This window comes from Ictidomys tridecemlineatus, chromosome 8, assembly GCF_052094955.1.
Source record: "Ictidomys tridecemlineatus isolate mIctTri1 chromosome 8, mIctTri1.hap1, whole genome shotgun sequence".
NCBI lineage: Eukaryota > Metazoa > Chordata > Mammalia > Rodentia > Sciuridae > Ictidomys > Ictidomys tridecemlineatus.
This window is the reverse complement of record NC_135484.1, coordinates 18839852-19128209: the sequence shown is the minus strand read 5'-3', so window position 1 is coordinate 19128209 and position 288358 is coordinate 18839852. Positions and strand designations below refer to the sequence as shown.

At 36.6% G+C, this 288358-nt stretch overlaps 2 protein-coding genes and 1 pseudogene across 2 annotated transcripts; all 3 read left to right on the top strand.

The window, feature by feature from the left end:
* The first annotated feature begins 24963 nt into the window (after positions 1–24963).
* On the top strand, positions 24964–41371 carry Rab32 (RAB32, member RAS oncogene family). Its single transcript, XM_005321448.5, has 3 exons — positions 24964–25398; positions 36127–36404; positions 40883–41371. The coding sequence occupies exons 1-3, from the start codon at positions 25152–25154 to the stop codon at positions 41030–41032; spliced, it is 675 nt and encodes a 224-aa protein (XP_005321505.2). The 5' UTR covers positions 24964–25151; the 3' UTR covers positions 41033–41371.
* Positions 41372–77933: 36562 nt separating this feature from the next.
* Adgb (androglobin) lies at positions 77934–250074 on the top strand. The gene is made up of 36 exons (XM_078018948.1): positions 77934–78048; positions 94251–94413; positions 98023–98115; positions 101197–101268; positions 101883–102092; positions 106034–106173; positions 108899–108985; positions 114237–114484; positions 118446–118592; positions 127773–127867; positions 133073–133247; positions 136410–136500; positions 149420–149549; positions 156432–156465; positions 157207–157387; positions 157857–157920; positions 159490–159592; positions 161922–162063; positions 163392–163506; positions 165648–165815; positions 168779–168914; positions 169512–169652; positions 171816–171909; positions 175804–175938; positions 176466–176619; positions 193747–193934; positions 197171–197355; positions 204592–204791; positions 209172–209283; positions 218242–218414; positions 221233–221409; positions 222164–222269; positions 225106–225324; positions 239343–239436; positions 240123–240306; positions 249394–250074. Exons 1-36 carry the CDS (start codon positions 77975–77977, stop codon positions 249574–249576), a joined length of 5013 nt encoding a protein of 1670 aa, XP_077875074.1. The 5' UTR covers positions 77934–77974; the 3' UTR covers positions 249577–250074.
* On the top strand, positions 178538–178896 carry LOC101971985 (type III endosome membrane protein TEMP pseudogene; annotated as a pseudogene).
* Positions 250075–288358: the final 38284 nt, after the last annotated feature.

The following is a 288358-nucleotide window of genomic DNA, read 5'->3' as shown; positions in this document are numbered from 1 at the left end:
CACAGGAGGACAAGTCAAACTGGTTGGAAGCAGAGGACTTTCATTTTCTCAAGGAGCCAGAGCACCATGACAGATGGCTGGGCAATCTACATAGCAGAACTCAAGGCAATAGCCTAGACAGATCCCCTACCAAATGAGAGGTTAGAAACTACCTGGGAAGTCCCCATGTGGGCCAGATCTTTGCTCTGATTGGGATGACCCAGGTAAACTTAGGAAGATTTAGGAGTCCAAAAATGTGCTGGGACCCATCGAATTTGACATTGGGGACTATGAGTCAGTTCCACATCCATTGGCCAGGGATAACGGAAGTTTCCCCTGCATGACTTGCTCTTCTAAGATTCCCAAGAATGGGGAGGCCTGAGGCTAGAACCAGGGTTGGTCTGTTACAAGGAGTTATGGAAGGTAGGGATTTGATGATTCAAACTGACTCTCAAAATGACTTACTGCCATTATAATATTCACTCCCCAAGTGAGCACAGGTAGGACCCCCAGTTTTCTCACTTTTTAAAATTATGATCCTTTTTATTGCTTCCCTCCTTTTTGGATCACCAGGGATGCAGCAGTAAAACCTGAGAGATTTTGGTTATTTGGGCTTATGCTGTTGATGAATCTCTCTTGAATGTCTCATTTTCCTTTTTTTTTCCAGAAAGAGTAGTTTATACAGATAGTAGCATTTGAGGATGTTCCTTCAATTTTGTCACTCCTCTAACTAGGTAACATGTTAATCTGGTGTTGATAGTGTTGGCCATTGAGACAAACTGACCAGTCCTAATGGAGGCCTGTGTGAGCCTCTGTGGCAGCAACTACCCACATACTTCTTTCAATATCCACATGGTTCCCCCTTTCTGGCTTTCAGATGCAAAATCAAAGAAACTTAAAATCTGAAGGGAAAATTCCCTGGAGCTCAACAGCTTGGATATTGTATTCATTGTTTGTTCAAATTTTCCGGGATATAATTTACAAAAAAGATATAGACAACATATATCACTTTAGTAGGGAAAGGTGGAAATCAGAATGAAAGAACTTACTGTTAATGCTGTTTTGGGGGTTTGTTTGGTTTTTGAAGAGGGTTATTTTCTCCCCAGATATCTGTAACCAAAGTAAAGTCTGGACAGATAGGTTTTATTGGGTATTGAAAAGATGTCTATTTAGATTTGAGGCGAAATGGCCAATAGCCTAAAACAATAAGTATGTATCGACCTAAAACACAAATTCATAAGGCTTGATATATTTTCAATAGAAAACCAAATTAAAGTATAGAATAAAGCAGTATGAAATAAATTATATAATCAGACTTCATTTTCAATATTCTTGACAGTATGGCTCAAAGAACACTCTTCCATGGCACCAATATTATCAGGTAGAAGGAGGGAATACCCTTATGAAGTTCCACCTTTTCTGCCTATGTTCCCAAACTAACTTTTGTGCAGAAAAAGTTACCAACTCTTTGCATTGTCTTCCCTGGAAAAACCAGGAACTGCCAAACCCAATATTCTTAAAAAATGTGTTACACCAAAGCTCTTGACTTTAAGGGGGTAATCTTCCCCTAATTCATTTAGATGACTTTGCTCATGGTTGTGATATTATAACCAGAGAAGAACAAGCATTTTTCAATTACAAAAATAACTGTGAATTGAAGGATTCATTTTACCATGTGGAACTAAGTATAGAAATCAGAATATATTTATTTCAAGCAAAATAACAATTGTAAATGCATGAAAAACATTTGAAGGTCTGGGTAAACCAAGGATCAATTTATGTAATAATGTAATAGGATTGTGTTTCACAAGTCATGTCTGTTGTTAGGCACCTTATTCCCAAAATCTCCATAAAATTTATTTGACTTTCTTGTGCACAGTATGCTACAACTGACAACACTGGAGTCTGGCCTAACAGATGCTTTTCTAAAGAGTGGAGTTCACTTGAAAATCAGAAGAGGTAACCTGTATCTACCAAGTTATGTGACCCTAATAACCCATACAAAGTTTTCTAATTTCTATGATAATTATGTGTATATGGGATGGTGCGCTTTGCCCGGAAGAAGTAGCTTGGTTACTTCCTGGGATGGTCTCTCCCCTGTTGCCCAGGTCTGTAAGTTCACATGATGTGTGCATAAGTATGTGACCACACACTGAGGAGGAGCTGGTGCTCAGGGAGCAATGCGTCGCAAAACACTTTCAAAGAATCCCTGTGCTAAGCGGCTTTCAACCTTCAAGAGTTTACGGATAAGTAAAATCCAAAGAAGATGAAAGGTGACAAATGTAAAGTTAGCAATTTTTGTGAGTATAAACACAATCAAAAACACCAAGAAGTGGAGAGGAGTGTCAGCTTAGTGAAAGGTTGGCTTACTGATGAAATTTTCCTTTGGTAAATTCATTTTAATTATAAATAAATTTTTGAAGTTTTTTTAAATCTACCTCCTATATTATGTCATCTTGATGTAGGTCATTTATGACCAATACTGATATATTTGTCCTCTAAAAGGCTAGAAATTCAGCTTAAGCTAGCTTCTAGATTCATGTTGTATGCAGAAATGAAATGAACAGAGACTAAAACAGAATGTGTTGTGAAATGATGTGAATTTTTTTAGTGATCAAAAAAATGTATGATGTTTTAATGAGTTTTCACAATACTAGCTTGTCATAGCCTCATACAACATCCTAGATATCCCAGTATGTTTATCTGGGCAGCTGTTTCATGAGGTATAGGTGAACACTAGCAGAATTGATTTGCTTCATTAATGTTCTTGATGTCATTCCATTTACTGTAGTCTTCTTGATGTACCATTGTTATACTAATGGATATACTGCTAGTTAGATTCAAAGCATGACTACCCCTCTATGACTATATCAGTGAAGAACAAAGTGTACAAGGCTGTGATGAGACAAACCAATTAAATACATAATATCCATGGCAGAGGAACTAATCTGAAGTCTTCAAAAGGTAAGATGGAGATCCACTGGTATCCCAAATGAAGGTATGTATCAGCCTTATGATAATTTTAACATCTTCTACGAACTACAAATTTTGATATATAATTTTTTCATCATAAGACGTAAGATCATCATATGTATACAATAAAATTAAAAAATGAGTCTGATTAATTCTTAATGACAAATCTTAAATTCATAATGTGTAACGAATCCATTCATTATCTCCTAGTCGTGTCCAGTTTCACATCAGTGATTGCAGTTGAATGCCCCTGAAGAACAGCTGCTGCTTTTTGTCTTTCCTCCAACTTCTCTTCCTGTGCCAGTCGTCTATCTGCAGTGCAGCCAATCCAGGTGAAGGGTTTATTAGTATAGAATATCACATGGTGATGGTTACATAGCATGTAAATCTTAACCATTAATAAGAAAGACAACACAGAATTTTTCCACATTCAAGAATAACTGTTTCCTGATTTGACCTTTTTAAAAAATGTAATAATATATACTGTTTTATAAAATAAGTAGGCAATATTAAAAGTTTTCTTTATTAGATAAGAATCCCACAAGAAAGGCACATTGACTTGATGCCACAATATTTTAAAAGTACTATAGAAGCAAACTTGTTTTTTGTGAAAAAAAGTTAAAAACTATTCAAGCAAATCAATTCCACATTTCCCGGCACACTGCCCTGATTAGATAGAAACACTTTATTTGAGTGATCATGAACTATAACACGAGCCACCCTGAAAGAAGTTGGTGGAATGTGTTGTTTTTGATAGTTTCTACATGATGACAGCTATATTAACTTCAATTTCCAAACTGTCACAAGTGTGTCTTCGATCTCACTTATTTTCCTGGGCTTCAGTTCCCCATACTAATTTCCTGTTTAGGCTCTGCCCTATCATAATCTTAAAATCAATGTATCTGAGATCATTAATTAATTTTATTATCTTCTATTCAGATCAGATATTCTCACAATCTGCTTTTTAAATGACCCAGGCAGCCACAAAGTTAACAAGAAACTTCAAATAGTGACATTTAGAAACTTCAAAACTATGACCCAGTCTCCTCCTATTTAGGAAATCTTCTATGGTCTCACTTCTATGTTTACGTATTTTTTTTTTTTTAAATTTGGTGCCAGGGATTGAACCGAGGGACCTTTAGCCACTGAGCTACATCTCTAGCCCTTTGTTTTATTTGCCAAGTTGCTTAAGGGCTTACTAAGTTACAGGGGCTGGCTTTGAACTTGTGATCCTCCTGCCTTAGCCTCCCTAGCCATTGGGTTGTTTTATTCTTTTTCTCAACCCCTTCCTTGCCGTTACCCCCTCGCCAGCAAGGAAGACACGACACAGGATTCTTCTCTCAGCAGTTTATTCAGGCCTTTAATTATGTGTCTCTGGAAGCTTCTCTTACTACTACTACTACTACTCCTACTTCTACTTCTACTTCTACTTCTACTACTACTACTTCACTCGAGCGCCCCAGCCTTGATAAAGCACATCAAGCCCCAATGCACAACTGCCACGTGGATCTTTCTCATAGGGTGTTTTACAGCTACGTGCCAACTCTCCCAAAACAAGGAGTTGTTTATCACAGGCCACGGCGCTTATCAGCGCCATCTTGTAATGGCGACCACGGTCCGCTGACACGGCTCACCACAGTTCCCCCTTTTTGTTTTACTAAGACAATACAGGCGAGAGTAGAGGTCCTATCCCACTGTGCAGAAGTGGCTGCATAGTATGGCTCAGCCCTAAGGAGGCGCCTTCCCCAGATCTGACTTCATATCAGCCGATGCCTTTTTTCGTGGGGCGGGGCGTGGACGCGTCAAACCCGCATGCAATAGGACATGCTCTCCTTGAGGTCCCGGTCCACTGCGGGATCACTCAAGTGCAGTGCCTTGCCTCGCATCCTGTATCGTGACGATGGTGAACATAAGGGGGTAGCTGGGACTACCTCTGTAGGACAACCACAATTAAGTTGGCGACACCCTGAGAGAAAGGCACGGGCTTTAAAGCCATAGCTAAAGACCAGTGTGGAAACCCTTCTGCGTGCAATGGCAGCAAGACCTGCAGAGTGCAAGGGCTTTCCAGCACTAGAAGAAAGACAAAAGAAGGACATGTCGAACCCAGTGCAATGTTAGAATAACTTGGGGTGCAACGACCATGTCAAAGGCACTAGTGTGGAAACCCATCTGTGTGCAATGGCAGCAAGACCTGCAGAATGCAAGGGCTTTCCAACACTAGAAGAAAGACAAAAGAAGGACATGTCGAACCCAGTGCAATGTTAGAATAACTTGGGGTGCAACGACCATGTCAAAGGCACTAGTGTGGAAACCCATCTGCGTGCAATGGCAGCAAGACCTACAGAGTGCAAGGGCTTTCCAGCACTAGAAGAAAGACAAAATAAGGACATGTCGAACCCAGTGCAATGTTAGAATAACTTGGGGTGCAACGACCATGTCAAAGGCACTAGTGTGGAAACCCATCTACGTGCAATGACAGCAAGGCCTACAGAGTGCAAGGGCTTTCCAACACTAAGAGAATAACGAGGAAAGACATGTCAATCCCAGTGCAATGTTATAATAACTTGGGGTGCAATGACCATGTCAAAGATTTACTGTTTAAGATGCGCAAGCCAGACTTGAGGTGAGTTGCCATTTTCTAAAGCTGCAAAAGCTTGCACGATCATAGCCTTATCTTGAGCACTGCGAGCCTTAAGGCGACAGAGAAGCCACAAACAAAGTATCACACCAAAGCAACACATAGTACCAAAAATGCCTACTCCCACCCACTCTTTAAAAAAGGAAAAAGTAGAAGATATCCAATTAGTGAATTGACTCAAGGTCACTGGATCGACACGGGTGTTGTTTAAGGCAGCTATCTGAGTTAGTTGAGACTGGATCAGCTCTTCCGCTGTCATGGACCAATTTCCGGCCAAATAAGCACCGATGATGCAGGAAGCATTCCTGGAATCATTAAATCTGACAGAGGTTATACACAAATGCGCACGTTGGTCAATGCAACCCAAAAGTACCAGGTCAGACAATTTTTTCAGGTGAACTTGAAGTATATCTATTCTTTGGTTAGCAGCTAAAATCCCTGACAAAATATGTTGATTAATTTTGTTTTGAGATTTGAATATGGTGGAGGTTTGTTGAACAACTTGATTAACAGTGACAGCAGTTTGCACCTGGCTGGCCATGGCTACTCCGGCCGTAACTGCTGCAGCAGCAGCAAGGCCTGCATTAGTTAATGGCCCACCTATCTCTCTACAGACTTTCATCCAAGCCTCTATGTCTTTGTTTTTATAAGGAGTAATAGCTGCCTTACATTTTTTAGTACACTGTTCAAAGACCAATTGTTTAATCAAAGGCATGGCTCTATCCGGATCGCCAAAAATTTTTCCTGCAGCATCTACCATCCTAGCAACAAAGTCTGAGATCTGTATTGACTGTTCTCCAAACTTGAGAATGAAAAATCCTCCCGGAGCCTTGGACTCCACCCACATTCGGGGGGCGGAACTGCTGGAGGCGCGGGGAAGGGTGGAGCAGCATCAAGTACTGGCTCCTCCTCTAGATTTTCCACCTCCCCAGAACTGGATTTATAACCCTTCTCACAGCAGGCTTTTACATCAGTTGTTTCCCGTTTTTTCTTTTTTATCTTAGTCTTACGTAATTGTTGTAATAACTTGTCCAGTTCCTCAGAACTGTCCGAGCTACTTGTGTCCTTGGGAGTTTTTAACTCAGTCAAGTCCGGATAGAGCCTTCTCCTCTGTTTAACTTCAGACTCCCTTGTCTGTTCACCACTCTTACTCCTAATACTTTCTGCTACCTCGCTATGTGACCCCTCCGATTTTTCTTCATGCAATTGCTCAAGAACCGCCTGACCCTCGCTCACAGCTTTCTGGAATTTACCATCCATTATACACCCCCTCACTAATTTCCAAAGCGGAATGGTACCGCCCTTTAAAGTTCCTTGTTTGTAAGCGAAATCCAGATCTTTCCCTAATTTGTCCCAACTGGGAATCGTGAGACTCCCTGAAAAAGCAAACCAAGGAGCTACAGAGTCAGTCTCTTCTAAAAACCTCTGTAATGTGCTCTGCTTCACTTTAAGTCCCTTGGAACGCAGTAACCCGTCCAAGGCCAGCAAAATTGGGCTTGAGGAAGTAGCACCCATACTGTTCCAAGCAGTATAAAGAAAGTGAAAATATAAAACCCTGCTCTCTCCTTATTTACAGAGGAGCGTCTTATTTTATTATTTTTTCCCCGCTCTCTCTTTAATTACCAAGGAGCGCCCCGCTTTCATTTGCGGATTCCCACTTTACCTGGGAACTTACCGGTGCACCACCCTGACTGCTGAAAGTTCTGGATCCTGGGTCCGAGGAGGTGTTCCCCGTCCGGGCCACCAACTGCCGTTACCCCCTCGCCAGCAAGGAAGACAGGACACAGGATTCTTCTCTCAGCAGTTTATTCAGGCCTTTAATTATGTGTCTCTGGAAGCTTCTCTTACTACTACTACTACTACTCCTACTTCTACTTCTACTACTACTACTTCACTCGAGCGCCCCAACCTTGATAAAGCACATCAAGCCCCAATGCACAACTGCCACGTGGATCTTTCTCATAGGGTGTTTTACAGCTACGTGCCAACTCTCCCAAAACAAGGAGTTGTTTATCACAGGCCACGGCGCTTATCAGCGCCATCTTGTAATGGTGACCACGGTCCGCTGACACGGCTCACCACACTTCCTCTTTCAGTAACACTTCTTAATTAACTTAAGCCAAAAGGTACATTTGATACTTAGGGCCATAGAGATTAGTTGATGAATAGGCAGGTGACTAAGATGCTAGTAAATATTTTTTAGAGGTTTCTCAGAAAAGCAGCTTCATTATCCTTCAGTGGAGATAGTCTCTTTCTCTTGAAAATTAGGGGGGAAAAGACATAATTCTTCTACAGTTGCTACTGCTTTCTTATAACTGAAAAGTATGTAATTTAGGCTTAAGCAGAAAGCACAGGAGAAATTAAGAGAAACTAGATTCTGAGTGACATTGTTTAACCACTAGATCATGACTGACCAGAAACTTATTCTTTTTAGGATTTTACATGTGTTAGTAAAAATGTTGACTGTGTCATTTGAGCTAGTTTAAGTCATGTATTTTGTTTCTTGCAACCTAAACATTCCTAAAAAAGTACATCTTTCAGTTTGTGGTTTTCCTTCCTTTTAGGTGGTTTATGCCAATCTATGTTATAATGGCATATGTTTCTTACTTCGTATCAGGCCAGAAGTTTGAAACTTTCAAAGCTGTACATTCGGTGTGTTTATGGCATCCATTCCCCGCAGCAGGTGACCTTGCTCATCCTTCATTCCTTTATACAAGCAGATCTCATTTTATTGCAGTTTGCTTTACTGAATTCTAGAGATATTTTATTTTATCTTACAGATTGAAGGTTTGTAGCAGCCCTGCATCAAGGAGTTAACACTACTTTCCAAACAGCTGAGATGATGATTAGCCTTTTTTACCAATAATGAATTTTTAAATTAAGGTACGTGGACTGGTTTATAGACATAATGCTATTAAACTCATAACAGAGTCATATCTTTTATATACACTGTGAAACAAAACTTTAACGTGCACTGGGAAAACAAAGAAATGTGTGTGTTAATTTATTCCACTATATTCTTCATTGTAGTGGTCTGGAGCAACCGACAATACTCTGAAGTATGCCTATACATTCAATTAATACTAGTCTGAATTGAGACTGGAAATTTAAGTAAGTCATCCATGGAAAGGTAAAGAAAAAAAGCATTCCAGGAAAAAGGCATAGCTTGTGAAAAGTCATAGAATAATGGATGGCACGTGCTATTTTCTTTTTTTTTTAATGAGTTTTTTTTTCATGTTTATGTTATTTATTTATATGCGGTGCTGAGGATCAAACCCAGGGCCTGACACATGATAGGGGAGTGTTCTACCACTGAGCCACAAGCCCAGCCCCACACATGCCCTTTTCAAGAAACTTCCAGCTATTCTCTAAGGTGAGAGCAGAAGACACACGTTTTGCACAATCAACACTTGAGAACCAATCGGAGTGACTTGTTGCTAGATTTGTTATTGTCTTTCTCATGTTTTGTTTAAAACCAACCAACAAAATTAATAAACATAAAACCAACCTTTGTTGTGATCCCAAGTTCCCTCTTATTCTTCTCTTCATGCTGGGTTGGTGTCCAGATTTTATCATTTATTACTTTCTAATATCTAGCACTTTAAATTGTGTTGATTTCCAGTACATTTCCTTAAACAGGGAGAATTCTAAATCTTAAGTAGACTGCATTGAATTGTATTCTGTCTTCAGTTATGGCCCATATTCAAAGTATGTAATTGGCTTCATTGAGTATTATAAAAAATATTTTGGAAATTAGAGAGATTATTGTTGATATTTAAGTGGATCACAATAAAAATTCATTTACAAGGTCTTGAATGTGAAGTGAATTGTTAAGCAGAAGAGAGTTTAAGTGCCTATGTATTTTTTAAAATTTGTCTTTTAGTTGTAGTTAGACAAAATACCTTTATTTTATTTATTTTTAGGCGGTGCTAAGGATCAAACCTAGGACCTCTCTCAGGCTAGGCGAACTCTCTACAGCTGAGTCACAACCCCAGCATCCTACTCCCACACCCCACGTGCCCCCTTTTGAAAAAAGAAGGGAATTTAATTCTATCTAGTACAATAGGAAACTCAAGAAATGGTAAGCTACAGAAATATCCAATTGTATGCTTTTGTTGGTTTGCTTCACTTTGGAAAGCTATTTTGCCAAAATTATATGTTCTGAGAAATACAGGACTCTGTTCCAATAACTAAGCTCTTGTCTTTCAGTGGGAAACCAGGCCCTCTGTACTGTAAGCCACCTTGCCTTGCTGGGACAGGGATTCCGCACTTCATTTTTGCCCTCTGCATTCTCTTTTTAGGTTCCAATATTGGGAGCACTAGAAGGAAAACGGAAGCATGTAGGAGACAGTGCAGCCATCCCTCTTTGAGCTTCCTACCTGTCCGCCTGTCCTTCACATGAATATCGTCTGTCCTTGCTTCTTCACTCCAGTCAGTAGCAACTAAAGGCAATTCAGTTTTGTTTTGTTTTTTTTTTTTCATTTTCTGTAAGTTTCACAGTATATACTCAGAAACACTGGAATCAGTCAACTACTCCTAGAGTTTTTTCCAGAGGGCTCTAGTAAAGCTGGTATAAGGCCCTCAGGATGTTTCTTTGGTTTTAAAATTATTACAACTTAAATTCTAATTTTAATAATTATTAAAACTTAGTTTTTAACTGTGTAATAGCTCTGAGTTCTGTTTTGCACTGTCAGTCACCTAGCTAATAACTTCTTACTTAAATAAGTATTTTGAATTCTCATTGTTCAAATAATTAGTATACCGAATTCAAGTAAGGAAGCAGAACCAGAAGGGTCCTATATATCTATATATATGCATATTTATGTATATATGATTTATAGAAAACATATATGCATATATATATATACACACATTTGTACATATACATTTACATATAGTTGTTCCTTGGTATCTACAGGGGATTGGCTCCAGTCTCCCACCCCCAATGAATACCAAAATTTATGTATGCACAAGTTTCTAATATAAAATATTGTAGATATTTCCATATTATCTATATACTTCCTCATACATACTCTAAAAAACATCTAAAAACCTCTAGATTACTCATAATACCTAACACAATGTATCTGCTATGTAAGGAGTTGTAACACTGTATTTGGGGAGGCATAATGACAAGAAAAATGCCAATATGTGTTTAGTAAAGACAAATGTTTTTTCTAACTATTTTTTTATCTGTGGTTATTTGAACCCTCAGATGCAGAATACACAGACACAATGAATCAATTGTGTATATGAATTGGCTTAGAGTATTGTGGATGCTGGGTCGTCACTTCTGAAATCAACACAATAGCCCATCCTGAAGGGTAGGCTGCAGCATTTTGCAGGCACGAAAGCTACTGTCCCCAGGTGAGATTTCCCACTTAGGGTACTCAGTTCTGCTCTTAAAGTCTTTCAGTTAGTGAATCAGATCCACACAGTTCATCTAGAATAATCCCCTAAAGTTAAAGTCAATTGATCAGGGGTTTTAGTCATCATCTACAAAATACCTCCACAGTAAAAGAAGATTGAAGTTTGATGCTGTAACTGGTGATTGCAGCCTATCCTCATTGACACAGACCATGACCATCACAGTTAGGGTGGTTTCCTACCTTGATATGTACCTCCAACTCACACAGACCTTCCACTATCTGTAGATTGCTGGACTTTTTTCTGGCTGAATAAATAATGGGAAAGAATTGCTTGGTGAATTTCTCATTCTAATTCCCTGAAGAGATCACAAAAGCTAAATCACCTGTGAATCCAAAGGGCAGACTCCAGCTCTTTGTCTTTGCATATCCTCAAGGGTGACTTATCTTTAGTAAATTTGTTTCTATTCTTGCCTTTGGCTTCTTGTCTTTGATTATTGTTAATAAATTATGAGGAATACAACTTAAAGTTTTATTGAATAACAAACTATGTTTTCGTTAAAATAGTGAATTAGATATGGTGTTCTTGATTTCAATATTATCAACCTTTTAGCTTTTTGAATATTTCCATCAGATGCCTACATGTAAGAACTGCTCTAAAAAATTCTATCTTTTTTCTCTTCTATTCATTTATTGTTTTGATCCAAGGCAAGATACCTAGTTAGCTCTATGAACTTCAGTTCCTTTCCCTGCTTATTTCCCATGTTTCTTTGAGGTTCAAGTGGAGAATGTCAAAAAAGATGCTGGGTGCCTACTGGGAGGCACTGTCTACTTCAGGGAATTTACTAGGATTTCAAAAAGAGTTGCACATAGCCATTCTGTTTCCTCTGTTCTAATATTTTAACTCAGTTTTCTATTTCTATTTAGAAAAGCTTTATTTGGCCTCTGGATTTATTTGTTGAACTTACTATTCCCATAAAAATCATCTAAGAAATTGTTTCCTTTGGGAGGCAGTTATGAAGAGATGTATGACTTTGATTTTCTAGATTTGTTTTTCAGAATGATAGACATGACAGAGATTGTTTGACTTCTGTTAACCTAGCATTCTTAAGTAGCACTTATACAACTGGCGAGCCAATATTAGATCCAAGACTAAAGGGAGATTTAAGCTGCCCTACATCACAGCCTTTACTAATGCTCTGAAAATAAATGCACTTATATCTTAGTTTTAGTGCATCTGGTCCTCATGCTGATATGACTGGAGTCTCAGTGCTATAAACTTGAGAATAATTTCCTGACTGCTCAGAACACAGTACCAGGGAGTGTGGAGTGAAAGTTCATTTCATGTTTCCTCCTGGACGAACTATACCATTTCATTCTGGAGTTTGTTTCTGAAATGCCTAACTCAGTGAGCACAAAACACTGAGCAGAGGACAGATTGTTATTCTGCCAGATAGTCATCTCCTCAGACATACCCAGGAATGGATATTGGGATGAAAAACTAAGGACATAAGAGTTTGGATAGACATGTGTATTAGTTTGTTAGAGATGCTATAAGAAAATCCACAGAATTTGTGGCTTAAATAAGGGAAACATTTTTTTTTACAGTCTGGAATCTAAGAACTCTAAGGAATATTTGATTCTCCCTGAGACCTCTCTCCTATGGTCCCTGAAATTAAAGGAAATGTGAGAAAATCACAGACTTTGGGAAGTTTCTGTCAATGGAAAATGAAGATATAGAAACAAACTGTACTTCAGTTTTATATCACCTATTGACATGCTTTTGACTTTCAGGACCTTGGTCAAGAAGAGATGATTATGCCAGAATGTATCCAGGAAGGACCCCTCCAATTGGACTACCTCTGTAGTAGACTGCCAAGGTTTTGCTTCTAATGGCCCTTCTCCAGAGGACTCTTCTTGGATTCCTTATGCTGTTTCATCTCCTGGACTTGAGAAGAGCAGATAGATACTGGGAGCACAGATTCCCTCCACCCAGGATTGTCCACTAGTCCGTGGCTGACTGGTCCATAATCAGGAAGCCCAACACCCCATGTGGAAGCAGGACAAATTGCAGTAGTAAGAAACGTACACCCCACAACAACCTTGGGCGTCAGATTGAAGTTGGAACTTTACTGGAAATTTCAGCTTTTCTTGGTTTCTTCTCTGTTCATGTTCTACTCCCACAACTCCTGTCAGTTACTCTAGCAATGTGTCCTTTATAAATTATTTGCACATAAATCTTTGACTCAGTGTATGTTTCTGACAGACTTAACCTAAGGAAACTTCTGTGACTAGATTTTATTCTAGTTTTTTTACGTTCCTTGGAAGTAACTAAATATTAAATCCAGACACTGTGATGAAAGGGGATTAAAACAGGAATCTGAGTTTAACTTTTACTCTGCCATGTATCTGCTTAGAGTCTGGGTCATTCATTCTAGTGCAAAAAGGCCGAAAAATCTATTTAATCAGTCGTTAAATTAAATAAAAAAGATTTGCTTATGTATAATACAACACCAAATATAAGGGTAGTCTGACTTCAGGCATGATTTATACTAAAAATTGTCTCATTCCTTCTGGCTTCTCCCTGAATTATGGCAAGATAGCCACCATGAACTCCAGATTCACATCTTAGTGTCCAACAACCTCTGCAGGAAGGGGTCCATTGAGTCCCTGTGTTAGTCACCTTCACATTACCATAATGAAATATCTGAGAATATTAACTTATAAAGAGAAAAGGTAGATGGCAATGGTGGGGACCCTATGGGGGAGGAAATTGCTCATATCATGAGTTGGAAAACAGAAAGGGCTAGCCAACATCCTCCAATGCCCTTTTTGGGAATGCCTCTAATGAAGGTCCTTCTAAGGACGTTGTATGAAGTTCTGCCTCCCAAAAGTTCTTTGGCCTCCCAATCGGACCACTTTGAGAACCAAGTCTGTAATGCATAGGCCTTTTCGGAACATTTGACATTCAAGCTGTAATAGTCACCCAAATCGCCAACATTGCTTGAATTTACTCTGATTGGTCCAATGTAGTGCACATGCCCTTTTACCAGTGAATGTGTCTGGTTGGGTAGTTCTGGAGCAGATTTTCTTCTCTGGAGCCAGAACAGAGTCATCTTTATATTGTCTGAGAGTGGGGAAGATATAGAATCTTGAAAAGAAAAATTGAGGGATAAGAAGAAAAAGTGAGTGGATACTGAGCAAATAATTAATTAGCTCATAGAGTGAGCATGAATGAGAAAATTAACATTTGTAAACCATAATATCCTTACTGTTCATTGGGGATACAGTAGTGATTACAAAAGGTCGTTGTGATGATTAAATGATAAGTATAGAAAAGTTTTCAGCACAGTGCCTGCAGGTCATACTTCCTCAGGGCATGGTAGCTATTATTAGTACACCATTAGTGGAGTTAGTTGGTCACAAGTCCCCTTCAGCCTAAAGAATTTCATATTCTACTTTAGGTTTTCAGTAACACAGTAAGATATCTGGGAATAAACTAAGGCTGAACCAACATCCTGTGAACATGGGCCTGGAATGTCAAAGTTCCCAGAAGCAATTGCTTAAAGATATAACAGAAGGCAATTCTGTCAATTTTTAAAATCCATTTGTAATTATTATTTCATGAGATCAAGAAGTACGTTTTAGGGTTGACTACATGGAGGCTGGTGGGTGGCTTCGGTCCATCATCTTCAGTCATGTCCGTCCTCTGCCTGGGCCCCTTGCTTGTGTCCTGACTCTCACCCCTCTCTGCCCCACTATAACCCCTGCCGAGCCTTCCCATCACACTCCTCCAGGCCCCTGTCCCTTGCCAGGCCCCCTTTGCCATGTCCTTGTCCAACAATCCTTATCTGGGCCTGGGCTGCCTTAGTAGCAACAGGACTGCCCCTTGCCTGAGACCCTTGCTCTCCCTGGGTCCTCTATCCCGATCCTGAACCCTGATACCTGGCTGTAGACCTGGGCCTCCATCCCCCTTCCCCTGCTGGCACCCCTCCTGCCTTTCCCCAGCCCTGTCCATACTCCTGAGGCCCATGCCCTAGCCCTCAGCCTCTGACTCTACCCTCTCTGGCCTGGCCAGTGGCTTGAGCCTGTGCCGGCCCTTGTGGCTCAGTGCACCTATTAACGTTGACATCTGGGCCCTTGTTTGAGCCACCTCTTATGCCAGAATGCCAATTGGACTACCTTCCTGTAGTAGACTGCCAAGGTTTTGCTTCTAATGGCACTTGCATGCTGCTCCCTATCCCTCTCTGCTCCCCTTGGCTTGCCTGCTGCCCTGTCCTTGTAGCACCTATATGCTCACCCGGCCCTTCCCTGATTTTCCCTTGCATGGGCCCCCCTCTGGGTCCCTAGTCTGGGCTTTTCCTTGTGTCCCAGCCCCATGCCCCACAGCCTTCCTTCTGTGCCCACCACACCCCCGCAGTGCCTCTCCTCCTTTGGCCCTTGTTTGGTCTCTGTCCCTGCCAGTCCCCTTTGCCTGATTCTTTTCCCAAAATGCTCCCCTGGATCAGGTCAGTGGGCCTGACCTCTTGGTCTCTTCGGGCTCCCTAGGAGACAAGGTTGCCCTGCCCCTTGCCTGGTCCCTTTGCCCTCACTCAGCCTGGGCTTTGCTCCCCAAGGCTGACCCCCAGAAGTGGACCTGGGCCTTGAGCCGACCTCTCTAAGTGTCATCCCCTCTCCTCATATCCCTTTTGGGCTCTGTCCGTTCCCTTGAGCCTTGCCATGGTCCTCAATTGTGGCTCTGCGTTCCAAGGCCCAATTCCTTGCTTGAGCCCAGGCCACTCTTCTGGGGGACTCTGTCCCTGTCCCATGATCTCAGGCCCCTTGCTTGAGCCCCCTCCTGTGCCTGCCTTCTGTTCCCCTTGTGCTATGTTGACTTGCACTGTCTGGACCACCCGTACCCTGCTTACCCCTACCCTGGGCTCCTCGATTTGTCCTGGCTCTCCCCACACCCCAGCTGTCTCTCCATAAGGTACCCTCCTTATTGGTTCCCAGTCCCTTTGTGAGGAACTACTCCCCTGGGGCAGTGGAGTGGACTTGTCTCCTCTGTGCACTCTGCAGGATTCCTATTGGAAATACAGTCCTGCTCATTGCCTGGCCCCCTTCTTGCCTGATCCCTGACACCTGGCAGTGGATGGGGCCTTGGCCAATTTCCCCTGCACCATGCCCTCCCTACCCCGCCCCCGCCCTCTAGCCTTGCATGCTGCCCCCTACCCCAACCCAGCCCTCCCCAAGCCTAACCCTCCACGCTCCAGTCCTCTGAACCCCTGACCGCTCTTAATGTCCTGTGGCATGGTGAGGCATCATGTCTGAGCTTAGGGCCCCTTGCTTGGGCCCCCTACTGCACTCTCCTTGATGTCCCTTGAGCCAACTACTGTTTCCTTATCCTCCCGCCACCCCTTCCTCCACTTCCCTGCTTTCCCCTGGCACAGGCCTCCTGCTCATTCATTCTGTGGGTCTGTCAGTAGGTGGCTTTGATCCTTCATCCTATGTCCGGTCCCTCCCTTGCCTGGGCCCCTTGCTTGGGTCCTGGCTCTCACCCCTCTCTGTCCCCACCGTGACCCCACGCCTAGCCCTCTTGTAGCCCTCCTCCAGGCCCCTGTGCCTTGCCAGGCCGCTTTTGCCATATCCCTGTCCCACGATTTGCATCTGGGCCAGGGCGCCTTATGGGAAACAGGCCTGCCCCTCGCCTGGGCCACTTGCTCTCCCTAGGCCCTTGGTCCCGCACCCTGCACCCTGAAAACCCTTACACCTGGCCGTAGACCTGGGCCTCAAGCCCTCTCCCCTGCCCTCCCCAGCCCTGTCCACACTCCTGAGCCCCCTGCCCCAGCCCTTAGCCCCTGGCTCTGCCCTCCCTGGTCTGGCTCCTGCCTTGAGCCAGTGCTGGCCCTTATGGCTCATCTCGCCCATGGGCTTTGATAGCTGGGCCCTTCCTTGGGCCACCTCCCTGCTCTCCTTAGTTTGCCTGCACTTCCCTGTCCTTGTGTCGCTCGCCTGCCCAGCCTGGCCCTTCCCTGCTTTCCCCTTGCATGGGTCCCCCTAAAGTTCCCTAGCCTGGGCTCCTTGCTTGTGTCCTGTCCCCACACCCTTCCTCTCCCACCACAACCAGCACTGTGCTGTACCTCCCTTGGCCCTTCTTTGGTCCCTGTGTCTGCCAGGCCCCTTTGTCTGATCCCTTCACAGGATGCTTTAGTAGATCTAGGGTGCAAATAATTTGTATTCCTAACAGGTTCCCAGAGGTGAGCATCCAGGAGTACAGTGGTTTAGACCCAAAACTGCTTCTCAAAATTTAAAGATCTTATATATATGCCACATGTCTTCATCCATTTATCCTTCCATAGACACAGTGGAAGGTTGTTTCCACATCTTAGCTGTTATGGAGAGGGCTGTGCTAGGAGCCACAGCAAAGTATTATGATGCATGGCACTTTTGGTTGTAAGGTGACACCAGCTAGCCATTGAGAAGATTTACATTCATATGGAAATTGGACTCCTGCTGTTCACCTTGGCCTGCTACAGAGGGGACTCCAGGAGAGTTTCCATTGGTTGGGGAAGGATAATAGTGAAGCCAGATTTAAAGTTAGGTAGTCAGTGTAGTTAGGTAAATCGGGTCTAATACCGAGTGAAATCTAAGATGGAGGCCATGCTGGGAATGCCTCAGGGAAAACAGGACAACTCATGGAATGTTAATGAAGTCCCAAGAGGCCCTAGGCCAAAGTCCACCTGGAAGAAGTATTAATGAATAGCCCCCAGCAGATTTGAAGATAGCCCATCACAAAGAAGTGATAATGAAGTCCTTCCTGCTCAGACTACTTCTTTGGCCCACCTGTGTCCCACCCCTCGGGCCTTCCAACCTACATTCCATCACTGAAAGAACTATAAAAAGGGGAGACAACCGCACTTCCACGGATTCCACCTCCTGGGTCCCCTTCTTCCTCCGGGAGAAGTCTTTTCTTCTGTCCTTTAATAAATTTCTAATCTCTACTCTGACCTTGCCTCCGCGTGCTCTTTGGTGTTATTCTTCAACATCAGGGAGCAAGAACTCGTCACCGGTCAACAGCGGTAACAATAGGAGGGAATTCCGGGGGAGGTCCTGGGCCCCGGTTCCTGTAGATGTGACCCCGTGGGTGGACCGGCTTGCTGGCTGGACGCATACGAGGTATTGGTGGCATTTTAAAAAATAAAGTTTTGTTCCTGCTTGAGTGGCTCCTGATTCTGTGCCCAGCCAAACTGCGGCAGGGCTGCAATGAACACTGAGGTGTTAATATCTCTTCAAGATCCTGCTAAAATCCTGGAAGTGGAATTGCTGGATCCCATAATAGTTCCATTTCTCATTTTTGGAGGAAACTTCACATTGTTTTCCACAGTGGCCATCCACTATTCATCCCCAGAGGTTCACAGTTTCTAAGGTTAATGTGATTGGTGAACCACACTCCAGTTAGCAAGGGTACAGGTAATAATTTGTTAGTTCCCATGCCTGCTATGTGTCTGACTCATTTGAGGAGCTAGCTATCAAATTAACCCAGACCCTCCATTTAAAACTTTCAGAAGGAAAACCTAGGAATCTGTATTAAAAAACAAACCTTGATAACATGATGCACACACTTGACTTAAAAAACCAGACTTACATAATAGTAAGTAACATAAGTAAGTGTTGAGCAGTCTCTGCTCATACAGCCCCAAAGTGGAGAAGGTTGAGAAGTTGGGAGGGAGAATGGACAAGTCTTAGAATCCTGGGCTATTTTAATGAGAAATATTTTTTTCAAACACAAAAATGAGAAAATGATATATGCAAACTGGTGATCAAATAAATGATAAATGATTTCTTTCATTTTATTTTTTAAAGTATTTTCAGTTATACACGGACACATATCTTTATTTTGTTTATTCATTTTTATGTGGTGCTGAGGATCAAACCCAGTGCCTCATGCATGCTAGGCAAGCACTCTACCACTGAGCCACAATCCCAGCCCTGCTTTCATTTTAAATAAATATTTCCAGTTACTACATATAAGAATAGTCCACTTAGTCAAACTGATATCCTACACATTTATTATGCCTTCTTCATTTGCCATCTGGAATATGTTCCAAACCATGACCTCATTCTAGACTTAAAAAGATAAAAACATAATGATGGGGATATATCAAAGAGATACAGAAGCCAACTGAAAGAGATTTCAATGGCCAAAGTTGAAAGAATGAGTTAAACTTACAAGTAATGTAACATTATAAGTCAAAGAATTAATGTAATATCAATGACTCCATATGAATAGAATTAATTGAAAACATAAATTAATGGAGGAGAAGAGATAAATAAAAATGCAGAATAAATTATGCATAGATTCTCACTCAGGAAGGTGGAACATTACTTCAACCCATACATATTGAATGTGCACAGTGACTTTATTTCAAAAAGAAAATTATAAATGGGGGTGGGGAGACAAGAAAGCTTGCACAGGAAACATATGAAAAACATTACTTCTTCCAAGTGATCAAGAATACTATCAACAGTCATACTGAGAGCATGTATATGCCTGATATGATTTATAAGCATTGTGCTTTACTTATGCAATCTTCCTCCTTAAACCTCATATCTCTAACTTAATTGTTAAGACAAAAATCAGACAATCCCAACTGAGGCACATTATATGCAATACCTAGCCAGTACTTCTCACAACCATTAAGGTCATCAGAAACAGGCAAAGTCTGAGAATTGTTAAGGCCAAAAGAAGCCTAACATGTTTGGTTATATTTACCATGGTATCCTGAATGGGATGTTGGAATAGAAAAAGGACATTAGGTCAAAACAAAGGAAATCTGAATCAGACATGGACTTCGAAGACAACTGTATTAATGTTGGTTTATTAATTGTGAACAGTGTGCCATACTAATGTAAGATATTAACAACAAAGTGACTAGGTATGTATACCTATGTACTTTGTGTATTATCTCTGCAACATTTTTGTAAATCTAATACTACCCTAAAGTGATAAGTTAGTTAAAATAAATTAATGACCATATGTTGATAATTTTACATCTAAAAGTGAATTCTGTACTATTTCCACTTTTAATCAAAATACAGTGAAATAAGATATTAAAAAGAAATAAAACAAATAGGGATTGGAAAGTTAGAAAAGCAATAGGTTTGTATATATTTATACATGATAGTTTTATATGATCATTGAACTCTAATACATCATACACAGATCAACTTGATTTCAATATCATATACTAAGTATAAGATCTTCAGATCTTTTTATGGTTAATCTTGTTTGTCAACTTGGTTTGATTGAGAGAAACCTAGGAAATTAGTAAAACATGTCTGAAAGTGTTTGTGAGTGCATTTCCAGAGATGATGGGCATGTGGCTGAGCAAACCGAGTGGGAGACCTTCCCTAAATATGAGTAGTACAGTGCAACAGGCTGGAGGCCCAAGGGAACAAAACAGGAGGAGGAGGATGCCCACCAGTGCTGTGTGACCTTGATTCTTGAGCAGTATTACCTAGTCTATTGCTTTAGACATCTCCCATGGACAGTAGACTCCAGCTATTTCTCTTTCAACATGAACTCTTACCGGTGTCTCTAGAGAGCTTGCAGGCCTTCCTCCTCAGACTGGGGCTGTATCATTGGTCCCTCATGTTCTGAGGTCTCCATCTTGTTTGACCAAGAAGTTACTAGTTTTCTCTCTCTCCAGTTGACAGCCATTGTGGGACTATCTAGCCTCGGATAATGTAAGCCAGGCTAATAAATCCCCTTTTGTAATTATAATTATACACACAAAAATCTAATCTATGTGTGTGTATGTGTGTACACTATTGGTTTTTTTTTCCTCTAGATAACCCTAAAAACAGATCTCTTATTCAGATATTAAGACTACATAAATGATAATTATACAATATAAATATTTTTGAAGGTTTCAATTCTGATCTATGGGTTCAAGGCAATTCCACATTATTTCCAGTCATGTGTTCGTGAAAATTGACATTTTATAGAAATGTAAAAGAACCAGCCCGTTTAAAGCAAACTTGAAGAGTTACAGAATTTTCTCAGAATTAAATATAAAAAAAAACAGAATGAGATAATTTGATTTAAAGACATATTAAAGCTAATTAAGAACTGATGTAATACAGACACACAGACTAACAGAAAAGAAGAGAGACAAGAGTCCATTCTTAAAAAAAGTGCTTAATTTAAGATGAAGGTGGCACTGCAGAGAAATAGGAAAAGGGCAGCCTTCTCAATGAATATCCTGGATTGATTGGTTATACGTGTGAACATCAAATGAAATTTGATATCTTTCTTCAAAATTTCTTTAAAGAGTAACCTGATAGCTAGTGTAGCACTTCTTCTTCATGATCACTAAAGGACACTGATTTTTTTGGTAAAATTTATAATTAACTGAAATTCTCTCTCTCTCTCTCTCTCTCTCTCTCTCTCTCTCTCTCTCTCTCTCTCTCTCTGTCTTTTTTTTTTCTTTGTAATTATTTGCCCTGCACCCAACACAATCCAAAGTTCTTAACATCAAGCACTGTGTTTGTTAAACCATCTTTGTTCCTGGATTGTTTTGAACATTGCCTGGAACAACTGTAAGCTTTTGAATATATAAATAAATATATAAATCTGCCAAGAAAGTGAGAAAGTTAAGGATGAGAAGACCAGATAATCATTTGGTATAGCACATAAGGGATGAGGAGAGTGTACTTGGGAGGGCCTGGAATGAGGTCATGGTTTGGAACATATTCCAGATGGCAAATGAAGAAGGCATAATGAATGTGTAGGATCTCACTTTGACTAAGTGGGCCATTCTTATATATAGTAACTGGAAATATTTATTTAAAATGCAAGGAGGACTGGGATTGTGGCTCAGTGGTAGAATGCTTGCCTAGCATGCATGAGGCACTGGGTTTGATCCTCAGCACCACATAAAAATGAATAAACAAAATAAAGATATGTGTCCATGTATAATTGAAAATACTTTAAAAAATAAAATGAAAGAAATCATTTATTTGGCCAGAAGTCTCAGATGGCTTATATCATTTTCTCATTTTTGTGTATGAAAAAAATATTTCTCATTAAAATAGCCCAGGATTCTAAGACTTGTCCATTCTCCCTCCAACTTCTCAAGCTTCTCCACTTTGGGGCTGTATGAGCAGAGACTGCTCAACACTTCTTATATTACTTACTATTATGTAAGTCTGGTTTTTTAAGTCAAGTATGTGCATCATGTTATCAAGGTTTGTTTTTTAATACAGATTCCTAAGTTTCCTTCTGAAAGTTTTAAATGGAGGGTCTGGGTTAATTTGATAGCTAGCTCCTCAGGTGAGTCAGACACATAGCAAGCATGGGAACTATCAAATTCTTACCTGAACCCTTGCTATCTGGTTTGTGGTTCACCAATCACATTAACCTTAGAAACTGTGAACCTCTGGGGATGAATAGTGGATGGCCACTGTGGAACACAATGTGAAGTTTCTTCAAAAAACGAGAAATAGAACTATTGTGGGACCTAGCAATCCCACTTCCAGGTATTTAGCAGGATCTTGAAGAGATATTAACACCTCAGTGTTTATTGCCGCCCTCTCCATAACAGCTAAGATGTGGAAACAACTTTCCACAGTGTCTATGGAAGGATGAAAGGATGAAGAAATGTGGTATATATATAAGATCTTTAAATTTTGAGAAGCGGTTTTGGGTCTAAACCATTGTACTCCTGGATGCTCAGCTCTGGGAACCTGTTAGAAATACAAATTATTTGCACCCTAGATCTAAATCAGATTCCTCTGTCTTAGAAATCTCTTTTAAGAGACCTTTCATAAGTTTAAGAATCACTAACCTATACCATGATCTTGCCTTTGAAAACCATTGATCCAAACCCTCACTATCTGTTTTAATCAGTGACTATTTCTAATTTTAACTCAGAATATAATTTTTAGCACCACAATTCTACTTCTAATCCAATGGAAATCCAGAAAGTTAGAGAAGGGATCAATATATTGAACAAAATAGTGCCCTTATGGCAAGAATCAAAGGCTTTCTTTTCTTCCTAGGCTGGAGATGTTTAGAAGGGCTCTCTGATTGGATGAACATAAAGGTCATGTGCAGGTTGACCTGAAAACTTCCTTAGGGATATATCTATGACTTTTTAATAGCTCTTCTTGTACAGGTCTTACTCCTGTCTTGGCTTCTAAATTTGAAAATGTCTCCACCTCTGAAAAACATTTTTCAGTGGCTGTTGATTACAGTGAAGACAGCAGGGTAAACAGCTGCTTTGGTTGATTTCAGGAAGATACCAGAGGATACCAACTGCAGGTGTTCCTAAATATTAGGGCAATGGGGGGGGGGGCATCCCTCAATTTCATAAATATAGAAATCTTTAAAATAAAGTCCAGCAACTTTCAATCCATTATCTGGAATTTTTCTTAGTGCTGTTTTATCTATTGTAAACATTACCAGCTAAATTCTTGAAAATACTTATTTCTTTTTAGGGACTTTATATAAGTTGCCTCATTTAAAGATACATGTCTTCTTTCTCAGACTCACTTTCATTCAAATTCTTATCAGTTTTTTAGTAGATGACGTTTATTATATTTTTGCATATATTTAAGGTATACAACATGAGCATTTGATATGATTTTTATGGGAAGAGCATCTAAATCTACTCTTTTATGAAATTTTTAGTATGTGATACAATATTAGTAACTATAGCTATCACACAGTGTTATTAGATTCTAGACTTATCCCCCACAACTGCATTTTTTTTCCGTTTTGACTTATATCTTCCATTTCTTTCCTGATTTCAGTAACCATTATTCTAATTTTTGTTTCTATATATTTGACTCTTTAAAGGATCCTACATGTAACTAAGATTGTGTGACATTTTTTATTCTGTGTCAGGCTTATTTCACTTAACCTAATGTCCTCCAGTTTCTTCCTCTTGTTGCAAATGACAGGATCTTCTATTTTAAGTTTGAAAATATTCCATTGTGTGTGTGTGTATGTGTGTGTAATTTCTTTATATAATCATCTGCTCATGGACACTTGTTTCCATATCTTAGCTATTGTGAATAAAACTGCAATGAACTTATCTCCTTGAGATCCTGATTTCATTTCCTTGTGTATACACATGAAGAGGGATTGCTGGGCCTTGACACTGGCATTAGCAATAATATTTTGGAAATCACAGCAAAAGCTCAAGCAACAAAAGCAAAAACAAAGGGAATTTCAACAAACCAAAAAGCCTCTGAACAGCAAAGGACACAATCAATAAAAAGAAAAAGCAGTCTAGGATTGGAAGTAAATACTGGTGAACCATATATCTGATGAGGGGTTAATATCATGCAACTCAAAAACCCAATTAACAAAGGGACAAAGGATCTCAATGGACATTTCTCTAAAGAGGACACACAAATGGCCAACAGAAAGGTGCTCAATGTCCCCAATCGTCAGGGAAACGGATATCAAAACCACAATGAGATATGCCCTCACACCTATGAAGAGGGTTATTATAAAAAAAGACAAGAGATAACTAGGGTTGGCAGAGGTCTGGACAAGGGAATGTAAATTGGTACAGCCCTTGTGCGAACAGCCCTCGTGCAAAGCGGCAGGGAAGGTCCTCACAACATGAAAACCAGAACTACCTACGACCCAGCCTTTATCCTACATTCTCCACCCTCCTAACGTGGGCTGCTGGAGGCCCAAGGCGCCAGGCGCTGCCCCCCTCCGGGCCGTCTCAGGGGCTTAACTCGAGGCCGGGCCCAGCAGCCGCGCACCCGCCGCGCTCCGCACGCGCTGCCTCGGCCGCTGCGCCCGCTCCGGCCTTCAGTGGACCGCGCTCTGAGGGCTCTGGGTCCGCGCCCGCGGGGCCCACCAGGGGGCAGCCCGGCCTCCCAGCGAGCGGCGGGGCGGCGGGCACTGGGGGAGGGAGTCTGCGGCGGCGGACGGGCCTGGTCGGCGGGGGCGCGGGCGCGACGGGAGCGGCCTCTCGCGTGTCCTCCCCGGGCCGGCCCCCGGCCCGCCCCCGACCCGCCCGGTCGCGAGTGCGGCGGGTTCCGGGTCCTGTGACCGGCCGGACTTGGAGGCGGAGCGCGGAGGGCGGGCCGGCGGCCGGCCTCGGGGGAGTTTCCGTGGCCGCGTCCGGGCGGCCCCGAGGGCGCGGCGGGAAAGCCGCGTGGAGCCCAGAGCAGCCCGAGCCGCGGCGCCCATGGCGGGCGGGGGAGCAGGGGATTCCGGGGCGGCCGCAGCGGCCGCGGCGCCGGAGACCCGCGAGCACCTCTTCAAGGTGCTGGTCATCGGCGAGCTCGGCGTGGGCAAGACCAGCATCATCAAGCGTTATGTCCACCAGCTCTTCTCCCAGCACTACCGGGCCACCATCGGCGTGGACTTCGCCCTCAAAGTCCTCAACTGGGACAGCAGGACACTGGTGCGCCTGCAGCTGTGGGACATCGCGGGTAAGCGCGGCGCCCGCTTCCCGAGTCCCCGCGGGGCACCCCGCGACTCCGCCCCTGGCCCCTGGCTTTCCCTCCCTCCCTCCGCCCTGAACTCTCTGCCCGTGTACTTTTAGAAGAAAGAGTTCAAGTGAAGTGGGAAGATGCCGTGGGGTGGGGTCGGGGGACTCTCGAGGGGAGCAGAGTGGGCAGCAGTGCAGGCCTTTCCAGGCAGGACAGCGCAGTGCATAAGCGACCGCCCAGCGTGGATGCCCTGCTAGGTCGGTGGGAAGCTCCCTGGACTGCCAAGAGTCCGAAAAGAGGCCCTACCCGCTCCCCAGGGCTCTCTGGCCTGACCAGCCACAAGACCTGTTCCAGAAGTTTTAACTCTGAAGAATGACAAGATCATGATATGTCGGGAAAAGTTGGAGTGAGGGTTCCCGTGGAGGGGAGACGGGGTTCTTAGAAAGGCTGTTTGGAGGGGCCACCAGCTCCCCTCCTTCAACTGTCACTGAAGTTCAGAGTGACTGAAAGATGTGCCAGTTAGGGGCACAATCCCAACTAAAAGCCTGGCTCCTTTCAGCCCGTTATTCATCACCCATCTTGGATCTGTCCTAGTTTGGGGAGGGTTTTCTCTCTCCTCACAAGATTAGGAAGTCAGGAAGACTATTCCAGAAGTTTTAACCGACTAATAACAAGCCATGGACAAGAAAAGCTTGGATCTGAGCCCAGCCTTTGTGAGGGAAACTCCATTCCTCAAATAGCTTGCTCTAGGCTGGGTCACCCAGGTGAAGACCTGGGAAAGATTCCCTGAAACTTTGTCCTCCCATTCCCCTCCCTGAACCAACACCTGCTTCTGCCCCTGGCCTTCTCCTCCCCATTCCATAAATACCATACTGTTTCCCTGGCAAAGAGAATAATATAAGATTTATTCTCTTTGAGGAAGTACACATTCTTCTTACTCATTTATGAACAACTGTACTTTGGCTAGTGTGGTGGGTGAAATGTGGGTATCTAAAACAGAGGGAAACTACTGGAAATTTTAATTACTAAAATGGTACCAAAGTATATCTTGTTCATTCATTGCAGAGGTTCAGTCAACCATGGAGCATTTGATTGAATGGGAGCATGGTTAGGGTTAGAGGGCACCTTAGCATCCTTCCTACAGACCCTTTCCCTAAAGTCCATCAAGGACATGAACTGGGGGCACAGTGGGAGGAACACAAAGCTACTGTCTGCCAAGTGCTCTTTTATAGCCCGTTACATATAAGGAAGTACTGAAGAATTATTAACTTTATACTCATTTACTTAAAGAGCAGATTTCTATATCTCAGATAAGAGAACACATATCAAATCCTCAGGGAAAGAGCGCTTTGGGCACTGTTTCTTCTTTTTCTACCAGAAACTAAAAGAACGTTTGAAAAGTCATCTTTTGAAGCCAGAGGTTCTTTCGAAACACTTCCTGCTGTTGCCCAGAGCATAAATGAACATTATACTGCTTCTTGACAAAGCCATGGATTTTAAAGGTTGCCTACCATGTGACAGTCATCATCCAGCAATCCTCAGTGTAGCTTTTCCACAAACATGATTTTAATCCTCTGTCTAGAAGGGCAGTTGACTTGTCTCATTCTTTATGTAAATTAATACAGCATTTAGATACTAAATTATATTTGAGGCCTACTGCAAGCCAAGAGTATGAATAACAATATATTTTTTTATGACACGTGCTTTTAAGCTTCAAGGTAAAAATGCTTCTATTGTTGACTTAAGAAAACAAGAGTTTTTCTTTTTGGGTATCACCTCTTCCCTTTTTGTCCTTGAACAGACCAAAATAGCCAGGAAGGAGACCCGTCTATTTTTTATCACACCTGCCATAATGGGATATCTTTGCAATTTGCTTAAATCCAAAGCTCAAACTTTGCCAGGGAGGAAAAGCAGCATTTTAAGATCTCTAAAAGGGATTTCTGGTTGTAAAGCTACTGTTGTTTCAACAGGAACTGTTGTACCATTTAGCAAGTACCCGTCAGCAATTAATAAAATTAGAGGTGAAATTATAAGGTAATTAGAAATTATTAGGTTCTTCTTCCAAGTAAAATATTCAGAGAGGAAATCCTAATATAAGGCTTTTGAGAGACAAAAAATAACAGATTTGGGCTAAAGTTTGGGGAGCTATATCATTAATTGTGTTTGGTTTGAATATTTGAGTAACTAGAACCTTAGCTTGTACCATTTGAATTTAGTAGAAATGATGTAATGAAGGCCACTCCAAAAATTTCCCCCAAGGCTAAACACACTTGCCTTATGCGTTAATACAAAGTTGGGTCATATTGGATTCTCAAAGAATAGGAATATTCCTTGATTGCAAAACAAGAGGTGGAGTCAGCTACTTGATATGACTAACCTAAGGTTTGGTGTTATTGCTAGTTTCTTTTTATTATTATTATTATTTTGGAGGCTTTCAAATTGGGTATGGGCATAAAGTAGTTATGCCAATAGTATGTGTCCTGGAAAGCTTTGGCAAATATAATAAGCAAGAATTGTTGAATGGTTTCTATAAATGTAGCCAATCAGATTTAGTTAAACTTTTCAAATTAAGAACCATAAACATTTCAATTGTAAAACTTAATGAATATTTTTTTCATGGCATTTTAAAGCCTTGTTTTAAAATAAAGATGTAGTTTAATACTATTTTTGTATAAGACGAATTGCTGTCTCTTAAGTTCATACCTACTTTAAGATTGTTGCTAATACAGAGCAAATATACTAATATTAAAGTTTTTAATTATATTTTAAAAAGAGCTGAATAAATGCACACTAAATTCAGTTGTAGTAAGAGATATCCTTGATACTCCTTTCAATGCTTAGTGTAAATAAATAATATTTGGGTAACCATGATTTGTAAGACTTGCTACTAGCAACTATGGAATTTTCCAGGCAGATTGAAATCCTAAAATAGGTTTGCCCATTTATACTTTAAATTTGATGTATTGATTGAAGTGATTTGCAACCTTTCTTTGGACCAAGGACAAATTGGGAATAGTCTACTCTGAAGTTCATGTAATAATTGTTACCCAAACATAAAATGCATGCTTAGAAGACATTATAAATTATATAACACTATAAAGCTATATTTAAATTCATTTTCCCTTATTTCAGTTCCAATCCTAAAGCATAATGTTGATCCTGATTGCCTTCATCCATCTTTACTTTGCCAATTATAATACCTAGTAATTTCTTACCCTTTTTCATAACTCTCCATTAAACCTTCATGAGAAAGAATCTGAAATACTACCTTGGATGCTTTCCTGACCTTTCAGCTATCAGTCTTGGATATTAACATTCAGTAATTTTCTAAATATGAAGAGTCAGTGTTTGGGAGAATTAGTCTAGGTAGTTATTTCTAATCTCTGTCTCACACAGATACTACAGTAATTTTCCTGGTGCTTATTGGTGCCTGATTACATACACTCATCTAAAAGGCTCTTTTCAAGCTAAATTACATATGAGTGATCATAATCTTGTACAATCTTGCCATCCGAGCCTTATTGAGGCTCAATTATTGTGCTTAATTACAAAAAAAAAAAAAACCTGCTGTTCCACTTGACATGTTGAAATCTTTCTCAGTTCCTAAGTTCTGAGACACCTTTGTGTCCATAGTCTGGGTTGTCATTCACAATTGACCAGACAGATAGTTGATTAGTATAACAGCATAGTTGTATAACTGTTCATGGAAATTCTCCTGGTAATGATATGCTTGTGGCCTTTCCCTTCTGAATATGTTGCCATTCTCAGTAGCCTCAATCAGCCCTTTATGCTGAAAGATACTCAGGTTAATAGAGACAGTGGAATGCTGATAGGAAGTTCTAAAACTTCCTTTATTCCCAGATATTTGCCTGAAATGTTTCTCTTCTGAACTGCATTATAGGCTCTGGATGCCCCAGAGTATAAACAGAGAAGTATACCAACTTGATCAAGAAGACAGGTAAAAATGCTTTAGAGACAGACTTCATGATTCTGAGATAGGAATACAATACTTGATAGTATAGGAGGTTTGGGTTCACTAGTAAGATCAATAGTAAAATTCTTTTATAGTTTTTCAACAGTCTGATTACCACTAAATGGGAGCATATAACTCATTGCAATAATCAGTATCTCCTCCTGTTTTTAATGTGGAATTTATAGTTATTATACTTCTCTACTTATGAGACTCAGAAATTCTTAAGTAGATAGTTTTTGATTGGCTACATCATTTTCTGTATATTGTGAAATGCTATTTCTAAAGTATACACTCTTCTGCCATGTAACAAAGTTGTATTATTGGTATATGGTTGTAGCACACACTATGGAAAAGCAAGGCAGTAATTATAGATGTTTTCTAACCTGTAAGCCATGTATTATTATTCTAGGGCTGGAGTATTATTTTAAAATGTATTTCAGGATAAACTTTTTACATGGAATTTTCTATAATACTCATTCTGTTTTATAATGTACCCAGAATTTTATTTTTATTTCTGTATGATGAGGCCAAAGACCAGGAGCCAAATGACATTGAAAGTGTTATTGACACAGTTCCATAGATGAGGAGTCATACTATGCAATACAGGGCCATAGGAAGAAGTACCAGGGACCATTGCCCAGGTAGAAAGAGTATGTGGAATCTGAGCAAGGGTTTATAAGCTAAGCAAGTTTGTGATTGGATAATTTGAGTAATTTCAGTGGTCTCTGAGATGTTCTGATAGACCAGGGAAATAATGTTCTAGTCTACAGGAGCCTGCTAAGTGAAGACTGATGGGGACTTATATATTTAGGATTGGTTGGTTTGCATATGAAAGTTGTGCTTGCAGTCATGTAGTTTGCAATCTGTACACAAGAGTAAATTCTGGTAGGGGTAGTACCTCCCCAGGCCTGTAAGGCCTTAAGATGTCAAAGCATCATAAAATATAGAAAATTAAAAATTATTACATATTGTTGGCACATACTGAAGTAGATAGAAAGCAAAAATGCTCTTGTGAAGAAAGAAAATTTGAAGACCTTAGACTTATAGCTCAGGAATAGCATAATCTTAAAATAGTGAACACTTCACACTTAATCAATACTTAGGTTATGGAGAGCAGGCTAAGTAGGCAATTTCACATTCTGTTACAGGTGTACAGATCTTTTCTGGAATGGTGAGAAAAATGTATTCATATAAATGCAAGGAAATTTCTGGAGGATGAGACAGAAGACCAAGGAAAGGTGCTTTAGCATCCTTTCAGTTGCATTTTCAAATGCCTTTTGCATTTTATGCTCAAGTTAGCTAAGCGTAGGTCTTCACTCTTTTGAGACAACCACAGAAAAATAACTGGATTGCGAAGATTTCATTCAGAACTTCTGTTGATTTTTCTGACAGTTGATCTAAATTATCTTCTTTGCTATTACTTACACTCACTTCTCTCCATACATTTTTTCTTAGCATCTTCTACAGTGGGTTTTGGTTCTTTCTTAAAATTATTCCAAGAGTTTAAGTGTTCTTAGTGTAATTATATGGTACCTCTTACATCAGAATCATTTGAGGTGCTTAAGATGCAGATTTTTAAGCATCTACCATGTCAACAGATTTGACTTCATCTGATAAACATGCCTGTGCATGATAGAGGAGCTACTTCTTTCATACATAAGTCTATGGTTGGGAATTCCGGGACTGGGAGCAGCACCACCAAGTCTTCATGGACAAAGGCAAGCTTTTCACTATTGGGCTATCCTTAGACTATGTTCTTTGCCTCTGTAGTCTGATCAAATGGACATGGTCTCCCCAGATAATATTCTGTGAAGGGAAGCTGGGATAGGCAACTAGCAATCCTTCATGACTATCAAATCAGAATTCCTGGAGTCTAGAAAACTGCAATCTGCTGAGCACCCTGGGCAAGTCTGATCGTTACTGCAATTAAGAAGCATTGTTCTGCCTTTGGTTTTGCTTCCCCCTTACATCTTGCCCATCTTCTTGAGATGCTCCAGTTCTGCACTTACCAGACAAGCTCCCTGCTGCCAGTACTCCCTCACATTCTCTCCATGACCTATCAATACCTTTCTCAGATTCATAGCAACTCCCAGAAGTGGCATCACATCCTCATCCTGCATAGTCATCAGGAGTTTCTAGTTAAGGCTGGTATATGGATACAAGAGGGACTTTCAGGACAGAGACAGGATAATTTTGCTCCTGTGAACTAAATGTGTCTCATAAGGAAAAGGCTATTAGGAGTTTGGACACCAATCAGTAAGTGATTTTAATTTGGATAGATAATTATTCATTTATAACCAATGGCTAGAGGTAGCTTATTGTAAATACTTTATTCCAGAAATGCACAATGAGATTTAGGGATTTTCTTTAAATAACTTTCCATTTATTAACTAGGAACTATACATTTTCAGTGAAACACTTTGAGTAGTAATGTGTAGCTTGGTAATTCTCAGTGGATGGGAAAAGGTAAGTGTAGTTGGAAAACTAGCTAGCCATCCCCTCATCCTAGCATTTTGATTGGGTTTGGGTTATGGGATTTATATTTTGAATTTCAACTAACATTAATAGAAACTTTTTAATTAAATTATTCATTTATTCTAATTTGTTATACATGATGGCAGAATGCAATTCATTTCATACTTTACATATGGAGCACAATTTTTGAAATCATTGATTGTACACAAAGTATTTTCACACCATTCATGTCTTTATATACATGTACTTAGAGTATTGATGTCTAACTCATTCCACCATCATTCCTACCCCTTTACCCGCTCCTTTCTCCTCCCTCCCCTTTGTCCTATCTAAAGTTCCTGTATTCCTCCCATGCCCCCTGCCCATCGCCATTATGAGTCAGCATTTTCATATCAAAGAAAACATTTGGCCTTTGGGTTTTTGGGATTGGCTTACTTTACTTAGCATTATATTCTCCAACTTCATACATTTACCTAATTATATGGGAGCATGAATATTAAATTTAGAGACAGATACTAAATATCTAAACAAAACCAGTGATGAAAATCCCTAGAGAAAATATCTCTAACTTGTTTTTCTGATAACAGAAGAATTTAATATTTTTCTTATCATATATGAAGGGAAATACTTTCATTTTTAGGATTTTTATTAGCTTTGATGGAGATAAAGCAAATAGTTTTGTATATTATCTTTAACTTAATGGGAATACATATTCTTGGAAACACTCATTTTGTTGTCTTTAAGTTCTTCTTTTGTTTGTTACTGTATTTTGAACCTAAAGATGGTTTACCACTAAGCTATGTTCCCAGTTATTTTTATTTTTTAATTTTGAGACAGGGTCTTGATTTCTTTCTTTTGATGATGTTCTATTTATGTTTTTTTTTTTTTAGATTGTTATTGTTTTGTTTTGTTTTCTGTGCTGGAGATCCAATCCAAGGTTTAGTGCATGCTAGGTGAGCACTCTACCACTGAACTACATCCCTACACTGATGTTCTTTTTTGGTGGGGGGTTAACAGGGATTGAACTCAGGGGCACTCAACCACTGAGCCACATTTCAAACCCTGTTTTATATGTTTTATTTAGAGACAAGGTTTCACTGAATTGCTTAGTGCTTCACTTTTGCTGAGGCTGACTTTGAACTCAGTCTTCCTGCCTCAGCCTCCTGAGCTGCTGGGATTACAGACATGTGCCCCTGTGCCTGGCTCTTATGCTCTTCTTAGTGCCATTCTTATTGGGTATCTCTGATTATTAAGGTAAACATTTCAATTATTGCCAACACGTGTAGAATAGGTTGTGTGAATATTTAAGTATCTTTTGCGCCTGTAGACTAGCACTGTGCTGTGTTTCTCCTCTTTTTTTGTGCTAAGATGTCCAGTTATAATTACAATTCCTTCCTCCAAAGAAGGCAGTAGCACACTGTTCACAGGTCAAGACATTATGACAGTCCCTAGGAATGTGCTGTCAGTACTCAAACAGCACATGGATGACAATAATGTCCCTAATATTAGTGACTAATGCACTCGACAAGAGAAGGTCATTCCTTAGCTTCTGTGAGTGAAGCCCAGCATGACATACAGAAGGAGATATGACTTCTGTAGTAGCACTGTGCCATCCTTAATCAAGTCACTAAATGCTCACACTGCAGAGGGTCTGTGGACACACAGGCCACATGCAGAAATGCGTACTGCAGCAAACATCTGACTCAGATTAGACAGCATAGTAGATGACAAATCAACCCAGTAAATTCAGGTAATTTCTTCTCCTGGGAATTTATTCTCTCATCTATAAAATAAGAGAGGTCAGACTAGATAATTTGGGGTGCCTCCCTGTTATTGTTAGTCATGACCATTCCAGTACTGCTCAAAGAAGATGTTATTGGTTAGATTTCTTCCTGAACTAACCTGAACTCATTCAACAAACCTATTATGAAGATGCTCCCCAAGGTTCTGATTAAGCAAGCTTTAACTTTGCACATGTGCACCCCAATGCAGCAAAATTCATGAGTGTGTTTCATAAACATAGACCTCCTCCACTACCCAGCCTCTCCTGTCACAAGACTTCACCAGGACTCAACCTAGGACATTCAGCATGGCAGAAATTGCCTGCATTTTGGTAAAGTGGGTGTTCCCTTCTTTTGATTATTTATTGAGTTTTCACCTTCTTCTGTGGAATTCTTGAGAGTTTTTAAATGTATTTACTCCAAGTACAAATCTTTTTCAAATTTTTTTTGTAATCTATTACTTTTCTTTTCATTTGCTTAATTGACACTTTTTCAATTTGACGTAGTGTCGTTGTTAAGGCAAAGCAGCTGATATGAGGGCTGTCAGGGAGATTTAAATCCTCACCTTGGGATCTAAAGAAAATTGATTAACATTTATCAGAAAGTTTATATGAGTAAATTTTAACATCATTTAGTGTGATTAATAAAAGAAATTACTTGAGATTTATAGGTGCTTCACTAAAAGAAGCAGTAGTCACCAAAGCTTAGTGGCTCTTTGTAACATCTGTTTATACTTTTCTTTTACTCATTTGCCACCCTATCCTCTTTGTTAGATTAAAAGGATAGTCCAAAGAAGTAACTTCTTATAATTATGTAAATATCTTGAAATCTTAATCCTTTGATGTTTATTAATCTATCTTAATGATGCCATGATTCTTGCCATGATTCTTTTTGCAGTTACTCTTCCTGTCCTTTCATGTTCAATAATTAAAAATGCCTAAAAATGGAAGTGGCTGGTGATACTTATCTTCAGTAGAAATTGAAGTCTGAACCATTTTAATGCACCTATATGTAGTTTTTCTGAAGAACAGTGATTTTGACTTTGAATATTTGAAATATCCTGGGTTGGCATGATTATTATATGTATGTTTACAGAAAATGCTGCAATGTTAACCTTATAAATATTAGCCTTTTGATTAAATGAACTCTATAGCTGGCTGATGTGATTCATCTTACCAATAAACTATGAATTATAATATAAGGGTTTTATATGTGTCCGTTTGTCAGAATAAAATTCTGACCTTTGGACTATAGTAATACTACTTTAGATACACCTATGTGAGGAATTTCCACAAAGCAAGTGAACTATAAATGTATTCAGATAGCTTGACAGTTGTCATATTCTTCTTCCCTATTCTATAAAGCAATATATAACATTGTATGATGCACTGTGGTGTTTGGAGGAGAAAGAATTTTGTAATTTAAGGTAGCTTTTCATTTGTGTGAATAAAGTGTAGATTAAAATTGCATCAATAAAAGATAAAGCTTGTTTATCATCATGTGTTTTTACAGGAAAATATCCTATCATAGATTCAGGAGTTATAAATCTTAGACTCACATTGATTTCTGTTAACCCCCTCCCAGCCTAGTCAGTAATTTGACAGCTGAAACAAGTCAAAAGTAGCTACAAGATAGTTGAGAATCTTAACCTAGAGGCTTGAGCAGTCAGAAGACCTGCATTAGTTGGTATTATAATTTTGTCTGTCTTTTTATCTGTCAGTTGAAGATAAGCGCCTTGCTATGTGAAAGGTTAGTGTGGTCACAGATTGTGAGACAATGCTTTGTAATAATCCTGTGTGATGCATGAACAAAAATATAGGAAGGAACATAATTTATCCAGAGTGCTTACCATAAGTTGAAATATTTTCAAATGTCAATGAGATTTGAAGAACTCTGCAATTTATCCTGGTTATAATTACAACCAATTGCCACTTCTTGTTCTGAAACTGTAGGTTCTCATGTGTCTGCATCTTAGAGGAGCTCAATTTTGCCTGTTGACTCAGAAGAGGGTTTAGCCTCGAGATGTGAAGGAAAGATGAGAGCATGAGCTACTTATCTCCTGTCTCGTTCTAATCATTCTGACCCGCATTTGACCACTTCCCTTATCTCCTTCCTGCAAACTCAATTTTCTGCTATTCTTGTCTCTGCCTCCGCTTCCAGCTTTCTGTTTTCCTCAATTGTTTATCCTCTCTTAGACTAAAAGGAGAGAATGAAGAAATGACCAACTTTGTAGCCTTCAGTACTATCATGTTGAATTCATCACATGTGTGTTATACACACACAGAACACAAAACTAGTTAATGATGTGTTCAAGCAAATTGTCAGCCTCTTCTGCTTTGCAGGTCCTGGTTCTGTATGGATGACCTTAATCTCACTGGTTTATGTTGCTCTGGAATGGGAGGTATTTGCTGACAGTATTATTCTTTGGGCATGGGGTCAGACCTAAATATGACTCTTAAGAATTAAGAGTGTTTACTCTATTTTTATATTTATTTCTAGGGCAGGAGCGATTTGGCAACATGACCCGAGTGTATTACAAGGAAGCTGTTGGTGCTTTTGTAGTCTTTGATATATCCAGAGGCTCCACTTTTGAGGCAGTCTTAAAGTGGAAAAATGATCTGGATAGTAAAGTTCATCTTCCCAGTGGCAGCCCTATTCCTGCAGTCCTCTTAGCTAACAAGTGTGACCAGAAGAGGGATACTGCCCAGAGTCCTCCCCAGATGGACCAGTTCTGCAAAGACCATGGCTTCACTGGCTGGTTTGAAACCTCTGCCAAGGTGAGATCTGCCCTGGATGAATCTGCCCTTCTGCTTACCTTCTCAGTTTGAGCCGTAACTGTTAAATATTTAGATGGATTTCTGTGAAGGGTTTTCGGAGGCCAGAAAAAGCAACACATGGGTATATTATAGCTTTCCCCATTCTGTATCAGGAATGCTTAAAAACTGGATAATGGGGAAGTGAGTCAAAGGCCAACCGAATATTTGCATTAAAATGAAAATGAGTAAATCAAGCAAATCAAGTGACATTTTCTGTGAGGTTTTTTTAACAGAGGTACTTCTTATGCTACTGGAGTGAGAGATAAGGTATATTGTCAGTTACAAGAATTTTTGACTTTTACAAAAGGCTTAAAGAATGTGAAGACATGCCTCTGGTGAAGGTGTATGTCATATAGAGGATAAACAAAGACATTGAACGGTCAGCAAACAGATTTATTCAGAAGATGTTTGAAAAGCTTTAGATTAACTGTGTAGGAAAGATTGGAACAAGAGGAAGCTGTCAATGTATGTGACAAGCTTCTTCATGAATAGTATAGTAGAATTTTTGTCTTCCATTGTTGAGAGCTGGATGAAATGTTTGTTTGAAGGGGAAAACCTAGTAAAGTGAATTTTCAAAAGCTTAACCATCTAGGTATATAAAAAAGAGAAGGTGAAAATGAAAAGTACAAAATATGGGGAAGGTTGGGCGCAGCGGATGTTTCTATAAGAGGGTTAAATAGAATAATGATGATATTTGTGAAAATCCTGTGATGATAAGCACCAAATCCTGAATATGATGTTCATAATAGAGTTCCAGCTTTTAGAATGTGCTCCATAGAGTTCTTTTATGTATAAGCATGTGTGTGCATGTGTATCATTGTTCCTCCAAATCACCTCTCTCTTCTGGAGACTGAACGCCAGTTTACTTTTGGTTTTACTAGAAACTTTCCTTTAAATGAAAGATAATTTGATGTCAGTGGTGATCATAATGATGAAAGCAAGTAATGACTCTACTGAGGGGTCACCTTGGGATGTTAAGTGATGATGGAGTCTCAGGACAAAAAGAGTGTCTCCTGGAGGCAGGAGTGTGCATCCCTATGCCACAGACTTGTTTAGATAAATATGCATCTGACTTTTTTTCACAAATGAAAAATTGCATCACAAGAAAGATAAAGTCCCGAGATGGTGCATCAGCACTCATCTGGCAGGAAGGCTGAAGTTGTCCAGAGGAAAGGATTCCAAAGAGAAGGAATTTTTCAGGGCTGCAGCTCTGTCTGCTGAGTGAATTGCCTTAACTTTTTAGCTTCATTAAAAAGAAAAAAAAAAAGGATAACAGTACATGAAAATGTTTATGCAAGCATATCATTTGGTTGTATAGTTTTTCTATATTGCAGATAAAATTCCACTTTAAGTTTTATTTGACTTAATATTTCAGCTAATAGGTGGATATTTTCTCCCCGAAACTACATGTAAGTGTCATAAATGATGATATCACGTGATGTATAATTTGAGAGTGTGTAAGCAATCTGCTTTGTTTTATTTACAAATGAAATTACATGGATAGGTGAGGGGAAAATTAGTTAAAAGGGTCAGGTATGTTCTACACTTCCCTACAAATATATTAAAAATGGCTTTTAAAAATTTCCTGTGTAATAAGCCAGGAATCTTCAGAAAGTAAAACAGTAACATGAATTTTAAGTTAAAAATTTTGAGTCAAGCTTCAAGTATTGCCTGTCATTAATAGTTATACTTTAGAGCCAGCCATCTGATTTTTGCTTGGATTCCAGTGGTCAGCATTCTAATAGGAATACAGCCAAAAGACAGTTTGAATTTGTGAATTTCATCCTTTCCCTTTTATGGAAAAACACCACCATTTTCTGACTTTAAACTTTGAGATTGATTTTACTAAAATATGGAAATTTGTATGGGAATTATAACCAAATGCAGCTAGAGAATTTTATAATTATTGATGTGATGGATATGATGTGGATTGGATAATAGTTGGACATCTGAAGATCTATATTTCTACTAAAGTTAATTCTTATCTTGGGAACAAAGTTTTAAAGAACTATTGATGCTATGAAAGAAACCTAAACAAATAGCACAACTCTTCCAGGTTTCCCTGGTCTGAGAAAGGGGACACAAATAGTGAATCTCATGGTATTGAATTCAGTTGGAGATTCCAATATAAAAATGTTTCATATATAAATATGTATAGTTCCATATACATACATACAACATATTTATAAACAGAGATTAACAGAAAAGTAAAGATGTGTAGGTGTGTGTGTGTGTGTGTGTGTGTGTGTGTGTGTGTGTGTGTTTAACTAGCTCTATCTGCTGAGAGGGGTTGGAAGCAATGACACTGTAATATGAATGAACCTACCTAGTCCTCAGAAATTTTTTTTTTGAATAGTTTTAAAATAAAAAGAGTTAGGATGACTGGAAAAATAATTGACTCCTTGGCTGGGGGAAATGACATGTAAAGATGTACCTGAGATGTTCTATGGTTCCAGAAACTAAAAAAGGATTCACCAGATGTGAGGCATGTCACAGAGACATGGGAGCCTGCATATAAGAGCAACAAAGTAAAATTGCTAGTGTAATGGGCTTAACCCATAGAAGCAAATAATCCATAATATGCATAAATAACAGAACCTTAACAGTGGAGTCTCAAATAATAAATGTAGAAGGAATGATGGAATTAAAAAGTCAACCCATTAAACCCTGCAGTAATAATAATTGTTTTAAGGAGGAAATAATAGATCTAACATCAGTGAGGAAAAGCATGGTGAGAAACAGAGTACTTATGAATTGCACTTACTGAGGACAAAGGGGAAAGCTGGTAACATCTTAGTTGATAAGCCTGGCAGCATGACATTAATTCGTGTGTCTCCTAATAGTCTGAGAAGGACACAGGCTCCTGTCTTAGTCCTGCTGAGAAAGTAAAACTTGAATGATAAGGAAACATCAGGCAGGCCCAGAATGAGGGGTATTCTCTGGCTAGTGTTCTCCAAGAGGGCACTGAGGAACTATTCCAGATGAAAGGAGCCTAGGGACACGTGGCAACAAAATATAGCTTGTGGAGCTGCGTCAGAAACAGGCCTTGAGACAGTTGGTGGAATTTAAGTAAGGTTGATAGATTAAGGTTGTTATCTCATTTCCTGATTTCAGAAGTTGTACTCTGGTTTATCTAAGCTGTTAACTTTTGAGGAATGAGTGAAGAGTATACAGTAAATCATACTATTGTGATATTTTGCAAAATCTGAACTTATTTTAGAAAGCAAGAACAGCATTTGCTATGTGCTGCTTATTATGTGTTCTCTGATAACTTCTAAAATAGTCACACAAATGCTGTGATAGCTAATAATTCCTTAGGATATCCTTAATGGACATCACACTCACAACATCATTTCAGTCTAATTTATGCATGACAACTAAAAGTAGCAATCTGTACTCACAGATGGAGGAGCAGTGTGCTACATTTTTTTATGTGATTTGAGCCCTTTCACAGTTTTCTTCTTAATGTATACTGAATATTTGAATTACAACTTTGTTATGGCTTGGATCTAGAATGTCCCCCAAAGTCTCACATATAGAAAGCTTGGTCCCCAATGCAGCAGTGTTCAGAGGTGGGGCCTTTAGGTAGGTGATTGTATCATGGGAACTTCAGCTACATCAATGGATTAATCCATTGATTGATTCATAATTTGAATGGATTATCGGGAGGTGGTGGAAACTCCAGGAAGTGGGGTATAATTGGAGAAAGTAGGTCACTGGGGCTGTCCCCTGGAAGGGTGAATCATATTCCTTTCTCGTTTCTGCTTCCTGGCTACCATGAGGTAAGTAGCTCTCCTCTGCCACACCCTTCTTGCCATATAGTGTTCTGCCTTTCCTCAGGTCCAAGTCATGGAAATCAGCTGACCGTGGACAGAAACCTCTGAAATCATGAGCCAAAATAAATCTTCCTTTAAGTTGATTTTTTTTCAGGTGTTAGTCACAGCAATAAAAAGCTGACTAACACAGCATTCAAGAGCACCGATTTTCTAATCTGAATGCCTTCCATCTATGTGTCAACCCAGTGCATCTCCACAGGGCACTGCTGCTCATTTGAAAGTTGAACAGGTGGAGAGGTATCCCTGCTGGTCGTCCTGCAGCTGAATAGATGACCCCTAGGTTGGCTTTGGTTGTTGTTGCCAACATCTGTAGGATCATGTTTACATTTTCAGCCATCAAGATAGCACATTGAGCCTCAATGACAAAAGTTACAACAGGAATATCAAATAGTGTGTCCATGCTAAAAAGAAGTGGGTTCTTTTCATAGACACATGACTCAGTGGCATTGAACTCTTAATGTGCACTTTATTACTAAAGAAAATTGTAGCTGGTATACTTACAGTGCCCCCTCTGGCAAATTTCCCTAGTTGTCCTTAGTACTCAATGCTTTACTCTAAGAATGGACCAGACCACTGATTCTATTCTTTGCTTTTGTATTACAGGATAACATAAACATAGATGAAGCCGCCCGGTTCCTTGTGGAGAATATTCTGACAAACCACCAAAGCTTTTCTAGTGAAGAAAATGATGAGGGCATAATTAAACTGGATCCGAAGAGCATGACAGAAGCACGCAGATCCCAGTGTTGCTGACGTGGCTTCTGGTGCTCATGTGCCTGCCTCAGTCCTAAGCATGTGCCCAAGAATGGTGATCAGTAACCCTCTGCACTGTTAATCTCCCCACAGATGCACATCACAGTGCAACTCCACAGGACACCGCTGCTCATTTGAAAGTGGAACAGTTGGAGAAGTATCCCTGCTAGTGGCCCTGCAGCTAAATAGATGACCCCCACCTAGGCTTTTGTTATTGTTGCCATCATCTGCAGGATCATGTTTACATCCCTTTAAACAGCTCTGTAAATGATTCCAAGTGGTAGCTCTTAGTGTAAGCGCTCGGGGTGGTAATAAAGCTTCCCTGTGGTGTTCCTTCCATTTTGAGTATGTCTTTGTCCCCATATTCCATCCTCACTCTACACTGAGGGTGTTAGACACAAATGCTTGGAAGTTCATGTTTAGTAACTTGATTTCCTCTTTCTTTTTTTTCTTATTTCTTTTTTCTTCTTATTTTCTTATATTTTAACTAATTGGAATTGAACCCAGGGACACTTAACCACTGAGTCACATGCTTAGCCCTTTTATATTTTATTTTGAGATAGAGTCTCACTAAGTTGCTAAGGTTGGCATTGAACTTACAATTTTCCTGCCTCTGCTAGAAAGTCAGGGAGATTCCAGGCGTGCTCCACCATGCTTGGCTAGCAATTATATTTTCTATTCAGAACTTCAGCACTTTATGTAAAATTGTTACCCTTAATTATGTAATTATAGCAGTCATGGCTGGTGTAGAATGGGTCACACTCCCCCTTTAACACTTTAAGGTGCCATTCCTAATTACTCAGAAAGTGTTCCTGCAACACCTGTATGTTGGATGCCTCCTTCGGATTTGTTTGCTGTCACTTAGAAACAATGTAAATGACCATTTCTTCTCTCGTCTCTCCTTGTGTGCTTATGCTGGCTGCACCCCAAGGGCCTCCTTGACTGGCTGTTGGAATTTGCTCTAACCAGAGTTAGGCTTTGCAGGTCTGTAATGGCAGTGGTCACAAGGCAGCTATTTTCAGAGTACATAAAATTATACTTCAGCTTCTATATTGTGAGATATGAAAAATGTTAGTTTTTATAGAAGATTTTAGACATTTAAAATATAATGCTTGAGAAACCTCAGCTGATTCACAATATTTCTATTACCACTTAACCCAAAGGAGGAAAAGAATAAATATTTTAACTAAAGCCCGTATTTTAAATTAATGTTCTAAGAAGATACTTTCTGCCTTAGAAAACTTTGTGTCTGTTCACTTTTGCTGTTTATTTTTGAAAGATATATTATGTGAAAGCTCCAACTTATTTCTTTCAAAGAAATGTTAAAGGTCTTTGGGTTATAATCCAAAAGTAACACAAAATGAGATGTTGGCCAAATTTGTCTCATTTTTTAAGTGAACTTGGTAGAAAAGATCCAGACATTTTTTGAGAATAGGGAGAAAATCAACACAGGCCTGCATTTGCACTGACAGGTGTGTTCTGTCAATAAATTGAAGTTGCTCTTGGCCAGAAGGCATAGATCGTTCTGTTCCTTAAACCCAAATCACACAGATGATCTCTTTAGACATGTATTCTACATAGAATCAGAATTTCTGAGGTAAAGAAATAGAAGATGTTGATTTAATTAATAATCATAATTCAACTAATATTGTGTTAATCTCATGTCATGAAATTACCAATGGTCTAATCTGCTACATGTATGTCAGTAATTCAGTAATATTTCTAAAAGTGATTGTTGTCAAAAATTGTAACTTTTCAAGGTATAATTTGTTTCCTGAGAAACATATGAAACATTCATATTGCTTAATGAAAATTCCTTCAGGCCTGCAGAGTTAGCTTTCTAAGAATGGAGCTCAGAAATACATTTTTACAAAAAAAAAATATCTAATGTTCTTGTTGAAAACTTCCTATATTTATTAGCAGTAGTAAAATGTTATTCAGTTTAAAATGTATGGCATTAATCAAAACATGAATACTCAAAATATAGCACTTTCTTTTCCAATTATAAATCATTGTTATTATAAAGTCTGAATACTTTGAACAATGGAAAAGCAGTAAAAATTTGCTTTCATGAACTGAATGAAACAAAGACTTAGGGTTTTGACCGGTTAGAGTTATCTCCAAGTATTGTTGCTCCCACCAGTTAACCCTTTGAGGATAAAGTAAGTCACAATTCAGTCTCACCTCTCAATATGATATAATGTGGAAATTAGTTTAAATGTAAACATAAGAAACAATAGTACAAGAACTTTGGCATGGATGGAGAAAGTTTGATGTTAAGATCTTTTTACATTGTCAAATGCTAAAAGCCAAAGAGGAAAAGACAAATACTTTTGATTACAACAAATTATCTTCTGGAGCAAGATGATATAAGCAAAGTTAAGCAACAGACAAAAGAAAATAAATTAATCTCTCCAATTTGGTGAGGCTTAACAAAGGCAATGAGTAAAAATGGGCAAAGGATGCAAAACTACCATTTTTTACAGAAAAGGTATGCCTGTGTCAAATATTAGTAAGGGAAAAAAGTAGAAAATAAAGCCAGTAATATTAGATTCATAAAAATGTGTAAGTTTGATTATGTCTTTCATATTCAGGTACATATATAAAAATAGGTACTCATATATTGCTGTTGAATTTAATTTATCTAAATAGATGCTATTAAGTTTTCTCCCCAAACTGCTATTCAGTTTACCCTACTATTCCCTGTCTTACCAAGAAGTCAACCTGTTAATCAATAGGGAAATATACTTCAAAACCAAATCCCTTCCTGATCCAGAAAATTTCTCTGTAGAGATATAAGATAAATGAGTGTTTTATTATTGAATAAGTGTTAAATCAAAATGTGATGCAAATTACAGGAAAATCCAGTAAGAGTTTGCAAAGACAAGAGGAAATTTCATTCTTTTATATATTCAGGCTACAGTTATCTCCATCAGGGAGATTCAGCAGATTACATATCTCAATATAAACAACAACTAGTCCTCCATCAAAAGGACTAAGCAGTTTATCCTAAATCCACTTAGAAATTGGATGATCATCCTTATTAGCCAGCTGTTTTTATCTAAAGGAAAGATCAGTTTCTCAGGGCTGTATGAGAAAAGGTAGGTTTGTGACTTGGTATGAGGTACCTACCAGGTTCAAGGCTTCTACCCCACCCACTACAGAAGCTATGAAGTAGAGGACTCTCCTCCCTGATGATCACATTTCAGAGATGGACTCCCAGATCCTCAAGAAAGCTAGTGAGTGGCTAAGTTGGTTTATAAAAGAATTAGCACATTTCAAACAGAGAAATAACTTGAAAGGTTTTTAATATAAATAACTCTCGGAAAAGGATGTTTAAGAGTCTCTTCCCCTTCATTTTCAACACAGGGAATTAAGCTTAACATTTTAAAAGTATTTGTTCTTACTGTCAACTGTGGATAAGTACCTTCTTGGGAGTATACGGGGAAGAAGATAAAGAAGTCTCTTCACCACAGCATTGCTTATATACATTTATGGGAAAAAATAGAAACAATCTAAATGCCCTTCTGTAGGAAAAAAGTAAAAACAGTCAATGCTATATCTATAGTAGGAGATATTGTACAATAGTGTGGTAACATTTATATAAAAATAGGTATAAACAATTTAAAGACTTAGTGAGCCATCTGGAAAGGTTGCATTTGCCTCAGAGCGGTGCCAGAATTGGTGATGTTGGTCAAAGCTGAGTTTAGCTTTAGACAATATTTATGGCAATGGATTACAAGTGTTATTGACAATTTATTTTACACTAATCACAGTGTTTTCTACACTATCATTGGAATGGAAAGGAGCATTTCCATTTGGAACATAGTGCTTTAAAAAAACAAAAAGTAGTTTGAATTATACTATTATACTATTTTTTACTACATTAATCACATCACTGATTTTACCCATCCCAGATATTACATATCTGGTTTATTTAACAAATCTGTTAATTGCTTAAAGATTAATAGCACAAAATATCAAACTTAGAATTAAAGTGTATGTCTACATTTCCATGGGGTTAATTTTTGTTGTTCATTTTAGAGAGTGTTCAAAGACAGACAACTGCTATTTGAAGAACAGGATTTATATGCATGTAAAACCACCTTATGTTTTTCCTATATAAGCTTCTGTTTTGAAAGATGAACCTATGAAGACATGATTCAAGTTCTGGAAGTGTAGCTTAGTGGTGGAGTTCTTGCCTAGCATGTGTTTAATCCCCAGCACTGAAAAAAAAAGAGAAAAAAAAAGAAAAAATTAAATTTCTGTTTCTTTATGTGGTGCATATATGGGAGAGGAGAAAGAAAGATGAGATGATCAGTTCTAGAGTTACATTTAAAGGACTACTGACTCAATTTACATATTAGTGATTCAATCCACTATTTCTGAAGTCACTTTAATACCTGGTATTCTCCAACACTTCCATTGACATTTCCCAAACCAGATTCATCAAATTCATTGTTTTTCAGTCTTCTTACTGCTATCAAAATGGCTCTGAATTTTTATTGTTTTTGTATTGATTTTTAAAAAATAAATGACAGCAGAATGTTTTACAATCATATTACACATATAGGGCACATTTTTTTCATACCTGTGGTTATATCTAAAGTATCTTCACACCAATTCATGTCTTCATTACATGACCATCACATTCCACCATCAGGCTCTGAAGTTTTAAATGTTTCTATATTACAATCTAATAAATTATGATTATGTTCTTGAGATAACATGCAATGGCCAGGCATTGTGGCACACACCTGTAGTCTCAGATACTCTGGAGGTTGAGACAGAAGAATTGCAATGAGGCCAGCCTGGGAAACGTATGGAGAACCCTGGGAACATATTTCAGTGACAGAACACACCCAGGTTCAATTTCCAGTACTGTAAAAAATAAAATAACATGATGCTGTTTTGTAGTTGCATGATTATTTGCGTGAATTTATAGCATGCATTTATAGAACTTTTGCTTTTCTGTCTATAGTCTTAAGAGTCATGCTGTTAAATTGTGATTTGAGAGCCTACAGAACTTTAAAGGAATACAGCAAGTGCTTTAAATGGGGTCTTATAATAATGATGATTAAATCTAACTTCAATTTCAATTCAATACTGCTTTTCTTGTCTATCTGTAGTGAAAGACTAATTTCTATGGATTTAGTTTTTTTTTGTTATTGTTGATTACAAACTTAAGTAGCCTTCAAAAACTTTTCTCTTATAGAAATACAGTGCCATTGTACTTTCATGCTGGTTTGATTCAGAATAATTTTAATAGCTAGAAGAAGAGTCTAATTTTTCCTAGCATAATATCTTTGAAAACTGAATATATTCTCAGACTGTTTTGTAATACTATAAAAACATTTTTATCTAATATTATTTAACAGGAAGATGATTTGATGATAAATGCAATGCATGTACAATATGGCAATAGTAGAGCTTATATGGAAAGGAATTACAGTAAAACAGAGACTTGATGAAAGGGTATTTATGTAAATCACTCCTCAGGGACATAAAATTGTAAGCCCAGAATGTTCTGAATTAATGGTAATAGATTAAGTAGAAACTAGCTTATGGTCAAATATTTAAACATCTTATACTTCATCCCAGTATCAGGTGACGACTGAAGACTGATTGCTAAATCCAGGCTAAGTTTAAAATGTTATATTCTGATATTATTTGTGTATTTGTATATAAAAATATTTATTTCAATGCATTCTCATCACACATTTTTATTTAAGTAAAAAAGTAATGTAAAATAAGTATTTCGCTCTGCAAGAGATTTTCAAGGTATTTCACAATTTAATGAAGGCTCTCAAATAATTTATTCCATGCATATTTTAATTCAGCTCTAGGATGAAACAAATTAAGCTAAATCCATACACTGTACATGAAATCCAATCCTGTGCCCAGTTCCTTAACTGATTTATGGCTCTCCTGACTTGTGGGTGCCAGATATAATTCTGATGTAATGACTAAGTTTAGTTAAAGCAATGTCCATGCATGAGCATGAACTACTATTGGATTATTAGCTCCCTAATCCCATCGTTACATCTCAGAGGTGCTGACTACAGTTCTTCTCTCCTATAATTCCTCATACCATATTCTAAATCAACAGAAAAAGAAGGGAAACAGATGCTTTCTTGTCTCATTAATGGGGTGGACAAGCTTCTAGGTGGCTACTGGCAATGATATTTTTGGAACTGCATATTATAAAAGTCTGTCTTTTAACCTTTACTAAATGACATATTTGTAGGTTCATTTTTTATGCTTCCTTGTTCTTTTCAAACCAAGGTTAATGATGAAGTTGAGAAGGGAAATGAAACGAGTTCTGTCAAGTGGAGTCACCTATTAACTTCTCTACCCACTCAATTTGCTCTTATTAAAGAAGCAACAGTAGACAAAATCCATTAAGTCCTTATGTGCAATTTTTCATTTTGTTCCCACTCGTGATGTTTCAGGTAAGATGTCCAATATGACATGGCTGGTAATTGTTCTAATAGTTGTTTTAGGGGTCATCTTAAAATGTGAGAGTTTTACTATTTCTAAAACAAGATTTTATATATAGAAATCAATAGTAGACATTTAAAAATAATTTTTTAGTAATGATGAGTGTCACAAGCCATTAATGGGTTGCATGTATATCACCATGCATGGTAGCCTCATGGATAGAGACATCTGGTGTCTGGGAATGGGCAGTGGTCATTTCCTCTGGTCAATTGCCCAGGGACAATGTGAATCTCTTTCCCACTCTGCTGTGGCCCACGTATCACCTGAGATGGGTGATATGTGGGTGGCTTGGATTTCCCTGGGCAGAAAGAAGAACCCCTTATTGAGACACTGGCCATCATCTTCCCCCCAAAAGATGAGCACCACATTTAAAATAATTGTGCTATTTACCAAAACAAAATTGCTTTTTCCTTACAAAATGTTTTGGTGTATTCCAAGATTATTTACATTGATAAAATAATTTACATTGTTAGCACTCTTGACTTTATAACAAGATCAGAATTTTTACAAAGATATTAGGACAAAAAGGAACAATATGAATGATGTGTTTATTAGAAGACAGCTACGTGAAGACGCAGGGTAAACACATGTGAAGACAGTGGATTGAAGAGATTTGTCTCCCAGCTGAGAAACAACACAGATTGTCACCAAGCTAATAAGCTAATAATAATAATGTCACCGCATGGTAATAAGAGGCAAGGAAGGGTCCTTTACTTGCCCTAACATCTTTGGTTTTGGACTTCTAGCCTCCAGGGCTACCAATTATATTTTTGCTGTCTTAAGCCACCTAGGTAGTGATGATTTGTTAAAATAATCCTAAGAAATGAATACATACCCCAATACCAGCTACACTTTCCCCCCCTGCTACTGCAGATGGAACCATGAATTATTTTAACCACTGAGTCATATCCCCATCCCTTTTTATACTTTCATTTTGCAGCATTTAAGTTTCAGAGCTGACCTCAAACTTGTGATCCTCCTGCCTTAGCCTCCCCAGGCAACTGGAATTACAGGCCTGTGCCACAATTTAGCTAAGCTCCACTTCTACTAGATCAGAATAAATGGGGGGAAAGAGTGGGGAAAAGAGTCGGAAAATAAAGGTCCAATTAGAAACAGTACAAAGGAAAATGTTGAAAACAGAGTAAGGGATACAGAATACAGGATCACAAAGAGAAATGTCAGAAAATACAATGTTTTTAAATATCAAGGAAAACAAGGGAGAATGAACAATGGAGGTGTAATAATTAAGTATTTAGAACATGTTTAAATAAAGTGACACATGGTTTGAAAAATAATAGAATGGTGTTATGGTTTGGTTATGTTGTATCCCCCAAAGCTCATGTGTGAGACAATGCAAGAAAGTTTAGAGATGACTGGGTTATAAGAGGTTTAACCCAATCAGTGCATTAATCCCCTGATAGGGATTAATTTAGTGATAACTGTAGACAGGAAGGGTATGGATAGAGAGGTGGGTCCCTAGGGCATGCCATTGGGGATTATGTTTTGTCCTTGTTAAATACAGCACCTGCCCCTTGTGCTTGCTGGCTTTCTGTGGACCCCCTTCCTGGTGCCATGGTCCCAGCTGCTTTCCTCTGCCACACATTTCCGCCATGATGTTCTACCTCATCTCAGGCCCTGAAAAATGGAGTTGACCATCTATGAACTGAGACCTTTGAAACCATGAGCCCCCAAATAAATTTTTCCTCTTCTAATTGTTCCTTTAAGTCTTTTGGTCATGGCAGACAAAAAGCTGATTAAAACAGATGGTCAAAGATAATACAAGAGTAATGCAAACCAAAAGAAGACACAAATCAAGCAAGATAAAATCAGGGCAAGAAGCCCTAAATGAAATACAAGAAAACACTTCATTACAGAGAGAATAATTCAGTATGAAGACCTAGCAGATATGAATGTCATGACATAATCAATGTATAAGGCAAGTTCTAAGACCTAAGGGGTAGGAAAACATTTGTAGTATGAGACTTCAGTTGAACTTTCCCTCAAACAAATGAGAATTAACATAAGATAGATCTTCTGCAAACATACAGAAGTGATCTTCAAATAATCAATCTCATAAATGTAATTAGACTAAACCATAATGAAGTACCAAGCTCCTAAAAATATTAAGAGCATTATCAACAATCACCAGAAGCAATATGATCAGAAAGATATCCCCCAAAATGAAATAAAGCAAACCTAACATGGACATATATCTTAGTCCAAGGAGACAGTCAAACTCAAAATTACAGAGTGTCTGGGAAATCACTATAATGAAAATATTCTATATAGAAAGTTCTGAGCTTCAGATAACATAATGCCAAAGGAAAATGTTTCCTTCTAAATAATTAAAGAATAAAGATAAGGGAAAATTATCCCTTCAAGATAAAAGCACTCCACAAATTAAGTTTAGGAAGACTGTATCTCTGTGTAATAAAGATAATATATGGAAAACCCATAGGTAACATCATACTCTGGAAAATCTGAAAGCATTTACTCTTGGATCAGGAATAAAGCAAGAGTGCTGATTCCTGCCATTTGATCTCACAGAGTTGTGGAAGTCTCAGTCTGAGCAATTAGGCAAGAAAAGGAAATAAAAGGCATCTAAATTGGAAAGAAAAAAGTAAATATGTCTCTGTTTGCAGATGACATGTTTTTACCTACAGAAAATCATACCCCTCCACACACACACAAATCTATTAGAACTGATAAACTGGTTCAGTACAGAATCAAGACAGAAAATCAACATTCAAAATGCTATTGTATTTTTTATGCACTGAAAATGAACTATCTTAAAACAATGCACACAAAAAATTCCCAGTGGCTCAGGAGGCTGAGGCAGGAGGATAACAAGTTCAAAGCCAGCCTCACAAATAGTGAGACTCTGTCTCTAAATAAAATGTAAAATAGGGGTGGGGATGTGGCTCAGTAGTCAAGTGCAAACCACCCACCCCAAATATATATATAAGAGCATAAAAATGAAAAAAATACTTAAGAATAAAATTAGCCAGGGAGTTGAAAGACTGATACACAGATAAGTAAAAAACACTGATGAAAAATTTAAAGCAGACACAATTAAATAGGAAAATATCCTGTGGATTGGAAGAAGTAATATTGGGAAAATGTCCACCCTATTCAAAGCCATTGAAAGAGTCAATGTCATTCTTATCAAAATTAAAGTGGCATTTTTATAGAAATAGAAAAAGCAGTCTTAAACCTTAAATGAAACTACAAAAGATCTAAAGTAGCCAAAGCAATCTCAATAAAGAACAAAGCTGGAGGCATCACGTTTCCTGATTTTAAGATTAAAATAGAATAGTACTGGCATAAAGACAGATACACAGACCAGTGGAGCAGGATGGAGAACCCCAAAATAAATTCACTCGTATATGGTCAACTCATATTTACCAAGATGCCAAGAACACACAATTGGGAAAAGAAAATGTCTTCAACAAATGGTGCTGGGAAAACCTCGAATCCACATGCAAAAGAACAGAATCAGATGCTTATCTTACACTATTTACAAAAATCAACTAAAAAAAATCAAAGACTTAAGCAGAAGACCCCAAATTGTCAACTCCTGAAAGAAAACATAAGGGGGGGGGACTCCTTAACATCAATCACAGCAAGTAATTTTTGGATTTAATACCAAAAGCACAGGCAAAAATCAAACAAACAGAAATAAATAAGTAGGACTCCAACAAATTAAAACTCTTTTGCACAGCACAGGAAGCAGTCAACAAAGTAAAAAAGCAACCTACAGAATGAGATATAATGTTTGAACCATCTATCTGATAAAGAGCTAATATCCAAAATAGAAAACTCTTCTACAATGCATTGCCATAGAAACATCCTAACAAAGGCTTGGGGAAAAAAAAGTCTTAAGACTTAAGTCTTAAGACAAGATGCTCAGCATCGATAATCATTAGGGCTTTACAAATCAAAACCCCTAATGGGGTATGAATTCATACTTGTTAAGATTATATTATACACAAAAGTCAAGTGTTAGCAAGTATGTGGAGAAATTGGAAGCCTTATACATTGATGGGAAGGAAGAATGGTGAAGCTGTTATGGAGTGTCATCAAATTAAAAGCCAAGGTAGAGCATGATCCAACAGTCCCACTTCAGGATATACATGTCCAAAACAACTGAAGTCACAATCTTGAAGAGGCACCTGCACCTTCATGTCCATCACAGTGTCATTCACAGCACCAAGATATGGGAGCAAGCCACAAGTCCATAGACAGATGCATGAACAAAGAACATGTGGTTATGGGCATAAAAGAGAATATTACTCTGCCATGAAAACAAGAAAATTCTACCACTTACAAGAATATACATAATCCTAGAGGATAGTCTATTAAGTGAGCTAAGCCAATTACAAATGGACAAATACTGTATGATTCCACTTATGTGAGAGATCTGAAATACTTAAGCTAGGAGAAGCAGAGTCTAGAAAGGTGGTTACCAGGGCAAAGGGAAAATGAGGAATTGTTCCTTAGTGGGTATAATAAATAATAATACTGTAGTTTGCACTTAAAAATATATTAAGAAGGCAAAGCTTATGCTCAGTATTCTTGCCCCAAAAGAAACAAAGCACATATCCATAAACAAAATAAACTTTTTGGAGATGATAAATAGGTTTTTAAAATTGCAGTTGTGTTGATTATGTCACAAGTGCATACATATATCTAAACTAGTCAGAATGGATATATTAAGCATGTACAACGTTTTGTGTATTAATCATATCTTAATAAGACTTTAAATGGCTTTTAAAAGACCAGTGACAGAAAAAAATAATTTTAAAAGCAGAAGTTAGTTCACTAGAAAACAGTATTTACTAAGGTTTTGGGAGGGACAGGAAAAATAGAAATAATATCCAAAAACTTTGGTAAGAGAAAATAATCATACTTATGTAAGAAAGTAAAAGAACTCTAATTAAAAATTGTATCCAAAGTTATGAAAATTAACTCAAACGCAAACAAATTTCTTACACTGCCCCAAGGAGAAAAATAATCTAATTTTACATGTGGGGAAAAAAATCTATCTTGATCCTTAATAGTAGATCACTGAGCTTGAGTGCTGATTTTAAAAAAATGGGGCTAGTTGCAAGAACTAATGTGAATTGCAGGGCAGAGTGAAAAGAAAATCTAACTTAACCTCCTGCCCCCCTCCCTCTAAGCATTATCATAAAAAACAATATAAAAGTCTAGAATAAGTCACAGAGTACTTGACAAAATTTTTAAGGGATTTCAAAAGCCAAAATATAGAACAAAAGCCCCTTGTGAATAGTTAACAAGTGAAATCAACACTACAATAAAAATCAATGTAAGATGCCTAAGAGGCACATAATCACTCACTATTAAGATCCTTAGGAAAGCTGTTAATGAAATGTACCATGAAACAGATCAAAAGAGGACTACATGATTTTTTTCATAATGCTGAAACAGAATTTTATTAAAATGTATTGCAACTTACAAATCATAGAAGTAAGGAATTCCATATATATATATATATATATATAGTGTGTGTGTGTGTGTGTGTGTGTGTGTATCTGTTGTGACCGAAACACAATATCTAGGGGAAATAGTGACACTGTGAAGGATCAATATAAATTAGATGCAAATTAAATGTAAGAGACAATATTATTATTTTGAAAACAATATATGTTATCTATACTTAAAAGATTAAATTATTGTTATGGCAAATATAATTTAAGAAATATGTGCACTAACAAAACAGGTTACTTAACAGTTAAAGATGCATGTTTTTTCACTCACTTTCTCTTTTCATTATATACTGTCTTCTATCTTAACTTATGTAAACATCTTGTAACTTTTGTGAAAACAATTTTGTGTACAAAATGTTACTGGTAAATGTCCTTTAGTTAAATACAGATGTATGTTGATAGTTAATAGCAATATTAGGAGATTATATTCAGCTAAAAATGGCATATCCTTTTTAAAGTCAGAAATGTTTCCCAAAATGTAATGTAATTCAAAATTGTATTAATATATAATTAATATAAAGCAAATGAAAGTTTTAAATGTAAGATTGAAATTATTTAAAGGAAGGCATTATTAAATGGTTCACTAGCATTTTTTTCAAAAGACCCTTGGGGATTTTTAGCCTTGGCAAATACGCCTTGAAATATTAACTCAGAAAATTGTTCAAGTCTTCACTGGATCCAAGACAAAACTGGCTGAGGACTACATAGTAAATTAAGAAATTCTAATTCATCACTAATATTATTTATACAGAGCAATCAGCAAAGATGAAGCAGCTTCATTGAAGGACAAGCTCTAATAAAGTCTATCGGAAGTACCTGAAGACTAGGTAGGCTCAAGTCTGAAGGGCTTTCTGAGATAAGATGGAGCACCCGCACTTGCCCTGCTCTCCATCTTTCATGTGTGCTGAGTTACTGGGGGTTAAAAACTGTACCTGGACATGTGCAATGCCTTTGTAAATGTTTTGTGTTGTCCGATGGCCTATATTCAAGCTAAATAAATATGATGTCAAATGAAACCTACCTGAGTCCAAGAATGTTTCTCTTAGTAGTAGAGGGGAATTCTCAATTACAGACTTCTCATGGTTGTAGAAATCACTAATAAACTACTTAGTTTTCATAACATTAATGAATTATCCTGTAAAGGGTCCATCTCCATTTTAGTTGTTTGATTCCATTTAGGACAAAGAATCTTCAAGAAAAGGTTCCTCCTAGGAATCCTTTGTAAATTAAAACGAGAATGTTTATTTTGCTCCTTATGGAATCAAAGTAACAGAAACTACATATAAACAACATCTGTGATAGATAATCTTTAAGCCAGACAAAAATGAAGTATCTAAATAATAATAGGAAAAAATAAGTTCTGAAGAAAATACCTCATATTCTAAATGTTTTTTTTTCTGTTAATCAGACTTCAAATTAAAAGATTTGCTACAAGATTCTAACAAGACAATTGCCAAATTTTCTGTTTACAAGAACTAAAAATTTAAAGGACAATCTAAAAGTATCATCATAGACTTCCAACGATATTTAGAAGTTGAAGAAGATAATTTTTTTAGGTTTTCTCAAAATTAGAAATTACAGTAAAAATTCCTTTAGATGATGTTACTGATTTTTTTCTTTCCCCAATTACATTCTGTGCATTAAAAAAAAATCATAGTGATAATAAGTATACTATTCTGAGTCTTATATTTTAAACTTTTGGACATGCAAGAATAATAAGTTTGACAACATGGTACATTAATAACAAATTCTGTAATGCTTCTGTTTTACTTAATAGCAGAGAGATTTCTTGGTCCTTCAAAGAAATTAACACAGTGACATGAAATTGTCACTGACAGTAAAACAAGTATGTCAGAGACTGAGAAATTTAGCATCTTGTAAACATTATTTTTATAGTCCCAGGTAAAGTGATATTTACTGGACAGAAGAATAAAAATATCAAGCCATTTTAATTACTTCTTTTGAGTCAAAGACAAATTATGTAACATAAAAGAGATTTTACAACTGTCAGTTCTTAACATTTATGAGATATTTGAACAGGTAGAACATGAGGTATTACATGTAAAAAGGAAATTAAATGGAGTCAAAATCATTAATTATTGAATAGCTCAAGTTCTCTTAGTAATCAATGATTGTGGAGGATGTAGTAACTTTGCTGGAGTCTTCTGATGAAGTAACCAAACTAGCATGAATGAGAGGTTGAGTATTTCTTTTATTTTAAATTTTTTAAGTTGTAGTTGGACACAATACCTTTATTTTATTTATTTATCTTATGTGGTACTGAGGATTGAACCAGTGTTTCGTATATGCTAGATGAGTGCTCTACCACTGAGCCACAACCCCAGCCCCAAGAGGTTGAATATTTCTTATATGATATTTCCTACAATATTATTTTATCATTCAGCTCCAAGGAAAACCCTGATATTGATGAAGAACCAATGTAACTGAAATGCGGATTAAAAAAATGAAGAGACGACTTTTTTACCTTGAAAAACATTATTCATTGTTTCATTTCTTGAGCCGCATAATGTGAAATGGGAATGCAAGAAAATATGAGGAGTAAGCATTTGCTTAAGAGCAATAATCCATGTCTACTTCTAGAAATATTCTGAAAGCCCCTTCTTCTAGCAGGATGTGAGATTTCATTTCCAGGTATAAGAACCTGAACATCATCACCAAGAAATTGTAGGGAAAATAAATGCACATTTTAGTTATCATTTGAAAGTAAAAAGAACAACATCATCATCATGGGTAACCTATCCTGGAAAGCTATCAAAGAAGATTCTAGTGAACATCAATTTAGTATCAGGTTACAGTAGAGTGGACAAGAACAATCTTGCTGAGAAACACTTCCTGTGTATTTTAATACTGTTTCTCAAATTTAGCTACTATAATATTTCTATTAAAAATATTATCATTCAAACCATTAATTTAATTCACTTTTACTTCTATACACCAGAAGTTTTCTTTCTGTGATATAGTCTTGGGCCATTCAACACCCTGCTGAAATGAGTATCTAGATGCAAATCAACTTGATATCAGCCTCAGAAGAGTAAGGTGGATCAAAGAGTTAGAAAGTCCAAAAGTTAATCTGAATGTAGTATATGATGGGGTGTTATTCAAATTAGCAAAGAAAAACTGGTTACTTAATAAAATGGGTTGAAAAACTGGATAGCCATCTAAAGAATATGTTGACCCCTGTCATTATTCATCCAAAAAAATTCCAGGTAAATTGATAATTAAAATGAAAAATATATTTTAACTTTCTAAATACAACATGGGACTTTTAAAAAAGTTTTGAAACAGAAAATCCTTTCTAATTATGACAAAAGACTATCCAATCTGATATTCAACTACACAAAAATAAATAAATACATGGCCCAAAATCACCACAACTGAACTTACAAGATAATCCTGGAAAAGTATCCCATAATACAGCTAACTTACTGTTTTCTTTAATTTTAATGATCTCTTACAAATCAAATAGACCAACAACCTAATAAAAAATGAGCAAAGAGTGAACAGAAACAGTTCATTGAAGAGGAATTACAAATGGCCATTCAACATGTGAAAGATGCTTAAAACTGCAAATTCAGAACTACACTGAAATGTGATTTGATTGGACAAAACTTTATTTGCTAAAACTACTAGGTTGTGACAAAATATGTTTCATGTTGCTGAAAGAGTGAAATTCAATGCAATTTATGTGAAAGACAGTGCCTATCAGAAGTCACAGATGCTATTTAACATTGTGTTCCCACATAAACATTCATCCTACAGTTACTTGAATGACTTTCAATTTAATTTATTTTGCAAAGATGTTCATTGCAGTAATATTTATAAAACAAAAACTTTGGAAACTACGGGTTAGAAGCAGAACGGTGCAGTAATGTTCCTTTCTTAACCAGATGAAGGTATTGATACAGAAAAGTACACATATTTTATGCAGGAATATGAAAACTTATCGGTTACTAACAGTACTTTGAAAGTTAAGTGCTAAAATAACTGCAGTCGATTTTAAATAGTAGCAATAAAACCTTTCTCAGGCAATGTGTATCTTTGATTTAGCAAGGAATGATTCATTATTATGATTGTGCTCGTCATGTGTTGAGCAATATAAAAAAGGTTATTTCACCTGCTTTTGATAATATATCCCCCATAGATGACTTTCCTGAACCAGTGATTCTATATAGCTTTTTCAAACAATCATTTAAGGAACATAGGCACTCTAATAACTGCTTCCTGATTATGACCATAACACTGCTGAAATCCTAACTGACCTTCTAATCTATAAAATAGAAATGGTTTCTGTCTTGGTGTGCTCAGGCTGATATAACAAGGGACCACAGAATGGGTGGCTTCTAAACCATGGAAATGCATTTCTCACAGTTCTGGATGCTAAGAAGTCCAAGATCAAGGCACCAGCAGTTTATTTATTTATTTATTTTTTTTGAAGGTCTTTTTTTTTTTAATTTTTTATTTTTTTTATTGGTTGTTCACAACATTACAAAGCTCTTGACATATCATATTTCATACATTAGATTGAAGTGGGTTATGAACTCCCAATTTTACCCCAAATGCAGATTGCAGAATCACGTCGGTTATACATCCACAATTTTACATAATGCCCAATTAGTAATTGTTGTATTCTGCTAACTTTCCTATCCCCTACTATCCCCCCTCCCCTCCCCTCCCTTCTTCTCTCTCTACCCCATCTACTGTAATTCATTACTCTCCTTGTTTATTTTCCCATTCCCCTCACAACCTCTTATATGTAATTTTGTATATCAATGAGGATCTCCCTTCATTTCCATGCAATTTCCCTTTTCTCTCCCTTTCCCTCCCATCTCATGACTCTGTTAAATGTTAGTCTTTTCTTCCTGCTCTTCCTCCCTGCTCTGTTCATAGTTGCTCTCATTATATCAAAGAAGACATTTGGTATTTGTTTTTTAGGGATTGACTAGCTTCACTAAGCATAATCTGCTCTAGTGCCATCCATTTCCCTGCAAATTCTATGATTTTGTCATTTTTTATTGCTGCATAGTACTCCATTGTGTATAGATGCCACATTTTTTTAATCCATTCATCTATTGAAGGGCATCTGGGTTGGTTCCACAGTCTAGCTATTGTGAATTGTGCTGCTATGAACATCGATATGGCAGCATCCCTGTAGCATGCTCTTTTAAGGTCTTCAGGGAATAGTCCGAGAAGGGCAATAGCAGGGTCAAGTGGTGGTTCCATTCCCAGCTTTCCCAGGAATCTCCAAACTGCTTTCCAAATTGGCCGCACCAATTTGCAGTCCCACCAGCAATGTACAAGAGTACCCTTTTCTCCACATCCTCGCCAGCACTTGTTGTTGTTTGACTTCATAGTGGCTGCCAATCTTACTGGAGTGAGATGGTATCTTAGGGTGGTTTTGATTTGCATTTCTCTGACTGCTAGAGATGGTGAGCATTTTTTCATGTACTTGTTGATTGATTGTATATCCTCCTCTGAGAAGTGTCTGTTCAGATCCTTGGCCCATTTGTTGATTGGGTTATTTGTTATCTTATTGTCTAATTTTTTGAGTTCTTTGTATACTCTGGATATTAGGGCTCTATCTGAAGTGTGAGGAGTAAAAATTTGTTCCCAGGATGTAGGCTCCCTATTTACCTCTCTTATTGTTTCTCTTGCTGAGAAAAAACTTTTTAGTTTGAGTAAGTCCCATTTGTTGATTCTTGTTATTAACTCTTGTGCTATGGGTGTCCTATTAAGGAATTTGGAGCCCGACCCCACAATATGTAGATCGGAGCCAACTTTTTCTTCTATCAGACGCAGAGTCTCTGATTTGATATCAAGCTCCTTGATCCATTTAGAGTTGACTTTTGTGCATGGCAAGAGGAAGGGATTCAGTTTCATTTTTTTGCATATGGATTTCCAGTTTTCCCAACACCATTTGTTGAAGATGCTATCCTTCCTCCATTGCATGCTTTTAGCCCCTTTATCAAATATAAGATAGTTGTAACTTTGTGGATTAGTCTCTGTGTCCTCTATCCTGTACCATTGGTCTACCCGCCTGTTTTGGTACCAGTACCATGCTGTTTTTATTACTATTGCTCTGTAATATAGTTTGAAATCTGGTATCGCTATACCGCCTGATTCACACTTCCTGCTTAAAATTGCTTTTGCTATTCTGGGTCTTTTATTTTTCCATATGAATTTCATGATTGCTTTATCTATTTCTTCAAGAAATGCCATTGGGATTTTGATTGGCATTGCATTAAACCTATAGAGAACTTTTGGTAATATCGCCATTTTGATAATGTTAGTTCTGCCTATCCATGAACAGGGTATATTTTTCCATCTTCTAAGATCTTCTTCTACTTCTCTTTTTAGGGTTCTGTAGTTTTCATTGTATAAATCTTTCACCTCTTTTGTTAGGTTGATTCCCAAGTATTTTATTTTTTTGGAGGATATTGTGAATGGAGTGTTTTTCCTCATTTCCGTTTCAGAAGTTTTGTCGCTGATATACAGAAATGCCTTTGATTTATGCGTGTTGATTTTATATCCTGCCACTTTGCTGAATTCATTTATTAGTTCTAGTAGTTTCTTTGTAGACCCTTTTGGGTCTTCTAAGTATAGAATCATGTCATCTGCAAATTGTGATAATTTAAGTTCTTCTTTTCCTATTTTTAAGGCACCAGCAGTTTAGTGTCTGGGGAGAACTTGCTTCTTTGCTTGTACACAGCTATTGTTTCCCAGTGTCCTCATGTGTCAAGAGAAGAGAGGAATTAAGCATCCTCCCTTTTAATTTGTGTGAACTAGCTCTTATTAATTTAGAAATCCTCTCTGGTGTCATCCAAATTTGAATTCATTCTGAAATTGAATAGCTAAGCCCAAAATTCAAAGATTTACCACTAGACAATCAGCTGCTGAATGCCACACAATAATTGCATTGCCAGGTCATTTTACACCTTCAGAAAGAAGGAGATAAGCACACTTGGTACATACTATGTGACAAGCCCCCTTTCATTATGTGTGTGCATGCATGTGTCTGCGTGTGGATTTAATCCTTACTGGTTAATAAGATACACAACATCCATATTCTTACAGGTGAGAAGATTAGAGGTTCCAAAAGATAAAGCATTTTTCAAAAATGATTCTGTGTGGCAGAGCCCATTCCAATGAGCTCACTCATTACTGATACAGCAAACAATTCCAGAGTAGCTATTATAGTATACCATTAAGTCAAAGATGTTGTAAAACATATCACTATTCTATGTTCCTCTAAAAAGATATAATTTGCAAATTATATGCATCATACCATATTATCTTCTATCAAATTGCATGTGAAAAGTTTAGGATAGCAGAAATGCTTCTGATAAATTCATGTTTGATGCCTAAATGATAATCCTTCAAACATTGATCCCACCAGCTTCTCATTGTCTTGGATTTTCTTTCTTCTATTCTGATGGCTTCAGAATAGAAACTAAATCAGTGTCATCTTTTTTAAAGTATATAATAAACAGTTGATGTTTGGTTATTTAGCAACAGACACAGAAAAATGAAACTTGTTGTACCTCATATAACAAATTTTTTTTCAGTAATATCAATTTGATGCCTCAGTGCTACAGAGAAACTTTCTATTTCAAAGCCAATTATGCTCTAATGTTTTGAAAAGAGGTTAAGTAACAGTTAAACTCAACATGTTCAGAAGCAATAATACACAAAACTCAATTGAGTTCATGAATCCTGGTTGAGAATGAGCAAGTTCTCCTATGTTCAAGCAATAGTACTCCTGTTGAGTCTTCTGTGTAGCTAATAAAATTGTAAGACTTCATCAACTATCAACTTAATTTTTGAACTGTAAAAGATGTCTTGCAATAGATGAAAAAGGCATGCATCAAACATGGAACTAGACACTGGGAATTCTAAGGAGTAATGAGTCTCTCATTCTGTCCACTGTCTAGTGCAGGCAGAAAAGCAAGCCAGCCATTAGCCATTATATTTATATGATGATAAACATAATAATAAACATGTATACATTTATGTATATACTTTATACATGTGAATTTATTTAATCCTTATAAAAATTCCACAATGCAGGTATATGATGAGGATGTGGTCTGCTGCTCCCCTCCCCTAACTCAGGCAAAGGCAAGGCCCTACTGAGGTAAGTGCTACTGAGGTGGATGGTGCAAGGCATCCATCCTCTGGAGGAGCACAGTATGTTTCTGGGAATGGGCTGGGTTTTTTTTGTATTCCTTTAATAAGTATAGTTGTGACTTCTCATATGACCATTAAGTATGAAGGAAAAAACATGACTTTCCCAATTAATGCAACTACTTCTAAAGAATAAATCTGTTTGCTCTAAATGCAGTGATTCAGCTGTGGAAGGTAAATTGTTAATGTTTAACGAGAAACCCCCTGTAAGGAAAATCAAGGAACTTTTTGAGAAATTAAATTAAAATCTAGAGAATAAAAATTAATATTAAGAAGACAGATTAGTGCTTAGTTCTGGGCAACTTGCTCTTGCTCCTGTGCACAATGGCTTGATGCTCTTTCTCTTGTTTGATTAAAAATAGTAGCCTCTCTTTTCAAGTTAACCACTTGCCATAACCGCGGCACCGGTTCTAGTCAGTAAGTCAAGAAAGAATAGTCAAGGTATAGGCCAATAGTCTGGGTCATTTCTAAGTATTATTAAAAGCTAACTAAGCAGAAACAGCTCAAAGCAAAACGTGACCTGAAAGTAAAAATGCTTGCTTATGCATAAGCCAAGATACATTCTTCTTATCTAATTGTAGCTATGTAACGCCACAGCTGGATTAGAAGGAGTTGTGATTGGGACTGAAAGACCCTAGCCCAGTTAGCCTAGTTACCTAAGGCCAAGATATGAAACCAAGATACCAGGCAGGCCATAAACAGGTTCAGGCACCAGGCATGCTCTCCGGACAACCGGTTGAAGAACAGAGCACCTGCATCCTGAGGCATAAATGAATAAACCGGAACAGATAAGCAGGAACAGAAAGAATAGAATGCAGACCTGTGGTTTTTGGAATGCAGACCTGTACCCCCTAGGTGGCCTATATGCTAGATTTAAACAAACCAATAAGAAACCTGTTGCTTCCCGCGCCCGCGAAACCTGTCCCAAACCCTATAAAAATCTCTGTATCCCCAAGCCCGGTGTGCCAGTTCACCAAAGCTCCGGCTGAGGTTCTGCTGGGCACCCGCAGGCGCCTGTGTCCCAATAAACCAACCTCTTGCTTTTGCAGCCAGTGTTTCGTGTGATTCTCCTTGGACAGGGATACGGGGGTCTTTCATTGGACGGGGGTCTTTCAGGACCAGGGAGATCTTCAACCAAGAAAAGTACCACAAAAAAAAAAAAAAAAAAAAAAAAAAAAAACGACAAATTACTGTGAGCCTGCCAAAATGAAAAGTATATATGATTAACTTCACAAGTAAAGATTGGGATTCAGCACCTTCACTCTTGTGTCTGTGTTGTTCTCCACCCCCTTTCCTCATCCCCACCTCACCATCTGCTGGTCTCCTGAGACCCCCTGCGGGAGCTGGACTCAGACAGTGATCCTCTATTTATTCTCAGTTTTGACAGGTTTTTTTTCATTGCTTTTATGGAGGGACAAAACTTTGAAATTCCTTATCTTACCATTTTTTACTGTTGCTAAATCTTTAATATTTCACAAATTGTTACTGACCTAATCTGAGCCTCCTTATGTTGTAGAATTTTTGAAATAAGAGTTCTTCACTGGTCTTTCTGGTTCTAATCACAACTCCCTCTAATCCAATGACAGTGCCCCTGTTATGATTCAAAAAGCATTTAAACTGTCCTGCACATGTGAGAAGCTTTGTGTGTGTGTGTGTGGGGGGGTACCTCCGACAGTGGGGGAGAAGGGAAGAAATAAAATCAGAACCCAAGAAGCTGAGAGAAGGGGGCCCTGGGAACACCCAGGGTGAAGCAGTAAAGCTGTTGTGTTCCTAGCCTGCCCTCAGGGGTGGGACAGACTCAGGAGCAAGCTTTTCATACTATAACAGGAGTGCAGAATTTACCTTACAGCATGAGCATGAGGAATGCCACAGCTGGATTAGAGGGAGTTGTGATTGGCACCAGGGAGATCTTCAGCCAAGAAAAGTAACACCAAAAAAAGAAAAAAAAAAAAACTCTTATAAAACTTAATGGGGCCCAGATTAGGTCATTCACATTTGTGAAATATTAAACAATTAATATTAAACAGTAAAAATGACAGAGGAGTTCTGAAGTTCCACACCACCCCGATAAAAGCAAAGAAAAACCTGACAAAACTGTGAGAATGAATTCTTTTGGAACTCTGAAAAGTAGCCAAAGCCTTGCAGCAATTCAGGAAATGTGTTCAAGAACAATAGGGAATCTCAGTAGAGCTCAGAGCTCTTCACCTTTTAAATTTATCCCACCCTCTATTCCCAGCTCAGACACAACTTCGGGAAAACAACAACAACAGCAACAACACTTGTTGCTGGTATTAGAGGATTTCATACTATTATTTTTATCTATCTACTTGTTTCCTGGAAGATCAACTCAATACACTCACATGTATTTCACCTGACCCCAAATTAACTTACTGCTAAAGTTATTATTTAGGGGGCCATTTGTCTAAAATAGTAACAGGTAGGAATTTTAGTCTCTGGGAGCTGAAGCACATATTATTCTAGGGCAAAAGATGGTCTATTTAAAAATCAAGGAATTAGATATGTTATAAGGGCTTTGAAAAGCGCTGATGCACTGGAAGTCTGTCTATTCCTAGGACCATGCCTATGTTCGCAGGAGACCTGTAAAGGCTCTCAGCTCTCACCTCCTGTCCTTAGGTCTCTGTGGAAGCAGGAATTAAAGGCTAAGGTGGAGAGTTGTAAATCACTGTTGTGGATATGGAAGGCATAGCTCTCGGCCAAGATTGGAAGATTTTGTGGTTCCAGGCATTTAAGGAAATCTCTGTTCAACGTTCAAAAGAGCACACAAGAAGCAGGAAATGCATCCCTGAGGAGACCCAGAGCTACTCTAACTCAGTTATTTTACCTATAGTCAAAGAGCCAGTGAAAGCCATGTATAAATGCTATGAGCCAGTGAAAGCCATGTATAAAATGCTAATGAGATGCACGACTTGAAAAATATAGACTGTCAAAAACAGAAACTAGAAAAGGAAGCAAATAGAAGTTGTGAAATGGAAATGAAAAATTCCAGAGGGAGACTCAAAAGTGGATTCAGACAGGTAGAAGAAAGATTAGTGAAGTTAACAATTAGAATGACTGTGTCGGAAAAACCAAAGACAAGGAAGAACAAAGAAAAGAGCTCACCACAGATCATGCTAGCAGCAGCATGATGGAGTGTGAGAGGAACCCAGAGGATTATGTATGAAGAAGTAATCACGCAAATTTCCCAAATTTAATGAAAAATTTTCATCCATTCATCTGTGGAGCTCAAGGGATTCCACATAAAATAAATGCAGACACATCTGCCCTAGACATGTCATAGTCAGACTACCTAGAGAAAAAGAGTGAACGCTGAAAGTAGGGAGGGGGAAGTGACATGTCACATAGGAGATCCCCCATGAGAATGGCAACTGCTCCTGTCTAGAATCCATGGAGACCAGAAAGCAGTGGGGCAGCAGGATCCAGATGAACTTTAAAAATGAATTTTTTTGAGAAATTAGCTATATTTCTATATATGGCAATAAGTAATCTGAAAATAAAGAGGTAAGTGCTAATGAGGGGGAAAATACTACAGTTCTAATTTAGATTTGCAATTTATGACTTTGAATATTATATTTCATACATAGGAGTAAACCTGCTCTGAGATTTGAACCACTAATTTTTGTGAAAAAGAAACATTTTATCTGTGCAATTTGCAGAGCTCAGTATTAAATTGCAAGTGTTACATGCAGCTTCTCTCTGTTACTATGGGCAAGTTACTTGAATGACTTCAACAGATTCTTGAGCTGAACAGAAATTGCTTCCCACTCAGTTATAATTTTTACCATGCAGAGGTTAGAAATTGGGAATAAATAATGAGAAAGGTCATCCAGGTTCACACTTAATGTTCTGTGTAGGATGGAGCTGATGATTGAAGATGGAAACATGACCTCCTGGTAGAGAAATCTTGCTTTATAATCTGAAAGAAATTCTGGCAGCTCTGACTTTAATTCCACATAAGTAAATGAAAGAAAAAAAAGTCTATTGTGAAGGGACAAATATGACTTTTCAAGTTATGCCTTCATGGTAGTATCATACCCCCAAAAATTAATCACCCATAAATAAAAGCAAGAATATAGATTTTCTACTGATTGTGAATGTAGTATCCTTTATCATGTCACTGGCATAACATTGAAGAAATGGAAGATGGAGAAAATATTTTCACCAAGACAAATATTGTGAAATCGGTAGCTTTACTAATTGACAAGAAGTCTGGTGCCTGTGTTGGTCAGGTTAGGATAGCAAAAACACTATAGTCTGAATAGGTTACGCCACAGAAATTTTTTTCTCATAGTTCAAGTTCTGGTGTCTGTTCTCAGGAGGGCTCTAATCCTATCACAAATGTCCCACCCTCTTGATGTCATCGATGACACTTAAAAGACTCATCTCTAAATACCATCACATTGAAGGGTAGGACTTCATAGGAATTTGCAAGAAGGAGTACAATCCAATCCAAAGTAGTGAATTCAAGATGGCCATATTACTTTATAACTCTCTTTTTTAGGAAGTGGAATTTATTTTCCATCAACTTTAATCAAGTCTGGCTCTGGGCCTGCTTAAGCAATAGATATATGACAAAAAAAAAAAAGCCACTGTGTTAATTCTGGTCTCAAACTTTTAGAGGACAGACAGGCAGCTTTTGCTTCTGCTCCCTGGATGCTGTCACTCTTGGAAGCTTGCCTCTCAGAACTCAGCCACCACGCTGTGAGGGGCCATGTGGAGGTGCTATGGTCAACATGACCATTTGTCACCTGGCATTAACTGACAGCCAAGTGAGTGAGGTACCTTTGGGGTTTCAGTCCCACAGGACCTCCAGATAGCTGTAGTTGCAGTAGCAACTCAGAACTAGAAGTGCCCAAGTGATCCCTGAAAACACAAAGAACTATGGCGAATAGTAAAATGGATGCTTCAAGCTATTAAATCATGGCTGGTTGGTTGTGCAGGAATTGCTAATCACAATGCTCATTTGGCATAGGGATTTCGTTAAATTGTATTAAAAGCTGAGTATTACAGATAGTAACGTGAATAGAAAGTCAGGAAACTTGATCTATATGAACAATGGCATCTGCTCCCCAATCAGAACTTTCTCAGGGTAATTTTAGCAACTCATTAGATTGCCTGTGGCCCTGATCTACTTCCCAAAATCAAATTTATATTTCACGTGGTCCTAGACAAAAAGAACATAAAAAATCTGCAAAAGCCTTCAATATAACAAATTGAAATGCTATCTTTTCCCTAAACTTCTGTATTGAGACAAGACTTTAAAAACTTATCTCAATAAAGCTTGAATGTTTTAATAAAATGAGATCAGGATGGTGTCAAGAAGTTTGTTTGACATTGAACTTTTATGTTACCACTGATATGTTTTAAAAATACATTAAAACATAAGCAAATAACCCACCCAACAGTAAACTCAGTCACCCTAAAAGAAAACTTTTAGATTCAGATAACTATGAATAGGAGTCTCTATAAGTTGAGGTAAGTTTTTGAATTTATCATCTGAGTGTATCTGTCAATATTTGGACAGGAGGATTCAGTGATATAAAACTACATTGGTTTGTCCCTTTAAAGGTTGTTGGATTTTATCTCAGATTTTACCATTGAATTAAAGGTAAACATGTTTCTGTGGATTGATAAGTTTCCCAATGTCATCTGAAGAGAATCATGGTACACTCTGTGTTAGCAGAACTGTCTTAGGTACCATGATTTGAAGGGAAGGCTTTGAGGGAAACTATTAGCTGTGTGACTCTGAGTTAAGTTGCTAATGTATGCTCCCTCAGTATCTGAATCAAGAAAAAATAAAAGAAAAAGAATATTGGCCATCTTTGCCCTGTTTATCTGGAAGGATTGTATTTCAAAATCAAGTGATCATAAATGTCTCAGGATATTTCAGAGTAGAAGCCATTTATTTTCGTTAGATAAATTGAACAGTTGTTCTTGATGATTTTGCTTCTAATTATTTTGTGGGGTTTTTTTTAATGTTTCTTGTTCAGAAAATTATTTCATTGCACTTTGCTGTGGTCCATAGTCCATCATTTGGTAGATTGTAGTGTCTTGGCTTACTTTGCTTATAAAGACCTCTGGAGTTGACTGAGATTTAATTGGGACTTTAAATCATGGCAGAAATATTGTGGAGAGAAGAGAAAAAAAATAAAATAAAATAGTTCTTCACACAAAAAACTAAGGTGAAAATTTCAAGTGTTCAAACCTCTAGCAAATCTTCCTTTCTTTCTAGCTTATTTTAACCCATCCAAGACCAATACTCTATAGATTCTTCCTCCAGTATACTGTTCATCAATTTCTGAGGCCTCAATTTTTTTCCACACATAGCTGAGATGCTGTGGCTTATCATTTTAATCACATCCTTGCACATTCCACTATCTCCTTGCTTTCTTTTTCTTTATATATTTCTCCTGGGGAAAAAATGCAGTTACATAGGGTGCCATGGTTAATTGTATGTGTCAACTTGACTGGGCTAAATGGTACCCAGATTGATGGTAAAACATTATTTCTGGGTAAAGGTCTTCAAGGCTATTTCTGGAAGGGGTTAGCATCTGAATTGCTAAGTAAAGCATATGGGCTTCTCCAAGGTGAGTGCTCATCATCTAATTCATAGAGGCAGGGATTAATAGACCAAAAAGGCAGAGAAATGGTGAATTTTCTTTCTCTCTTCCTTAGCTGGTACAGCCATACCTGCCCTCAAGCATTAGAGCTTCTTGGGACTCTGGGAGTACACTAACATACCACCACTTTTACCCCAGTTCTCAGACTTTTGAATTCAGACTGAATTATACCACAAGTTTTGCTGGTTCTCCAGCTTGCAGGTGCTAGATTATGGGATTTCTGCAACTCCATATTCACATGGACAAATTCCCATGATAAATACTTATCTATCCATTATCCATGTTCTCCTACTAATTCTTTTTCTCAGGAGAAACCTAAGTATACACATAGTATTTCTCTCCTGTTGTTTTACTGACTGGATTTAATTTTTTTAATGATTTATCCAGGTATGCATCATAGTTTGTTTCTTTTGTTCTCAAATAGGATTACTGAATATATGGCAATTTTTTATTCTCCTGTTTCTGGTCATTTGGGCTATTTCCAATTTTTGATATCATGAATAAAGCTGCTGTGAATGTTCTTGCACTTATCTCTGTGTAAACACATGTTATCATATCTGTTAGATAAATATATAAGATTGAAATTGCTGGATAGTAAAAGGGTAGGCATGTGTTTAATTTCATAATTAACTGAAAGAGTTTGCCAAAGTAATTTTCCATCAAAAGTGACCAAGAGTTGTCACTGCTTTGCGTCCTCCCCAGTGTTGGTATTTGAACTGGTTAGTTTTTGCTTTGTAACGAATTGATGTATAGCTTAGTGACATAAAATCACACTGACCTAAGCCAGATGATCCAGTGCTGCCTCACTTGTATATCTGATGGTTAATTCATTGTTAACTGAGAATCTGGTGGGCATGACTTGGCCTTGGGTGTCTGAGAAGCTGGTAGACCTTTACATTTCTAGGTTACAAGACCAAAAAAAGACAAGCTCCAATTCACTTTCACATTTCAAACCTCTGCTTGGGTCATGTTTACTAATGTCTCAGTAGGGAAATCACATGACTAAATACATATTTCAAAGAATAAATAGACTCTGCCCTTATTGAGAGCAATTGATAAGTCATATGGGAAAGAGCATTGTTACAGAAATAGAAATTTTTTGAAGTCTTTTTGCAATATTCTTTAAAGATATATTGTTTATATTATTCTCACATGAAAAATATAATCCCCCTCATTTTAGACCCTCCCAAATTTTCATATAATGAGTTACTGAATCTACTTTTACTCTGATTTGTTTTTCTTCCTGATGATTATTAATTTCCTGTCATATCATACATCGCCTGTTTGTTTTCGAGCTCCTTCCAGAGGTTTTAAATTCTGTGTGACAGACAGTCTTCATTGCTGGCTGCTTTATCTCCAATCTTCAGAATATCACCCAGCACATAGTATTCATAGATATTTGTTGTATTAAGTAAGTAAGTAATAATTATGTTAGTTGTTTGAGCAAGTCATTTCACTCTTTGAACTTGAGGGTGTGCCCACTACCCCACTTTCTAATGCAGTCCTGGACAAAATGAGATCCTAAGTTTAAAATCCAATGATTGCTTGTGAAACTTCTATCCTTTCCTAGCACAAGTTTCATGTACATCAATAGTTTCTTGGAGTAGAAGAACATTAGAGTGATGTTTTCAATAAAGTAAAATAATCATCTAAAGCAATAAAAGACAATATCCTAAAGTGGGAATTTCCTCTAAGCAGCATGGATTGAATTAAAAAACTAGTGATCAAGGAGACTATTTGCACAAAGAACATAAGCACACATCCTTAGTAATTAATGGGATATCCTGGCATTAGTAATTCCATTTTGATTCTGGGACTCAGAACCGAAACTTATAAACTGTCAAGGAAAAGAACCTTAAGATACTCTGTTCCCATAAACCACCTCCCCGCTACACACAAGGTTCCTATATACAAAATTCTGTTATTACCCAGCCACCTGCACTCAAGGTCAATTCCAACTTGCTGCACTCAAGGCCATTTCCATCTTGCTCTTGTTTGTTTTCTGAGCATGAGACTCTGTCTCCAGAGATTTCTTTCAGCATTCTGTCCTAAAAGTAATCATTTTCTGACTTAACTGAGTTGTTTCCTATGTTCTTGTAAAATTAAAATATTTTTATGGAATGAGTGAAGATTTTTAGAGAATTTGTCTTATGATGATCACCCCTCCAATTCCCATTTTATCTCAGACCTATTGCTTGAACTCCAGATTCAATTATCTAACTCAATATCCCTCTATAAAAGGAAGGTAGCAATTCAGTGCTCGAGTTCCTAACCTCTAGCAAACCACATTCAAATCTCAACTTCTTATTTTCTGCCCAAACCTTAGGTTCTCAAAATCTCTTTCATTTCAGGAAAAGGCAGTTCCAGTCATTCAGTTGCTCAGGCCCAAACCCTCGGTGTCGTTTTGATTCCTCTTTTATTTTGTATACCGTGTTCAATCTATCAGAGATATCCTAGTGGCTACAAAATACACCAATAATCACACTGAGTCTTATTCTCCTATAATTTATCCCAGTGTCAGAAACATTGCATTTCTCTAAATTAACTTAAGCATTTTAATGGGATTTCCCTTGCTCCTAACCTCCTCACTCCTCAACACCCACCCACATCTATTTTCAATAAAGCATCTGGAGAGAGCGTTTTAAAGCCTAAATCACATCACATCACATCTTTGCCCCAAATTCTCTTAACTGCTTCCATCTGACTCAGAATAAATACCACATCCATAATAGAAGTCTGTAGGACCTGTCATCCTGCTGCCTCTCTAAATTCACCTTTTACTGCTTTTCTCTGCTGTTTGTTCTACTCACAGAGGCATAAAAAACATCATGTACCCTCCTATCTAAAAAGTTTCACTTCCTGCTGACAGTTTAGAGAATGCTCTTACCCCCCATAGGTCCAGGTGGCTTACTCTCTATGTACTTCAAGTCTACCTTTAAATGTCACATTATCAGAGTGGTCACTCCTGTGCCCTTAATGTAAAAAACAAAAAACAACAACAAAACAACAAAAAAACTTCCTTCCTCCTTTCCATCTTTCCTATTTCGTTTATATCCCTTTCCCCCATGGAATACTATAACAACATAATTTATTTATGAAGTATTTATTATCTGTCTCTGTGCATTAGAATATAAGTTCATGAGGACTGAGCTTTCTGTCTATTTTGTACCCTCCCTATATCTCTTCATCCCTTGGAACTGGACCTTAAACATAGCAGATGTCCAATAAATACATGTTAATTTAAAGAAGGGATGGGTCTGTTTATTAGGCCTATCTTTATTATCCCTCTTTCAACCTTAAACGTTAGTTCTGTGTTTTTTAATTGACTCTTTGATAAAGTAAATTTAATTTAAAAGAAGTACTTTTCAAGCAATGTGCATTTTAAAATCATAGGATTTTTAAGAACTTGGTTATAAAGCAGAAAATATACACAAACGTAATCAGTGAAAAATATCCCTCTGAATGACCAATGCAAACTTGGAGTTCAGAGGATGACAAGTTACTGTCCATCTTCTTAGCCCTCAGTGGGGAAAGGGTGGACAGAACCAAAGATAATTTGTTACCTTTTCACTGCTTTCCTGGGCCTCTGCCACAGCTCACTTCCTGCTGTTTCAGTTCTGCAAGCAGCCCACAGTGCACAGGTCTTCATGATACCTTCCCGTGGTTCAGATGGCCCATTGCAATGCCCCACCCAAGACCTTCCCACCACAGTGCAGTAATCCTGGAAGGATTGGTATCAGTACTTTAGGTCTAACAAGAACTGGACCTTCATTTACTCCACCTAAAATGTTCCAAGTGAGAGAAACTAGAATTTGCAGAAGTGATATGATTTAACCAGAACCACTCACAGTTGGAACCAAAGTCCAAGCCTTCAGTTCCTCATTCCTGTTAATCTCCTCTATACTGTAGCCTGCTGTTCACATTAGGTAAATATAGAAAATAGCTTAAAAGTTCAACAAGAGAGCAATAGGTAAGTACATTCATGTGCTGGCTTGCTACACAGTTATTAAAATTCATGATGTAGAAAACCATTAAACTACATGGGTAAATATTACCAGCAAAGTTAAGAAGAAAGAGTCAAATAGTGTAATCTTGATTTTATAAAATAATTTTGTATATTTTGTGAAATGATATCAGTGTCTATTTCTGGAAGTTGGAATTAGAAAATTTCTACGTATCTTTACGTAGAAAACAATTTTATGATAAAATATTTTAAACTTTTTTTCTGCTCCACACTCCTAATTAACTTTCTTTTTTAAAAAAACCATATCATATTAATGAATGTTAAATTTTATTTTATAGTCTTTGTAAGATATGAGATATAAATGCATAGAAAACTGAATAAGATTCATCAATGTAAAGGACTATAAGCAACTAAGTCAAAAGAGAGACTCACTTCCAACTAAATTAACAAGGTACATAAAGTGAGGGTTCTTTGGGGAGAATAACATAGCTGATTATAATCATGAAATTCTTATGTTTTCTTTTTAATTCTGATGAATTTTTATCCTTCCCAAAGTTTTTAGAATTTTTTATAAGCCTTACAAATCATCATAGCACAATATTTTATTAGTTTCTTTTTTTGCCACTTTAGTTTTTGCCAACTTATTTTAGAAACTTCACAAAGATGAAGTGACAGAGCCTCATAAGAGAATAGCTGCACTGTTTTATTTGCTCTGTTTTTGCTTAACATAGATGTCTTAATCACAAATCAGAATAATCAGAGGATGAATGAAGTTTATAAACATTTTATAGATGAGTAAAATGAGGTTCAGAGAATCTAAATAGCTTGCCTAAAACATTAGACATCTAACACATGATGAAGGTAAGTTGAAGGCTAAGTCTAAATGCCAGTACCCTAGTGCCATGCAGTCTCTGTAGACTCTTTTAAATTGATTTGGTGGCACACTTTTGCAAGAGTGGGAAAATAGGGAGGTTTTCCCTATGTCTTTATACTGCTCTTTCTCTTGTGCTAGGTTCCTCAGAGCATCATCTCTACCATCCAGAGCTTCTTCCTGCACCAAGTTACCAGGGCTGCTCAATGGTCCAGATTTGAATGGTCCCTCTCACCTGCTTCCTATCTATCTGTCTGTTGCTATGGCCTGTGTCCTCATCTCAGCAGAGACTTCTTTCCAGTTACAATGTGCTTTAGGGGCTGCCTCAGAGTTTGATTCATGGCTATCCTGTAAAATTCACGGGCATTGTTTTGTGAATATCAGTTCCAATTTCTGTTTGTCCCACAAGATTGTGAGTTCTTCAGAGGAAGGAACCAAATCTTACTTACCTTTTTAGAAATTCACAGTGCATAAAACTAAATCTAAACTAAACCTTTAGATAAGCACAACCAACTAAAAGTCAAGAAAAAAATGACATTTATATTGTTTTGTCTTCAAGTTAGCTAATCTATTTTCTGCAATATCGAATCAGCCATCAACCATTAATATCTTTTTCATTATAAACATTGTACTTTAAATTTTTAAATGTTTCTAAAATGAACTTAGCATATTCAACTTACTTCCAGCTTCTCACTCATATAGAGTTCAGTTATAATAAATGTTTTACTGTTTCATCAGCCAATTCTGTCATCCATATTCTTAAGTCATTTTTAAGTGATTGATTTTTTTTTAATGAGACATCATTTCCTGTTTGCTTTCATTTCTGGTCATTTTTATTAAATACCATTCATTGTGAACTTTCCCTTGTTGAATGCTGGACATTTTAGTACTCCTCTAAGTATTCTTAAGATTTTTTTTTCTGTGATGCTGTAATTTGAAAATAATTTGAGCACAATCAGTTAAGTGGGACTAATTCTTATTTCCATATTTCCCCATTTAAAAAAAATCTCTTTTCAGATTTTCAAAGATCATTAAAACTATGAATTAAGGTTTATTCAGTATAATGAAAATTTCCATGTCAGGAAAATTATATGAAAGGGTTTTATATCTACTCTGATTCAAATCCTCTACAACAAATGCAGAGAGTGCACCTTAGTATAAACAACTGAATCTAAACTGTGATTTACAAAACTATTTTCAATAATATTTAGTAAACATTGTTAAATTCTTTAAAGGAGGCAATGTAAAAGGGAGCTGAGGAGTCAAGTTGTATTCTAGCTCCACTCCCTGGGTGCTTTGGACTTCAGGCAAGTTGCTTTGCTTAGAAGCCTGCTAAGCATATAACAGGTAGTCAATGACTCTGAGCTCTAATTATCAGGGACTTAAGTTCTTCACATTGAATCTGAATTTGTGAAGCCAGATTTAAAGATAGATAGTTAGTGTAGTTAGGTAAATCTGGTCTAATATATGGAGTAAGATAAATAAAACGGAGACCATTATTGAGAATGGAGTCCAGGAAAGCAGAGCAGCACTTGGAGAAATTGAAATGTTAATGTCCCCAAAGCAAAGAGCCAATCCGAAGGAACTGTTAATGAAATGGCCCCCAGCAAACAGGGCATGCTAATCAAAAGCTGCCCCAGGCCCTTCCTGCCCAGAATACTCCTTCAGCCACCTGTCTCCCACCTTTTGGTCCTTCCCACCTGCTTTCTATCACTGCAAGATAAAGGGTTTGGACAGGAGTGTGGAAAAGCTGAAAGAAGACCTTAGCTATACAAAAGGGAAGACCTCCCCCTTCCAAGGATTCCACCTTTTGGGTCCCCTTCTTCTTTCAGGGAGAAGTCCTTTCTGCTGTCCTTTAATAAAGCTTCTACTTTCCACTCTCCACTTGCCTGGGCCTGCTTCTCTGGTGTTATACTTCAGCATTGGGGAAGCAAGGACTCCTCACGGGTAAACAGCGGGAACATTTGCTTTGAGTAAGGTTGCACCCCAGTAAAAGAGAAGAGCCTGGGCATAAGTAATGATAAAAAATGAAGCCGAATATTATAGAAATATAGAAATACGAACAAATAAAGCTCTATAGAAAATAAAAGGAAAGGATATCAATTTCTAAAGAAATGAGAAAATTGAACTTGAAATGACAATCAACCTCCAATTTATTCAGAGCATGTGGAATTTAACACTTGCTCATTTGATTGGTTAAAGTCCAAGCCACTATACAATCCTAATTGTGCAGAAGTGGCTTAACAGCACCATCTTTATAATTCCCTAAGGCCATGGAATTAAACCTCGGAAGCTTCCTGGAACTATGGCTTTGAGAAGTAAAAATACTGCTCTTCAGCCATTCTCCAATTCCCTAACTCAGTTCCAGCCATCCAGGACTCCCAGTGGCTGGGGGTGAAGAGGTTAATGAAGCTCACTTCCCCATTTAGACAGACCCCCCCACCCCCACCCCAAGCAGAGAGACTCCTGCTTCTTTTGTTTCTGCTAATATGGGGAAGTACTTCTAACCACTTCCCTGTGGAGCAGAGGCTGCTGCTGCCCTAAGTCAAATATCTCTTCTCCCCAAATTAAGTATAGATTGGGGAAAGGTGCTATGCCTAGTAGCTCTAAAGCTCTTGTTTCTTAGTCTTTGAATGTTGATCCCTGTATCGAGGTTCAGGGCAAACAACTGAAAGGTAAGAACCTGAACAGTTAGTTAGCCTGTAGTATTGGGGAGTCCAGGCCATGAACAGTTAGCCTGTAGTATTGGGGAGTCCAGGCCATGACATGATTTGTCTTGCTATATCATTCACCACCTGCTCCACATCTTCTCTGCATTATGGTTTCCAAGGCTCATTTCCTCTCTGGACTGAAGTTTCTTTATCTATGATATAGTATTATGATGAGTCAATCATATTTGAGGTATGATTCTTCCTTTTTCACAAATGAAGAAAATGGAAGTTGAACAACTTACCCATGATTACTCAGCTAACAAGAATCAGTATTGAAATCTAGGTCTGTCTCTAGAGGAGTCAGAACCTCTTCCTAAACCTGACATGTCACAGGCTCTCAGTAAATCACAGCTATTGTTATTACTCCAAAGTGACATTGGTTGTGATTATAAAAATTGTTTTTTTTTTTAAAAAGGGCAGCTACATTTTTGCACTGACACATATAAATATCATCTTAAGGTCTGTAGCTAGATTTTCACAAAGGAATATATTTCCTTCTTATAATCATAGCTTGACCAGTGTTTTAATTGCAGAAAGAAGAGAAATTCCACATATGCATATCATAGGCACTGTATACTTGTCAAGTTCTCTCATTCCATTCTGATGACAATCCCCTTACGTTAATCCTATTTTAACAGATATTAAGAAAGCAGATTCTAAGTGGAAGAATGATGTTTGACTTAAAAGTCGGCACTTAACTATTTTAATGCCTGTGGCCCAAACTCCATCAATAATCATCTTTTGGCAAGACACTTTGCTTCTCTTGCCGTGACGTGCTTTCCTACAAATGTGGGTGGTATGTAGTTCTTTTGATTTCTACGGCTTTTCTTCTCTACAGGTTTTGGTATCTTCCAGCCATTAACAGTGGCTTCAGGGATAGCCATTTCTCAAGATGAATCTCACCTGTCTTTAGTTGTGCTATTTTGAACCAGGAGTCTTTTCATATGCTTATGACTATGCATTTGATAATTCTAATAAGATTTGGTGTAAAATTACATTTCCTCATTGTTTAGTGAGAAACTATCATTCAGGATAATTCTCTGGAAATTCCAGTCCTGGGATAAGCAGGGAGGCTCTGAAGATGATTTCATTGCCTTCAGATATAGTATATATAGAGATTTTTAGGCCACGCCTGCAGTCAGAACATTAATACTTTTGACTAAATTCATTTAATTTGCATATAGGAATACAATGAAGTTACTGACTGTCATCTCTGTAACCCTCAATAGTAATAATTTTAGAATAATTCGACAAGGCATAGACTATGCTGGGTGGAGGGGGATGGGCATTCATTTGTCAGAGAAATCAAAAGATTTGCTTTGCCAAGGCTCACTTCCTCTCTGCTTCTCCTCTACACAACTAGGACTCTGGGAAATACCTTCTTCCCAAGAGCAGAAAGTATTTATTTTATGTAAAGATTTCTAGGTTTGTGGGAGAGACAGCCTAGAGTTCTTAGGGTTGTGCATGAAGTCTCTCTGAAGTGAAGCTATGTTGGGACAGAACAACATTTTGTTTTGTTTTAATGAATATGAAAGTTATTCCAAACTAAATATAGGCCCCGCTACTTAGTATTTACTTGGGTGGCTTCATTTATTCATGTTATCTGTCTTCTCCTTGAAGTCATCTGAGCTGTCATCTGTAAGAGAGTGATCTCTATTTTTCTGTGCTTTTATGGTGTGCCTAATGTTTCACATGCTTCTTGTTTATCCTCAAAACAGAACTGAGAATTAGGTATTAGCACCTCCTGCTTATAAATGGGTAAACTGAGGCCCAAAGGGAAGAACTAGCCAAGACAAGATAACTAATAAATACCTTCATAGATTAACTAATAACTAAGCACCAGTCTCAATAGTCTTAGTTTACTTGGATCTGTGTGGTCAGGCTCCATAGACTTTTCTAGAAAGTCTATCAAGTACCCTTTGGATTTATTCTTTTATATGAATAGCTAAGACACCTGCATGATTATTTTACATATCTTACATCATCTAACCATAAGTGACTAAGGGTGACCTGACTTGTCATTCCTGTAGGGAACATACCCCCTACACCCACCAGATTCATTTTTTTGAATCTCAGTAGTTTTTAAGTCATGGGAAAACTCGGTGTGTCCTTAATATCTCCTTGAGAATTATTCAAAGAACTTCTTATGTTAGCCAAGAGAAGACCTGGGGGTGGGGGGGGGGACTCAAATAATATCCACTGAATACTAATATTCAAAGGGCTGCACCTCCAGGAGAGGCCACCTGTGTCTTAAGTTCAGAAGAGCAAAGCCAGGCAGAGTCCGCCCAACAGAACCCCAGCTAGTTAATCAAAGCTGCCATCGATCCAACTAATTCCTCGCCTGGCACCTCAGTTACTCCCCATACACCAGCTCTCGGTTTCCACCTGGTTGTGGCGACCTGAACTCTGGGACTGGTGACAGGCTTGCAGCCGGCTTGCAGCCGTCCAGGCAGGACCCGCCCCGCGCTCAGGACGCAGCGCTGTCTCCTGGCAACCGCCGACGCGGTGCCCTGGGTGCTCAGCCGCTCTGCGCGCTCAGAGTCCGGCCATGACCTCCAAACCAGGCAAAAAGAAAGAGGTGAATCGGATCAACTCCGCGCACGGATCGGAAAAGTCTAAAGAGTAAGGGACTCTGCCTGCCCATCCGCCCCCCGACCTCCCCAGTAGCCACTGGCTCTGGGACTGCCTCCCTGAGCGAACCCTGGCAGGAGGTTAGCTGGGCCCCTTGCAGCTTCTCTATCTGCCCTGGAAACCTGGGGCTCCCTTGAGCCACCGCCTATCCCAGAGGCCCCGGTTTTCTTGCTTTGGAAGTTCACTGTGTCTGACTCCCACCCTGAGATCCCCCACCTCCTTCCTCTGCACGGAGCCCCCACTCAAGCAGTTCAAAAGTTGTAGCTTCCTTACAGAAGGGGCCGAAGACTTCCAGTAGAGGCAACGTCTACCTGGACCCAATAATGAGAGAAAGTTTTCATCTTAATGGTGATCCCCTACTTTGTATCAGATGGAATCAGATATAAAGTGACTTCAGAAAATTAAAATAGTTTAGGTGTACAGTTCTAGTTACTAACGTTCACTCTGAGGAGACCACAGCTCGTGGGATCTTTATAATGCTCCTTTCTGCGTGTTGGTATTAGGTGTTGTTGATCTTTTTCCCTTGGCGATATCTGGTCATCAATAGCATAACTATTTAATAGTTCTGAATTAAAAACTAGTAATTAATATTAAACAATATCCTATGGCTTAAATGTATATAAGTTCTAGTACATTCCAGCTTTGAGAGAATGCCAAAGACCTGACCCTACTTCATTGGGATCATCATGTTCTTCATGCAATGCCTACAGTGGGTGGGTACTAAATTGTTTTCTTACACCCTTGATGTTTGGGCATCTCCTTCCTTGCCTAAAGAATCCCATATTGGACTTTTGTTCACCGATCTCTAGTTGAAACTCTTTCACTTTGAGAACTCTTTTTCTGGACTTATTCCAAAATCTGTAATTCTCTAGTCCCAGGCAGATTTCCATCTATCTGGAAGATGATACATTCATGTTATTACCTTAAATTTCAAATACTGTGTTATATATGTAAGTGATTTCAACATGATTGTTTTATTTCTGTGTACCAGGACAAATTGGGCCATTTCAATCTTGTTTAATGGCTTCCATTCTTATAGGTTCAAGGCCTACAAAGTCCTAGAGGATTAGGTCTCTATTTCTTCTCTAATCTAAACTTTGTTCACTTAACTTCAGATTAAGTAGCATCTTCTATACTTCTGGAAACACCTCAGGCTTGTTCTTACCCCAGGGACTTTGCACTTGCAGTTTCCGCTGATGGAAAGCTCTTTCCTCCAGATCTCCATATGATTTCTCCTTCACTCCCTTCATGTGTTTGCCTACCTGTCATCTTCTCCTGTCATCCTCTTGGAACACCTGATTTAAAATTACAAACCTCACTTTCCTGCCCAAACCAAAATCAAAACCAAAACACTCCTTATCTTCCTTCACTGCTTTATTTTTCTCCATTGGGCTTTTTTGTTTGTTTGTTTTTCCTTCTTGAACATATTTCATCTTTTAAAAATTATGTCTTTAAATTTGTCTTCCTAACAGAATGTAGTTTTCATGAAGACTTTTTTTTCCTTTTTATACACTGTCAGTTCTTAATGACTAGAATAGTTCTTGGGTCATACAAATATTTATTAAACGAGTGAATAAATGCATGCATGATAGTGTTTGACTAAGAAATTGTAACAGTATTGCAAAAGAACTTTGAATACACCAAAGAAAAAAAAATAGCTTACTCAATGATGATTATGCAATGATGATTAATACACACTGAAGGCTCACAACTCGTTAGGAGCTAGGGAAAATCTTTGACTTCCGGTTCATATTGATTTTGAGTTTATATTCTGAAAGAGAGGAAATTGTTAACTCCCATGAAGAAACTGATAAAACCAGATGCTACAGAATGCATGACCTGGCCCTGCCCTGTGAGGGTGGAGCGCACAGTAGAGACAGAGTCCTTGCTGGTAGGTCACTGACTAGTTCCTTGCCAGGACTTCCGTTTTCTTTTTGTCATGATAATGTGTTTCTCACATGTTTCTCTCTTCCAGGAAGTAGCTGAATTGAATTTTAACAATATGCTTTCATTTATGAAAATAGAAGAAAAAAGGGCTGTTATTAAAAATTTAACAAGCTTAGGCTTTGCTACAAACTACTAAGTGTTAAATACCAAATCAGATTTTGCAGTAGCCTTAAATGATAGGATGTAGAGTTCATTGTAAATCAGGTCTATCCTCTGAGGTTTATTGAAGAAGTAATCAGAGATACCAGGCAAAATCATAGACAGAAGACAAACAAAGTGCTACCTGCCATAAGGTATAGGGGTCAAAGTCTAGCAAAGCTCCACTATGACTGTCATTTGAGATACACTGGGGAAATTTGGAGGAAATTTTTTTGTTGCCTTAACCACACCTTGTAGTTACACATCCAATAAAAGCAACCCACTCATCCTGGATGCAGAAATAAGAAAAAAGGTTTTCAGAGCCTTGGAAAAAGGCATCCCATGACACTCTATTCTCTCGAGCTGCCATCTGTTGCTTTTCTTTTTTGCCCTAACACGATGTGTCAGTCTTGATCAAGGGCCATGTCTGACTTTTACCTACTAAGGTGACTAGCACGTAACAAGCTCTTCTGTTTATTAAGTGAGCTGATAGGTTAGCTACCTACCTTGGTTTTCATTCTTTTGGAATTCCAATTCTCCTTTCCTTTCCTATTTGCTCAGCTATTGACACAGTTCAAAAACCAAGAGGTCACTAGGAATACAGTAGAATGAACTATGACTTTAATTCATAAGTAAATATGACCATGAATCAGCAATGAAAATCATGCCAGTTACTGAGTTGCCAGTTCTTACATTAGATTCAGTCATTGTTATTACTTTTTAATCTCTAGTCCTCTTTAACCTCCAGTATGAAATCTCTCTTCCAGGATTGACCCCGGCACTAGTGATTTTTGTGGTCTCGGGCACATCATTTTATATTCTGACATTTGTTTTCTGTCTTTAAAGAGCAGTATCTAATTAAAATGGCTTTCACCACACACTTCTTGTTCTTTTCTTCTGTTTTATTTTTCCTACTATTCTAAACTTTTATGAGTCTATAGATTTTTAAAACACTATTCTGAGTCCATAATAAAGGCATTTTGTTACAGTAAAAGGTTTAACATCTTGACTTAATTGGTTTTTCCAAGTTGTAACTTTTTCATATAACAGATTTTAACATAATTTGTACCACCCTTTCACAGGGTGTTTCTCTTGTTCTCTCTACTCTTCTTAGTTTGACCTGTTTTAACAGAATACTGTAGACTGGGCAGCTTATACAACCAACACGAGGAGGCCAGTTGGAAAGGCTGGAAATCCAAGATCAGGGCATGGCATGGTCAGGTTCTAGTGAGGACCTTCTTGTGGGTTCACATGTTGCTGTCTTTTTTTGTACCTTCACAGGGTAGAGAAGGAGGGAGAGCTCATTCTTACCTCTTTTTATAAGGACATTAACCCCATCTTGAGAGCCTCACATGACCTAATTACCTCCCAAACGCCCCATGTCCTAATACTACTCCTTTGTGACTTCAGGTTTCAACATATGCATTTGCGAGATCCTAGACACTCAGTCTGCAATGATATCTAATAATAATTCACAATTATAAACACATTAAATTAATTGATTTGTTTTGTTTTTTGGGGTACCAGGGATTAAATTCAGGGTCACTCAGCCACTGAGCCACATCCCCAGCCCTATTTTGTATTTTATTTAGAGACAGGGTCTTTCTGGGTTGCTTAGTGCCTCCCCATTGCTAAGGATGTCTTTAAATTCATAATCTTCCCGTTTCAGCCTCCTGAGCCCCTGGGATTATAGGTGTGCCACCACTGTGCCCAGCCAAATGCATTGATTTGACATTTAATTGATTTGATAACTAGTAGGCATGGCAAAGATTCTTTAACCAGTTAGATGCCTCTAGAAGAATTTGGAGTGATATCAAGACAAAAATTTTATTTTCTCGAAATACTGAATAGAAGCCTTTGTATATCACGGATATTATATCAGAGGCAAAAGAAAGCATATGATTTAAGTATTAAAAGTTAGTAGACGTCCAATAAAATGTGGGGAAAATGGTATTAGAAGTATTAATACAGACCTTCCTACACTAAAATATCTGGCACATTAATGGGCAGTTTGAGATTGAAACACAATATGGCATTTATAGGTCCCAAATTTTGTTCTACTTCTAATAGTACATTCAAACAAAGATGGAAAAACAAATAATCTGTTCTACCAATGAGAGCCATGTAGACTTTTAGATTAGTAATGATGATGAACTATCTTAAAACCCCTTTCCAAAACAGAATTGAAATGCATTTTTTAGTCTTCAAGTGAATCTCTTTGTAAACATAACACACATCTAAATATTGTAGAATTTTTGGAAAAGACTAACATCTGTTTCTATGAAATTTGAAGACAGGACTATTGCAAAAGCTGAATTATGATAATAATATTAAATCAACATGAAATAAATATCTTACTGCATATTCAGTGAGTTCTTAACGTGAGGTTCAAGAGAGCAGGTTCAGTGAAATAAGCGGCGTGGTTGGTAAGTGAGATGATCCTCTGCCTGCAGAGATCAAAAAAAGAACCTTCCAAAGAAAGCAAGTCAGAGTAAGGAGGTGCCCTGTAAAGCTCCAGGTTCACTCCTTAGAGTCCACATGGAAAGGCAGAGGTAGGAGAAGGGACCCTGGAGGAAGGAAACCAGGTGCATACTGAGCTTTGTGATTTCCCCAGTTGACCTTTGTGGATCTTAACAACTCAAGTCAATTAACAAATTTAAGAGGTTAATTTCACTGATAGAAATTTCTCCAGAGGGAACTCCATGTACATTTCCCAAGCATTTAAAGAGCATATCTCCTTCTCAAGTCACCAGTAAGTCCTGAAGAGTAAGGGATTGTGAAACATGGTAGCTTTAATCAAAGGGTCTGTAAACTGGACTGGGGTAAGATTCATGCAGAAGTAAGTAGGAAATATATGGTGACATCACGATTTTTGGTATGGTGAAGGGGAGGGGCATGTTAGAAATCATAGGTGTCAGCTTGGGGTGAGGTAAAAGAAATCTTGAGACTTCCCGTGTGAGGCTGTGTGAGCCAGAAGAGAGGAATCTGCTTCCCTCTGGAGCTACTCCTCCAAACCTTTAACAGCCACTGGGCAGTGAGATGGTGCTCCTTGGCTGGGTGGAGGATTATGAACTGACTCAGCGCTGACACATCAAAGATCTAAAGTGAGTGTAGGAGAGGGACAGATTAAAGAACTTGAACTCTGTGTAGTGGGGAGGCAAATGACTTTAAATAACCAAATAATGATTTATGAGGTATAATTCCACATACATGGATCTGGTGCTGGATTAAAATCATCGTAGCCACAAAAGGCAGTGGTCTGAGAGAATGGGGCATGTTCAATTCTGGGCACTCCTGATACATTGAGAAACACAGTGAAAGAGGGTTGGGTTTGCTGGCATGGGAGCTAATTGTGGTTGAAGACTGCAGAAGCCAAGGTTCCAGCCTACAGTGGCAGTATAATGCGGCGGTGATGTCATCATGTCTGAAAAGAAAAGGAAAACAATGTGTGTCCATAAGATTCAAGGACAGATTTCTGAACACCTTACCTAAGTCATTTGTGTTCTCCTGGGGGCTGACACAGTGTGTATTTAATAAGTGCATGTGTGATTTGACAGAGGTGAACTGGAACCCTGGCATGGTAGCCAAGCCATAAATTCCTCTGAACTGGAGGGTGAGACCATGAGAAGCCAGAGGGAAGAGGTCCTGTCCTAGGCATCCCATCCCCGGGAAACACTTGGTGCAGATCAGGGCTTTAGATACATGTCACTAGCAAATTCTTAATAAAACCTTCAGCCAAAAAGCCCTCATCTTAACGGTGCCTGCTTTAGATCTCCCATTGAAATAATCTTCACCTGAACATTTATGTAGTAATTCATTCAAAGTTAACATTGTCTGTGAACCATCTGTGAAAATAAAGCCTTTTTAAAAAAAAAAATTTAGTTGCTCATATTTGAGTTTCTTAGCTTTGAGGCAGAAGCAGATTTAAGTTTGCTCTGGGGAATTATTGAACAGGTAGAAAGGTTAGTTTGAAAGATTTAAATTTATAGACTCATAGAATGAGTTACTCATTGTTAACTAAAAACAATCAAATTTATGCTTTGATACTCATAGCATCGTTGCTAATGCTTCTGGATGAGCAGGCCAGTGCTCCATTAAAAGGGAATATTTAAAAACAATTAATTGACTTTCATGTTACTTTGACATTTCTAGGCCACAGATTATTTAAATCAAGGAATCAACTTAAATAACATATAATAAACTTATTTTGCCACTAAATGTGAGATAAAATGACTAAAAATTATATCCAGGACAGATTAAAAACATATGTTTGACAAATTTGTGTAACATGAAAGATTGGATGAAATATTGCCAGTCTTTCTCATTTTCACCCAATGGTTCTTTCCTTGAATTTTATTGTGAACCTTCCTTTCCAAGGTAGGTGCAAGCTAATGAATTCCATTTTATATGGCTGTAGCCCCATTTATTTATATTACTGAATGAACTGAATTAATACATGGTATATTTTTAAAGTAAATAAATACTTGCAATTTGTTTTGTTTTGGTTACTGGTGTCAAAATGAATACCATATTTCAAATATTTTATTTTTCTTCCATTCTTCTGATTAATATCAGAATTTTATATATCACTTCAGTTAAGTTCTCAAAAGACTACCAGTGGGCCCTTTCTGCCCCCAACCTCAACCCCCAGTCTCCAGTGTACGGTCCTGGCTTCCATCCACAGCCTCCTGGAGAGGGTTCAGGAGCCAGGGTCAACCCAAAGCTGCCACCAGGCTCTTCACCTTCAGTCATTCTACAGCATTTGTATTTGAGTAACACAACTCCAAGAGGACCCCTTTTAGTAGAGGGGGTATTCAAGGGCACCATCTATTGATTCCAAGAATAGAGCACATGTCAGTTTAGTCATTAATAAAATACATGTCATCAAATCCTTGTGGATGTACAAGGAAAGGGAGAGAAAGAAGGAAGGACTGTGGCTATTTTGCTTGATTTTGTCCCAGGCATGAGCCAGAAATGCAGTGAGAGTTTAACTGGATAAGGTTCAGGTCAAGGGTTAAGTCTGTGTACTGCACTAATTGGCAGCAGGATACTTCCGCCTACTACTGTGATGGAAAAGGTGGGTGAATAAATGAGACAAAGTTACATGCTTGTTGTACCTTGGGCCAAGTGCTAGGAAGAATTTAAGACTAATTTACACCACAGGAAATGATGTTATGAGAAAAAATAGTTGGATCTGTGTAAAAATAGGTCGGTTTGAGCCTGTGCATGTAGAAGCCTTTGAGTCCTACAGACCTGTTTGTTCCCTTCCTGAATTCCGACTAGAGTCATTAGGAAGGCTGTGTGGTGTATTTGCAAACCATGATAATGTTTGCTCTTCATAAATCTCGGCTTTGCTGCTGAAGGTGTCAGATCTTGGGAAATGGCAGAAGCTGAAGATCCTAGCGGCCTGCATACTTGGGGCCAGAGCAGCACAGCAGCCTATGCCAGGCTCAGACACCCGCAAGGGAACACACAGAACTGCAGCTCAATCTCCCCTTTCTGGCTCTTTTCTGCTCCTCTCTGTCCCATTAGCCCCATCTTGTTTTCTTCCTTCCACACCCCAAAGTAAGTCATTCTCGGATGGTCTGACTTAAAATCTCTTTTTACTTCCTTTTGATCATCAAAAACAACGGTTCCTGGTTTAATTCAGCTAAATTAACATCTGTGATCCTTGTCATGAAAATAAGCTCCTGTGTAAACCCACTCGGGTGTGTCCTCCTGCTCCAAATCAAACCTGACAAAACCAGAGGCCTCCTCTTCTCTCCCAAAAGGCCACACTCCTGTGTTGCTCCTATTAGAGAAGGTTATCACCAACTTCCAGTCACCCTAACTCAGAGGTCAGTCACCTCTGACCCCTTCCTCCCCTTTCCTGTTACATCCAGCTCTTTTCCTTGTTCTTCTAAATTTTATCCTTGGCTCCCATTTATTTTCTTCCCTGACTTCCTGAAGTTGAAGCCCTTAGTAACTCCAGGTAGAACCACAAAGAAAACATTCAAATCCCCTGGCCTTTAGTCAGGTTTGTTCTTATCCAGTTTATGCAAATGCTATTAGTAACCTTCTCACTATATCAAAAGGCTGGTAGGATGTTTCTGCTTTAAAAAAAATAGATTGAAGGAAGGAAAGAAAGGAGAAGAAGAGAACAGGGAGGTGGATGTAGGGTGGGGAGAGAGAGTGAGAGAGCTTCAGTTTCAGCTCCCTCCTACCCCTGCATCAGCCCAGTACTAATATACTACCATTCTTCCACCTTTCCTCCTCCACCCCCCTTCCCATCTCCTCTTCTGTGTCTGCAGTGGCCTTCACACCACCCCAATCCCATCCTATTCCAAAGGTCTTCTTTTCCTGCAGACAACATTGACTTTCCCTGTGGGAAGGAGTGCTAAGAAAGCACTTCGTTTTTAACTTTGTTTTAACACTCTTTAACTTTTGCCCTTGCATTTTGTCTATTTCCTGTATTTATTTGCACAAATTTTAAATTATTTGAGGATTGAAACAAAAATCTTTTAAATCTCTGTATTCACTCAAGCGCAATGTATTGGGGAAAAAATGGATAAATGTTGAATTTTCAAATTGAATATCTACTTAAAGAATTTTGGTGAAAAGGAAGGGAAAAAAGATTTTAAATATTTTTATTTTAAAAACACTTTCCATTTGCAGTTTGTTTCCTTACATATTTGATTTTCTGAAGAATGCCCTTAGCTGAGAATGCCCTGAGCTCAAATTAAGTCAATTGTGTAATTCTATTCATATTCAGATTCCTTCAGGCTATTTTGACACAACTTACTTAGGAAGGCATCTGACTGCACATTGCCTAAGTCTACTGCCTCCCACTAGGAATAAAATCATGTTCTTACACTGAACAGCTTGCTCTAAGAAAACAATGGCAAAATTCCAGACCTTCATTTTATTGGAATTTTAATACCCTTACAGCAAGCAGCTTCCATAAAATAATCTAATTAAAGCAGATATATGAATGTGTCTGTGTCCCCATAAAGCAGATTCAGTTGGGCTTTTATTATTATTAATAATGCTTAAAAGTCTCTAATGGCTGTATACATTTGTACCAGCCAATGTTTTCCTTAAAGACAATTTTTCAAGGAACTTTTATTGTGTTTTATAATCTTGTCATTTTGTTGCCTTTGAAAAATATGTGGTTAATGAGTGCTTTTAAGTTTCAAAAATGTTATTTTTTTTTAGTATTTTGTTAATAATAGTATTATAAAATATAAAATATATTTTAATAAACTTAATTATTATACATAAAGACAACTTTGATGTTTTTCCAATGCCAAATTATTTTTTTTTCCAAAAATAGTGTATATGAAGGAGAGAATATGGAGACAAAATATATCCTGTGTAGTATGACTTGACAATCAAGTATATGACAGAGTGCAGACTTAAATTTAACTACATATTATGAGTGTATGAACAGATAATATTGCTCTTGTGAAGTTATGTTTTGAATTTCCTTAATTCATGCTTTAAAATTCCAGGCTCCTCTTCTTTCCTTCTTCCCCCACCCCCTTACACACATAGGTTGTGACTGGGATAAAAATCAGTCATGCATGTGGGCCTATTTTTCAACTCTCATATCTATTCCTTTGATCTGTTTGTCTTAATGCCACCATCTTACCATCCCAATTAATGCAATTAATGTAGCTTTACTAATGAGAGTACAAACAAATATTATTTAGTCTTTCAATATGTTTCTTTTTTTTTTCAAAGTTGTTTTGCCTATTCAGGATTATTTGTGCTTCCATATGATATTTAGAATCAGCTTGTCAAACTCTTTAAGTAAAAACCTGCTAGGATTTTGATTTAGATTATCTTGAAACTCCATCAATTTGGGGTGCACTAATGTCTTACCAATATTGATTCTATATATTTATGTATGTATATATCTATAGATATTCATTAATTTAGGTGTCGTTCAATATCTCTCCCCAAAGTTGATATATAATTTTATCTTAATTTTGCTTCATAATTTTAGTTTTTTAGCTCATCTGTTGTAGATAATTTAAACTCATACACATAATTCTCTGCCATTGATAATCTTTCAAGATGATCAACTCTACTAATTGCTGAAATGCAGTTGGTGTACTCTCATAAAAAGGACAGTGTGGCTCTTAAAATATTGAAATAATTTCTTATCAGTTGACAAACTCTCTGAAGAATGCTTCTTTCCTCTGAACTCTGATCCGTCCCTAGGACTTCTAGAACCGAACCACAGTGTGCCTGCTATAGTTAACTTGTGATGACCTGTGGCAGTTTGCTCCAATACAAAAGCAGTCTCTTCTGATTAATGGATGCATTTGCCATGAGCATTTTTTTCCTAAGTTTTATATTAGCCTGTCCTCCTAAGTCTCAACATTGGAAATTTGGACCATTTTCTGTCACCTTGGAAGTGCTACCCCTGGTGCCACACACATTGTGCAGATGGCTGCCCCCTCTTCACTTTTCTCTATTTCCTCATAGAATTACAGGAAATGGCACCTTGCTTGTTATACCATAATCTACAGGGGCAGCTGTGCCTGTCTTGGTTCAAGTCTAGGAGCTTACGAACCCTCTAGCTACCTGCTCCTTCATGAAGCCTTTTTAATCTTCCAACATTTATAGGGTAACTATAGCTTCTTTTCCAGGATAGATTTGTAGAACTTTCAAGCTTGGTTTGCTACTGTCCAAATCCATTTCCTAGTATTTACCTGTGGATTATGATATTTTAGTTCCAAATTCAACAAGTTCTTTCTGTGATTAGTCCACCCATATTTTCCAATGATTCTCAGTCATAATCATTTGCTTCCTTTGTGCTTAGCTTCTTTCCTCTGGAAACAGACTCACTCACACTTAAAGTTTATCCTCTGGAATCCAGCATTTTGCCTGGCTATCCAAATTTTTTCCTCCCTCCAAACATGGGCTTATTTTAGAATATCCTACATTGGCCATTTGGAATATACAGATTTTATATTATAAACATTCCTTGCTGATTTTAATAAGGAGGTTTTTTAAAGTAATATTTCCACCATATTATTGTATTTATCTTTGAAATCTTTTATCCAACTTGTAATTCTTTTAAATTTATTTTTTAGTTATAGGTGGACACAATATCTTCATTTTATTTTCATGTGGTGTTGAGGATCGAAACCAGTGCCTCATGCATGGTAGGCCAGCGCTCTACCTCTGAGCCACAACCCCAGCCCCCAACTTGTAATTTTAATGAATTGAATCATTTACAACGAATTGACTGTACTGCTAAATGAATAAAGTAGCTGTGGATAGCTGATTTTCAGGGCTACATGTTTAGATTTTCTAAAGTTTTGCAATTTATTTTCCAATATTATATTCTTTGATTGCTTTATTATGAAAAATTAGCTCATTCTCAGAATTGATGAGACCAGGAATGACATGCTCTGAATACTTAGAGGCTCCCAATTATGCCAGAGCACTAGGGCCACTCTGCCAGCAGACTTCAAAGGCATACATACTGTGCCTGTGCCAAGTTTCAAAAGTGTCACGGTCATTTGAAGCCTACAGTTCATTTGACATTGGGCTGTATTCACACAGAGTTTGTGTTGTGTGCATAACACTACAGGTGATCTATTGGACTGATTTGACACCTCTAATCAGATCTTTTAAGTATTTTTCTGTGGAAACACCTTTGATGTGTTCCGAGAAAAGCATGCCAGTTAGTGAAAAAGGGAGCCAGAACATTTACTGACACTTAACAGAATGAAAAGAGAAGCAAAATACAATTTTGGTGGAGCCATTACTTCTTTAAAAATTAGATGGTCCTTTCAAATAATAGGTTTTAAGATTTTGAGCTTCCTGAAAGAGGTTATTTTATCATTTTTTTTTAGGGATACTAAATCACCAATTTCTTTTCATCTGTAGGTGTATCCCAATCCTCAATAAAATGAAGATTTTATAATGTCTTGAGTTTTCTGTTAATACTATGAAGAACTTACAGTTTTCCTTGTCAGTTATTCTATTCATCTTTACCTCACATATTCTTAGGACTTCTCCTTAACAATGTATATATTCTCAGACTTTCTTTTCCAGTAAGATAGTGATTGAGTTTTTTCTTTAGAAAATAATGATACCTAGAGGTGCTTTTATTTTAATAAGAATCTTTAGGATCCAGAAATGAGGAGGGAGTTGAAGACCAAGGAATCTCTCCTGAGCCATTCCTTTATAATATTTTATTTTTACACACGTGGGACACAGTCCTGAGCCCAAATGAGGAAAGGGAGTGCTCCAACCTCAGAGGAAGGCATGGCTTTCAGAGTTTAAATCCCTTTAGAGGACAGTAAACTCCAAAGAAAGAGAAAGTCATGCGTGAGAAATGAACACTTCGACTGGGACTTGCTGGATTGATAGCCGCTTTGTTAGTATTTCTGTAGTCCTGGTGGCCTTAGTCACTGGAATTTCCAAAAGAAGAAAACTCAATATTATATTGAAAGATCATACTCTCAACACAGATGACCTCAGCAGAAGCGTAGAGGAGGAGAGGAAAATTCTAAGAAGGACAAACATGTAAAAAATACACAAAAGAAGCTGAAGTCACAACAAACAAGAAAATCAAGAGTTAGAAAATTGAAGATGATAGGGGTTGGGATTGTGGCTCAGCGGTAGAAGGCTTGCCTAGCATGGGTGGGACCTGGATTCAAGCCTCAGCACCAAATAAAAATAAAGGCATTATATTGTATGTCCATCTACACCTAAAAAATAAATGTTAAAAAAAAGAATTTTAAAAACTGATCTTTAAAAAAAAATTTAAGATGATAGAAAAATAATCTGTTATATAACAAGCATACATATAGATACATATATAGATACACATATATATGTATGTATAAGTGTGTGTGTGTGTATATATGTATATATATATATATATATATATATATATATATATATATGATTTAAGATGATATTGAAATCCCAAGAGCTACACTCTGCATTAGTCAGTGCTATTAATACTAGCTATAATATCGAACACCTGCCACACCTCAGCAATTTAATGCAACAAGGGTATTTATCAGTCATAACAGATTCTGAAGGAGGATGTACAGTGGTGGTTTGCATTTGCTGAATAGGGTTTGCTGAATAGGCTTCCTGGCTCCCTTGATCTGCGGTGTAACCATTTTCCAAAGTGTCTTCATAGCATACAGCCAGCATCAAGCAGGGAGAGAGCGACAGAATGTCTGAGAAGCCTGAAGGAGGGATACAGCACATCTCCCCACATCGTATTTGCCAACTTATCATTGCACACATTATCAGCCAAACTGCCAAAGAAACAGAAATAGGAGGAGTGAGCATCTGGGCAGTCTCTACCTACATACCCCAATTTAAAGCAACTCTAATTAGAAACTTTAAAAGTAAAGGGACAAAAGACATTCCTTCTTTTACTTCATATAAATAGAGACAGATTTCCTGCTTTGTTCAGACACTGTTCTACTTGCTAAAGATACGGGAAATTGACAAAAACTCCAAAGTTCCCTACCACTGTGGAATGCCCAAATCCTGCCCGAGGAGACACACATTAAGCTCATGAATAATGGATTCGGGAGAGAGCTGTCAGGTGCCATAAAAATGAAGCACTAGGAATAGACGAGAGGAGAGCATTGCTGTAACATCCAGGAAAATCCTCCCCTCAGCCCTCGCCTTCTGGGAGGGAGGATTCAAGTGTCTTGTTGGTAAATTCAACATCTATTTGTGTTTTCGGGACACCACCTTTTGCTATGCTTTACCTTTCTCACCAGGTCAGTTTTCTGTTGCTGCTCTAATAAAATACAACAAGCTCAGTGGCTTAAAAATCACACAGATTTATTGTCTCCAAATTCCAAAGGTTAGAAATCCCAAGTGAGCTAGGCTCAAGGTGTCAGAAGGGCTGCCTTCCTTCCTGGACGCTCAAGAAGAGAGTTCCTTTCTTATCTTTTCCAGCTTCTAGAACACTCTGGCATGCCTTGAACTGTGGCCACCTTTGTTCACCCCCACAGCCAGGAATTTTGCTTTGGACCATTCTTCGGGAGTCGCTTTCCCCACTGACTTCTTCTGTCTCCTTATTCCACATTTTAGGACCTTTGGGGTGACATTGGGCCCATCCAGATACTCCAGAATAACCTTCTCATCTCAAGATACTTAACTTAGTCACACCTACAAACACTCCCCTTTGCCATGGAGGGTCAAGAATCTTTGGTGTCCCTGTCCTGGGGGTAGGGATCATAGTTCACTGACTGCTTTTCCCCTCAGTTTTCTTAGTTGTTCCCCCTTATGTTTCTGATATTTAAATGCAGAGTTTCAAGGCAGATACACAGCTATGGAAACTGCTAACATATTGAACTATTTTTCTATTAACTAATAAGTAGCCTTAACACTAACCTTTCCAGTAACTCTAAGCCCCAGACATTTCCACCTCCTGTCCTGGGGCTTGAGCACCCCAAGGTCTTTACATCCCTACTCCTTGCCTTCTCTGCAGTCATCACCTGGTCTAGGCCACCATGAGCTCTCACATGTTGTCTCAAAACCTTCTGAGAAGTCTCCCTTTTCTCAAGAAAAATGCTCAAAATTTAATCCTACCATGTTGTCCTCTTACTCAACCCCGCTTTGGCCACCTGTCTTGCTCTTCCCTGTTCCAAATAACATGTACCATCTTCATGTTTCCTGTTGTTCTCTGGAGTCAGGTCCCTTCACTTCCCCTTCCAGTCACCTTCCAGCCATACTGGTCTCCAAATTATTCTTAATAAAATCCAGCATACTCTTTGCTTCTGGAAGATTCCTCTGTGATATTTATACTTGCTATTTCCTGCACCTAGAACATTCTTCCTATGGATAGCCACTTGACTTGATCCATCACTTACTTTAAGTATTTACTTAATTCTTACCTTATTATAGATCCTTTCCTTTACTGTTTCAAAGAGCACTTATCATAGTTTTTAATTTTAATTTTCTGTTTTATATTTCCCCTGAGCATTTTTCACTGTTAAAACAATATTTACCTCAATTTATGCTATTTATTTTGTATCTACAACTCACTAGAATGTGAACTTTTTTTATGTTGATGGATCATTATTTTATTCATTTCTTTATATGTGGTGCAGAGAATTGAACTCAGCACCTTGCGCATGCTAGGCAAGAGCTCTACCACTGAGCCACAACCAGCCCCTAGAATTTGAACATTTTAAGGGCAATATCTTTGTTATTCTTTTTCAACTGCTTATTCCAGGATCTGAAGCAGCATTCTAGCCTCATGAACAGTTTAAAAACTTGAGAAATTAAGTAAGATTCCTACTTTTGATTTTAAATTAACAATAATGAATGATCAATAAAGGATAATCAATAATAAATAATAAAAGATAATCACCTTGTTAAATAGCCTTGTTTATGAAAATGAATGTTTTTAAAATCAAAGCTCCCAAATTTCCAAATATGGAGGCTCAGTTAAACAAAATATGGTATATTATAGAATATACACTAGAATATGCAGTCATTAAATTACTACTTTGATATCCATGTATAGACATGGTTAAACATATAATAATATACTGATAACATATATTATAAAGGAAAATTCAGAATGATTTTAATTTTGAATAAATATGTGTATCTTCCATGTTGGTCTGAAAGGATAGGTAGTAGCCATTAATGGTGGTGTTGGAGGGAGGGGGGATATGTTTTTATTTGCCTGATTTGCATTTTGTAGACTTCTTTTAAAATAATAATCATGTAGTACTTTTATAATGGGATAAATCAAAATTATTATGTTTGAACTGATATTTTAGAATTGTTACTATTATGAGTAAAGGATTTTTGGAAGCGTGAATTATATTTAATATCCTTATGTGTTCAGGATAATATAAATACAAAGTTCTATTCATATCTTGTTTTGAGTATCTTGCATCAACAAGCAGGGATTGATTTATGATCAAAATATGCTTCTAAAATAATCTGTCTGGGGTCATTTCAGTTGTAGAATCTAAACATATAGAAGCTGTCTGATTGACAAATGTCTTTAACATATTCTGTTGACAAGATAATTAAAGGTATGTCATGCAATTAGTTCAATATTTTTATCTTGGAAATTTTAATTAAACTAATCCCCGCCCCTTTCTCTTTAGGCTGTACTCTTTTGGCAGCAATGTAGTACCCAGTACTGGTGAACAAAAGAAGGGGAAATTCCCAATTTGGCCAGAATGGAGTGAAGCTGACATCAATGCAGAAAAATGGGATGCAGGCAAAAGTGGAAAAGAAAAGGACAAGACAGGGAAAAGCCCTGTGTTCGTAAGTAGGCTTACTAGTGATTAGACAGATCCCCTTTGGGTTTTTAGTTTTAGAATGGAATAAGATCTGGTAACAGGAAAGTGTATTCATTCTTCTTCTCCATTCTAAAGAGAAATTTTGTCTTTGTCAACCTGGTCTCCCTTATCACTTTGTTCTTCCAAGCCTTAGTCTTGAGCTTAGGTAAATCGCTTTGGGGTAAATGGGAGGAATGAGATATGACTGGAGTCCTAATAAAATAAAGGGAAATGAAGAGAGAGAAAGAGAGAGAGAGCAAGCAGTCTAGGCAATGGAACCAGAAACCCGGCATCTAGAGAGGGTGGTATAAATAATGAGAATCTGTCGCACAATTGCTGTTCTCTGAAGATTTTAGGAAAGATGGTTTTATAGAGATGTTATGTTGAGATAAGAACCAAATAAGAACCCAGAATCCCCTCCTAATACCTGGATCTGAACTGTTCGTTGTTTACTTTTAGTCTTATAAGCATGATGTGTTCCTGAGGTTGGGGCTATGTGGAGTTTCTCCATTTTCCAACCATATGAATTTAGGTTATTTTGTCTATTTAAAAATTTATATTCAGGCTGAGGTTGTTGCTCAGTGGTAGAGCGCTTGTCTCTCATGCATGAGGCACCGGGTTCAATCCTCAGCACCACATAAATAAATAAAATAAAAATATTGTGCCCATCTACAACTAAAAAAAGGTCTAAAAAATTTATATTTAATTACTAAAGATTTCTGTAGGTCTGGGTTATATCTAAGATATGAATTGGTTATTAGGTGAGGCAATTCATTAAAAAAATCTGTAAAACAAAAAAATTTCAAAACATAAACAAAATTACCAAAATGGTTAGATATTTTCACTTGCATAGATAATTCTAAAGTGGTAAATATTAACTTTTAAATTTTATTCAGAAAAGGTAGAAGCACAAACTGCATGATTCATGTCAGTAAATTTTTTTCACAAAGGATATTTATTAAATGTATCTAATTGCTGGCTCTATTGCACCTGCAGAACAATTTCCAAAATAGCAATTTGTGTGGGTGTGCATTCTTTGTACCATACCTAAATTCATTGTGGAACTTGCAGAAGCAAAAGGTCTTTGAACCTCTCAATTCAAATGTAAACTGTTCTTTGTATTTTTAGCAGCAGTTCACAACTTATGGGGAGTGTGTGTGTGTGTGTGTGTGTGTGTGCGTGTTGGCTGTTGCTTTCAGAATTTACATCATAGAGTATGAAAGTCCTTAGTTGAGCAATCGAGCTCTGGAAAAGAACTTGTGGAAAAGACTTAATGATGAGTCATTCCAGGTTCAGAAAAATAATATGAAGGGGAGAGCAAGCAGTCCCTGAAAACTTTGACATAGGGTATAAAAATGACTTATATTCATCAATGGCTTGTGGATCTCTGAAAGGTCAGGTATCGAGTTCTAGGATTTAATAGTGTTATTAAAGCAAGGTCAAGTCTTTTAGAACACTTTTCAGGTCAGAAGCATAAAGAATGGAGCAATAGTAAGTAGGCTGGAAAGTTGATGTCTGTTTCATTTGGGGACAGCATATATGAATCATGGGGCTGAACATCAGACCCCAAAATAGGTACTATGTTGCTTTACCAATTCTGAGAACAGGTATTAACTGGGTCAAATTCATCTTATATTCTACCTGCCCAAAGGAAATAAAATCCTCCTCTCTGGAAGAAAGTATCATTTTTTGAGGGACTATATTCATTTTTATATCCAGTATATATTATTCAATCAAAAATCACCAAGCATGAAGAAAAAAAGAACCAAGTAGCTGAAAACCAACAGGAAAAATCAGATAATAGAAACTGATCCACAGGTGACTTTGACTGCCAGATAGAGAGTACTTTAAAATAACTAAGTTAATATTTGTAAGAAAAAAGGAAAACCAATCAAAGTGAGGGAAACCCAGGAGTCTGTAAGTCCTCTGAGAAACCTCAGCTTTTCTAAGACTCTTTGTGTGGGCCCTTTGGCTAGATGTTGAAGTGTCCTGATTTTTCTTCAAATTTGTCCTGCATCTTAAAGTTGGCAATAAGCCAAATATTCCAGATAAGCATATGTACTTATATTGTCAAGTGAACAGTCAATGCCTTCAAATTTAGTCCATTTCTTAGGTCACACCAGTCTTAGGGTAAAAATAGGATTACTAAGAAAACGACAAAACTGTTCATCTGTCCCTGCCCTTATTAGGTGAAATACAGTTGCCTTTTCTTCCCATGCTGATATTCCTTAAGTGTTTTATTCTTAATTATAGCACTTTTCATGTTGTTTCTTGTAAGAATCCATTTTCCCCAGTACCTTCTGAGCTCTGAGAACTTTTTTTACATAGTAGCTACCTGAAGTATATCTAGCTTACTAGACTGCAAGGATTGGAGAATTGACATATAAATATCTTTCCAGAGATAGGATTAAAATATTAATGAACTAATTGTATTGTTGGATATTTATCCCAGATAAATAGAAGTTTAAGTTCACAAAAATGTGTAATCTGCACATGAATGTCTATAGAAACTTTACTGGTAGTAGCCAATAAACAGCCCAAATAACCTATGTGATAAACAAATAAATGCCTATGCTATGACATATTAGTCAGCAACAAACAAGAATACACTGTTAATGCAGGCAACATTTCTGATCAATCTGTAGGTCATTGTGATGAGAGGGGGAACAAGCCAATCCAAAAGATTTCATGCTTTATGATTCTGTCTACACAATAGTGGGGCAAACTGTTTTCCATTCCTTAAAGACGAAGCATAGGGTAGAAACGGGGAAGGTAGGTGTAGCTATACAAGGCATAGGAAGGATCTTTGTGGTAATGAAGCTGTTCTAGGACTTGACTGTGTCAAGGTCAACTTCTTGGTTATGATACTATACTACACAATTTTGCAAAGTGTTACTACTGGAGAAATTGGATAATGAGATTTCAAGAACTATTTGTATTATTTCATACAGCTGCACTCTATATAAAGCCATTCTCTCAAAGGAACAAGATTAATTATAATAATTAATAATCAAAAGTCAAGTCAAAGGTTGAAGTTTCATATAATCTTTTTTTTAATATTTATTTTTTAGGTGTAGTTGGACACAATACCTTTATTTTATTCATGTATTGTTATGTGGTGCTGCGGACCAAACCCAGAGTCTTGCAGGTGTGAAGCCAGACCTCTACCGCTGAGCTACAACCCCAGCCCTCATATAATCTTATTTATGTTTCCTGCAGCTGACAACTAAGTAAATAGTTTAAGTCCTTCTCAAGTAAAATAAAAATATTTTCAGTGGAAAGTTTGTCCATATCTGGCTCATTTAAAATAATTTTCCCACCATATCTAATTTATATTCCAGAGCAGTTTGTGCTTGTTTGAGCTGCTGCCTCTACAATCAAACTGCTGCTCAGGGATCAAGGTTCTGTCAATGATATACAGAATTATTAAATCCTCCAAATATTCCACCAACTTGCTCTGAGAATAAACATACAAATTATTTTATATATCCTTAATTGTTGATCAAATCTATATACTTACTTGTTTTTATCAAGATTGAGTTGTTTGTATTTAATAAAACCTCATGAAAAAAACTTAATTTATATTTTTATATAGCATTTGTTTGAAGACCCTGAAGGAAAGATTGAATTACCACCATCATTGAAAATTTATTCCTGGAAAAGGCCACAAGATTTTATAATGAGTCGGGTAAGAAATATTTTTTTTTTATTCTTAAACAAAATATTTATTAACTACAGGAATACAATATCCACATGATAAAAAAATGCTATATTTAAACAACTTAGAGTAATTTTTCCTGTGGCATAGAATAAGAAGAAAAATAATTGTTTGGGGGATTTAAATTAGAAATTTAAGTTTATCAGTATAGTTTAATATGTTTTTGTGCTGATTTCTAAGAAATTACTTGAGAGACAGGAGTTTTCTACTTCTCTCCAAAATGACAGGTGATTGCTTAAATGTTATGTGAAGTATTCATTCATTTCTGATGCACAGATTTTCTTCTTACTTTTGCTTAACACAAACTCACATGGCATGGAGGTCTGCTTCCTGTAGTGTTAATTAGAATTAATTTTCCAGTCCAGAAGGCTTGCATTTGGATTTCTCTATTGCAGGGATTCTGTAAGCATTTTCCAAAGGCCACTTCATTTCTGGACTCCGTGCTCACCCACTTGAATCATATTGACTGGGACATCATCTGAGAAACTTTCATTTTAAACAGCACTTAGATACTTTAAAACACATTAGTCTAACTTCTTAATAGCTATGTTAGTTTGAGTGTATTTTGTTTGTTTGTTTCCAGGGGTTTAGTAATCACTGATGCTTTTTTTCCTTGTAGAATCTCATATCATTTTCATTTAATGCATAGAAAACCAGTAGATAAATTATTCTGTCCTAACCAAATGGTTGTAGTGGAGCTGATTCTGTACATTTTCAGAATCTGTTGTATCTCTGTCTCTACACAAAGCCATTTTATTCCTAAAAGTTCTAGCCTCCACTGGCAGTGATACTAATGCAATATCATTTATCTGCAATACTAATTGACAAAACTGGATATACACAAATTTTAAAAAATTATTAAAACAAGAAAATAAAAAGGCACATCCTAGCTCATCAAAATGTGTTCAATGCCTTGTAAGACATTTTAAATAAAACAAGTAAATATATACAAGGCATGCTTTTAAATCAATGTTAACATTAGATAACACTGACATGAAGAATATAAATTCTGTGATGTCAATATAACACAGTTGATAGTGATATTAATAGTAATTAGCTGAGCTTAGTGATGCATGCCTGTAATCCCAGCGGCTTGGGAGGCTGAGGCAGAAGGATCACAAGTTCAAAGCTAGCCTCAGCAAAAAGCCTGTCTCTAAATAAAAATACAAAATAGGGTTGGGGATGTGGCTCAGTGTTTGAGTGCCCCTGAGTTCAATCCCTAGTCCCCCCCAAAAAATAGTATATTAGTAATAATATTAATAATTATATAGTATATCATATAATTATTATATATTCATGGCTTACTTTTGTGAGAATTTTATAAATTCGAATACTTAGAAAAATTTTGTGAAAGAGCTCTTAGTTCTGAGAGATACATGGGTAATGAAAAAAATACACTCATTGTGGATGGAACTTCTGCCACTGTATCACAGTGCTTGCGCCTCTCTGTGTCTCTCTACATGGACTCCCTCTGCACTACTCATCTTGATCCATTATGCTGGAATGTGGGCCAGATCAGGGAGAAATGAAAGTCTGGCTAAGTAGGAAATGTTTTAGAATAGTGGCTTTCAAGCCTCATTGTCCTTATCTACAGTGATACCTACTTTTTATCTTTAATATTGATGCTCATTAAATGTACATACATATAAAGTTGAAACAAAAATTTCACAAGGCAATAACAATCTTCTTATATAAGATATGTTCTATTTTATCCTCTCTCCCCTTCTGCAATCCTGTTCCCCTAAGCTGATTTCATGAATCACTAAGTAATTGCAACCCACATTTAAAACAATACAGAACATACCACAGAACTCTCTAAGCAAAAGACAAAATCAAAGGACATGATTGAAGTCAGAAGTTATGTTACTAAGATCTTTAAATCCTGGCTTTAAGGTAACAGGGTTGACAAAGGTCATTCCAACCAAGAGAATTAATTAGTAAGCTGTGATCACAGAGTGACTGATCAGATGTGCTTATTTTTTAGCACTAGAAGTCAGTGATCCAGACCCTTGAGCACTGATCATGTTGAGCACTGTGAAACATCTTAAAGATTTCTCTCACCCCAGTACAGGTGGAGGGAATAGAGACACTGGAATGCCACTGGAGAGACCTTTGCTTAATATCTGTTATCTTTTATGATGTCAGTGCCCATTTTTATTCTGTCAGCAGGTGACTATTTTGTCTAATGCTTCAAAATTTAAGTATCTAATATCTTATCTGTCATCACGTTCACTGCACATTGGTACTTGCTGGAAAGCTTAGGTATTTTAGGAGCATTCCAACATAGTCAAACTACAAAAAACTGTGTTTATAATTTATGATTAGAAGAATCAATCCAGATCTTCAAAATAGATTTAGGTAAATTTTTCTCAAACATAAAAAAAATCATTTTTTGACTTTTTAAAGATGCTAGTTGTATAAGTGATTGAAGATAAAAGATCACATTACCTTCCATAAAAAGTCTGATTCTATAATCAAGACCATTTGCATTTTAATTTGTAATGTTAACTATATAAGCTTTAATGTGAATTATAACTCATTTAAAATGTTATAAGCAATATTTTCCTATTTTATTGTTTTTTTAAGTTACCCCAATTAAATAATGACCATCAAATTTATTTTAAAATGTGATAGAATTTAAAGGTGGACAAGATTTTAAAAAACTTTCAGAGCTAATATTTTTCATGCAAGATGAAGATATTTTTCCAGCTACCAGATGTTAACTAAGCTTCAGGTTTTACTTGAGTGGTTAATTTAAATTTCAAATCACTTTTTAAACTCTCTCTGTGTGTACGCATGCTAGGTTTATCTGAATATATAATATATTGTAATATTTTATTTGCATATTAAAATACTCTGTTTTATTAGTGTTACATTGAATTAATGTCACTTACAGCTCTAAGGATTATCTTAGGGAATAAAGTGCTTATGTGTTTTTTCTCTTTTGTTTGAAAGAAATGAGATCAGTTTTGGCCTATTTTATTAGGTTGTGTTTCCTTTGTGTGTGTTTTTTATGAAGTAATATCTATACATATATTTTTTTAATTTCAGGTTCCAGTAGTTGTGAAAAATGAAATTATGTTTGACTTGTTTTCAGCAAATGAGCATTTGCTCTGCAGCGAGGTATGTAGGGAAGCATTGTCTGAAGTCTCCTTGCAGAAGACCTTTCAGGAAGTCAATTGCAAGTCTACCTTTCCCACCTTTCAGTTTTTCTATAATTGAGAATTGTATTTTTCAACTTTTTGACGTATACTTCAAAGTATACTTAGCTATAGCTAACAATTAGAAAATCATATGTCTTTATGGTATACAATTTGATGATTTGATATACATATACAATATAGAACATGCATCAACAAGAAAATTAATATATCCATCATCCCACATATTGTTGTGTGTGTTGAGAACATGTAAAATCTACTATCTTATCTCACTTATTTGTTAAAGTCTTTAGTTCTCTCAGATAAATTCAATCTGTCACTTTCACACACACATAGAGCTGAACAAATGTCAATGTCAAATTGAGGCCTGTTTTATTAGATATTAGTTTGTAATGTAACTGTATTTCCTAAAAAGAGAAGCAAAACTTATGATTTTATTTGGTATGTGAAAAACCAAAATGTGGAATGACTTTTAATATCACTATTTGAAGTAATTTTTTTTTACTGTATTTCCCTCTAAATTCAGTATCTATCTTTGAAAAGTAGCCAAATAACATGAATGTTGTTTGTTCCTAGCTGATGAGGTGGATTATCAGTGAAATCTATGCAGTGTGGAAGATATTCAATGGAGGGATTTTGAGCAATTATTTTAAAGGAACTCCAGGGGAACCTCCTCTTCTTCTCTGGAAACCCTGGGAACATATATATTCCCTATGCAAGGCTGTGAAGGGTCATATGCCTTTGTTCAATAGCTATGGAAAGTATGTTGTGAAACTTTATTGGATGGTAAGTTCAAGTTAATAGTTTTATTATTAACATGTTCATAGTTTAATAGGAATAGATATTTAGCATTAACATATTTTTAATATGATTTATATATCTATTAAAAATATCTATTAAAAATATATATGTTAATAGTTTACTATTAACATGTTCATGTGCATTAAAATTTATGACTCTTTCATGTTGAAAGATAAGGTTGGGAAAAAATATTTAATCCACTTTGGAAATCTCCAGTCTGATCCAATCATTTAGCCCATATCTTTAGGTCTGTCTCAGCTCTATAGGGCTAGGACTGTAGCAGTCAGACTAAATCAGGTGTCTTCCTGGTCCCTCATTAGATGTCTCCCCTTCACTATTCTTCACCTTCTTGATGCTTTCCTACCTTTTTACTTTTTTTCTTCTCGGGGATAGATTTTCCTTGCCTGTCTTGTTACAGAATTTCTTCTTCCCCTTTCCTGTGTTCTCCTGAAGTGTTTGCCTTTATGTCTTCATTGGGGCAAAACAACCTTGCAGGGCCTCTCTTCATGACATTCAAAATTCTGACTTTCATACCAGAATGTCATTTTTCCATAAAAGCATTCCATTATTTCCAATTTGGATTCTAAGCAAATTACAAAATGTTCTTTGACATCAGCCAGATAAAAATTGTTTTGAGCAGCAGTAGGAACAGGGTCATAAAAGAGAGATAAATTTCCTCTCTTCTTCCACTGTCATTGATAATGATGTGGAGGGGACATAGCATCTTACCAGTTGCTTTCCTAGTGAGCATGAGCATCTTTTGGTTCCCTGAAAGAAGCAATTTAGCCCTTTCCTCTCTACTTGGAAAGAAGACCCATTGCTGTCGGTGGCTTTTCTCTGAACTTCTCTATGCTTTCATTTGTCTCTGATAAATAGGAAAAAAGAGACACTGACACAATTTTTCTCAGTTGCTATCAATATATTCATATGAAAATGGGTTAGCTCTTATTTCTCATTGACACTTATGCTAAATACAATATAGTTGTAGAATTCAGGGATCCTTAAACTGGGGATACAAAAAACTCTCAGCACCTATAGCACTTCTGGTGCTTCCTAAACTCCTGCCTCCCATGTCTCACCTCTGACCTCCCAAGTCCCTCTGGTGGAAGAACCTGAATGCTGCTCTTTAAATCAACTCTCAGTGACATTGGTGTTTATTAAATTTGAGGAACAATGTTTTCAAGGTAGGACAAATTATTTTTCTATCAATTACTATATTTCAAAAAGAAAATGCTATATTAATGTTTAACTATTATGATTTTCCATGCTTTTAGTAAAGCAACTTCAAAAACTATTAACATGTTCAAGGCAGGAAAAGAGAGTTCCCTGTAATTCTATCCTACTCAGACAATCAGTCAACAAATCACCTAAACCATCATGAGCTTTCCTCTATTCTTATAAACTTACATAAATGTATATATGTAATTTATAGCAGTAAGTTCATATAATACTTATTGTTCTGTAAATGATTCTTTTTTCTAGCCATGGGCATTTCTATGCTGATATATTCTGATGTATATTGTTATGGACTCTATGGATATATAAATAAGTAAATGCATTTTGCTACCTTAATATAATTGATAGGTCATAACCAGTGTTTTACCAATACAAACAAGGCTCTAAAAGAGCATTTTTATGTATATATGTTTTGCCCATTTATATGATTTTTTTTCTAGGATTCGTACATGTGGAATTATTTTGTTAAGAAAATGCAAATTGTTAATTTTGATAAGTATACTCAAGTTACTCTTGTATTTTATTTATAGATTGTGATATGTCTACCACTTTATTATCTGCTTATGACTTTTCTTATTTTTAAATTTTCACTTATGGATTCTTTAGCCATTTTTGAATCCTCCAACACAATTCTTGAATGTTCTTTAGGATTCTTTTTTGAATTACCTATATAATCATAGTACTTTCAGTGTACCTCTTTGCACATTGTTTTCCAGTGGTTCCCTAGGAATTAAAAAATATATATGCATAGATTATGACATTCAACTAATATTAACATTTTTTATTAGTTGCTCAAGACAATACAATAATCTTGATATATCATACTAATATTAACATTTTACTACATAAATTGGAATGTAGATACTTTACCACAATTTTTGGCCCCTCTACACAGTTCCCTTCTGGTCTAGTTTTCTTAAATGTGTCATTTATATGCATATTTAAATTAAATCTGCACAATTTAATTTGTTATACTTTAAGGAAGCAATGTGTAATATCAGTAGATCAAAAATATTACCATGAAAATAGCTATAGGCCTAGTCAAAGCATACTTAAAAATATGTTAATGCTAAATATCTATTCCTGTGCTTTTTAAAAATAGATTTCTTGAGAGACAATTCACATGCTGTATAATTTATTCATTTAAATGCACTATTCAGTAGTGTTTAATAATAAAAGCATTCTTAACAGAAAAATGTTACCTTTGATCATCTGTGAGCAGGTGTTCTTTGTTTAATTTGTCTAGATTAACATCTCATAGTTGTTTAAGACTTTTTCTTTATAGGAATCCTGATCCCTTTAAAAAATTGTCTTTAAAATTGAAGTGTAGGAAGGGAACACCAATTGCTGCTTTTTTATTGTGGTAAAATAAACATGATGTAAAATTTAATATTCTAATCATTTAAGTGTACCATTCAGCGGCATTAAGTATTTTTATACTGTTGTGCAACCATTACCACTACCTATTTCCAGAAATTGTATCATCCCAAGCAGAAATTCTCTACTCATTATAAATAATGTCCCATTCTTCTCCCCTGTCCTAGCTACTAGCAACCTCTTACTATCTGCATAAATTTGCCTTTTCTAGTTACCTTAAATAGGTGTCAATCACATAGTGTCCTCTTGCATCTTGCTTGTTTCTCTGTGAATTCTTTTTGGTCAGTTCATTTGAAATTAGAAGGCCGTTATCATACCCCTGCCTTTGACCCTGGCTAACTCTACATAATTTCTTAAGGATGAATGTAAAAGAGATAGAGCCACTAAATAAAGCAACATGAAATTCAAGATGGTGAGTGTTGTATTTTTTTAAAAGTGTTTTTTTTTATCATATTGCTCACATATACCTGAGAAAACCATGCTTTCATGAATCTTTATTCTAGTCTCACTTCATTTTCCATACTTCCAAATGTTGCACTTCTCTTTCTGTCCCACAGTACTTTGAACATATGATATCTGTGTTGTTGGCATATGTGCACACCTCATTAGATTTTAAGTAATTAACGGTAGTAGACCATGTGTTATGTGTATTTTGGAAATTATAATGGTTGACACAACTGGGCAAAATATTTTGAGGAATAAGTTCATAATAAAAGCACATAAAACTAAAATTTAAAAAATCTCTAAAAGTTCAAAATAATTAATGTTATCATTTTGTTTCATGTTTTTGGTTTGAAAGTAAGATGCATATAGGCAAATATACACTGATTTCATTAAATGAGATAAGAATTTACTTCATATTAAAATATTAGCTTTTTAAAGTTCGGAATAGGTATAACATGGGAATTAAAGTATAAGATCAAGTAGCACATATCAGAATAAGCCATAATTATTAAAGTTATATTTGAGGAATTTACATTATGACAATATAAAGTAAATTAATTATGCCTAAACTAATCCCTGGTTGTATAATGTTTTGGTTTTGCTATTTGAAACATTTTAATTTACTGTACTATGTGCTCACAAGCCCTCATAAATAAGGACAATATTAATATGGATGTGCTGTAATTAAATAAATCATAAGCTAAAATGCCCCACCAATGTATTACTAAAAAACAGTATCAGTGTTCAAATGTGAGATGCTGACATAAATTTATACAACAGCAAGTTACAATGTCAGCAGTGTGTGATAATATATGATAAAAATAATATAAATCACTGATAACGTTACATTCTTTCCTTCTTTATTTTAGGGTTGCTGGAGAAAGATAACTGTTGATGACATCATGCCTTTTGATGAAGATAACAATCTATTGCTTCCAGTTTCAACCTGTGAATTTGAACTCTGGCCAATGCTGTTGTCTAAAGCCATCATCAAGCTGGCAAATGTTGAGTATGTAGTGAGAAATTATCCATCATTTATATAAAAACAAAAAGGCACACAAGAGCAACTGAACATCCGTATTGAATTGCTTTAGTTTTTAAAAAGGATTTCCTTCCCAACAGTGTGAACGTTCATGTACAAAAGCTAATATGCCAAAGCCACTGATTTGAAGTTTTGGGTAGTCAGCTATCACACAAAACTCCCTCAAGAAAAATGCTGAAAATTATTTGATTTCAGACTCTCTTACTATAAATGGAAAATACATCGTGAAAAATAGAGTTTCCATTTAATGGGAGAAAAAGAAACTGTTTTGTAGGGGGAAATATTGGTTCATCTAAATACTGAATAATATATACTAGGATTTGGTTAAAGTTCTAATTTCTTTATATTCAACAACACCTTACACAACTTGAAAACTCTGGACTTTTCAGAATGATATCAATGTGCTCCTTGGGCTTTGGTAACATTGGTCCCTTTTAAAATGTTCATGATAAGAACTACTCATATTTGCTTCAGTATGCTTACAATCAGCTCGTGTCTTCTATGCCAATATGACTTGTGTGTCCAACGTATTGTGAGGCATGTCTGCTGTAGTCAATAGATAAGCAGTCATTCTCTCTTGGTGCTAGCAAGGCAACACACGGTGCAAAAATCAAGAAAATAAAATAAAAGAAAAAAGAAAAAAAAAAGAACATAGGAGCTTGAATTGGTAATGCATGGCGACTTTTTATCACTGCTCAGTGGGAGAATACTCACACACACTGACTGCACAAGCCTGGATCCCATACCCTACTACAGCCTGTCATAGCAACTCAGAATTCAATAGAAGACACCCACATGTTTTATAGAACCCTGTCAGCTATTTGCTTGAAGCACAGCCCTCTCCCTTTCAGTAATAAACATAGCAGTGTCAGTCAGAAGCCAGGTCTGCTTTGTGTGGATTTTCTTTTGGCTCAGCTTCTTTTTTGTCTCCTGAGGCTACAAAACAAAAACAGTTCTTCCTGCTGCCACCTCTCCATCTCTCTTTTCTCTTACTAACCTTCAATTTTCTCTTGAGAATTTGTTTTACCCAGCATTCAGCCCTAATTTCAATATTTTTTTAAATGGTAGATGAAAACTGAGGATTTTTAATGGTGGAAACTGTGTTTACTTGACAATAATCATAAGGATGATGATGTTCCCAATGGTTCTAATTCTCAGACCTCACTTGAAGTTCTGAGAATTGGGTCGGCAAGACCAGGAGGCGTGAAATACACAATCTGGGTAACCAGAGTGGCATTTTGTCTTTCTTCAAGCAGTAGTTCAGTAGCATGTAATAGGAATGTGAGGAACAGGGTTATTATTACTTAAATAAAATGAACAAATCCAACTTGAAAATAAAGGACCAAGCTAAGTGGAATACATTTCGTGGATTTCTTGTGGAAACCTGCCCTACATGGTACAATTTATATTTTTTCTATAAATTCTTAGTTTTTTTAATGATATATAGAGATTATTTTCATATGAGGTTTAGCTTTCTACATTTAAAATCTAATCGTAACAGTTATTTAAATATCCATGTGAAACATGTAAAGAAAAGAGCATTATTTCTATAAGGTTTGCAGTTGATTCATAAATAAAATCATACAAAAAGTAATTCAGACTAGACTTTGTGAAATTTTCAACAGGTGTGTGTGTGTGTGTGTGTGGGTGTGGGTGTGTGTGTGTGACCACAGTGGCATTTTGTCTTTCTGAAAGATTTTGTGTGTACATACACACAAAATCTTTGAGAAAAATATTTATATATGACTACAGTGGTATTTTCTCTTTCTCAATGATTTTATTATATATATGTGTGTGTGTGTGTGTGTGTGTGTGTATCTATATACATAAAATCATTTGAGATATGTAGACACATAGCAATTCATAATCCATATACAACAAACCAATGGAAATCTATAAATACTGCTAAATATGAATGAGACAGGATTCCTTTCTGAAGAAAAGAACACAGGTGTTGGTAAGTGCCATTGTCATCACTATTGATGTATAGTGAACTGTGGCTGTGAGTCCTGAGTGGAATGGAGGAATGGCATTTCTGTTTATGAATGTAAATAGTATGAACACCTCCAAAAATATATATAAATAAAGAGAGCAAATGAGAAGAGTGCTATTTGGTTAAACACCACCTCTGACTTCATGTTACACTGGCAGGTCCACTCTTCTTTATAGGGTGAACCAGATGTCTGGTTTCTCTGCAGTTATATAAGGAATTCATTAAGAACTTCTGATGCCCATTTGGCCTACCATGGATGAGACTGACTTAACACACACCCTCATAGGCCACTTAAAATACTTATTGAATTGAAACAATGAAAATCACTGCTGTAGTCTCAAAAGAACAATATAATCATAAATATTAAAAATATGAAATGAGTTATGCACTTTTTATGTTATATATTTCATAAGATAAAAGTTTTATGTATGTGGCACTAATATTAATTTTAGATCTTTTTAAAATACAGCTTATATGCATGTTTTTCACATATATTTTGAACTTTACCATTGGGGCATACTTAGGGTTTTAATGAATCATCTAATTGATAAGACAATATTTTCTTGTACTATAATGTATAACCACTATGACCCCCCTATGTTGATTATTATGCTTCTGTTTATTAGTGATTCTAGTTCTTATATATTCCTCTGTGTTCCAAATTTTTGTAAGTATTGCATGATGTGTTTTCTCTTTTAGCATTCACATTGCACAGAGGCAAGAACTGGGAGAGTTCACAGTTATTCATGCGCTCACAGGGTGGTTACCGGAAGTCATTTCTCTTCAGTAAGTTTGACTATTAAATCGCTCATATCTATTTTTTCTTTCTTCCCAAGATGTATTTAAAATATTCTTAGTCATTAAGAAAATTTCAAGAAAGTTTCTGTTTTACATATGTGAGAATAACATTTACAGTGTTATATAAAACTCATTGGGTATTTCAGGGTAAATTCTACTTCACTGTATAGAAGAATAACCCCTCACAGATTCTTAGTTGAAACTGACCCCTGTAACAAAAGCACATCAATAATAGTAGTAATAATAGTAATAGTAATAATAAGCTTACTAAGAATGGATATGTCACATATAAGTGGGAAACACTGAAAAAATGGGTAGTTTTAAAAGAGGTGGTTTTGGAGCTGGGGTTATGGCTCAGGTAGAGTGCTCACCTGGCGTGCGTGAAGCACTGGGTTCAATCCTTAGCACCACATAAATATAAAAGGTGTCCACCTATAACTAAGAAATAAATATTAAAAAAAGAGGTGGTTTTAAATTTCAGCACATCAGTAAAAAAAAAGGACATTTTTAGACAAGTGATATGAAAAATGAAAAACTTTCAGTCTCCACAGTGGTAACCTGTGAAAGGCAAATAAAAGTTGGAACAGGCATGAAGGTTGTTAACATAGATTCTTCTGACACCATCTTCAGGCAGATGAAGTCCACTGTTACCTTTAGTGGCTAACTTCTATTCTTTCTGGTAGACAAGTGATTAAGGAGGTAGGATACTTTCTGTCTTTGCACATTTAAGTTCTGCTTTTAGGAAAATAGAAGGAAGACAGAGCGCTTGCCTGTTATCTGGTGCTTCTCAGTTGTGTTTGTCTTCAGTTGACCCTCCTTGATGGATACTTTTTGTGAAGGAAACGTGATCTTTGTTTGTAACTTAGGGAGAAGTCAAAAATGGCACCTTTTCAAATCCCTTTTCTGATATCCAAAAGATTTTCTGATGTAGTGTGGACAATGTAAGTGAAAGAAGTAGAAGGGGAATGAAATTGAAAGACTATGAACGGCTCTAAAATTTTAATTCTAGTGTTGATGGAATGCTAAGAGTAAAATTGTAGGTGAATATTAAAGGCATTCATATACTTTCATAATTTAAAGATACCACATGAATTATAATTGTTGACAAAATGTCTATGAAAGTGACATAAAGGGAAAAAAAAACATGAGCTTTGGTGTTAGAACAGTATAGTGAGAGTTAACTTCTTATACTTCCACTTTCAAGCTATGAGAATCTTGCAAGTAATATAAATTCTCAGAGCCCAGTTTCCTCATCTGTAAAATGGGAGATAATATGATGTACTCTGGATGGTGTACTGAGATTTAATAGGTGAAAGAAAAGGCATCTACTCAGAAAAAAAGTAGTTAGATTATGGTAGAGACATAATTATTCAAAATGCCTTTGCCATCTCTAATGACTTTCATTATATTGTTTAATATTATCTAGAAAGATGCTTGGTAGTTAATAATCAACCTTTGGAAACATGTTGAATAAATGAGAATAAGAGCAAGTGAAGAATAAGTGAGACTCACCCAGACCATTAATTCTACCTTACAATTATATTATAACCTTAAAAAGTTTATATATATATATATATATATATATATATATATATATATATATATGAAAAAGATGTCATGAAACAGTATATTAAAAAAACTGTCCAAAAATGTTTAAATTGAAACATGGGAACAGAAACCATCTGCCAAGAGGGCAGGGGACGGGTCAGGTAAGGCTTTATGGACAAGGTTCTGACTTGACCTGAGCCTCTATCATTTTCTGTGGCAGGTTAGAGAAAGGAAGGCAAGAGAATGAAAAACAGGAAAACAATAGGAGCAAAGGCCCACAGCATGTTCAGGAGTAGGATGTCTTTGTTAATAAGAAGAATTTGAATATTAAGCAGTTATATTCATGGTTTCCTGCAAGTCAAGGAAAAGTAGGGTGTCAAGACTTCAAATTTTTATTGACTACATTTTTTTCCATAGGAAAATCAGTAAGGGAGAAAGTGTGTTTGTAGAAACTCCATAAGAAAACTCCTTCCTCCTATTCTCCCATGTGGACCACCAAGGACAGGCACTGCTCTATTTGTGAATTTTGACCTTTTCCCTATTTTTTTTCCTTACAGATAGTAAAGTTTTATCTTTGAAAATAAAAAATAGAATTGATTCTAATTCTCCATGTAATGACTGAAGCACAGAATTAAAGACATATCAGAGTAGATGTTAGAAATCAGACAATTTCAAATAGAGAGATTACTCATTTGCCTATCTGATGGGTGGTCCATCTGTGAATACAGCACTCTGCCACCTCATCTTTAAGTCAAATTGTCCAAGAAGTTTTATGTGTCATTCCATGGTGACATTTGAACGTATCATCTTCATAGAATAACTTTTTTTATATTGTAGAAGAAAAAAATGACAATATGTTTTTGGGATTCACAAAGATCTTTTTGAATCCTGACTTTCTCATTTGCTAATTGTGTGATCATGTAAAATTTACAACCTCTTACACTCAATTAAATTGCAAAATCAATGTTGCTGAGCTGTAGTGGGGTTAAATGCACAGATAAAATATACTGAAGTATATGGGGAATCCAAGAGGACTAGGGGGCAGTTTAGATACTCAAGCCAGTCTCAGACACGCAGAGAACCCTATTCTTTTCAAATCAGAGTTTATCTCACTGATTATTCTCAGAGAATGTCAAATGAATGAGTGGTTAGGGTAGGGTTAGGGTCAATATACACCACTATGCTCCTACCTCCCACTGTCTTCTCATCGCACTTTCCTTCCTCCTTCCTCTCTATCATACCAATGAAATGGCTTTTCATAAAGTCAACAAAGACTTTAACACTGTTTAATCTGGTGGTCATATTCCCCACTCCCCCATTTGCTTACCATCCCTTTATTTGACTCTCTTGAACAACTTCTTTTGCAACACTTGATTTTCTTGGCTTCCATAATAACCCTGTGTTCTCCTCCTATCTTATTTGCTGGTCTTTCCCAGCCTTCCTGAACAGTTCCTCAACCACTAAATGATGGTTTGAAACAGAGATCCTGTCCCATGACTTTAATGAACAGTTTGCTTATAACTCTCAAGTTTTTATATCCAGGCCTGGTATTTTCTTAACTGTAGACTTTACTGGTACACAGCTTTCCAAATGACATAGCTTACATTGGTGTCAAAAGTGTATCTCAAACTCAAAATATCCAGAAAGGAACTCTAGATTCTCAGTCTCCCAAACCTGTACCTTTCCTACCATCCCGCTTCTGAGGTCATTGCACCGTCATCCACTTAGTTCTCAACCTAAAGAAAATTCTAGAAATCTTCTTGATCACTCATCTCCTCACCTTTCACTTGCAGTCTTTCACTGAGCTCTGCCCACTGTTGCTTCTCTACTTGGACTGAATCTATTTGTTTTTCTATGTCTTACTATTACCCTCCCAGTTCAGCTCACCACCACAGCTACAGGGTGAGCTGGCCTCTCTGGGTCTATTTTAACCTCCTCTAGTGAATTTTCTACATGGTAACTAGAGTAGTTAAAAAAAAAAAGCATAATAAACAAACATTTCCCCCCCCCATATATAGCCTGTGTGTACACACACATATGGTCAGATCATATCCCTCACCTTCTTTTAAACCTTTCAGTGGTTAGCTATGATACTTGAAGGAAGTTTCCAAATCTTCACCCTGGTTCTCACACTATGCTGACTCATACACAGTCTCTTATCTCTTCCGTGACCTTATCTCCATCCTAGCAACCATTCATTGGCTACAAACTCATGGCTCCTTGGGGTCTTTTCTTGAGCTGTGGCTCCTGCCACTTTTGTTTATGTTGTTTTCTTTCTGTTTTGTCTGGAATTCTTGTCCATCAGATATCTGCTTTGCTGAATATGTTACAGAATTTGGGTCTCAATTACCATAAATATCAACTCCTCAGACAAAGCCTTCTTGACCATCCAACCTAAATTATTCCTTTAGCAACTTATGCCCTATCCCATCTGCTTTTGGTTCATTTTCATAATGGAAGTTGTACTCCATGCAATATTCTCTCTCTCTCTCTCTCTCTCTCTCTCTCTCTCTCTCTCTCTCTCCTGTGTCCATTCACTGGATGTTAAGGTCCATGAGAGTAGGGAATAATGATTCTTTTTTATCTTACTAAATTTTATGCCTAATGTGGTTAGAACAATGCCACAGAGTAACTGTATAGAGTAAGTGTGTGATAAATGAGTAACTTGAAAAGTATTTTTATAGGCCACACTAGATGTGTGTAAAAGAGTCTTTGGAATTTAGATCAAAAACAAGTAGTGTAATTCCCCCAAACATAATACTTAAGCTACCATCAAAGGCATTGAAATTAATGAAGCTGTTTGAGGTAGGGAAACCAACTCAGAGAAGGAAGAACAGCAATGGAGTGGGAGAGAGAATAGAGTAATCTTAGAGCAGCACTTGATTCTGCGTGGATGAATTATATGCTGCTGAATTCCAGAAGATGAGTGGGTCTGGGGTGGAGGTAAGCAGGAGCCACATAGACACAGCCCTTTATGGCTTGTTAAGAAGTTTTCACAGTATCCTCACAGGGAAAGCATATCATTGAGGAATTTAGATGAGAGGATGACCTTATCATATTCGTGATTTTGGAAGATGGCTCAGAGCCATACAACAAATGGCAGGACTGGAGCAAAGAGACTGGCTTGGGCAATATTCCAGAGGGATTTTCTAAGGCCTTCTGCTGAGGAAGCAGTGATGAAAATGGAGAAAACATGATTTACTGCAGGGAGAGAAGATAGAATCAAAGTGACACTGGATTTTATTTGATCAGGATGTTAAGGAGAGAGACCTGGTCATTCTCAGTTTTTAGTTCTGAGTACTTAGTAGAAGGTGGTAGCAGGACACACTTGCTTCTTATTTTTTATTCCTTTTTAGACAGATGTCTATTAGGTCATGGTAGACCACCTGCTACTCACATAAATATACATTTTTTTCCCCATCATGGTTTCAACATAACCTGTTTCCCTTGCTGGACTGAGTAAACCTTGAGATGAGTAAAACTGTTTTTGGTCTCTTAGTGTCAGCAAATCCCAGCACACAGTAGGTACTCAGTAAAAGGATGTTGCATGAATGAATGTATGATGGTGGGGGTTTTTGAACTAAAAATTCATGTAATGATTAAAATTACTCTTAGCAAATTTTCAATAATTTATTGATATGAAGTGTAAAGGTATCTTTTGAAAATTATTATTGATGTTTTTTTCTCTAAGCCCTGGATATTTGGACAAAGTTTGGGATCTCTTGAAAGAAATATTGCCCGAGTTTAAGCTGCCAGATGAGCTCAACTCTGAAAGCAAAATAGCAGAGATAGAAAACAAACTAAAAGAACAAGGGAAAGAGACAAAGGATAGCAAAGAAGTCAAAGATGGGAAGGAAGTGAAAGACTCGAAGGAATTCAAAACTGATGGTTCCTTGACGGCTCTCAAACCTCCTGAGAAAGGTGACAAGGTTACAAAGGGTAAGACATTTTACATCAAAGTTTCATTCAACATGGACACTGCATGTAAGTCCCTTGCAATATTGTGAACCTAAAGCTCCTTTAGTGTCATAATCATCCTTAAATGTTGTAAAAACTGCCATGTAATGAACACGTTTCTCTTAGGACTTCAGAATTTACAGCAGTGTTTACCATGCATAAGTTTTTGTTCCATATTTTGCTTTCTTTAAAAATTAAAGGTGATTCTCTACTTCAATGATATTAAATTAATTCTATGTTATCATATAAGGAGATCAAATATTAATATAGAAAGAGACACCAAATTCTAAATTTTTATCAAACACATTTTTCTTATATGTTTTTGTGCACAGAGCAATGGACCCAAACAGTAAAGGAGAAAAATTATCCTGTTTTGTTCCAGGGAAGGTGAAATAAGCTTGGATGATTTTTCCAATATTTATTTTAAAGTGGAAGTTCAAATCTGAAGAAAAGTAATTTTGATTAATTTTATGAAGTACAGGATCATTTCTCTTGTCAAGATGAAAAATGTGTTGGATAATTATTTATTTTGGGTCTTTTAAAACATTTTATATATGGATATAAATATCAACAATAATGCTTGTATAATGAAGTAGAATCAAATATACTACAAAATAGTCAACTTATTTATATATCTTGGTATTATTTACAATGATCTTTCAAATGTTTATTTATAAAATATTGACTTTTATTATAATTATTCTTTATTAAGATCTTGCCCACCAGCATTTCCTCTGGTATACTGCACAGAAATTATTACTTTAGATTTTCCTCAAAAATATAACAAAATTACCTGTGTATGTGATATCTGTCCCTATAGACCCCTCTTGAAATGATCTAACATGTATTCATTATGAAAAGAAGCCTGGCTAAATTAGTTTTATCCAGTATATTCCAAACTGATTTGCTTCTAGAAGAGTTACTCATGTAGACTCACAAATTATCATTTATCCATCCATTCACTGATTCATTCAAATATGCCACTTGCTAATTAGCATACCAGTTGTTTCCCAAGAATTAATGGTGTCTTGGTAAACAAATCAGATGTGAAATCTGCCTTCTAGAACTTACAGTCAAGTGAAAGAGACTAACATTAATGATGTCAAAAATAGCATATAACCACATACTAAAATATGAGCCTTGAAAGGAAGTATAGGATTTGGGCAGTTCATTGGGGTACCTGTTCTAGGCCATCAGGGAAGAATTCTCTAGGAATTTTGAGGAGTTACCTAGAGGAAGATGAGGATTGTAGAGGAAAGAGAACCAGGCAGAGTAAATAATGAGTATAACGATTATCAGGCAGTAGGAGGGATGACCGTGTGTTGAAGGAGTGGGTAGAAAATGTGTTTAGTAGGAGAGGAGGTGAAGAGATAATGTGGCTCAAGAAAAATAATTGGATCAAATCGTATAGGCCGTGCCAAGGTTATTGATCTTTTTGTCATCAGAGTTACTGACTGCCAATGGTGAGTTTAGAAGAGAATCACAATCTGATTGCTCTTTCAAAGGATCACTCTGATGCCTGAGAAAAATAGTCTGGAGGTGGAACAGGGTATCAGGGGTGTGGGCCAATGTGTAAGAACCAACTTGGTGACTGTCACACCATCTTATAAGAATGGGTAAGAAGGTATTGGCAGTGCAGATGCAGGTGAGGTGGTTGGTTCAAGTGATGTTTAAGAATTAAAAAATGGCAGACCTTAGCAAAGATAATTGGGAAGATTTTGAATTGCAAACCAGGATAGATGTAGCACCTATTAGGAGAGAGCACAAAATGGTTTTGAATATATTGAATTTGAAATGCCTTTAAGACAAGAGCATTTCTTATACTGGTTTCAAGACTGGTGATGTGCATTTGGGAGTCACTGACAAGTGCACACTAAAACCATAGAAGATATTTCACAAGGAGAAAGCATAGTGTGAGAAGACTAGGAAGGCTGAGACTTGAAACACCTACACATCTGAGAGCTCAGTACAAAACGATGGGCTGATGAATGAGACTAAGGAGTGTCAGAGAAGCAGGGAAAGCCCAAACAGAGCATGTGGGCATTGAAACCAGAGGGGATAATGGTGTTTCAAGAATCAGAGAGATTGTCAGGTATTGTTGAGAGATGAACAATAATGAGAACTTAATTTTTCCCATTCGATGTCTTAATGGGAATGTCATCAGACACTGGGGACTGATGGGAACGAAGTACGTAGTGGAGGCACTTACGAAGTAAATGGGAAAAACATAATCTACAGAAGTTCTTGAAGAACAGGAGAGTCACAAAGTGGAACTGACAGGGAATAATGTGGGACCCAGACAGAATATATATTTGCTCACCTCATCAGGGAGAACGGCAGTGGTTTTAGGTGATGATTGGGAGGATCCAGGGAGATGACTTCAACAGCATACTTTTCCTGAGAATGTGGGAGGAGAAGGATCCACAGTCCAGCAGGAGGGTTTGTCCCAGCCCAGGAAGACTAATGGCTCTTCCATTCTAATAGCTGGACGGACACAGGTCATGTAGGGACAGGGGTGTTTGATACAGATGTGGATGGGTGAACAGGCTTGTTTAATTGGGAGAAGTTGAGAATTTCTGACAAAAGACTTCTACTTTCTCTATTAATAGAAAGCTTAGCTCTGAGCTGAGAGTAAGGTGGAGATGGACAATGTTGGAGTCCTGGAGATTTGAGTTAATGTGGAGAGGATTGTAGAATTAGGACTCAGCTAGCAAGTTATTTAGAATAGGATTTTGCCTGATGGTTGGACTTAAATGGAAGAGAAATAACAACTACCTAGGATATTTGCCAAAAACAAATTTTGGTAAATACTGTTACATATTATCCAAATTTCTAAATTAAACAGCTTGTTTTTTTCTATTATTTTCATTAGATAGTAGATTATTTTTAAATAATAAATTCAGCATAGGTGTCTGAAGACTGTTAAAGTTCAGTTTTAAGATTATAAATGAAATCACAAACTGCTACACCAAATTTGATGTATTGAATCAAGTTAACATTTATACAAAATCCACAAAATGAAAGTTTAATAACATATTTTTGCATGGAAGTTTCCTAGTTATATATTTCTTCCTCCCTTTAAAGTTATGGTTTTCCTCAATTTTATGTCAAACATAGGTGTTAAATCTGTTAAAGCTAAGAAATGAAACAGGTATACTTTGGATGCTAAGGAACAGTATAAAGTTTTTAATACCCATTGTTTTTAATTTATGCAAAGTTTTAAGAAAATAAATCCTGTGGCCAATGGTGATTATAAATTTAGAAGCTTATACAGAGAATGAAATGACCAAAATCTAAAAATTCTGATTTAGAATTGGAAGGGATTGTGAGTAAAAAAATCTTGGAGGAAATTTGGTTTTATATTAAAGGAGGACATATTTAATAGAGATGTGTTTATGCATAAGAATTCAAACAGAGGGGATAGTTCTGGGCTCTTGAGTTTTATTACACATGCCATGCTGGCAAAAGGAGATTGGTTTGTGGGTGTTGGTTGAGTTCCAGTTCCACAAAAAGATATTTTTTGTTGAAGGCCCCAGATAAGATTTAGAGGGACCCATAGTCAGGACTCAACCCTCAGCCCATGCTTTGTTGTTTGTTGTTTTCATTTTTTAATTGAGAAAATTAAGATGGCACTCTAATTTTATATAAATAAAATATATTCCAATAATGATCTCCATGAAATGCAAAATTATGTATAATAATTTAGTTATTATGTATAACAATAAGCAATGTTGTATGTCTTTCAAAGTACTTGTGGATTTTCAAAAATTTCTCTGGCTTTATTGTGATCTTTCTAATTAAAGGAGATTATGTTTGGGGGAAGTTGTAGCTATAGTTTTACATTTCAAAATATAATTGTTCTGCGCTTTTTTTCATACAATGACTAATACATGTAGCTTGAGAGTTACTAGTTAAAAGATTTATGATTTTTTTGCTATGTTAGAGAAAACAGATATGAAAGATCTTGGGAAGAAAAAAAGTAAAGATGGAGAAAAGGAAAAGGAAAAGGAAAAGGAAAAATTCAAATTTTCAATTCATGGCTCAAGACCCTCATCAGATGTACAGCACTCCATGCAGTCCCTCTCCGATTGTAAGCTCTCTGTCTCAGAATGCTCTTTATTTTAGTCGTTCCCTAAAATGCTGGAAAATGTGGAAGCACAGAGATGTATTTTCTGTTTTGAAATTTCTAAGAAAGATTGTTGGGCTTTTCCCATAAGTGTTGGGCCCTCTATGTAAAGAATGGCTGTGCACATCGCGGCCAGGTCCTCTGTAGAAGACAGAAGCAAGCCAAGTTCTTCCCACATGGCAGTCCAAGGAGAAGCAGCCCCATGTGGGTATTTTTCTGAAAGATGATTACGAGTCTAAATTTATCATCCAGATCCAAGTAAATTTGTAGCTCCTCGATTCGTAACATCCAAATTAAAGGAAATGTGTGTGTGTAACTCTTTGCTTACAGTGTATGTACCTCCAGCTCTTTGACAGTTTCAGAAAATAACTAATGAAGCATGGTCTCTATAGTGGTGGCCTGTTTACTGACAACCGTACTTTTTTTGTGTATCACATTGTGACTGGACAAATATAGCAGATCTATACAGTCTCATTGTATAAAGATCATGTTTTCTTAGTGAAAATGCTCAGGATTCTATCTACTACATAAAAATCATACTGTATCTTCCTCGTTTTAGTTAATATCCTTCCAACTTACATAGACAGATGGTTCCAAAAGTCCTGGGTCAGGGGACCTTTATCCTCTTTACCACCTAAACAGTCTAGTACAACAGCCTCTAATGGTATCATATACTATAAAAAAAATTACACTTCAGATTGTTCAAGAGGAGATTTCAATATCTCTTTTGAGACCCTGTAGTCCCAACAAGGAGTCATCTATCTTAGAGCTCCCGGAGTGTTGATTACAATTTTCAGCTCATCCTTCATTACGTGGTTGAAAATATGTCTTTTTTGCCTCCAGCACTGTGCTTTATCTGGTTTATTTTCATTTTGTATTCTTCCTTAATATATTATAATGATTTGTATGAGAAAATTTTAATAGTTCTGGCCTCTGATGTTTACTGAAATGAATCCAGTGATGTGGTAAAGAAAATAGTCACTAGTTACTGCATCTTTAATTTTTCATTAAAATTTATTTTCTTGTATTGATGCCTTAAGTAATATTTTCTGAAAGTGGGAAACATCACATTATCACAGTTCATCTTTATTAAAATGGCTGAATTTGCTCGAGTTTCTTTCTTTGTGAAAGTGAGGGTAATGGTGCCTTTTTTCCACTGGAACACAGTTAAGGTCAATGTCAATATACAGAATGTAGTTCCGATTGGAGCCACTGCCTGAGTCAAATCCTTTATGGAAAGAGTAAGCACCAGGCAATTGATGGAGGCTCCTTAAAATCAGAATCCTCTGATTTCTTAAAGTGAGCATGGTATCTGTGAGAGCTCCTCTGAGAACTAAGTATTAAAGTCCAAGTAAAGTGCTTGGTACATGTGGGCAGAAATACATTTTAGTATACTTATTGCTGAAGTCTTTGTTAATTCCTAAACATGTCCAAGATACCATGTTAAAATGAATTCTACAGGACTCTATCTACCATAAATAAAAGACAGTGGCCATATGAACTTCCTTCTCCCATAGAGTTAAATGTAAGTGGTTTGGGAGATGGTATTGTTAAAATTCATTTCCTTAAAACAGCTGTTTGGGTTTTACTTATACCAGATTATACAGGGACCCTGAGCATTCAAAAGGTAATTGACCTACAATTCAAACTCTATGAAAAAAAATAACATGACATTTATATTATTTATATTCAACTTGACATAAATAAAATGTCATAGGTAACTGAGAAATCATGGAAAGTTTAACATGAAGTACTCCTATTAATTTTATGAAAGTAGTGCATTTATCACAGATGTTATTAAAATAATATGTCACTCGAAGTTTTAAAATGTTATAAATAATATATAATTTTAAGGTGTCAAAAATCATGTAGATATTTATTCATATATGTATATATTTACATTTATACGTCTAATACATACCCTAATAACCATTTATATATCTAATACATACCCTAATAACTATGTGGCATTTAAGAGTTTTTTGTTATTTTGAAAGTAAATGTATTCATTAAGGTTAACAAATGGTTCAAACAGTATACATGTGTTTGTGTGTGTGTATATATATATTTTATGTAATCTTTATATATATATAAAAATTACATAAAATCAAAGACCTGTGTTAATGATTGGCAGGAAGCTCTTTTCTAAATGGTGTTTGGAAGACCCAGCCTCCTTATTTCTTATGGCTCTGACAACTTCAGCAATGTGGATTCTAAATTTCTATACCAGCAGAAGGAAAAAGACCTAGAGCTCTGCAAGAGTGGCATTTTTAAGGGCAGAGCTAGTTGTATCGTGTATCGCTTCTGCTCACCACCTTCTGACTGTGGTAGAAGTCTATAGCCCACCTGACTGTAAGGGAAATCAGGAAATAGAGTTTAGCTGAATGTTTTGGAGAAAGAGGGAAACATTTTGGTGGCAAACCGTCAATCATTGCCACATTCCATTTCCTTGATCTCCAGGTGTCCATGTCATTCTTCTTCCCACATATAGAATATGTTCACCTCTTACCAAGAATCCCAACCAAATTGCTATTTAGTAATTGCATCTAGTGTAAAGTCTGGGATCTCCAAATCATGTGCTTATACCCACGACCATGTAAGTCCACCCCTGTATCTAATGTATTGTTGAAGAAGGACAGAAGATCTGCAATATGAGTTTCCACCATGAAAAGAAGAGAATAGGAGTCGTATTGCAGTTACTCACCACAGCAACTAAAAAACTCTGCTGAGAGGACCCTGTGCAGACCCTCTGGCACAAGAGGCAGCTTCTTGGCATTGACTATTCTCTTGGAGGAACTCTAAGTGAAGTGTTAACTAGCTTTATGAACCCAGGGAGTACTGCTCCAGAGTTCACACTGCGGTATTATACCTCCTTCAATATCTGTGGATATTAGCAGCTTTAAAATTTGTTGAACCCTTATTCTCTAAACAACTAAATTTAAAATGTAACTTAACAAAATCTTGAATTCAAATTGTAACATTAATTTAAAATACTGAAGCTCTAGAAAAAAATGAACAAATCAGACCCTTCTCATAGCTGAGAAAGAAGTAGTATCCAGGAATATTAGAGATTTGAATTTTGAAGTTACCTAATTACAAGAAAACTTAGAATTTGTTCAGTAATATAAAATAACTCAGTAACATGGTAACTGTAATTTTGTTTAAAAAAAATACAAATCAGTAAGATTGGAATATGTCTTATTGGAAGAGTAAGGTTGACTGTTTTCTGACCATGAGAGAGATTTTGCTGGATGTTCATAATTTCTTCTTCCTTCTGAGAACATATTTTTCCAGCCTCTGTTGAAGTAAAATATGGCCTGTGCCTGTGTTCTAGCCCATGGAACAGGAACAGAAGCAACGTGCACCATCGCCAGTTGACCCCTGAAATAAACGCTCCTGTGTGAAGTCCCCCTTTTCTAACTTGGTGTGGTTAAAGGTACACTGTTAAAGATGGCGGAAGACTGGGAAGAGCAGGGAGACGTGAATTGCTGCTTGGAATCTGTCTGGGGTTTAGTCATGTCTGTGTGAAATGCTTAGATCAGAGCTTACCGTGGAGTAAGCATTCAATAAAAGTTAGCCACTGTAAGAAATTGAGTTAATATCACACTGAAAAATGATTTATAATCTTAGACAAGTACCCCTTATGAATTTGCAGTAGTTATGTAGTAATTTGGAGTTCATCTCACTGTGAATCATTGATTCAGGCTGAAACTGTTATTTATTAAGGCAGTGAATATCTAACATAAAATGAAATCAATGATAAAAGTGATACTTAAGCAATATTATTTATTTTATAGCAGAGTCTTTTGAAATATAGGGAATAAGAAGAGGTGCACTAAATTGCAACATCTAAATTATACCAATGAAATCCTCCTAAGCAATAAAATACATGTAATTAGCAAGGCAGTTTTGGAAACTGCACAACTTCTAAAGAATGTGCAGATATTTTAAGGCAGTTTTAGAGGTTAGGATTTTAAATGTCATCTCCTTAAGTGGGTCTTTTTTTTCTCCCTTAAATTTATTCACCAATTATTCAACTTGATTGTATGCATTTGTTTTTATTCCATGAAACACTACTTTAACATCTGGGAAGATAAATAAGAACATTCTATGGTTTATGTAATGAATTGTTCTTTAAAAGATACAGAGCTCCTGAATCCAAATATTTCCCTCTAAGATATTCTGAAAGCATTTTTTTTTCATATGTAATGATATGAGGAAGTAGTATTATGGAAATCAGCATATTTACAGAGATATAATGGACCGAATATGAATTCTCTGAGACTCTTTTCAAATATCTCTTATCTTTTTTGTTAACAGACTCTTTGAGAATCTTATGAAAATCGTGAACCTTCTCTCTTTTCCCAGATACTTAGTGCTATTGATTGAATGTGCCTCACAACAATCATGATTTGAAAACTTGGTCACTATGCAAAATTTTGGGGAGGTGAGGCTTAATGAGAAGTGATTTCGGTCATGAGGGTGGAGCAGAGGGATTAATGGCATTATTGCACAAGTGAACTGGTTATCACAGTAGTGGGCTTACTCTAATAGAGGGAGTTTGGCCCTCTTTTCTGTCTAACCCTCTCTTTGCCCTTTGGCTTTTGCCATGGGATATTACAGCAAAAAGACTGTCACCAAATGCCAGTTCCTCAATATTAGACTTTTCAGCCACTAACTGTGAGGAAATAAATTTTGGTTCTTTATAAATTACTCAGAATACCTTGAGGTATTCTGCTATAGCAGCACAAAATAGACTAAGGCACTTAGTATGCACACAAATGTGCAATGTTTTACCTATTTGGGGGAGTTTCTGGAACCCTGAATCCCTTTTATAAGATGTAAATATTTTAGCTCAAAATATCCTATTTTTATTATGTGGATACCCAGAATTCATAGGTTAATGATAAGATGATAACATCAAAACTGTGATACCAGTATTTATAAGCAGCTGCAATTTGATGGGCTGTGCGACGATACATGCTTATCAAATATTTAGAAGTTGACCCCTGAATAAATGCTGATGTTTTTAATATTTTTACATTAAATATTGCAATCCCATAAAAATTATTGTCATAGAATTTAAAGCACATTCTTTCTGTCATCAACATTATTAATAGCTATATGTTAAGACCATGTCCTTTACCTCATATTTCTAGTAATTATTGTTCTATGGCCTAATTTAGAATTCCCAAGTTTCTGTAGATTTTATTATGCAACACTATAAAATAAATGGAAAATGTTCTCTCAAAATACTTGCATCATAGTCAAACTTTATTTGAATATCATATAGAATCTAGAGCTTGAATGACATTATAGGTTTATGGCAAAGTATTTGATTTCTTAATATTAAATATTTAGCTTTAAGAAACTTTAGGAAAGACATAAAAACTTCCATTGTATAATAAGCAAATATGGAATGTAATTTGAACTAAATTTTTTTAATATTTACTTTTTAGTTATAAGTGGACACAATATCTTTATTTTACTTTATGTGGTGCTGAGGATGGAACCCAGTGCCTCACACACACCAGGAAGCTGCTCTACCTCTGAGCCACTACCCCAGCCCCTAAAAAACTTTTAAACTTAAAAGATTTTAAAATCAGAATTTAGAAGAGAATTAATTTGATGGTTGATTTTATGTGTCAACTTCACTGAACCATATAATGCCCAGATATTTGATTGTAAGCCATTAATATTTAAAAGAGTAGGCTGGGTAACATACGCTGCTTGATCTAGTGCAAGTGGACCTCACTCAATCAGTTAAATGCCTGAGAAAAAGTCTGGCTGTCCCCCAATAAGAGAAAATTCCTGCTGCCTGATCGCCTTCGGACTCAAAGTGAAACTCTGACTATTCCTGGGACTTGAGTCTGTTGACCTTCAGACAGGAACTATAGTTAGAACTTGTCAGCCCCCATGATCATGTGAACCAATTCCTTATAATAAATCTCCTTTTATATATTTCATATCGGTTCTGTTTCTCTGGATACACCTGACTAATACAGATACTCGTACCATGAAGTAGGGTGCTGCTGTAACAAACACCTACAAATATGGAGGTGGCCTTGTAACTGTGATAGGTAGTGGCTGGAAGAGTTTTGAGGTGCCTTCTAGAAACAGCCAAGATTGTCTTGGAGGGCCCTTCCCCCCAATATCTTTCATTGGTGCATTATAGTTGTATATAGAGACATATATGTAATAAGTTGTTATATATTCGTACATGTACACAATCTAATTTGGCTAATGCCATTCCCCAGTATTTCCCCTTGCCATTCCCTCCTCCCTCCCCCTAGTCCCTGGTCCCTTTCCTCTGTGCTACTGATTTCCTTTTGGTTTTCATGAGATTTCTCCATTCTCGCCCCAATTTTCTTTTCCCTTTTCCTCTTTAGATTCCACGTATGAGACAAAAATATGACCCTTGACTTTTCTGAATTTGGCTTATTTATAACTGATCATAATGTCCTCAGTTCCATTCATTTTTCTTCAAATGACATAATTTCATTCTTCATGGCTAAATAAAACTCCATTGTATATGTATACTAATTTTTTTATATCTATTCATCCATTGTCAGAAACCTACACTGGTTCCATAGTTTGGCTATTGTGAATTGTGCTGCAATAAATATAAATATGCATATATCACTCTACTATGCTGACTTTTAAATTTTTAGGATAAATACTGAGGCATGGTCTAACTACATCATATGACAGCTCCATTCCTACTCCTTAAGAAAACCCCATACTTTTTTTTTTCTTTTTCATGTTAGTTTTATTAATTTACAATCCTGCCAACAGTGTAAAAGTGTTCCTTTTTCTCCACATCCTCTGCAGCATTTAATATTGCTTCTGTTCTTGAAGGCTGCCATTTAAACTAGAGAGAGAAGAAATCTAAGTGCAGCTTTGATTTGCATTTCTGTCATTGCTAACCATATTGAGCATTTTTAAAAATATATTTGTTGGCTATTTGAATTACTTCTTTTGAAAAGTGTCAGTTTAGTTAATTTGCCCATTATCAATTGGGTTATTTGGGGGTCATTTTGATATTAAGTTTTTAGGTTCTTTATATATTCTGGATAATAATCCTTCATCAGAATAGTATCTAGCAACGATTTTCTCCCATTTTGTAGGTCTTTCTCTTCACAAACTTAATGGTTTTCATTGCTGTTTAGAAGCTTTTTAATTTGATGCTAACCCATTTATTAACACTTGGCATTATGTCTGAACTTTAGAATACTATTGAGAAAGTCATTGCCTGCACCTAAATGTTGGAGTGTTGACCCTATGTTTTCTTCTGAGAATTTCATAGTTTCTGGTCTAATTTTTAGCCCTTCAATCCATTTTGTGTTGACTTTGTGCAACTCTAGCTTCATTCTTCTACATACAGAAAACCAGTTTTCCCAGAACCATTTGTTAAAAGGCTGTCTTTTCTCCAATGTATATTTTTGGCAGCTTTGTCAAGAATCAGAAGACTATATCTGTGTGGGTTTGTCTTTATGCCTGCTATTTTGTACCATTGCTATATGTAATTGTTTTTATGTTCATACGATATAGTTTTGGTTACTGTGGCTCTGTAGTAGTAACCAAGTTAGGTCTTGTGATGCCTCTAAACATTGGCTTAGAACTGCTATGGCTATTGTGGGTCTTTTATTCTTCCAAATGAATTTTAGGACTATTTTCTCTAGTTTGAGAAGATCATCATTGGTATTTTAATGAGTATGGCACTGTATAATCAATGATATTTAAAAATATTTACATAAAGTCATTTCTAAGCAAAAATATGTTTAAGGTGAAGCTTAGCTTCTCCTTACTACATATAGTGAGATATGAGAGATGAGAGTTAAATTATGAGGATTATGAAGCAAAAAAAAAAAAAACCTTGAAGATTTGGGAAATCTTCAATCTCTATTGCAAAACAGAGAGAGAGAGAGAGAGATAAATCTTGTTGTAGAAACAATACCAAGAATGTGTGAACAATCACTCTGTAAGGAGATTAGCAATGGACTAGACATCTCAGCAAAGATCAGGAATACAAATGAATTTGTACCCACAGAGTCAAGACCATTTTAACTAAGGGAATAGAGAAATCAATATGGAATAAAAGAAGGCTGTTGGACTTCTAAAGTCTACAGCACAGAACAATAGAGCTGTCTGGCTTTGAAAATAAATATGTGTTATTCAAAGACACTCAGGGCTTCCGCTGTCATGAAGGCTCAGGGAGCTAGACTGTTTCCACCCCAGCCTCAGCCGGTAGGCTCACCTTTCCTGTTTCAGTAAGTCAGGCTACCCCTACAAAGAGCAGGTGGCCACTCCTGCCAATATCCTCATGAGTGGATCCATTGCAAAGAGTCACCAGGCAAGGCCTCCACCCAGGTCTGAGTAGTTGGGGCCACCACCTAGAGCTATTGGTAACAGTGAGCCCAGAAGGCAGAGAATCCAGCCAAAGATTGTTCTAAAGCTTTAAGATCTACTGGACCTTGCCTTGTGAGGTTTTAGACTTACTTGGAACCCGTCTCTTCTTCCTCTTTCCTCCTTTCCTGTTTCTTCCTTTTGGAATGAAATCATCTTTCCTTTGCCTGCCTCAACATTGTGTTTGGAAGCATCTACCTTGTCTTGTGTCACAGGCTCATAGATATGGAGCAGCGACTCAAACCTCAAGTCTTAACCATATGCTATTTATACAAGACTTTGGACTTGTTTGAGGTAGAAATTGAGGTAGAAATCAGCTAAGATTTTTTGGTGCTTTGAGGATGGGATAAATGTCATTTGCGTGTAAGAAGGGCATACATTTAAAGAGCTGGGATCAGAAGGTTACAGAAGGAAATGTGTATCCCCCATATTCAAGTGTTGAATCCCTAACCCCCAATGTGAGTCTATTTGAAGATAATTTCTTTAGAGAAGTAGTTAGGGTTCAGTGAGGTCACAAGGGTGGTACCTTAATTCAGAGGGGACTGGTCTAATAAAAAGAGGAAGACAGCAGATCTCCCTCCCTTCCTCTCCCCCTTCCTCTCCTCCCCCCCTTCCTCTCCCCCTTCTTCTCCTCCCCCCCTTCCCTTTGCCATGTGAGGTCACATGAGGCACAGTGAAAACGTGACTGCTTAGACCCATTTTTATTAGAATTTTCTTGTGACAATGTTTGTTTTACAGGTTCTTCAGGAATTCAGTCCCCTCATATGGCTGTTTATGCTACCTTTACACCTCTCTATTTGTTTGAAAACAAGATTTTTTCATTAGAGAAGATGGTAAGCATTCAAAACCAAGAAATACATTATTATTTAAGGTGTGTGTAGGTGGTGTGGGGTGGAGGGGTTCTTTGACTTACAGGGACCTGCCACATCCAAAATTATCTTAGATGATTACAATTCTGATTTTTTAAAAAGAGAAAAAAAATATAGTCACACTTTAGTTTTAAATATTTGTTATTATACACAGAAGAAAACGTAGAATTTATAAATGTCAGTGAAAATGATACACACCATTCCTGAATACTGATTAATGAACTTCCCATACATAGACCACACATATTTTCCTAACTTAAGATAATTTAAATTAATGCACACTCTGGCTGGACAGCCACTTTATGAACTTCCTTGTATCCTAAAATAATATGATGTAAATGCTACTTGCTTGTTTTCTTTCAAATTTAACAAATTGTAGAAAATTTAGAAAATTTGGTCAAAAGTAACAAAATATTCATGGTATACATGCCTAAGCACAGGCACTGCTGACATTTTGGCACATATCCTTTAATTTTCTTCTATGTATGTATTCTCTGTGTACTCGTATGCTTTTTTTTTATAGAGTGGAAACCAGCTTTTCATTTAACAATTACATTACTAGCATTTTTCTCATGGCATTACATTTTAGTCATTATAATTTTTAGCAGATGCATAATATTATGCTGCTGTATAATTTTTAAGCTACCTTTTGTTGTTAGGGAAATTTTTCCCATTTCCCTGGTAATAGTAAAGTGTATCAAATTTCTATACAATATATTTCGAAAAATGCTAAATTGCATTTAGAGTGTATTGGGTCCCAATACTGTTTTGGAACTTTAGACATCTAATACTTAATTGCTAGGATTCCCTACATTCTAAAGTCACTACCTTAAAGTATAAGACTAGGAGTTACAGTGACATAAGTGCATATGAATGTTCCTTTGGTTAGTTCGAAAGAGCTGAGCTTTAAAACTTTAGTAAAAATTATCTTGAAATGTAAATAGTCCTATTGTATACTGATTATAGTACTTTACTATATGCATTGTATTTGTCTTTTAGATTAGCTTGGGAGCATAATGTTATCATTTTTATCTTCTTCTCCTTTTCCTTTTCCTCCTCCTTCTTCTTCTTGTTCTTTCTTCTCCTTCATCCTCATTCTATTTTTTAGATAGAGCCATTCCTAACTACAAAAAATATACCATGGAGCAGTGATAACAACAACAAAAAAATGATCAGACACAGCATGCCATCTTGAGTAGAGGGATAGTAGCAGTTTCTCTGATTTTTAAAGTGAAGCTGTGATTAGCTATAGTTCAATAGCAGAATCAGAAATTTGTTCTGGTTCTTAAAATAAGTAGCACAATATTCCAAGTGTGCTTCCAACTTCTTTCTCAAATCAAGCCTCTTGTTGAGATTAGGGCTGGCCACCTCATCCCTGATTCTTTTCTTAACCTCTTTTCCTGCCACTGATGCGGTGTGGCTCAGATATTCTAGTTAAAGACTATCTGCACTATTAAAGAACACTAGCATGTTTTGTACAGTGCTGTGGCCTCGGGTCTTGAGAGGTACTCAGACTCTTTTAGGCCTAGGATGAATGCTTTACTTAACAAACAACAGTATGCAAAATAATCTAATTGAACTTATGGTGGTACTACTGAAAATCTGAGATTAAACACAAAGTTAATTTTGAATTTAAAAGACAAAAAAAAAAAAACCTATAAGCACATCTGTGCATTTGCTGGTTAATTCAGTTTATTAATTATCTATTATATGCTAACAATATGCTATGTCCTAAAGACCCAAAGTAAGTAAGATTGACCAAGTCTCTCCTCACAAAGTTTAAGAATCTGATGAGGCAATCAGACAATTAAGTAAATTTTGCTAATACAGTTAGAAACCTGTCATAACACCGAGCTCATGAGGTGCCTGCATCATGGTAGATGTAGCTGCACCATGTGTGTTTGGAGTTGTGACCAAATGAATAATTGAATAAATGAATGAAAAAAAAATCAGTGGAGAAGATAAAGCACAAATGTCAGTTTTTCCAATGGATAACTAGAGAACTCCCAAGAAAAACTAACAGTTTAAGCTAAGACCTTGAGAAGTTATGCAGGTAAACAAGAAAAAGTGTGTTAGCAGCAGAGAGAATCTTACATTGCAAAGGCTGGAGTGAAAGAGGCCGCACTGGGTTCAGGAAACTACTGGAAATCAAATAGCTTGTAAAGTGAGACATGGGAAAGGCAGCCACAGTTGTGGGTGGAAAGTATGGTCTTAAAGACCTTTATAAATCCACACCTTGGATGTTGAAATAGTATAAGTTGTCAGGGGATCTGCAATTAACACAGCAAAGGCAAAAGTAATTAGCCTGCCCCCAAGGCTCTGATGGTCATAAGAGGGTCATGCTTCTCCTAGCTTGCCTGCTGAGTCTTTTAGGTTAGCTCTATCTATGAGGCTGTTCTAGTTTCCTTATAAATATCAGATTAAAATAAAGATATGTTGTTTTAATAATAAGCCTTTAGGAAACAATCTCTTTCCTAATAAAATTTTATTAAATGGAGAACGCTGCTAAACATTGTAATCCCAAAGACAATGAGATCAAGGAAAACAAAGTTAATTACTTGCATTTATTTAAATAAATGAAGAAGATGACAAGAGAAACTATAATAAAACTTGAAAAGGACCAGGATGCCAGGAATTACCCTACACGATTCAACATCCTCCCCACTTGGGTATTCTAAATGATTTTAGTTTTATTTAGATGGATGACTTAGGAGTTTTAAGAAAGATTCCTCTGTGTGCCAAAGCTCCTGCTCCTTCCTTCAGAAAGTTTGAAATGAAATGGGGTAAAAGAGTAGAAGGAGTTTAGGAAAGGAAATATCTGAATTATTCAATAAAAACTTATTGGGCACCTACCGGGCATTTCAAGCACTATTCTAAATCCCTGTCTGCCTCTAATCCTAATCCAAGGAACTTTGAATTCTTCGATGAAATTTCTTATCATTGAACTCTTATTAATAACATTGTTTTACATAAATCAGAATCATTGTGTAGTTCGTTGAAAATAAAATGAAAAATTAGAAATTGCCTTTTTTAAATTTCTCATGCTAAAGTCAAGTTGGTACTTGGACAGATGACTCAAACAATAAGTAGGTACAGACACCATACTTTGTTCTTCGGACTGGTACTTTACATTTTCAAAATATTTAAAGTCATTTTATTTTCAAACACTCTGAGGTTCAATAAAGAAAGACTTTAAAAATGCAAAGGCTTGTTGCAATAATGAGAAATTAACATAGGTAGGCCAAAAATATCACTTGCAAAAATGTTCAATTTATTGAATGTATAAATACTTCTTGAGTCTGACCTCTATTTTTGATACTGTTGATATGTGACTTTTTTGGGGGGTCACTGGGGATTGAACTCAGGAGCACTCAACCACTGAGCCACATCCCCAGTCCTATTTTGTATTTTATTTAGAGACAGGGTCTCACTGAATTGCTTAGCATCTTACCTTTGCTGAGGTTGGCTTTGAACTGGTGATCCTCCTGCCTCAGTCTCTTGGGCAGCTGGGATTACAAGCACGTGCCCCCAGAAGTGTGATTTTTATAGGACCACACCTTTTTAAATACTAAATGAGGCAGGTTTTTATTGAATGACCTCAAATTCTTTCATAAGATTTCATTGAAAGGGGCTGGGACTGTAGCTCAGTGGCAGAACGCTTGCCTAGAATGTGTGAGGCACTGGGTTAGACCCTTAGCACCATGTAACAAACTAAACAAATAAAGGCATGCTGTCCATCTACAACTATAACAAACAAAATTTAAAAAAAAAAAGATTTCATTGAAAGGATTACTTTCAAGTATTGACTTGATCCATGGAAACTTCTAAAACCTGACAAAGTTCAAGCTCCAGGAGAAGTTTCTAGGAAAGTTTTTTTAAAGCCACTTTAAGACATAATTACAGAAATTTTGGAATATTTTTCAGCAAACTGCTAAAATCTAATTTAAAAAAAAGGAAAAGAAGAATTTTTCTCTACTTCTTAATTAGGCCACTCTAAAGACCATTAAGTCACTTTTATCTTTACTTTGAATGATACTTTTACATGGCTTTACTGGACTCACTGATTAGCTCCTTCTTAGGATGATTCCTCCAGTTCTAGCTCATGGGTGCCCCCATCTGTTTTGTGTCTTGGTGAAGTACAGATTGACCTGAGTCCTGAGAGCAAGGCAGATTCCAGCTGAAGCACTAATTTGGAAGAGGCTGATAGGTAGACTGCAGGTCCTTCTAAGTGAATCTTTTGTAAATTTAGAGTCTCAATTGCAGTTATTCCATCAAAATTAATGATGCAACATTAGAAGGAAGGAAGAGTTATTGGCAAAACCAACTTTAATGTAATTAATATTGCATTTTATTTTAAGTGTTAAAGCAAGCTGTGGAAGTCAGAATTTGGTTATGGTATACATGTGTTATTTAGACTAGTGCTTTACATAGTGTGTGTGTATGTGTGTGTGTGTGTGTGTGTGTGTGTGTGTGTATTTATAACTTCAAATTTCACACACTTTTTAATTTCTGATGGCATATATTAGGCAGAAGTCAGTAACCCAAGTCTATGTAAATATTATTCCGAATTATTCCAAGTAGAGTGGCTTCAGGAGACCTGAGCATTTGAACATGGAAACACTCCTAGATTTGGCAGGGCAGCCTGTGTCCCCTGCACTTGCATGAATGCCACACTGTCATGACTAACCAGGGGGATCTCCCACGAGGGAGCCCTCTGTTCGAGAGAGAGGGAACAGTCTTAGAAAAGGCAACCGCCTGCCACCCAGTTGACCTGAGCACATTTAGGACAGTGAATTGTTTTTAATATTAGGTAACAATTCCCAGTAATAAACACTAGGATTAAAACTTGGACCTATAAAAATCACGGTGAAAATTTTGGACAATGACTAGAGTGCTAAGATTGTTGCTGTCTCATGAGGATCTTAAGCTTTTAGAACTGATTCTAGTTCTAGTCTCTCATTTTTTTTTTTCAAATAAGAACATTAGCCTCTCCTCCATCAAAATTAAAAGATGGAAAGAAATATAAATGGTGACAGTGCTTATAATAAAGGAAGTACAAAAATGGATGGTCAAATATCATGGCAATAGCATTTTTATATTGACAAAAGTATGATCTTAAAGCTGGAGGTGATTGAAAGAATCCTTTTTTGTCTTCTCTCCATTTCCTAGGCAAATTCTGCTGAGAAACTTAGAGAATATGGACTCTCCCACATCTGTAGCCATCCTGTGCTGGTGACGCGAAGCAGGTCATGTCCCCTTACAGCCCCACCAAAACCACCTCCCTTACCCCGCTGGAAGCTCATCCGCCCCAAAAAAGAGATGGTCATAACAGATGAACCTCAAGGTAGTATCGTGTTATCTTGAAATGTTTCCAGTTACCAGTTCTCTTCATAAAAGTTTAATAATTTCTTTTGTGATGAAAGATGAATGTTGAGGTCCAGCTCCATCACTACACCTAAAACCTACTTGAATTTTATATCTAAATTCTATGTTCTTAAAAAAAATTAAATCTCTACATCTCAGAAACCAAGCATTTTTTGTTCATTTCTAAATTGACCAGCCAATCACTTCTCTCTTTGAGTCATTCTTAGCATGATAGGAAAGTAGATTGTAGTAAATAATATGGAAACTTAATAGAGTATATCAAGCCTCTGGAATAAATTTCCAAGGGGAAAATCACCATGGAATATCATGCAGAACATAATCTTTGAGTTATAGGATTTATAATTAGAACTCCTATAAAAATAGAACTTCTACTATGAAGTGACCCCCAAGTTAGTACCTTCATATGGACACAGTGAATGATGGTTGTCCTCAGAAATCAATAGGTTCTCATGGGCTAAGGAGAGGGAGGCGTGTGTTCCCATTCTGTTATTATATTCTCACAATTCATTTTTAAATTCCTCACAGTCCATGTCTTAAAACCTTCACATTTTTTTTTCTCTACAAGTCTTCGTTCTTACTCTTTTTTTTCCCATGCACATAATATTTAAATAAAAGCAGGACCAAGAGAGCAAGAAAAGGAATGAATGAGACCATAAGTGCAAAATCAATTTTAAAGCAAAAACACGAAATGAGGGGATGGATTTTTAAAAAGAAACACTAATCATCAAACAATTGAGACATAAACCAATAATTCATATTTGTGTATGTTTATTCAACATACATATTCTTCCCATAGCTGATTTAGCATGTATACTTTTAAATACAGGATGAAGAAAACTGGAATGCTATGGGTTGTATGTGTGTAGTGTGTGTGTGCGTGTGTGTATGTGTGTGTGAATATATATACATATATTTTTTTTCTCATTCCCAGAAGCTTAAATTATCCTGTTAAAAAATAGATATTGTTATTATTTTAATGTACATCTCCTTGATTTTGCATGTTTTCCATTTGTTTTGTCTGATATTTCATTATTTTATAATTCTGTTAATTCAGTAACATCATTTTCTGGAAGTTATTGTATCAGAGATTGTATAAATGATCGACTTTCTGTTACTACAATTAAATAGCTGAGGCAATTAACTTATCAGGAGGAAAGGTTTATTTGGGCTAATGCTTTGAAGATTCCATTCTAAAATTGGTTTGGTACTCTAAGGAGCCATCATACACAGAACACATGAAAGGCAGACGGTTCATCTCATGAGCCAGGAAGCAATGAAGAAGAAGAAAAAAAAAAAGACTGTGAGCCCTCAGTCTCTTTCAAGGGCACATCCCCAATGGCCCAAGACCTCTCACAAGGCCCTACCTCTAAAGGTTCCACCACCTTCCAATAGTGCCTCTCTGGGGACCATGCCTTTATTTAACACTGGGCCTTTGGAGGGCATTCAACCTTGAAGCTATAGCAGGAGTTTCATTCAAAGGTCATCTGAAATACAGTGAAAGAGTGAAGGCAGAGCCATAGTGAACGTACACTTGCCACTTAACCAAAGGCATCGCTGCTGAGCTTTAGATATGCTTCAGCGGTCGATCCCAGGATTCATCCTTGTATCCTTTTGAGTGGTGGGACTGTCTTTGCATTGCTTTAACTCCTGCTGTCACTTCAAAGGTGGGTAATAGTTCATTGCAAGTGACAAGAGAACTGTGTCCCAGTCACAGAGGAAATTGTAAGACTCAGTGGTACTCAGGAGCCTAAAACTACCCTAATCACATAGATTGAAATATTTACCTGTTCCTCGCCTCTTATATCCCACCATAATTTATACATTTTAAAAATATAAATTACAACTGGTAACCATGTAATTTTCCTCACATTTGCTCTCCGCCTACATTGACACCACCAGTACAGCTGGTAGCAAAGATTTCTCTAGCACAACACGGGTTATCCTTGCCAGAAAGGAACAAAAAGAAAAAAAGAAAAAAGAGAAATGTTGGATTTATTTTTTATTCAGGCTCAGCCACCTCGCCCCTTTCTGCTAAATTCTTTCAGACATTGCCACATATTATTTTGAGTTCAGCAGTGACTTGTTGGTACCAACAAAGTGCGTGTGCTGCTTTGAGTTCCAAGAACTCCTTTTTTCCCTCCCTCATCTCTTCCTGCCTGCCTGCCTCCTAAAATGCTATGTTTTAGTTAAATGCAATGAGTCACTAAAAACAGTTGTTCATTCAGAGCATTAAGGAACAACAGAATGAAAGGAAGAACACTGAACATACAGGTGTCCTCTGATTTTGCAACTGACTGTTGTGTAATTCTGTCATAATCTCTGTAAATTGGGGATGGTAATCTCGTGATTGGTAAAATTCTATACCGGCAGTGTCCTTACCCTAGGGATGTCATATAATTGTCTTTATTCTCTCTATTAGTCTCAATAATTAAATTAAAAAGTAACCAAAAAAAATAGGGAGAGAGATCATTTTGGAGGATGACAATGGAATAATCAGGGAAAATTTGTCTGTACAGTGTTATAGCCTCACTTCTCTTCCTCATGTCCAATTTCAGTGCTCACCATGGGAAGGCACAAGCTGTGTTCCCACTTCTAGATCAGCTTCAGAGTTAGGAGTCTCCGCAGATCCTCTCTTACCTGGTGCTTTTGTTTGTACTCTGACCTTTAGTTTATTACATTTTCTGTTCTTCCACTAAGTTCTCCCATTTCCTCTTCCAGTCTTACTGTGTTGTAGAGGCTAACAAAGGGAACACATTTTTTTTTAGTAAAAAACTTTCTTTTATAGAAAAATCATTCTTGTACTTGAAATAGCAGCAAATGCCAAGTAATATTTCTTTAAGATATTACCATCTTTCCCCCTCGAGACTTAATTGTTTCATATCATACTCTAGGAAGCAAATGTGGTACAGAAAAAAATTAATATTGGCAAGATCATAAACTGTTTCAGTAAAAAACTCTTAAGTATCTTTGTAAATTTCAATTTAACTGTATTGAAATATGTTGCATAAACATAAAAATATGTTGCATAATTAATCAGAACTGCATTTAATGTTAAGATCTGCATACAATTCTAAAAGACTTTTTAAAATGTATATCACAATTCCTAACTGCTACTTTTTAGAACCAGTAATAAAGAAGCCTGAACAGTTTCTTGAGATTTCAAGTCCATTTTTGAATTACAGAATGACTCCATTTACAATTCCAACAGAAACGTAAGTATAAACATTCTTTCTCAGAAATACATCTTGTTGACAAATAAAGTACTTTGTGGTGTGTGTTGTTAAAAAAATGACACTAAATGAAAGCATTTTGAAGAACATTAAGGAAAAGGCAAAATATAGGTACGTAGGTAGACAGGTGATAGATAGATGGATAAATAGATGATAAATAGATATTTCCTTGATATCCTAAAACTTGTGAATACACTTATTCACTTATTAATATTAAACATCTTTGACTCACCTTTTTATGTGTGAATCTTATAGACTAAATGTTTGTCTTCCCTCCAAATTCATATATTGAAGTCCTAACCTGGAATGTGGCTGGATTTGGAGACGAAACCTTTTAAGAAAGTGATTAAGGTTAATTGAGGCCTATGGTTGGGGCTCTGAGCTGATAATATTAGTGGCCTAAGAGGAGAGACTCCAGAGAGTTTGCTGTTGGTCTGTTAGTCTGTCTCTTTCTCCTCCTCCCTGCACATACACCATGGAAAAGCCATGTGCACAGAGAGGAGGTGACTGTCAGCAAGGAAGCAAGGAAGAGGCCCTTCTATGAAACCAATCCTGCGGGGACCCACTCTGATCTTGGCCTTCCTGTTTCAGAACTGTGAGAAAATAAATGTTTCTTATTTAAATCACCAGCCTCTGACATTTTATTATGTCAGCAAACTAATATAGATTTTGGTACTAAAAAGTGTAATACAGTGTAATGGCAATTTGAAAATTGTGGGTGTTGCTTTAGAATGGGGTACAGCTAGAGGAGTTGTGAGGTAGATGCTGGAAAAATTGCACATTGCTGGGAGGAAACTGTTGGTAGGAGATGCTGACAAGGCTCCAAGAGAAAAGAGGAGATCTGGATAGGAAGCCCCATTATCACAGAAAACACACTAAATAACGATAAAGAGAATATTGGTAGAAATATGAACATTAATGGTTGTCCTGGGGAGATCTCAGGTGGAAACAAGGAGCAGGTTATTTGAAACTGGAGAGAAAAAAACCCTTATAGTTAAGTAACAAGGTAATTGGCTAAATTGTGTTCTAGTGTTGTATAGAAGTTAGAATTTGCTAGCAATGTTATTGGATATTTAGCCAAGGAGATTTCTAAGCAACTCAAGATAAGAGAGATATACTGAAGAAGGAATTATCAAGTAAAAAACAAACAAACAAAAAAAACCCAGAACTTAAAGATTTGGAAAATTGTCATCTCCCTCTTATTGCAAAAAAATGAGAAAGGATGTTGTGAGGAGAAGGCCAAGGGTATATAGAGCCATCACTAGATAATGGGATGACACCAACAGAAACAATAGTTTGTACTGAAGGAGATGAGAATAGGACTGAATAAGGAAAGGCTGTGGGATTTATGAAACTCAACAGAACTATTCAGCTGCAAATATGCACCTTCAACTATGGAAAGAATGATCCCTGAGAGGATTCAGAAGTCATCTGGGCCACCTCTCCCACCCAGGCCCTTGACTGCAGCCTGAGGCAGCGGGACCACCCCACAGTACTCTGGAGGTGACACTGCTACCCCAGCAGGCATGGAAGGCAGAACAGCAAACTTAAGGGGGATTCTTCTCAATGCTTAAGGTCTAATGAAATTTGACCTGCTAGGGTTTGGATTTACTTGGGACCTGTCACCTTTTCTTCTTTGCCATTTCTTCCTTTTGGAATGGGAATGTGCATCCTATGCCCATACCGACATTTGTATTTTGAAGCACATATCTTGTCTAGTTTCACAGATTTACAGCTGGAAGAGATTATTGCTTCAGGATAAATCCTTCCCTGAGGTTCAATTGTATCTGACATAGATGATATGTGGGGAAACTGGGACTTTTGATTTTAGAGTGGATGTTAGGCCAAGTTAACATTTGGAGCTCTTGAGACTGGGTCAATTTATTTTTGCATGTGAGAAGGAATTTGGGATCCAGGAGTAGAATGCTGTCAACTGAGAATTTGAATTTCCTCCAGAATTCATATGTTGATGGACTGACCCCTAGTGTGGCTCTATTTGAAGATGGAAGTGATTTGAATGTGTTTGAAGATGGTTTGAGTGTGTTCCCCAGAGTTCTTGCATTAGAAACTTAATACCCAATGCAACACACGGGAAGATGGAGAGTAAGAAAAGGCTTATTAAAGGCCAAGACCCTCAGAGGCTAGGGCTATATCAGTTGATAGAGTGCTTGCCTTGCATGCACAAGGCCTTGGGTTCAATCCCCAGCACAAAACAAAACAAAACAAAATAAAACAAACCACCACCACCAACAACAAAAAAATTCAAGACCCTCCTGAAAGAATTAATGACATTATTATGGCGTGGGTCAGTATCATGAGAGGATAAGAAGTGATATATGATAGACAAGGGTTCTGACTTCTTATGCTCACTTGGTCTACTCCTTTCTGCCCTCTTGCCTTTCTGAGATGATGCAGCATGAAGATCCTGTCAGATGCTGGCAGCATGGATTTTGGACTTCCTAACCTCCCAAACCATGAGCCAAATGAATCTCTTTTTAAAAAAAAAAAATTAAGTTACCCATTCTCAGGTGTTCCGGTATAGCAACAGAAATAGATTAAGACAGGAAGTCATTAAAGTTAAACAAGGTCATAAGTAAGGGGCCAGGCCTGATCCAGTAAAGTTAATGTCCTTAATGAATGAGACACTAGGAAGTGCCTTCTCCAGGCACACATTGTGAGGAAAGTTCATACAAGCACATGGCTTTAATTTTGTCATGGAATCCCAAGCAGACTGTCAGAGCAAGCACCATATTTCACAGGAAGTCAGAAAAATGACATCTCATCCTGAATAGATGGTGGGAGGATCTGTTGCATATGTAAGTAAATAATTACAATATAATTTAATAATTGCCATTAAAAAGTTATGACTCAGATTCTGTGGTTGTATCTCCAAAAAACATATTTGTACAAATAATTAGAGCCCTAAGTACAGGACTCCTGGCTTCGGTGCTCGTGCTAGAGGTGAAGAACTTGCCTTTAGCCTGTGATGTGGGTGACTCTCCTTCTGACTATCAAGGTCCCCTCTTCCTGTCAGGCATAAGCTCATCCAGAGCTTGATGTCCTTTCTTCTTCCTCTTCCTCCATCACCCATGCAGTCTTCCCGTTGAAAGTTCACACTTTGGAGACACAATGGAGGGTAAAGTTTGGAGGCAGCTGCTGTGTCAGTGACTGCATGGTTAGCTTAGTTACCCTTACAAACATTTCTTGCCACACGGTCCCAGCCCTTGTCTGTCACCAGCCTCTGCTGCTTTTGACTTAGGGTTTGACTTAGGATTCAGTGGAGAGGTTCTGGGTACTCTCTCTGATTTGGGGTGCCTTTTGGTTTTCCTAATGGTACTGAGGGTTTTTCTGGCCTGATGTTTTGCCAACAATCTGTTCTCATCTGTCCCTGAGGAATGTAGCACAGCCCAGATCATGGCACTCCTATTTTGCCATTTCTACATGACTTTGCTTTTATATTTTGACTTCTTCTGAGACCCTAGAGTAATGGTAGTTGGGAGAAGGGGGACATTTCTGTATTGAGTCTATTATCTTGAACTGTGTAAGCCTTCTTGGGCTGTCCCCTCATTGACATTTCCCCTCCCATGCCTGTTTGCGCCTCCTTATTCCTTACCCAGTCAGACTCAGAACTCTCTTCACTGTGATCAATCTGCAATCCCGTTTCTTATGACCAATTAACCAAACAACCTGAAATCAAGAAAAATACCCCAATTATTAACAAAAATCACACATTTTCCTGAAGTTTTGATGGAAAGTTTTGATAGATTGAGGGATGCCTTGTATTTTGGTCATTTTTGAGCAACCCAAATAAGTAAAAAGGGAATCCTAGGTACTGCTGCTCCTAAATCATCCGTCATGGCACTGATGAGGATCCCTCTGGTCACCATCAGCCTTGGCCTCCCAAGCTTCTCACCATGCTGTGTGACCTCTCCTGTCTCTTCCTCTCCTGGTCCTCCTATTTCATTGTTATTCAGAGAGGAGGATAACTTGCAATTTTGTTTTGCATTATAGCCCCCTTACACATCATGCTCTCCAGCACTTACCTAGTACCCTTTCTCTCCTATCTTAGTGTGGCACCTGCTAGAGCCACTCCTGGGATGGCCAAGGATCCCAACAACCAAGTGTGGGGAGTGGAGCCTGAGATCTGAAGTAGCATTGGGCAGCAGTGCTGGGCAGGGGCCGCCCAATCTCCTGGTCAAATGTGGCAACACCTTCTGTGTTGTCTCTCAGTTTATTTTTTTTTCCAATATGGATGCATCAAATGTTTTCCAAACTTTTAGTCCACTTCCTTTTTGACTGACAATTCTGGAATTATTTTATCTTCTAGCATTTTACAGTAAGCAGTCAAGAGAAACTGAACCACAACTTCAACAGTTTGCTAGAAATGTCCTCAGTTAAAACTCCAATTTCGGGAGGGGGGATAGTAGGGGATAGGAAAGGTAGCACAATACAACAATTACTAATTGGGCATTATGTAAAATTGTGGATGTGTAACCGACGTGATTCTGCAATCTGCATTTGGGGTAAAATTGGGAGTTCATAACCCACTTCAATCTAATGTATGAAATATGATATGTCAAGAGCTTTGTAATGTTGTGAACAACCAATAAAAAAAAACAAACTCCAATTTCATTTTGATAGGAAGCAGGAACATGAAGTTCAGGGGGTAATTCCATAGACTGGGCTTACTCGCTGGCCCCCCACATGCTTTTTAAAAAGCTGTTTACCTGAGGCCAATCTGGTCCTTCTCTGGTTTAAGTCAGTGGGATTTTACATTTCTTTATAAATACCCTGTCATCCCCAGGATTATTCTCTGGTCAGAGAAATCTAAGACTCCTCCCTGTAGAAAAGAACACAAATTACCCTAAAGAGGGGACTTTTGTGACCTTTATACAGACCAAAGATTCTAAGATTCAGAAAAACAGTATCACTAAAAGCAAAGACCATTGATCCTAAAATCTGAAATACAAGTTCCAATCAGAACCATTTCACACTGGCCAAGGTGACCAAGAGTTACCTTTAGATCTTTAACATTATTTTAATCTTATTACAATAGCAAAATTATCCTCTCAGTGGGTTTTGCTAGGGTACCTGTGGCTAAGACTATGCACAATAGAGACTTAGAAATCTGATGCAGAACTACTGTCAATTAAGAGTTAAGAGGTGATATCTGGTGGGACTGTCTAGAAACTTCCCTAAGACCCCCAACTAGGGAACAAAGGGAGCATGCATGCGGGCATTCTCTTTTTTGAGAGAACCTATCCTCTTCCTTGAGGGCATCTTTTACTTTCTCCTCTAATAAGCTTTGCTATAATTTTACTATGAAATCTTTTCACGTGAGGACGCAACATCTGAGAAACACAATACAACCCCCAGATTCCTGGAACTACAGTTAGTAAAAGTCTCTTCCACTGTCCACAAAGTACCAGCATAAAACATAATTCAGTTGTGTTCTTGCCCACTTGATAAAAATGATAGCCAACAATATGTCCCATAATATGTTCCTCATTTCCATGTGAGACCTCGACAGACTGGTCCTTACCGTCCTTATTTCTATTTTTCTACCATCACTGTAGATGCCTATAACTCACCACATGGGAGTTTGAGGAAGTCTCTCAGAGGCAGAAAAGACCTTTACTCCGATCTTCCAGGCTCCTGACACATTACAGAAAAGAATTTAGGGATGTGTCACGTTTTAGCAAAGACAAGAAGAAGAGCTTTATTAGGAAGCAAAATGTGAAAGTAAGCATTCTCAGATAGAACATGTGCTATCTAGTGTAGTGACAGCACTTGAAGTCTGAGATTTTATTAAGGTAAATAATTAGGTGAACTGTGTTTGATCCAAAGGGACTGGACTTCTTTCGGGATTGGGAAATACTGATAGTGGTCCTGGTGTGGCACGTAGGTTTTAGTTCACATCAAAATCTCTGTGGTCAAGTTGATCAGGCTAATACCGCCGATTATCAGTGACAAGTCCTGCTTCCCTGCATGATGAAGTTGGAACATTAGAAAAGCATGCATATGAAGCAGGGTTTATTTAAAAAGGGGTAACATAGACTTCTCCTGGGAGGGAGAAGGGGCCATAGCTGGTAACATGGTATCCCAAGAAGAGTGTTCTGCCCTTTTTGTTGTATATCCCAGGCTTCCTTTTGTATATCCTAGGCTTCTTCCTGCCTAGGTGACTAGGCCCAGGAACTGCTGGGTGGGATAGCAAAACAGGTGGGCTGAAGGGGAGAGGGCAGGGTGGAGTAGACAAGGACACATTAATGTTCTTAGAGCTCCCTGTAGGGAGGGGAAATTTCTGGGACAGGTTACCTTGGCAACAGGTTGGAGCAGGGGCAGGTTCTTGATAAGATCCCTCAGGGAGCAATCTCCAACTTCCCAGACTCACTCAAAATTGGCCTCCTTGACCCCCCACCTGACTGATTTACCTACCCTGACTGCCTAATTCTGGCTTCATACGTGAGCCCCTAGCTTTAGAGAGTTAATGGTCTCTTTCCGTCCCTCAGCCTCCTTTGTTTAGCTCACAGCTCAGGAGTTGTCCACAAGCCACCCATTCCACATTGCAACAGGGACATTTCTCCTTTAAAAATTAGGGTTTTTTCCCCTTCTTTATTTCTAAACTTCTATCTCACAACCACTTCCTTAAGAAGACTGAGACTTTCTATACAGTTCTCTTTTGTTTGTGAGCTTTCACCAGAATCATCTCTTAAAGTATGTGCATGGCAACATTGGCTTTTTGTTAGCCTCTCCCTATTATGCAGTTCCAAAACTGCTTCCACATTTTAAGGTAGTCATTTATAGCAGCAACCTGACTTCTCAGCATCAATTTTCTGTCTTAATCTATTTGGGCTGCTGTAACAAAATACCATAGACCAGGTGGCTTTTGAACAACAAAATTTTACTTGATCATTCTGGAACCTAAGAAAGCTGCACTTGCCAGTAGACTTAATGTTTGGAAAAAACCTCCTCCTTGTGCTTCTGACCCTCTGGCTGTCTCCTCACATGGTGAGAGGGGCAAATAAGTTCTCTGGAGTTTCTTTTTCAAGGGCACTTGTTCCATTCATAAGGGTTCTGTCCTTGTGACCTAATTACCTCCCCAAATTTTGACCTCCTCATATCATTACCTCAGGGGTTAGGAATTAGCATGAATTCTGGGGGTACCAACACACATTCAGACCATAGCACTTCCCTCACCCTGTATCTCTTAAGTTATATGTTCTTTCAAGAGGTTTCCAAAATGAATTTAGTTTTTTCCCCTAGAGAAATAACCCGTGAAGCTGCTAAAGTAATATGTTTCCATTTTTTATTCCCTTTCTATATGAAAAATCTTCAAATATTCGGCAACAGTTTTATGCCTACTCCATTTCCTTTATGTTATTGGGTTTCTTGGTATGTAACTGAATATTGTGTACATTAGCTTTCATTCCCACTGTACTTTTCAGTCCTAAAAGCCCACGGAATTTCTTTTCCTATTAAAGCTGCAATGAATAAAGCTTCTGAAACTTGGGATGTAATCAGTCTTAACTGATGCTGCAGTATAGTATAAATGAAATGCAATTTTATCATCACTGTCATTAATGTGGTCAAAAAAAATTGTGCTTTAGTAGCTTCTTGTAATGCACATATAATGAAAGTTTTAAATTCTTTGTTTCTTAATAGAGCATATTCAAAGTCTTTCTTATTTCCTTGACAATCACATTCAGCATTACTACTATACTATGTCTTATTATGTCAAACGAACCTCAAGGTCTTGAGAAAATACAATTAATTACTCTAACACTCAATGACCCCAAACAACTGGCCCTTTCTGGGTTTTATTTCTTTTGTTAGTTTAGTTGAAGTTTTAATTCCACACTATGAATGAGTTGTTTATTATACTTAATATTGTCTGCTTCTAGTAGCCTTGCCTCTTCCCAATTTGTCTAATGTTCTAGGTGCAATGAGAAATATTACCAGATTTTTAGAATTATTTAACATTGGTTTATATATATTGATAATGAAGACCTCAAGGATCGGCCTTGGAGCTTTGCGTCTACACTGTAACACCTTGATACTTAACACAGTTATAACAGGCACTCCATAGATATTAATTGAATAGAAAATATTTTGAGACATAAACTTATAAATAAAGATATTTTATTATGTTCCATCTAATATAGTAGCCATAAGGCACATGTAATATATGAGTTTGTTACTTAATATTATGTAAACTTAAAAGCTAAATCCCTTTAAAAAAAAAAAACCCCTAACTCTGTTGGTTAAATCAACAACATTGAAATTTCTCAATAGTCAAATATTTTAAATGAACATTTAATAATTATATAATTGTATACGGGAACTTGCCCATAGTTGTAGCATTTTATTATAATGCTATTTTTGCTATTTTATAATGCTATTAGTTTTAGTTTTTTTATTAACTCTACCTGTATTTCTATTTATTGATTAAAATAAAGAAAAGCTGGCTTATTTATATAATACAGCTATATAAAATTTTCTTCATCCTAACAGAAAGGTCAATTGAATTTAATTATTCAAATGTAATAAAGTATTTCAATCTTTTCAGTAAATTTTATTTCATAGAAAATTATGCTTTGATGACAAACATACTAAAGTTGTATCAATAAGTGATTATAGGAGAAGAATGCTTGTGCTTTCTCTTTATAGTAATCTATACTCATTTTAAGATAAATTTTAAATTGAGTAAAATATGGCCTACTTTGAACAGGCTGGCATAAAACATGAGAAAGGCTGGGTGAGCCTTTCTATCAGAAATGTCAAAATAGTGTTGAAGTGCATAGTGATTTACTAGCAAGGAAACTATAGTTTATGTGAAAAGAAGGCTTATTTGTTGTGAACAATATGTGAGTTTGTTAATCTAATCATACTTCAATTATCCCTCAACAGGACTGCAAAAATATAAAATATATGTAAAATTATTTTTTTAAAAATAAAAGCTCTAGACCCCCAAAATATAATAAGCCAAATTAGGAACTCAATAGGTATGTTAAATAGCAAGCTATATGCAGCCTGAAAGAGAATTAGCAAAATGGAAAATAGGTCAGAGATAATACTCAGACTGAAGCATGGAGAAAATGGTGGGGGTGGTGATGAGAGAATATAACAAGTACAGCAAAAGACACACACGACAAGTTGAAAACGAACAGTGCAATGTTTAGTACATATCAAGAAGTACAGAGTGTACCCTCAGAAATAAAGGATGAATATTTGGAAATAATAAGAGTGGTCAAAAGAACCCCAGAAGTATAAAATTAAAGTCAAGATTCAGTAATTCCTGAAAACACCAAGCAATAAAAATACAATGAACACCACAACTAGACACATCATAATCAATCCATGGATAAGCCTAGTGCAATGATATACAGACATAAAATGAAAGCAACACTGCTACACAAAGCAGCAGAGAATGAATCTTGAAAGAAAAAAAAATAGACCAAAGAAATCTGGTGTAAAATTATAGGCTTGTTTGCAATTATTCTTTTAATATGCATTAAGAAAAGAAAAATTTCCAGAATGACACAAGTATTAGAAGTGGTGGTGGCAGTTGTGATATGGAATATTCACCCTACCTGGAAGGTACTCTAGGAGAGCTTTTGGGGTGCTGCTGACACTCAATCCCTTCCTCTGAATGGTGATGATACAACCGTGAAATGTTGAAGTTTTTCAGCAAGTGTATATTATGTGGGCACTTTAAAAAATGTATTTTCCACTCTTTAATAAAAATGGTTGGCCAGCTAATATCTTAAGATATAATGGACACACATCTAATGCCATCAGATGGAACATTAGGCTCTTCTTGGCTATACTATAACCCATGGTGGGATTATAAATTGAGAAGGGAAAAGAGTCTGTTAGTTATACTAACAGACTACTTTTAGGGACACTTTGCATCATACCCAGTTAATTTACATTTCTATAGCTTCTATTTATAATTTTAGAATACTAGAAATGCTCATTACAACTTTTACCTTCAAGGTTCTATGAGTTTTATGAATTTATGATTGAATGCTAAGGTGCATGGGTAGGGACTCCTACACAGTATGGGTAGACAAATATTAGCAGTTAGTAGTGAGAAGCCATGAGGGAGAGGTTAATAAACAGAAAAAAAATTCTTCATTGGTTTTAAAAATCTGTTACTATTACAAATTTGTAAATCTAGTTTTACTCAAACTTTTGTTATAAGTAAATCAATTTCTATGAACATTTTAAATACATTAAATTTATTTAAACATTTTAAATTTTATTTAAAACTTACATATATATATGTGTGTGTGTGTACACACACACACATATGTATATATGTATATATAATTTTCTTTTTGAGGACTTTAAAACCCAAAACTTGTAGGAAAAAAAAAATCTTGGCAAGTATTTAAATCATCACAAAAAAGTCATATAACCAAACTGAAGTATTCATAGACACTTAATTTTTCCTATAGATCATTAATGTTTAAACCAAAATTTTCATTTGACTTTTAACTTAATCATATAGCTAAAATTAAATACTAAGCCATACATTTAAAAGCCTAACTTATTAGATTATGTACCATGCTAAATACGTTTATTTATTACAAAATACCACATACAGTGTCTTAGTTTGTTTCTGCTGCTATAACACAAATATCTTAGATTGGGTAACTTATGAGCAACAGAAATTTATTTCTCACAGTTCTGGAGGCTGGAAGTCCAAGATTATGTGCCAGTAGAGCTGGTGTCTGATGTGGTGCTTCCTGTATCATGGATGACATTTTTTTCTCTGCAATCTCATGTAGTGGAAGGGCCAAAATATACCTTTCTATGGTCTTTTTTGAAAGGCCACTAATCAACTCATGAAGACTCCACTCTCATAACTTGATGGCCTCCCAAATCTCCACCTCAAAATACCATTACTGAAAATTAGGCTTTAACATTTGAATTTGGGGAGATGCAAACCATCAATCTCTAGCATACACATGGATTTTTTTTAAACAATATAAAAAATGTTTATGCTTCACAATTTTTCTAATTAATTTTATTAAAAGTTAATTAAAATTTACTCACTGTATTGTCAGGACTCTCCTGAGAGACAGAATCAATGGGATGGGTAGAGAGATGACAGACAGGTGATAGATAGGTGTGAGGGGATTTGTTGGGGGAGTAGGGTCACACATTTGTGGAAACTGAGAAGTCCCCCAGGTTATCTGTAAACTAAAGAACCAAGGAGGCCACAGTGTGGCTATCCAAGTCCAAAGGCCTCAGAGCCCTGGAAGCCAGTGTTGTAACACTGCATCTGAGGTCAGAGGCTGAGGAAGTGCTGGTGCAAGTCCTGGAATCCAAAGGCCAGAGAACATGGAGATCTGATCTCCAAGGATGTGAAAAGAGGGTGTCCCAGTTCCAGGAGATAAGGAATGAATTTCCTTTTTTATGCTGTTCTGTTCTATCAAGGCCCACAGCTGATGGGTGGTGCAGCCCACACTGAAGGCTGATCATTCCCATTCAGCCCACTGATGCACCTGCCAGTCTCCTCCCAGACACCTTCACAGACACACCATGAGTAACCAGTTAGAGAGGCATTCCTTAATCCAGTCAAGTTAACACCTGAAATTAGCTCTCCCCTCTACTAAGAGTATGATTTTGTTGTCCGAGTAGATTTTGGGTTATCTTTCAGCTGACTGGGTGTGAGTGCTAATCAGAGACTAGCTAGCTATCAGAACTGCAGCTGCAAACCAGCAGGAAAAATTTTCTCACAATTCATATTATACCCAGCTTTGAAGAATCTCTGGGCCCTCGGGAACCATAAATGAGTTGATTTCCTAACCCAGTTCCCTTACCTGATTTTCTTTTACTTCCATTCAGCTTTATTATGTGATTAAGGTGGATGGAAATTCTAATACCTGAAACAGGTGACTTCATGGCTTGATTGGATTCAACTAATCTACTCCCTGCTTGGATCTCTGATGAATTCATCTGCATGTCCTTGCTATCTGGCAGACTCCAGTGCAAAAATGTGAACAGCATCACATCCTATATGAAAGGCAGTGTCCTTAGTCCTGCCTTGCTTTACAATCAGAGTTCCCAGAGCAACATAAGAGCAAGCCCTTTCTTGGGAAGCCCTTGAAAGTGGCCCCTGTAACAACTTGCTTTCCTTGGAAGGAGGCTGTATCTGTAGCAACAGGCCAGGTTTGCCCATTCTGGCCTATGGAAAAATAGGAGTCTCTTAAATATGCTTGTGCTGCACTCTAGTGGCCGATCTGTGTAAACCAGAGAAGTTTAGTTCCAGGTAACAAGTCAACAAGTAAAACTTGAGCTTGTAGTTTAGTTTTGCCAGACATGCTGGGAATATAATTTATAGTTTATAACTTCTGTACCTGTCAAAGTTTATTATTTTTTGAACATGTCTAAATATACATAATATGACACATGTGTTTTTACTGTGCCTGTAAAATTTTAGCTCTGGCAATAGTGATTTGGGGAAATATCAATTATTCAAAAGGAATTACTAAAAATACCATAAATATCACAGTTATGAACTTTAGTGCTCAGCATTTGTAATTAAACTTATGCCTCTGGGCCCTGTTTCATGAACATTACCCTCATAATTAATTAGAGCAATTCTAAATATCTGATTTCTGTTTTGATCATCAACATCCAGATGGTTACCATAACTTTAATATAAATAGTGTTCTAGAGAACTTATATACTGATACATTGACTGATTTTGAATATTTCTTCAGTAGTATCAAAGAAAGGTCATGGTTTAACATGGAGCTTTAAAAAATTCCAGGTTGTAAAAATGGGAGAACAACAAAATGAAGAATATCCAAACTTTCTCTTGTTGAAAAACCATAGTCACTTAAATCTTGAGATTAAAGTTATGGAAGTTTTGTTTTTTCCCCATTAGGCATTACGTACAATCTGTTATTAAGAAAGGGGTAACTCCAGGATCTGGTTTACCTTCTCTCATGGAAAATGATGAAACTATAAGTCACAGCCAGCCAGAATTGAATCAAATAACAGGAATGATTTCCCAGGTATTTGGCCTAACCTTTAGTTACATTCACAGTCATCATGTATGATATTTTTTTATTAATTGTGAAACATAGTATGCATATAAAGAATGTGTATTAGGCATTAAACTGCATAAAGAATTCTATTAAAATAAATTTCTTATTTATCTCTGACTTAGGTGAGAAAATGGAATATTGATCAGTCCCTGTGTGTCTCCTCTGGGGTATTTCCTATCTGTCATTCAGACACTGGTATTAATCAAATCTATACTTTTCTAATTTTGCCGTGGGGTGTGTGTATATGTATTTCCAGAACACACCCAAGTGGCTTACTTCCTCCAAATAGGCCCCACCTCCTGCAGTTTCCACCACCTCCCATAGTCCATTCAATTATGAACTCATCAGTGGATTTATCTATGGAGGAGATCAGAGCCCACACGATCCAATTACTTCCCAATATTCCTACCTCTGATTTCTGCTGCATTGGGGGACCAAGCCTTTAACACATGAGCCTTTGGGAATCATTCCAGATAACTATGACATGAATCTGGAATATAATCAATTGATCATGGAACATTCACTTGCTGAATCTTATAATGAAATGCCGAGGAATTTTCCAGTACGAGTGTAGAAATACCGATTCTATCAGCACTAAATGAGAGTTTTCTTTGTTCTGCACACTGCCCATCATTCAGTACTGTATGATATTTGTCAATCTACTTGGTGTAAAGGGATGTTTTATGTGTAAAATAGGTAATATATTCACATTTTCCAAAATGAAAATAGTGTATTCATTGCTTCTATCTATGTATCTCTCCATCTTAAATCTTCCATAGGAAACTTTTAGAATTTCTTTACGTAAATGCAAAGAAATTAACTAGGTGCAGTGGTGCATGTTTGTAATCCCAGCTACTTGGGAGGCTGAGGCAGGAAGATTGCAAGTTCAAGGACAGCCTTGTAAACATAGCAAGACTCTGTATCAAAAAAAAAAAAAGAAAAAGAAAAAGAAAAAAAGAAAAAGAAAAAGAAAAAAAGAAAAAAGAAAAAACAAACAAAACTGAGAATATAGCTTGGTAGTAAATCACCCAGGCTTCTATCCCAGTTTCATGATAAAAAAAGGGAAAAGAAAGGAAAGAAATGCACACATACAAACACAATATTCCACAACTTCTCTTTATCCAAATTTTTTAAAAAATTAAATATGATAATTTTAATCTATACCTGAGAAATATCTTTATTTCTTGTGCGAATGAACCATAGTTTTTATTCTACCAACCTCTATAAATGCACTCTTGGGTCCTTTCCTACCTTTTCTTACCATAAATAATGCTCCTATGGATGAAGTACATGGTTTGATCAATAAATAAGATTTCATAAGATTTTATTTTGGTTATTGTCATATCCTTCCTAGGCTTGGTATTATTCTGCATTCACGCCAGCATGCATGAATATTTTCTTACAGCCTCACAGAGAGGATGGCAAATTCTATTTTCAATTTTTGTTAAGCAGATTGGTAAGGAAAAGTAGATTATTTTCTTTTAAATTTCTACTTAACTGATAATGTGGCTGACATCTTCCTGTATGTTGACTGCCATTTCTGTGTGTGATTCTGTGAAGTACTTGCTTTTGTCTTTTCCCTACTTTGTCTTTTCTCTTGATTCGATGTTTTTCTTTTTTTATATCTTTTATTGATTTTATGTTTTTAAAATACATGACAGCAGTGGAATGCATTAGAATTCTTATTACACATAAAGGGCACAATTTTTGATATCTCTGTATATAAAGTATGTTCACACCAATTCATGCTTTTATACATGTACTTTGTGGGGTTTTTTGCATTACAATTCTTAATACACATATTTACCACGATTTTTCATATCTTTGTTTGTATATAAAGTATGTTGACACCCAACTCAAGTCTTCATACATGTATTTTGTAGAATGATGTCTATCACATTCCACTGCCCTTGCTAATCCCCTGGCCCCTCCTTTTCCCTCCCACCCCTCTTCCTTATCTAGAATTCATCTAATCCTCCCATGCTCTCCCTCCCTACCCCAGTATCAAAGAAAACATTCAGCATTTGTTTTTTTGGGATTGGCTAACTTCACTTAGCATTATCTTCTTCAATGCCACCCATTTTTCTGCAAATACCATGATTTTGTTGATTTGGTGTTTTTCTTTACCAATTCATAGATGCTCTTGGTGCAATAGAAACAGTTACCCTTTACAAATTATATGTGTTGTGGTATGTTTTATCCAGGTTTTTGTCTAATCTTTTCACTCTTCTTATTGTCTTTTTCTTTTTAATCTATTTCTAATTGACAAAATAGCACATTTATCATGTACAACATGATATTTTGAAATATGTATATATTACTGAATGGCTGAATTGAGGTAACCAACATACTTAACATATGTTTTGCTGTGGGAACACTTAAATTCTACTCTCTTAGCAATGCTTAATAATCTGATACATTATTATTAACTACACAGTCACTGTGTGGCACATTAAACCCCTTAAGCTTATTCCCATGCTCTAAAAAATATAAAATTCCTCTAATCACTATAATCCACAAAACACATCTGCTATTGTATAAACGTCAGTTTTTATCTTGGACACATCATCTCCTGGATTCCTCTGAACTCTTCTTTTCATACAAAACTAATGACTGGCAACTGTCCTCTTGAGACTTCCTTCTGTCTCCCTCTGATGGGTTTATTTGGGAAGACCATGTCTTCTTTTTTAGTTTGTACCCTAATTTTGGTGCAGTACATCTTCCAATACCTCCTACAATAAGAAGTAAGAGAAGTAATATTATGAGCACTTGTATGCTTGAAGGTACCTATATTCTACCTTCCCACCTGGTTGATATTTGGGCAGGATATGAAATTCCAGTTTGGATGTCATTTTCTTCATAATTCTGAAGGCCGTGTTAGTACCTGTCTTCTACTTTTACTCATTGCTCTTGACGATACAGGTGACATTCTGATTCTTCATGTGTGTGCCACTTGCTGCGCCACCTCTAGAAAGTTTCAGGATCATCTTTTCTTTCTTGGCACAGTATAATTTCACAATGATTGTCCTGGGTCTGGATCTCTTTTGGCATGAATCTCTTTTGGGTGTTCTGTGAGGTCCTTGGGAAGTTATGCTTTTCAGTTCTGAAGAATTTTCTTACATTGTTTCCTTGAGAATTCCTTCTTATTTTCTGTGCTTTCTTGATTTTCTATTATACTCACAGCCTCTCAATTTACCCACTAATGTGTTTGAATTTTTTCCCTTTCTTTTTCATCTATTTGCCTTTACTTTAGATTCATAATAAAAATGTTTAGTTGTGCTAAAATACCCATAACATTTGTCATCTTAACTTTTTCAAATGTACAGTTCAGTAGCATTGAAGATATTCACATTGCTGTATAACCAATATGCAAAACTCTTTTCATTTTTAAAGGCTTAAACTTTATCTCTAAGCAACAACCTCCTTTTCTCTTCTCCCAGATCCTTGAAAACTGCCACTCTGCTTTCTGTCTCTATTCACTTTCCTGCTTTATGTACCACATATAAGGGGGAATCATGAAGTATTTGCATTTTTGTGACTGGCTTATTTCCTCTAATATCATGTCACATTTGTGATTGGTGTTAGAGTTTATTTTCCTTCAAAGGCTGAATAATATTCCATTATATGCATACTGTTTTAGTCAGGGTTCTCTTGAGGAACAGAATCAGCAGGAAGTATAATTATAAAAAGGGGACTTATTAGTTTGGTTTACATGACCAAAGGCTGGATAGTCCTCATTGGCTGTCTTCAGGTGGAGAGCTGGAAGAACCAGTAGCCCAAGAGGCTGAAGCCTCAGGACAGGAGGGATCAATGGTGATACCCTAGTCTGAGACCAAAGACTTCTGGTGAATCACTGTCAGAGTCCTCTTTGGAAGAGTGAAGAAGTGATAATCGGATATGCTCAGACAGTTGCAGCAGCAATCAAGAACCAGTTCAAGAAGAATCAAGCTTGAATTTGGTGCTTCCTCCTTGTTCTCCCAACTTTTATTCCATCTAAGCCATCATCCTATTGGGCTGTGCTGCCCACACTTAGGGAGGGTCTCCATTTCAGCTGGCGATCCCACATGCCAATCATTCCTAGACACACTCTCATCCACACATCCATAATTCTCTAATCATGGGCATCTCCTAATCCAATCAAGTTGACAATTCAAATTGACCATTACTCATACACCACATTCGAAATATGCATTCATCCCTCAAAAGACTTTTGGGGGGCTTCCACCTTTGGGCTGTCATGGACCAGGCCTCCATAACATGGTCACATACACCTTCCTTTGAGACTCTACTTTCAGTTCTTTCAGCAGGTCTCAAGTGTTCCAGTTTCTCCACATTTTTGGCGACTCTTGTTATTTCCTGTGGGTTTTATTTTATTTTGTTTTGTTTTCCATGGTAACTATCCTCCTTGGGGTGAGTTGATGTTTCATTTTGGTTTTAATCTGCATTTCCCTGATGAGTAATGAGTTTGAAAATCTTTTCATGGGCTATTTGCCATTTGTATATCTTCTTTGGAGAAATGAGTATTCAAGTCCTTTGCCTATTTTTTGTGGGGGAGCACAAGAGATTGAACGCAGGGGACCTTCACAAACGGAGCTCCATCTCCAGCTCTTTTTCTGTTTTTTATTTTGAGACAGGCTTTTGTTAAGTTGCTGGCCTCAAGCTTGCAGTCTTCCTGCCTCCGCCCCTGAATCCCTGGGATTACAGGCATGCGCCTAGCACCTTTATCTATTTTTTGATAAGGTTGTTTGGGGGTTTCATTGTTGCTGTTATTCTTTGGAAAATTTCTTAAGTTCTTTTTGTGATACTTATCATATACATGATTTGCGAGTACTTTTTCTCACTCTGTAGGTTACATTTTACTATGTGGATTGCATCCTTTGATGAACATTTTGTTTTGCTTTTGTTTTGACATTCATTTTTGCTATTGCTACTTCAGGGTCACCAAGATCCGGGGATTTCCCTCTGGATTTTTCTCAAAGTTTTATAGTTTGTCTCTTCATCTTTTGTATTCACTTTAAATATAACCTTTACATATATAACCTGTTAGATATAACCTTTCTATTGAATTTGCTTCATTATCCTATTTTCAATTTTGCCGAACTCTATTTTTTATTACTTTCTGTAAAAGTTTCTTATTTGATAGATGAATATCCTCCTCTCTTTATGATATCTCTGATATCATTATTTTTTAAATGCCCCCTATTGCTGTTATTGTTCTTGACTCATCTGTATTTATTGCCCCTTAAACAGAATGTGTCTTGGGGACTGCATTTCCATTCACAAGCCTTATTGAATTACTTCTCTAGCAAACTGTATCCGTCAGTAGACCAGACCAGATCTTTTGTCACTGAAGTGTTTGTTCCAAGGTAGACCTTGATGTTTAAAAGAAATATATTTGTTAAAATTGCTTGAGTGTCATCTTCTCAGGATCCACTTTTTAAGCTTTCCGTTCCCTGTAGTTACTCTTTGTGCATGTACTCATCCTCTAGAACTAAGCATGCCAAACTGAGGAGAACCCTCCGGGCTTGTTTTCCAAAGGAAAGTATTTAGAGGAGCAAAACTGTAACCCTAGCTGTGCTATGATGCTCCCTATGGTTTTTATGAATCTCCTCATTCAAACTCTTGACTCTTTTTTTTTTTTTGTAAAAAACCTTGACTCAACTCAGGATATTTTATTGCACATGAATACATAAGGAATTTAAGATGCTAAGATCTTTTGATTGGAAGCAGAATGTGGCACAGCTCAGCTTGTCAACTGGTGGCTTTAACCTAGGCGAATTAGGGATGAGCAAGATTGAATTGGAGGAGAGGCTGGCTCCAAATGTCAAAATCCCTATGTTTTTTTTGTTTGTTTGCTTTTTTTTTTTTTTTTTTTTTTTTTGCTGCTGGATCAGTTTCTTCAATTGAGAGTCCCCTGATCTTCATCTGAGGGGAACCACAGGGATATATGTCTATCCATGTTAAAGCCCAAGGCCAAGCAGCACAGAGGAACTTGAAGTCTCAACACTCAGCTTGTGAACTTTCATTTAAACCTTCTGGTTTCTGTACACTAAGCTCTCCTGCTTTCCACACTTCTGTGAATTCAGACCTAGAGATTTCTCATTTCTCCATGAGGAACTTTCCAGTGTCTGGTTTAGGCAGAAGGGATTAGAGAGAAGTGGAGCTCCTTATACAGTCAAATCAATCCATTTCCATGTTTCTAGCTCATTTCTCATTCTCTCCTCTTCAAATACCTGCTAATTGTTTCTGGGGTCCTAAAGACAGAAGTGCTTCAAACTAGCACTCAGTATTTTGTTATTTCTACTCTTGTATTTCTTCCAATCACTTTATATCATCCAAACTATTATATACCACCCATAGTCAGTCTAGAAAAATTTACATCATTTCATTTTTCTACATTTATGTTAGTTGTGTTCCAAATAAAACAGAGTTGTACATATGAATTCAACATGATTTCTCTATTAAAATATTCAGGAACCATTTTTGTAAATGAGACCAGCCTTTCTGGGTTCTGTACACTAATTGACACTCATACTCTCAGTTTCTCTGTATTTATGGAAGTTACCTCATGACAAGTGGTATTATTGTTTTAACTTTTATTATATAAGGTTTTATCATTTTATAAATTCATATATTCTGTTTAATATCAGAAGCTTAAATCTTCAGCTGATGACTTAATTGCATTCACACCTTTTGAATTTTAAGATTAAAAATCAACTATCTGTTGTATAAGTTTTAGTTCAGTTTTCTAGAAATGTTAAAAAATCTTAAGAGCTTTGATGCTTCGCATAGCTGTAGTGTTTTGTTGCACTAAAAATCATTTCTTAATATGTTCCTTTCATTTCACAGGGTAATACTTCATCACAAGTTGGAGTTGGAAAAGGTGAGTTAATCTTTCATGGTTTTTTTTCCCCCCCAGTAAACACTGCAGCACACAGGGGTCTCTCCTCCACAGTGCTTCTGCATCTCCCCTGATTTTTTGAGTCTAATCTGCTTTGGGCTAGGAAAAGTGAGATATATTTTTACCTGTTTAATTTAATGTTTAATTCAAATTAAAAATGAAAAGGATCTGATGTGGATCGACACGTAGAGCCCATGCCTTCCTATGTGTGCACAACATGGTCAAAGTGTTGACATGACATCATGTGTCATCTTCAGCTGCTGAACCAAGACTCAAATAGAATGCAGATCCAGAAAGATGTCATGTGGCATGTAGATACACAAAATGTTGGTTTAAGAATTCTACAGGAGCTGTATGACAATGCTTTACCAATACCCAAGGAGACCCAAAATCATGGGCTACTGGGAACTCTTAAATGGCGTACTGAAATGCTTTTGTGGCAACAGATCTGTCAAGTTTTCACTTTGCTTTCTGTTTTCTGAGCCTTCTTCGCTTATGTGAATATATTTTAAGTACATAAGCTAACTGATGTTGTAACATCACAATTTTTGAAGAATGTGTTCACAAATTTATCAATGATTCAAAATTTCTGAACATGCTAATCTGCATAGAATTTAGGTTCAAATTCACCTCCATGTATGAGATGTGTCTCCATAAACTTGAGGTCTGTATGTAAATGATTATCTCATTAAATGTCTCCCCTCCCCAAATAAAAATGGACAGATGAACAAATAGACCTTGGATTGAATGACACCCATCAAATTGATGGTACTGGTTTGGAAAAGGATGCCGTCAGCCAGATAACAGAAATACATGAAAAATCACAGGAAGAACTTGTAGCAATAAATAATGGTGTTTCTAAAGAAATATGGTTAGATTTTGAAGACTTCTGTGTATGCTTTCAGTAAGTATTCAGATGGGAATCATCAGACCCTACTCTGTTGGATAACTCCTTAGCTGCATTATTATACCAATATACATTAGGATTTATTTTTGTACTTAATGTAATAGTTATATTGTTTATTAATTCTTAAGCTATCATTAAAGAGTTAAGCCATATTTAGCTGGGTGTTGGCCTATCAAATAACAGTTTTGAAAGGAAAAAATGGATGTTTTGATTATCCACACAGTACATTAATAACAAAACCCATCCTAGATCAGTTTCAGTTTCTCCTCAAGATTTGTTTGTTAAGAGACACATAAATTTTTCACTGAATCATTTTTGTCCATTTAGGGAAACTGATTCAATATTTCTTTCTATAATTTTTAAACGTTCTATCTCTGATTATTTGATTTTGAGTCTAAGAACCTGAACATGTGGTACATGTCTTTTCATGTGATGAAAATAACCTGTTTTAAATATTTTTCTTCAGGAATATATACGTATTTCACAAGCCAAGTTCTTATTGCGTTAACTTTCAAAAGTCAGAATTTAAGGTAAATATATTATCTCTTACTTTTAACTTTATACCCCTAAGTTTTTAGTTGAATCTCACTAGGAAAAACACATTCAAGTTTCTCAAGTATCTGAACTTTTCAGCCCTTATCAAAACAATAAGACTCCACAAGCTCAAGTCCCTAAATGTGATCCACATGTGGCCATGTTGTAGTGGTTAAATCTGGGGATGTATTATGATACAAATTCACATAAAGGAAAAAATGATTTGGGAATAAAATAAAGAGATGCATAAATAAATTTGTATTTGGTTTTAATTGGTATTTAGTGAAGAGTATTGTAATTGCTCAGCCACAAGCACATTGTCCCTACCATGTCTGGTTTGGTGGGATATTTTCCCATATTCTTTACTTTTTCTAGCAACTTTTTGCTTTCATCCTTCTTTTCTTCATCCAGCTGATGTCTAGAAGTCCTATAGAGCAGAAAAGGTGTCCTTGACTTTCCCTGGCTAGGACATCAGGTCCACTAGCAGGACCTCATGCTTTCTGCAGCTCTGTGCTTACCCAGGTGTGACCTTCTGACCATCCCAGCTGCCTGGTTCCTTCTCTGCACCCTTCCTGCCCCTCACTTGATGTTAGCAACTTTAGAAAGACTGTTTTTGTTTGCTACTGCAAGACTTTCATGGAATTATATAAAAACTCATTAAGACATCGTTTAATAAGTTGATTAACAAATACTACTTTGAGTGGAATTTGGAGGATACTATGAAATGTATCCTCAGGGACTAAATTGTACTGATACAAGAACCATACAGCTTCTGATGATAATCCCACAAGTCCATTAGCAGTATGCGGAGGCAGTGGAAATAAGAAGAACTTTAAATTGCTCATAATAGATTAAAAAAAAATGTAAGCAGGCAGAGGAAAACATTTTGAGCATTCTTTGAAAAGTGTTCTGTAGCTGGTTACCTGCTCTGAAAGGAAGATTAGGATCTTTGTCCATAATTAGGGATATAGTGCCATATAGACACTGAGATCATAAGTAGCTTTTATGTCATCATTTCCAGGGACCTTCTCAGTACTGTATTGCATCTCCAAACTAAAAACCCAGTCGGTGGCATTAGCAAGCAATGGGTGCATTTCTGAATATTTTGTGAAAAGAAGGAAAAGAGGGGTTTTGTTTATTTTAATCACATATGTCCCTGCACACTACCTGTACACATCCCCATTAGACATTTCCATTTTCTGCCAAGTTACTCTGTGGCCTCACCACCTATCAGCAACTCATTCTCTGAGCTCTCAGCTCCTTGCCCTTGCATTTCTGGAGTAAGAAGATCCTTTTTCTTTACCCCGGTAAAAAGTTTTGCTTCTCTTTCATATGGTGGACTGTCTCCCTGAGTCCCCATAGACCCAACCACTGCAGACTATTTCCAGCATTTACCCAGTAGGATTTTTTCATATTATTAAGCCCATAAAGTAGTATGATGTTTGGAATGCAGTAAGTTTCTTTCAAACAGCAGACATTATACTATATATTATCAATAGAAGCAGAAAATAGTGGCATGAATGGACTGGTAATAAGTACAATGATTGACATCTGATTTCTTGCAGTTCTCAGATGAACGTGTATCCTATTATCTGTTTGTGGATAGTCTAAAACCTATTGAGCTACTGGTTTGCTTTTCTGCACTGGTACACTGGGGGGAATCTGGAGGTAAGAGGGCCCTGGGGAAGCAATTGTGCAAATGTGCAGGTCACATGCAGTTGGTCAGAGAACACTTGATCATAATTTTAGGCATAGATGAAGGAGCTTCCTCTCTTCCTAGAATTTCTCAAAAGTCATTCAGGAATACCTAGGCCACCTCCTCTGATGCTTTCTCTGCATGGCACAGAGGACTGCTCACTCCTGACATGTGCTCCTCTCCTGGTCACAGTTGTCTGTTCACATCCTGTTTTTCTTGTCATTATTTTTTTTATTTTTTCAACATCTATTAAAATCATGAACCCTTTCTTCTTTTATCTGAAAATTTGAAGGATCCTTTCCTCCATTCCATGTTGGCTTTTGCTATGGTTCACATGTGGTTCATCCATCCCCCAGAGGTCCATATGCTAGAGATGTGGTCCCCAATGTGGTGATTTGGGGTAGAGGAACCTTTAAGGGGTGGGACCTATTGGGAAGTGACTAGGTCACTGGGGATGCTGCCCTCAGAAAGGATTAGTCCCATGGAATGAATTAGTTTTTATAAAAGTGGGCTGTTATGAATGGAGCCCACCTGTCACCCCAACCCTGCACATGGCCAGGTTCCATATTATTTATCTCACAGTCTGTAGGTTCTTAGGCCTACAGACTGTGAGATAAATAATCCTCTTTACTTTATAAAGTACCCAGCCTTGAATATTTTATTATAGCAGCATCAAATAGACCCATACAACCTCTTACACTCATGATTAGACTGTAGACTATCTTTACCACTGGTGTGTCATCTTAATTGTGTTCCTTTCAAGCACCCACTCTATGACCACTGCCCGCTGACTCTCAAATTCATTCTCTAGAACTCCCAGCTCTACAGTTCTTGACCTGCCAGGGTTTCTATTCATGTACTCTACCACTTCTCTGTCCATCAATCTCCTTGTGTCCTTTTCTCTCCCACCTCCAATGTGAATTTTATGGCCCCCACTATAATGATAGCTTTGCTCACACCCTAAGCACACTTGTTCTTACCCTCTCTCATCTTGCTTTCCTGATAATAATCCCAATATTGGTTAAATTTAACTCAATTTCCATCCTGTGCTTGTAACAGAGTAACTGAATATGATTGGAGAAGGTGAAACAAAAAACAAAACCCTGGCTAGCCCGCTTCACTTTGGGGAGCTCAAATCTTCACAAGACCTATAAATTCTGCCAGCATTTCTTGATGACATTTCAGCCCTTTAAATCTCTATTTTCAGATTTTCAACCCACACTTTTACCTTCATTCGTTTTCAGCTGATGGCTATGCTCCTGACTTCAATGAAGAGATGGAGGAAATTAGACATAAGCTTAGAAAATGAGCCTCTTATCTTCCCACAGTCAATGCCCAGCACTCCAGTGTGCTGCCTTCCTGCTGTGGGTGGGCTGTACCCACTCCTTTCAAGGCCAGCACATTGCACACACAAAAGCATCATTCTTTAATTCTGGATCCTGTTTTGTTAAAGTATTTATTTTGAACTCATTAGCACCTAGGGCTGCAGGTGTTCAATAGCTATGCACTGAATGCTTACTGTTGCTTACTGTTGAGGACGAGGACTTTTATTTTCCACCAGGGTGTTGCCAGTGATTCCAGTAGGGTCTAGCAAACAGCAAATAACCAGTTAATATTTGTATAATTAACTTCCCAAAATTCAGTGATCTGATAAAATATGTCTAACTCACCAATATCTCTTAGGTCACCATGTCCTAGAACATTCCAGGTCATATTGTAGCCTTGAGCGTTTTCTGGATATAGGGCAAAAAGTATTTCATCTTTAGCCATTGGTGAAAACTAGTTCATATTCTTTATCATGTTAAGAAGAAAACTTGCTAAGTTTGTTAATTACTTTCAATCTCAACATAAACTCAAACACTGACAGTCAAATTTAGATGAACAATGGGCTACTTTGATTTTCTTTGACACTATCTTTGAGAAATCCCTTGCTGCCCCCAGATGTTGGGTATTTCCTTTTATTACCATTGTATCTTGGAAGGTATCATAATTACTGCCATAAAGATAAGAAAATGATGATCTACTACAATAAAACACCTGCCTATCATCTTTTCATAATATTCCTGCTCAGTACTTATTCACCTGAGGCAATGATAATGAGGAAGCAGACAGAATAGGGAGGAGGATCAGGGTTCCAACTAAGCGTTCCTTCCAATAATTATTTATTTGAAGTAGATTTTTGAGAATATCTCTCATATCTGAGTTATTACTATTATATTGCTACTGGCCAAAAAACAATAGTGGTGAAGGTCAACTGTATATTTACATCCAAATTTCATTTTATTTTCACTTTTCCTATAGGCTTAATGAAGGACAGCCCTCCCATAGAGCCAGGCCTCCTAACCGCTGAGGCGATTTCTTGGAAGTCTCTGAAGCCACGCAGCCTTGTTCTGAAGATCCACACGTATGCCGCTAAGGCTGCAATGTTGCGCTTGCCTGTCGGGTATGGAGTGACTTGGTTTCCCCACCTTGAATCTTAGAAAACCCTTTAAACCTCTGATTCATGAAGAAGTGAACAATACAAACTAACTCCAGGATATTGATACCCCAAGCAATTTCAAAATGCACACATCTACCCTTCAGATCCTTGAGAGAAATAATTCCATGAATAAATAAATTTAGAGCAATCATACACAGGCCACTCTTTTGGAAAATTCATCATTGCCAATAATTTTGGGAACTCATTTGGTTAAGAAAACTGCTCAGACTCATTTAAACCAGAGATTTCTAATATTAATTAGTAAAGAAATCCATTTTTTTCTCATGAATCTTAATGTGTTCCTTATTTCCATTTAAACATAGTTGAGAAAGAGCATCTCTCCCTTCCAGTCTGGAGTTCCACCTGTGGTTATTTTTTGTTGGATGTTATTTTTAATTAAGGTAAAGGTGGCTAAATGTATCACACATTCCATTGTAAAAAAAAAATACATAAGGAGCATGGCTTCTTGATTTTGGTAAATAAAATTCAGAACATGTGAAATATTTTCACCTAATTCCCCCCCCCATGATTAATTATGCTAATTCTATGTGATCAATATAAACCAATGGCTCTGGTGCAAAAGGCAAAGCCTACATAATGAAATCAAATGCTAAACTAATATATGGCAAGCATTTCGGATTTGCAGAAAATGATCAATTTTAAAACTTCACCATTTCTCACTTCTGCCCTAAAACTCTAGGAGAAAAGATTCTCCCAAGTTACTTCAAACACGCAATCGTTGACACAACCAAGGACAGAGAATTAGTAAGAGTTCTCTTGTGGCCACATTCCCCATCCCACAAGCCCCGTCCATCAACATGAATGCCCCTGTTCTCAGTAATATTGCAGCTGGTAGCTGATATGCTATTAACTTACATAAAATGATGCATTTTTTTAGAAAAAGACTGTAAAATTGACAAAACCCTATAGGCACATAATTTGTTGTTGTTGTTGTTAGGAAAAAATCAAAGCTAGTCTTTCAGAATGTGAGTGGAATGTGTGGGAGGTATCTCTAGCATGTTCAAGTTTGTCATTTGGCATAACTATTTTTGTCCTATGTAATTAGTCAAATATATATTCCATGATCCCCAAGAGTTTTTTTTTTTTGAGTGAAGATTCAAAGTTCTTTGTCCCATCTATGTAAAAAAAAAAAATATATATATATATAGTAAAACTCAACGCTTCAGAGACCTTTATCCTAGTTTGAGTTTCAAGTTGTTCTCGAATAACTAATAAAGGCAAACATGACAGCAGAGGAGGCAGCTGGTCCTCACAGAACCCATTCCCTTTAGGAGACACATGCTGCTCTTCACCGTGTACTCCCCAGTGGGACACTCCGTACATGTCTGCAGCATGGTGACCTTCGTCATTGGGGATGAAGATGTGGTGCTGCCCAACTTTGAGCCGGTAAATATCTTCGCAACTGCCTTCTGTGTGTGTGTTATCTTCAAAGATTTTGAAGGAAATTCTATCTCCATTTTTCATTTACTTTTTGCCCTTTTAAACTATTTGGTATATTCTTTATGAAATGCCTAACTGCAATTTGTATAGTGGACAATCTAAATTCTGTAGAGATATAAATAAAATAATTTAATTTTCCTCCAGTGACTGTCCTGACCTCTTCTCTGTTGAGTCCCTTTTCACATCTGTTGACTTCTCAGGGAGGTCTCATAAAGTCATTGTTCCTTTTTGGAATAAACAATCAGTACAGTGCTGTTTGATATGGTTTAAGAAATGGGTATGTCCCTGGGATTCAGAAGGCAAAGGGCTCATGGGAGTTTCTGTTGCCACTTTTTCTTGGTCTCTTCTTGATTTCTCTTGCTTCTCTGCTCTGACAGGGCCAGCAGGGCCAGCACCTCTTCTGAAGTCTTCTCTTTGCTGTAGATCTTTTCTCTGCCTATGTGCATTTGGGGGAAGCCTAAAATATGGCCCTCCCCACAGCATAATTCCTGGTACTTTCTCACCTCTAAGAACTCCTCCCTAACAGCCAAAACAAAACAAAATAGATCCAACTCCAAGTGAACAGCCTTGTACTGATGGGGGGCTCTATGCCAGCCAGCAAGTCTGCTAGCAACAGTGAAGCTCAAGGGCAGCTTCCCTGCCTCACTCACCCTCTCTCCTCTCTCCACTGTGCCATGTCAGGGACACCATGTCTTTTTGAGGCACAGAAGGAACATGAGCAAGTCCATCTTATATGCAGGTGCCCCTTATTTGCTTGACTATATTTATCTGCTTATTTCAAATTCTTATCATTTTAGAATAATTTGGCTTCCGATGATCTGTTTTATCTAGTTTTTCGTCTTCCTGCAGGTGATTTAACTCCCTAAGGACTTAATTGTTTTGGTGTGTGAGCTCGTTTCCTTGGAGGTACCATTTCTGTGTCCTGTAAAGATTATTAGGACTCAAGCCAGTACTCATGGCTCTTGATCCTACTGAAGAGACAAAGAAGGACAGACTGACCCCAGGGTAGGGGGACTCATGCTCCTCAGGGTCCTGAGTAGTCATTCTCTCTCTCTTTCTTTTTAAATTTCATAGATTTTACTTTTAAAAATTGATTTTATTTTTAAAATACATGACAATGGAATGCATTACAATTTTTATTACATATATTGAGCACAATTTTTCACATCTCTGTTTGTATATAAAGTTACGTTCACACCAAGTCATGTCTTCATACATGTACTTTGGATAATAATGTCCGTCATTCTCAATGCTGCTACTTACCCAGACATTGTCTTGGCCACAAGTTCCCCTTAAGGGGAATCACTGCTTCCAGGAGCCTCTTTAAGACTGGGACTTGGAAGAGGTAAAGGGGAGGTAAATTCACTAAGATAGCATCAGTGTCTCACCCCAGTGAGGCATCTGTGCTGTCCAGGAACACGTGCTGAGCCATTCCACAGTATTTCTGCAGGCAACCAAGATGCAAATGGTGGCACTGTGATGCACCCTGAAAAGAGGTAAAGCTGACTTCATGGTTCTCCCCTGGCCTTGCTCTGTTCCTGCGCCTCCAAGTACCTGCAAGGCAACCACCACTACCCATCACACACCACGCAAGACAGTCTTCCATCACCTCAGGGAGTTCTCAGATTTTTAAAAATATAAATTATTTTCTGAAACCTCTGTCTTCCTCTTGCTCTTCTTGTTTTCTCAGAATTGATAGCAAACAGCCCGAGCTAGCTCACCCTCTCGGTTTTTTTGTTTGTTTTTATGGTTTTCTCCCAACAATTTTCTGTGCCCCTCAATCCTCAAACCCCACTTGGTTTTTGTCAAACTAATTCCTTGCCATCCTTCTGAACTAAGTCTGGATGTTAATACTGTGTGGAAATCTTCCCTGACCTCCAGTGTCAGCTAAGTATCCCTCCTGTGTATGTACCACTGAGACTACAGTGTCTAGTAGAAAGGCTTTGATCAAGTAAGTTCGCCACAGATAGCTGCTGGGTCAACCACATAGTTAAAATTTGTTTTCCCCCCAGAAATCAAATTTTTGTAAACTTAATTACACCTCAATAAACTCAAGGTTGGCTCCTATATATTCTTCATTTTTATAGGAGAGCTACCGATTCACAGAACAGGCTCTGCTTATTATGAAAGCTGTTGGAAATGTGATTGCTAATTTCAGAGACAAGGTTAGATTATCTGCAGCTCTGAAGGATCTGCAAGCGGCTCATTACCCTGTGCCTCTCCACGACAAAGAGCTCATGGTCCAGCACTTCAGGGTAAGCTTGTCCCAGATGGGATGTTCCTGAAGAGGGGCTTTCTATTTGAAATGCAATATATTATTTCAGGTGACCTCTAGAATCTGAACCTGAGAAAATATTCTGGATGGAGGTAATTTATTTGGGAAGAGATTTCAGAAAGAAAAAATGAGGGAGTGAAAAGAAGAGAATGAGAAAGAGGAAGAAATTGGTTAAAGAACATGGCTTTTGCTGCAATGGACTACTGGGCCTCCATCATCCTTATGAACCATAGGTTGTCCCTCAGAAGGGTGGAGAGACTAAGACCCTTGCCCACCAGCTGTTTCCCTATTGATACGTGGTTGCCCGTGGGGACTTTAACTTTCTCTCAAGTAGAACCTGTGTCTCTGCCAGGGCTAAGTAGCATTCTGGCTTCACCAACAGCCAGGAGGAGTAAAGCGCAGGGGCTTCCTGGTGGCCTCTTGACAAGGGAGACTGAGAGCATACTTGAACCCTACACCCTAGCCGCGCAGCAGTCAAGTGGACATATGTTTGCATTTTTTAACCTTGACATTATTGACTTGTTAGGCTAGGTAATTCTTGTGATGGGGCTGTCTTGTGCACTGCAAGATGTGAAAGAGCATCACAAGTCTCTACCCTCTAGTCGCCAGTAGCATCCAATTGTGACAACTGAAAATGTCTCCAGACAGAAAATGATCATAAAAATGGGAAGTTATACTCCATGTATGTATGATATGTCAAAATACATTCTATTGTCACATATAACAAAATACAATCTATTGTCATATAAACAAAAAAAATAGAGAACATGCAGTTAAATTTGAATTTAATGTAAACAAACAGTATGCACCATATTTAGTACAGGCTTATAACAAAAAATATTTCTAAAAAGTATTCATATTATTCGTTATTCAAATACAAGTAGATATGGGGTATTATTGAAGAAACAATTGAAAACAAAATCTTCTCTCCAACCTAGAAGACCTTTTTACCAAGACAGAAAACACATTTTCTATTGAAGAAAACAGGATATGATCAACACCACAGGCAATCAGCTAAGAGATTGCAAAGACAAAAAAAACTCATCTTTTTCTGAAGTCAACTAGGTGCAGTCCCCCATACATACTCTAGAGGCAAAAGGCAGGGAGGTCTCAAGTAAAAAGACCCAATGGCCCCATATGTCACACATAGTTCATCCTAAATTCCCTAAGCATCAGGGGTGTCCATTTATGTTAGTTAACTGTCTTTTTGCAAAAGAAAAAATGAGTTTTCCCCACATTTCAGACAAGGGGCAGTTTTGTAACTTAAGCATAGTACCCACCAAAGTCAGACTCCTACCCTCCCAAAGAAACTGGAAGGTGAGGGAGTTATCTTCCTTGATGACAACATTTCAAAGAGCCGGTTCCCAGGTCCTTAAGAAAGACATTTCTGGAATTCAAAGCTGGAAGAGGCTTATTTACCTTTTAAAAAGAAAGAAAGAGCTTAGAATCATGTTTTCTAAAGTAAATACCCCAAGAAAATGAGTGGGGCTCTTATTTTAAATGTGCATTTGCCTCTACAGTGTAGTATATTTTACCCAGCGACCTTACTTGGGAGCAAGTCAACACTAGGTGAGACTCATTTACCTAGGGCAAAATTACAAGGAATAATTACAAGAAATGCTTGCCAAGATCCAAAAAGCACTACATATTGGTCTTAGCTCAATAGATGGACACTCTCATACCAAGATGACTTCTTACTTAGCCTTTCATTTGCCATTCCAATTACCAGGAATTCAATTCTATCTATAGCAAATTTTAGGACCACTGGGTACAAGACTATTCTCAAAGGTTAAATATCCTCACTGTATAGCCTGTTTGTTGGTCCAAGAGTATGTTAGACTGGATTGCATGTTTATAAATCATATCTTCTACAACTTTCTGGACAGTGATACTCATTCCTATGGTAGCTGTCAATTCTAGGAAAGATGAATCTATGACCACCTTGTTGGAAATACATGGAAACTCACTTGCCACCAAGTGACTGGCTGGACTCCTCAGAGGATGTCACAATATCAAGCACCATGTCAAGGATAGTCAGTTGCTGTTACTGACAGGTTAGATGACCACGTAGAGGAGAGAGAGACTGTGCAGTAGGGCCATGGGTAGTCAGCATCTCTGCTCCCCATGACTTTGTGCCTGGGCCTGTCATGGCTAACCCTGATTTAATATATAAAGGGTCCTCATGCATGCATCCCTTACAAAAAGGGGGGTGGTTCTGGTAACAAAACATCTCCGTTATATATTTTAAAAGTTGTATACCCATGTGACATGCTGAAAAACCTTACTAAATATATCTGCAAGAACTTTTTCAATATAAAATAATATACCTGTATGATAAGAAAGTGATAAAAACTCTAAGCAACATATTTTTTTGTTTTCTACCATATTAAACAATGATGTCTTTCTAGCATCTTTTAACAATGAAATATGGTGTTGAACTTGCTTAAGTACATGGATCATATTTTTATCTTACTCTATATCTTCTCAACCAGTTTAACACTGTATTGTGATTGGATATTTATCATAAACTTATGGCAGTAATGAAGTTTTATTAAATTAGAAAAAAAGAAAATGATAATTTGATCTTTATTAGGTGAGTGAGGCTTGGAAGAGTCTTCTGTTACCTGGGTGTGGTAATGCACACCAGCAAGCCCTCCCTGATACAGGAGGATTGTAGGTTCGAGGCCAACCTCAACAATTTAGTGAGACTCTGTCTCAAAATTAAAAAAAAAAAAATCAAAAGGCTAGAGATGTATATCTCAGAGGTCAGTGATAAAACACCTCAGAGTTCAATCCCAAATACCACCCCCGCCAAAAAAAGAGTCTTCTGTTAGATTGTATATATATTTAAAAAATGTTTTTTACATATCATTAAGATTCTATGGCCAGGTTATGGCATTTGTTTGGTTTCAAAAATGTATAAATGCATTTTATCTTTTTCAGGTTTTTTATATTTCTTTATGGCGTTTAATGAAAAAAGCTCAAATGGCAAAGCCTCTCTCAAACTTTAAATTTGCATTCCGTGCTATGGTCTTGGATGTGGAGTTACTTGATTCTTCCTTAGAGGACGTTTCTTTAGGTATTAATTTTAAATACTTGACCAAAGAATCTCTATCCCTATAGAGATAAGTACTTGGTAAAGAATGCGCTTCAGGCTTTTGTGGTGTAGGTTGAACAGATCTACGTGGATATGGTCACAGAGGTCAAGGAGTTCCTAGGATCTGCTGAGTATCCTTCCTAATCCCTGCCACACCTACTTCCAGAATTTCACCATTTTATTTTCTCCTAACCTTAAAAAGATATGAAAGCCACTCCTTAGATGGCATCATGTAAGGAACTCTAGGAAGACCCCCCAAACCAATTGTCTTTACTTCCCCCTCTTCCCACATGCAATCTCCATTCCCACCATTTTTATGCTTCCTTTCAGTTCTCACGAAAACCTCTGGCTCTGTGCACAGAGCAATCTCTAATAGTTCACTGAGGTATCCCTCGTTCACGTGTTTCCCTTCTCAAGAACGTTCCCATTCTGAAACAGACAACAGGCAGCATTCAATATAATGATAAATCCAGCATGGTGGCCTTGGACATGTCAGAGGGTTTAGTAGGCAAAAGCATTGAAATTTGGGGAAGGGATTAAATATGGCTTTTCTGTCCAGAGCTTGTTTTTCTTTTCCAGCAGAATGGATAGATGCTAAATTTTTTTTGCCATCATCAAATGACAAAGAGTATTCTCCTGAGGAAATGGCAGCGGCAATTAAAATTCAATCCATGTGGAGAGGGACTTACATTAGATTACTTATGAAAGCCAGAACACCAGGTATTTTTTGAACACGTATAAAATGAACTGGTGTGTATAAGAATAACTGTATTTATGTGTGCTAATTGAAAATATCTAAGAATCAGTCGTCCTACTTTATGGCTCTGCTAATTAATTGTCATTCTATAAATACTGAAATTACTTGAGGTCAATAAGCGTGTCAACACTCACTCTCCTGTTCCCCAAACTTAGCAGAGTGCCTGACACAGAGCACACAATAAATACTTGCTGAAAGAATGCATGAATAATGAAGGAACAAGGGAGTGATCAATTTTGTTTTCAAATCCTTTGCAAATTCTTTCAAAGGAGGAACTAATCTTTCTCTCAATACCTAACCAGTGACTATCAGCGAGCTGTATCACTCATCAGTTAGAGATTTCTACATTTCTAGAGTGGATTTCAAATGAATGAATGAATGAATGAATGCATGAATGAATAATAAAGAAGCCTCCATATGAGTAACCACTTTGAGAATGCATGAAATGCATTTTAAGTGTATTCTGAGATTTATTAAATCAAATATACTTAGTATTTAAATTTTATGTGAAAATGTGTATATTACAGTTTAAGAGAAAAGAGTAGAAATTATACTTAATTATTTTGTTGTGGTATCTCTGTCAGAATGTTGATAGGAAAATACCTCCAATAAAATTTTTTGGTTATCTTGAAAAATATTTGTTATATTTGTTATAAAAACATCTCTATTTGAAACATTTAATGCCAATAGTCAAAATATTCATGTAAGGAGCCAAAACTATACAGAAACACCAAGGGAAAAACGTTCATTGCTTAGTTTTATGACAGAAAATATTACAATTGCCTGATTTTAATTTTTTCTATTAGAAAAATATATGTAAATGTATGATAAAATGTATGATAAAATATACTTTTAGTTGCCCATATATATTCTAAAATTAAATTCATACAATGATTTATTTTCCCTTTAGAAACTGGAAAACTTGAGCCATTTAATAATGTTCTTAGTGGTATTTTCATTTCTTTCACTCACCACATATTTATTGAGTAAATCTCATGAGTGAAGCACTGTTGTAGATTTTGGCATTATAGAAGTCAGTGAAACAGACAAGATTTCTGCTTAATGAGATTTATGTTCCCATTTACATTAAGTATATATACAGTAGACAGGTAAATATCTTGCAATATCAGTTTTAGATATATATGGAAAGACTGTGTTTTAGGCAGCTTTTTCTCTGCTGTGACTAAAAGACATAACACAAACAATTTTAGAGGAGAAAAAGTTTAGCGGGTGGCTCACACTTTCAGAGATCCCAGTCCAGAGATAGCCAGGTGGATTCTTTGGGACTCAAAGTCAGGCATAACATCATGACTAAAGAGTATGCCAGAGGAACTCAGCTCACGTGATCATCAGGATGGGGAGACAGAGACTCCACTCACCAGATACAAAATATATACCAGAAGGGCATGTCTCCAGTGCCCACCTTCTCTAGCCATACACTACCCACCTTTGGTTCCCACTCAGTTAATCCTATCAGGAGAGAAATTCACTGATTGGGTTAAGGCTCTCATAACCCAAGCATTTCTCCTCTAAACTTTCTTGCATTGTCTCACACATGAGCTTTTGGAGGACACCTCGCATCAAACCATAACTCTACAAAAAAAATTGAAGTAGGATAATTACAAAAAGAATGTTGGTTTGTGACACGTTAGCTGTAGGGTGCTGATTATGGGTTGCATCTTTCCTACAAGAACACCTACTTTTAAGCCATTTGTGGATAAATGCAGTAGATTAAGCATTACTAGAATCCTATTAGCTCTTGTTCTTTAGAAAAAAAATGGATTGAATTGCTTTTTCCGGGATGAAGATTTTCCATAAGAAACGTCTGGTGTGACAGAATCTCTCCATACATAACCCTTTTGATGAGTATCTTCCACTACATCAAAAAACAGTTTATGATCTTCAAACTAAAGATGAAGGGAAAATAGCATAATGTGGTGAGCAGAGATCTTACCTAAAAGTTTATAGTTCTACACTTTACACATGATCTTTTTGGTTAATAAGCTTCTGAGTTTGGAGCTGTCTTGTGAATTTCAAAGTCTTCATCTGTGCAATGAAGACTGCGAACAAGATGATCTTTCAGGCATCTCACAGATTTAATATTGTTATTTTTATATTATTTTTAGAGACAAAGGAAAATGCTAGTGTTGCAGATACACTTCAAAAAGTTTGGGCTATGTTGGAAATGAATTTAGAACAGTATGCAGTTTCACTCTTAAGGTAAGGCACCATAGTGACATTGATGTACTTCAGGGTCCAGTTCAAATGCTACCATACCTGTTGAGTTTTCCCTGAATCATTACAGTTAGAAAAACCACTGCTTTTGAACTTCCACTACATTTTATCCAAAATATTTCACTACAGTTTATCTAAAATATTGCTACTTTTTGTTTGTGTCTTAATTGTACATGGCTAAAACTCTAAATAGAAAAGCAGAACAAAGCCTCCTGAAATCTTATTGAACCAAGAAGACAAAAGTTTAGGATCAGGTAAGGGAGATGTCCCAACAAACAAAGTAATCAGATAAAATCCCTAGAAGACAACAGGGGCAAATTGGAAGCAGATTGAGCCTTAAGAAAAATTTATTCTAACCACAAGTCTGTTCCAAGAGATAGGAAAATCTGAATAAAATAAAGAGAAAACTATTCATGTATATGTAATTTTAAGCCTCACCTGATCCAGATATTGGAGGTGGCAGAAAAAAAAATCCTATTATAGTTGGCTATGATATGACTATTATGGAAATGCTCAAGAACATAAAGAAGAAAGAAAGAAAAACTAGATGTAAAGTTTAGTACTTTTATTAATAAAATATAGTAAAACAGAAAGTGTATACTGGAACATTTTAATATTTGAAAGCAAGAGTGGATATAACAGCAAATTAGGCAGAAGAAGAGATCAGATGTACTACAAGACAGGTCAATGCAAAGTATCCAACTGGAGCAGGCAAGAATGTAAAAGTGAAAAATGAGTCCAAGGGACTTGAGGAACACACTCATAGAGTCTAGAGTATATGTAATTAGTGACTGGAATGCAAGAAAACAATAGCTGAGAACTTCCAAAAGCTGATAAAAGACAACAAGCCATATTTCTAAGAGAATCTGCAGACCCCACGTAAGAAAGACATAAAGAAAACTGCACCTAGACTCTGTGTAATCAAACTGCTGAGAACTAGAGATCAAAAGACAAGCCTTAAAAGCAGCCAGAGTAATAAAGCATTCTATCTTCAAAGGACAAACAAACTAATAGCTATATGCAGGAATAAGCTCATGGCAACAGTAATGTAAGAGTCAAGAGTTGGTAAAATCTTTTTAAAAGTTCGGAGGTTCTAGCATTTTTCAGAAACAACAAAAGGGATAATATAGTTGAGACTCCAACAGGACAAAGGTGCATGATGTGTTCTTTATTATGATGCAATTTAGCTTAACTAGTGGATTTAAGGGAAGATGTGTTTTTTTGTTTTGTTTTTGTGGTGCTAGGGATTGAACTCATGGCTTTGTGCATGTGAGGCAAGCACTCTACCAACTGAGCTGTATCTCCAGCTGATTAAAGGGAAAATAAGGTGAATTTCCAGAAAAGGGGAAAGGAAGGAATATTTCCCAACTCTTAACCACGATCTATAACTCAACAAGGACAGTAAAAAAAAAATGAAATTGCAAACAAATCATCCTCTTGAATACAGATGCAAAAAAGTAATAAAATATTAGCAAATCAATATTGACATTATCTAAAAAGAATACTGTCCCCACATTCACAAAGACAATAGCAGATTAATGTTAGAAGATTAGCTGTTTTAATTTACTACATTAACAAAATAAAAAAGAGACAAAATATTAAGTCATATGGGTAGGTTCAAAGTCAGCATTTGATACAAATAGAATACATTCAAAATTAAAAATAGCTTTAAGAAACTAGAAATAGAGAAATCCTTTTTAATATTTTAAGGTATCTAGTATTTTTTTAAAAGCAAACTCACAAATTTAAACTAAAAAGTCCATTGTCAACATGATTAGCAGTGAAATTTTTGAAAGTTTTCCCTGAGATTGGTAATGAGACACAGATATTTGTCCGGCCACTTACACTCAAGATAGTTCTGAAATTCCCACAAGGGTGTAACAGCAATAAAGTAAAGCGGAAGTCACTAGGGCCCTAAAGGAGGAAACAAAACTTCCACTATTAACAGGTAATATGATTATGTATGTAGAACACATCAAAAAATGTATAAAAACTGTTAGAATTAACAAGAGAATTGAAGAAAGTTGGATATAAGACTAATATAAATTAAAAATTGACTTTATTTGTGGGTAAGAGAGAAACAGAAAATTATATATAAATACATTTTGCAATTTTACAATTTGTTTCTGCAAATTGTATATTTTACATTTTGCTTCTGCATTGTGGGGCTCTCCTGGGAAGATTTCTAGAACCCAGGGGTACTTAATCTCTGAGCCACATCCCCAGCCCTTTTTATTTTTTATTTTGAGACAGGGTCTGACTGAGTTTCTTAGGGTGTCACTAAGTTGCTGAGGCTGGCCTTGAACTTGTGATCCTCCTGTCTCACCTCCTAAGCCACTAGGATGACAGGCATGTGCCATTATACCCGCATACACAGGAAGATTTCTATCTAGTCAGATCTTACACCTAATTTTCATGTAAAGGGCATGCTAAGGAACAAGTTCCCCTGTAAAGAAGTGGGGTCAATAAAAATCTGACTAAATTAAGTCTTAATTATAATTAATTATAGATCTTTTACCTCTATTGTGGATGTCTTTATGGGTCATTCACAATATTCCACATGGTACATCAAGATTTGGATGACCTTATATTTATTAGGATTTCTTGAGTTAGATGAAAACACACACAGAGTGTGGGGGGAACAGAGACAGTTTAGAAAGACTCAGCCTCACCCTTACTTTAGAATGGTGGGAGGTTTCATTTCAGTACTCCACAGGACCTGCTTTGTTCTTGTGTTGGCTCAACCAAAGCCCATGTGTAGATTGGGTCAGTCCCATCTGCCTTACAGCAGTGTTCTGCATCAGCAGACCACCACATTTAATTCCTCTTATGGTGATCATGTCATTTGCCATTCACATTCAGGTGCTTTGACAAGAAAATATGGAGAACTATTAATATTTATGCCAGGACTATAATAAGCAGAAGTCACCTCTACTCCAGGCAAACCTTACTCTTTGTTCTTGTTACCATTTTAAAAGGCTTTATAAACCCCTCCAGGTAGAACCCTGCTAATTTTCTCCCATCTCCAAAGACTGAGGATCAACTGGCTTACATGAACTCTGTCCTCCAGAAGGGCTCCATGGCTTTGCTTTCCACTGACCACCAATGAAACCATCTGCCTTCTGGGAGCCAAGAACATCTCTAGGTCTGAATTGACCTCTAATAGAGAACCATTTTCTATGTCCATTATAGCCTCTATCCCAGAAAATACCTGAGACTTTATATAAAAGAGCCTATATTGCTGGTACTACAAAGGCTGGATCTAGATTTTGGTAGGGTGGGAGGAAAAAGACCCAAGAGGAGCCATCACATGAAATTCTGGAGTATGCCAGTCTTGCAGGGGGCAAACATGGACAGACTGCAGTCTATAATTCTTTTAACCAGCTGCATTCACCACTCCCTTATATAGCAGAAATCATGCAGAAGGAAAGCTCTAGTACTCTTCCCTTGTTCATGGCTTTAGTTCTTTTTGTTTTTGTTTTTTTAGTCTATTTTTCATATTAAATTCCATTCTGGTCTCTTATTTTCTACCTCAGTTCTAGATCATTTAGTGGCTAATACCTAAAGCTGGTTTGCCTGCTTCTGATTTCCCCAGCTATAAACTCAGGTCTCATTTTCCACTGATGAACTTTGATTACCACCAATAACTCTCCCTTGATCTAGAGTTCAGACAACTTAGGGTGCCTTCAAGAGACATCTTTTAGGAGTGACTTGGGATGGGCTCCTTTACCTTGGCACCAGGTATGGCTCACATGGCCACACTTCGATTAAGGACTCAATCTATCAAACCATTGCCTGCACTATTTATTCTCTATTTAAGAGTTTATTTTAAAAGTAGTCTTTTTTTCATTTATACTCAATTTACTTTTACATTTCTAGACTAATGTTCAAAAGCAAGTGCAAATCAATTGAATCTTACCCTTGCTATCAAGATGAAGAAACTAAGATTTCTTTTGCTGACTATTCTGTGACCTATCCAGACCAGCCACCAAATTCTTGGTTTATAGTATTCAGGTGAGACTATTATATAGTGGTGAATTATATCATCTTTAAATGGCATACAGTATTTATATCTGAAGAGTTTTACTTATAGTAGTAAAAGTAGACTAGTAATAACTCAGTTTATAGTTTGCTTTCATAAGTAGGTTAAATTTTTCCACATTTGTTATGGGGGAATAATATAGATATCCTTATCTATGTTCCTTTCATCAAAATATGATGATGTGAATTTTATGGTCACATTTAGAAATATGATTAAAGTAATATAACACATTAATATGCTTGTAGTATAGAAATAGATTTCACTTCTGAGCAATAGAATATCAGCTAAAAATAACAAATTATATATAAAATGGGATTTCTTAATGTAGTTAAGATTTATATGTCAAAATAATATAATTAATGATAATTTCTAAAGAAATAATATGTGAACCTTTTAGTTAGTTGGAACTTTATTTAAACTTCTAAAAAATTTTCTTGGCACTAAATCTAATTTCAAACTTTAAGACTCAAGTTTTAAGTCCATAATTTTGTGATTGCAGAGAAACATTTTTGTTTCCTCAAGATATGATTTTGGTCCCTAAAGTCTACACTACACTTCCAGTCTGTATACTACACGTTGTTAATAATGACACGATGGAACAAGTGCCAAAGGTTTTCCAAAAAGTGGTACCTCACCTTTATACCAAGAATAAGGTACGTGTAAAATTAATTCTCCCCATGTGATATAACAGTGGTGAAGACTACCAACTTGGAATAGAGGAACAGGGTCCTGTGTTTTCTTGGTACGATTCCTCTTTATTTGACAGGGGGAGGTGGTTAATGTGAATTACAGTGCATCCTTTACCTCTTGGACCTCTCACTTTTTCTCCCAAAATATTATAAAAAGAAAGCATTAGATATTCTAATTACTGAAATCATTCAAACTCTTGAAGCAGAAATGAATTATAGAGCCCATTTTAGTCTTATCCCCAAACCAATCAGTTGGCATCTCTGTTTCTCACTGAGTTTTTATTCTACTCATAAATATTTCAGAAGATTGAGATTATACACCCGTTCACCACCCCCATTAGTCCTTTCAAAGGCCACGTAAATTCCTTTGGCATCAAGAAACAATGCTCCTGATAAATGAAGGATAGACCCTGATCTCTGATCTCCCCTCAAACCCTATTTCCTCTCCGCATATTTAAGTCTTATGTTCATGTTTTTAATCATTCCCTCTAACAAGGAATCATGACAAAGGATAGTATATACCTGGACTGGAAGCCACAGGATCTGTTTTAGCTCTCTCCTTCCATTCTTGAGCTGTATGGTTTTGAACTTCTTCATTTTTCTGTTTGTGTTGAGGTTGTATTTTACTTCTGAGATTCATTTCAGTCTATGATTCCATGCATTACTTTGTGTAAGACAGATAGATATAGCTAACATATTTGTAGGAATGCAGAGATAAATTAAAAATATATTAACAGTATAAAAATGTAATAGTTATTTTGAACTGTTTTGGGAATTTTAGGAAACTTTACCAAAGTCAAAACAATAAAATCTTTATAAAATCATTTAATCCAGTTGATATATGTGTGTATATATATATATATATTTTAAGATATCTTTATACATATGTATGTATACATGTGTGTATATATGCATGTGTGTACACATATATATGAATATATATACACACACATGCATATATACACACATGTATACATACATATGTATAAAGATATCTTAAAAATAATTTTTATTATTTTCACTGATATTCATTCTAATTTAAAATCTTATATGTCTTTATTAAAACCTTAACATTTTAAATTATTTTACATGAGATAAACTTTTTTGATTTTATAGTCAGATCTTACTAAATTTGAACACATTATTAAATTGCAATTTGAGCTTAAATTTTTACTTTGAATTAAAGGGGGCAAGTTTCACATTTATACTTATGAAAAAATATGAAAAACAATATTTTTTGTGGGACGTTATCTATTTGGTATTATAAATTTAAACATAATTTTATAACACTTCATTAAAGCCAATTCATCAGTATGTTATTTTATTTGTATTTAGTTATTTTTATTTATATTGATTATTTTATCTACTTTTGAAAATATATTCATGTCTCACTTAAAATAGAATAACTTGGTAATAAAATCAATTTCTGTACATTAAACACATATTTATAAACTTTATTTAACCCACAATTCCTTTTATATTATAGTTAAGTTCCACTAAAAATTATAGTATAGTTGGCTCAGTGGTCGAGTGGCCCTAAATTCAATCCCAGGCACACCCCTCCCCTCCCCCCCCACAAAATGATAGTATTATGAAATTTACTTTACTTATAAATGATACTTCCCAGCAGCAGAACTCCTGTGCCAAAACAAATACTGCAGAAGAGAATCAGCTCTTCAGTAACAAATTTGTCTTCACACAAATTATGGATATTTTGTGCCTGTTTATCAAGTTTGACTTAGATTTCCTTTTGGATAGAAATAGCTCATTTAGACCTGTCCGAGTTCTGCTGTCCTAGCCGGAAGCCACTTCTGTGCCACAGACTGTGCCCAGTTCCTGAAGAACAGAGGCATAGGCCTCTGGCGGAGGTCAAGGCTCACTGATGCCAGCAGGCCCTTCCTTGAATGAGACTAACCAAAGCCAGGTGGAGCCCTAGGACCTCCTCAAGTATCAGCCACAACCCCTGGACCGGGCACTGTGGGCCAGGTGTGGCCTGTGTTGGTAGGGATTGTTCTGGGGGCTGTGAACTTCTCTGTGATCCTTGCACTTGCTGCCAAATTTCACCTCTGCCGCCACTACCATGCCAGCTACTGACACCACCCACTGCCCAGAACAGGAAGTGGGAACCGCTCAGGGGTGGGTGAAGATGAGGACAAAGATGGTTTCATTGAGGACAATTACATTCTGCCTGAGGCTGGTGAGCTGGAGATGGAGGGATGCAGGGACCAATTCTCCCTCTGAGCCCTGATCTTTGGATACTCCCTCTTCCCTCCATGCCTGGCAGTTTTAAGGACAGCAGGTGCTAAATGGGAGCCTCAAGCCTCAAGGACAGAAGGGAGAAGGACTTAAAGGTTGACCAGGAGCAGCGCAATCCTCTCCTTCCTGACACTAGCCACCAAGTGACAATGACTTTCTCTTACTTAATAACTCTAAATGACTCTCTGCGGTACCTGGAAAAAGCCTAACAACCCTATGAGTATGGAGAAAGGCCCTCTGTGACTGGCCTCCATGGGCCTCTTGGTTTCCTCTTTTGCCTTCCCCTACTTTACTCCCTTCTTAATTAGATGAAGTTTCGGTCAGGTTGTTCCTTGGCCTGGGCTGCCGGACCCTTTTCTAAGTCCCCTTTGATAGTGATGAAAATCCTATCCTACAGACTAGAAATAGTTAATTTAATTTGTGATTAAATTTAAAAGTTCAAGAAAAAATACAATTTTGTTTAAAGGTAGATTCTATCAAAGGGATAGATAACATCAGATTCTACAAATAAGCTCTTCTTTGCTAGATAAGTTACTAATATTAATCATCAGTGCTTAATTTTGGAAGGGACATTTAAATAATATTTGAACCAAATAAGAATATGATGTTTAAAGCTCTGGTATCTGATTGTGCAGGCTTTAATTTCACCTGTGTCTCTGAATCTAGTCTTGAGGAAAGACCTGGTTGAGCCCTGACGCTCTGGACACTTACCAGTGCCTATACTCTACAGCATACTCTAAGGGAGGTCCCCTCCCAGCCCCACCGTCTCTGGAAGATGGACTACTTATTGCAAGTTCCCCATTTCACCTTATGTGCATTGGGAGCTGGGAGAGCTCTGACCAATCTCCATGAACATCACAAGGAGGGACCAGGACCCCTACCAACATCTGCATGTGACTAATGGGAGCAAAGGAAGGTCTCCAATGAGCCTGTCTTTTGGTCCTTTGGGATTGCAGCTGTTAATGTAAACAGCCTCAATATCATTCAAACTTGTCTCAAGGGACCAAAAGACAGGCTCATTCATATTCATCACCTCCAGGACTTCATAAAATTGGAAGAAATAAATATAATAACAGATGTGCATAAATCAATATAAGAACACAAGAAACATGAAAGAAAAAATATCATCTTCAAAGTAAAACATTAATTCTCAATAAGCCGATCTCAACTGAAGGAAATCTATGAGATGCCTGAAGGACCTAAAATAATGATCCTAAAGAAATGTAGTGAGATGCAAAAGAATACAAATAAACAGAGCTGGGGACATAGCTCAGTTGGTAGGGGTGCTTGCCTTGCATGCCCAAGGCACTGGGTTCAATCCCCCACACCACACACACACACACAAAAATGCAAATAAACAATACCAAAAAATAAGGAACACAATGCAGGATATGAATGAAAAATTTACCAGAGAGGTAGAAACAATAATTTTAAAAATAACCAATCATAAAACTCAGAACCAAATATTTAGTCAATATAAGTGAGAAATTCAACAGAGAGCATCCACATAGAACAAGCATAAAGACTTCTGGTACTCAAAGACCAGTCTAACAAACTAACACAATCAGACAAGTGAAAAGAAAAACACATTTAAAAGAATAAAGAAAGCCTACAAGACATATGGGACATAGTCAAAAGACCGAATAAAGGCATTGTGGAAATTCCAGAAAAGACAAAGAAAAAGAAGAAGCCATTGAAAACTCATTTTATAAAATAATGTCTGAAAATGTCTCAAAACTTCAAAGAGAGATGGACATCCAGATCCAAGACTCTCAAAAGACTCCAGCCAGATTCAATGAAAACAGACCTACACCATATTGTAGTCAAAAGGTCAAAAGGACAAGACAAAAAACATCACAAAATCAACAAGAAAAAAAAGTCAAGTCAAAGGGAAGGCCTGTGACACCTAGAGTAGATTTCTCAGCAAAACAAATAATAAAACAAAAAAAAAATGCTTAGAGGCCAGAAGAAAGGGGGAAGATGCATTGAAAACATTGAAAGAAAAAACTGCCAACCAAGAATATTATACCAAGAAAAATTATCTTTCAAAACTAAATGAGAAATGAAGTCTTTCCCAGATAAGCAAAGTCTAAGGGAATTCATCACCACCAGACCAACTTAAATACTTAAGGGCATTCTACACCAGAAATGAAAGGATAATAACTACCATCTTAAAACACACAAATATACCAATACTCTCTAGAGCAGACCATGAAAGTGAAAGGGAAGAGAACTAAAACTTAACATGTCAGAAAACTACCAAATCACAAAAAGTAAATAATAAAAGAGGTGTAAAGGAGCAAAAAATATACAAAACAAGCAGAATACAATTAACCAAATTACAGGAATATGCTCATACTATCAATAATATTCCTTAGTGTAAATGGACTAAAATTAACTAATCAAATGACATAAACTGGATAAATGAACAAAAAAACCACAAGATCTAAATAAATATGCTGCCTACAAAAACTCTCTTCACTGTTAAAGGTACACACAATAAAAGTGAAGGGTTTAGAATAGATAAATCATGCAAAACTGTAAAAAGAGACAAAGAAGCTTATTATATATTAGTAAAAAGGTTAATTCAATAAGAAGATATATTAATTATAAACATATATGTTCTTAGGATCACCTAAGAACATAAAGCAAATATTATTTAACCTGAAGAAAGAGATAGACTCTAATGAAAGGATAGTGTAGAACCTCAATACCTCACTTGTATCATAGGAGGGACAATTAAAAAACATAAACATCTGAGTTGAACCATACTATAGATAAAATGGACCTAACAGGATTTACAGAACATTCCATCCAATAGCAGTAGAATACACATTCTTCTCATTAACACATCGAACATTCTCCAGGATAGATCATAGATCGTATATTAGGTCACAAATCAAGGCTCAATAATTTTTTAAAAATAAATCATATCATGTATCTTCTCAGATTAGTATTACAAATCAACAAGAAGAATGGAAAATATATAAATAAGTAAAAATTAAATAGCATGTTCCTAAATGACCAATCAAAAATGGAAGAAATTAAAAGGGAAAAAAACTTTATAGAAATTAATGAAATTGAAAACAAACATACCAAAATCTTTGGGATACAGTAAAAGCAGGACAGAGGGAAATTTATACCAATAATGCATACACCAAAACCTAGAAATGTCTTAACAATGTAACAAAGCACTTGAAAGACCTACAAAAAGTCAATAAAGTTAGTGAAAGGAAAGAAAGAATAAAGATCAGAGAATCAATCAATCAAAACAAAAAAGTTCAAATGATCAGTGAACAACAGAGCTTTGTTTGTTTTGTTTTTTTAAAGGATTAATAAAATTGACAAAACTTTAGTTGGACTAACCAAGAGAGAGAGAGAGAGAGAGAGAGAGAGAGAGAGAGAGAGAGACTTCAAATAAAGTGAGAGGCAAAAAGGAGACCTTGCAACTGATACCACAGAAATATAAAAAATAATAATAAGAAGAAACTACCTTGAACAATTAAGTATATGCTTCAAAAACAGAAAACCTAAAAGAAATAAATTTTAAAATACATACAACCTGCCTAATTTGAATAGAAGAGAAACAATCTAATATTAATTATAAACATATATGTAATGAGATTATAATAACTAAAAATTATTTAAAATCTCTCTTCTATAAAAGTCTAGGACCCAATGGCTTTAGAGGTGCAGTCTAGAAAACATTTAATGAAGAACTAAGCCCAATTCTTAAACTGTTCACAAAAATTGAAATGGAAGGAACTTTGCCAAACTCTTTTTATGAGACCATCATTACCCTTATACCAAACACCCAACAACAACAACAACAACAAACTACAGATCTATTTCCTTGATGAACGTAGATGCAAAAACCCTCAATAAAAATATTAGAAAACTGAATTCAACTGTGTATTAAAAAGATCCTATATACCATGACCAGTAGGATTTGTCCGGGGACAAAAGGATAGTTCATCATACACGAGTCCATAAATGTGACACAACACATCAACAAAATGAAAGAGAAAAACATATGATCACTTTAATCAACACAGAAAAAGCATTTCATGATAATTGATATCCCTTCATAAAAGAACTCTCAAGAAATTAGGCCTAGAAATAATCTACCTCAAAATCATAAAATCAAAATATAGTATAATCAGACAGGTAATATACTGAATGGGGAAAAACTGAAAGTGTGTTTCCTCTATGATTGGGAGCAAGACAAGGATATCTAATTTATCTCTCTTATTTGATATATTACTAGAAGTTTTACCACGAGCAATTAGGCAAGAGAAATAAATAAAGGAATCCAATTAGAAAAGATGAAGTTAAATTATCTGTGTTTGCAGATGACATGATTCTCTAGATAGAAAAGCCTAAATACTCTAAAAATTGTTGGACCTTACCATAAATAAATTCACCAAAGTAGCAAGATAAAAAATCAACAAAATAGTCACATTTCTGTACCCAAATAAAGAACCTGTTTAAAAAGAAATTAAAGCAATTTCATTCACATCAGCTACAAAACAAATAGACTTAGGAACAATCTTAACCAAGGAAGTGAAAGAGCTCTACAATGAAAACTGTAAAACACTGAAGAAAGACATTATAGAGGACAGCAAGAGAGAGAGAGGAAAGAGGGGAAAGAAAGGAAGACAGAAAGATAGATAATACATGTTCATATTCATATTCATGGATTGGAAGAACTGATATTGTTAAAATGACCAGACTGTCCAAAGTAATCTAAAGGTTCAATGTAATTCCCATCAAAATTTCAATGACTTTTTTCACAGAAATAGAAAAAAAATCCCTAAAATTCCATAAAACAACAATAACAAAACAGAATAGACAAATTGATACACAAATGAGAAAAACAAACAAACAAAAACCTAGAGGCATAATGCTTGTCTTCAAAACATAATACAAAGTTCTGGGTACTACAACAATATGATAGTAGCTTAAAAACAAACCCATAGAATAATGGAATAGAATAAAGAACTCAGGAATCAATCATGCTCATCTGCAACTGATTTTTGACAAAGGTACCAAGAATATACAGCGGAAAAGACAGTTTCTTCAATTAATCGTGCTGGGAAAACTGTATGGCATATGTGGAAGAATGAAACTGGATCCCTTTCTCTCACCATATACAAAAATCAACTAAAAATGGATCAAAGCCCCAAATCTTAAATCTGGAATATGAAATTATTACCATAAGAAAATGGAGGAAACACTGCAAGACAATGGCATAGGCAACGATTTTTTACATAGCACAGGCAACCAAAGTAAGAATAGAGAGATGAGAGTATATCAAGTTAAAAAGCTTTCACATTGCAAAGGAAACAAGAAGGAGGATTGAAACAATCTACAGAAAGAGAGAACATATTTGCAAATGATACATCCAACAAGGGATGTATATGATGACATCCAGAATATACAAGGTACTAAAACAGCCTGTTATGGTTTAGTTATTAAGTGTCTCCCAAAGATCATGTGTGAGGCAATGCAAGAAGGTTTAAAGGAGAACTGATCGGGTATGAGAGCCTTAACCCAAGCAGTGAATGAATTCCCTGATGGGAATGACTGAGTGGAAACTGAAGCCTGGTAGGGTGTGGCTGGAGGAGGTGGGTCACTGGGGACATGCCTTTGGCGTACATATTTTATATCTGACAAGAGGTGTGTGTCTCTGATGTCTAATCATCATGTGAGCTGCTTCCCTCCACCACACTCTTCCACCAAGATGTTCTGCCTCACCTTGAGCCCAGGGGAATGGAGCCTGCTGTCTATGGATTGAGACCTCTGAAACCATGAGCCCACAAATAAACTTTTCCTCCTCTAAAATTGTTCTTGTCAGGTCTTTTAATCACAGCAGTGAAAAAGCTGACCAATACACAGATGAACACCAATAAAAAAAAACCAACTAAAAATGGGCTAAAAAAATAACAGACAATTCTCTAAAGAAAACACACAAATGACCAACAAGTATGTAAAAAAAGCACTCAATTTCAATAATCATCAGAGAGATCCAACTCAATATCACAATGAAATATTATTTCATTTAGAATGAAGTAGAATGGCTATCATCAGGAAGACAATAACAGATGCTGGCAAGCATGCAGAGAAAAGGGAATTCTATTCTTGTACTCTATTGGTGGAAATGTAAAGTAGTATAGCCAATATGGAAAACTATTTGCAGATTCCTCAAAAAACTAAAAATAGAACTCCATATGATCCACTGATTCCTTTACTGGCCATATATCCAAAGGAGGTGACATTTTTATTCCCCTCAAAGAGATGTGTGCACCTTTTTCCTGTTTCAGCAGTAGTCACAATGACCAGTACATGGAATCAGCCTAGTTGCCCAGTTATCCTTTAGCAAGAAGAATGGATAAAGAAAATGCAATATCTTTACACAATGGAATGCTATTCTGCAAAAAAAAAAAAAAAGAAAGAAAGAAAAGAAAAAGAAAGGAAGAAAAGAAAAAGAAAGAAAAAGAAAAAAGAAAAGAAAAAGAAAAAAATGAGAGAAAGAGAAAAATAAGTTAGTTCTTGACCTCATAAATTCATGTTGGTTTTAGAAATCTGATTTCTTCTTCTTTTGGTTTTTCATGAGGCATCCTTTTTATCATCTGCTGTACAACTTTGGTAAAAAATCATTATTAAATATTAAACTTACTAGTCCTAGTTTGCAGGTACATTTTAATTAAAAAATAGAATAGTTTGCTCTCTTTCTTTTCATGATTCTTCAAGACCATACAGTATGTTCTAGAATACTCAGCTATGAGATTTCTCAATTCTTGGTACCTTATTATGTAACTCTTTTATTCTAATAGTTCTAAAGTCATTTAGCATAGCCAGCTCCTGTCTTATAATCCTAGCACTGGTTTATCTTTGATTTTCACTTGCCAATATCTCTCAGATGATTCTCTAACTTTTTTTCTCTTAAAATTACAAACACAAGAGTCAATGTTTTGTTCTTTAAATGCATTAATACAGTAAACTCAAACATAAGAATAGCAATAAATCCGTGCATATTATACTTTGTGAATAAATAGACTTTTGCATATGTAATTTTTATTTGTCCCAAACATGATATCAAGAGTTTCTTATCATTATTGGAATTCTCATCTCATTATGAATATTGGATTTCTGGCTGATATCCCTAGATAGCTACTGAGATTTTATCTATTCATTCTAGATTGTTTGTATACAAATTTTTGTTTCTGGAAATCTAAAAGCATCAGAGTTTCCTCTGTAACAGAATAACTGGAAGACAACTCTTTTTATTCCTTATTAGGATCATTTAGATTTATAAACCCTGAATTTCTTTGAAATTTTACATCTTGTTATATCAAGCTGTGATTAATTGATTCTTTTGACCAAATATCCAATTACGTTGAACCAAGCTTTTATCTATAATGAAGTAGTCAATTTCCTATATTCTTTAATAGTCTGTTTTCTCCAATCTCAAGAGCTCATCTCGGTATACGAATCCAGGCTCACTGGAATCAGATGCACTGTTATTTCCATAGCTTTCATAGCCATCTCAAGTGAACTCCACTTATGAATTCTTGATTTCTTCATCTCAGTATTTGAGAAAGATGTGTCTTTGAGAGTGGGAACTCAAATAAGAAGCCATTGAGCTATTCCAGAATGATGTAATCATTTTAAAATTTGCCTTAGGAAGCATTAGGGGAATTAAAAGAAAGCATAGAACTATCTATCACAATAAAGTACTTTATTTTATTTTTAAGGAACCACACACAAAAAAAAGTTAATAATTTTCCTGAAAAAATTTAAGATGATACTTTCTTTTTTTTTTATTGGTTGTTCACAACATTACAAAGCTCTTGACATATCATATTTCATACATTAGATTGAAGTGGGTTATGAACTCCCAATTTTACCCCAAATGCAGATTGCAGAATCACGTTGGTTATACATCCACAATTTTACATAATGCCCAATTAGTAATTGTTGTATTCTGCTAACTTTCCTATCCCCTACTATCCCCCCTCCCCTCCCCTCCCCTCCCTTCTTCTCTCTCTACCCCATCTACTGTAATTCATTACTCTCCTTGTTTATTTTCCCATTCCCCTCACAACCTCTTATATGTAATTTTGTATAGCAATGAGGGTCTCCCTTCATTTCCATGCAATTTCCCTTTTCTCTCCCTTTCCCTCCCATCTCATGACTCTGTTAAATGTTAATCTTTTCTTCCTGCTCTTCCTCCTTGCTCTGTTCATAGTTGCTCTCATTATATCAAAGAAGACATTTGGTATTTGTTTTTTAGGGATTGACTAGCTTCACTAAGCATAATCTGCTCTAGTGCCATCCATTTCCCTGCAAATTCTATGATTTTGTCATTTTTTATTGCTGCATAGTACTCCATTGTGTATAGATGCCACATTTTTTTTATCCATTCATCCATTGAAGGGCATCTGGGTTGGTTCCACAGTCTAGCTATTGTGAATTGTGCTGCTATGAACATCGATATGGCAGCATCCCTGTAGCATGCTCTTTTAAGGTCTTCAGGGAATAGTCCGAGAAGGGCAATATCAGGGTCAAGTGGTGGTTCCATTCCCAGCTTTCCCAGGAATCTCCAAACTGCTTTCCAAATTGGCCGCACCAATTTGCAGTCCCACCAGCAATGTACAAGAGTACCCTTTTCTCCACATCCTCGCCAGCACTTGTTGTTGTTTGACTTCATAGTGGCTGCCAATCTTACTGGAGTGAGATGGTATCTTAGGGTGGTTTTGATTTGCATTTCTCTGACTGCTAGAGATGGTGAGCATTTTTTCATGTACTTGTTGATTGATTGTATATCCTCCTCTGAGAAGTGTCTGTTCAGGTCCTTGGCCCATTTGTTGATTGGGTTATTTGTTATCTTATTGTCTAATTTTTTGAGTTCTTTGTATACTCTGGATATTAGGGCTCTATCTGAAGTGTGAGGAGTAAAAATTTGTTCCCAGGATGTAGGCTCCCTATTTACCTCTCTTATTGTTTCTCTTGCTGAGAAAAAACTTTTTAGTTTAAGTAAGTCCCATTTGTTGATTCTTGTTATTAACTCTTGTGCTATGGGTGTCCTATTAAGGAATTTGGAGCCCGACCCCACAATATGTAGATCAGAGCCAACTTTTTCTTCTATCAGACGCAGAGTCTCTGATTTGATATCAAGCTCCTTGATCCATTTAGAGTTAACTTTTGTGCATGGCGAGAGGAAGGGATTCAGTTTCATTTTTTTGCATATGGATTTCCAGTTTTCCCAACACCATTTGTTGAAGATGCTATCCTTTCTCCATTGCATGCTTTTAGCCCCTTTATCAAATATAAGATAGTTGTAACTTTGTGGATTAGTCTCTGTGTCCTCTATTCTATACCATTGGTCCACTCGCCTGTTTTGGTACCAGTACCATGCTGTTTTTGTCACTATTGCTCTGTAATATAGTTTGAAATCTGGTATCGCTATACCACCTGATTCACACTTCCTGCTTAAAATTGCTTTTGCTATTCTGGGTCTTTTATTTTTCCATATAAATTTCATGATTGCTTTATCTATTTCTTCAAGAAATGCCATTGGAATTTTGATTGGCATTGCATTAAACCTATAGAGAACTCTTGGTAATATCGTCATTTTGATAATGTTAGTTCTGCCTATCCATGAACAGGGTATATTTTTCCATCTTCTAAGATCTTCTTCTACTTCTCTTTTTAGGGTTCTGTAGTTTTCATTGTATAAATCTTTCACCTCTTTTGTTAGGTTGATTCCCAAGTATTTTATTTTTTTGGAGGATATTGTGAATGGAGTGTTTTTCCTCATTTCCGTTTCAGAAGTTTTGTCGCTGATATACAGAAATGCCTTTGATTTATGCGTGTTGATTTTATATCCTGCCACTTTGCTGAATTCATTTATTAGTTCTAGTAGTTTCTTTGTAGACCCTTTTGGGTCTTCTAAGTATAGAATCATGTCATCTGCAAATAGTGATAATTTAAGTTCTTCTTTTCCTATTTTTATGCCTTTAATTTCTTTCGTCTGTCTAATTGCTCTGGCCAGTGTTTCAAGAACTATATTGAATAGAAGTGGTGATAGAGGGCATCCCTGTCTTGTTCCAGATTTTAGAGGGAATGCCTTCAACTTTTTTCCATTCAGAATGATGCTAGCCTGAGGCTTAGCATAGATAGCTTTTATAGTGTCAAGGTATGTTCCTGTTATCCCTAGTTTTTCAAGTGTTTTGAACATAAAGGGATGCTGTACTTTGTCGAATGCTTTCTCTGTGTCTATTGAGATGATCATATGGTTCTTATCTTTAAGTCTATTGATGTGGTGAATAACATTTATTGATTTCCGTATATTGAACCAGCCTTGCATACCAGGGATGAATCCTACTTGATCATGGTGCACAATTTTTTTGATGTGTTTTTGTATTCGATTCGCCAGAATTTTATTGAGGATTTTTGCATCTAGGTTCATTAGAGATATTGGTCTGTAGTTTTCTTTCTTTGAGGTGTCTTTGTCTGGTTTCGGAATCAAGGTGATGTTGGCCTCATAGAATGAATTTGGAAGAGCTCCCTCTTTTTCTATTTCCTGAAATAACTTGAAAAGTATTGGTATTAATTCTTCTTTAAAGGTTTTGTAAAACTCCGCTGTATACCCGTCCGGTCCTGGGCTTTTCTTAGTTGGTAGTCTTTTAATGGCTTCTTCAATTTCATCCATTGATATTGGTCTGTTCAAATTGTGTGTATCCTCCTGAATCAGTCTGGGCAAATCATATGACTTAAGAAATTTATCGATGTCTTCACTATCTTCTATTTTATTGGAATATAGGTTTTCAAAATAATTTCTAATTGTCTTCTGTATTTCTGTAGCATCTGTTGTGATATTGCCTTTTTCATCCCGTATGTTAGTAATTTGAGTTCTCTCTCTTCTTCTCTTTGTTAGCATGGCTAAAGGTCTGTCGATCTTATTTATTTTTTCAAAGAACCAACTTTTAGTTTTGTTAATTTTTTCAATAGTTTCTTTTGTTTCAATTTCATTAATTTCCGCTCTGATTTGAATTATTTCTTGCCTTCTGCTACATTTGCTGTTGTTTTGCTCTTCCTTTTCTAGGGCTTTGAGATGAAGTGTGAGCTCATTTATTTGTTGGTTTTTTCTTTTTTTGAGGAATGACCACCAGGCGATGAATTTTCCTCTTAAAACTGCTTTCATTGTGTCCCATAGATTCCGATATGTTGTCTCTGTATTTTCATTTATCTCTAAGAATTTTTTGATTTCCTCCTTTATGTCTTCTGTAACCCATTGATCATTCAGTAACATATTGTTCATTTTCCATGTGATGTAGGATTTTTTCTTCCTTCTTTTATCATTTATTTCCAGTTTCATTCCATTATGATCAGATAAAATGCATGGTATTATCTCCACCCCTTTATATTTACTGAGGGTTGCCCTGTGGCATAATATATGGTCTATTTTTGAGAAGGATCCATGTGCTGCTGAGAAAAAAGTATATCCATTTGATGATGGTTGATATATTCTATATATGTCAGTTAAGTCTAGGTTATTGATTGTGGTATTGAGTTCTATAGTTTCCTTATTCAACTTTTGTTTGGAGGATCTGTCCAATGGTGAGAGAGGTGTGTTGAAGTCACCCATAATTATTGTGTTGTGGTCTATTTGATTCTTGAACTTGAGGAGAATTTGTTTTATGAATGTCGCAGCGCCATTATTAGGTGCATAAATATTGATAATTGTTATGTCTTGTTGGTGAATGGTTCCTTTTAACAGTATATAATGTCCTTCTTTATCCCTTTTTATTAACTTAGTCTTGAAGTCGATTTTATTCGATATGAGGATGGCCACCCCTGCTTGCTTACGAGGACCGTGTGAGTGGTATATTTTTTCCCATCCTTTCACCTTCAGCCTGTGTATGTCTTTTCCAATCAGATGTGTCTCCTGTAGGCAGCATATTGTTGGATTTGTTTTTTTAATCCATGATATCAGCCTATGTCGCTTTATTGGAGAGTTTAAGCCATTAACATTCAGAGTTACTATTGATATATGGTTTGTACTTCCATCCATGTTTGATTATTTATCCTTTTTTTTAAAAAAAAAATTTAGTTTGTTTCTCCATGATTATTTTTCCCCTCGCCCTCTGTCTTTACCGAGGCACTTCCCTCTGATGGTTTTGGTTATTGTTTTTCATTTCTTCCTCGTGTAGTGTTTTGCTCAAAATGTTTTGCAATGCTGGTTTTCTGGCTGCAAATTCTTTTAAATTTTGTTTATCATGAAAGATTTTTATTTCGTTGTCATACCTGAAGCTTAATTTTGCTGGATACAGAATTCTTGGTTGGCATCCATTGTCTTTCAGTGTTTGAAATACATTGTTCCATGACCTTCTTGCTTTCAGTGTCTGTGATGAAAAATCCGTTGTTAACCTTATTGGTTTACCCCTGAATGTAATCTGTCTCCTTTCTCTTGTAGCTTTTAATATCTTCTCTTTGTTCTGTATATTGGATATCTTCATAACAATGTGTCTTGGCATTGGTCTACTGTGATTTTGTGTGCTCGGTGTCCTGTATGCATCTTCAATTTGTATATCTGTTTCCTTTTTTATTTCTGGAAAGTTTTCTGTAATTATTTCATTCAGCAGGTTACTCATTCCCTTGGTTTGAATCTCTGTACCTTCTTCTATCCTGATGACTCGTAAGTTTGGCTTTTTTATGTTACCCCATAACTCTTGGATGTTTTTCTCGTGATTTTTTACCAGCCTTTCTGAGTTGGCTAGACTCTTTTCAAGATGAAATATTTTGTCTTCATTATCTGACGTTCTGGCTTCTACTTGCTCCACTCTGTTAGTGATACTCTCAATTGAGTTTTTAATTTGGTTTATAGTTTCCTTCATTTCTAAGATTATGGTTTGATTCTTTTTTATAATCTCTATCTCCTGATAAAGGTGCTTAACTTCTTCTTTTATCTGTTTGTGTAATACATTCTCAATGTGTTCTTTCGCTGCTTGAATTTGCTGTCTCGTATCCTCTTTAAGGTTCCATTCCATCTGTCTAAGGTGTTCCTTGAGTTCTTTATATGACCATTTTTCTGATGACTCTAAGTCCTCCTGAATATTTAGGCTGTCCTGCATTGTTTGTACTCCTTTTATTCCTTGCTTTTTGAAGCTGCTCATGTTACTTCTTGTTCTGTTTGACTGCTGAGTTACTGTTTACTCCTATAAATTTATTTGATGCTTGGGAGGAAAGGTATTAGAAGGGAAGGGAAAAAGTCACTAAAGAGAATGAGAGTAAGCCGGTAGAATTCAAGGAAGGGGGGATAAGATAATTGAAAAGAAATGAAAAGACAAAAGAAGAAAAAAAGTAGGAAATAAAAAAAGAAAAAAAATTTTTTAAATAATAAAAAAAATTAAAATTGGAAGAAAAAAAAATAAAAAAATAAAAAAAAATTAAAAAAAATGGAAAAAAAATTAAAAAAACAAGAAAGAAAAATGAAAATGAAAGAAAACCCTAAATCAAAATTAAACAACTACAACAACAACAACAACAAAAAACAACACCAACAAAAAAAAAAAAAACAATAAATGCAGTCTTAGAGTTTGATTAACTTCTCTTCCAGTAGGTGGCGCTGTGACCACCAGGCCAAGCTTCTCCTGTCAATACGCGGAAACTAATCACTGTGCAGCAGCTCCTCCTCCCAGACTGGGCGAGTCTCCAATCCTGGGTGCCTAGGGCGTCCTCTTGTGTCTAGTCACTTCCCCACTTATCCTCTAGCCAGGTCCCTCTCACGGGTGCCGCTCACCACAATACTGGGTACACGCCAGGTCTGCTGCTCCCGGGAGCCCTGTTGTCATGAATGACTGGGCACACTCTTCCAGTTTGCCATTCCCTCAGACCCTAAGTTTGTAGAGCTTGGGGCTGAGAATCCTCAGCGAATTTTCCTGCCCCTCTGGTAGCCACACCCCCGGTAGCTGGTGCAAGAGACCTCAGCTGTCAGCACTGGTGGGAGCGGTAGTCCCGCGCCGCGGGTCCCGCGCCACCTCTAATTCCCTCGGTCTGGGTACCGTGCTCACGGGAGAGCTGGGAGGGGCCCTTACAGGAGAGCTGAGATTGGCCCTTAAGGTTTCCCCGATGTGTGGAGAGGGAAGGCTAGGGAATTACACACCTGTAGCCGCAGGTTTCAATGAAGTTATCTCCTCCGCCGCAGTCTCATGACGTCAGTTGTCTGCCATGGTGGTATCTCTTGCAAATGGCGACAGTTCGTTTCCCTTTGCCGGGTGACCAATGTAATGGGTGGGTCCTTACTGTCTCTCCCAAGCCCTGTTTCAATCCTGTAGCCACTACCTATGAAGGCTCGGTTGGCATTTACCTCCGTAGGATCAGAAGGGCTGACCGGTTGTTTCAGCCGGATGGATTAGTGCTGAGTCACAGCTGTTTGTCTGCGGGAAGCAGGCGAATGGGAGCTTGAATTCAGCCGATCCAGGTTCAGTGTGTGTTCTGAGAGGCCCAAACAGCTCGCCCCAGATCCACGTCAGTTCAGCATTGCCTAGTGATCCTGAGCAAACAGAATTAGGCTGTTTACGACTCCCTGTGCCTGCACAGCTGAAGAGGTCAAAGACTTGATCTCTCCACGCCCGCCGCCATGTTCAAGATGATACTTTCTAAGAGGAATTTCAAGGCCTACTGAAAATGGTTCTATGTGTATTAAGAGATCTTGGGATCTATATGTATATCAAGATAGTAAAGCATTTTAATATTATAATCTATATTATATAGTTAAGAGAACAGTGACAATATAAGTCCTGTCTGTGTAATTGCTCTTTCTTATAGAAGGGATACACATTTGTGGCTGAAGCATTTACCGGTGACATGTATGCAGCAAGCTCTCGATGGAAGCTACGCCTCATTGGTTCTTACACTCCACTCCCATGCCTCTCCCGGGAATCACCTTGCAATACCTTCACCATAAAAGAAATCAGAGATTACTACATACCCAATGATAAGAAAATTTTATTCAGGTATAAGTATATGATAGATGGGGAGAGGCATCATTTTAAAAATATTAATATTTCTGGATAAAAAATAATTCTGCAGGAAAATCCTGCATCAGTTTTGAATTTCAATTTCTATACTCATTTAGAAAGAATGAATTTAGAGTAATGTGATTACATGGGTGTTTCACAGGATCAAGACTACATGATTGTACATAATGTTAATGATGTTTTCTTAGACGTCATCTTACTTGATTTTAGTTACACATTCTCCTTGATACTTCTTTCTCCTTGTTCAGCTCCGTCTCTGCTCTATCTCAGTTCCTGGTGGGGTTTCTCTTCCACCTGTCACCTTGACCCTTTTATGCTTATCTATACTCTCCTTGAATATCCTGTGCATGGATTCCAAGCTCTTTCATTAGCTGGTTCTGTTGATTCTAATTCTGAAATGTCTCGGCTCTCCCTCCTCTCTATTCTCAATGTCCCTGCACTACTTCAGGCCTTTATTATGTTTAAGCTATAAAACTGTTGTTTCTGAAATCTATGATTCCATTATATTCCATTTTTTACTCTATCATTCTCCCTTTATTCACTTATATACTCATACTTTATTCCAGAGCAATCACCTTTCTAATACTCATATTTAAATGTGATTTCCCTACCACAAAATCTTTGACAGTGTCTCACCAATTACAGAATAAAATCCAGATCACAAAGAATGGAGTTCATCAGCCTCACCCAGTCATCAAGCACAGTGAAACCTCTCACTGGAACTAAAGAGCTCATCCTGACATATAGACCATACAGTTTTATTGTGTATTTGTTTTTCCTCTTATCATGAGATATTCTCTCTCCACTTCTACACTTAGAAAAATTTATCATTTTAATAATAATATTCATCAATAAAATCTTTGCATTAAAGATTCTAGATATAGTTCATTCAGGTGATGTTCAAGTCCTTTATTCTTTCTGAGAATATGACATACAAATTTAGCTAATTACCTTCCCATGAACTTCTATGTGAATTAACATTAATGGAAGGCCAAACGCATGTCTTCAATGTGGGACTTAGCACACAGCACCTGATACATAATTGGCCTTCATTAAATATTTGTTGGTGTTGAGTGCATTGTTGGAATACTAATTTTCCCTCTTGCATTTGTCTCACACATGAGCTTTTAGGGGATAGTTCACATTTAAACCACAACATACTATTATGCACAGAAAATTTGGAAAATATATAAATATATTACTAAGTAAAGAAAAGTCATCCATAACCAGACAACCTAGAAATGACTATTGTTAGAATTTTGCTGTATTTTAATATAGTGTCCCAGTTGAACATTATTAGAATCATAACTGGAGTTTTATAATTCTGATCATTTTAAGTAGCATTATAGAGTTCCACACACTGGGCTTAAACAACTGAAGTGCATTGTCTCACAGCTCTGGAAGCTCCAAGTCTGAAATCACCAGGTGTCAGCAGGGTGGGCCACTCTTAAGGGCTGTGCAGAGAATCTGTTCTTTCACTTTTCCTGGCATCCTGTGGTTTGGTGTGATAATTGCTGGTGCTACCTGGCTTGTGGATCAGCACCCCAATTTCTGCTTCAATTTCTACATGGTGTTTCTCTTATGTGACTCTATTCCTAAATTCCCCCTCTTTATTATAAAACCACCAGTTATGTTCCATTAGGACTTTTTCCCAAATGACCTCATTTTAACTTGATTACCTCTGAAAACTCCTATCTCCAAATAATGTGACATTGTGAGGCATGGGGTGATGAGAACTATAAAACATCTTTTGTGAGAGGAGGGGACGCAGTTCAGTCCATTATAGTGACCTGGATCTGGAGAGAGGAAAAAGGATTTTTAACAAATCAAGGCAAAAACTGAGAGCCTTGATTTCTTGGAATACCTGGGGCTTGACACATATTTGGATAGTGCCACTTATGCAGTAGAGGATACAGAGGGAGAAAGTCATGTGTAAGGTGGTGGTCAACAGGAAGACAATTAACTCCTTCCTAGCGGTTTAATAGAGTAGACAAGCAAAATAGCCACGTGACACGGGTATATGGTTGGTAGGACACTTTTATTTGAAAATTGTTTTTCTGTTTTGGCTCGTGAGGTACCCAGGAAATTGTATAAAATGAGAGTCAGACTCAGAAAAGAACATTAGGATTCTCTGATATTTGTGGGAATGTCAATGTCTGAGAAGCCTGTAAAGAGCAGTCCTGAAAAAAAAGAGGGAATGTTGCTCTGCTCTTGGGGGGCGGGGGGGGGATTTTTAAAGCAGGAGGAAATGAAGATAGAATCAACCCTGTCAAGTTCTCTTGAGAGGTCAAGGAAGACGAGAACTGAAGTTTGTATACAGTAGTGACAAGCTGCTTGACATCTTGACAAGAACATGTTTAGCGCCTGGGTTGGTGACAGAGCAGACTACAGAAAGTGACACGGTGAGAAGAGCAGAAATAGGTGATCTACTGAGATGGCTCCCAGAAAGGAAGTGTGGCCATCCGGACTGCAAGGTGGATGTATTTGCTTCAACTGCACATGTAGGAATGTTAATGACGAGGAGGAACAAAGAGAGGGTGTTTATGATACAGGTAGCCGGACACTCAGAAGGGCAAGTTTGTAGAGAAGTGGAAAGTTGATAAAGTCCTGAGCATTTGTAAGAAATCACTAGAAATAGAAAAATGAAAACAAAACAAAATAAGACAAAACAAACAAGGCCCCTACAACTCTTCAGTGGCACCAAGGAGGAGTTAGAAAGTATGGGTTAGATTGCATGTTTTAGATTTTGAGGTTTCTCAAATATAGGAAAAAGGGGGATGGTGGAGGCTGTGGGTGCTATTTCAGCTTCTCTGTGTGTTTGCTCAAATGAGAACACTGAAGAATGATGCATGGAAGGCTTCTGCCTCTGTAAGCTGTGCTCTTTGTGCAACGTGAAGGAGGATCTGGTGGAATGAGTTGGTGTGGTAGTAGCAGGTTGCAGCTCTGTGAAGTATGGTGGCTTTTGGGTCTGACAAGTTTCAAAAGCGGCTCATCATATGCAAACAAAAATTTGCATTTCCTACTTGGGGATTTAAGGATGATAAAAGAAGACTCATTTTGTTTCACCCTACCATATTGGGATCCTTGGCTAAAGAGGACTTCACAGCGTGGTTTTACTTTTTGACAATGCTTTTAGAAAATTATGCTATTTTGTTTACCGACTTGAAGAAAAACAATGCACTTGCTTATGAAGTTCATATTTTTCCCAATAGGTATTGTGTTAAAGTGGCATTACAGCATCCTCTTACAATACAGGTACGTACATCCAAGCCAGACGTATTCATCAAGCTTCAGGTGCTAGAAAATGAAGAAACCATGGTGACCTCCATTGGAAAAGGCCAAGCTCTCATCCCAGCATTTAACTTCCTGGGGAGTGAGAAAACTGTGAGCTCCCAGTGTAAGTGTGCCTTTTGGACAGGGGGATCTGGATCCATAAATTATGTTTTTTGTAACATTTTTTAAAGGTTTAAAGATAAGACAGCAAGTTACCATATAAATCAGTAAAAATTGGTAGTAGAATAAAATATTTTTAAAAACCCATTATTTGATGCCACTGACATTTGTGTTTCAAATTAGGCTATGACTATCAGCAGACTGGTTATAATTATACTTTAAAGACTCTTCGCCTTGAAGAAAAATAAAAATTTATTTTCTTCTTTATGGGCTTTAATAATAAGAAGAATGTTCTCATCTTGAAAGACCTTTTGCCTTTCTTTTATTTCTAATTTATTGTTTTTATAATATTCTATTTATTAAAATTAATATAAGTTTAAAATTAGGTTATTACTTTCTCTTATAGAGTTTTTTTCTGTTCAATACAAGATTCTAGACTTTGAATACAGGATACAATCTACTTACATTTGTTTTGATATGCAGAATTTTTTTCTGCCATCCTGTTATATTTCTGTAATTGATTATATCTTCTACTTGACCTTTGCATAGCTATTTGGTTATCAGCATGCTTCCTGGGTGCTGCTTCCAAATAGAGCTAGTGTTGATTATCTTCAGTGTGCTAGCAAACTGCTAAAAATAAATTTCTTTTTATATATAAAATAAGTTTTGTACCTATTTTCAGTCTAATATGTATATGTGGGCTTTTGGGGGGTTTGGTCATATCTGGACCTACCAAGCAAAATAGACATAAACTGGCGACACAGACTATTGACCCCTTTCCTTCTCTCCCTAACAACTGTGGGTGGGCAAGGTTAGGAAGAGTGGGCTGAGTTGCACGCCACTGCAAATACTCTGATATCCAACCACTTTACACAGAAATTATTAGTGCAAGCCTTTTTCTTTTCCTAATACAAAGTTCTATCCAGAACAACAGTACATCTAAATGTTCAACATCTCCAGCAATGAGAGAAATGAAAATTAAAACTATACTGAGATTCCATGCCATTCCAGTCAGAATGTTAATTTATGAACACAACTAGTAATGAATGTTGGCAAGAATGTGGGGGAAATGTTTCACTCGTACATTGCTGGTGGGACTGCAAATTGGTGCAACCACTCTATAAAGCAGTACGGGGATTCCTCAAAAAACTAGGGATGGAACCACCATTTGACCCAGTTATCTGACTCCTCTGTATATATACAAAGGATTTTAAATTAGTATTCTACTGTGACACAGCCACATCAATGTTTATAGCACCACCATTCACAATAGCTAAGCTATGGAGCCAACCTAGGTGCCCTTCAACAGATGGATAAAGAAAATGTGGTATATGTACATGATGAAGTATTACTCAGCCATACAGAAGAATAATTTTACGACATTTGCTGGTAAATGCATGGAAATGGAGACTATCATGCTAAGTGAAATAAGCCAATCCCCCAAACCAAAGGTTGCATGCTTTCTCTGATATGTAGAAGCTAACCCATGTAAAAGTGGCAGGTAGTGGGGAAAACAGAAGTTTAGTGGAATAGACAAAGGGCAATAAAGGGATAGAAGGGGCATAGGAAAAGGACAGGAAGTGGAATTAATCTCACATAATTTTCCTAAATACAGGAGTACACCACAGTGAATCTCAACATCGTGTATATCCACAAGAAATTAATTTAAAAATAAATAAATAAAAATAACAACAAAGCCAGATGCAGTGGCTCAGACCTGCAATTCCAGTGGCTTGGGAGGCTGAGACAGAAGGATTGAGAGCTTAAAGCCAGCCTCACAATAAGCAACTCAGTGAGACCCTGTCTCTAAATAAAATACAAATAGGGCTGGGGATGTGGCTCAGTGGTGGAATGTCCCTGAGTTCAATTCCCGGTAATAAAAAATTTTAAAAAATAAAATAAAAAAATAACAATAACAGCAACAACAACAAACAATAAAGAAAGCCCATGAAGCTTACTTAATAATAGGTGCACAAAAGAGTAAGGATCCTTTTGCTCAGTCCACAGAATATTTCTAAATGATGTCTATATAAGTGGTATTTTAAAAGGCAATTCTATTTTTTAATTTAAAGGATTTAATGATTTTAATGATTAAAAATATTTATATGTGTTTTTGAAATGTATATAACTTGAGTGAATTTCTATGCACACATTACACCCATATTTTAATGAGTTTCCCTATTCTTATTAAACTATCCTTTTTATTCTAGAGAGCCCTTCATCAAATATATAGTTTGCAAATATGATCTTCTAATCGAAGCCTTTTCTTTTTAATTCCTTAACAGTAAACTTTTAGTACAGAATCTTTTAATTTTGATAAAGTCAAAGTTGTTGTTTTAAAAAAATTACAAGTATTTTTTGTTTTATTTAATAAAAAATTGCTTCATCTAAGATGATAAATAATTTATTTCATGATTCATTTTATAAGTTGTATAATATTAACATATGTTTACTTTTATGATCCATCTTGAAATAATTTCTATGTATGATATCAGGAATGAGGTAAATGTTCTTTTTACTCCCATGAGGATATCCAGTTGTCTTAGCATTGTATGTTGGAAATACAATATTTTACCTATTGAATTACCTTGATAGTATTCAAAAATCAATTGACCATGTCTGTGTGAGTCTACTTTTAGACTCCATTTTAATCAATTGATTTAATATCAATTTATTCTGAAAACACATTTGCTTGAAAATCTTAGCTTTCAATTTTTATTTTTGCTTGTGCCGAATTTGGAGAGCTTAACAAAATTTGAGTTTTTCTGGCTCATGAATATGGGTGTATCTCTCAATTTATTTTAGTCTTCTATTTCTGTCAGCAATTTTCATATTGCCAATGAGCAGATTCTGCAATATTTTTTAAAATTTATTTCTAAGTATTTTACTTTTATAGGAGTTCCATCTAGGACTAAAAATATGTACATCATACCATTGATATCTGCATTACTTTCCTTGGGTTGCTTTAGCAAACTAGATTAGTTAAATTAGTTACCCATGATAAAGTATGGTTCAAAAATCTTAAATGGAAAATTCTAGCAACAGCAATTTTTCTTGTGCCATTTTGAGTAGTCTGATAAAATCTTGCACCATTTTTCTTTGTCTTGCCCAAGATGCAAATCATCCCTTTTTGCAGTGTGTCCTCACGTTATACACTACATGCCCATTAGTCACTCAGTGCCTATCTAGCTTATCAGGTCATCATTGATCTTTGTCATGGTATCACAGTGTTTGGGTTCATGTAACCCTTATTTTACTTAATAATAGTCCCAATACCCAAGACTAGTGATGTTGGAAATTTGGATTTGGAAAGTGTTTCCTTTAAGTGAAAATGTGAAAGTACAAATACTATAAGAGAGAGAGAGAGAGGGAGAGAGAGAGAGAGAGAGAGAGAGAGAGAGAGAGAGAGAGAGAGAGAGACTACATCCACACAACTCTTAATACAGTATGTTATTATATTTTGTTGTTATTATAATTAATCTCTTATTGTGCTTAACTTATAATTTTATCATATATATGTGAATGAAAGATTTTTTTCTTTTATTGATTGCCCATCTTAAAATTTTTTTGGTGCTGTTGTTTTAATTAGTTATGCATGACAGCAGAATGCATTATGACTCATTATACACCAATGGAACACAACTTTTCATTTCTCTGGTTATATGCGATGCAGTTTCACAACATTTGTGCAATAATACATCTACATAGGATAATAATGTACATCTCATTCCATCAACTTTCCCACCCCATACCCCCTACCTTCCCCTCTGCCCAATCCAATGTTCCTCCATTCTTCCCTTGTCACTTCCCCACCCCCACCCCCTTTACGCATCAGCATCCACATATCAGAGAAAACATTTGGCCTTTGGTTTTGGGGGATTGGGTTTATTTTACTTAGCATGATATTATCCAACCCCTTCAGTTTACCTACAAATGCCATAATTTCTTTATTCTTTAAGGCTGAGTAATATTACATTGTGTGTATATATATCCGAGTTTCTTTATCCATTCATCTATTGAAGGGCATCTAGGATGATTCCACAGTTTAGCTATTGTGAATTCATCTGCTATAAACACTGATGTGGCTGCAACACTGTACAATGCCAATTTTAAGTCCTTTGGGTGTATATTGAGGAGTGGGATTGCTGGGTCAAATGGTGGTTCCATTCCAAGTTTTCTAAGGAATCTCCATATTGCTTTCCAAAGAGGTTGTACCAGTTTGCAGTCCCACCTGCAATGTATGAGTGTGCCTTTTCCCCCTACATCCTCTTCAACATTTATTGTTGTTTGTATTCTTGATAATTGCTATTCTGACTGGGGTGATATGAAATCTTAGAGTCGTTTTGATTTGCATTTCTCTAATTGCTAAAAATGTTGAACATTTTTTCATATATTTATTGATTGATTGTATTTCTTCTTCTGTGAAGTGTCTGTTCAGCTCCTTAGCCCATTTATTGATTAGGTTATTTGTTTTTTCGGTGTTAAGTTTTTTGAGTCATTTATATATCCTGGAGATTAGTGTGCTATCTGATGTGCATGTGGTATAGATTTTCTTCCACCCTGAAGGCTCTCTCTTTACATTACTGGTTGTTTCTTTTACTGAGAAGAAGCATTTTTAGTTTAAATCCATTTCAATTTTTGATACTTGATTTTATTTCTTGTGCTTTAGGAGTCTTGTTTAGGATATCAGGTCCTAAGCCAACATGATGAAGATGTGGGCCTCCTTTTTCTTCTATTAGGGTTAAGGTCTTTGGTCTAATTACTAGGTCCTTCACCCACTTTGAGTTGAGTTTTGAGCAGGGTGAGATAGAGGTTTAATTTCATTTTGCTGCATATGGAGTTCCGGTTTTCCCAGCACTATTTGTTGAAGAGGCTACCTTTTCTCCAATGTGTTTTTAGATCCTTTGTCTAGTATGAGATAACTGTATTTATATAGGTTTGTTTCTGTGTCTTCTAAGGAAATATCATCTTAGAGTTTGTTACTATCCTCAGTTTCAGGCATCAAACAGGAGTCTAGGAACATATCCCTATAGATTAGGAGAGACTACTGTACTACAATCTGGGTAACTCAATAAACAAACAAACAAAAAATATTCTCTTACCATCCTGAAAAACCGAAAATCTTCACAAGGCTCATGTCTTTCTTTATGATTCTGTATCTTCTTCTTTTCTGATTCTTCTAGGACACCATTGTTGGATTTAGCATGAGTATAATTCCAGATTGATGTCATCTCAGGATCCATACTTTAATTACAGATACAGCTACCCTATGTCAAGTAAAGTCATATACTGATGTGCTGTGTGCATGTATTTGTTTTGTGAGGGTCACTTTTTAATCTACTGCAATATCATACCATTAGCCTCTATCCATTATTTCACTCCATGTTTCTTTTTAGATTATTTCTATTACTTATCTTTAAGTTCACTGATCTTTTATTCTCAATTTGATAGGAAATTATATTTCATACATAGTTAAATATAGATTTCTTTTGATTCTTTATATATTTTATTTTTCTTGTTGGTGTTCAGCATTTTTCATCAGATATTCTCATCTTTTCCCTTAACAACTTATGCAAAAGTTTTTTATTTTGTGTATGGGTAGTACTGGGGATTTAACCCACACAGACTTTTTTTTTTTTTTTTTGCCATTGAACTACATCCTTAACCTTTTTATTTTTTATTTTGAGACAGGGTCTAGCTGAGTTGCCAAGGGTGGGTTCAAACTTGTAATCCTTCTACCTTAGCCTCCCACATAGCTGGGATTACAGGTGTGTTAAATCCATCATCTATGATCTAGGTCAGCTATGTATCTCCTTTTTTTTTTTTTCCACCAAGGATTGAACTCAGGGCACTCAGCCACTGAGCCACATCACCAGCCCTATTTTGTATTTTTATTTAGATACAGGGTCTCACTTACTTGTTTAGTGCCTCACTAAATTTCTAGGGCTGACTTTGAACTCACAATCCTCCTACTTCTACTTTTGTTGACTTTATTTTTCAGATGTGGTCACATTTCCTGTTTCTTAATATATCAGATCAATTATGTATTGTACACTGTGCATGCAACATTGTTAATGATCTAGATTATGCTATCCTCATTGAAAGAATGTTGAACTATGTTCTGGAAGTTAGTTGATTTATTAACAATTTAGCGTGCTTCTACCAAGATTTGATCATGAGATATTTTGAATCCAGTCCTGAGTTGCCATTACTCTAACATGAGGCTAACTCTGTTCTTGAAGCTTGGACTTCCTTGGGTCTCAACAGCATATTCTGCGTGTTTATTAAATTCACTTCATTTTGGCAGGTGAGAACATCAATATTATTGTGCAACTAACAGAATCTTCATTAACTCCCCACTCCTGCTCCCCAGATCTTTTCTAGTAGTTATGATCTGCCAGGAGTTATTGAGTGTTTGTAAAAAGGAAGTTCAGAATTCAGCAAAAGATTCAAATGAACCCTTGTGTATATCCTAAGCTCCTCTGCTGCTCAGATATGTCTCTTTGCTTACTCAGTTGACAAACTATAGTTCTTTCCAACTCCATATTTATTTCTGAACCCGGCAGCATTACTGCTCAGGACTGCACCTTCCTGTGTCTGCCTGAGTGCTTTCAGGCAGAAATCTGGGGAAGTAGAGAGATCACCTTGTACATTTTCTTACTCTCAAGGATTACAGTCCTGGACTGTATATTGTCCAGTTGCTGAAAAGAGTTGATTTATAAGTTTTGTCCAATTTTATCATTCTTTTTGTGATAGGAGAATCTGTCCAGTGCTCATTATTCAGTAATGACTAGAAATGGAATTTCTTTCTCATTCACTTAATGTACCTCCAAGTATATTTGAAAAATTAATTAATAACATTTGATACCTTTTTTATTGCTCCCAGTGGTACTTATATCATCTGTTCATTACAAAATAATTAATATAGAAATTAAAAATTAAAGGAAACCAGTTGCCTGGTGTGTGGTGTCATTCATGCAACAGCAAATGAATAAGAGATTGTAACATATTCTTTTAGAAATCAGTGGTTGTTCAGAATATGTAGTACTCTATGCAGGTCACATATTATTAGAGTAGATTTCTTTAAAGCCAGAATATTCCAAAGAATCCAGTGGTGGTAGTTTTTATCTTGGTAAGATAAACCTCTCCCTCTGAACATAATATAAAGGGATATAACTGTTTTTAGTAATAGTTGTGCATATCACATATTAATATTATACTTACTATTTCTTTCATTCAGCTAGCAAGCAAATTCTTTCAAGTCACCTATCAACCAAAAAAGAGCCAGAAGTATATTCTAAGAAGAAATCTGCACAGGGAAGTCAGAAATCCTATAAGAGTAGACCTGGAAGTGCAATAGTAGATACTGGTCAGCCTCTGGTGGAGGAGGAAGTGGTCACTATGTCATCTGTAGAAGAAAATTCTAGCATACCACAGCAGGTATATTAACATTAAAAATTATCACTCAATTGCACTGCTCCTAAAAGAATCTAACAATAAAATGATTCTCTTCCTAGAAGTTGTCAAATACTTTCTATCCGCTATGCCATCAGTGAACAACCCGAATTGAAGAATGAGACTTTCTTGAACAGTTTCTCTATGCTAAGATCTTTAATCAAATGGCTAACTTAACCTCTATGCCAACCGTAGGATGTATATGTAATCATGTTAGTTTGAAAATAAGTTATAATACATACCACTAAAGGTCATATTCTTATAACAATTACACATTAATAAAAGGTGAGTGTATGTGACCCAAGTTAGAAAGGAAAAAAGACAATGCATTTATTTTAAAACAGCAGAATAAAATATGGCACAGCCATTGGAAACAACAGCATAAAATAGTAAAAGGGATTGAAAAGAAAATAAGGTGCCAGAAATAAGTCATAATATGACAGTAATTGCAATAAATATCAGCATAGTAATTAATTGAAAAGCTACAGTTCTAAAGTCATATAAAATAATATTCAAGTATAAGTAGTTCTAAGTAACACTTTTAAATAAAAGGTCACAGCTAATGTAAAGACAAAATGAGAGGAAAATGTATCTGGTAAACATTAATCAAGAGAGAGCTTTAATAATAATTTAAATGTCATAATACATAGACTTCAACAGGGATAGTATATGAAAATTAAAAAACAAATAAATAAAGTAGATATGACATTAAGCAACACAGAGGCACTTAACTACCAAGAGACAATAAATAAGACTCAAAAACTTTTGGATCACAGGGGAAAAAAAGATAAGTGCACAATTCACAATTAAAGACTTTAATGCATATCTTTCACAAACTAATAAATCAAGCTGAAAAACAAAATGAGAATGGTCGTGCATATATTTGTCAGCTTTTCACCTCTGTGACAAAATACCTGAGAGTAACAGCTTAGAGGAGGAAGTCATTTGGGGCTTATGGGGTCAGAGTTCTTAATACACTGTCGTCCAACACCATTGCTCTGGGTCCAGGGCAAGGCAGAACATCATGATGGAAGGGCATGGTTGAAGAAAACTGCTCAGCTCAAGGTAACTGGGAAGCAAAGAAGCTGGTTGAGGTATCAGGGACAAAATACAAACCCCAAAGTCATCCCCCCAGTGACCTAGCCACGGTACTCCTTTCAAATAATTAACCCATGAAATGAACCTCTGAACATTGCTCCATTGTCTTACCAGTGAGCTTTTGGAGGGAAGTCCTTATCCAAATCATAACAGTGATGATTTGAAAAATTTAATTACATATCTAATCATGTAGATACCTATATAAAACACCAAGAAAACAGAGAACACAATTTTTCTTAGCACACCCAGGATATTTTTTAAAATACAGACTGTGTAATAAGCAATTAGTGGATTAAAATCCAATAAAATCCAAGCTATCTGTACTATGTAGTTATGTTTTCTTAGTATAATGCAATAAAATAGAAATTAATAATTAATGGATAGTGTAAAAGTCTCCAAATGTGAAAATTAGATAAAATATATCAAATAATTCTGTTGTTAAAAAGAACATCAAATAATGAATTATGCAAAGTATAGCACTCAATGATTATTGGAAAACTTTCAAATTGAAAAATTTAAGCAACATCTAAATACAACATCTAAAGTAGCATTTAGTGTAATATTGACTTTTAGGTTAATTAATAAGGATGTATGAATGATTAGAACTACGTGGTTTAACTATTAAAAAGGAAAGGATTCAAGATCAACTCAAAGCTGAAGAAATGATTTTAATAATTAGGTCAGAAATCAATGAGATGGTGAGCAAAAAGCAAAAAAAATCAATAAACCCTAAGTAATTATTTCTAAGATTAATAAAGTAAATATACTTCTAGTAAAATGAATCAATTAAACAGAGAGAAGATATAAATTAACCAAATGCAAAATTTAAAAAACACAGTTGATGTATAACTACACCCTATAGGTGTTTTTTTAATGCTGTTACTATTATAAACAACTCTATGCTAGCAAACTTAAAGCCTGGCAGGGATGGGGGCTGGGAAATACACAAATTCCTGTGTGGGAAGGAGAGGTAGAGAATAGCATAGCTGATTCATAAAAAAATCTTAATAAAAGAACAAAAAAATATATAAAATTAAATAGGTAATCAACATCTCCCAAGACTCCCCTTGTCAAAGTGCCAAAAGCCATGTCGATCAGACTTTCAAGGAGTAAGTTATTCAAAAAATCAGAAGAAAAGTTTAAACTTTCCAATCCTTTTAAGAGATTATTGTAATCCTGATTCCAAAACTAGATAAGAGTAACACAAGAGAAATGCATAAGTTTTATTTATAAAAATGGATGAAGAAGTATAGATAACAGACAACCAGTTCCAGTGTGCCAGGCAATCAGGGAGCATTCATCTCAGGAGTTCAGGAGTGGTTTGCAATTAAAAAAAATCTGTCAGTATAAATCACCACAGTAACAGATTAGATGAGAACAATCAGATAACTCTGAAACATATGATAAAGTTCAACAACCTTTGGGTATTTTTCAAACATTCTCTTATCAAACTAGGCATAGAACTTCTAAACTGCAAATGTTACATACCAAAAATCATGAAATTAATTGAGAAATCTTATATACCATAGCAATATATGAACATACAAAATTGAAGTGCATTTCTACTAAAATTAGGATAAGAATGCTCACTATCATTGTTGATATTTAATGATACTGGAATATTATGATGGTGTAAAGTTAGAACAATGAGAAGAAACAAAATAGAAATTCCACTTCAAAGAATTACTGAGTTATTTACAGACTTATATAACCAAAGAAACCAACAGAATAGACAAATTCAGAATTAACAAGAGATTTTAGGAAGATTGGCAAGACATTACTAACAGCAAATTCTTGTATATTTACTTATTTACCAACTATGTACCTGTTACAGTGTATGTACATTGATCTTTAATTCTCCCACCATCTTTTGAAGTAAACAGTTTCACTCTCTCCATGTGACAGTTGAGGAACCCAGAGCACATAGAACTTAAATGATTTGTTCAATGCCAAATACCATGTGTGTGCTAAAACTAAACCTGAACCCAGACAGGTCCAACTTGTGAGGCTATACCCTTACTCACCATGCTCTGCTGCTTCTACAACTGTAACAGCAGCCTTCCTCTACAAGCAGCACTAATGCATCAGACAGTAGAATTTGCCAACTCTCGCAATAGCAGCGAGTATCTAGACCATAACTTAACCAAAAAATACACAAGTTCTCTACATAGAAAAACTTGATCCTTTAGTGAAGGTCATTGAGGTAATTAGAACAACTAAAGAATATAGATGGCCTCTCTAACACAGGGAAGCAGTCCATGCTTTTCAATAAGGTGTCATAATGGTCTTAAGACATCCTTTATTCCCCCAATTAATTTTTAAATTCGATGTGGTGCTAATCAAGATTCCCCCTGTGTTTTTCAGAATAGGAATGAATCAAAACTCACAAACAGTTAAGTCTACTTTAAAAAAGAAAAGCAAAGATAGAGGACATCCCTTTCTAAATATTAAGACAAACTAAATAGTCATTACAATAAAATAATATTAGTACAAGAACACATAAATGAAGCAGTAGGAGAAAAACTAGAAACAGATCATGTTTCTATGAAAATTTGACACAGTATTAAGATGATATCATAAATCAAAGAAGGAAAGGTAATCCATGAAGTAGATGGTGCTACAGAAATGACCTCTACAAAGGTCATTTGTACAGAAATAAAACCAGACCAAAAGCTAACTCGGTGACTAAAGGTGGACTCCAAAGGTATTTCAGATTTAATTGTGAAATTTTACTCCACAAAAGGAGGCCATTTTTGTGTCTGAGCACAAAGAAAATCCTAAAAGTCAGAGAATGAAAAAAACTACTCAAATTCTTTAATAATTTGAAAACTGCAAAATACAGCAGCAGTGAGATTTCACTTTATACCCACTGTACTGGCAAAAAATAGAAACAGAAAATGGCCAGGCATAAGTGGAGATATGAGAGTGTAAACTTTTTAAATATATATTTTATTTTTTTAGCTGTAGTTGGACACAATACCTTTATTTTATTTTTTTATTTTTATGTGGTGCTGAGGATCAAACCCAGGATCTTGCAAATGCGAGGTGAGCACTCTACCACTGAACCACAACCCCAGCCTCGAGAGTGTTAAACTTATGAAGTGTTGTGCAATAGAGTTTGAGAACATCGGTGTTATTGAATTAAATAATGAGCATATATTCAGGAAAAGTATATACTTATCACATGCCCAGTGTAACAAATTCTATTATGTACGTATTGTATATATTCTTATTGCTTGTTCTTAAACACTGTGTTTTATTTCACAGAACTACAAGTATATCATACAGTGCTTGATATTGTATAACAGTTGGCCTCTCACTGAAAGTCAGCAGATATTTGTTCAAGCACTAAAAGAATTAGAGAAAAGTGATAACAAAGGTATGTCACTCTAAATGTTTGTATGTGCATGTTGCATTTCATATAAATATTTACTAGTAAGTGGATCACATAATTATTAGAACTGTTGTCTATAATTTATCTCCTGTGACCTGCCATATTTCCCATTGTGTTAATTATGTTTCACATTATTACTGCCTAGTTCCTAAAAAACAAAATACATGATTATTTAGGCCAATTTAAACACATTTTGTATAATTTGCCAAAATTACATATTGATTATACCTTAGCATTTTCAAGAAACACACAGGAAACTTTATTACATTTTAAAATTACATTTGTCCGCAGTTATTGGAAAATCATAAAACAAAAGACAAGCTCTTCAAATATTAACAAATCTTTCAATTACAGATTGAGATGAAGTGTGTTTTCTATTTATGTGCTAAAATTGAAGCCCAATTGCCTAATAAAATAATACATGTACATTATTTTTAAAATAAAATAAAACTACACAAAACAAGAGAGAATAACATCAAAAAGTAAAAGCTCCCTGATCCTATAAGCCTTAGTCCTAATATTCCACGCTAGACCACATCAGAACTTCCTTGGTATTTTGCAGAGTTTTAAGTGCACATCTATCATACACGTGACAAGACAAACCCTCTGCTCTTATCATCCTCTAACAGTGTTCAGTAATTTCCCCTTTTCACAGTTTCCTTTCTGTGGTTCTAGTCATCAGTGGTCAACCATGAACTGAACATATTACCACAGTGCAATAAGGAATTAAGGTATTTTGAGAGAGACCACATTCACATAACTTTTAATATGGTATATTACATGTTATAATTATTGACTTTTATATTTACTTATTTTTGCCAATTTCTTATTGCACCTAATTTGTTAAACTTGTTGTAGGTATGTATACATAGGAACAAAAATTATATAGAGAGAGTTTGGTACTAACTGTGGTTCCAGGCTTCTACTGAGGATCTTGGAACATATTCTCTGCAGATAAGAGGGAACTTACTATCTAAATTCCCCTACTAGAATGGAAGCCTGGGAGGCAAGGAGTTCTGTCTATTCTTGCTTATCTGATGCCTTGTGTAGCCACTGGTTAGGTATTGTCCACCCGATTAGCCGCTCCATAATATTTGTTGAGTGACTGAATGAAAGGAGATATGTAAACTACTCTTGTTATTATTGCCTTATTTACCAGGTGTTAGAAACTCTATTCAGGTGTTTGTTTGCCTGTGTTATCACCTAGACCCAAACAGGTAAGTGTTAATAGAGCTTCATTTATACAGAAGTTAAGAGAAAACGGTTATTACTAGGTTTATTAAAAGGGCAGATTCTAGTGTGGCTCATAGGATTCAAAGAAAAATTATTAAAATAAATAAGAGTCCCCACTGTGTGGAAATCCTGACTTTGTTGGCCTCCGCTGCAGTGTTCTTCTCTGTGGGGAGAGGAACCATGTCTTTCCCAGACTCATCTTTGTGTCACTGGATCCAGACAGAATGTTAGTTCCCTCACATTCACTGAGTGGATGCGTGAAAGTGTTATGCCTGTGTCAGCAGGTATGCCTCAATCCTGATGGCTCCCTGGCCTGCCGCGTTGACAAGACTCTGAGGCTGGGTTTGTGCTCAGTGAGAAAATGTTGTCATCTTTGCTCAATGTCTGACACAGACAGAGGAAGAGAAAGCCGTGGCCTCTGAGCCACATAGCGGCCACTTCTTTTGCTACTCATCTGTGTCATGTATAACTCCCAAAGCAGTTGTTCCGGTGCTCAAAAACTGGTTTGTGAACAAAAAAAGCTGTGCAACTGCTTAATAATGATATACATTCGACCTTGTTACATATCCCCTGGTTAATCTCATGGAATATGAATTTTGTTGAACTATCTCTTCATTCTAGCTCAGCCTCCCCTCCACAGCCACTGCCCAGCACCACTGAGGATGTCTGAAATACAGAACAGGCAAGATTTTGATCTGGTGTTCTTGCTGACCAGAAGAGAAGAGTTTTTCCATGAATAAGCATCACATGCAAGCTGAAAGCTCCTTGCAGGCCATGTCTAAGGCTGCATGTGCCACTGGTTCCCTCGTGGTAGCAAAGGCACTGGCTTTGGCTGTCACTGCTCTTGCAGCAGCCTCTCTGACCCAGTGCTGCAAGCCCCAGGCCTTCCTTTGGATGCAGTGAAGGTGTCCTAGGTCCACCCAACTCTCCTGAACTTTGCCTTAAAGACTCCCTATAGAAGTGACTTGGAAGCCTTTATTTTGGAATCCACTGTCCATGGCCACAATGTTCAAATGAAAAATAAGTGAGAACAAACTATTAATCTTATTTGTTTATTCCTCTTTGTGGGTTACTGTCTCCTCCCCACCACCACCACCACCATCTCTTTCTCCCTCTCTCTCTTTCTCTCTGTGTATTCTTTCCTGTCAGGCTATTGCTTTTGTTATCCTTTAAATCAGCCTTTATCCTATCTCTACCTCCCCTGTGGTTCAAATAGAAATTTCTTGGACCTTACATACTATACCTAAATTTTTTTTTATTTGTGTAAATCAGTGCTAGAAAGAGTGGTACAAATTGTGGTAGTGTATTCCCCTCCTCCCAAGATGTAGAGACATAGTTTCTGCTTAATATCAGTGGAATTCAATATTTTATGCTAAAGACCTATGTGCAAATAAAAAAATATTCACTATTACAGAAATAAATCAAAATAATAGGAAAACAGCACAGTTTTGTTCATGCTAATGTGTTCAGCAAAGCTATTCTCATTTTTTTGTTGCATTGTTGTTCTTCAAAGACAGTTTGTAGTATTAGTAAATTTTACCTTATGTTCCTGGAAACTAGAAATTACAGTAAATCAAGAGTGAGAACCAAATCCCAGGTTTTTTCCTGCATGGCTTCTTTCATGAATTGCCTGTATTTCTTTCATGATTTTTTACGTTGCAATATTTTGTTATGCCTGTCTTGCTACTTCCAAAATAGTCATACTATTGTCATTTATAGCAAGTATAAATATAAACTACATGACAGGGAATAAATAATCCCAGCATAAATCATGAAAAGAAAACTACAGCATAGCTCTGTGGTAGAATACTTGCATAGCCCATGCAAAGTCCTGGGTTCAGTCCCAGGCACTGGAAAATGATAACAACAACAATAAAACCTACTGAATGTTCTGATTAAATTTAATTTGAGATTGTATTCATAGGTAAAACTGGTGTGTAAATCCATTAGGATATATAAGAACATGCAACAATAAAGGAAGAAATATTGGGGGAAATGTTTTAAGCTTTCCAAGGCAAGTTAGCACCATATAGTACAATGCTATCAGAATATCAAATAATGTAAGAAAAACAGAGTTATGTAAGAGAACAAAGTTAAAATGAATTAAAAGTTTTAAAGGAACAGTATTATCAATTGGGGAAATACAGCATAGTGGCTAAACCACCCTAGGTTCAGTGATCTGAACCAGGATGTTCATCACCTGCAAGACTAGAATAAGTGCTGTCTTTCAAAGTTGTTGTGAATATTCAAAATAATGTATAGAAGTTCCTATGTCCTAGTAGTATTTTAAAAGATGTTATTCTCTAAGTAGCAGAAAGGCTTTAGGAGAAATAATATGTATTCTTTTCTTATATAACATTTGAAAATTTATTGTATGAAAGAGAAGCTGCTAAAATTAAATTACACCTTCTATTGAATAATATGTTTGTGGCTGAAAAACAGCAAGCAAAGAAACTAAAGATGAATTGTGTTTAAAATGAATTAGGATGTTTTTCTGTGTGGAAGAAAATGTTGAACGATCTTTGAAAGGCAGCTTTCAGTTTCAGAATAATTGATCTTTAATGGCATATTTGTAAATGTGGATTTTTAGACAGTTTAATTATTAAAACATATCAATGCATTGACTGCTATGCTTTAATTATATTTACAACTCAAAACCCACATATCCTAACTTTAAGGGTATGATATATCTTAGAAACATTTATTTACTAACGTTTTCAAATTATTAATTTGTTTGCTTTTAAAATATAAATACTTTATGTCAAGAAGAAATTGGTCAAGTTCTTTTTATTATTGTATTCTTTAAAATATTCATTCCAAAGTCAATAGAAATGTTGCTTTATTTACTCATATCAAATACTGAATTTCTGTGAGAAATAAGTGTAAAACTTGTTTTTTTTTTTTTTCAAAAATTCACATCTTTATAGCTCAGCTCACAATTTCACAATACAAAATAAGGCCCGAATTATAGTAATATTCAACCTAGGATATTTCTTTTAAAATTTTTTTTTTAAATGTGGCCTCTGGTTAACATGAGGCAACAGTGCCACCTTTAGTATATTTCAATTCCTAAGTTGCAGTAAATATTGCTTATCAAGTTACCTTTCACTTAAGGAAACATGAACCTGGAGGACTTTGAGCAGGGAGAAACTTAGTGCTATCATCTGCCTTCAGATGAATTTGTGGCACGATCTTAAATTCCTTTTGCCTATGTTTAACATCTTTATGCTGCTGACCTATGCCTTTGAGGTTCTGGTATATTTGCTGAAACACATATTATCAAAAACATATATATTTTGCTCCACCACACACTCTCCACTGTGAGGTTCTGCCTCATGTCAGGCTCAAAATCAATAGTCAAGTGACCATGGGTTTCAGGCCTCTGAAAGCTTAAACTAAAATAAATTTTTCTTTCTTTGTTTCCCTCAGGAATTTTATTAGAGTGATAGGGAAGCTGACAGGAGTTAATGTGTATTATGAATTCCATATTATAATAGATGTGAAATCAGGGATTTGAAAGGAGGTATATAATGATGTTCTGGCCTTCCAAGAACTTGTACTTTATGGGAGAAAAAGCTAGTATATGTTATGCCATTAAGAAATATGGAAATTAATTTTATATTAACAACATTAGGAAAGTGGGCAGCACACACCAGCTGTGTCTGACAAAATAGTAGGTATAAATTTACATATCAAGTATAAATTTATACATATTAATATATAAATTTACATATCAAGTATGTTTCAGGGGAATCAAATACACCTTAAGGTATGACTCAAACATTACTAACTATGGGCAGTTAGAAAAGAGAGCCCCAGAAGTACTTCAGGAACACCTTGAGATTCAATTTCAGCAGAAATTTATTAAACACCTTAGAAACCCAGGGTGTATGATACTAGGTAGAATGCTATTTTACCTGCTCTATAGTGATTAGTGTTAGATTTGTGTGTGCAGAGTTAGTATCTTCATTATACAGAGGGGCAACTTAGGCCCCAATTACCTGGCAAACTGAATGTATCCAATGCCTGAGCCATGATTCACTGCCAAGTCATGAAATTATTTAACCATGAAATTTTCTGTGGCCCAACACTTCTTAGCAGTTGGTCTTGTCAGTAGAAGAACAAGTGATACCCATCATCTCTTGGCCATCTACTAGTGTGACCTGCTTCCAATTTGAAAGTATGTAACATCAGAGGATCAAGTAATTGATGAAATCCGGATTTTTTACGATTACTATTTTACTTGGCTAATGGGGTGACTCACAAAACTTTGATTTTGTAAAGGACTGACAGCATTTTTGAACTTAAATTTGAATGCTGATTCAACTCTTAGCAGTAAATTACATTACTGAGTAAATTACATAAACAGATACTCTCCGAATCTTTCTGTCTGGGACCCATTGAGAATCTAACTAAGAAGAAACATAGTAGTAGGGTTCAAAAAAAAATTACTTGCCTCTCTGCCACCTGGATATTTAACTATTAAAAAGAATTAATAGAACATAAGGTATTGTAACCCATTTTGTGCTACTATAACAAAATAGCACAATTGGATGATTTATAAAGAACAGAAATTTACTGGCAAATGGTTATAGAGGCTAGGGTACTTCAGGGTAAAGTGCCAGTATCTAGTGTGGGCCTTCTATATCATAACACAGCAGAAGGCAACGTGTGGGAGAGAGACAGAGAGGCAAGGGGACCAAAATTATTCTCTGATAAAAAATCCACACCCTCAATAATAAACCTACTCCCACAATAATGGCATTAATCCATTCATGAAGGCAGATCCCTCGTGACCAACTCTTTTCTTCAGGTCTCATCCCTGAACACTGTTGCGCTGGGGATTTAGTTTCTAAATCACCAACTATGGGACCTAAATGTAAACCAGTGATCCTCAAAGTGTGGTCCTTGGACTAGCAGCCTCAGTACCACAATGTGCCCATGGAGGACCCACACTAGACCCACCAAATGAGAAACTTTAGGGGAGTGGCCATAAATCCATTTCAAAAATTAGCCCTCACAGGATCAAATTTGAAAACCAGCCTTGCAAAGTATCTTTAGCTTTTTTGAATTCTAAGCCATTAATGCTCAGCCTTTTTGTCCACCCCTTTGTAGTACTTGCATCTAGCAAAAGAGAAAAGTATATAGAATTCTTAGGGCAGTGGTTCTCAGAGTGTGATCCACAGGACACTTGTACATTCACAGAATTGTGAATTGCTGTTACAAAAACCATAGCATCATCAGTAACAGAGTTATCTGGAAGCACCAAGTGAAAAAAACATTCTTCTACTCCAGTGTTGATCAGGTTCATTTAACCAGCACTATCCACAAGTAGGACTATAAAATACAGTTTACTTTATATTCTATTGTCAATGAGATCTCTGGGAGTTGGATTTTACTGGGGCAAGAATTTAGAGAAGTGACTATAGCCAATGAAGCTGGCTGAAGCCCATTTCCCTCATACTGAATGAAAGGTTCATTTCTGTGCAAGCAGTGTTTCTTCAACCTTCAAGTTTTAGGCTGGCAAAGAATGCCAAAGAGCACAGGAGAAAATATGTATTCAGAAGCCTGTCTTGGGTTTCTGATGAAAGGTGATTTTACTGCGTGACTTCCTATAAAAATCTTTGTCTTTATTTCTTATTTTTTCTTCTCTTGTTCCTGTTTTTGTGGTTCAGCATCTCTAACTTTATGCCTTGTTCTTCTCTGGTTTAAATAACCTGACTCTCTTTCTGGGGGCTCATTTATCCTACTTTTCTGCTCATGTGTTACCAGTACATTTGTATCTTGTCCTACTCATCACAGGCAAGAAACAAGTTGCTTAGAATGGAATCTCACCTTTTCTCCCTGAGTTCTTTTTAATTCCATAAACTACCAACAAAGTCTCCAGGCAGCTGTGAGAGAACTGACATATAAACTGCCCATTTTCTCAGGACCCTGCCTCAGACAATTAGTGTGTAAAGGTTCTTAGCAGGTTTAGAGAAGCAAACAAATCCAGGAGCATATTGGGGGAAATGGTAGAGTAAGAATTTTGATAATTAGCTTCTCCATAAAGCAATTAAAAAACTACAAAACAAATAAAAAGTGTTTATTTAAGGAAAGCAAGATATATTCTATTAAAAACCAATACTCTATATTTCAGTCCAAGATAGCAGCCGTCAGGAATAAAATGGTGCTAGAGCTCTTCAAGGTCTTATTCCAAAGTCATATCATTATTATTGGTCTGGTGGTTTCCTGAAACACCCTACTCACAAGGCTGACTCCAAGCTAAAGTCAATAATGCGTCAATGTTGATAGACACAATATGTGTAAGATGACATTTAGAGTAACAGCATAAAGGACAGAACTATATAAGAGCAAAGATTTTTGTATGCTATTGAAATTAAACTGCATGAATCCAAAGTAGATGGTTATAAATTAATATTTGAATTGTAATCTCAAGGAAAACAATAAGAAAATAAAAAAATAAAAATATATAATATGTAAACAAACAAGGGAATTAATTGTACATTAGTAAATATTTATTTGAGACAAAAGAAGGTAGCAATGGAGGAGGGGGAAAAGAGAGAGAGAGAGAGAAGCCCTAGATGAAAACAGTAAAATAAAAGACATAAATCCCTCATTATTAGTAATTATTTTAAATACAAGTTAAATACACTATACAATGAAAACAAGATCTAACTGGATGCTGTTTATGAGGCACACTTTAGTTTCAAAGATACAAATAGTCTAAAGATAAAAAGAATTGACAAACAGTATTATGCAAATAGTAACCAGAGAATCCTAGGGTAAATATACTAATGCTGGGGGGAAAAAGATTTTAAGACAAAAGAAAGAAAACACATATTAACAACACAGTTTAAAATACAAAAAAAATAGGTACAATTGAAAGAAGAAATAAGTAATTTGACAATAATAGTTGGAAACTTTAACAGTCCAATTTTGTTAATGAATAGAACAACTAAACAGAAAATCAAAAAGGAAATAAAATACTTGAATAACACTGTAAACCAAATTGACTTAACAAATATCTATAGAGTAGTCTCCTCAACAGCAGCAGAATAATCCTCTCAAGGGCACTTGAAAGATCTGCAGGATAAACTATAGCTAATGCAACTCTAAATAAATGTCAAAGATTTATGTCTGAAAATCATATAAATGTGTTCTTTGATCATAATTGAAGAACATTAGAAATCAATAATAAATAAAGTTGGGGATTTCAGAAATATGTGGAAATTAAACAATATACCCTTAACCCATGGCTCTGAGATTAAATAGCAAGATAAATTAAGAAATACTTAGAGATAAATTAAAAAGAAAACAAAACCTATCAAAAGTTATGAGATGCAGTAAAAATAGTTAGGAGGGAAATAGCAAAGATTAGACCTGAGATAAATGAGATCAATATTGCACTGCAGGTACCAGACAGGGAAATTATTCAACAAATTAAATAAAAGCCTTCCAAAAGTGATTGCTGCACAGTGTTAGATGCCAACGCCCACTGACCCACATACACCTAGGGTGTTGATGGTAGATGAATTATAACTCAATTTTATAAAAAGAATTAAACAGACCTTCATAAAAGATATGTTTTCTTGTTGAAGAATGAAAAGAAATATGAATTTATTTCACCAACTCACTCCCCTGGTTCTTGCATGAAATGATTTTATTGTCATATAATGGCCACTAGTTTCCATTTTTGTGTCTCTCTAGCTCATGGAGAGAAGCATGAAGAATTAATTACCATGGGAAGTCCAGATTCTCATACCATCAGTGAGGGTCAGAAATCCTCAGGAACTTCCAAAACAACAAGGAAAGGCAAAGAAAAGTCTTCAGACAGAGAAAGGTCAACCAAAGAAAAACAAGCACCTCGCTTTGAGCCTCAGGTGGGTGTGCTCTTTTCTCCTATGGAGTCACTTAGTGAACCTTGGCTCATTGGTTCCCTATTTGCTCATTTGTACAGAAGTTGAAATAGTGAATAATTCTATCTCCCTGATTGCAGCAGCAGCCTAGATACCTTGCGGACTTTTCTTGGACATATTTCCCAAAACCCCTTCACCAGCTCAATATTGAAAAGCATTAATTGAACTATCAGTATGCAGGACACTATTACTGGAATGTGGGTTTTTAAGATTAATATCATATAGTCCTTACCCTTAAATAACCCACACTGAAATGCAGGAAGCCAAAGATAACAGGACTTTAGTGTTAGACATTGTGTGTGCCATGGTAGAAGGGTAGGTTTCTAATCCCACCTCTTCTAGGAGAACTAGGCCCTGAACTGAGGCAATGAGCAAAGACATGCAGAGGAAACATCAAGTCAGTCTGGTATTTTGGACCTGTCTGGTATTTGGGGAAGTACAGACATTCACTGGATTAGACAAAGGGGAATGACTGGAAGGGAGGAGAGATGGGAATTGGAAAGACAGTAAAATGAATCAGATATAAGTCTCCTATGCTCATATATGTATACATGACCAGTGTAACTCCACATCATGTGCAAACACAAGATGGAATCCTAATTGGAATGGGTTGCACTCCATGTGTGTATAATATGTCAAAATACACTCTACTGTCATGTATATCTAAAAACAACAAAAAGACACACAGCTCCCTTAGAACCTTCATAGCTCTCTCTTTCCTGATCAAAATTTGATCCTGGAAAAGTTTCTGAAAAACTCATTTATCAAACCATTTAAAAGATGATAAAAGCTAAAAACTCTTTTTTAAATTTTTTAATTTGTTTTAATTAGTTATACATGACAGTAGAATACATTTATGCACTTTGCTATAACATACATAGATGGGGTATCCTTTCTCATTTTTCTGAGTATATATGTTGTAGAATCACATTGGTCATGCAATCATATATATATATATATATATATATGATTACTTTATATTTATATATGTAATTATTACTTTAGATATATAAAGTAATAATGTCTGCTTCATTCTACTATCCTTCCTATCCTCATATCCCCTCCCCAACCCCCCTTTACTCCCCTCTTTTAAAAGTAAGAAATAGAAGAATCTCTGATCATGGGATTTGGTCTCAACAGAATATTAGAGGAATTTGGTACAAAGCAAGGTCTTTTGGGTAGCACTAAAACCAAACTGTATATGAAAACGTCATTCAATGAATGGTTGCAACATTCCCTTCCCCAAATGCACTATCCGACATGGATAACTAACAGTCTCAACCTAAGTGCTATGTGCCCTTGTAAGTTTTGTTATTTAATTGTCTAGCAGATTTCCTGGAAAATCCCACTTCCTAAACTGACTCCAGGCTGGTTCACAGTGAGAAGGCTTCTCCCCCTGATGAGAACTAGCTAGATTGAGATTTTTCAATCAGAAGATAAAAGGTGGAGAAAAAAAATCCATAGAAATCTGAGAGACACCTTGGCATGCTAACAGGCATGATGGCAATGACAGAGGAATACGAGCCAGAGAAAGTGGCTGTGTTAGCTTTTCGTCACTGTGACCAAGATACCTGACAAAAGTATCTTAAAGGAGGAAAAGTTTATTGTTAGGTTAAGAAGTTCAGTTGATGTTTAGCAAACTCCATCCCTTTGGCCTAAGGTGAGACAAAGCACCAAGTCAAAAGGGCTGCTCATGCCATTGAGGCGGGACTCACAGAGAGAAAAGAGAAAGGAAAGGGACCTCAGGTGCACCTCCTCCAGCCCTGCCCACCTGCCTACAGCTACTACTCTGTCCTTTCAAACTAGGATGGACAAATTAGGTTAAGCTCTCAGAATCTGGTCATTTTACCTCCTGCATTTACACAGTAATTTTGGGAGCAACACCTCATATCTAAACCATAACAGTGGCAAAAAGGCTATGTGAAGAACTAAAGTCTCTTTCCCTACCTGATTGCCATCAATGAGCATCAATTATATAGAAATTGCCCACTCTATGTCAAGGCTGTCCTAGCCTATGGTCCATGCCAGGATCCTATGAAAGCTCGAAATGTTGTTCACTTTCATAATGAATGGATGGCAAGTATACAGACCTGGAAATGGTCAACTGTCCTGCTCTCATTTTTGTGAAGAGATGTTATGAGTACAAATCAGTATAATTTAAACTTTATTGTGCATAATTGTAAGTATATTTTACAGAGAGTGATATGTACAAATATTACAAATATCAATTGTACCATTCAATGACTTTTGACAACTGTAACCATGGTATAATTCATGCCCCTATCAAGGTATAGATTATATAACATCCTTAAACTCACTGCAGTCAATTCTGTCCTCCTTATACCTCACCTCCAGACAACCACTCACCTGCTTTCAAACTGTAGTTTTGACTGTTATGGAATTTTATACAAGTGAATCACACAAGGTGTGTGCTCTTTTGTGCTCAATTTTTTCATTGCAGTATGATGTCTTCCTGAGATATTCATCCACACAATAGTATATAACAGTAGTATCATAATGCTTCATATTAAGTAGTATGCAACTTTAGGAATATATATAGGAGTATATATTATAATACATTATCAATTATAGTAATATATAATTGACTTATCCTTTCATCGGTTGATAAACTGCAATGAACATTCTTGTACAGTCTTCTGTGAATTATGATTTCATTTCTCCTGTGCAAATACCGAATAGTAAAATGATGCATCGAGTATAAAACTTAGATCCTATTGAAAAGAGGAGAGCATTTGTCTCAAAGTTTCATTTTACCTTTCAGGTACCCGCTGTTCAATTGCAACAAGAAGATCCAAATAAACCCTACTGGATTTTGAGGTTGGTTTCTGAACACAGTGAAACTGAATTATTTGATGTGAAAAAAGATACAGAACGAGCAGATGAAATCCGAGCCATGAAGCAGGCCTGGGAGACCACTGAGCCTGGAAGAGCCATTAAGGTCATGTGACTGAAAACCCTCTCATTTTTTTTTTTTAACTTGTCATCATTAGGCATGATATGAAGGAAGAGCCATGTTGGTGAAATCATGCAATTTTCCTTTTAGGAATGATACCTGAATGTTATTAGATATTGCCTAGCTAAATATATTAAGACCACATTTGGACACAATGTAAAATATTACCTTCCTGATTCCCAGAGGATCTGCAAAACCAAAGGACATAATGGTGCCACTTATTCATCCAAACTATAAGTTTCCTCTCTCTTTCACAGAACCAGGGCTATATTTCCATTTACCCTTAAGGCCTTCAAGTCATAAAGCATAGCAATGTTTAATGTGTGCCTGCCTGTTCCTGGACCAGCCCTAGATAGAAGGCACGTGTTGCTCTACCTTGGAATATTCTCTCCCTCCACTCTCTGCCTGAGGCAGCAATCTTTGCCCCAGTGAAACACTATTACTACTATTTCAGGTCCCCACTCAGGGTAATTGGGGCAGATGAAAAAGATTCAGGAGCACTTGGATTTAAGATAGCATGCCCAGAACTGCTTCTTCATTTCTTTTTAAAAATAACTGTCAAAATTACAGATGGCTCAAAATTTGAATTTATTTGTTAGATTTAGCCTGGTTCAAATTGCCTTATTCAATTCACGTGTTCCTATTTTGTACACCTACGCTAACATGTTGTTGCCTGCCTGTACTGTTTTTTTTTTTAATTTTCAAAGCATTTTAAAGACTGATAATATTTCTCCTGTAGGCCTCTCAAGCTCGTTTGCTCTACCTCAACCAGTTATTTAAGAGACCACCTGATTTCCCTGAGAGTTTGCTTTTGCCTGACAGCCAGATTAAATTTGGGGAAGAAGGTCAGTGGATCCTTCCCTGCTGCCTCTGAACACAAAGCTATTGCCTGCACTTCTTAAAAATTAGTCAACTCTTCATGCTTGGTGAAGAGGAAATGTTTCAGAATCCCTAGTCTCAAGTATTGCAAGGCCTTGCAAGTTCAGATCAGTATATATAATAATTAATTTATCAAATCACTTCCACTTGTTTTTATCATTTTTATCCTACTCCCTCCTCCCAAGTAGATAGGATTTTCCAATTTTAGAGAAAAACCAAAGGTGAGAGTACAACTAGCTAGAAAATACTAGCATGAAACTTGAAGGCAGGTCTATTGCTATAAATCTGGTACCTATAAAATAACAATTACAGTAAATAATAACAATCGTCATCATCATAATAAAGCTAGGTACTTTTGTTGAGCTACTGCCTTGGGCCTGTCAACACACATTATTTTAATTTTAGTCATCCCTCATATACAGGGCATTGGTTTCAGGACCCTCAATGGATACCAAAATCCCAAAGTTGCTCAAGTCCCTTATGTAAAATAATGTAGTGTTTGCACATTCTCCTGCATACTTTGAAACATCTCTAGATTATTTAAAATACCTAATGCAATATAAATTCTGCATAAACAGTTTTTTAGTATATCACTTAGGGAATAATATAAAGAAAATACTCTGTACATGTTTAGTACATATGCATCAATCATAGGACTAATTACCTAGTATATGACAATATAACTTTTTTCAAATATTTTTGATCCATGATTGTTCAAATCTATGTCCATGATTGTTCAAATCTATGTATGAAGAATCTGCAAATACGTAGAGTCAACTGTATACAACATTATTTCCAATTTACCAATTAGAACACTGGCCCAGAGTGCCTCAGTAATATGTCTAAGTTCACAAGACACCCAGAGACTGAGCCAGCACATAGATGGGCCCTCCATGTCAATGTCTTCTCATAGCATCTTGGCTACCTCTACCTATCATCCCTCTGGGCTTTCATGGAGGCACGAGGATTCACATTCCAAATTATGTTATTCCATGTTCACATCTTGAGGAATGTCAATCAATAATTGTTACAGGAATAATATTGCTTTTCATATGAATAGTATGAATAGCAATATCACCCTACTCCTGGAATGGGCACTGTGAATTATGTTTTTTGTGTATTATCCCATTTGCATATATCATAATTATGAGGAAGTCAATTACTACTTCCATTTTACAGATAGAGAGACCAAAGCTCAGAGAATCACTTTACTCTTCCTAAGTCATATGTCAAGAAAGTAACAAAATTAGAATTTGAAATATTTCTAACTCCCAATCCCATCCCTCGATTATTGGAGTCCAATGTAATGCTAGAAAGACAAAGGTGAATAGGATCCAGTTCTTGTCCTTTAGAATATAGATTCAATTATTTTGAAAATTGTATTAAGGTGTATGGACAAAATATGCAGACAATTGTAAAAAACAAGAACGACTTTAAGACTACTGAAATAGGAAGGAAAAATAGAATTCAACTCAGAATATAACAAAAACAAGGGGGTATTTATACCCAAAGGTAGGGAGAGTGTGTGGAAAATTACTGAGAGAAACTTTAGTATCAATGATTAGGGAAAAGAAACTTGATTGGATATCAGGGTTGAGGAAAGAGGAGCTTGGGTAGGGAGACTCTAGCAGGATTCTTTGCTAAAACTGAGAAAAACAGGCCAAGGAGAATCCCTATTTGAAAACAAGGCTCTGAGAAGCCTAACCTTGTTATAAAACATACACAGAGTTGAGGCACAAATCTTAATGGTACAGCTTGACTGATTTTTGCATATGGAACCACCGTTAGATTAAATCAAGACATAAAATATTCACTGCAGCCCAAATGTCTTCTTATTCTCCTTCCCAGTTATTTTCTCTCTCAAGGTAACCACTAGTCTGACCTCCACCACCATCAATTAATTTTGCCTATTCTTGAAGTTCATTTATTTATACTCATACAATGTCTTCTGTGTGTCTCACTATTTGGCAGTTTTATTTCTTCCTGTATCAGGTATGGTTGTTTTTACAAGAGATTCATCTATTTTACCTAAGTCAAAATTATTGAAATAAATTTTAATTTCCTCCTCTTTTGTTCTTGATCAGTCTTATTCTAGGGGTACATCAATTTTGATAATATTTTTCAAGAACCAAATTTTGACTACTGTATGTCTTGCTTTTGTTTCAACATTTATTCATGCTCTTAAGCGTTACCCTATTGCTGCCTTTCATTCAAAGCAGACTATAGTGCAAATTAAGTCATCCACAATTAATAAATAGGGGAATGAAGTCTGCCTAATGTGGAAGTTGTGGTAAGTTTTACATTTTTTGCATGGCATAGGGAACTGAACCAGTGGATTAAAGAGAAACCACCAAGCTTTAGGATTTCACAAGCAGAATCCCTTTTCAAATATAAGTTAGAACAATTTTATAAGTGCCTACACACAGGACTCCATTCCCAGAGATAAGTATCTTAAAATGTACAGTGGTCAGGACAGGACTGGTGGCACTTTCTCCAGGGCTCACCTTCACAGCAGCCCAAGTAGTTCCAAGATCTCATTTCTATTTGTATTGTCTCAGCTCCCAAAAGCTTCTACTTTTTTTTAATAAACTTTTGACAGCCTGAGGTAGCTTCCAGACACTGCCATCCTGCACAGTTCACACCATTTCTGGAGGTACAGATGACAGGTTTTGCTAGTGCTGTGGTTATAAGTTGCAAAGCTACTGAGTCACCTCCTGTGTGTTCCCACATGCAAGCCCTGTGATTTTTGCCATGATTTAGTAGAATGCAAACTTTATCAGCAATGTACATGTCGTGTTGTAGGAGAAATGACTGCATTTTTGAAAGAGACAGATGCAAAGAGTCTTCAGCGTCAAGAGAGTAGGGATATACTACTATCAGGAGGAGGAAGTATGTTGTGGAAGAAGTGGCAACTGAGCAAGGGCTTGAAGGATCTGACAAAAACTGTTAGCAGTGAAAGTGGAATAGTGCCCTCACCAGGGAAGGAAGAGCGTGAGCAAAATTTGAAGAAGGAAACCATAGGTAAGTATTGAAATAAAAATTCTATAAAAGACCCTTAACATATATGTGATTGTTGTTTAATAAAACAACAAAAAAATGTATTTTGGATTTAAGGTTTTCATTTTACTTATCTGAACTGATAATTTACTTAAGAACTTGATTGCTAAATATTTAAAGAAAAAGTGGGCATAAAAAACAAATTAGCAGGTATTTTTTTGTGTATGTTTGTGTATAAGTTTTCTGTGGCTACAAATACTGAAAATGCCATTCACATTCTTTTATCTATAGCATGCTGTATAATAGATTTTTATTTACATTTTAACTATTTTATTTATAAAATTCTGAAAGAGCAATTTTCAGTGGTACAGGAGTCACATTGACTTGACTTGTGTCTATGTGGATTTATAATTCTTCACTAAAATGAATCAAAATATTTGATGGAAGGTTTTACAGGGAAATGACATTCCACACTCCTGGTTTCCATGACGAGTGATTACTCCTAAGAAACTCTTGGATTTTTTCAGTCCAATTGGGGCTAAGTGTCTTATTTATTGATACATTTGGAAGGAGTCCATTGGGAGCCCGGCCCCCACAGGAGCCTGAATATGTGCTTCTCCCTGAGCAACCCCATTGGGCTGGAGGAGTCTGCCAACCCTGGGGTTCTGTGAAAATGGTCTTTCTACTTCTCACATCAAACTTCATCTCTAATTTAACCTGAATCAACAATAACGGTTATTCTTTGTTTCTCCACTTGTTCAGAACTCAAGCTAGAAAGAATTATATTTAGGAAGGAAATATTCTCAGAAACTACAGTGTTAGTTCTACTCTCAATATTGCTGACTCGTTCTGAGAATTTTAAAGTTAAGAAGGGTTTAAGTCTAAAGCATGGCCTTGAGTGATTTCTATAGTAAAAAGGCAAATTACAAGATTCAAAGACCTCTCTTAGTGTACAAATAAGAGATTCTGATATATCTGAGCTGATAGAAACAAAGTGCCTATTTAATAAGCAGTGATACACATGACAGTGGAACTAACACTGGAATTCCCTATATATTGATATTTAATTTGTAGAGTGACTTTATATGTATTATCTCACATAAGCCTCTGTGGATTATAAAAAGCAAATAATGGAATCTCTGCTTTTCAAATGGGGTATTGAGATAGTGGATCAGAGGAAGGCTGTTTTCAGTTGATCCATGACTCAGGATTCAAGAAATGGGTTTCCTGCTTCTTAGTAAGGTGTTGGAAATCTCCAGGAACACTTCAAGTTCACAGGGTAGAAACTCTGCTGCTGAAATACACCCAGTCAAAAGAAAGTGTACATTGCTCAACATAAAACTTAACCACACTCAAACCTCAGTTACGATTTAATACAAAGAATAGAAGAGGCAAAACCCCCAACAAGGCCCCAAGTAGGAATAGCTGTAGGGGAGGAGTCCTAGGTCTCACTCATGGACATCTACTTCTGTAGCAAAAAACAGATAGAATGAGCACAAAGTCTATGGATAACACACCTATGAAGGGTCTCAATCTAGATCACTCTAGGACTCTTTGGCAAGAGAATGCTGTCCCTACAAAAGCCTGATACATAAGCATGGAAGAGAAGTTTATCCCAACATGTGCATAAAATCCAACATAGGAATATAAGAATTATGAAAAAGCAAGGTAACACAAGGCCTTCTAAAGTTCATAATTCATCAGAAACTAACTCCAGAGATTTTGAAATGGATGAAATACAAGATAAAGAATTAAAATTATTATAACAAATGATTGCTGAATTCTAAAAGAACATATAAAAACAACTGCATGCATTAAGCAAGTCAGTAGAGGACAAGTATGGAGAGGAAATACTGGAAATGAAATACACAATAAATCAAATAAAATGTTCAGTTGAATGTTTCTCTGATAGAATAGGCTACACTGGACAGAATCTCAGAACTGGAAGACAAAGTCACTGACCTTGAACATTCAGACAGTATTAAAGAAAAGAAAATAATTAACCATGATCAGAATAAACAAGAACTTTGGGACAACATTAAAATACCCAATTAAGAATCATTGGAATTGAAAAGGTTTGTGAGATATAGGCTTTTGGAATGGACAACTTCTTCAGGGAAATGACTAAAAAGTTTCCAAACCTTTGGAATTAGATAGACCCTTAGATACAGAATGTATTCAAAACTCTAAATAGGCAATATCAAAAAAGAACATCCCATGATAAATTATAATTAAAATGCCTAAAATACAGAACAAAGGAAGAATTTTAATAACCTCAAGATAAAAATGTCAGGTCACATTTAGAGGAATTCCAAGGAATTACTTTAAATTCCTCAACACAAATTCTAAAATCCAATGGACTTGGAATGATGTGTTCTCAGTCCTGAAAGAAAAATACTTGTTGGAGCTGGGATTGTGGCTCAGTGATAGAGCATTCGCCTAGCACGGGCGGGACCTCAGCACCACAGAAAAATAAAGGCATTGTATTGAAAAAAAAGAAAAAGAAAAATAATTGTCAACCAACTTCTCTATATCCACAAAATCTATCCTTCAGAATAAAATTAGCAATAAAAACCTTCCAAGAGAAGCAGAAGCTCAAATAATTCATAGAAACTAAGCTAAAACAACAGAAAATACTTAAATTCATACAGAGAAAATAAAAAACAAAACCTTATGATTAACAAATTACTAAGTCTCCTTTGAACAGCAGCTAAGCAAATAAGAAACAAGATCAAATTAAACATTAGAAAGAAATTGGAAATAAATTGAAATGACAGGTATTAATATCACTCTATGATAACATTTAATGTAAATGGTATCAATTCTGCAATTAAAAGACATAAATTGGCAGAATGAATTAATAAACAAGATCCAACTATACGTTGCCAAGAGACTCACATAAAGGCAAAGATAGCCACAGGCTGAAAGTGAAAGGATGAAAATTTATACACCATTCCAGTGGAGCCGGAAAACAATCAGGAGAAAATACACTCATCTGTGAAAAAGTAGATTTTAAGCTAAAATTAATCAGAAGAGACAAAGAAGTTCACTTCATTCTGGTAAAGGGAACAATCAAAAAAATATATAATGATAGTAAATATTTATGTCCCAAATGTTGGTGCACCTAATCACATAGAACAGACACTATACAAATTAGAATATAATAATACTGGATCATTTAAACATACCTCTTTCATCCAGATGTGAACTCAGTAAAGACTCTTTGAGCTTGAAAAATATTATAAATCCAGTGGACTTAACAGATATCTACAGAATATTTCATAAAACAACAGCCAAATACACTTTCTTCTCAGTGACTCATGGAAACTCCTCCAAAATGAGTCATATTTTAGGCCACAAAGCAACTCTTAGAAAATAAAAAAAGATATAATTTCTTATATCTTATAAGAGTAAAATGAAATGAAATTAGAAAACAACCAAAAGAGACTCAATAGAAATATAAACACCAGATCTTAAATTATACTACAGCACTATAGTAACAAAAACAGCATAGTATTGGCACTAAAATAAGAAGACCAATGGAACAGAATAGAAGACACAGATACAAACCCACATAAACACAGTTACCTCATACTAGACAAAGTTCCAGAAACACACCCTGGAGAAGGGATAACCTCTTCAACAAATGATGCTGGGAAAACTAGAAATTCATATGTAATAGAATAAAAGTTAATCCCTACCTCCATGCAGGAAAAAAAAAATCAACTCTAAGTGGATCAAAGATCCAAGTATTAGACCAGAAACTCTGCACCTACTAGAACAAAATGTAGCAAAACATTTCAACATATTGGCACAGGAACCGAATTCCTGAACAAGACATGTAAAGTACAAGAAATAAAATAAAAATTCAATAAATGAAATGACATCAAATTATGATGCTGCTTCATAGCAAAAGAAAAAATCAGGTCGGGCACAATGGCACACACCTGGGTCTGGGGAGGCTGAGGCAGGAGCATCATGAGTTCAAAACCAGCCTCAGCAACTTAGCAAGGCCCTAAGCAATTCAGTTAGATCCTGTATCTAAATAAAATTTAAGAGGGATGAGAATGTGAGCACCCCTGGGTTTAATCCCCAGTACTAAAAAAAAAAAAGGAAAAGAATAAAAAGGAAGAAAGAAAAAGAAAGAATCAAGAGCATAAGAATATGAGGAGAGAATCTACACAATGGGAGAAAATCTTATCCATCTATACCTCATATAGAGTGTTGTTTCCAGAATATGCAAAAAACTACAAAAACTTACTACTACTACTACTACTACTACTACTACTACTACTACTACTAATAATAATAATAATAATAATAATCTAATCAATAAATAAGCAAGGTAATTTAACAGACCCTTCTAAAAAGGAGAAATACAAATGATCAACAAATATATGAAAAAGTGTTCAACATCTCTAGCAATCAGAGAAATGCAAATTAAAACTACACTGAGATTCCATGGAACTCCAGCCAGAATGGCAGTTATCAAGAATACATTTAACAACAAATGTTGGCAAGGGTGTGAGAAAAAAGGAACTCTCAAACATTGCAAATTGGTAACATCCACTCTGGAAAGCAGTACAGAGATTCCTCAAAAAACTAGAACATAACCACCATTTGATCCAGTTTTCTCACATCAATGTTTATAGCAGTACAATTCACAATAGCTAAACTATTAAACCCACCTGGATGTCCATTACAGATAAGTGGATAGAGAAATTGTGGTATATATACATGATGAAATATTACTAAACACTGAAGAAGAATGACTTTGTGATGTTTTCCAGTAAATCTTAAAATCTAGTGGATCTTAAGAATATCATGCTAAGTGAAATAAGCCAATCCCCAAACCCAAAGGCCAAAAGTTTTCACTGATTATGGAAACTAAACCACAATAATGAGGGGAGGGGCAGTTGAGAAGAGAAGTTCAGCAGATTAAACAAAGAGGAATAAAAGAAAGGGTGAGGATAGGAAAGACAGTAGAATAAATCTAACATAATTTTCCTATGTATGCATATTAAATTACCTAATTAAACCCTACCATCGTCCCTACCTACAAGAAATGGGGTTCCAATTAGAATAAGATATAGCCTATGCTTGTATAATTTTATCAAAATCAATTCTACTGTTATGTCTAACCAGTAAGAACCAATAAAATACAATTTAAGAAGAGGAATATAAAAACATAGAAATTGAACAATACACTTTTGAATGATGAATGAATGACAGAACAAATCAGGAGAAATTTAAAAATTCTTAGAGTCAAACAAAAATAGAGATATGACATACCAAAGTTATTTATGGACTATGAAGTTGTTTCCAAGAGGAGTTTTCATAGCTATAAGTGCCTACATAAGAAAATCAGAAAAATCCAGAGTAAACAACTTAATGCATCTTGAGGTCCTTGAAAAACAAGAACAAACAAATTTCATAACAAGCAGAAGGAAGGTAAAAGTGAAATTTAGAATAAAACAAACAGTACAAAGGATCAATGAAACAATGAGTTGGTGCTTTCAAAAGATAACTGAGATTGATAGGTCCATAGCCAAATTAATCAAAAGAAAAATGGAAAAGAAAAAATTGGAATGAAAAAGGAGAAATCATTACAAACATCACAGAGATTCATTAGGGACTATTTTGAGATTTATATTCTAATAAATTGGAAAAACTTAGAGAAAATGGATAAATTTCTAGACATACATGGCCTGCCAAAATTTAATCAATAGGACATAGAAAACTTTATCAGACTAATAAGTAGCAATGAAATATAAGTAGTTATAGAAAGCCTTCCAACAACAATAACAACAACAAAAATAAAAGCTCAGGATCAGATGGATTCACAGCTGATTTCTGTCAGATCTTTAACGAAGAACTAATGCCAATTCTCCTTAATTTATTCTCTGAAATGGAGAGGGATGGAACACTTCCAAATGCATTCTATTAAGCCAGTATTATACTCACATCAAAACTAGATAAGGACACATCAAGGAAAGAAAACTCCAGACCAATATCCCAGATGAACTTATAGGCAAAATTCCTAAATGAAATATTAGCAAATGGTATTGTAGAAAAAATATAGTACAGAAAATCCAGGCTTATAACAAAAGGTGCAGGGGAAACTTGTCATCCACATGTAGAAGAGTGATAGCAAATAATAGTCAACAACATATCAAGATTACACATCGAGGCCAAGTTGGCCTTATCTCAGGATGCAAGGATGGTTTGACAAATACACAAATCAATAATTGTAATTCATCATATAAATAGAATTAAGGACAAAAATCATTTAGTCATCTCAATGACACAGAGAAAGCTTTTTAAAAAATTCAGCACCCACTAATGATAAAAACACTGAAGAAACTAGTAATAAAGGGAACCTACCTCAACATCATAAAGGTTATACACAACCAACCCCAAATCAACATCATAGTAAATGGGGAAAACCTGAAAATATTTCCTTTAAAATCTGGAACAAGACAAGAATACCCACTTTCAAAACTCTTGTTCAATAGTACTAGAAACTTTAGCTAGATCAATTAGGCAAGAGAAGGAAATGAAAGGGAATAAAAATAGGAAAGGTAGAAGTCAAATTATCTTTGTTTGGAGATGATGTGATCCTAAACTTAGAGGATCCAAAAAGTTCCATCAAGACTGCTAGAGTTAATAAATTCAGCAAAGGAGCAGGCTACAAAATTGACATACAAAAATCAACAGGGTTCCTCTACATTCATAATGAATCTGCTGAGAATAAAAATCAGGAAAACAATTCCATTCACAAAAAAATTCTAGGAATAGACCTAACCAAGGAGGCGAAAGACTTCCACAATAAAAACTACAGAACACTGAAGAAAGAAATTGAGGAAGACACAGGAAGATGGAATGGACTCCCATACTCATGGATATGCAGAATTAATATTGTTAAAATATCCATGACATCAAAAGCAATATACAGATTCAATGTAATCCCCATTGAATTACCAAAGACATTCTTTACAGAACAAGAAAAAAAAGTCCTAAAATTTATTTGGAAGAAAGACCTAGAACATCCAAAGTAATTCTAAGCCAAAAAAGTAATGCTGGAAGCATCACAATACTTGTCTTCAAATTATATCACAGAGTTGTAATTTTAAAAAAGTCATGGTTCTGATATAAAAACAGACACATAGACCAATGGTAGAGAATAGAAGACACAGAGACAAACCCACAGAGATAGTCATCTGATCCTTGACAAAGGTGCCAAAAAATATAGTAGAGGAAAAGCCAGGATTTATAACAAAAGGTGCAGGCAAAACTTGTCATCCATATGTAGCAGAGTGAGACTAGATTCTTATTTCTCAACCTGAACCAAAGTCAACTCAAAATGAATCAAAGACTTACGAATTAGACCACAAACTATACAACTAATAAAAGAAACAGGGTCAACATTCCAACATATAGGTGCAGGCAATATCTTTCTCAATAGAACCCCTATAGCTCAGAAAATAATGCCAATAATCAATAAGTTGAATAGCATATTAAGAAGATGCAACAAAGGAAATAAGAATGTGAAGAGAGAACCTACAGAACAGGAGAAAACCTTTGCTTGCTACTCTACTGATAGAGGATTAATCTTCAGAACATACATAGAACTCAAAAAAGTTAATACAAGAAAGCCCAATTAATAATGGGAAAATGAACTAAATAGACACTTCTCAAAAGGAGAATTATAAGTGGCCAACAAATATATGAAAAAAAATGTTCACTGTCATTAAAAATTAGGGAAAGAAATTTTTTTTTAAAAAAAATACACTGAAATTTCATCCCACTCCAATGGCAGCCATCAAGAATACAAATTATAAAAATAAGTGTTACAAAGGATGTGAAGAAAAAGGAACACTTCTACACTGTTGGTGGGACTATAAATTAATGCAACTGCTATGGAAATCAGCATGTCTGTCCCTCAGAAGAGTAGGAATAGAAACACCATATGACCCAGCTGTAGCACTCCTCAGTATTTATCCTAAAGAATTAAAGCCATCATACCAACATTTATAGCAGCACAACTCACCATACCCAAACTATGAATCAGCAAAGGTATCTGACAATGGATGAATAGATAAAAAAATGTGCTATATACACTCAGCCATAAAGAAAAATAAAATTATGTCATTTGAAGGAAAATAGATGAAACTCGTGAACATTACTTTAGGCAACATAAGATATTCAGGAGTTGTACATTTTCTCTCATATTTGGAAGCTAAAAAGGAAAGAGGAAAATAAAGGTGGGTGAGTGGTCTCGTGAAAATTGAAGAGAGTCTAATACAGTAGCAAAAAGGGACTCTGGGTAGGGAGAAAAGGAAGTAGGGAGAGAAGGAGCAAACAAAATAGCATTGAAAGTCCTAGCCAAAGCAAACAATATATGAAGAAAAAACAATGCACGATATCCAAATTGGAAAAAAAAAAGTCAAATTGTCACCTTTGCTCCTGACAAAACTATATATAGAAAATCTGAAAGATTTCACCAGAAAATAACTATTAGAACAAATAAATTAACCAAAATTTCAGAATACAAAATCAATATAGAAAAATGAATGCTAAGAGTGAATTATAGAAAATAAAAACCAAGAAATCAATTCCATTTATAATAGCTACAAAATAAAATAAAGTACCAAAGAATAAATTGAACCACAGGTAAAAGGTGCCTACCCTGGGGAGTATTAAATATTGATAAAATAAATTGAAGGAAGACCTACCAAATGGAAAGACATCCCATATCCAAGGACTAAGGTAATGTTAAAATGTCTATTCTACACAAAGATATCTACAGATTCAATACAATCTCTATCAAAATAACAATGGTGTTCTTCACAGAACTAGATAAAACAATCCTAAAATTTGTTTGGAATTATAACAAACAATCTTGATCAAAAAGAAAAAAGGAGACATTAGGCTTACTGATTTCAAAATAAGGTATAATGCTGCAATAATCAAAACAGCATAGTATTGGCATAAAAGCAGGCACATAGACCAATGGACCAGAATAGAGAGACTAGAAGTAAACCCAAACATCTACAGCCAAATACATTTCAAAAATTGCTAAGATCACACATTGGAGAAAGGCTATACTTTTTTCAATAAATGGTGCTGAGAAAATTTGGTATTCACATGCAGAAGAATCAAACTATATTTCTGTATCTGACAAGTCATGAAAATCAACTTAAAATTAAAGACTTACACATAAAGCCTGAAACTCATGAATCTTCTAGAAGAAAACATAAGGAAAGTACTTTAAAATATTGAAATTGGTAAGGATATTTTAGAGAAGACTTCAGAAGCACACAAAAAGGCAAAAATATACAAATGTCATTATATTAAGTTTTATTACAACAAAAAATGAAAATACATAAAAATACATAAAGTGAATCGATAAAGGATAAAGGTCCTCTTCACACGAAAAGGAAATAATTCTTAAAGTAAAGAGATTATCTGAAACCAAACATCTGAAAAGGAATTAATATCCAGAACATATAAGGAACTCAGAATCTAAATAGCAAATAAAAAAAGAACAATAACAAACACCAAACAATCCAACTAGAAAATGAGCAGTAGAACTAAACAGACATTTCTTAAAAAATGATATACAAATGGCCCACAAGTATGTGAAAAAATGCTCAGCATCACTAATGATCAGGAAAATGCAAATTAAAGCTGCATTGAAATATCACCTTGCTTCCATAGAAGCGTTTTCTTTCAAAAAGTAAAATGATAAAGAGTTTGTGAGGAGATGGAAAAAGGGAACACTTGTACTCTGTTAGTAAAAATGTAAATTAATACAGCCATTATGGAAAACATTATGGAGGTCCTCAAAATATATATATATATATATATATATATATATATATATAAAATCACCATGTGATTCAGCAATCCTATTAATGTACATATAGTCAAAGGAAATACAATTGGAATGTCAGAGAGACATATGCACTCCATGTTTATTACAACACTCTTTATAATATCCAAGAAATGGAAATAATTTAAATGTCTAACAACTGATGGATAGATAAAGGAAATCTGGTACAGAATGCTGTTCAGCCATAAAAATGAATGAACTACTATCATTTGCAACAACATGGATAGAATTCAAAATTATGTAAAGTGAAATAAGCTGGTAATAGAAAAACAAATATTGCATGATCTCACTCATATAAGGAATATTAAAAAGCTGATCTCATGGAAGTTGAAAGTAGAATGGTACTTAACAGAGGCTAAGGAGAATGGGGGTAGGAAGAATGAGTACCAAGTTATAGGTAGGCATTTTGATTTGTTTAGCACAGTAGGGTGAGCAGAGATAACAATAAGGAACTGTAATATCCAAAAAGAAGAAACTATATTGAAAGCTTTGTCATAAGAATTACAAATATTTGAGGAAATAGACATGTTTTACCCTATTTAAACATTGTACAATATATACATATATAAAAATATCACATGGTACCCCATTAATATGTCCTAGCCACTCCAATAAAAAAAAGGAAATAAAAAACAGGCTGTCCAAAAGAAATAAAAGTATCTTTATTCACAAACGATATGATTTTGTAGAAAATTGGTAAGAGTTGACAAAAATCTACAATAGAAGCAGCAACAACAAACCTCAGGGAATTAATAAGTGGTTATAGCAAGATTTCAATATGCTTTGCTAATACATAAATATCAGTAACTCACCTACATATCAGCAATGAGTAGGTAAATCTTGAAATTAAAAACACAATACCATTTACATTAGTACCCTCAACAATGATAATCTAACAGGGTATGTACAAATATACGTATGAATAAAATTGCAGAACTCTGATGAAAGAAATCAAAGAACAAAATAAATGGAGTGATATTCTGTACTTATGCATAAAATGACTCAATATTATCAAGATGTCAATTCTGACTGAATGGAATTATAAATTCAATGTAATCCCAATCAAAATCCCAGCAAGTTATTTTGTGGATATCAACAAATTGATTCTGATGTTTACTTGGATAGGCAAAAGATTCAAAAAGGCAATTGCTACATGGAAGAAGGAGAAAGTTGGAGAATTGACACTTCTCAACTTCAACTTTTACTATGAAGATACAATAATGGAGACAGAGTGATACTGGCAACGGAACAGAGAAATAGATGTATGTAACAGAATAAAGAGGCCCAAGTGAATATCACTGCTGTGGTGTGAATACCCTCTCTAAAACTCTTGTTGAAATTTGATTATCATTTTAACAGTGTTAAAAGGTGGGCCTTTGACAGTAATTAGGCCATGAGAGTGCCATCCTCATCAATGGATTAATGTCATTATTATTGTGGAAATGGGTCAGTTATTATGTGAGCAGCAGATTCTTGGTGGAAAAGTATGAATTTGACTCAATCTCCTCTCTCTGTCTCACAGGTCCCTCCTTGCCCTTCCACCATGTTATGATGCAGCACAAAGGTCCTAGCCAGATGCTGGAGCCATGCTCTTGGGCTTCCCAGACTCTAGAACTGTGAGCCAAATGAACTAAATTTTTTTAAATTACACATTCATTTGGATTCTGTTATAGCAGCGGAAAATGAATTAAGATGACGGTCAGCTGATCTTTGACAAAAGAACAAAGGCAATGGTGAAAAGAGAGTCTTTTCAGTAAATGGTGCTGGAACAACTCCATATCCATTTGCCAAAGAATGAGTCCTAGAAAAAGATTTTATAATCCTTCACAGAAATTAACACAACATGGATCACAGATCTAAACGTAAAACGTAAAACTCCTAGGAGATAACATAGAAGAAAATCTAAATGGCCTGGTGTTTGGTGATAACAGAGGCACAATTTATGAAAAAATTGATAAGGTGAACTTCTTAAAATTAAAAACTTCAGCTCTACAAGAAACTCTATGGAGAGAATTCAAAAATAAGTCACAGACTTAGAGAAAATATTTGCAAAAGATATATCTGATGAAAGACTACTTAATAAAATATACATAGAATCCTTAAAAATCAACAGTAACAAAACAAACAACAGGACTTCAACATGAGCCAAAGACCTTAACAGATGAGACACCTCACTAAAGAAGATGGCAAAAAAAAAAAAAAAAAAAAAAACCAGATGAAAAGATGCTCTACTTAGGTCATTATGTAAATGAAGGAAGTACTTCCACATACCTATTAGAATGACCAAAATCTAGAACACTAATAATGCCAAGTACTAGTGAGGATTTGGAGCAATAGGAACTCTCATTTATTGCTGGTAGGATAAAAAAAAAATGTCAAAACCACTTTGGAAGACAGTTTGTGGTGGTTTCTTACAAAACTAAACATTCTTACCATACCATACAGCAGTTGCATTCCTTGGTATCCACCCAAAGGAGCTGAAAATGTATTCACAAAAACAAAACAAAACAAAACAAAAACAAAAAAAAACCCTACATATGGTTGTTTACCCTGCAGCTTTATTCATAAGATCCACAATTTGGAAGCAACCAAGATGATCTCCATAGGGAGATTGATGAACTATGGTTCGTCAAGGAAATGGAGTCTTATTCAGCCACAAAAAGAAACGGTCTGTCTAACTAACTGAAAAAGAGATGGAGGAAACTTAGTGATATATTACTAAGCGAAAGAAGCCAATCTAAAAAGACTATAAACACTGTCCAATTGCAACTACATGGTCTTCTGCAAAACGCAAAACAATAAAAGGAGGGAAAATAAAAGCAGTGGGTGCCAGGGTTAGGGGTGTAGTGAAAGAACAGGTGGAGCATGGAGGATTTTGCAGGAAGAGAAACTACTTTGTATAAAACTGTGATGGTGAATACATGTCACAATACAATTATCCAAATCTATACAATATACAAAATCAGAAATGAATCCTAATGCAAACTATGAACTTTGGGAGATACTGTTCAATAAAAGCTACCAATATAGAGACAAAGGAAAATTCATGGTTGCCTGGAGCTAATGATGAAAGTTGAGGCTGAATGCAAAAGGGCACAAGAGATCTCATTAGAATCATGGAAATGTTTAAAAACTGCCTTTTGGTCATACAACTAGGTACTCAAAATGGATTGAATTATCTCCTTAAAATGGGTTAATGTTATTGTATGCAAATTTTGTTTTATAAAAACAAAAGTTTTTTTTATAAGATTTAATGGTCTGGAGAAGAGTAGTACCTACAGAATCTAAAGCCTTAAATCCATGGGTCTACTGTAGTAAAATTTTAGCTGCTGTTAATTTTCAGTATTTATCTTTTATGTATTATTTATGGTAAGTTTCTAGAAGGCTGGATAATGTCTTAAACATTTATATCTCAACTCCCATAGTGCTTGGTATAGTTTTCACACATTGCTTAAGCTCTTTAAAGTTTGGGTCATTCTGTAACTTAAAGTAAGGCTTATGGTCTCTTCTTTCATTTAAATGCAATTAGAATACATGTGTTACTCTTCTAATGGAGTACATTAATCTTCTTATCTCCTTTATTTCAATACTGGGGATAAATATAAAATATCATTATGCATATTTTTGATAAAACCATAATAAATGTCAAGTCAAATTGGTGTCTATTTTTTAACAGAAAATATTATTTTAATTAAATTGAGAGATAGCAATGATTTAGTTCTTTTTGAGTTATTGAAAACCTAGGTCTTGTCAGGTGCAGTGGCACATGCCTGTAAACTCAGCAGCTTGGGAGGCTTAGGCAAGAGGATCACAAGGTAGAGGCTTATCCTTAGCAACTTAGAAGGGCTCCAAGTGAGTTAGTGAGATCCTGCCTTAAAAATAAAAAATAAAAATAACCAATATGATTATACAACATGTACACTCAGAAAAATGAGAAATTATATCCCATCTATGTATGATATATCAAAGTGCATAAATGCATTCTACTGTCATGTATAACTAATTAAAACAAATTTAAAAATTAAAAAGGTCAAAAAATAAAAAAGGGCTAGGAATGTGGCTCAGTGGTTAAGAACCCCTGGGTTTAATTCCTCCTTCAAAAAACTCCCAAAAGACAAAAAAACAAACCTAGGTCTTATTTTTTAAGCAGGGCAACAGTCAAGATCCCCAACAATTTTGGAAATATCTCCAGAACTCATTCAAAAAGCACTAGAATATGTGGACTTAAGTCAATATGTACGGTAAGTTTTAATAAACATTATTAATGCAGACAACTTTGTTATAGAATTTTGGATACATTGCCAATGGACAGTTGTTAAGCAACTGAAATTTTGAAATTAAATGTTTTTAGTAATTTTTAAAAAATTTTTAGAACTATGTGGTTTTTCATATCAACTTTGGCAATCATTTTACGAATTCAATCACTAATGCATTTAAATGCTTTTTTGTAAAAACTTTAATTTGAGGCCAGATTAAGTCAAATTGAGCTACAGAAAATTCCCATCATACCTGCCACTATTATTCAATTACAGATTTGGTTTTCTTAAGAACCAGACAATCAGATTAATGGAGAGACAGTAACTCATGTATATTTGTAAATTTGGAAATATTAAAATTATTTAACTACATAAGCTCAAAAGAGGGAAAATCTACAAAATATTCATGTAGTTTTAAACAGTTCCACAATCACACATCAAATGATGTATCCAAATTTACTGACATTTTCCAAAATATTTTCCTGAAATATCAGTGCTTCAGTAAATGGAGCATTTAAAAATTAATAGTTTATTTTTTTCTATCCCTAATGTTTGATTTGATTCAGACCACCACATTCTTGACACAATTTTAACTTATTTTTGAGTTTAAAGTTAAGTGTCTTCTACAGTGCCCGAAAGACATGGATTTGTTTTGTTGATTTTACATCAAGGAAAACAAATGATGAGGCTGTGCTGCAAACAGAGGAGCTGAATCGGCTGCAAACAATGCAAAAGGCAGAAGAAATTCATCAGTTTCGGCAATACAGGAACAGAATGCTTAGTATTAGAGACGTAGATCAGGAAGAGCGGACTAAGTTAAAGGATGAAGTCCTGGACATGTACGGAGAAATGAGGGTGAGTTTCATGGGGAGCTGAATTCAGTATGTTAAAAGCAGAAGGGCGAAGTGAGCAGAGAGGTGGGGGAAACAGATAAGAGGTAAGTGGTCCTATGGTTATGTGGAGTGCTAGGGGTCATAAGCCTGTGCACGCATGGATCCCAGCTGACCTTCCTTTTGTAATATTCAAAAGCAATCAGAATCACATAATAACTGGGCTGGGGATGTAACTCAGTTTGTTGAATGCTTGTCTTGCATGCACAAAGCCCTGGGTTCAATCCCCAGCACCACACACACACACACACACACACACACACACACACACACAAAGAATCATACAATAACTGAATAGAAGGAATTCTGACCCCTTCTCACTGTGTCTGTCCCCATCACCCTAGTCCAAACCATCATTGCTATCCATTCAGAGTCTGCTACTGTCCCCTATCTGGTGGCCCTACTTCATCTTTGCCATCTCTAGGATGTGTTCTATGATCAGCAGTTGCTGATCCATTGTATATCATAATCAATTGATTATCTGATAATCTGTTACCTATGGTAACAAAACCCTCAACATGTCAGTGGTTTAACACAGGATTTGGTAAACACATTCCCTGTAAAGACCCAGACAGTAAACATTTTTTAATAAATCAAAGGTAATACTTAAACGAATGGGATCACCTATAAATAAAAGCAATTTTACATAGAAAAACAAATTTTATTCTGTTTGTTCTCCAGAACTTTAGTTTACCAACCCTGGCATAAAACAATAAAAGTGCACATCAGGTGTTACTATTGCTCCACAGAAATGACACGTTATTTCCATTCACATTTTATTAATTAAAGGAAGTCCCATTGTGGTACACAGCTTCAAAGAAGGAACCAATCCTAATGGTAGCTGGATTTTGAAATTCTAGTATCAAGAACTGTGAGACACTAAGTTTCTGTTGTTCAAGCTAAGTTTCTGTTGTTCAAGCTATTCACCTTGTGGTACTTTGTTATAGCAGCTGTAGAAAATCAGTACAGAGGTCAATACTACCTGCCGCAGTCTGGCTAGGCACAATTCAGGAGCCACTTGTCAAAAGAAACTAACTTTATTTTTAGAACCACACAGGCCAAACAAAACAGCTCCTGAGGAAAAAACCCTCAGAGCCCAACTGCCACCACCGGCTTCCCACAAGCCTCTCACACCAACACAAGCCTCACCACCTCCCAATATCCTCCTGCTCTTGAGGCCGATTGGCTGGGTCACGTGGGCAAAGCCAAAGAAGTCCCCCAATGAGCAGCTCCGTGGTCTGAACGGGCAGGGAAACAGCCCAATGAACATCACCGCAGAGGAGCCAATCAGCTAGATGTTGCTGGGGCTGCTGTGAGCCAATCATCAGCGGGCAGCTAGAAGTTTGCTGGCAGCTAGAAGTTTGCTGGGGCCCCTTTGGCTGTGGCTCTCAACATCTCCCCCTCTCTGTTTAAACAACAAGCATGTGGCTTAGGGACCGTGCCTGCCTTAGGTTGTCCAATACTACATATGGTCCTTACCTGTCTTCGGATGAGCTGACCTCAGGGCATCAGCCTCCTGTCTTAGGTTGGTACCACTGTAATTGGATCTTACCCGTCATTGACTACCAGTCCAGTATACAGCCACACCTGTGGAGAGGTCTTTGTCATGACAAGCAGAAGGGAGGAAGATACACCAAGCCAACTGACGGCTCTGGTTGGAAAAATTGTACCACCGATGACATCATCAGCAAAAATATCCCATCACTACCACAAGTCGCTGCACCAACAGATAGTTCACAATGCATACAAGTGAGTTCACAATGCATACAAGTGACACATAGTCTAGGCAAGTTCTGCAAGCAGTTCAGTGATGGCTATTGCAGAAACTGTAGATTAGTTTTATCTTTGTCTTCACTGGCACTGGGATGAAGATAGGAATTCTGGCAATAATGGCTAAAGAAAAAATTAGGTAACATTCCAGAAGGCACTAAAAGAAAACAATTTTCTTAACAATTTACATTGTCTTGAAGAGAATTATTAAATATAATGAAAAGGAAAGGTGAAAGTAAACAAACAGATCTGTTAATCTCCTTTTTTGTTTACATTATAAAACAATCCTTAACAGTTATTTACCCAATTTAAATTAAACCATTTAAATCACGTGAATAAAAAAAAATATTTGGATCCATTTTTTCATGAGCGCTCATCATATATGATATATGGACATACATACATTCAAACATATAACACAAAACAGAGGTGTGCACACATAATATAATACATACAACACATAACATAATAGTAAAGGCCTTATAACTTTTTACAGGTGAAATCTCCATTGCAATATTTAAAAACTGTATAGTCAAAAAATAGAACTAATCAGCAAAATATTAACCTAGGTCTGTATGAGCTCAAAAAACAAAATAGAACTTCATGATATGGGAAAGGGCAATAATAAAATAGTTATTGAAAAAAGCATCCTGGTTCTGTTGCAGATGTAAGAATAGCCAAACTGGAATTTTGGATATCAGCTGTTATGAATTTGAGCCAAATCATCTTCTTTTTGGTCTGTAGAAATCGCTTTAGTTAATCTCTCTGGAATCCAAATCGGCTGCTGTTCTCCCTGTGGAAACACACAAACAGGCCCCCGACTCCAGACAATCACTGGGTCAGGACCTTGGTTAATCTCTCTGGAATCCAAATCAGCTGCTGTTCTTCCTGTGGAAACACACAAACAGACCCCCGACTCCAGACAATTACTGGGTCAGGACCTTTCCATTGTCCTGTTAGAATATCTTTCCAAAGTACCTTGGGCTTATGTACATTTTTTGGACACATATGCCTTTCTGCAGCACTAAGTCCTGATGAATCCAAATTTTAAAAGTTTAGAGTAAAAAGGGTTATTTTAAGTTTATCTTTGGGGAATATATACCCCTTCCCAATTCCGTCTTTTTGCTTTAATAAGTACATTTTAATAGTTTGATGAGCTCTTTCAACTATGCCTTGTCCCTGTGGATTGTATGGGATTCCTGTTATATGAGTAATGCCAAATAATAAGCAAAATTGTTTAAAAGAGGTAGAAGTATAACCAGGGGCATTATCTGTTTTTAACTGTTTTGGAACGCCCACAGTGGCAAAATTTTGTAAGCAATGAGATATAACATCTTTAGTTTTTTTCTCCGGCATTAAGGGAGCCCATCAAAAATCCAGAAGTATCAACTGTAACATGCAAATATTTTAATTTTCCAAATTCTGGCAAGTGTGTGACATCCATCTGCCAAATATGGTTAGGTATCAATCCTCTAGGATTGACTTCAAGATTAACTTGTGGTAAAAAGGTCACACAATTTTGACATTGTTTTATTATTTGTCTAGCTTGTTCCTTAGTTATTTTAAAACGCTTTTGTAAAGTATTAGCATTGACATGGAACCTTTTATGAAAATTTACAGCTTCTTCTAGTGTAGAGAAAATATGTATGTCATGTGTAGTTTTATCTGCTAAATCATTGCCCATACTAAGGGCTCCAGGCAATCCTGTATGTGCCCTGATATGTCCTATAAAGAATGGATCTTTTCTATCCCAGATTAGACTTTTTGTATAGTGGAAAGCAAAGAGAAAACAGTAGAGGAAGGGGAAATCCTACCAGCATCTTCAAGGGATACTATAGCATTAACTATATACTGGCTATCAGAAAATAAATTAAATACAGAATCTTTAAACATCACAAAAGCTTGTAATACTGCATTAAGCTCTACCTTTTGAGCTGATTGTTTGGGTACTAAAAATGTAAAAGTTTGATCAGGTGTAACTATTGCTGCTGTACCATTATTTGACCCATCAGTGAATATATTTGGAGCATTCATGATAGGTGTTTTTCTTGTCATTTTTTGAAAAATTACAGGATGTGATGACCAAAAAGACAATAAAGGATTAGATGGTAAGTGGCTATCAAATGAAACATTAGATTATGCACATGATTATTGCCCAAGTATTTAACTCATTAGCTAACTCATCAATTTGATTCATAGTATATGGAGTAATAATTTTATTGGGAGAAATTTCAAACACTCCCTTTGCTGCTTTTATTCCTTTGAGTATTAATTGTCCTATAGCCTCAGGATACCTAGTAAGAATAGTGTTAGGAGAATAAGACAAATGTATCCATAATAATGGACCTTCTTGCCAAAATACTCCTGTAGGAATATTTTTTGTTGGTACTACAATAAATAATAAAGGCAAACTTATATCAATTCTATCCAAATGCATATTTTCCATATATGTTTCAATGATTTTTATTGCCTTTCTTGCTTCAGGTGTTAACATTTGGGGTAAATTTGGATCTGATGGACTTTTTAGGATATCAAATAAAGGTCCTAACTCTCCTGTTGGTATACCTAGATAAGGCCTTATCCAATTTATGTCTCCTAATAACTTTTGAAAGTCATTAAGTGATTTGAGTTGATCTACGCGTATTTGAATTTTTGGTAGATGGACCATGGTTGAGGATAATAGAACTCCTAAATAATTAATTGGAAAATTTAATTGAACTTTATCTATTGCTATCTCTAGATCATAATTTTTAATAAGTTTGTAAGTGTGGCATAACTTTCTAGCAATGTGTTTTTATCTTTGTGTGCTAATAATACATATTCCATATAGTGAAATATTTGTAGTTCAGGATTTTGATTTCTAAGTGGCTGGATTACTTTGTTAACATAAATTTGACTGTTAGCCATCCCTTGAGGGAGTACTTTCCATTCATATCTCTGATCAGGACCTTCATGATTTAGTGCATGGATAGTAAATGCAAAAGTGGACTATCCTCAGGATGAGTTGGAATTGAAAAAAACCAATCTTTAATATCTATAACTAAAACATACCAAGTTTTTGGCAAAGCAGACAATTGAGGAATCCCGGATTGAGCAGGTCCCATAATAACCATCTCATTATTAATGGCTCTTAAATCTTGCAATAATCTCCATTTACCAGATTTCTTTTTGATGACAAAAATGGGAGTATTATGGGGAGATACAGAAGGTTGTATATGTCCTTCCGCTAATTGTTGTTTGACCAGATTATGGGCTGCTTGTATCTTTTCTTTAGTCAGGGGCCATTGAGGAACCCATACTGGTCTTTCTGATTTCCATGTAATTTTTATTGTCTCAGTGGCCCTTTGTGAAAATCCAACCCATGTCTGTCTGTTCCTTGATCTATTTGTATTGGTGCTACTATACCTTTTTCTTGTTTTTCTAATTTTTTTCCTTTCCTAAAACCTTGTCTAGCCATAATAGTGGGTGCATTTTGATTGATGTAATTTGTTAATGTCAAGCCTAATTGATCTAGGACCCTCGTCCCCATAAATGTCCAGGAAGATGATCCAATACATATGGCTGTATAGTTCTTTCACATCCTTCAGGATCCTTCCAAACTAATACCATTGCGCTTCTATGGGGATTAGTCGCCACTCCTAGGCCTCGAAGCATTTGAGTGGCTTGTTGTAATGGCCAATGTTTTGGCCATTCTTGAAGAGAGATGATGCTAAGGTCTGCACCTGTATCCAGTAGCCCATTAAATTCATGTCCTTGAATATTTAGTTTTAGCATTGGGCGAGAATCTAAATTTAAAGAAAGCATAGCCCAATCTACACCTGTGGAGCCTAATCCCTTGGAACCTCTTTCTACAGCACGACTGGAAAATTTATCATGTAGGCTTGGTATTATTAGTAACTGTACTATTCTATCTCCTGGTGAAATTACTGATATACCCTTTGGAAAACTGGCTATAATTTTTATTTCACCTTCATAATCGGGATCAATTACCCCAGGACTTATGATAAGTCCTTTCAGAGTAGAAGAGCTGCATCCCAATAATAAGTCTACTGTTCCTTTGAGAAGAGGTCCTTTTACTCCTGTGGGAATGATTTGAACTCCCATCTCTGGAGTTAGTACTGATCTGGCGGAGGTGCAGATGTCCAATCCTGCGTTCCCTCTGGTTTGTCTGATGAGGGTTATGATGGACAATGTGTCCTGGGCACTACCCTGATGGGGTTGCTGGGTTCCTCCAGTGCTCAGTATATTTGTGGTTTGGGGCCCTGGAGCATTGGGGCCCCCTGTCCATTTTTTGGCAATAGAGCCCGATGCCTTTGTCCACGATATTGTGGATAACACCTTGTCCTTGTTCTTTTTTTGATAATGGAGTACCCTCTATGGTGGTTTGAGAACGGCATTCATTAGTCCAATATAATGGAGTACCCTCTATGGTGGTTTGAGAACAGCATTCATTAGTCCAATGTCTTCCTCTACGGCATCGTGGGCAAATACCCGGTATTCTACTCCTTTGATACCTAGTTTTGTTAAACCCTCCTCCTATGGGGCAATTCCTTTTAAAATGTCCTGTTTGTTGACAATTGTAGCATGTTCTTGGCCTGGCATATAAAGCTTGTTTTACTGCAGCTGCCACAATTTGCCCTTGTTCATTAATGTCTCTGGCATCTAAAGCCTGTTTTACTGCAGCTGCCATGACTTGCTCTTGTTCATTAATGTCTCTACATAATTTAATATATGTGTTTAAATCTTCATGTTTCCATGGTCTAATGATAACTCTGCACCAAGGATTCACTTGGTCATAAGCCAGTTGTTTTATTAATGGCATTGCTTGTTCTGTATTCCCAAAAATTCTGGTAGCTGTTTGAATAAGCCTATCTACAAATTCAGCGTAAGGTTCATTAGCTCCTTGTATTATCTTAGATAATTGACCTTGTAAACCTTCATGTCCTTGTAAAGTCTTCCATGCCTTAACTGCATCTACAGCAATTTGTAAATATACACCAGGATCATATGCAATTTGTTGCTGCTGATCCTCATAAGGTCCCTTTCCTAACAACATATCTAGATTTTTCTGAGGATAACCAGCTGCTGCATTTCGCCTAGCCGTCTCCTTGCAAAACTCCTCATTGGCAACCTTCTGTAACAGGTATTGTCCTCCATTTAGCATAGCTTTACACATATTAGCCCAATCTGCTGGCATCATGTTTAAGTTGGTAATGGATTCGACCAAGCTTACAGTGAAGGGTGCTTGAGGACCATAGGTTGTTACAGCCTCTTTTAGCTGCTTCACTGTTTTGAAATTTAAACCATGGTAAATTCGCTGCCCTCCTACCTCAAATACAGAGCATGTTAATACTTGAGATCCTGTCTCAGGATCCCAACTATCAACTGTGGGGGTTGGGGGGCCTCCCAGCATATGGAGGTGGCCTTGTTGTAAAAACTAAAGATGTTATATCTCATTGCTTACAAAATTTTGCCACTGTGGGCATTCCAAAACAGTTAAAAACAGATAATGTCCCTGGTTATACTTCTACCTCTTTTAAACAATTTTGCCCATCATTTGGCATTACTCATATAACAGGAATCCCATACAATCCACAGGGACAAGGCATAGTTTGTCTGGAGTTTGTCTAGTTGTCTGGAGTCGGGGGTCTTTTTGTGTGTTTCCACAGGAAGAACAGCAGCCGATTTGGATTCCAAGAGATTAACCAAGGCCCCCGACTCCAGACAATCACTGGGTCAGGACCTTGATTAATCTCTCTGGAATCCAAATCGGCTGCTGTTCTTACTGTACCCAGTACCTGGAAGAAAACTGGATGGTGTTGGCAAAGTATTTTTAAAATAGAGGTAGGCAAAACACAGACTTATGACCCCCTAGAGCTCCACATACCATAGCCCAGGTCCCTCTTATCTTTCTGCTCTTACCATACTGAATTTAGCTTCCCACGAACAACCCCTCTGGGCCTTTGAACTTAACTACTTCTCCCTAGAAGGACTTTTCCCCAGAGAGCCAAATGGTTTACGTCTTCATTTTATGATCTATCTTATCTATTACCTCTTAATTAAAGGGACCTCACTAGGTACCCTTTCAAAATTAGCATTCTCAAAATTTGCATATTAACTGGGACAACTTTGAATTCGGACCCCATTCATTAAAGTGTAAGGTGCAAATTAAACACCCTAGTTTTGAGTGGAGCCATTTTAAGAGAAACATGATAGTAACATATTTCTTATCAAACAGGAGAAAACATGCCAATTCTCAAGAGAATACTGACACAGATTAAATTCACTTTATACAAAACCTTACTATGTCTCCCCACCCCCATTTTTGCTCTCTCTGTATATCATATGTCAAAGCTATCATCTTGTCCTTGGGCATTGGCTTAGGGAATCCAATTTTATGATGGATGGTAGAGGCAGTACTTTCATCAGATGCTTTAGGAAGTCTGTTCTGACAAGCAATTGGTCCCCATATCTTGACAAAATTGTACCCGTTGCAGAAACATGGAAAATTTCTTGAACAATTCAGAATGAAGAAAAGAGCAGGAATCTCTAGAAGGTTCTCTTGAGGCTAGTATCAGATCATTAGTCATTATTCTTACAGCATGACCACTTCCTCACTAAGAGATCAAGGAGAAATCAGCAAAAGCAGCTCGTAAGACAGAAGAAAGGTGAAGTGTAATGTCCTGAAAGAAAAGGGCAATCAGTTCATCTGGGAGGACGGCGTGTGGTTAAATATGAACAAAAGCAAAAATAACCACTCCTGCATTTAGCCGCCTGTTGGTGATCAGTGACCTTGAGAAATGCAGTTTTGTAGAATGATGTGAGTAAAAGCCAACAAAGAAAACAAACTGTGGTATTATTTGGAAGTTCTTCAAATACAGCTCAGATATATGTTGTGAGAGCTAGAATACATGTGGGGAATTAGCCATCTACTGAGCACAGTCACTCTATGAGCAACACTGGGCTGGTTTATATAGATATTACCTGGACTCATTTAAAGCACATGGTTTCTTTACTAAAAATCCCTATATACTTTCTTTCTTTATCTTTCTCTTTATTTTTCTCCTACCACAGCTTTTATTTATTATTTTGTTAAAATCTTATATTGCTGTCTCATGTTTGTTTATTGATAAACCTTGAAACCATGATTTTCATCTTCAATAATTTTCCTCAACCTTCTGTTGGCATAAGGAAGGATAAAGGTGTTATACTCCTCTCCCCCACTTTGACAATGAACCTTTATAAGTGACACTGATTTGTTTGAGGCCTTGTTTTGGAACAGGACTCCTTAGATGAAGCCAGACAGAAGATCTTCACCATCCGGGAGGAGTACAGAAACAAGTTGCTGGAAGCTGAGCGCCTAAGATTGGAAGCTTTGGCTGCTCAGGAGGCAGCAATGCGGGCAGAGTCAGAGAAGAAGACCCCAGCTCCTGACGCAAAGAGGAAGAAAGGAAAGAAGAAGTAACCAGGAGGTGCCCAGAACCACCCTTTTTCTGTAGAGAAGAAATATTTCTAGTGTAATCTAGGACTTTGCCTGTTGATAAAGTATCAGGGTAATTGAAAATAGAAATTTCCCTATCTTGCAAATTGTTCCTAAGGTTAATGCATGGGTATTAAAGTTAGTATTTGAATTGTTAGAGCTTAAAATGTTCTGATTTAGTAAAGTTGCTAACAAATATGTAGATTACAATAAAAATTTCTCAGAAACTATTTGAAATTTTTAGACCTTAAAATGTTCTGATTCAGTAAATTGCTAACAAATTTGTAGATTGTAATAATATTCTATATATCTCATTCTGAAATGCCTACATTTCAAATTAGTAGTAAAACAAGATCAATCATAAATGAGTCAAGAGGACTATCTTTGAAAAATTCAACAATGAGAAAAAGAGCTATTGTCCTTAGAAGAAATTTTGTCTCCAACGTTAAGGATTTTAAAATATTAATAAATGTGTAATCAGAATTGTGCCTGTTTTCTTTTTGTTGTTGTTCATTTGTTTGTTGGGTTTTTTTAGTCAAATTTCAATAAATCTCCTTTATTGTGCAAAAACTAAAGTGGTTCAGCCCACCTGGAATGTTGGTTAGGATTAAAAGCCTAACAAAAGTATGGTGACCCTGCACAAAGAATGTGGTTGCAAACAATCTTTCACCTATCAGAATCACACTTGTGTAAGGCAGAGAACAAAACCTCATATACCAGCTTAAGAAAAATACAATAAGTGATTTAACTGAGGAACACAGTAGGAAATTGACTTTCTCAGCAAGCATCTTTCTAACTCACGCCAGTCTCAGATGAAAACTACCATAGTATTTTTTTAAAATATTTATGTTTTAGTTATAGGTGGACATAATATCTTCATTTTATTTTTATGTGGTGCTGAGGATCGAACCTAGTGCCTCATGCATGCTAGGTGAGCACTCCACCTCTTGAGCCACAACCCCAGCCCCACCATAGTATTTTTAAATTGGTTCTTTTTAGTTATACATGACAATAGAATTCATTTTGACATAATTGTGAAAGCATGGAATATAATTTGTTCTAATTCAGTCCCCAGTACTTTCCCTTTCCCTCTCCTCCTCCCTCCCATTCCCTTCCCTCTACTCTACTGATCTCTCTCTCTCTCTGTGTATGTATATATATGTATGTATATATCTCTCTGTGTATGTATATATTAAAAGATATATAAAATTATATATATATATATAAATAAAATTACAAATATATATATATACATATAGTTTTTAATTACTGTCTTGTGGATGTATGTGATGATAGTGAGATTCACTGTAGCATTTTCTTTTATGTACATAGGAAAGTCCAATAATATTCATTTCACTGTCTTTCCCTATCCCATTCCTCCTCCTTTTTCTTCATTCTCCTTTCTGTACTGCATTGATTTTTCTTCTATTCTCTTTTTTATCCCTCCACCTCCTTATTTTAAAATTTTCACATATCAGAGAAGACATATGACCTTTGGTTTTTTGCAACGGGCTTATTTTACTTAGTATGATATTCTTTAGTTCCATCCATTTATTTGCAAATGTATGTAAAAAGTCTTATTTATGGCTGAGCAATACACCACTGTGTATATATACCACATTTTTAATCCATTCATCTATTGAAAGACATCTAGTTTGGCTCCATAGTTTGGTTATTTTGAACAGTGCTGCTATAAACATTAATGTGACTGCATCACTGTAGTATAGTGATTTTAACTCCTTTGGATATACACCAAGGAGTCAGATAACTGGGTCAAATGATGGTTGCATTTCTCATGTTTTGAGGAATCTCCATACTACTTTTCAGAGTGGTTGTATCAATTTGCAGTTCAACTAACAAAATATGAGTGAAACCCTTTCTTCACATCCTCGACAACATTTATTGTTACTTGTAATGTTAATAATTGCCATTCTGACTGAAGTGAGATAGAATTTCAGTGTAGTTTTAATTTGCCTTTCTCTAATTGTTAAAGGCATTGGACATTTTTTCATATATCTGTTGACTTTTTTATTTAAGAGAGAGAGAATTTTTTAATATTTATTTTTTTCATTTTTGGTGGACACAACATATTTATTTTATTTTTATGTGGTGCTGAGGATCGAATCCAGCGCCCCGTGCATGCCAGGCAAGCGTGTTACTGCTTGAGCCATATCCCCAACTGAATTTGTTGACTTTTTCTTTGTTTTGTTTTTTTTTTTGTTGTTGTTGTTGTTGTTTTTGAGAAGTGTCTGTTTAGTTTCTTTGCCATTTAGTTATTGGGTTGTTTGCTTTTGGTGTTATTTTTGGGGTCTTTGTATATACTGGAAATTAACATCCTATCTGAGGTGCAGGTGGCAATGATTTTCTCCCATTCTGTGGGCTCTCTCTTCATGCTCTTAATTGTTTCCTTTGCTGTGAAGAAGCTTTTGAATTTGATGCCATCCCACTTACTCTCGATTTTACTTTTTGAGCTTTAGGAATCTTGTTAAGGAAGTCAGTTCCTGAGCCAACATGTTGGAATGTTGGGCCTACATTTTCCTTTAGCAGTTGCAGGGGTTCTGGTCTAATTCCTAGGCTTTTGACCCACTTTGCCTGAGTTTTGTGCAGGGTGAGAGAAAGGGGTTAAGTTTCATTCTACTACAATGGGTTTCTGGTTTAACCAGCACAATTTGTTTAAAGAACTATCTTTTTTTTTCCAATGTGTTTTTGGTATTTTGTCTAGTAAATATACCTATATTTATGTGGGTTTGTCTCTGTGTCTTCTCTATTTTATAACTTTAATCTTCGTGTCAATTTTGGTGCCAATACCATGCTGTTTTTGTTACTATAGTTCTGTAGTATAATTTGAGATCTGCCACTATGATGGCTCTTGCTTTGGCTATCCTGGGTCTCTATTTTTTTTTCTCAAATGAATTTCTTAACTGTTTTTTCTATTTCTATAAAGAATGTCATTAAAATTTTGATGGGAATTGCATTCAATATGCATAGCACTCTTGGTAGTATAGTCATTTAAACAATATTAAATCTGCCTATCCAAGAACACGGGAGGTCTTTCCATCTTCCAAGGTCTTTTTCAATTCTTAGTGTCTTGTAGTTTTCATCATAGAGGTCCTTCACCTCTTTTGTTAGATTAATTCCCAAGTATGTTTTATTTACTTTATTTTGATGCTATTGTTAGTGGGATACTTTTCCTAATTTCTTTTTCAGCAGATTCTTCATTGGAGTATAGGAATGCAATTTATTTAGGGGTGTTGATTTTGTATCATGCTATTTTGTTGAAATCATTTTAAGCTCTGGAAGTCTAAAGTTTATTTTTGAAGTCTTTTAGGATCATGTCATCATCAAACAAAGGTAATTTAAGTTCTTCTTTTCCAATTGTATTCTTTTAATTTCTTTCTCTTAACTAATTGTTGTGGCTAGAGTTTCAAGGACTGTGTTCAATTGGAGTGGTGAAAGTGGGCGTCCTTGTCTTCTTCCTATTTTAAAAGAAATACTTTCATTTTGTTCTCCCTTGAAAATATTGTTGGCCTTGGGTTTGTTGTATATAGCCTTTATTGTGTTGAAGTAAGTTTCTTCAATCCCTAGTTTTTCTAGTGCTTTAAACATGAATTGGTACTGTACTTTGTCCAATACTTTCTCTGCATCTATTGAGAAAATCATGTGATTCTTGTCTTTTAGTGTATTTATGTGGTGAATTACATTTATTGATTTCTGTATCAATAAATGAACTAGTCTTTTGTCCCAGGGATGAATCCCACGTGGTTACAGTACACTGTCTTTTTAATGTGTTTTTTTATAGCATGGTGCCAATATTTTATTAAGAATTTTGGCATCTATATTCATCTAGGATTTTGGTCTGAAGTTTTTTTTCCTTGGTTGTCTTTGACTGGTTTTGGTACCAGGATGATACTGGCTTCGTAGAATTGCTTTGGCAGTGTTCTCTCCTTTTCTATATCATGGGATAACTTGACGAGGATTGGTATTAGTTCTTCTTTAAAGTACACACTTTTTACAGGTGGTTTCTAATCATGACTCAAATATTTGGAATGGGATTGCCATGTATGACTCATTTTGAAATCTGGTTTACTGGGTAAATTCCCAAAGACAATATTATATACACTGTCCTTTTTGTACATAATTATTTAAATCCTCAAATATTCCGTGAACATTAAAAGTATAAAAATTACTTTGGTTTTATATATCTTAAAAAGTTAGGTTCTGGGGTTATTAACTGTTTTTCAAAAACAAGTAGTGGGCCATTCAAATCATATGAAAGGTAAGATAATTCTTTTGGGCATGTGACTATCTCAAAAATTGCAGGATGTCTAATATCCTTGCCTTCTACCACTACATTAGCAGTGGTTCTGCTTCAATATTGAGACAACTAAAAATTTCTCCACATATGTTTTAATATAACATTCCCTAGACAATGTCCTGTCTGCACTAAGCATGATCTTCATGTGTAAGAAGAGAAGAGATTGTTGAAAAGCTAAGGTAGTAAAGTCTGTGGATCACAGTAAATGACTGGTGGGATACATTTTCATATAATATTTTCCCTTGGGTTCATTATGTGAAGCAGGGTATATCTGTAAAGAATGTCACAGTGCCTCCAATCCCTTCGATCATTGACAAAAGGTCAGACCTATCTCTCCATTTACTCTTCTGTAGCCCCCTACTACCTACAGTATCTATATTACCTCTTAATAGCCTCCCTAATATTTCAAGGTCATCTCTCCTACTTCTCTGTAGCTCTTATAAGGGCAGAAGACAAAAACAAAACAAAACAAAACAAAAAAACAGTGTTTCTCTTTTCTGAGACAATAGCAATCATCCTCAGGGTGCAACTCTAAGATAATGAAGTATCATTACACAGAGGGATTCCACTACTCATGGCCTCCACCAAAGAACAGGATTGTAGTTCCTCCTCTACATAACAACAGTGTCTACTAAAGTGTTGTTTGAAATGTAATAGTCTTCATTTAAATGAATCTGGAAACTTCTCATAGTTTAATTAACTCTCAACTGGCTTCTAGGTATTGAATTTTTCAAAACAAAACAAAAGTTAAATTCTAGTCTCAGAGCCCCACACATATAATTTACTTACCCACAAGTAAAGGTGGCACAATAATCTGTTATGATAGCCAGGATCTACCTTGTATCCTTCTCTCATTCCAAACAAACCACTGCAGCCATTGCTTCTTGGAAAATAGGAAAATAAAAAGAGAAATGGCAAGAAGAGTCACATAAGAAGGGAGAATTTCTCATAGAAGAAACACTGTGCCCTGCCACCTTCATGCCCTGGCTTGGGCCCTTTTACAAATGGATTTTTTTAAAAAAATTTAGATTAAAGGAGGTTTATAATGGTTTTCGCCGACATTTCTGAAATTACCTTTGTGAAGAATTTTGTTTCAATCTGTTGTTATAAAGTTTTTGTCTAATCAATTATATAACATTTTATTCATTTTAATTTAGATAAATTAGCTTCTAACTACAGGTGTATTTTCACAGGATAGCTCTATTACATCTTGAATGCACTTAGAACTTTAAGCTAAATATCCTTGTTTTTTTTTTTTTCTTTTTTGGTTGAGCCCAGATGGCTGCATCATCACACATATGACTTATTTTTTTAGATGAAACTATTTAACAAATAACTCTACCATGCATATGTATATTCTCATAACTTTAAATAATTCTAATTTTATTCAAATAAACCAAATATTTTTCAGTAATTTTACTAATTATAAGTATTTACTAATCTAATCTATAAATGCCTTTCCCATCTGATATATAATGACACTTCCTATTTTCACTCTTAGTCATACTATTCAGAATCAGTAATTCAGGTAATACAGGGAAGTCTCTTCACTCTGCTCTGGGTAATTGATATATTCAGAAGGATACACAGACATCTCATCAAAAAATGTATATGATTTTGGGGAAAACATTAAAATAATTATGTCATATTAAAGACTGATTAATATTTAAGTGACTAAATAATATAAATCATGGTTTTATATCATTGGTGAAAATGGGTAAATTTTGTTAATATCACTTTCACATTTTTAACAATTTTGAAAAGGCAAGTCCCATGCTATTTTTATACTTATGTAAATGGCCAAAATCATATTAGGCACAAACTGATGAATGATCATTCCATTAATTAATAATAAAATATAATATTGTTGCCAAGTATTTTTTCTCAAGGAACTCAGAACTGTTTATAACATCTCCATGGATTTAGTTAAATTTTAATTCAATTACTTCTAGAATAGCATGTGTTCAAAGTCTGCATATTTTACCATCTGTTATGTAGAAAATGAACTTTGGAAAATAATATTAAGGTTTTCCTAAGAACCATCATCTCTCTAGAAAATCATCTAAAGCCATTAAATTATTAAAAGTAGAATCTAGGATTATAGATTTTAGAATACTCAATTAGAATTCAAAGATTTATTTTCAATTCATATAGTCTTCTTATATTTACCATACCTTTTCATTTCTATCAACATTAAGTCACCTGAGTACTCATTTCTGTTTCCATAAATATAAAGATAAAGAAGTAGTTTAATTTGTGATTTGCAGATAAAACAAAAAGTTTCTTGAGGGAAGTTGAAATTCCTGATGAGATGTTAAATATCCCTGACACATTTCAGAAACCCTTATCCTTTAGAAATTTGGACAGAATGCTTGTAACATGGCTGATAACTTCTATTTCTTCAGTTATACATTGTTGTTTAACTAATTTTCCATTAAGATCATTTCATATTATTTGATATAAGATTTCATTTTCTGTTTACCCTTGAGTGTAAACAAAAAACAAGTATCACAATTTTTATGTATTATGCATTTTAAATACCCACAGAACGTTGCACAAAAACTCAGAATTGTTTTTAATAGATTATAATTGAACCATTTTTATAGCCTAATGGTCCAAATAATTCAAAATAACACAAAATTACATGTGTAATTTGTATGTACTTATAGTCACTTTTCAAAAATATCAGATTGATTAGTCTTCAAGTGAAACTAGAACCACAGTTCACATTGCTTAAAGGAAAGAGTTTCACCCTTAGTTTGCAATAACACCAGATGGTAGTTTGTTAATAGTTGTATCTTGTAAAGTCCACAGAAGACCTGTACCATGAACCATCAAACCATCTTGATGATGGCTTTATTTTCAAAAGTGGATCTTGATTTATATACCATTAAGCCAGGCAGGAAGTCATTGATCTGGAAGCTCAATAGGCAATTAAAGTGAGAAGGTTTCAAATATATAGCATTATACATATTTTACCTCTTTGTCCAGAAGGGCATCCCTTTGTTTTTTACCTGCTTTTTAATAAGGATGTAACTTGCCTTTGCAAAAATCTTTAAAGTTTAAGAGTGATGTTAAAATATGATAGTGATATTAACAAAATTTTGTTATCTGAGAATAAACAATATTAACACTCTCATTGAGAAAGGGGAAAATGGGTGATCTCCCCATTACTGATTCAAAGCAGTTCTCAGATCCCTCATGGTAAACACTGCAAAATCCCCACCAAGAGGCTGAGAAAGGTCTTCAGTCAGGTCTGATTCTATCCTTTAAGATCTCCACAGCCCCTTTCCATCTTCTTAGAATTTCTATCCACTGATCTCCACAGACCCTTTCCATCTTCTTAGAATTTCTTCCCCTGGGTTGCATTGTTTGGTCACATCTGAATGTTGCAAGCCATTCATGGGCTGTGTGTGAGAGCTATGTGCATTTGAGCATATGAGGGGACTGGTCTGACATTATTTCATGACCTATGTGTGCCTTTCCTCTCTCTCTGCCTGTGATCCCACATAGTACCTGAGATGGGTGTGGCTTTCTAAAATATCAGCCAATCTGCTGACCACAAGACATCACCAAGCAAGACTCCACCCTTCAAAACCCAATCCCTTGCCTTATTTGGGTAGAACTTTCTTAAATTCTTTCCCCTAAATGAAAACAGGGGTTCCAGGTGCACTCACTGTCTTGATCCTTTCAGTGCTGGAGCTGACTCTTGATGTCACTGAGCTGTCCTGCTTTAGAAACTTGCATTCCTGTGCTGTGTGGTTTCTTTGCCATTTTCTTAGTCATTGGTACAGCCAGCTCCTTTGAACCCAGTTCATATCGCAGTCCAGCTAGCTGGTGATATCTAAAGTGACTAAAAACATGTCATTCTTGACTTTGACTAATGTTTCCACCTGGTTCCTCCAAATTCATGTAGGTCTGGTTTATGTAAAATGATGAATTAGGAGAATAATTATGGTCATTGCAAAAATATCTAAGACAGTAACATTCTTAACTTCTTATAAACCTGTAGCTACTCTCATGGATGTTTCTCATCTCTTCCTGACCCGTATTCCTTCTACTGGTGTGTGTGTGTGTGTGTGTGTGTGTGTATGTGTGTGTTTTCTGGCAGCCAAAAAAGAGCTGAAGATGAGTTCTGACCACCATCTCTATGAGGGGGTCATTACATTGGCACTACTTGTTATTCTTGCTTGTTGGGTTTTCTACAAAACTGAGACACTCAGCTGTCATCTTCAGTGGCTTCCCCCCACCTCAAGTTAACCAGAGTTTGTTTCTGTTATATAAATTCAAATAACCATACTGATAGACTATTTCCTGAAATCCCTATTTGAGAGATTTTGAAGTTTAGAAGATACAGCTTGAGAGTTCTGAGAGAAAATTACCTGTACTCCAGGCAAAGGATTTTAATGTGAGAACTTCACAATTGCTTTAAGCAATCTCTGTACCTCCTGCAACTACCAAAAGAGTACAACAGATTCAAAAAAAAATTCTAAGAGAATGGAAGCAGGAACAATGGAGATCCAGTGATTAGAGACGTCTTATAGAATCAGACCTGACCAAGCTTCTTTCTCCACCTCTTGTTGGGGATCTCTACAACATTTACCCTGAGGGGTTTCAGTTGTATATAAAGAGAAACTCATAACTTACAGCAGATTCTTACAGGAATTATAACCTATAAACTGCTAAGAACTACTGCTCTCGAAATTTATTTTTGGTTTCCAAATATCATAAGGAAGTACAATAGTAAAATATTTTCTTCTGATGAAGATTTCTTTTTAAGATTATCCAAATATGGAGTCAATTTAGAGACTTTTACATAGAAATAATTTAGAGGCTATTCAATATTAGAATGCATCATTAAGAGATACTATGAAATTGATTTCTCTGTAGGTGCTTAAACATAATGTAAACCCTTGGTTTAAACTTGCTCTCTTGAAAAGATTGAGTTAGATAATTTGTGAATCTTAACCCCTTGCCAATTCCATGTTTGAAGATCCCATGTACTGAAGAAAAGTAGGATAGCATCTAAATACAAAATGATGTATGATATCCGAATTCTGGGCCACCAGGTGTTCCGAATGAAATAGGAGCAGAAAGACTTAATTGGAAGGTTTTCAATGAAGAAGTCAAGGTGGAGATGCTTTCCTTTTGCAGCAGAATTGTTACGTGGGAGGAGGGAGGGCTGAGGTGAGCATAGATTTGCTGTAGCAGCCAGGATCCTCATTCAAATGTTGCACTTCTAAATGTCAATATGAGGTTTTTAACTTTTTTTTTTTTCGGGGAAACATTTCTTTATTCCTTTATTTTCATAAAAGTATTAAGCAGATAAAAAGATGTCAAGGAAAATAAGGCTGTTTCAAACCAGGGACAGAGTGTTACTTCAAAAACCCAGCTTCCTATGCTTGGGTATTTGTGTAAGTCAAGTAGGAAGATTGTTTCTTTTCCAGAGTGTTCCAGGGTGTTTCCTTTCCAGACAGACCTTGGTAGAACTCAGCATCTATCTCAATTTACAAAAATGTCATGTTCCACTAGTTAAAGATAGAACATGAAGAAAACCACATGTGATTTTTAGTCCCAAGGGAAGTTGGAAGATCAGTATACTTATTCAAATTGGAATTTAGCCCATGCTCTATTTTTGATAAAGGAAAAGGAAAAAAGAAAGAAATATATATTTGATAAAGTAAAAAAGAACATTGATTAATTTGAAATATAGTATTCTTTTTCCAGGCTTTAAAATTTTGGTATAATTCTTCATAAAGTTTCAAGGGCTGCTCTTGTATATCAGTATACCTTTTTATTTTTAGGTGATCATTTATTTATGACTTTAAAAAAAATCTATTTGATAGATCCTGACTTCTGATCTGATTTTTGATCCCTCTCACTAACCCAATTATCATGTCTGGAAATGATCCAATAAATAACCAACATAGCTAAGTGGATAAGAAGATGAGCCTGTTTAAAATCCCAGCATTGGAGAACAGCACAGCAGCAGGGCAACCCTTTCCCTCTCCCCCACCCATCCAGACTTATTGTTTTCTGACTAAGCATAGAAAAAGGCAGCGAAGATAGGGTTTTATTCTCCTAGACTAGGTATCCCTCTGTCAATATTAGGTGAACTGCTACAGTTGGTAAGTATGATCGGTTGGTAACCTAACACAAGCAAGCAACCAGAGGAAATATTCTTCTTCTAGACCTGGTGTTGTAATGCCAGATTCGTGGGACCCCAGTAGACCTCCAGGAGCCGAATCTGATGCAAGCACAAAAGAGTCTTTATTGCAAGCTCCAGCCTGGACTCACAACCATTCCCAAAGCAGCGGTCCCAAGAAGTGAGTCCTGGCCCTTGTATTGCTTGAATTCGGGACCCCCAAAAGCCCACCAGAGACCAAGATCGATGTAAACAGCAAAAAGGTGTATATTCTGAGCTAGCTAGGTCCTCCAAGTGCACACAGCAACTGGTGACGTTGAGAGGCCCCGAGCCCAGGGTTTGCAGCATTTTATACATTCTTTGGAGAAGGCAGGGACCCCCCACATACTTCATAGCATCTCTTAGCAAATCATCACACACCGCGGGGAAAATCAAACAACAACTTTAAAACATGACAAGTTGGGTAGGAGTGATTGGTTACTACAAAGGGGGATTCATTTGAACTGATTGGTTTAAGCCAAGATGGGTGTTCCTGCTGAACTACATGGTTTCCCAATACCATAAACTACTGGGAGGGTCATCTGGCATTCCAGGTATTTCCCTGTTTCATGCTGATTGGTGGCTGCTAGGGGGTTGTTATGGGTTCCCACCTAGCCTGACTGAGTCAGGGACACCTGGAGCAGCAGATCTCTCTTGTCATTTGTAGATAAACAACTTAGCAGGGTGGGAATGTGCCTAGGAGTGCTCTGTGGGTCTTTCCAAGGACAAAAGTCAGGTCCCTTCCTTGGATAGGCTTTGCTCTGAGGTAGAGGCTGGTTTTTCACCTTTGTTCAGTGAGATTTTGTAGGTTTTTTGGGGATACTCTGTGCATCACAACATCACACAGCAAATCATTTCACACCGCAGGAAAAATCAAACAACAACTCTTAACATTGATTAGCACATTCACTGGTGGGAACAAATTGGGTAGGGGTGATTGGTTAGTACAAGAGGGGGGTTCCTTTGATTAGTTTAGGCCACGAGGGGTGTACGTGCTAAACTACATGGTTTCCCAACATATTATCAACCACCATAAACTACTGGGGGGGGGGGTCATCTGGCATCCCAGGTATTTTCCCTGTCTCATGCTGATTGGTAGTTGCTAAGGGGTTGCTATGGGTCCTCAGGTAGCCTAACTGAGTCCGGGACACCTGACACCACAGATCTCTTCTGTTATTTGCAAACAACTCAGCAGGGTGGGTGTGTGCCTAGGAGTGCTCTGTGGGTTTTTCCAAGGACGAGGACCACGCCCCCTTCCTTAGGACAGGCCTTGAGGTAGAAGCTGTTTTCTCAAAAATGGAGTTACATCAGTTTCTCAGTGTGGGACTCCCTTTTTAACTGAGATGCCAAACAGGTCAATGGAGCAGGAGAAAGGACTCAGCTATAGTTGGTACCAGGTCAAGGAAGCCTCTTGGTCCCCAAGCACCCAAGATTCTTTTCCCACTCAGAACAACGACAGGGAGGCAAAGAACCAAGTCAGAGAGAGGGGTCTCGTTTAGAAAGTCATTTTGTGTCAGCTGACTGAGGCTTTTCTCCTCTGGCTAGAGACAATAAAAGTCAGGAGGCACAGACAGAAGAATCCCATCATGCCACCAAGAACCCTCAGCAGCTTCCCTGAGGAAATCCAGATCCATTCCTGAGGTGATTCCAGCAAAGATCAACAGAAACCCATAAGTACCAGGTAAGCCAGGCAATGAAAACATCACCATAAAGGCTCTGCAAACTGAAATAAACTGCAAAAATAGAGAAGAGTTACATGCTGAAACTAATCAGTGAGACAGCCTTCAAAAAGAAATTAGAGTCCAGAGTCTTCTAGCATAAGAGAGAAAATGTCTAAAATATCATTGGTTAATATCTGGAATCAAGAAAATTATGACAGAATGAGAAAATGAATTATTGCCATCACTGAAAGAAAATCAAAATTGGTTTGTTCAAAATCATCTGAAAAAGGAGTTTAAAGGACTTTTATAAAAATTCTTCATCAACCGATTATAGATAGTCTAATAGAAATTAGAATATTTCAGCAAAAATAAAAAGAAATTTATAAAAAAGAAGCAAATGGAAATAGCTCTTGGAAATTACAGAATTGTAGAAAACGATAATAGAAAGAAAATGTTGTTGGAGGAACTAAATAGTGAAGCCAGAATTAGGCAGTCCACAAGGGTAAATCAGTCAGGTCTGGTCAAGGAGGCCAATGTTGAGTGAGTCTGGGAAGTTGGAGACTGCCCCCTTATCAAGAACCTGCCCCTGCTTCAACCTGTTGCCAAGGTAACCTGTGCTTGCCTAGAAGTGCTTCTCTAATGTTCAAACTTCAACATGTGGGAAGCTGGATAACCAGCCATATCAATAGTAAAGGGGAGATTTGAAAGACAGAATTGGAAAAATTTTTAATTTTAGGAAAGTTAATTTACATAATGTGAATGACAAGAAAATAGATGATAGTCTTTAAAAAAAATAGTGAACAGAGACTCCAGATTCTGTTAAGACAATGTCAAAAATACATTTATATCATCAGAGTCCCAGAAGAAAAGAGGGGAAAAAAAGAAATAAGGCTGAAATAGTGCTTAAAAAAAATGACTGAAAACTTTCCAAATCTAAAAAGAATCAAAAACCTACAGATCTAAGAAATTGATTGAACCCCAAAAAACAGAAATCCAAAAAAACCCCAAAAAAACCATATGCCAAGATGGATGGATAATTAAACTTTTAATTAGCAAAGATAAAAGAAAGTCTTGAAAGCAAGAAGAGGGAAAGGATATAGACCTGTTCTGGAAGATAAACTGAAATGAAACAGATTTCTCATTTGGAATTAGGGAGGTCAGAAGGCACAATACTTAAAAACTGTAGGAGAAAACATTGTCAGGACAGAATTCTGCTTCTGGTAAACACTATCCTTCATGGACAATGAGGAAATAAAAACAATCTCACGTGAGAGAAAACTAAAAGAATTCATTGTGGGCAGACCTCCCTTAAAGAGTGGTTAAAATAAATGCTTCAAAAGAAAGGAAGGGATAAAAATGGGAATATCACAGCATCAGGAAGGAAGAAGGAATAACCCAAAGAGCATTTTCCTCATAAGTTCTAGAAACTGATTGAGTCAAAAATCACAGCACCATCTTGCATCCAAGATGATGACATTTGGAGATGGTAAAGGGACGGGAGTAGAAGGAGGCATCTGCATTTTATGTGATAAAATATTGAAACTAGTGTCCTCTTTAAGTCAGGTATGCATATTATAACTCTCAGAGCAACCACAACAAATGCTACTCAAAAAGATACACTCAAAAATATACCAGGAAGAGAGAAAGGAACAGAGGCATGGAAAACAACTAGTAAACTAACAATAAAAAAATCTAGATTGAAATGCCAGCCTATCAGTAATTACTATGATGTAAATTGCCTGCAGAGACCAATCAAAAGATGTAAATATTCAAAGTTTGGATCCAAAAGCACAATCTAACAATCCTGCTTCAATAAACTTGCTTTAAATTCAACAAGGGTAAAATATTAAAATGTGGGGAAAAAATATCATGCAACTATTATTTTTTATAAAACATAAGAAGTGGCTAGATCAATATAACAAGGAAGATGACTAGAGAGAAAAGAGGACGTTACATTATAATAAAAGGATCAGTCCACCAGGAAGGAAAAACAATCCTAAATGTGTGTGCACCAAATAACAGAACCTCAACAAACATGACCCCCAAACTGACAGAACTGAAAGGAAAAATAGACACAAGCATAGTAAGGGATTCTTCGGCCCTCTGTAGCAACCCATAGAAGTAGAGAGGAAATCATCTCATCCAGTGAACAAAAGTCAATCACAAATGGTTACATACTGGTTCCATTTCTAACACTGCTGAAATCACACAGTTTTGGAGATGGAGGACAGAGTAGTTGCTGCCAGGCTTTGGTTCAGTTTTAAAAGGTATCCTACTGATGAAGTGCTCCAAATATTGACTGTGGTGGTGGATACACAGATCTACATGGGTAATAAAACTGTGTAGAACTCAACACACACACACACACACACACACACACACACACACACACACACACACGAAAACAAGGAAAACCACGGAAATCTGAGTAAAACTGGTGAACTGTTGATGCCAAGAATCTGACTGTGACATTGTGACATCATATGGCCTGGCCTGCCTGGCCTGCCTGGCCTGCAGGCTCTGGAGTGGCCAGAGCTGTCTGCATATTGCCTTCTGCTTGCTTTACTTCTAGGTAGGAAGTGGGTGCAGCAGTCTGAGGTTGGGCCATGCACAGCAGAAGCTTAGCACCTGGTGATGGGGAAGACACATCATGACAATGACATCTGGAGTGGTGAGGTTTTCCTCACAGGTTCCAAAGAATGGATTGCTGCTTGGATTCTGCATGCACACATTTATATCACCAAGGATTCGAAACATATCCTCAGTTATTTGAAATCGGCATATTAATCTTGGCTTTCAAAGAGAATGTGAAATTGCTTCATTAGTGTTCCTTTCCAAGTGACTTTTCCCATCTGTTATATTTTAATTTGGCTGAAATTTTGTGTGATAAAACACAGACTCAGTTATGAAATAACTCGATGCCACGTTTAAAGCTCTGTTGAGGTATGGAATGATTCCCAGCCTTAGACGCAGGGCTGAGTAACAAGAACAATCCTAACCTGTGAGGATCTAAAACCAAGGAAGACCAAGTGGGGGAGGGGGAAAGTTTGATGTTGCAGGTCTGTTTACTCCAATTTCCAACAAAATTACAGGTTGTATAGCAAATGTATATTTGCTATACATTTTTTCTTCCTCCTGAATTTCTACCTTCCATCCTCCTCCTCTTCACAGTTGCAGGCTCTTGTTTATATTTCAAGGAAAAGAAGGTCTATTAGTTGTCTCTTTTTTTGAGTACTTCTAAGTACCACACTCAACCAAAGAATGCTGTCTCTGGGGTGTTAACCAAATCAGCTTGGTGTGACTTTGTGTGCTGCTGCCTCATTAATTTACCTGTGAGGATCTGCCTGTCTTCTGGTGTGGCAATGCATACAAGTTTCAATTTCCCAACCCCTTTTACCAGTTTTTCCAGCCAGCAGATGAGTGGAGACCTGGAACTCATGGTTTTCACATAAAGCATTATCATGACCAAGACTCTTATCTCCTAAAAAATGAAAACAAAAAGGAACATGAGAAAGAAATAAAACTCAATAGTAGGAATTTACCTATTATACCAAAAAAAAATCTATTTGTTATTTAAAGTGACGGTATTCATGATAAAAGATTCTACTTTACCTTGGAGTCCTAAACTAGAAAATTATCTTTGTCAGGCAGCAGCTGGAGTTTGCAAACAGAACCGGTGCTAGACCCAGAGATTTACAGTCATGTCTTAAAAACACATATTCAAAATTATTCAAATATATACACTTTTCAAATTCCTTAAGAGAGGGGAGTCATATGTGGCATAGGAAAATCTATTCCAAATGCTCAGCACACTTCATAGGTTTATTTAATATTTAGAAATTTAATAAATGTTGATCCTATTACATATAAAGTTGAACATTTTTAAACTTACATCCTTCTGCATGAGTGCAACGATTTCTTTATATAGATTTTCAAATGTGGAGTTGCTGAGTTGTGGGACACACTTGCATAAAATTTATATAAAAATAAAATTACTTTGCACACGGTTATTGAAATCCACATTCCCTACAATAATGTTAAACTGTTGCCTATTTTCCCACAGCTTCTTTGGAGTTAGAATCATCCATTTGAAATAACTTCCACAGTTCTGAGAGGTGAAACTTTTCATTGATTGCTGGAGATTATAACATCATTGTCAATTTGATTACATCTTCTCTAGGTATTCTACAAATATCTTTTCCTCATTTTTGTATTGGTTTATTGGTGTTTTTTCACCCATTTATTGGAATTTATTTATACCCTTGAGATATTAACAGTTTGCAACATATTTTGTAATTACATTTGCCACTTTTTTCTTTATGGAAGATTGATTTATTTTCTTGTTCAGATAGATTTCATCCACCATTAGTTTATAGCAACTAGGAGCCAATGTTTTCTACCATTAGTTACAATATTATAATTTATATTTGGATCTATCTGAAAATATTTTTATTTTTATTCAGCTGTATATGTTAGACCTCAACAGTGCCCACCAATACGTGATTCTTCTCTCCTGTCTAGGTTTCCAAAGATGATATTTGCCAGCCTTTAGTAAGTGAAAAGGATGTTTGGGCTAGCTGAGGTCATGGATAAGAACAGATGCGATACGAGTATTATTTCCATGCTGGAGCAAAAAACAGCCCTTTTGTGATTTCGTATTGTTTGATTTCCTTAAGGCAGAAAATGTAGAGGGCACGTGTTGAAATGTCAGAGCCACAAGATCCAGCAGTATTCATCTTCAAGTAACATGTGGAAGACAATAGCCATGAAAATTCTCCTGTCCTATATTAGATTTTTCATGATGTTTATTAATGTTGTTGGTTTAAGTTCAGCCATCTATTCACCTGGAAAACAAATACTATTGCATTTTGCATGATTAAGAAATAAGCACTCTAAAACCTTAAATGTGTTTTACAACTTTATGTTACTAACCTAAGTTTAATGTGTCCTGACTCAGACAACATAATATGACTTTGAAATGAACAGGTTGATGATAATAAACACACACACACACACACACACACACACACACACCCAAATAGTATGTGATGTGGCTCCAGAGCTGCTGTGTAGAGACAACTTCAAGTTGCCCACACATGAGGAAGGTGTCTGAGATGCTTATCCACTAACCCTTACCATCATTCAAAGACCCCTTGACTGGAGGACCTAATTCACCAGTCTTTCTGGCATTCCCCATTCAACTGAGTAGGTTCCTATGGCCGAAGGAAGCCACTACGTGGAGACTCGTATTTGCTTGTATAGGAAGCAATGATACCAAGAGCATTGGTAAGTGCTGTGGGGTTACAAGCTGGGCATTGGCAGCTGCTGTCAGGTACAAGCAGTGCTTCCTGGTACTTCTCAAAAGGGGAAGTTCTTATTTTCTAGGCAAAGATGGTATATGATTAACTATGACTAAAACCATGACTTCTCCCGTATCCCACAATTTCCGTGGGAATTTGAAAGCAACTTTGCTGAATAATTCTAGCTCATGAGCTTTGCAGTCAAGAGGTTGGCAGGGCCTGAAGCCATCTGAATGGCTGATTTGGGGTTAAAAGATCCATTTTCAAGCTCCCTCACCTTGGGAGAGATCTGTTGGCAGGAGCCCTTAGTTCCTTACCACAGGAAGCCTCTGGAGTGTCTCGAGAGTATCTTCACAACATGGCAACTGGCTTCCCCAGAACAAGTCATCTGTGGTAGAAAAGGAGAAAGTCAGAAGGGAAAAGACTTTATGAGCTTATCTTAGACGTCTCACACATTATTTCCTTTTAATTCTGTTTTCTAGAAACAAGTTACTAAGCCAAACCCACACTCAGATTTAAAGCAATTAGACCCCACTTCTTAAAAGAAGGAATATAAAGTAATTTATAAACATATTTTAAAGTCACAGCAGATAACAAGCACTCCTATAATCTAAAGTGAGGAGGTGGACCTTACTTGCATCTTTTATGAGAGAGTAAGGTGGAAAGGTCCAGAAAACATCTGAAACTAGTTTTCTGTGTCCTTCATATCCTTCCAACAAATAGAGAAGGGTAGGTTCTCCCCACCCCTGCTATAAGCCCAAGGGAGAAGGGTGTTAAGGAGACTCTTGGGAGAGTTTGACCTATCTGTGGAACGTGCAGGGCCTAAGGACTAAATTCTGGGATAGATCTGAGAAGCAGAGAGTGAGAGGTAGCAAACTTCGTGAGAATCCAGCGTCCCCTCTCTTAGGCAGGGCAAAAGACTGAGTCCTCCAGAAATATATCTACATTGAGGAAGTTGACTCGCCATCATCTAGAAAATGCCAACCCATGGAAACACCTGGAGCCACAATCTGACCCTGTCTTGGTCAGTTTGGGCTGCTATAACACATTACCACAGACTGGGTAGCGTAAACAGAAAACATTTATTTCTCACAGTGCTGGAGGCAACTTTCTTGTCTCTTACCTTTAGCCCCAGATTGCCTATTTGTTTTATTTTTGTATTTTTCATTCATGTTTTATTTCATTTTTTTCATCGTAATTGAGGTATGATTGATAAATTGTATATATTTAAGATATATAATATGGTGCTTTGATATATATATATACACACACACACACACACACACACACACACACACACACACACACACTGTGTGGCCAACCTAATTAACATATAACACCTTTCATAGTTACTTTATTTAAAATTGGTAATGAGAATACTTATGATGTAGTCTCTAAGCCAACTCCAAGTATACAATACATTATTAACCATAATTACTGTTCTGCACGTTAGATCATCAGAATTCATTCACCTTATCTGAACATTTGTACCCTCTGACCGTTTCTCCATTGCCCCACTCAGTAACCTCTGTTAACCACTCTTTTACTCTCCGCTTCTATGAGCTGGAAGTTTTTAGATTCCACATGTAAGTGAGATCATGTAGTGTTGGTCCTTCTGTGTCTGGTTTATTTCACTTCGCCTACTGTCCTTCCAGTTCATCCACATGATCACAAAGGGCAGGATTTCCCTTTTTTAAAGGACAAATAATACTCCACTGTGTATATAAACCACACTTGTATTCACCTATTTCTCTTAGAAGGACACTAATCCTATTCATAAGGGCTCCACCTTCATGAGTTAATTGCCTCCCAATGGCCCTGCCTCTTAAAGTCAACACACAGGGAATTAAATTTTGACATAGCAATTCTGGGTACACAAACATTCAGTTCCTAGCAGAACTGAAGAAAGCAGAGGACAACTGTGAATCCAGGGACTGAGCTGGGAGTCACACCTGACCACCAGGTGACAGGCAACAGTGCTTTCCCACTTCGAGGGACTTGAAGGTCAAGAACCTCAGAAGACTCACAGCATATATCCCCCAAGAAAGCTTCAAATATCTAGTGAGGCTAGAGGAGACCAGAACTTGAAGACCATGTATCAACCACTGACCCTTTACCATTTCTTTATATTCATCTCTCCCATGGACCCAATTCCAGAGAAATTAAAACGTGAGCAGTTGACAGATGAGGACAGAGGCAGAACTAGGAAGCAGGGAGAAGGTCAACTATGCTTCTTACCTTTCTCTGGACACCCAGCCTGGGTCAGGTCCAAACTGAAGGAAGGAAAAAGCTTCCAATTTCATGAGCATCCAGAGTCTGCATTGTAACCATAGGCCCAAATTGTGTAATTCTTAGATGAGAGGAGGCTTTCTAGAGAAACACCGATGAGCATCTGTTAGTATTCAAGACTTCCCTAAAATCTCCCACCTCTATCAGGGTATTTTACCCAACAACTCCAGTGCATTAAATAAACTCATTGTATTTGGAATGTCAGCTGGGTCAGAGATGATATTTTAGAATAATAAAGCAAATCATTCTGAGATGACTAGTAAGATACATTGCTGTTGCTTTGCCCTGACCAATGAGAAAAACTATGCTATTAGTTCCACTTTCTGAATACAGAAAATCTGAAAATAAGAAAGGAAAATTGTGTGTGTGTGTGTGTGTGTGTGTGTGAGAGAGAGAGAGAGAGAGAGAGAGAGAGAGAGAGGTGGTAACTGGTCAGCTGAAAGCCTGGAGATATAAGTTTAAGGGCCAACTCTGTCCAACCAAAGGTGATTTTTCTTCTGGGCATGACTTAACCACTTGGCTCCTTTCTAGAGATATGCCTGCCCTGAAGGCCTCCATTTGGTACCATTCTTCACTGCAAGAATGGTAGACCCATTTTCAATCCCATTGAATTTTAATGTTATCCTTAATTATTCAGTAGGTTCCCCACCTTGGAAGCCAGTTCACTCTTATATGTTTGGGGAAATAAAAACTTTCCAGGAAGTGTATGAGAAAGACATTACTCCTTGACTCAAGGAGTCCACCTTCTGGTTAGGGTAGGAGACCAGGTGTGCCGGGATCCTTAGGCTCCCTGATGGGTTGTACTCTGCCTCCTCTAAGCAGACAGGAGCTCTGCCCTCTCTCCAACTACCTGGGCACGCCAAGCTCTGCATGCTCTGCATTTTCAGGAAAACCCTCTGTAGGGCCAACCCCTTGAACACAGGCAGGATTGGCATCCTGTTTCAGTCAGCTTTTTGTCATTGTGACCAAAAGACTGACAAGAATAATGTAGAGGGGGAAAAGTTTATTTTGGCTCACAGTTTCAGATCTCTCAGTCCACAGGTGGCCAGCTTTATTGTTCTGGGCCCATGGTGAGGCAGAACAACATGGCAGAACGGCATGAAGAAGGGAAAGCATCTCAGGACACGACACTAAGAAGCAGAGAGACAGATCCACTCACCAGGGACAAAAATATAAACCTCAAAGGCATGTCCTCAGTTACCTACCTCTTCCTCTCTACTTAAACACACAGTTAATCCATGTCAGTAGATTCATGAACTGATTGGGTTAAGGTCCTCAAAACCCAATCATTTCATTCCAAACTTTGTTTTATTATCTCACACAAGAGCTTTTGGGGGACACCTCATATCTAAACCATAACACTCTGTTTGTATCCAGTCATATAATTTCAAATTCTCTCCCTATTTTCTCTCCATCTGCCCTGCTGTCCTTTTTTTAAATTTTTTTATTGGTTGTTCAAAACATTACAAAGCGCTTGACATATCATATTTCATACATTTGATTCAAGTGGGTTATGAACTCCCATTTTTACCCCGTATACAGATTGCAGAATTACATCGGTTACACATCCACGTTTTTACATATTGCCATACTAGTGTCGTATTCTGCTGCCTTTCCTGTCCTCTACTATCCCCCCTCCCCTCCCCTCCCATCTTCTCTCTCTACCCCATCTACTGTAATTCATTTCTCTCCCTTGATTTTTTTCCCCTTTCCCCTCACATCCTCTTGTATATAATTTTGTATAACAATGAGGGTCTCCTTCCATTTCCATGCAATTTCCCTTCTCTCTCCCTTTCCCTCCCACCTCTCATCCCTGTTTAATGTTAATCTTTTTCTCATGCTCTTCCTCCCTGCTCTGTTTTTAGTTGCTCTCCTTATATCAAAGAAGACATTTGGCATTTGTTTTTTAGGGATTGGCTAGCTTCACTTAGCATAATCTGCTCTAATTGCCCTGCTGTCCTTTAAAGAAAGAATTTTACTAGACCATTAACAGCAACAAACACAGGTTACTGTGGGGCATTTTTCCATCAGTGTTAGATAGTAGATTGACTTCAAGGGACAACTGAGTTTTCTATCCCAACCCTAAGAACTGTCTTCATTTTTTCCCTTACTTTTAGTAATTCATTTATTCATTAATCACATAGTTTAGTATTTCTCATAAAAGAGTATTTGTCTATTTATGCTTCTTCCAGCCTTCATTCATTCATTTACTCATTCATTCATTCATCAAACATTATTGAGTTCCTACTTTGTATATAGTCATATTCTATAAGCTGGGAAGATAAAGACTAGGGAAGTGGTTCTTAATCTTGCCTGATAACTATACTTCATTTGGAAACCTTTAAAAAGGAAAGAAAGAAAGAAAGAAAGAAAGAAAGAAAGAAAGAAAGAAAGAAAGAAAGAAAGAAAGAAAGAAAGAAAGAAAGAAAGAAAGAAAGAAAGAAAGAAAGAAAGAAAGAAAGAAAGAAAGAAAGAAAGAAAGAAAGAAAGAAAGAAAGAAAGAAAGTCACATGGGTCTGTTCCCATCCTGAGAGATTCTGAATGAATCCGTCTGGTGCAGAACCTGATCACCATTGATTTTTTTAAATTCCCTGAATTGCTGAGGGCCATTACCAAGTAGGAATGACGCATTGAAATTTCCTTGCCAAGCGTACCCCATGCTGCTTAGAGGACATTCGATGGGACATTGCATGCATGCTTTAATAAGGTGACCTTGCTCAAGGACCAAGGCGGATCCCGGTTTAGAGCTGATCAGGTTTGAGGAAGTAACCGGCTCCTTGAGTTTAAGGCGTTGCCAGTTTAAGATAATGGGTTTTAGGGAAGTTGGAAGTTGAAGATTATTGCTGGGATTAGGGTGTTCCTGCTGCTTGTTCCTGTTGAGTTCTCGTGAGATTAAAATGGGATTTAAAGATAGCCTCGTGGAGTAGGTGAATTGTGTGGGAGACGGCAGAACGGGATTGCCCCTGGACCGGTGTGGAGGCGGTGTGAGAGCGGGAATAAAGAATTGCTGTTTGAACCTACAAAGCTGTGTGGTGGCTCGTGATTCTGGTGCCAAGCCGAGACCTTGGCACTGAATGATTCTAGTGCAGCTGGGATTGAAAACTGTGAGAAGACAAGGGCATAAATCACAGATCAAAATTGAAAGCAAGGCCTCAAAGCTTCTGAAAGAGTACCCTGAGAAAGGTCCATTTCTTGGCCTGCATGGCACTGCCTGCCCCTCCATCTCTGCTCAGTGTCATCATCTCAACCTGACCACAATTTAGCTACAGCTCAGGTGAGACATGTGTCACATCTGATTCAAACTGAGCAAAGAAAATGTGTCACTGTCACTTTTTCTCAGCAAAATAACCTTTCTGTGATGTAAGTGCGCAGTGGCTTGGGAAGTGTGTGGCTGCACCCTTCCCGGGTTCAGGGGTTATCTTAGCCCGTTTTTCACTGCTATAACAACATATCTGAGGCTGAGAAATGTAGAAGGAGATTTATTTAGTTCACAGTTTTAAAGTCTGAAAGCCCAAGATTAAGCAGACCTTTGGTAAAAGGAAGTGACCACAAGAGATCACATGGACAGATAGGAAGCCAGAGAGTCTCAAGGGGCCAGTCTTGATCTTTTATAACCACCCTCTCTAAAGCACTAAGCACGTTCCCTAAGAGCTACTTCCTTCTGAGGGCAGCACCTCCCATGACCTAAATATTCCCACTAAGCTCCACCTTTTAAATGTCTCATATCACTCCAGTGGGGACCAAGCCTTCAACATGTGAACCCTTGGGGACAAACTATATTGGGGTCATAGGTTTTGAAAGACATTTATAATTTAAATATTTCTAAAAATTTTATGGCAAGAGAGATAACACCGTAGTTCTATGGAAATGACAGGCAGTTTGTTGTGATTATTTTAAGGAATGAAGGAAGGAAAGAATGAGGTTTAGGACATATTTCAGGCTGAGAGTCTGATTCTTTGATAAGATGCAGAGTTAAAAGCATGAAAAGTCTTTAAAAACAGCCCTTTCACGTTCTCCTGGGCAGTAAGAAATCCGTTCTGGCCCTTGGTCGGCTCTGTCCATTTGAGGCCTGGCCCCCACCTCCTGCAGGTGCTGGGAAAGGACCTAAGCTTGAGTGGGGAAAATGCTGAGAACCAGCCTTCCCTCCTCCAAAACCACTCGGGCGGATGCTCCACGGTGTGCTTCGTGATGCACGTTAAGGTTCCTTTCTTCTCTTTCTCTGCAGAAAATTCCCTTCCTGTGGTGGCGCCATGAGAAAAGTGTCCTGAAAAGGGAGAAAACTTGGGAAAAGGAGTAGCCCAAATGCCATTTTCGTGCTTGTCCGGCAGGGGGCGCCAATGTCAAGCGTGCCGGCCGACAGGCGCGCCAGCAGATTATGCAATGATGAGGGCGCAGGCTCCAGCGCCTGGGGATGCTGACGACGCAGGCCTGAGCCGGGAAAAGACAGGCATGTCTGGGACCCATTTCCCCAGAGGAGAGAACGGACTCTCAGCAATCTTCTTCCTTCCCATGAAACCCTGGAAACCGCTTAGTTGCTTTTCTGGTTGATTTGCGGCTGCATACAGCTCTCAGCTGCTTGTGAGCTGGGTGACACTTGCTCAGGGCTCCTGTTTGTGTTCTGAAAGGGACTGCCCTGATTTTTTTTTTTTATGATTAAATAATAACGGTTATTATAGGCATCCTTTTCCGAACCGCCTCTGAATGCCTCCAGGGTGCTAGGGGCTGGACGGGCATGGTGTATCTTTTTTCTGCCATTTTTTATCCTCCCACCTGCAGTCAGGGGGTCCGACATCAGGCTCCTCACATCAAGCTCCCTGCTGCGCTAAGTACAGCTTGTTTTTAGAAAGGAGAAGGAGGAAGAAAGAGAAATGTATTCCACCTAAGAGCAGAGACAGAGAAAAGCCAGCTTGTGTTCAGAGAATGAGCAGGAGTATGAAAATTGCCTGATTTTCCTAAATGAGCTTCATCTTGTCTTCATTTTATTGTTTAAGCCTTTGTTTTGTTAATTCCCTTCAACTGTATCAGTGATCTTTTTAAAAACTGTTCTAGAGAAGAATTAAAGAGGGAGATTAGAGGCATGGCATTCTTTCTGGTAGAGAAATAGGGCTGCTGTTTAATCCCTTTTCTCTCTTTCTTATAAACAAAATCATTAAATTTTCTAAAAGAAATTTGAAAGGTCAAAACCGGGCTTATATCATTGAAGACATAACTGTAGAAATTTTTGAAAACACACATCTAGGAAAAAAAAAACAACAACAACACAAAATGCTCTTACAACTCCTTAACTTCAAGATAATGGTTATCACTTACTTTTATATTACATTTGTTGATGATATTTTTCCTGACATTATATAAGCTATGCTTGAAAGTGTTATATTATACATACTGATTAAAAATCTATTGTTTACCTTATATATCTATTGTTTCCCTTAAAATATCTTAATAATTCCTAATATTTGCATAGTATTCCTTTTCATGTCATGTAAATGTAACATAATATATTCCATTTACAAACTTTTGCAAACATCACTGGGTTAGTAATTTTTGTATATATTTATATTTTAATTCCTTAGGAAATATCCCTAGAAAATAAATAAAGATCAGTGGTTACTTGGAGATACTCAGTGTGTGTCTGCAATGCTCTTCCAAAAGCACTGTGTCAGTTTGTATTTTCACTAACAGTAGGAGCCAATACCAGTAAAGGTCCTTTTCTTGGGCTTTGTCAATTTTGTAGGTTACAAATGTATGTCATTGTTGTTCTCATTTGCATTACTATGTTTTTTTTCCTCTTGAATTTCTCAGATTCTTAAGGATCTTTGGATCTTTCTAAAGGGCTTAGATTCCATTGTAAGCAAAAAGGGAAATGTGGCATTTAAGACATCTGAGATTTCCTGAGACAGTATCACTTGCATAAACATGTTTTATAGCCACACCAGACCTGCACTGGATGGAATGTTTCTGTCCCCCGACCCCGACCCCAATTTATATGTTAAAATCTAACTCTTAATGTGAAGGGATTAAGGAGTGAAACCTTTTGGGAGATAATCAGAGTAAAGCACCCTGAATGGGATGAGGGCCCTGTCAAAGAGGCCCGGGAAAGCTTCCTTGCCTGGTCCTTTGTGAGGACATAGTGAGAAGACAACCATCCGTGATCCAGGAAGTGGGTCTGCACCAGAAACCAGATCTTTCTATGCCTTGATTTTGGACTTCCCGGCCTCCAGATCTGTGAGAAATCAGTTTCTGTTGTTTATATAAGCCACCCAGTCTATGGTATTTTGTTATAGCCATCCAAATGGAACTGTCATGGCAATTTAAGCTGATATTATTCTTAAATATGATCACTCAACTGTGATGATTAATGCTCAGTAAGTCTAAATGCATGGACTCTGGGGATGTTTGCTTTCAAGATGGCCTAACGTGAGTCAAAACTATAATGTGAAAAAAGGGGATGAAGTTGAGAAGTTGTTCTGCACCTTATGACTCAAATTCAGGAAGTGGATTCCATGTACAGGTACGCATATGTCATCTTGTCATGTGCAAATGTGCAAGAGTGTCCTTGCATGTGTTGTCCCTCCTTATTTCAACTGAGTATGAAAGCAGCAGTAGGACCTTGTGCTAAGAAAGAGACAATTAGGAGATAACTGTGCTTTAGAGAGGCAAGTCAATTTACCAAACCACCAATTTACTGAAAAACAATTTGCCAAGTATCCAAGTCAATTTACAGAACCACCAATTTACTGAAAAAACAAATTTGCCAAATGCCCAATTTACAAAATTTTAAGGATGTTTAGGAAATGTTAGTTTCACGCTTGCCTTGTCCTTTCCTTTGCTCCTGTCTCCAGGATTTCCCAGGGATGTTTGGTTACAGAGGCAGGGGCAAGGAAAGGCCAAGGTAGGGGCAAGAACTTAACAAAAACTTACAAACAAAACCCCTTTGTACCCCTTCAGATCACACTACTGATCAAAAATAAGTAAATAATAATCATTGCCCTCTCCACTTAGATATGCCCCTGGGGTGAATTGCTGTCCATTTGATTCATCATAGGAAAGGGGTCTTGAAAAGTTCCGAGGCTGGCAAGAAGAGTGGGGCTCTCATAGAGATCTGGCCTCTGAAAGGCAGACAAAGAGAGGAGCAGAAACACTGCACTGGGATCAGCTTCCTCCTGGGATTTCCTTTAAGAAAACAGTATATCCCATTCTTAGCTTGATTACATTTTAAACATTCTTTTCTACTGCTGTAGGCTTCATAGCTACTAGACTTGGAAGGATTAAAGGTGAAGGGGGATGGTAAGGAAAGTAAACCCTAGATGAAAATCATCCTCTAACATATTGAGTCATAGCAAATATCCAAAAAGCTCATATTATTTGTGGTGCATCATTATGGCTTCTGCATGGGAAATGCCAGTTTCAATAGATTTACAATGTATAGGGGAAGAAAAATGTATTTACAGAAGCTTCAACACAGATTATTCAGTGTTAAATGCTAGGGTTCTAGAACTGGTCAAAACTTGACCAGGTCACCTAGGATGTTGGCAGAAGTAGCATGGGAAGCAAACTTGTGAAACGGGTGCTGAAATGATTAAGGAAGGTGGAAGAATGAGTGGAAGATAGTAGAGGGTGCACTAATGTATGGACTGAAACATAAAAGAGGAAATAGAATCGAGTAATGGATGCAGAACATTTTTATCTATCATGTTGAAAATCCAGCAAAATCTGAAGAGTTGGTACCTGTTTAAAGTCAGCTCTTTAGAACTATAGAAGCTGGGTTGATTTTTCTGCAGGAAAAATCTAGATTTGCTCTGGACTGAGCATGAAAACATATTAATATATAGACTTTTAAAGACTCTTACTGCTGTATTACAGAAAGATAGTTGAGGTAGACAATAACATAATTAATAAATAATTAGCAAACTGCTCATGTTCCAATTTTTGTGTATGCTTGATTCACATTCTGCCCAACAGTAGAACAGTAAAAGTGCCCATTCACACTTTACCAAAGGCAGCATCACCTTTGATCTATGAAGCATTTTATTTTAAACACAACTTACTGTTACAATTTTGCTTGGTTGGGAAATGGCCTTTCCATATATCACTCACTGCAGAGCAATCCAATTTTCTTGTAATATCCATCTGGTGTTTATATCCATCTCTTGAAATGTAGGAGCTATTAGAATTAGATCAGAAATATTCCATGTAGAATGGCAGAGATTCATGTCACTGACAATTAAGAGAAAGAAAGTAGAGGAAAGAGATGGAATGGACTCCCTTATAGAATTTTGGAAGGCCCATACTGTATCCTTCTGAATTCATAAATTACAAAACAAACTTTGAGGTTCTGAATGCTGGTCACTGAGGCAGTAAGGGCCCTGACCCACTCTGATGTAGACTATGTGGTCAGTTTCTCTTTGGAATCAGTAGAATAGCTCAATCGATTATATGGGTCATTGCAAAATGCCCCCCTCAGCACTTATCCCAATTGTTTAATGACCGTAGGAATTTATTTTTTAAGAAGAATAAGTCTTCATATTTCAGTTAGAAATAAAGTTGAAAGAAAAATATGTGGGAATGGAGACCCGTTGCTGAAAGATCAAAAATGGCTCTACAAGGTGGGCAATGGAACCTTGTCTAGGAGCTGGTTTCCTGCAGAAAAATGAGCTCAAGTGTACATGCCACAGGCTACTCACAGCAAAGAGAAAGCAAGAGCTTGAGGCACCAAACCCATCTGGGCACTTTTTACTTTCTAGGAATTCAGTAAAGTCCAATTTGGCAAAACTGTACTTATTCAATAGCACCAATATGAGAATTTAAGTTTGAGTTTGTGAGGGACTACATAGTTTGTATTTGAAAATCAAGTGTTTTTAAAATTCTTTTCAGGTCAGATTCTTGTGCTGCTTCTGGCACATGCCAGTCTCCAGCAGGAGTTAACCAGAAGCGTCATCTCATTATAGAATGGTGATATCAGCAAGTAAGAAGGGAACTTCAAGCTCCCTTGGTCCAGCCTCCAAAGCTGATAGGGGAATTCGTCCTACAAGATCCCTCTAAGGTGGCTATCCAGCATCTACCTGTGTTCATCCAGACCTGAGCTGCCTGAAATCTAGAGAAAAGCCCATGTGCTGTTTGATAGTCTCCATTTTAGGAAAGATTTTTCTTTTCAGATCAAGTATGCTTTTGTATAACTTTGACTGATTGGTTCCCTTTATTGACCCAGAAAACACTGGGCTCCCTTTGGCATCCATGCCTTTGACTAAGAGTCAGCCATGAATAGAAAGAGCACTGGAGTTACTTTCTGGACATCCAATTTGTTCCTTCTCCACTCCACTGCAAATCAAATGTGTGACCTGTGCTCAAACTCTGTTAGCCTTTTCCTTCAGGTTTCATTTTCTTTTTTCTGTCCTTATAAATTTCTTTTTAAACCTCTACATCTGTAGATTTCTAGCAGATTGTTTTTGTAAACAGAAATATTTTAAATTAAGAGATAAATTTTAATTTTTACATTTTATTACAGAAAATTTGAAACATACACAAAAGTAGATATAATACAATAATGAATGCCCTGCCTGTACCTACTGCCCAGCTGTGAATAGATCCACTTGTGGGCAATCTTCTTTCATCTTTATCTTCACCCCAGTTTTCCCTCCCTGGATTGCTTTGAAGCAAATCCTATTTGGATGACTCTACAATTTCACCCATATGATTCACTATTTCTCTAAAGCATAAGGACTCTGACTTTTTAAAAACCACAATACCATTGTCATGCCCCCTGCCAAATAAAGCTAATTCCTAAGTATCTTAAATTTTCTAGTGTTCACATTTTTCCTCCCTTTGATCCTTTGAATCAGGATTCAAAGGTGATCGTACTGCTACACTTTCTTAATACGTAACTTAAGTCTCTTTTAATCTGAAAGTGCCCTATCTATCTCATTTTTAGTTTTTCACTAAAATTTTATTTGTTGAAGAAACGAGATTATTTATCCTGGAGGGATTTTTTTTAGTGTCTGGTGTTTTCTACATCACCATCATATTGTTAGTATTTCCTTTGTCACCTGGCAGAGGCAAAATTGTTGTATCTAGAAATCTGAAGAGATTCCAGCTCAGGAATAGGTCCCAAGAGACGTTGTGTGCTTCTACCAGGAGGAAAATCCTATCTGGATACCTCTCTTTTTGTAATTTTCAAGCCATTGATGACTTTTACTTAAATTTACTAATACAACAAAGTGGCACATTTGAATTGTATCATTCCTCTTTATTTTTATTTTTTTTGTCAATTATTTGCTTATTCTGAAATGCAATTTATATAGGTAAAGCAGGTAGATGCTTCTTTACCTTTATTTACCAGATGCCAAAATTACTAGTTCCCTAATATCCTCATCAAGAAATATGATAAGAGGTTTTAAAATATTATTATGAACTGATGAATACAGGTAAATTTGATGTTTTTTATTTCATTGCAATTATTATCCTCCATAATCCTCAGCTTGTCCCACCTTTCACTAGTCTGTTTCTATTTGAACGGCTTCTTCAGTTCTTTTCATGTAACTCAAGTAATCTTTGATAGTTTCCTTCCTCTCTGGTATGCCAAAATTCCAGGTTGTTGTTTTACATTTCCTAATCCCATATGGGGAACCAAACATTCCTTTCTAAGGAGATCAGTTTTATTTTAGTAGAAAAATAAGTTTTAGAGACCATAGTCTGAATTCTGAAGGTGCTGGCTGCTCTGGAATTAATCATTGTTTGTAGGTCTTTAAAGATGAAAATACATCATGAGTTCACACTGATTCTCCTTAAATCCAGACTACAAAGCTGGATTTACTTAGAAACATATATGCACACACGTATTCATACCTTTATGTATGTGCATATGTGTTTCTTGTGTGTATATCCTTCTGTAAAACTGAAGAATCCATTATTAGCACTATCCTACTTTTATTTTATAAGAATCCTACAGTCTCACATTAACTATGCCTACTCTAGCTTCTATAATAAATATTAAAAACAGTTTAAGATTTTGTTGTTATTCCTTAAGGAAGAACAGACATCAATGTTTTCCAGAGTCATGTGAATTATTTTCTTCCTGTGTAGTAACACCATCAGCTAGATGCATAGTTAATATCATTTTTTACATTTTCCTTTCAGTTATAAATGAGATTATACTTTTAAATATCACTTTATTTCATATTTAATAAAATATTTATATGATTAGAAAGGTACATGTGTAATCAAACTATATTCAGAAAACTCTAACATCTATCCTTGTAAGTTCCTTTCCTCTTTATACAGCATTTAACATAATTTTTGGGTTTTCTTTCTAATTTTTAATAAATGAATATATTCATCTCTTTCCTCATCCCCGTCCAATAAACCTTTCCTAAGTAAAAGGTAGCATGCTATGTAAAGTTGTCTGCACACTGCTTTATTCACCTTATATCACAGAGATCTTTCAGTAGAGTATATAAAAAATTTCTCATTCGATTTTATAATGCAGTGGAGTGAGTATACCAGAGTTTATTCAATAAGTGCCTTATTGATTAATTTGGGGGTTGTTTTCAGTCTTTTACTTTTGCAAATTATTGTGCAATGGAAAGCTTTGTCAATTGGCATTCATTTGTTCAATCTTCTGCTTTTTAAAAAATTCTCATTAGTGAATTTTTGTAATGTCTTAGAAGTGAAATTTCTGAATCAAAATGTAAATTCATATGTAAGTTTTCAAAAACAACTTATTGTGATATTGCAAAGTATTGTCTCTATTAGTCTTGTGCTACTTAGCATTCTCACCATTCTTTCAGGAAATGAACTGATGATATATCAGTTATAGAATAAGTGTTTAATGAGACTACTGCATTTTCATGAGCCTTCTCTTTTCCAGGCTAAACTTATTCTAATCCTTCCTTTCAAGCTCAATAAATATATCTTCTATATTCACAGTCATTAATAAAAATTTTAAGCAAAAACAAATCAAGTAAGAAACTTTGGCAAGTACCAGCAGACTTCCCTCCCAATTGGTGTTAACTGAGCATCTTGAATTTATCTAAATGCATATCTCACATTCCTCCACCCTATTGGCATAAAATTGTATACTACAACCTTATCTTTACAACTACATTGAAAGACAGTGAAAAATACTAGGAAAGATAGTGAGCTCTGAACTCACGTGAGTTTCTATTCTTTCTTCATTGCTAAATAATTATGTTTCATTAGATCAAGTCCATTATTCAAATATTTTTGCCTCCATTTCATCATTTCCAATATAGAGAGTTTAATAGAACCTGATGCAATGGCTGTGGAACATAATTCATAAAAAATACTTAAAACAGTATCTAGAATCCTCTAATAATGTTAGTTACTAAGTGAAAGCTGGTAATCTAATAACAAGGTCCCCCAAAATGAGGGTGACTTGGCAATAATAATTCCTATGGAATGTGTCTTTTCTCCTTTAAATCACCATTTCTATCTGTAAGTACATTCTAGGAGATGGAATTCCTTTAAAGTTCCCCCCACCTTGGATTTATACCCACATATACATCCTGCTCTTAAAATCTACTTATAATCCTAATTGATTAAGTTCAGCTGCATATAACATATAACATTCCTCAAAATAACATAATTTAATCAAAATACAATTTTTTTTTCTCTAATGTAAAAGAAGTCAGAGGTAGACGGTTTAGGCTGGACCACGACTGCATTGCAAGACTACAGAAGCCAGAAGAGCAAAGACATGCAAAGACCCCTTTTCTTAGCTAAATACTTTCAACCCAAAAGTCACATTAACACCTTTTGTTGTATTTTATTGCCCAGAATATAGTGACAAGGTCATATCAAGGTGTAAGGGAGGTTGCAAAATGTATACTTTTCTTTGAATTACATTGTCCATCCTTGCCAAATAAAGTCAGAGTTCTGTAATAATGAAGAAAAGGAGAGTCACTAAGGGGTAAGGCAACTAGGTGTCTCTGCCACCATATTTTTGTGTATTTGGATCCCTCTGTATTTTTTCTGTTTCATCGCATATACCAGCAACACAAGAAATAACTTCCTATTTGAACAGTGACAAAAGTCCTCCAAACTCTAGAACCCATGACAGGAACTTGGTGACCCTAGAGATGCTGGAGTTAGTTACAAAGGTGAATAAATAGTGCCAAACTCCAATCTTTTTGGAAAACACTACACACCATGGGTATGTAAAACTGTTTCATCTGTATATACTAACCCTTCCTTTGGGGACCAAAATCCTTCTAAAAATATATAGGAAAGCCTTGCCTGATATACTAGTTTCTTAAATTGCCTTTTTATCAAAGTCTTCCAGAATTATGCATTAGAATGTATTTCAAATCTCATACCTTTTGAGCTGCTTTTACATTTCAAAATTTCTAGTCATGAGTTGTACCATTTCCCACACTAATTTAAAAATTGAAATATTTTGTTAGTCTCTGTATTTTCAACCCCACTTAATAAGGACATGATTATTTTCTCCCAAGGTTCTTAACCATTTCACTTCACCTTGCATTTCTTTCCAGTGCACATCCACAAAGATAATTTGTGTTTCTTTGTTTCATCTTCTGAAAGGTGAGCCTAATGCCAAAGTCCATCAATAATTGCTCAGAAGACCTGCATTTATCAGAAAGAATTTCTGCCAGTGTTCTGATGATCAAATTTAAAAATTCAGTGTGCACCATGGATTACCTCCACTGTCAGCACACACTAGAAATAGGGGGAAACCACCATGATATGCATGGAAGGAAAGAATTCAGATCATGTGATCATTATGAAACCATGTGTTAATAATAGATGGTATAATGAACCAAAATAGAGCTTGGCAACATCCCAGGTACTTTTCATAAAATAATTTCCATGACCTGCTTTGACCTGCTTTGAAGAGCAGAACACATTATCCCACGTGTACTTGGAGGTGGAGTGGTTGGCGCCAGTCCAGGACTGTGCAGTGACTCTGTGCTTGGCTTTCTACCTCTCTAAAGCCCTTGGCCTCTTCCTTTGGAATGTATGCAGCTGTGACAAGGAGCATAAGAGCAAGGTTATGCTGTAGAGAATGAAGTACCGGGTCCCTGAGCTCTTCCCTGTAAACATGCATAGTATCCCCTCTGACCACAGCAGAAGTTCCTGAGAAGAGGCAGTGGGTCTGTTTCCAATCTGAAGGATGCTGTATAAGTGCACAAAGGAAACTTTGAGAACGGTTGGTGTATTTCTTGGTTTCATCTTCAGTGATATAGTTCTGAAACTGACCAGGGACCTTCAGAATTGCTAACTTGACATGCAACAGTTAATATATGGGGCAGGGGTAACCTGAGACTTTCTCTGACTCCAAATCCTACACTCTGCAACATAGCAGGGTTTAGAACCTATTTAGGTTCTAGCAGTCATTAGGTGCTCTAAAAAGCAGTCATTAGGTGTTCTAAAAGTCAGAGCATATGTTATTAAGTCTTCTGAATATGAATTTATATGTTAAATAAATGACAGCACAGAATTGTAGGTGGAGATTCATAAGTATTCTTGGCTGGGCAACAGAAAAGTTAAATAGTTTGCAACATACCAAGAGGAAGGATCACTTTGTCATATGTGTACAGGGCACTACTGTAATGTGCTAGAAATGATGCTAACAGCCTTCAGAATGAAAAGGGCAGTTGAAGCAAAATGGTTCTATTCAATAAGAAGCCCAAAACTTTAGTGGCTTTACAGGGTATTTTTGTTTAGTTGCATGAATTATAAATTCCACATTTGCAAGTTCATTTTTACAAATGGAATTTTATTTATTTATACACATTCATTCAGCCCATTGAGTGACTCTAACTTATAAGAAAATATAATCACCAAAAAAGTAATTCTGTAAGGGAGAATGTAGCAAAACTATCAGAAACTTCTCCAATTACCTGATATAAGCAGTACCTTTAGAAAGTACTGAAATGAGGCTCAGCATAGCAATGGAGAAAATCAACTTGTTTATCTATTTCTAAGTCACAATGACTATTGTACATACAGTTAGAACTTCTCGTATTGGAATAGTCAATTAGCAACTTAGCAGGTGAGGTCAGAGAAGATGCACATTCTCTGGGCCCATAAACAGGCCACAAAAAAAAAAAAAAAAGACCAGCTATATCCTAAGTCATTTTCATGGGGCCTAAATCAAGTAGTGTAAAAAGCAAATGCATATTTATATAACATATTTTCAGAAATAATAGCACGTTTATTACATTTCCTCAGTGGCCTTAAGTACCTTATAACATTTCTCTTCCCACTTCCCACTTGAGGAAGTGCATTACACAGAAATTTCTGTGAACATTCAAACTGAACCACCCGAAAGATTGTCTTGTGAAGTTTGGGAACTATCAGCATAAGATACCTCTTATCTCCTGGGTCATAGGAAGACCTGTTTTCCCTAAATAATGCTCAAGTCACAAAGTGGTCCTTTCTGCTATCATTTTTGTTTGAAAAATAAATGCCTATACTTAGGGAAGAGGAGTTAGAGGAGTTCCTCTTTAGAGATGGTTCCCTGGAGTTTCAGAAAATTTTCTCCTCTCACTTCCCCAAAGGTATTCTTTTTATGCCTGCCTGTTTCAGCACAATATCCACTATGACATATAATATCTATGAACAGGCCAGGCATGGTGGTGCACATCTGTAACCCCAGCGGCTCAGGAGGCTGAGTCAGGAGGATCGTGGAGCTCAAAGCCAGCCTCAGCAACTTCGAGGGGCTTAGCAACTCAGTGAGACCCTGCACCTACCTACATACAAATACAAAATAGGGTTGGGGATGTGGCTCAGTGTTTGAGTGCCTCTGAATTCAATCCCCAGTACCCCCCAAATAATAAAAATAAATAAAATAAAGTCTATGAACACTTTAAAATATTGAATTAGAAAATTGATCAGAGCAGGAAATGTCTACAAATTAATTACATTAATAAAATTTATGTATAGCCAGGATAGTCATTTTTTCAGCTTGTGGTTTAAAAGAGATCACATCTCTATTTTACGCATCCTCCCTCAATTAAGTTTTGAGTTCCTACAATTGTTTTTTAAGAAAAATATCCAGCATAACTTTACTCTTATGTAAATGGATGCACTATCTCTAAAGAGGGCCCAGGGAGGGAGCCTTCAAGTGATTGAAGGTCCTAGTCTACTCTTATCCTAGGCATTAAGTGCCTCTTCAACAGACATAGGCAAAATCTGAACTTTTGTGTGTGTGTGTGTGCGCTCGCGCCTTTGTGTGTGTGTAAAAGGGAATGTTCTGAACTCCTGTATTTATATAACTCTTAATTTTTCACACCAACTTTTTTTTTGCATGTAATATAGTCTTACTGTAGGATGCTCTGGGGGATCATCAGGCTGTGTTTTATTTGTTTTATATAGTCCCAAAACACATAGCACATAACACTTCACATATAGAACTCAATAGCTACTCAATACATAATTGATAAAGACTTAATGAAAACAGACCCAAGAGTACAGAAATCATTTCTTGGTTGTTTCCTGATTTGGACTTGCCACTTAGTTTAGACAAGGAAGGGTGTATTTTCAGACTTGCCTAAAGTGGGAGTCATTACTTCCTTACACCATGAAATTCATAGAGTCATCTGCCCCAGAATCTATACCATTTCTGAGCATGTCTGTAGAGCTGAAAGCTAAAGTATTTATAATAAGACATTTTAACAGACATTCAGCATATACATTATTAATGTTTATTAGTATAATAGAATTTTAATAGCCTCTGGAAAGATAAAAGTACTTCTTGAAGGATATATATATATATATATCCTTCAAAATATTTCTATATCTATAGATAGATAGATATAGATATAGATACATATTATCCTGAATAAAAGTAGTCTACTGCCTCAAATGGCTAGGGATGTGCAATGATTAAACAAAATGTTGTTTCTCAAACACCATGATACAATTATATGACATTATCGAGTTTTATCATATGCCCCATCATTAGATGCATTATCTCACTTAAAATCCACCATTACTGTGTTATAGAAATCACTGTTTTTGCCCTTTTTGTGAATGAGGTCCCTGTACATAAGAGATGGCAATTAAGTTGATTAAACTTACACAACTAGCAAATGATAGAATAATCTGGCTGTGACCAGAGTTTTCTAAATCCACAGGGCTTTCCCAGTGCTCAGGAAAAAAAAAATAGGCCCCTATAGCTTGTTGCCAGGGATTTTCTCTACATGACTCAGGCTTCATCAACAGTGAAAGCCCAAGCAGCTAGGATGCCTGTTGTCAGGTTGCACTGCCCCAGGAAGAGCGGCCCTGGCTTGCTGTACTAATCTGCCAAAAGCTTGAGATGAAAGGTCCTTTATGACAACAAAATCATGTCACATCTCCCTCTAAGACAGGCTCCAAAGAGTCCCCTGGTACAGCCCTCACCTCCACACCCAACAAGGGAAGCCAAAGGGCTTGTCAAGCCAGGTGCAGGAAAACCAAGAGGAGAGGGAGAACAGACTGCAGTGGAGGGGAGGGGGACTTGGGTTTAAAGGTGGCAGAAAGCAGGCCCTTTGTCCTAATAATGGTGCAATTTTTATGAAACAAAAAGAGAGTCTAGCACAGAAAACATAATGAGTTGTTGAATCCTCCACGAACAATGTCAATATAACTGTGACCCTTAAACCACACAGCATGAAAAACTGTTTCTATCGCTACCATCACCCACCATGGCCAGCTGAAAGTTGAATACTGTGTGTCTCAAAGCAGCTCCAAGGAAGATCACTTCTATTACAGTTGATTTTTAATTCACTACTACCTGACAGTTCCATCGGTTACTGCTGCATGCAGTGACCTGTGGAGTTTTGCACATTTCAAGCATGTTAGGGACATTGGCAGCACTGAGCTTTTTCCTACTTGTGCCACTCTCCAGCAGTTCTAGGCAGATTTCCTTTTCTTCTAATAACACAGACAAGGCACACAGTATTGATCTGATTGCAGCACAGAATCATCCTGAAATACTAAAAGCCAATTACCTCATACTGCATTGAACAGTAAATTTTAGGATAGCCTTAGCAAAAGGAGTCAGCCAAGTGTTTTATAAGAAAAGAAACTATAAAAAGAGTGTTCTTCAGATTCTTCTCTTGCTATAATTCAGTCAGGTCATATTTTATTGGTGCTCATTACCAAGGGAGACAGTGATAAGTGTGGAAACCATGGAAACACATTATGGCCGAATTGCTGCTTCAAAACATCAGTGACTCATGCTGTGGAGCACTACCCATGATCCATTAAGACGAGCCTTGGACTTCTTTCAGGAGGGCCTTTCACGTGTGCATTCCAGATACAAGTTCAGCCCCAAGTTCACTGGGTGGGAGAGCTACCTGAAGTAAAAGTAGCCTAAGTAACCAGAATCACCAACATGATATCACAAATTACACAATCATCCTTGACCAATTTTATTCAAACAAATCCCTTGAAATAAAAAGCGTATTTAAAGATTCCAAAATGCTTAAGACATTTTGCTGAATGTACTTGCTCATGGACATGAACTCTCTTCTTTAAATCCCATTATTTGACTTCAATTTTTTTAAACTTCATACAAGAATATGCATTGTCACATATCATTAAGGTGGTGAATTAGAAGCTCCTAATGCTCATCCCTCCCATAACAATGGACCAACACAATGAACAAACAACTAAATTTCAATTACAATGACTAAAGGTGAGTGTTGGAGTACAGGAATGGACCAGTAGAGATCTGTGGAGCATAGAAACTCAGGATGGCCATTTAGAGAAAGGTACAAAGCATGTTCTTTCTGCCACCCCACCTCTGGAGTCAAGGGCAGTCACCACCAGGAAGGACATCTCCCTTGGGGAAAAGGAAGCCAAGAGTCCCCCAGCAACCCCCAATACCATGGCAGACAGATGTTTGATACTAGAGAATTCTACAGTCCTCACAAATCCTGAACTCAACTTGAGGGAGCTATTTGGAATGTACCCAGCTGCAGAACTCCAGCGATGGATCCTACATTGTACCGTGACCCTCACTGACTCAAGCTGCTACTGCACAATAGGAGCTGTT

Excerpts from the sequence above, each read along its gene's own strand:
- Rab32 (XM_005321448.5), top strand. The coding sequence starts at position 25,152 with ATGGCGGGCGGGGGAGCAGGGGATTCCGGGGCGGCCGCAGCGGCCGCG. Across the intron at positions 25,399-36,126 it reads GCAGCTGTGGGACATCGCGG|GGCAGGAGCGATTTGGCAAC; the intron begins GTAAGCGCGGCG and ends ATTTATTTCTAG. Across the intron at positions 36,405-40,882 it reads GGTTTGAAACCTCTGCCAAG|GATAACATAAACATAGATGA; the intron begins GTGAGATCTGCC and ends TTTGTATTACAG.
- Adgb (XM_078018948.1), top strand. The coding sequence starts at position 77,975 with ATGACCTCCAAACCAGGCAAAAAGAAAGAGGTGAATCGGATCAACTCC. Across the intron at positions 171,910-175,803 it reads TATGCAGTTTCACTCTTAAG|ACTAATGTTCAAAAGCAAGT; the intron begins GTAAGGCACCAT and ends TTACATTTCTAG. Across the intron at positions 175,939-176,465 it reads TCTTGGTTTATAGTATTCAG|AGAAACATTTTTGTTTCCTC; the intron begins GTGAGACTATTA and ends TTGTGATTGCAG.